The 288,358-nt window shown below is 37.9% G+C and overlaps 7 protein-coding genes and 1 non-coding gene across 41 annotated transcripts in view; 7 read left to right on the top strand and 1 right to left on the bottom strand.

Annotated features, from left to right (window-relative positions):
• The window catches only part of LOC109046196 (dual specificity mitogen-activated protein kinase kinase 5-like), a 48,778-nt gene extending 8,000 nt beyond the window's left edge, over positions 1-40,778 (top strand). Inside the window, exons 7-22 of one of the 3 annotated variants that reach the window (XM_042760206.1) lie at positions 799-847; positions 3,688-3,752; positions 7,906-7,945; positions 9,269-9,337; positions 9,975-10,056; positions 10,168-10,229; positions 10,567-10,615; positions 10,851-10,924; positions 13,455-13,505; positions 13,885-13,956; positions 16,270-16,299; positions 22,264-22,290; positions 22,612-22,644; positions 29,681-29,742; positions 33,898-33,943; positions 40,511-40,778. In XM_042760206.1, the coding sequence (XP_042616140.1) occupies positions 799-847; positions 3,688-3,752; positions 7,906-7,945; positions 9,269-9,337; positions 9,975-10,056; positions 10,168-10,229; positions 10,567-10,615; positions 10,851-10,924; positions 13,455-13,505; positions 13,885-13,956; positions 16,270-16,299; positions 22,264-22,290; positions 22,612-22,644; positions 29,681-29,742; positions 33,898-33,943; positions 40,511-40,621 (922 nt within the window). In that variant the 3' untranslated portion in view covers positions 40,622-40,778. Of the gene's footprint in view, positions 1-795; positions 848-3,687; positions 3,753-7,905; positions 7,946-9,268; positions 9,338-9,974; positions 10,057-10,167; positions 10,230-10,566; positions 10,616-10,850; positions 10,925-13,454; positions 13,506-13,884; positions 13,957-14,065; positions 14,454-16,269; positions 16,300-22,263; positions 22,291-22,611; positions 22,645-29,680; positions 29,743-33,897; positions 33,944-40,510 lie in introns of those variants that run through there. The other 2 variants (XM_042760205.1, XM_042760207.1) reach the window with 2 other exon arrangements.
• On the top strand, positions 28,292-28,360 carry LOC122145852. Its single transcript, XR_006160587.1, has one exon. It is a non-coding gene; the product is annotated as a small nucleolar RNA SNORD19 (small nucleolar RNA).
• A 6,218-nt stretch (positions 40,779-46,996) lies between the features above and the next one.
• LOC109094217 (SKI family transcriptional corepressor 1 homolog-B-like) lies at positions 46,997-53,646 on the top strand. 12 transcript variants are annotated; one of them, XM_042760201.1, is made up of 9 exons: positions 46,999-47,324; positions 48,455-50,165; positions 50,787-50,868; positions 51,107-51,199; positions 51,317-51,385; positions 51,961-52,035; positions 52,146-52,209; positions 52,387-52,452; positions 52,795-53,646. In XM_042760201.1, exons 2-8 carry the CDS (start codon positions 48,465-48,467, stop codon positions 52,448-52,450), a joined length of 2,148 nt encoding a protein of 715 aa, XP_042616135.1. In that variant the 5' UTR covers positions 46,999-47,324; positions 48,455-48,464; the 3' UTR covers positions 52,451-52,452; positions 52,795-53,646. The 12 variants fall into 12 exon arrangements, with proteins under 12 accessions (XP_042616137.1, XP_042616138.1, XP_042616135.1 ...); XM_042760200.1 differs by having other exon boundaries at positions 52,792-53,646; XM_042760194.1 differs by having other exon boundaries at positions 47,000-47,324; positions 52,135-52,209.
• A 2,090-nt stretch (positions 53,647-55,736) lies between these two features.
• On the top strand, positions 55,737-97,412 carry LOC109102805 (E3 SUMO-protein ligase PIAS1-like). 3 transcript variants are annotated; one of them, XM_042760188.1, is made up of 15 exons: positions 55,822-55,855; positions 64,893-66,396; positions 67,771-68,209; positions 86,453-86,537; positions 86,709-86,756; positions 86,855-86,945; positions 87,110-87,244; positions 88,490-88,595; positions 90,212-90,285; positions 95,310-95,470; positions 95,610-95,740; positions 96,383-96,569; positions 96,714-96,853; positions 96,953-96,993; positions 97,101-97,412. In XM_042760188.1, exons 2-15 carry the CDS (start codon positions 66,268-66,270, stop codon positions 97,392-97,394), a joined length of 2,061 nt encoding a protein of 686 aa, XP_042616122.1. In that variant the 5' UTR covers positions 55,822-55,855; positions 64,893-66,267; the 3' UTR covers positions 97,395-97,412. The 3 variants fall into 3 exon arrangements, with proteins under 3 accessions (XP_042616124.1, XP_042616122.1, XP_042616123.1); XM_042760190.1 differs by lacking the exon at positions 64,893-66,396 and having other exon boundaries at positions 55,737-55,855; XM_042760189.1 differs by lacking the exon at positions 55,822-55,855 and having other exon boundaries at positions 64,353-66,396; positions 96,732-96,853.
• LOC109102387 lies at positions 78,385-80,025 on the bottom strand. The gene is made up of 2 exons (XM_042760191.1): positions 79,935-80,025; positions 78,385-79,383 (listed from the first exon to the last, which is right to left on the bottom strand). The coding sequence occupies exon 2, from the start codon at positions 79,161-79,163 to the stop codon at positions 78,507-78,509; it is 657 nt and encodes a 218-aa protein (XP_042616125.1). The 5' UTR covers positions 79,164-79,383; positions 79,935-80,025; the 3' UTR covers positions 78,385-78,506.
• Positions 97,413-105,417: 8,005 nt separating the features above from the next.
• Positions 105,418-107,847, top strand: LOC109094385 (relaxin-3 receptor 1-like). Its single transcript, XM_042759235.1, has one exon. The coding sequence runs from the start codon at positions 105,611-105,613 to the stop codon at positions 106,628-106,630; it is 1,020 nt and encodes a 339-aa protein (XP_042615169.1). The 5' UTR covers positions 105,418-105,610; the 3' UTR covers positions 106,631-107,847.
• A 4,269-nt stretch (positions 107,848-112,116) lies between these two features.
• On the top strand, positions 112,117-165,944 carry LOC109078827 (uveal autoantigen with coiled-coil domains and ankyrin repeats protein-like). Of its 5 annotated transcripts, none has more exons than XM_042760185.1 (20): positions 112,117-112,186; positions 112,318-112,372; positions 146,105-146,235; positions 149,733-149,821; positions 150,409-150,473; positions 152,639-152,696; positions 153,121-153,191; positions 153,395-153,501; positions 154,015-154,196; positions 155,250-155,287; positions 156,189-156,242; positions 156,467-156,574; positions 156,802-156,834; positions 157,026-157,118; positions 157,239-157,269; positions 157,459-157,508; positions 159,222-161,900; positions 161,994-162,146; positions 163,979-164,044; positions 164,287-165,944. In XM_042760185.1, the coding sequence occupies exons 2-20, from the start codon at positions 112,325-112,327 to the stop codon at positions 164,356-164,358; spliced, it is 4,128 nt and encodes a 1,375-aa protein (XP_042616119.1). In that variant the 5' UTR covers positions 112,117-112,186; positions 112,318-112,324; the 3' UTR covers positions 164,359-165,944. The 5 variants fall into 5 exon arrangements, 4 of the variants coding, with proteins under 4 accessions (XP_042616119.1, XP_042616121.1, XP_042616118.1 ...); XR_006160443.1 differs by having other exon boundaries at positions 112,135-112,372; positions 164,287-164,516; positions 164,549-165,944; XM_042760187.1 differs by adding an exon at positions 145,081-145,333 and having other exon boundaries at positions 112,135-112,372.
• Positions 165,945-236,707: 70,763 nt separating this feature from the next.
• LOC109093776 (transducin-like enhancer protein 3-B) lies at positions 236,708-268,530 on the top strand. 15 transcript variants are annotated; one of them, XM_042760170.1, is made up of 22 exons: positions 236,708-236,849; positions 238,226-238,495; positions 239,217-239,317; positions 239,671-239,734; positions 241,570-241,614; positions 247,019-247,081; positions 247,190-247,294; positions 251,774-251,803; positions 253,634-253,829; positions 253,966-253,982; positions 258,495-258,614; positions 259,323-259,373; positions 259,461-259,613; positions 260,019-260,151; positions 260,398-260,576; positions 261,037-261,113; positions 261,484-261,733; positions 262,454-262,701; positions 262,817-262,964; positions 265,681-265,831; positions 266,154-266,230; positions 266,978-268,530. In XM_042760170.1, exons 2-22 carry the CDS (start codon positions 238,472-238,474, stop codon positions 267,083-267,085), a joined length of 2,340 nt encoding a protein of 779 aa, XP_042616104.1. In that variant the 5' UTR covers positions 236,708-236,849; positions 238,226-238,471; the 3' UTR covers positions 267,086-268,530. The 15 variants fall into 15 exon arrangements, with proteins under 15 accessions (XP_042616104.1, XP_042616105.1, XP_042616112.1 ...); XM_042760171.1 differs by lacking the exon at positions 236,708-236,849 and adding an exon at positions 237,293-237,820 and having other exon boundaries at positions 260,401-260,576; XM_042760178.1 differs by lacking the exon at positions 236,708-236,849 and adding an exon at positions 237,294-237,820 and having other exon boundaries at positions 247,190-247,264; positions 253,637-253,829.
• Positions 268,531-288,358: the final 19,828 nt, after the last annotated feature.

Raw genomic sequence — 288,358 nt, 5'->3', positions numbered from 1 at the left:
ATCAAATCAACATTTTAGAATGTTAGGAGTAATGGCTGCTGAAAATTAAGATTTGCCATCACAGAAATACATATAATTTATATTAAAATAAAAAAAGTTATTTTTATTTGTACTAATATTTAACATTACTCCCGTTTTTACTTTATTGTGAATAAAAAAATGCAGCCTTGGTGAGCGTAAGAGACTTATGCATCAAAGCACCATCAAAAAACTCTTACTGACCCCAAACTTTTGAACTTTAGTGTATGTTACCAATGAAATTCCTGTTTCTTATATGAAATATAGAATTTTATATCAAGAAATAAGTCATGATATAAGTAGAAAAGCTTTAAAAAGTAATTAAAGGAATAATTATTTTTTCAGGAAAATCAAATATTAATCAATAGGGCTTTGTTGTGAACAGTTGCAGTTTAGCTTTTAAATTATTTTAAAGCTGAGTTAAAGGTGATATTGATTAATTTTGTTAAAAGGCTCTCAATAATGTAATTCTCTTTACAAGAGAAAGAGAACTGCTATCAGGAGTTTGCAGTCTTCATGCCCTAAACATACAGCAGAACATTTTTTTTTCACTGTTAACTGGATTTTGTTGTTAGAGAATGAAATCCCCTGGCACAGAAAAAAGACCTGCATTCTGAAGGCCAGCGTGTGTATTCAGCAGTGATGTAGAGAAGTGAAGTGCAGCTGATCATACTAGACAAATAAGTCTCGTAACTGCTCTGTCTAAACAATTTACTCATCATGTCAGATTTTTGAGGCATCTTGTATAAAATGTTATACTTTGTCTTTTCACTTAAGCAGTTTAAAGAAATCTTCAGCTGAGCTTAAGAAGATTTTGACAAATGGACAGGTATAGTAGCCCTCCCTTCACATCACACACACTTTTACTTCGGCATACATTTTGATACACACATATACAGCACAGTATTCCCACTTCAGTCGAATCTGATAATCTTGTTAGTGATGCTGTTACCACTCAACCAGTGATGCTTGCTATCACTTATCCCGTTTAATTTGTCACCATATCCTGTGTGTGAATGTGCAAAGGCATCTATTGATTGCTCCTAACGGGCTGTTCACTGACCCTTTCTCTGTGGTATGGTTGAGATCTTTATCTTGAGTGATCAGAGCTGTATCTGCTTTCCCTGTCACCTTTTCTCCCCCCTCCACAGGCTCCCATCATACCAGTCTGTCAACTAAAGTGTGTCAGAGAGACAATTAAGACCTGTAACATGTGCAGTTAATGGAGTGCTAGTATCCTCCCTCACGCATTCACACACATGCACTTTAGCCTAATCAAATGTCCTGCACTGGGCCCCTGTAGTCAGGGTGCTGCCTGTCAACAGAGCATTGACTTCACATCAGGTCCGGTTCACAAGAGGAATAATTCCCCTACAACAACACGCACAAATACTGACACCTAACTAGACACATTAGCCAAACAAATGACTTTTTGCTGAATGGATTGTTAAGGCATATAGTTCTTGATATATGGAAATAATAATATATTACTTGGTAGAAGATTTCATTTTAATTAAATATAATAATAATAATAATAATAATAATAATAATAATAATAATAATAATAATATGTTAATGAAAAAAATGCTGCTGTTAATAATAACAATAATAATAATAATAATAATAATAATAATAATAATAATAACAGCATTATTATTGTTATTATTATAATTTTTTAATAATTTATTTATATAAATATTTATTGACAAAATGTTATCTCATTACTTTAATATGATTCAAAAAGATCTGATTCAAAAGAAAAGAAAGTTGTTCTGAACTCTGTTTAAGTGGGAGTTAAGGGACACAGGAAGCGTGGAATCGCCTCGCGGCTGCCGCTTTCTCTTGTTGTGGAAGTGTTTTGTCCACAATTGTCAACATTTCCTTTGTATTTACTAAAAACTAAATAAAACATAACAGAAATTTGTATTTGTGTTATTCTGCCATTAATTGTTGTCACTAATTTGCCTAAAGGGCATTATTACCTGTGAGGTCATGATTGAAGTAAATTTGAATGAAATATAATTGTAAAGGAAAATTGAGAAGTTTAATTGAGCCTAAACAATGCATCCTGGGTGCATGGCTTTGCTGGAAATGCAAAAAAAAAAAAAATCTTATTGATGTGGTCATGGTTGTTAGTAATCTGTTCATTGGTTGAAACCGATGCGGCTGCCACTCACAAAAAGATAAAATATTTTTTATCTTTGGTGGCGCCGTGCCCATGGAAGCGGCAGGATTTTGGGTGCACGAACACCGCTTGCGCTCTGCCTCCACGCCGCCAGCATAACCACCCACGTTTTGCCACTTTCTGCATGTCTCCTGTTGAGAATGAACTACACTCTCGACTGCCGCGTACCGTGTGAAAGGGCCTTTAATGATCAAGTGGGAATTAATTTGTTACCTGAATGTATCAGTTCAAAGCTGGATCTGAAAATAGTTCTCCGAGGTTGAAATTAGCAACTGCATTTACAGGTCTGGTCAGAAAATGACCAGAGTGATCTTCAAGGCTTTTTTCTGCTTTGTCAGCCTCAGAGATACTCTGGCCCTGTGGAATCTGCTTCTGGTTTTAACAGACCCCTAAAGTTAAGAAACTTTACTTGGTTGATGGTAAACCATTTTGGGGATTTGTTGCAATTCATGAAGGTAAAATAGTAGCAAAACTTGAGAGCTTGTTGATTTAAATATGAGAACTTGCCATATTAATATTGGTATTTATAAGTTGAAATTTACACTCAAGGCTCTGATGTGAAAAGCTGAATCTTTCGATTTGCACACACAGACAATAAACAAAAACCTGTGTTTTGAATTCGAAGTTGCAGATTAATAGTTACAAATGTGTAAAATGACATTCCCAAACAAAATGACAGACACAAAAGTGTACGACGTTTACATTTGCACTTTACTTCAGTTTCGCTGTACAAGTCAACACTTACAACCTCTCAGATCTGGCAGTACAACTTCAAATCTTAGCGCTTTGACTTTTGCTTCTACTTTCGTGATATTCCTGTAGCAAAACTCACTTGGACACTTGTACATGTAGATGTGAGAGAGCAGAACCGAGGATAGGTCTAAGGGTTAAGATCCTACAGCATGCATTTTATATTTATATTCAAATCAAGAGGTTGAAATAAAGATGGAGGGCATTCAGATGTGCATAAAACTGACTCAATGTGAAAACATACCGGTCCCTCTGACCTCTTGGTGTCAGAATGGTCTGTATTGTATTACCATTTTGACAGCTTTTATCAAAGTCGAATAAGACAGCACAGACAAACAGTCATTAAAATTACCATCAATCTCCTTGCTGCTGTTGTCCTTTTATAAATCAGACAGCAAATGTTGTATTTATCGTTTTTTGTCCACAATTGACCATACGCTGGAAGGTTTTTTTTTTTTTCCCACTTGGTGTTGCTGTTAAAATTGCGGTGTCTCTTTTGTCTCTGCCTCGCTTTCTGTTTTCCTTAGTTTCGTTCTCTTAATTCATCAGCTTCAATTTATTTTACCATTTTACACATTTGCTGAGCAAAAGAAAAAAAAAAGAAAACTGCTGTTTTCATAGAGACATCTCTATGAATGCATGCATACACACATCCCCCTTTAGATTATATAGATTCTGTTCTCCTTGGATAACTGCAGAGGCTTTTTCTGTTTTTTTCTTCTCTGTTTGTTTAGATAAATGAACATGACCTCCAGTACCAGGAGCAGCTTGGCCATGGAAATGGCGGAACGGTTTACAAGTGAGTGTTGCTCTCGTGTTTTTTACCTTGAGATTTAATTAGACTGATTGTGGTCAGCTTCTTCAAAGGCCTTCTTTACCCTTAGTGCAATCTATAGGTTTTAACTAGAGCCGGCAAATTGAATCATGAAAATGTAACTGAAAAGAGAAAAGGTGTTTTGTTGTCCACACTCATGTTCTGATTAATTTTACATTGGTCTCGCTTGTGCTCATGTTTTCAGACATCCTTCAACAGCCCCCCAATATTATAACTCTGATATCTTGAGACATGTGAATTAAGGATGATGCTGATTTAGTGCTTGTACTCTATTTTTTGATCCTTCTAAAGCTCCTGTCTGTGCCAAAGCTATATACCACAGGCTATACAGTTGCAGGACAGGGCAAGGTCATCATCTTGCACACACAAATAATTTTGTCAATTTCTTGAACCAAGTAACTGTTGGCAAGGCTCTGTGTGCTTTTGTAGATAACACAGACGCTCATCCTTCACTTCTCTTACTGTAGGAGCACCTCTGGGTTGTTGGAAATTGTTCAACATTTTAAAAAAGCCAATACTGCAACCCAGACAAGAATGCAGTCTGGCAAGCTCAGCACTAAATGTGTTTGCCTAGAATTATTTTTCCCCTCAAACAAAAGAAACGGCTGAATTTTGCATTCATCTCTTAATTCAAACCTTTTCCCCTGTGTTTACCATTTTTAAAGTGTTGGATAAAGAAATACAGTTCTGAACCTAGACATTCTGTCTGGAACAAGCACTAAAATCCAATGGAGAATTGTAATACCAGGAATGTTTGTTTTTATTTTTTGTTTATATTTTGTTCACTGCATGTTCATGATCTTTAAAGAAGGGTAACATTCACTGTTATTGCAGGTAGCAGCAGGTGAAATGTAATATAATCTCTGATGTTGCTCGTAGTGAAATTTAGGCCAGTGTCCCATCCATCTCCACAGCTGTCCTCGATCACCTCTACTGTGCTCGCTCACATACGCGCACTCTCCTTTATGCAAAACACACACCTTTGTGACTGTCAGACTGCAAACAGGACGGCGCCAAGGGTATTCGCTTAAATTGCTTTTCTTAGGAATAAATACTTTTTTTTTTTTCCTCTAAGGCTTTCACCTAACCTGCACCCCTTGATGTTGTGTTGCTGTTTATAAGCATGTTTCTTGCTCACATATCCGAGAAAAGTAAATACACAAAAAATTTGAACAAATATATGCATAGATACAAGGATATACAGGATGATTGATGTAGACAAATGTCACTTTCTAAATTTCTTATTTTTTTTATAATTATTTACCTTTTGCATATATTTTTTCCCTACTATTTGTGATCCAATAAGAACTAACATGCAAGCCATTTTTGGGTCACGACCCTGCGGGGTGAGAACCACTGCTGTAGGCTTTGTTTCTTCTCTTTGTGGCTTTCTTTCAGGTGAGGTGATCATCTGGTCATCTCAGGTTAGATGGCATAGAGAAAGAGACGGAGAGAACTGTCTGGTGTGCATTGGCCACTGTAATTGAAACCTGTTTGTGTGGTTGCATGCGTGTGTGTTCGTCTGCAAACGCACATGCATGGGATGGCTGTCTTCGAGAGGTCCATGAATACTGCATGACAGAGCATTCATTACCTCGGGCTCTGGAGTGTAAATAACAAACAGAGAATAGGGACACATTAGGGGGGTCAGGACCACACGTCACTACGTCAGCTCGTCCTGACCACGCGTCTGTCAGTCTTTGGTCATCGCTGCATGACTACTCAGCAGGGTCAAAGTTCAAGGACTTTAGCTGAACTTAGCAAATGGGCTTACTAGGATACATTACAGTTCAGAATGTCCTGAAGCGACCATTTAGACAACATCATTGGTTGAGTTAGCATTAGTAAGTAGTCATTTGGCAGATGCTTTTATATAAAGCAACTTATAGTTTGCATATTACACAGACAATCCCTATGGAGAGACATGGGGTTAAATGTCTTGCTTAAGGGCACAATGGTAATGGCTTATGACTCGCTACATGCAAAAAAGTGAAACTAACAACCTTCCAATAGTCAGCCCTGAGCTATACCCATCACTACCAACTATGCCATGCCACCTTCAAAAGATATTGATATCAGTTGACTTTGACTCTTCACTTGTGTTTCTTGATTTCAGAAATTACTTGAACCTTTTAAGATGCATATTAATTTAATAATTTGTTACCAATAAGCAAAGCAAGCATCTCCGTGTCTTATATGACTCAGAATCTTCTGAAGTGTAAAGTGCACCCGCAGAGAACAGTAAGGTGAGATGGGATCGAGTGTCGTCGTCCTAAATGAGGGAAGTTAGCCGTCGCGTCACTTAGAGCGACATTAATTAATGGCTTGCCGGAGTTAGGAGGTGTCTGGAGCTGTAACCAGATCAGCCATCTGTTTCCCATAAATCGCATGCACTGTCTCAAACACTGTTATTAATTTGTTTCCTGCAGACATATACACACCTATATATAGATAATCATAATCAAATGAGTCTTTTTCTTGTTCTGTCCTTTCTTTTCTCATTTACTCAAACACACATACTGTGTGCCTGTGTTGTTGAATCCACCCTCGTTCGGCAGCTGTCTGTTGTTATAGTATATTATCTGGTGGAATGGACCGTGTCGTGGGTTATTGTAACCCAACCCCTCTTCAGCACCTACTGCAGTAACCAGATCCACTACTCGGAATGAGCAAGGATCATAATTAAATAATTGCGGCTTTGCCGTTAATTCGACCTGTAACAGGAGGCCTGTCTGGGAGAGCTCACGATGAAATGGGAACGGAGCAGATAACGCTCCACAGCTCAGAATGTCTGAGGTTTTGCAGGTGACTGACTCAGGGTTGACCTCACCTCCATTTGACACTTAGGATGAGGACACCCCTCCTCTGAGCTCTTTTTCGTAGCAATTAAGCCACTGATAATCTGTAAATATATACAAATGTTTAAAAAGCAGCTGAGTGTCTTACTTAGTCATATGGATGTACATCTCAGGTAGCTCTGACTTAAACAAAATCCTGAACACAGTTTCCATCCTTAAACGTCAGTCATTGAATATCTGTCCATAGTTTTTTTTTTTTTTTTACAATGGCGACAAAAAGTGTTTGGACACTTAAGCAATGTTTAAAATGTTTAAATGTATAAGATAAAAATACAGATACAAATATGCAATACATAGCAAAATATGTAGCTTTTAATAAGTGACATATATGCCACATATATCACATATATATGCATTATGCCACATAGTTTAGGGTCAGTAAGATCTTGTAATGTTTTTGAAAGTCTCCTCTGATCACAAATGATCACAAATAGGGGAAAAAAATATTGTAAAAAAAAAGTATTACAATTTAAAATAAATGTTTTCTATTTTAATAGATTTTAATATATTTAATTTATTCCTGTGATGGCAAAGCTGGGTTTTCAGCAGCCATTACTTTAGTCTTGAGTGCCACATAATCCTTCAGAAATCCTTCTAATATACTGATTTGCTGCTCAAGAAATATTTCTTATTACTAATGTTGAAAACACTTATTTAACATCATTTTTCAGGATTTTCTGATGAATAGAACATTCCAAAAAACAGCATTTATTTAAAATGGAAATCTTTTGTAACTTTGTAAATGTCTTTGCTTTCACTTTTTATCAATTTAATGCATCCTTGCTGAAAAAAACCTCACTGCACCCAAGCTTTTGAAGAGTAGTGTACATATGTGACCCTGGACCACAAAACCAGTCTTAAGTCGCTGAGTCGCTGGGGTATATTTGTAACAATAGCCAAAAAACATTGTATGGGTCAAAATTATAGATTTTTCTTTAATACTAAAAATCATTGGACAACTTCAAAGGTGATTTTCTCAGTATTTAGATTTTTTTTGCACCCTCAGATTCCAGATTATCAAATAGTTGTATCTCGGCCAAATATTGTCCTGTCCTAATGAACCATACATCAATGGAAAGCTTATTTATGCTTATACTGATGTATAAATCTAAATTTTGAAAAAGTGACACTTAAGACTGGTTTTGTGGTCCAGGGTAACATATACATTTTGATTTGTTTATTTTTGTAAGGTTTTCAAAGTTAAGGTATTGCTAAGAAAATGTGCATTGTTATTAATTGTAATTTTTTCTCTTTGACAGAGCTTACCACTTGCTTGGGAAGAGAATTGTAGCGGTGAAGGTAAGAATATTGCATATGTCTGTATGCTTTAGAACCTCAAGCTCTGGAGCTTAAAGCAACCACTCAAACATTGTGTTAAATTAAAGGAATCCGTTTTCCTTAGTACACTTAATAAAATGTTTTGTAGATTACATATTTGCAGCATTACTTGGCTCACATAGAAAAACATGAAAACATACCAGTGACCCAACATATGATATCATAGCTCACATTCAGCTAATGGGTAAGAAAATCATACAACCAGTATGCTCTTTAAATAGATAAAGAACCTGCAGAGCACAAGAGGTGAACTCAGGTGGCTTTGCTACAGGTGGACTTTACTGCAGAAAGATTCAATGAATAAGGGCTGGAGATGTTAATATTGTTCTACTAATTGAAGAGCACAAGAGAGCAAATCCAGCACTCCTACACACATTGCCACAGTTAAGCATGATTGAGACCCTGCGACCCTCATACTCCAGAGCGGCTCCTATCTTAGCTGTTCTCTGTTCTGTCATTTCTTCCACTATTTTCTCACATTTTTTCTCTCTCTCCCCCTTCCCGTCATCCTCACTGACATCTGTTTAGTTTACTTTTATCCTCTCGCTTCTCTTCTGTCTCATCTCCTATCTGTCCTCCTCTCCTCTGGTATCTTCTGCTGTGTCTGCTCATCTTTCCGTCTGCGCTCTGCCTGGGTCTGCTCGAGTAGGGCTATCTGTTTGGCTAAGGGTGTAAGTGATCTCTGCTGAGCTTTAACTGCGTGGCCTTGCCTTACTGCCTTACCTGTAATCAATTATTTCAGTGGGAAGCTGATAATCTAACCTTAACTAAAGAAGCATTTTAGCTAGTCGCTGCTTCAGTTGAAAAGTGGAAAAGAGAGAGAACCAAAACCTAGGTTGCAACAAAAAAGAACTTTTGTAATATTAGATCAAAATACAGCCTTGGGATATATTTTTTGGAGTTTAATTGCCTGCTTTTTTTTTTTTTAAGTGGTAGGCAGTTTAATTTCCTGTCAGTACTGGTTGAAGAGAAACTCTTTGAGCATGTTTCTCAAGCATTCACTTTCAAGCTCAAAAGCCAGCTAAACAAGTATTGACGCACAAACAGAAAAGTATTCTCGAATGACTGCTTATGTTTTCAAGTTGTCTTTACCTGATGTAAAATAATTGTAAAAAAGCATGGCCAAGTGTGTTGCATTGCATATGTAATTTCAATATAACTAAATTTGCTTAAGAGTTCTGTTTGGGAGAAAATGGATTTCTTATCAAATTTGTTTGATAGATAGCTCAGAAAGGTCAGTGTGAGTGTGTTTGTTCAAATGCTGGCCTTTTGCTTGTATTGCAGGTTATTCCTCTCGACATCACAGTGGAGCTGCAGAAGCAGATCATGTCTGAGCTTGAGATCCTTTATAAGGTCTGAACCTCTTTTTCTGTCTGCTTGATTACGTAAGCTGTATCTATATAATAAATGCATTTCAGTCCTCTTTCCAGTGGATAAAAACATTGGCTTAATTCCGAATATGTGCTCACCCAGTATGACCAGCAACTTACAATGCTGTAGTCATATCAGTTTCTTACCTCCCTCTAAACTAAACTTAGAGCATTTTGCCCTCTCTTTGGCACTCAAGTGTCACTTTGTTTGTCTCAAGAGTGTCTGTGAAAAGTAACACCTGAATACGTTTTGTTCTTGGTAAAGTTTGGAGCCACTTTCCAGGTAAAAACCAAACTTGTTTAGAGCTGTGTGTGGTTTCAGATTTCAGATTAGGTGTATGTGAGGTGTACGACTGTGATAAGTATAAAAGAAGTGTCATGAATTATTCAGGGATCAATGCCTATGTAGTTCAGTCCACCTGTTCCTGTAACCTGCTCCGACAACAGCTGCAGGATAGACTTTAATTTATTACAAATCACCCTTTGCAACAAGGAGCCAATCACACAGAATAATCAGCCAATTTCACATTCTGAATAAAATACTGTGGCATTAGCCATGTGTTATAGGCATATACAATTTTTCCAGTTTTAATATATTTGATTTATGGTGTTTTTTACAGTGTGATTCTCCATACATCATAAAGTTCTACAGTGCTTTCTTTGTGGAGAACAGAATATCAATATGCACTGAGTTTATGGATGGTAAGTCTCATTTGTTTTGACATTAGTCAGGCATCTAGGAGGCAACGTTTGCACAGGAAAGCATCACTCAGAATATGTCAAATTTAATTGAATTATTTGTTTTGAATGTAGGTGGCTCTCTGGATGTCTACTGGAGAATCCCAGAGCATGTGTTGGGCAGAATTGCTGTTGCGGTAAGTCCTCTTCAAGTCAGGAAACTGTTATCGAATAAGTGTATCAGGGAATTTTGAAAGCTTGGATTTTAGAGGTTTCGCCATGTCCAAGAATCTGTTACAGCTCAGACCTGTGTGTGTATGTGTGCTTAGTCCTTGTAACATTTTATTAGTGCTGAATTGTCATTGTTCCCAGTTCTGACCCTCATTACCCTCTCCCTAACACTTTCTCACAATAATCAAAGATATGCCACTGTTTAGACAATTTACAGCTCTATCCTCTACAGACATAGCTCTCATACGCTTTTGAGTCTCTTCTGAGTTTTCAGTGAGTATAGCTATTTGTGTTTATCTATAGGTGGTAAAAGGATTAACGTACCTCTGGAGCCTGAAGATTTTACACAGAGGTGAGAAAGCCACTTTTTTTGTAAAAAATAATATCCAGATGTTGGATATCAGTGTAAGAGCTTGACTGTTTAGGCATATGTATGTAGAAGTAAAATTAAGTGCACTATTATTTAAAATTTTGGTTTTATTAAAGTTGTCTACCAGATTACACTGCAGAAGTACATTCATTTAGTGACAATAATATTAAATACTGACAAATTTTATTGTAATAATAAAATTGTTTTTCTAATGTAGATGTGAAACCCTCCAACATGTTGGTTAACACACGGGGTCAAATCAAACTGTGTGACTTTGGAGTCAGCACACAGGTATATTTTAATTTAAAGTATCCTGTGACTATTTTTGTGCATGTTTATTTGTCTGCATGAATGCATGTACTCACACAAGTGCTTCTCATTGTAAGCACAGTCAGCTCAGATCAGCCATCAGTCTCTATGTCTCTGCTCTGTTCTCTATCTTATTCCTCCAGGGACTTTTTGCCTTTGCTCCCTAACCCTCAGATACCCCCTAGATTGCTCCTCTTCTCTCACTTCCAGCTCTTTGTAATTACCACATTGACCAGATATTCAGTGTGTGTGAGTGATGGCGTGTGTGTGTGTGTGTGTGTGTGTGTGTGTGTGTGTGTGCATGTGGCTGGACAATATCTCAGAATGAGAAAGTCAGCATCAGTCTCTCCACCTCTAATACACTCAGGAATCCAACAATGGAACCCAATCACTCCAAACGGCCCTCTTTTAATTAATATTCATACCCATGTTCCCCAAAGAGATTCAAGTTGAAGCTGACCCCTGGATGAGGTGCGTGTGTGTTTTCTCCTCTGTGCCCGTCCAGACCATGACACTGTATAGTAAACCTGCGTCTCTCTTATTCACTTACACACACACGCACACAGATGCACATCATGCCACGGGGGAACGCTCTCATTATGTTTGTTCTGTCATTGCTGACATGTGCCATTGTGCCCAGATCTCACTGTCTCTCCCCTGTGAGAGTACAGACTAAAATTAAACCAGGCTGGCATTTCAGTAACACTCCACAATAACACACCCTTTTCAGTAGGTTTAAATCAGTTCCTCTTACTGTGTCCTTTAGCTTGTGGCAGAGAGCTCAGGTCACCTGCTGTCACATCTGCACTGAATTTCAATGTTTAAACAGAGATAACTGTGATGGCTTCTCTATATTATTCCTGGCTGTGCACATACAGAGGGGGTAATGTTTCACCTTTGAGGTTGTGTGTGATGGTAGATATCCAGTACTACAGTGGGTAAAGAAAAGAATTACCCCCCCCCCCCCCCCTTAAAATAATCACATTTTGTTGCTTTGCAGCCTGAAATGAAGGTGGACACCGTTTTTGTTTTTTCCAGCTGCATTTACTCAGTGCAAATTATAACATCCAAGTGAAAGATATTACACCAACATGTAAGGAAAATAAAAAAAGAAAAAAGAATCACTGAGTTGGAAAAAGGGACCCCCCCCCCCACACAAAAAAAAGACATGTAAACTCAATCAGGTGTAGCTAATCACCTTCTCAATGGCACACAAAGCCATTTGACTTTCAGCTGTGATCAGCTCTGGTCATTTTGATCAGCTCAGCATGAAAAAGCATTTCAGTCTTTGGTAGTGCAAGTGAAGCAAACAGTCAACTATGGGTGGCAAGGGACTGCCAAAAGAAATTGTGGACAGGCACATTTTAGGAGATGGATACAATTGTCATAATGTATCATTTACTTATAATCATTAATAAAACTATATATTGGTATTTTTATATATATATATATATATATATATATATATATATATATATATATATATATATATATATATATATATATATATATATATATAAGTTTGTGGGTGAATTCTCACTATTAACTAACTATTAATTACAACTTATGTCTCAGTAAACAATACAAACTATTAACTAACTATTAACCATGAATTTTTCCTAAATAAACTCTTAATTTGCTACTTATTAATAAATAGTAAGGTTGTTAAGTTTAGGTCTCGGATTGGAAAAAGTAGAATGATTCTAGTCACACAGCTGAGATGATATTTATTCTTTTTGAGATTCTCATTGATCTCCTAAAAATATCTTGGTAACACTTTCTATGAAGCCCATATTTATAATGCATGATAAGGATATTCTTAAGACATTATAATGAATGCATAATGCATTATATAAAAAAAGTATAATATGTTGTTTCATCTCATAAATATCCATAACAACAATTATAATACATTATTATAAAACTTACTTATTTGTGGTTATAACATTTATGAGTATGATTATTTATAACACGCAATGAACACCATTTTAAATCGACTTAATTTATAATGGATTATAAGTTTCATATCTTGACATTATTTATTTAAGATCTGCACAGTATCTTACTGTCTTACTGATATTACGTTAAATATGGTTAAAAGCAAATGTGCTATATAACACATTCATCTGATCAAATATCTGATCTTATGGCTGTTTAAGAAAAAATATTGTTTTTATTTATTATTATTATTGTCGTTGTTGTTGTTTATAAGTGGTATTTGTCTGCTTTAAGTAAAGGAACAAGTCAACAATGGCAAGATATGAGACTTGTAATATGTTATAAATATGGGAAATATAATTGTGTTCATTGTATGTTATAAATCATCATATTCTTAATAGCTACAACTACAAATAAGTAAATATTATAATGCATTTAAAGTCTTGTTATGATTAATCATGAGATGATACAACATATTATACGTTTTTTTTTTTTTATAAGACATTATGCATTCATTATAATGCCTGAAGAATACCCTTTTAATGTATTATATTTCTCCTGCTTTCTTCCACAGCTGGTGAACTCCATTGCTAAAACATATGTTGGAACCAATGCATACATGGCGGTAAGCTGCATTCATACCTGTGCTAGTCTTTCTCTTCAGATGCTTTATTATTATTTTACCTAAATGAAGAATGAATAGGTCATACATATTTGGTTGTAAAGGTTGTCAGTCGAGTATGTGCTTGTAATCCACACAAAACAATCAAACTGCTTTTTTTATGGAAAAATCAAATGCTTTCTGAAGTTCTATTTACACTCGTGCACACACACATTTAGACAACAGATCTTGTTAAATAGGTCCCACAGGAATCAATGCAAATAAGGTATGAATGTGTGTGTGGCCTTCAGTGCCACAGTCTTACTTCAAGCACAATTCATATGCAGAATTGTACACTGCATGTAATGATTCTTCATGTGTTTTTGTGTCTTTGCCTCTATAGCCAGAGCGGATATCAGGGGAACAGTATGGTATTCACTCAGACGTGTGGAGCGTAGGAATCTCTTTCATGGAGGTAAAACAGCCATATAATAATTTCTTATAAACACCCACATATACACATAGCCCAGCATTTGTAGTTTTGGTGGACTGGTGTCAGTGTTTCTGCTGAGTGCTGTTGATAGTGTCTGCAGGCAGCCTGTCCAAACAGATGTTGGCCTACAGCAATGCATGGATCACACTCAAGATCTCCCACTGACTGCTACACACACACACACACACAAACACTGCTCTGCTATCCTTTTGGACCCTCTCCCTTCTAATTACCATATGAGCATAAAGTAAGGAATGAGATTTTGTGTGCGCGTGTGTGATATCTATATAAAAATTGGGATTAATGAATGGGGAATAATATGTGTCTGTAGTGAAACATTAAAGAAAATTAGTGAGTGAGTGTGTGTGAGAGAGAGTGAAAGATCTGGAGTCAGTGTGGCAAAACGCTATCATTCACTCAGTCAGCAGAACGTCCAGTAATTAGAGTGCTGTGTTCTCTGTTCCAGAGGTGTGTGTGTGTTTTTTTAAAAAAAAAAAGAGGTGTACAAGTACAGTGAATTTTTTTTTTTTTTTTTTTTTTTTTTGTAATGGATGTTTTTCTAAGCAGAAACCAGCAGCAAGAACTGTACGTATGAGTGGATTAGATTTTAATATGGTGGTTTGACTCATGTACTGAAAATGCCATGCTGGTAGTTCTCATTGGCTTTATTGATTCCCATTTTGTAATTGTCAGCGCTTCTCATTGGCTGTGATGAATTGTTATTGTATCCCTCGAGTCAATCCCTTGATTGTATTTATCAATACTGTTAGATTTTATCAGTGAGATGTTTAGGGAGGGAATATCAAGGGCCATATGGATTGACATTATCATGAGTTGATGAACAGTATATTGATCTGATTATGATTTAGTATTGACCTTACCATGTTGTTAGGGATGTGATCGATTCGGCTCGGCTGCTGAAATGTTTAAGCAATTACCTCTATGTTCTGTTGGCAGATTTCTTAACTAATGAACTGAACTCACCTCCTGAACTGAGCTGGTTATTTTAGATTTAATAAATGAATGCACTGTGGTTTGATTTGGATTAATTTTTTAAATGTAACTGTAATGTAATTAAAGTAAGGTTTAAAAATAGTCTTATTTGTTATCTTATTTGTCTTTTGCTTCTGGGTTTGCTGCTTTTTCCACATCTGTTCTTTATTCCAGCATGCGCTGTAGACTCCACAGATTAACACCTGCTGAAGTACATACACCTGCTGTGATGCTGGGATTTAGGCAGGATTACCAATATTAGTGCTCCTTAAACCCTTGTGAAAAAGATGTGTACTTAATTGATTTGAATGCGCACTTGTAGCATACTGTACTTAAAAAACAAACAAACAAAAAAAAAACTATGTCTCAAGTGCCCTTTTATTCCTCCTGATATTAGTGAAATAAAAGGGCACTTGAGGGAGAGTTTTAGTAACCTTTATCGTGCTTTAAAGAAGTACACTTATTTTGATGTGCTGACTAACATACTAAAGCACATGTAAAGTAATTGACTATTATTTTAAATTTAGTGTGTCAGTATTACATACAAGTTTCAATAGAAATGTTTTTTTTGTGGTTTACCATAAATGATTGTTAGTACATTCAGCAGTACACTTGAACCACATTTTAAGCACTTTATAAAATAATGAAAAATAGGGCTGCACGATTAATCGCATGCATTTGTCATGCGTGTCTCATCAGTAAAGCTGGTTCCGTGATTAGCGGTAAATATCCGTCACCTGTTTTCAAATGCACCGGGAGTTCATACACAGAGCCGTAGTTCACTGACAAGCTACGCAATATCGTGTTCATAATCGAATGCGATTAATCTCAATTATGAACAGAATAATGCGTAGCTTGTCAGTGAACTACGGCTCTGTGTATTAACTGCCGCTCCCGTTTAAAAACAGGTGACAGACATTTACCGCTAATCACGGAACCAGCTTTACTGATGAGACACTCATAACAAAAGCAATCAATAAAACATAAACACCGAATGAAAAAACGTAAATAATCACTCAATTCCCACTTGAGTGAGTGAAAAACAGTCTACAGTTCATATGCATTTATTATAAACTGCAATTAATATGTAATGAAGTGGCCAAAATCATGAGTGTAATGTATTAAGGAATTAATTTTAAGATGTTCATGTTAAGCAACTTTGTTTCTCCTAAATCCTCTTTGAGACATCGTCTGTCAAAGCTGTATAGCTCATGTGCTTATGCAGGTGTGTAAGTATGTATGTGATTATACCTGTGTGCTTCATTATGACTTACCTTTCTTATCTTCTTTTTTCATTGGCAGTTGGCATTGGGCTCTTTTCCATATCCACAGGTGAGTCTACTTCATCAATCCAAATACCAGTTTAACCAATTTAACATTTAGCTCTTGAATACTCAACAGTTCTACACCCTAAAGGCCACCCGCTCCTTCGTGATCTTAGTCTATGGGTAGTAATTTACTGGTTGTTCATCCCAAAATTGCTCATCCAATTCTTGTTTACTCAGATTACATTACATTGTATACAGTCCTGCAGACCCGCTCCATTCCTCAATCCCAACAACCCTGTAATCAGATTTCGTGCAGGGATTTGTCAAGATTATCCCATTTTAAGAATGACAAACCCAGATTACAATCCGGATTCATTTGGAGGTCCCTAGTTTAAGAACCACATGGTACCCAATGCACAAAGCATGTCATTTTATGGTGCCTGTAGTATGACATGGTGTAGATGTAAAGTGTATTTAAAATACTTAGTTCTGCTTGTTTAATTATACTGTGTCAAAAATTGTGTTGTACTTTCAAAATGAATCCCTCTATAAGGAATAAATTAGATCAGGGGTGTCCAAAGTCGGTCTTGGAGGGTCACTGTCCTGCAAAGTTTAGCTCCAACCTGCCTCAACACACCTGTCTGGAAGTTTCACGTATGCCTAGAAAGACTTTAATTAGCCGGTTCAGTTATGTTTAATTGGGGTTGGAGCTAATCTCTGCAGGACAGTGGCCCTCCAGGAGCAGGATTGGACCCCCCTGAGTTAGATCCGCTTATAAACAGCAAACTGAGTTTCTGATTCTTCTCTAGTTCTTTGGAAACTCTCTTTTCTAAATTAATTTATACATGGTAACACGTTACAAAATGGTTCAATTCATTGACATCGACATCTATTAGGGCAGTTGTTGCCTGATGGTTAGAGAGTTGGACTTGTAATCCAAAGGTCGCAGGTTTGAGTCTTGGTACCAGCAGGAATTGTAGGTGGGGGGAGTGAATGTCCAGCGCAAAAATTCTGAGTATGGGACACCATATTTGGCTACACGTTACATCAATTTTTAACTTATTGACATTATTACAGTAATACATAAGATATCATGAGTTATACTTTCACAAAATGTCTTAGTCTTGGTTAATGTAAATTGATTGAAAGTGACAGAAAAGACATTTATAATGTTACAAACATTTTATTTCTAAACTTTCTATTCATAAAATAATCCTGGGGAAAAAAATGTATCTCACTTTCCACAAAAAATAAGCACTTTTTTTTTTTAACATTAACAAGCAACTGTTGACATTTATAATAAGAAATGTTTCACATATTCACTATTAACTAAGAGTTTTTCCTCAGTACACTGCTAGTTTGCTGCTTAATAATAGTTAGTAGAGAAGTTTAGAGACGTTTAGAGACGTTTAGGTATGGGGTAGGATATAAAATGTGGTCATGCAGTATTAAGGCGTTAAAGGGATACTCCACCCCAAAATGAATTTTTTTGTCACTAATCACTTTTATGGACGTTGACGCTGTTATTTATTTGGCAGTCTATAGGACAGTCTCAAGCCTCCAGGTTTCATTCAAAATATCTTAAATCGTGTTCCAAAGACGAACAGAGCTTTTATGGGTTTGGAACGACATTGGGGTAATTGAATAATGACAAAATTTTCATTTTGGGGTGGAGTATCTCTTTAATATGTGCTTTAGAAGTACTAATAAACAGCCAATAAGCAACAATTTAGTAATGGAAATCAATCACTAAAAATCTTACAGACCCCAAACTTTGGGACAGTAGTGTACAGTATCCCGAAAGTTACATTAACCAAGATTTATAAATATATATTGAGAATATATATTATGATATGTAGTGTGAAGTGTTCTTTTAATCATTTAGTTGTGACAGTTTTCAGCCCTGTGTATATACTGTAGAAATATACTGTATACTCAAATCTGATTCAGTGCCCTAGTTTTCTCTAATCAGACTCTCAGCTTTTTAAAGTTCTGCATGTAAGAGTGCAGTGAGTTTAATGAGGGAAATGTTGACTAATGCTCAATAAATTACTCCCAGCATGCCTGTTGGGTTAATTAGCATATTAAAACAAAGCAGCCACTCAGGGCATGCAGGGGAAATCAGAAAGGAACGTTTTGAGGCTGCATCTAGAGCCAAAGCCTTGAGCATCGAACAGTCACGGAGGCTGGGCTTGGCACTGGTGTGTGTTTGTACTTTATCTTACACATCACTTGATGCAAAGCTATCGTGCACAATGGCAAAAGTTACAAAATTGATGTGCAATATGTGAAATTGAAAGGATATTATGGGTAGTACTATGATTAATCCTAAATCCTGATCCATTTTTAGCGTAAATATTTCTAACATAAAAAAGACAAAATATAAGATGAACAAACTGTGTGAGATGATGAACATGCACAACAGTTAATGGGTAGAAATAATGTTAGAAGGGTAGAGGCCTGGGTGTTTTCTGTGTACGAGTGCATTTGTGTGTGTGCATTATCCCGTGGCCTGGAGGCTTGTCTCATTTGAAATTGTTTTCCTCTCCTCTCCAGCATTATCTATTAACAGGGCCATTATCATGTTAATCCACAGAGTATTATTACGTAAGCTAATGTATTCACATGTACACACAAACAAACCCTCATACACACAGTGTCTGGAACCGTGATTGAATCTGTTGATGTTAAATATTTGACAGCATTTATCTTCCTTACTGGACTGCAGAATTAAATGTGTCCTTTTTATGTTGGCCAATAACTAATCCTTCAAAACAAAAACAAAAATCCTCATTAACAATGACATGGAATGTGTGAAATCCATTCAGGTCCACCATTCTTCTCAGAGTGTATCATCATACAGTATACCATTATCAGATAAAGCGATATCAGTTGAAACCAATGAATGGCAAAACTTTTGTTCTTGGCCCGTAGAGCCAGAGGCATTATACTGAAGCATTTCATGTATACACACCCCATTAATTTATTACTTCCTCCTTTAATCTTCCTTACTCTTCCTGTTCCTGCATTTCAGAATTCATATGGAATGGAAATGGAGAGAGAGAGAAAGGCATGAAGGAGAAAGAGGGAGGGGGTTAGTGAGTAAGAAAGAGAGGGAGAGCTAAACCTCCCACTGCTAGAGCGTTTTTGCTCTTGATGTTAATTTTCACAGCTCCATATGGTGCTGCAGACTCTTCACCTGCAGGCATCACACACACACACACACACACACACACACACACACACACACACACACACACACACACACACACACACACACACACACACACACACACACACACACGCATGCACACGCCACCCAGCCAGCACTCACGCTACCTCAGGCCTGGCCTGTCACTCACATCAGCTCAGGCATCTGTCTGTTTTCTCTCTCTCTCTCTCACACACACACACACACGTACTCAAAGAGTCATTGTCCATTGTGCTCTGAGATCTCAAGAGATGCCCGCTGTATTTCTGCATCGACTTCTGATGCCCTGCCCCCACTCCACTCACACTCAGAGCCAAAAATCTGCTGCTGTTTTGTGTGTGAGTGCATGGGTGTGTGTTTTCTATGCGTTATCTTGTCACTGATTATAAAAGGCTCTTTAATTTCGTCTCACCCCATGTTGGGATTAATTTGCATTCTTTGTCAGGAGTTAATGGTGTCTCCCGATGGCTCGCTCTGAAAATCTTTGAAGACTGCAGACTGGCTGGCGTGTGTATACAGCCTCCAGCGCTTCTCCTCCTGATTGATTTGTTGTTGCCTTTTCTGTTTTCTGGCTGTTTTGGTTTCAGCTCATTTTTAAACCTCATATTCATCTGAGTATACTGTATGATTTTGCTCTCCCAGACCGTTAATGCTGTTTTTAAGCAATATCACTCTGGCATGAGTGTTGTTGCTTTTGAGGCCGCAGATAATCACAGTCTTGGCAATATTAAGTATAACAGCACAGTTTTGAGTGTCATATTACTTTTATACAACAGTTATGTAAACAAAAAGTTGATATTGAGTTACTTGCAGTTCAGGAAAAAAATTTGGCCAAAGCGTTGTATAATCTTTTCGCTGCAGCTCCACTCTAGGTTTTTAAATTTTTTTACATGCTTACTGGTGAAACCCCACTCTGAGCAATCCTGGAGTGAAAGAAAACACTGCCTGCTGTTTTTTTTCCCTCTTTGACTCTGCCCTACTCACATACTTTGGTGTGAAACACCACAAACACAGACAAGTGGAGTGTTACAAACAGAGAAACTGAAAAAAATTGCTAAAAAAAACATTATTCAAATATTGTCATTTTCACAAATAATTTCAAAGAAACGTGAGATTTTGAAGCAGAAAGACTTAAATATTATTTTCTTGTAAAAACCAAATAATCTTAGTTTTTAAAAAGTCTTATAAACTGTACAAGAATTAAAAAAACTATATATATTGATATATTGAATGCTGTATTATGTTTTTTTTTTTTTTTACAGTGTACAAAACAGCATTGTTTTGCATTTAATTTCCATTTAGGACCTTACTTAACAAATTGTAAGACTTTAACATTTTCAAAAAGGAGCCAAGGTGATGTATTTAAAGTGGTCTTGATTTTCTATCTATTTTATCTAACTCCAGTGGTTTAATTAGAAAACAGCGCATACAACACATATTTATCCCTTTAATTGTCCTGTGATTGCCGTGCTTTGCAGTTTTAGCCAGTGCTGTGTGTTATTTAGTTCCTACATTATGGGTCCAGCGTCTCCAGGTATTTAAAGAGTTTAAAGGGATACTCCACGCCAAAATGAAAATTTTGTCATTAATCACTTACCCCCATGTCGTTCCAAACCCATAAAAGCTTTGTTCGTCTTCGGAACACAATATAAGATATTTTGGATGAAAACCAGGAGGTTTGAGACTGTCCCATAGACTGCCAAATAAATAACAGTGTCAAGGTCCAGGAAAGTATGAAAAGCATCGTCAGAATAGTCCATCTGCCATCAGTGGTTCAATCGTGACGTTATGAAGTGACAAGAATGCTTTTTGTACACGAAGAAAACAAAAATAACAACTTTAATTAAACAATTTGTATACACTACCTGCGTACTGCTCATATTCTCCAAAATGGCGCTACGGTGATGTGGAGAGACACAGAGGAGACAAATTTCACAAAAAAATCATAATGTTTCGTTTTATTTGCGTACAAAAAGTATTCTCGTCGTTTCATAATGTTACGATTGAATCACTGATAGCAGATGGAGTATTCTGAAGATGTCTTTCATACTTTCCTGGACCTTGAAACTGTTATTCATTTGGCAGTCTATGGGACAGTCTCAAGCCTCCCTGTTTTCAACCAAAATATCTTAAATTGTGTTCCGAAGACGAACAAAGCTTTTACGGGTTTGGAACGACATGGGGGTAAGTGATACTAGTTACTAGAATAATGTCATCAGAGGGCCTCACATCATTAGCTGTTAGTAACTATGAGGTCCAGGCAGGAGGTTTAAGCCAGATTGTATAAGCGGAGCATTGTCCTGAAAATAACATTTAAGTTAAAAAATATGCAAGAGATTTTTTTTTACCTTTACCTGGGACGCCCCTTTCCAACAGAAATGCTATGTAGAAACCTTAAGTATTTTATTGTTATCACATGATTATGAATATAAAATAACCCCTATGAAACAAGTTATATTATTGTCAAAGAAATAACACAGTATTTTTATCCCCAGACTTTGATGCTTTTTGAGATGTATATCATGAATGTACTTCTAGAATCGGAAACATATAAACCTGGAGGTGAATAAAATGCAGGAAATATGAAATTAATGGGAAAAACTGCTTGGTGAAGCTTATCCTAACTATTAGCTGATGTGTTTTCATTATGTAAACGATGTTAACACATCATGCCCATATCTTGCCATCAGTGTTTTCATAATCTTCCCCCAGTGATCATAAACATGTATTGGTACAACGCTTGTGATTTTAACGTGCTAATTGCATGTTTTTGCTCTCGCTTACTCACTCTCACCTAAAAAATTGTTTCCCTTGCAGATTCAAAAGAACCAGGGTTCCTTAATGGTAAGTGTTTTTCATGTATTTTCTGAGATGTAGGCGGCTCCTCTTGCAACCCCTCGCAGTTTTCTCCTCACCTCGCATGGTTGCCTCCCTCTAAAGTTAATACCAGACAATAATACGCTCGTTCTTAACAGCCTGTATTCAGATTAGGTGCCATTAGAAATAAGAAAACATTACAGATCAAATGGCTTTTCCCGAGTCAGAGTGCATTTGATTAAGCTGTATTGCTACCTGTTTTATTGCATTAATGATTTTATTTCCTTTGCACTGTAAGGTCGTTGTATGGGGTCTAATCTCTTTTTCTTCTTCCCCCCTCTATCACAGCCTCTTCAGTTATTGCAGTGCATTGTTGATGAGGTGAGTCTGTGTCCCATATATACGAAACCGTCCCTAATGGGGTGGAAAGCTGATATTTTGTTTCCTAATGAAGCGAGGTGTATTATCAGCTCTGCTCAGGGTTTGAGCTCTGAAGAGCTGGATCTGTCGAGAGCTCGGCCGTGCTGATGTCAAGGCCTTGAATGGAACAATTGGCTTAACACTGGATTTGGAAATTCAGCTAAACTTCAAAATATATTGAGGAAGCTTGGGCAGCGAATTGTAGTTGTTTTTAGATTAACAGTAAAATAATCACAGTTTAATAAATAAATGACTAAATTTCATATATTTTCTTATTTTACAAACTAATTTATCTGATGTTTGTCAGACTGTGAGACGTTATTAAATAAGTTTATACATTGTTTTTTTTTATTCTCTCTATTTCTTTCTCTTTTATTCGGTCTCTTGCACATGTAAACATGTGCGCATACACACAGAGTGGTGGTTTAATGTAGCATGACAGGGCTCTGGACAACTGAGGGTTGTGGACCACAGAGTTGTTGCATTAACCTTGACATCAGTTAGATGCTAAAATACACCCAGCTAAACCCTGACACATTTTCTCACCCTTATCTCTCTGAGGAGTTTGGTCAGGGTCAGTTAAACCCAGATATTCCTTGAAATAGATACAGCTCTTGTGTTAAACTCACTTCTTTGATATACACACTTTTCTAACTCTGGTATGTATGTAGAGTTGTATGCTGTATTTCAACCAGACAGCTTAGTGATTCTTCAGATTTTACTGGTCCTGAGGCAATTGTTTGCTGTGTGTGTGTACATATATGCCTACAAAGGCTGCATTTATTTATAAAAAAAAAAAAGTTATATTATGAATTATTATTATTACAATGTAAATGACTATTTTCTATGTTGATGTTTTCTATACATGTATATATACATATATGGGAAGTCGTGGTTAGAGAGTTTGACTCCTAACCCTAAGGTTGTGGGTTCGAGTCTCGGGCCAGCAACGACTGAGGTGCCCTTGAGCGAAGCACCGAACCCCCAACTGCTCCCCGGGCGCCGCAGCATAAATGGCTGCCCACTGCTCCACTTTGTGTTAAAACCATATCACTAATCACTATTAATGATCAAAATACTTGGCTGTATGTCACTTCACTTACACTTTCACTTTTTACCCTGAGTCAAGGAGCTTCTGTACACCATCTATATGCATATTTTTTTCTATTTAAAAAGTAAGATGACAACATCTGTTAAAACTTTGGGATCTGAATGGCTGTATCTTGAGTAAACCTCAGAAGATTTGTTCCTTAAATTAGCAGACCTGTTAACACACTCAACACTTACACAATCCCCAAATTTGCATCAGTCTTCTCAGCATATAGTTAAAGCCTGTAGGCCATGGTAACGCCGACATTTAAATGTGCTTTCCACTGCTATGTGAGTAATTAATAAGTAATTGTGTTAATTGTGTGTGTGGGGGGAGCCTCTCCCTTCTCTTCTCTGCTTGAGCTACTCACTGACACATGCTAATAACAGAACGCCACAGAGAGATGAAGGAGAGGGAAGCATAAACACACATTAAACATACCGAACGTGTCCTTTCTGCTATAGATTGCTGCACGTAATTAATAATTAAACGGCCGCTCATGTAATGAGTTGACCTTCTTGAACTGTTCATTACTCATCCGGCAGAGGCATCGCTCAAACTATTTTCTGCCGTGCCCTTCGCTCCGTCTCCCTCAGGCCAAAGAGTGTGCCGCCACGCCGCTGCTGACTGCATTCAGCTGACCAAGGCCTTATTACTCACTGCCACTGATTTACAACCTTCAGAGAGAGACAGTGAGAGAGAGCTTGAGACGGGACTTGTGGTTACTCCCCGGGACCTACTTTAAAGAGTAATCTAGTGCACAGACCGAGAAAGAGGGGGAGAGAATGTGATGGACTGAAAGAGCAGGAGAAAAGAGAACATTTAGAAACTATACCTGAGAGAATATGAGAAACAGGCTGAATAAAGAGGATATCTGCTCAAGAAGGACATCAAGACCAGTCAATTAGAAAAATGGGAAAGTATATTCTATGATGTGAATGTACAATCTGAGACCCATTAAATGTGAGTTTACCATCAGTAATGTTGAAAAGTCATTAGAAGGAAATAAAAGTGTCATGAATCATAAGGGAGAAATTCAGGACGTTCACAGGTAGTTGATCTATAAAATCTGAGCACTTTGACTTTGAGAGGATGCTGGTAATGACAGTCTGGCTGTCTAGTTTTATAGTAATTTTTAATTTTTAAAACACAAGAACCCCACATTCTTTCCCATTCAATTCTGCTCTATAATGATTCATTCGTTTTCTGCTCACTCAACAGCAGCTTTACACGTTCACCTCTGGGGCATCAGGACATCCGTAGTGTTTTTTCTAGTAAAAAAAAAAAAAATTAGAATGGCAAGAAAACCAAATTATCTGATCTAAGTGACTGTACCTCAGCAAACCTCAGATGATTAATTCCCTAAATAAGCAGATCTAAGGATCCGTTCACAAAGAATGCATTTTTTTCCATTCTACTGCACTATTTCCATTGTTTTTCTATGGAAGTGTGCTAGCCAGATATGTTTGACTGTTGCACTCACATCTTGCATCTTTTGCAGTATCTTGTGCCTGACACAGTGTTCTAAAAATTGAGACACTTAAGTTAAAATAAGTTCAACTTTTTAAAAACTTGTCTTGATGCTTTGCCTATTTTTTTCCCCATTCCACTGTCCGTGTTCCACATTTTTAAAAGCAAAATGCTTTCTGTGTTAATGGCCCTTAAAGGGTTAGTTCACCCAAAAATTAAAATTATGTCGTTCCAAACCCGTAAGACCTCCGTTCATCTTCGGAACACAGTTTAAAATATTTTAGATTTAGTCCGAGAGCTTTCTGTCCCTCCATTGAAAATGTATGTACGGTATACTGTCCAGGTCCAGAAAGGTAATAAAAACATCATCAAAGTAGTCCATGTGACATCAGAGGGTCAGATAGAATTTGTTGAAGCATCGAAAATACATTTTAGTCCAAAAATAACAAAAATTATGACTTTATTCAGCATTTTCTTCTCTTCCGGGTCTGTTGTGAGTGCGTTCACGGCGCTGCTGGTCTTACGGGTTTGGAACGACATGAGGGTGAGTCATTAATGACATAATTTCCTTTTTTGGGTGAACTAACCCTTTAAGGACATTCGAGAGGTCATCTTTTATGACACTCAACACTCAAACAATTCCCAAATGTGCATCCTCCTTGGCATTTGGTTAAAACCTGTAGGTTAACATCGTTAATGACGAACATGAGCTAACCATCGGAAATTATGAAAAGTCACTAAAAACACAAAGAAGTGTCATGCAGTTTATGGGAGAAATTCAGGAAGGTCACAGGTCGTTAATTTAGTAATCTGACCACTTGGACTTCGAGAGGATGCCGGTAATGACAGTCTAGCTTGTTTGAAGGGCATTCTGTGTGAATTGTGTATGGCTGGTTTCCATGGTGACCCTGGCATAAGTAATCAGGCGCAAGGCCTCACAGGGCTCATGGGAATGGTGAATAAACAGCTAAATGAGGTGAAGTACGAAAGCAGGTTTTTTTTGTCCTCTTGTTTACTATTTCACCTCTTTTATTTCTCTCTAAATCCCTCGGTCAGGTCCAGCTCTGCTTGGTGTCTAATAGTTGTTGCCGTCTTGCTGATTTTTAGTGCACAGACACTCTTTTTCAGAATGGCACACTTGTCCATCTGCACGGAGGCCCGTCTTTAATTGTCCCTCTCTGGTCGTGCATTGAAACAACCCTGATGCTTCTAATAAAACTCAGGCTTAAATTCACCTCTGTAATTACTGATCTAATTTTGCCTGATAATTGCTGCTGGGCAATTACATGTATATTTACTGCAGGTATTGTGGAGGAAGACGGGCCATGGTCTGGCTCTTTTTGTACTGTTGGATAATGGCAGCAAGCTGCATAATATAACAGTGCTTTCATCATCATCCTCATCATGTAGCCGCCCGCCACATCAAAGACCCCCAAATGAAGGTGTTTGTGGGTCCTCAAGTGTACATGCATCTGTCTGTGTAAGTGTGTGAGGCTGTGTGCATCTTGCTGTATCTACGTGTGTGTGTGGTTATGAGTGTTGCTCTGAATCTACGTCTTTGCTCCAGACATGGACACATGTTGTATGTGTACTGTGGACCCCAGGCTGTGATCCTTTGCTGTTTAATGATGTATAGCTGCACTAGTGCACCTCTGGCTATGTTCATTTGAATAGGTGCATTTCAAACTCTCTAGATCACAGAAAATTAGGGCTTCATACAGAAAAAACAAACAAAAAAAAGACTAGGGAGACTTTGGCTTATTAAAGAAACCTTTAGAACACAAATGGCTTTTTAGTTAAGCGTTTTCTCAGTAAACAACATGGTATTCACTTTAGTTCACTTTCTACTTTAACATACACTGACAGCTATGTGCTGAAGGGATGGTTTTAGTACATTATATAGACCACACAACGATATGTTTTTCTAGTTGCATTTAATATAAATGAGTTCCTGTTTTATCTTGATTGTGTTGGTGCCATTTAAGTATCACTCTTTTTGAAGGAATATTTCTGTCTGTTTGGGAAAATAAATGTTGATTATAGTTCTAATGGGGGCATAAAAACATTCCATTAGAGTTGATTCAACTTGAAAATCAGACCTAATTTTTTTTTTTAAATATTAGATTATTTTTTTTTAAATACTAAATGTTGAAATGACATGTATCTTTAATTACGTGTTGTCGTATATAAACAAGTTAGTAATAATGTAAGTCTCAAGAACCTATAGAATACTTCACAGTAACAGTTTTTCATTTTGAATCATTTATTAGTTTCGTTTTGTAAAATGTAACTGATAAATGATTCATTCAGTGAGGGAGTCAGTTATGAACTCAGTAATGACTAGGGATGTAACGATTCACTCATGTCACGATTCGATTCACGATTTTGATTTCACGATTTAAATTTTTCTTTTTAAACAAAATGATATATAGGACAAATTATAAATTAAATGTCATTTTATTATTGCTTGGACAAAATGCTGTACATTTCTTTGTGAAATTAAAATATAACACTATAATAATACACTAATATAGCACTTACATATTATTGCTCTTTTGTTGGTTTTGATTGCTTCTGTTGTTCCCATTTGTAAGTTGCTTTTGATAAAAGTGTCTGTTAAATGACAAAAAATAAACAGAATGTAAATTTAAATAACAAAACTAAATTGAAATTTTAAAAGAAGCCCCAAATCAAATAAATAACACACATACACTGACTTTACCAATTAGCGATTGGCTCCTTCATTCAGAAGGCGGGTCTTCCTGCGATTGAGCGGCCATATTGAGCGTTGCATTTTTCCCCTTTCAAAACTATACAAGTGACATTACTTGGGTATTCTATAGTCTTTGGCTATCCAAACAAAGATGCTGCATACATGCAATATGAGTAGTTTTTAATCTAAATTATATTGTATAATTTCGAAATTTTGAAGGAAAAACAGAATGATTTGATTCACTCTCTGCCAGCAGGTGGCGCTTAAAGCGTTTCCTTGGTTTCTGCTGTAAGCGAAGCAGCACTGCACATATGAACTTTAATATGCATTATACAGAGGCAAGAGGAAAAGAAAAAATACCATCTAAACTTTTCTGAAGACAGTAAGTTCCCCTCAGACATGCATTCATATAAACTCCTAACCCTAAATGAATTGCGATTTGTTTAGCATCTCAACTGATTTGAATCGTCACATATTTGAATAAATTTTCAACCGGCTGGCAGTTAATCGTTACATCCCTAGTAAGGACTCTGAATGAATCACTGAGTGAATCAGATTCAAACCACTAACTCCTGAGTGTTTGAGTCAGTTTTGTGAATGAGTCAGTAAAAAGGACGTTCGTAAGAGTTATTCAGACATTATGTCTAATGCACAAATATTTCTAGACTGTCTCCAATAACAACTTGATTTCTGTTTTTTTGTTGTTGCATGTGCAACCTTTTTTAGTACCCCCAAAACCTTGGATCAGATGATTCCTTTTTTATCCGTGTGTATATGTGTGTTTTCAAACTGCAACAGGATTGCTTGTATTGTGCAAAAAAAAAAGGTTTAATTTAATTCCTACTGGCTGTTAAAGCAGTTTCTTCTTCTCTTTGTCACTCACAAACAGACATTTCCTAAAAGAAAATCTATTCACTTTCCCTTTCCATGCATCAGTCCTTCCCAAACACCTTGAATCTCAATTCTGTCTTTAACATCAAGGCTTTTGTGTTGATGTCATCAATTCTTCCCCCTGAAGTCATAATAATTCAAATTATAGTTATGGTTGGAATACAAATAATATTTTCTTTGAAACAGGCCACATTTTTCTTTCTTCTCTAGCCTTAGATAAAACAGGGGCTCCAGTATTCGGATGAAAGTTATATTAGACTGAATATGTCTCAGTTTGATCTCAGAGGTGTCTGAATACATACACTGTACATGAAAGCAAGGTTCCTATTTACACAATTAGAAATAGATCTGGAATTTGACTTTATTTCACTTGGTCCATTTGGTTTCAATGTGTATGTCCTTTAGAAGTATCTGATTTAATTTCCTTACCCTGTTAACATTATTTGGAGGTTGAGGTCGAAACTAAATGTTCTGATCAACTGTATGCCTTCTGCCTTGTGTGAGCCCATGAATGGCTCTCTTGCTCTGAGAGTGTAAATTTTTCTTCTCCAATGTTCTGTGCGTCAGCAGTCTTCCACCGTCCAACAAAAGAGGGGTTCAGGTGCTTCCAAAATTTAATATACACTGCTGCTTTTGAATGTCTGCACATAGAATACCTCATTATGGACTGTAACCCTTCTGCAAACTAGTCAAGGCCACACAAAATCTATGAATTATAAACCATAGATTTGTCTGTAAAGTATAAACATTGTGTTGATATTTTTATTCTGTTTTGTGGATATTTTTGTAAATAATGATTTTGACAATGTATATATATTTGTTTATTTTTTTAGGATCCTCCGGTGCTTCCAATTGGTCAGTTCAGTGAGAAATTTGTCCACTTCATTACACAATGGTGAGTGTTTCCAATATCAACTGAACACCTGTTTCCTCTCTTTTACCTCTCATAAATAAATAAATCCTTATAATGGTGTAATGAATTTGCATTGATAAGCCACAACACAAACCATAAATCATTTTATTAAAAAAGTTAATACATTCAGGACATTAAAACATACTAGAGCTAATCACAGCTGCCAAATGTCTGACAGTGACATGTATATATTGCCAATATTATGTACACTGAACCAAATTATAAATGCAACACTTTTGTTTTCGCCCCCAATTTTCATGAACTGAACTCAAAGATCTAAGACTTTTTCTATGTACATAAAAGGCCTATTTCTCTCAAATATTGTTCACAAACCTGTCTTAATCTGTGTTAGTGAGCACTTCTACTTTATCGAGATAACCCATCCACCTCACAGGTGTGGCATATCAAGATGCTGATAAGAGAGCATGATTATTGCACAGGTGTGCCTTAGGCTTGCCACAATAAAAGGCAACTCTAAAATGTGCAGTTTTACTGAATTGGAGGGACCAGGGGGTCCAAAAACCAGTCAGTATCTGGTGTGACCACCATTTGCCTCACGCAGTGCAACACATCTCCTTCACATAGACTGGATCAGGTTGTTGATTGTGGCCTGTGGAATGTTGGTCCACTCCTCTTTAATGGCTGTGCGAAGTTGCTAGATATTGTCAGGAACTGGAACACGCTGTCGTATAAGCCGATCCAGAGCATTCCAAACATGCTCGATGTCCGGTGAGTATGCTGGCCATGCAAGAACTGGGATGTTTTCAGCTTCCAGGAATTGTGTACAGATCCTTGCAACATGGGGCCGTGCATTATCATGCTGCAACATGAGGTGATGGTTGTGGATGAATGGCACAACAATGGGCCTCAGGATCTCGTCACAATATCTCTGTGCATTCAAAATGCCATCAATAAAATGCACCTATATTCGTTGTCCATAACATACGCCTGCCCATACCATAACCCCACCGCCACCATGGGCCACTCGATCTACAACGTTGACATCAGCAAACCACTCACCCACACGACGCCATACACGCTGTCTGCCATCTGCCCTGTACAGTGAAAACCGAGATTCATCCGTGAAGAGAACACCTCTCCAAAGTGCCAGACGCCATCGAATGTGAGCATTTGCCCACTCAAGTCGTGAGGCCAGTTGGATGTACTGCCAAATTCTCTGAAACGCCTTTGGAGATGGCTTATGGTAGAGAAATGAACATTCAATTCACGGTCAACAGCTCCGGTGGACATTCCTGCAGTCATCATGCCTACTGCATGCTCCCTCAAAACTTTCGACATCTGTGGCATTGTGCTGTGTGATAAAACTGCACATTTTAGAGTGTTCTTTTATTGTGACCAGCCTAAGGCACACCTGTGCAATAATCATGCAGTCTAATCAGCATCTTGATATGCCACACCTGTGAGGTGGATGGATTATCTTGACAAAGGAGAAGTGCTCATATTTTAGCAATTTTCATGATCCCTCTTATTATGTTAAAATTATGAACATTTCGCATATTCTGCAAGGGGTATGTAAACTTATGTGCACAGCTATATAAATTTGTTTGTGTTTATGTATATACTGAACTCTATTCATCAAAGAATCCTATATATCACATTTCAACTCAAATACAGAACTGGTTTCATCATTGATAATAAGAAATGTTTCTCGAGCACCAAATCAGCATATAAGAGTGATTTCTGATGCATCATGTGACACTGAAGACTAGACTAATGACTGCTGAAAATTCAGCTTTGCTATTATTGAAATATATATTAATAGAAAAGTTTTTTAAATTGTAATAATATTTCCCAAAATGAATGTTTACTGTATTTTTGATCAAATAAATACAGCATTGCCTTTCTTTCAAAAACATTTTTAAAATCATGGCGACTCCAACAAGTTGTGTATAAAACAAGTAACATGTAGTGGTCTAACACACAATAGCCTTTCCTCAGCCTACAGACCAGACAGTACAATAGTTAGACTCGCTATACACAACAGTAAATATTTACCCAACATCTGTCCCTTGTTTGCTGACCTTGCTTTCTCAAACACATCAACACTCAAATTTGCCTTCCACAGTTCATGCCCCAAGAACCCAGAATTCCCCAGCAACCTCTTTTATGGTTTGTCTGGCACACTGGGCCTGTGGCCTTGGTGGGTGAAGCCAGATGTTTTGGGATTTGTTCAGCAGCTGATGTTTACCTGCAACACACTTTATTTACACAAACAGGTCACCTGGCTCACTAGTGCCACCCCTGCCTGGCGCTGCTCTTCCAGCATCCTTTTCTATTATTAGCCTTCTCTGAGTGTGTGTGTCATTCATCATGGTCCAAATGGGCCCCTTTGTAGGCCGCTCTGTCCCTCTAATCCCTGCCATTTCTTATCTGGGTCAGCCTGACTAATTTACTTGCACTTAGGTGTGATCTGTGCCAAGGAGAATTGATAATTACTTACCACTCCCTTTATCACTTTGAGATGCAGTTATATAAGCCTTAACAGTACAATGATAAAGAGGATGTGAAGATAAAGATGGTGTAGAAAATATACTGGTTGAATGATCTGGTAGCTTTATAGTAGAAAGGATTTATTCTGAAATATGGGATTAATGTTTACATAATCCTAAGAAAACAGACTGTTAGAATTCGAAACTTCCTCTTCAGTTTAAAAGATTGTGTATTGACACTAAACTACTAATCAGCTTCTTCTCTCATTCTCAGAAACATGTGATCTGATTTACATCATGCTTAATTGGTGATTAGAAATTTGATCTGCACAGTCACGGTGTAGTATGATAGAGATAGTAGATGCGATTATTCGCAACTCCTGAAGAATTCTAAGAGTAACATGAGGGAAAATTTGCAGGGTTTCCTTGCTCTTGAAAGTATTTTTGGACCCAGATTCAAGAACCGGAAAACCCACAAACTTAGATGACTTTCTGAATGAATTTTGAAGAGCTTCTGATGTTTTTGACAACCACATTGAGTGCTTTCATATAAATCAGCAGTCTGTGGCCTGGGTACTGAAGAGAGTCTAATACAGACCAGTGTTATTTTAGCATCGTTGATATACTATTATAGTTTTTGTTAAGATTTTGAATTAGATTGTATTTTTATATTTTCTGTTTTCATTTTAACTTTAGACAGTTTGTTGTCATTTTTAGACTTTATTCTTTTATTTTTATTTATTAGTTTGAGTTTATTTAGTTTGTTATTTTGGTATTTAAACATGGGCTGGAATACATCTTTTGTTTTGAGTTTGTTGTGTTCTGAACAACTTGAAAGTCTACTTGGTAGTGTTCTTTACTGACGTATCAATATTGCAAATGCAAGCATTAACATTTCTATACTGAGCTTACAAAAATGCATGTTCACATATTAAACATTACACTTGATGTGTCATCATAAAGGCCTTCAGGTACACCATGCACACTGGAACATGATTAAAGTTGGTGTTTGAGGAAATGGCAGGTACTTGACAAAAAGTCCTTGAATCTGGTTTTCATTAAAGAGTGCGAACCCTGAATTTGTCAGATCTTGTGCTGTTTCTGGCTGTGTGTATCACCTGCTGCTATAAAGACCTTTGATATGCTTTCAAACGGAGTGAGTTAAGTTTATTTTTCACAGGGTCCCGATCACTTCACTCTGACCTTGACAGTTTCAGAGGCACATTTCAGCATGGATTGTTTTGTGAACTTGGTATTGAAAGGGATGTGCAGTGCAAAATAAAAAGTCCTTTAAAAGCCTATATAAAGACTCAAATCCTTGCTCTCCAGTGTTATTGTGAGATTCATTCTTTCAATGTATTGGCAGATAAAATGTCTAATATTTGAATAAAAACATACTATCAGTGGAAATCTTTTGACTAGCACCATATCACAGACATACCAAGTGTCATTGAAGCTTTAACTCATAAACCCTTGCTATTTTAATACTGAGTAAAAAAAAAAAAGTCCTTAAATGAGTCAAGAGAAATGATTTCAGTCAAGGTAAGTCAAGGTTTGGCCTCCACAATCATATCTCAAGGAGTTCTGACATGCTTCTTTTGCATCCATCCTTTTGAATTAACAGAGTATGATTAATTACTACATGCAGAATCACATATAATGACCTCTTCTGCTTTTGTTCCCACAGTATGAGGAAGCAACCCAAAGAAAGACCAGCTCCAAACAATCTTATGGTGAGTCTCTTTTCCACGCATTTACATTTCCCCACTAAGTCCAAATCAGCCTTCAAGAGGATTAGAACATGAAATACCAATTATTCAATGGATGAAGTAAGTGAATGGGTATATTTGATGGTAGGGAGGCTTTTGTTGGCACTTTGTGTAAGGGTTTGGGTGAAACCTTGACCTTTTAGTTTTTTCTGGTTTTTGTTTGAAAACTTCATTTGTCCTGTGTTGCATATTCCACTAATCTGTCATTCAACCATTCGAGTAACCTCTATGACCATCAGGCTATTGATTTGAATATTGTAAGTGTCCTCAGATGTGGATTCTGTTTGGGAAGGACAAAAAGCTGCATTGCGTGCATTTGTTCTACAGTAATGGGAGGATGCTATGTGTGGCACATGACTATTAGTTGCTATCGGATAAAAAGGTGCTTGATTGAGAATTGTGCTATTAAACGCCTCTAAATGTTTACATTTTAATATCTTTAAAAGAAGTATATACATTTTAATGTTCTTGGTAATCTAAGCACTTCTTGAGTCTTCTCCCATCAGGAGATATAAAAGGGAACTTTTTTTTTTTTTGAGATTGTCAGCCAGAGGTTATCTAAAGGCTGAAACAAGCTTTTAATGTTAAAAATGTCTGGTCAGTGGGATCAGATTAATTTCTGATGCATTTGTAGCTCTCTGAATTAAGAAAGATTTCACATACTCGAAATCAAAAATAATCCCCCTATACAAAATCGTTTTCATAATCAAGAGAATTTTGTAATTTATAATTATTCATAATTAATGGTTGCTTAATTTTTATGTGTATTTAAGTGTATTTTTGTCATACACTGAAGAAATGGTGCAGAAAATATTTTCAATCAGAAATTTATAGTAAATTTCACACTTAATCACAAAGAAATGGCAAGTAACGCATTGAATTAAATGTGACATTTTGAAGTAGAAAGACTGTTTAACATATTTAAAACATAATTGTATTTTTTTTACAACCTCAATTACAACCTTTTCCCCAGTGTATAAATTTAGATTTTTCATCCAAAAAAGAAACTTATGAATATTTTTGTCTCATTTCTAAGGCTCAGACTTAAATGACATATTGTCCACTGGAATTCGTAGTCTTAGCCCAGGCTTAGCCCAGGCTAAATCTGTGTCTGGGAAATCAGTCCACAGGCTCTAACGCTTATTAACTCAAAAACTCATTTTAGAAAAGTTTTTACTCTTTCTTCGTTCAATTTTTAATTTTTTTTTTTTGCCATTTGGAACAAGTCAAATTCCCTCACTGGCTGGACTTGCGTGTCGGCTCACACTGTCACAGAAGTTAGCACTCAGAGCCTATAAAAGCTGGGATTTCTCAGTACCACGGACAGCGCAGTCCTCAGAGATCTGACTGCTACTGCTACTCTGATACCTTCAGTGTTTGCTCACTCATTGTCTACTTAAACTCTTTCAGGACAGTGATACACAGACAGTCTCCACTTTCAGTAATGCTTAGCAATTAACTCATCATTAGAACAGATAAGAAATCTTCTTCATCCTGTAATATCAGATGTCTGGATAATAGCACTGTTATTAAAACACACATCACTGTTTGTCTTTTGACTGATCTAATACTCTAATACTAATTTTGGGGACAGATTTATATATATATATATGTGTGTGTGTGTAAAACTGAATGTTCAGCAGCCATTCCAGTCTTCATAGTCCAATTTACATGATCATTGCATTCAACAAATGAAGTGACATTTATAATTTTGCAAAATATTTCTATTTAAAATAAATGCTGTTATTTTTTACTTTCTAGTCATCACTGAGTTCTGAAAAAAAGTTACTGGTTCAGAAAAAAAGCCGTACAAAATGTTTTTAACATTGAAAATAATAATAATAATAATGTTTCTTGAGCACCAAATCAGCATATTATAATGATTTGTGAAGGATCATGTGACACTGAAAACTGGAATAATGGCTGCTGAAAATTCAAAAATAGAAAAGTTTATTTAGATTGTAATAATATTTCATATATTTAACAGTTTACTCTATTTTTTAATTTTAAGGGTCTTAAGATCAGGAAAAACAGGATATAAAGAAAAATAACATTTTTACTCGCTTGTCAATTTTTTACTTAATTCTAGCGAGCCAGAAATGTTTGTGTATGTAAAGCTTTTAGTTTTAGCTAGACACAGTGCAGTGATTGACATCTTTCTCTCTCATTGTCACTCAGCCTTTTAGCACCTTTTTGTCCCCTCCTGGCCTCTGTCATCCCCCCTTTCCCTGCGGGCTGTCCAGGGGGGTCAGCTGCAGCAGATATGAGCCTGAGCTAGGGACAAAAAGCTGAAAGAGTCCTACCAACTCACTGAATCTGTCACAATGCTCCTATAGCCTCCCCCACATTTCCTGATTGCGTGGGCTGATGAGTTAAGGAGCGATTGCTTATGTTCATGTGTTTTAAGACCCATGGGAGCGGCTCTTAAAAAGACACGGTCTCGCTGAATGCCAGCGGCCCGTGCCGTGGGGATTCGGACAAGAACAGGCTTTGAAAGCCCTCTGACACCGCTCTGATGACTTGTTTACACATTAGCACGCTGAGGAGCTTCTTGAACTCCCTGGAGGGTAATCCTACCTTTTAGCTCTCTGACACTGTGTCTGTCTGCCTTCCCTGCCTCTCGCCCGTCCCCCTGAGAATGCTGCCGGACTCTCTTTGCCACAAAGACTTGCTCAGATGTTAGAGATCAAATCATCAGAATAAATCAATCAATTGCAGTTTTGAGTTTAACTTAGCTTGGGCAGTTTTCACAGATTGATAAGTCACTTTGTATGCAGTTGTGTTTATTAAGAAATATTAGAAATGAGAATTTAACTCTTTTTATTCCGATTCCTCCTAATGATTCCAGTTTACATTAATGATTAATGGAAGGAATCTGTTCCATTAATGGTTATTTTAGAACTTTTAAGGATTAAATATATGGAAAAAATAATGCAATTGCATTTTCAAATGTAATAGTTTCATTAATTAAATAATTAAAAAAAGATACTGCAAAACTGTACTCAGTCTTTTCAGAGCCATTATTAGTACAATCCAATCATGAGCAATAATTATATATTAAACATTATAAACAAAACAACTGGTAAGATTTAATTAAGTACTACTGACAAAATCAATAATATATATTCACTGTCATTCAGACATTTGAGGTTAGTAAGATGTTTTAATGTTTTTGAAAGCGAGCTCTTTTTTTTTCACAAAGGCTGCATTGGTTTGATCAAAAATACAGTAAAAGATAAATATTGTGATATAATATTACAATTTAAATAACTGCTTTTAATTGTAATATATCTCAAAATGTAATTTATTTCTGTGATGGCGAAGCTGAATTTTCAGGAGCCATTACTCCGGCCTTCAGAAATCATTCTAATATGCTGATTTGGTACTCGAATCAATTCATATTATTATTATTAATGTTTAAGAAAAAAGGTAATATAATTATTTCAGGATTTTTTGATGATTAGAAAGTTCAAAATAAAAGCGTTTAATAAAAAAAAAAGTTTTTACTACTTTACCGATGCTGATTTAAATCATACAGTATGTTTTACTAAAAAGACCCAGGTCATTGGAGTCAAGCAATAATTGTGTATTCAGTTTTCTGAAAACACTGAATTTAAATATCAAATCAATAAAACAAAAAATTAACTTAAGATAATATTTTTTCCAAAGTGCCAAACAACCAGCCAACCCTCCCGTCTCATTCACAGTTGTAGTGTTAGCGTAACTATAACTGAAGTAGGCCTTCCCTGCAGCTTTTTAATCCAGATATATGGTCTTTCCCATGGTGACTGCTGTATTAAAAGATCAGCATTTATGAAATCTTAACATTGTCCAAGACCTCATATACAGTACATCGTCCTGTGTCCAGTGGGAGCAGGTCGTTAGTTTGCAAATCTGAAAAGACCTAGTTATTACTCCAACTTCTTCACCTTCTTTACTCTGTTTCTCTCTCTCGTGTTTTCTCTCGGCTTCAATATTGGCCTTGTGCGTACACACAAACACACACACACACACACACACACACACACAATGACACGCATTACATCGAGCTGTCGCTGTTCGCCAACACATTCTAATGAGGTGATGACCAACCACTTGTTATAATTGCTTTGGACTCCTTTTAATTTTCAAGCTTATTAATCATATGTAGAGTTATTTAAAATTGCATAAATTAATCTTAGATTAAAAAGCCTTTAACAGACTCAAAACAATTAAAGAGAGAGGTGAGATTTCCCCTGGGTTTGGCAGTTTTACTTTAATAGAGAATTCAGGTGATTATCACACTTTGATATAGGGCTGTGATTAATGTAGCCACACTTTTAAATGAGATTTTCCCATTTATTTATTTTTTTGTCCACGTGTTAGAGTTGAAGCAGGGAGACGATAATGACCTAACTAACAGAGTATTTATTCTGCCTCTCCACTCTGCAAGTGTGCTAAGTTAGCAGCAGGTGGGTTAATTAATAGAGGTCCTGTCTCTGGCATGCTCCACCACCCACACACACACACACACACACACACACACACACACACACACACACACACACACACACACACACACACACCCACACACACCCAACAGAGGGACACACAGGTGGTGTGGTTTGTGTGTTTGTGATCCGTCTCAGCTCAGCCAAACAAGCAGGTGACCATCTAAGCTCTGATTTATTTCAGGTCAGCAGAGACGCATCCAAATATACCTGTGTTTGCATTAGTTAGCAGATCTGCACACTCTACTAGATACTTGGTTACTATAGCTAACTAAAATTAAGCTATTTACTATAGCTAACTAAAACCAAACATTTCTCATTTTAATATAGTAATACTAGTAATTCATTTTAATATATAAACTGCAAAAATAACAAACACACAACAAAATTACTAAAACTTTAAAATGACAATGAAATGGAAAATACAACAAAAACTGATTTAAAAAAAATAATATACTAAAATATTGTTAATGTGCTTATAAGCTCTGATTGTTTCTTAAACTTAAGCCACTTTAATGTCTGATTGGTTGATTTTATTACAACTTTTTGTTTTTGTTATATTAAAATCACATTAAAATGTTTTACCATGCCTTCATCATATATTTTTGTTAAAAATATGAACATCCACAACAAAAATATTATTACATTTAAAATAATGATAATCTAAACAAATTAAATGCTGAAATAATATTTTTTTTTTTTTTTTTTTTTTGTGAAAAAGATTTATAAATGACTGTCCCACAGCTGTGGCATCATTTCCAATAAACAGAGCAATTTTGTCCTGATAAAGTTTTTGGAAAAGTTTGTGTGCTTGATAACCATGACAACATCTCTGAATGTCTTGTTGAATTTATTGTCATTTCCAGTTCAGCTGTAAAATTATCAAATTATGCAAAACTTTTATTTAAATGTTATGTATTTAGGGCACATAAATTAAAGCTTTTAAATACAGCAAGGCAAAGGAAATTCTAATTAGAATCTAATTGAAATTATATTTAAATTGTAATTTCCATCACAGTGTGTTATTAAGCTATAATACATGATGACACCGTGATGGTAATATACATATACACATACTTTAAAAAAAAAAAAAAAGAAAAGAAAGACAAAACTTCTGTTGTGATACATGTATTTGATGTTAGTGGACAGCTGTAGTAAGTGAAAGTGTAAAAAGTGTGTTTTAAGAGACTAATTTCCAAGTTTCAAACTTGGACCAGAAGTACCCATAGTTGAAGAATTATGAGATGAACTGTCTCTGGTCCCCTCTGTCAGGTCAGAAAGCAGGCTATCGCTGGGGTTAGAGCCTCACCTGCGCAGGCAGGCTCAACATGCAGAAGCAGAGCTGCATATGACTGCAGCGAGTGTTCGGCTGCCCAGGCTGTGTGATTGATGAGATAGGTGGCCCTCAGGACTGCCCTCTCCAGCACTCCAGCACTGAGAGTGATTAACCTCACCGTGGCACAGGCAGAGCTCACCATTAAGAGGACAGAACGATTGATGGTAAAGCGTTGTCCTCGTTGAGAGAGAGAGAAAGAAAGAAGGAAGGAATGAGAGCGGATGCTGTAGTAGTGTAAGGGTATGAGAAGATCACTGAAGGTGTTCAGTCTTCATCAAATGAACATCAGATTAAGAAACAGTTGTTTGTTTACGGATGAGAAAGATGTGTCTGATTTGAAAAAGTTAAACTATTTAATTCCAAGATAGTACTTGAGATGCTTTGCAGCAGAAAAATCATTAACGCTGCTCATTCTGTTACTGTTCATCTTGGTTGAATATAGAAAAGAAAATCAGTTGGCATCACCTTGACATGAAGATAACAAACTGTATCTGTCCTTTTCACTGTTATGTCACACCACAGTGAGATTTATTGTTTCAGAATTATGTGCTTGCTGTATGTACAGTCCATAATTTTGGTGTCTTTGAACAAGTGAACGTAATTGTTGTTCACTCTGCATTACTTATTTATAATGCTGTTATGTATCAGTGAAGAATCATTTATTTATCTGCTTCATTTTGTGTTTTTTTCTTTTCCTCCTTTCAGGACCACCCCTTTATCATGCAATATAATGATGGCAACACGGAGGTCGTGTCCATGTGGGTGTGCCGCAGTCTAGAGGAGCGCAAAAGCCACCAAGCACAGAGACTCATGTGAACAGCAGCGGCACCGGATGGAATTCTGGGATAATATGGTGTCCACATTTCCTAACTTTACTCTTCCACTGAACCTAGAGAAGCAGCAGCTGATCTTGCAGCACCTCCCACAGAGCACCTCCTCCCAACCTTGAGTTAAATGGTGCATGGTGAGAGAACTGCTACGAGTCTAATGCAGATTACGCTAGCATCCTGCAAATGAGGATTTTAACCGTGTATGTTGGTTGGCATTGATGCAAAGCTTTAACTTTGTTCTTCTGCAGTGGGTTTCTTTTCACTTTCTGTGCAGATTCCAAAGTAAATGTTTTCGCAGAAGATCCTTGCGGGGGGCTGTTGCTTGCTCGACTCCGATTTAGTTCCTGTGGGTTAGGATTTGAGTGAAAATGCTGTCTCTGTCTGTACTTAAAGCAACAATCTGGTTTTTCCAAAACATTGTGGGCTCGTCATAAATCTTGGGTTTTAAATATGTGGGGTTGTGTCAAGCATTGCTCCCTGCTGCAGTGCAAGTCATGCTGCTGTTGTTTTAAAAGCCACTTTTTGTTGAGTTTCACAAATAGCCTGCCACAGTTGTGGCAATACACCACTGAAGATGGAAAAATGTGATGCGCTGTTATGGTGGAAGGCAGTGGATGGCTTGGGCGGATGAGCAGCCGACAGTAATGATACATGAGAGGCCAGTATATTTTGTTCTTGCCCTCATCCAGCATAAGCCCAACTGAGAACTGTATTCAAGGGATTCATGGGAATTGGTTCCTTTGATTTGTGCATTGCCTTAATCTCTCTTTCAAGGTCATTTTATTCAGTTTTAGCTTTATGTGCACTAAAAGTTTGGGGTCTGTTAGATTTTTTTTCCAGCATTCAGTAAAGATGCATTAAAAGTGACAGTAAAGACGGTATCACAGAAGATTTCTATTTCAAATAAATGTTGTTCTTTTGAACTTCCTGAAAAAAGTATCACAGTTTCCTCAAGTATGAAGCAGCACAACTGTTTTTTAACATAGATAATAGTAAATATTTCTTGAGCACCAAATCAGCATATTAGAATGATTTCTGAAGAATCATGTGACACTGAAGACTGGAGTAATGATGCTGAAAATTCAGCTTTGCCATCACAAGAATAAATTACATTTTGAAATATATTAAAAATATAAAACAATTATTTTAAATTGTAATAATATTTCACAACATTACTATTCAAAGCGTTTATATTCATGTGCACAGCAGGACAATATTGTCATGTGTATTTTTTACTATATTTCGATCAAATAAATGCTGCCTTGGTGTGCATAAAAGACTGCTTTTAAAAAAATGTTTTAAAAAAAATCATACTGACCTCAAACTTTTTAGCAGGAGTGTACATTTTAAAGTTATACAGCAAATCAGACAAGTCTAGTTAATATTTTCCCATAAGTCTTTTATGAAAGAAAATCTATGAAATGAACTTGAGATGGAAATTCAGATGAGAACCTGTGTATTGTTAGATCACATTAGCAGATGCAGATTAGCACAGCAGGGTCCTCAGTACAGGTGCAAGAATGGCATTAGTGACTCTTTTAAGCCTGAATCTGTGTTTCTCCTGTACTTCAAACCAGAAACTAATAAAATTGTTAACAAAGTCCCTATACAACTGCATGCATCTAAATTAACTGACCTCCTCAACTGAGGATTTTATCAAAGCAAATCAGCAACCTCCTTACATTACCTAACCAAGCCATCGCATCTGCCTTCTTGTCCTATGTTTATGAGCCATTTTAATGTCTCATCAGTATTATGTATTTAGTATTAAGTATTTCTCATCAGTACTACTAAGGATTTTTTTTTTAAATGCAAATGCCAGATATTTTTTATTTAGATATTTTTGTTCATCCCTGCCTGTGTCTTTTGAATTAAAAAAAATAAATAAATCTTATTACACCAGTGGATACGACTGCCATCAACACAGTGGAAAAAGAGCATTTTGTGTAATGGAGAATGTGTATAGTTCTTAAAATGTAGTTGTCAGATACCAAAACCAAATATGTTACATTGTTAGATTTTTTTAAGATATAAGGTATATTGTTTGTTGCACCTTTTTTCCTTAATATGTCTCAAATTAATTTCTTAGATTATAATGACAGTTGGCCAAAACAAAATCTGTGAGGAACAAAACCAATCATGTGACTAACTAATACAGTTGAGGTCAGGTTTGCACATAGAGCTGATTTTTCTCAATAAAACCTTTCAGATCTCATTTTTATGATTTGTCTGCATTTCATAATGTTTCCCTGTTTTTCACGATAATCTAAACTAGACTGACATGATTTGTGAAGAAAATATGTGATGCTGGTGCTCATAAAGCACACAATTCTGGACCATTTGAGGGATCATGTTTGAAGCAAAAACATGCAGGATGAGTTATTTTCTCTAAATAAAATTCAGCGATGCAAGACTGTATGAATTTTACCATGCAATGTTCGCATAAATGTATTTACATTTGGCTGTCTGTATTTTAAGCCCTGTGTAAGTTATTTATAAGATAAATAATTAAGTATGGTATTATAAACCTACTTCCATCTTCAAAGACGCTATTCATTTAAAGATACTCCTCTGGATTAGGTTTAGGCTTATCCCTCAGATGATCAGTATTACATAGTTTACACTTTGTGTGTTTGAAAGGATGGTATTTGATTACGCATAATTCATCAGTGGTCATGGGATGCAGTTTTGGTCCAGTGTTTTCCGAGTGTTGGGGTCCGTACAGGATGACTACAATGAGGAGGACAGGAATCTGATACGGAGGTCGGAGTCACTCTCCTCTCCACATGAGTGCATATTGAACCGGATCACTGTGTTCACTTACACAGTCCAGCCTTGATGTTTACAATAACACCATGCATCGGATGTAACATTATGGTGATCAATACAAAAAGCATAATGAATATGCAGATGGAATGATGTTAAAGAGCTTGCTTGCCTGTGAGATTATGATATACTCTTATGATATAAATAAATTGCAAAACGTGAAACTCAGTTAACATACCAACTATAACTTTAGTTAGTCCTTGGCAATGAAAAATAGGCAAACAATTTTAAGTCATTTTGTCCCACGTTTGCAGTTTAGGGTCAAACAACAGTCCAATCAAACTGGACTGCAGGAGAAAGGTCTCATTAGAGCAGCAGTATATGGGCCCCAGCAGCTAAAGGCCCTCAGTATTCCTCCTCCTTCAGCTGTTGGGGCCCATATAACGCTGCTCTAATGCGACCTTTCTCCTGCAGTCCAGTTTGATTAGCGCGGAGGCAGGACGAGCACCGAAAGACCTGTTCACAGCCATTACCAAGATTCCTTTATCAATGTCTAGTAATTAAAATGTCACCACTTAATTTTCAGGCCATGGCGAACCTCTTGTAGCAATCTTTTCCTAATAAAAACAGTAATCGAAACGTTATTTTCACTCGAAAAAAAAGGTTGCGGCAGGCGACTCGGGGGTGCCAAGGCGACAGAGATCAATATGAGAGAAGCTGATTGATCTCGCGCTAAAGTGAAATTTATTGGGGTCGCGCTTTTATACTGCGCGGATATAACGGTGACTGTAGAACACTGCTTTTCAACTGATGCGTTTATTAAACCTCTCTTGCTGAATTAGTCTGCCTTTGATTTATGTGCCAATCTTCGCAATGACCTCCAGGACAGCGTCTCGTATTTTTCTAAAACACATGGTTTAAATCTGAAGTGTTTCCGTCTTTGTTGTTATCTGAACTTGTTAGTGCGCGCTCTGAATAGAATGAGCTTCTTAGGTACCAGGAAAAACGTTTTTTTTTTTTTTTTTTTTTTTTTTAACTCTTTATTACAAATTATATTCACTTAAGCATGCTGTGGCATGATTAAATAAAGTTGATTTGAATATCAACCCACTCAAATAAATAAAATAATAAATAAATTGAAGACTTGCCCGGTCTCTTGGCCATTGTCTTTAGTTGTTTAAAACGGAAACCACAGGGCATCCGTTCTAACTGTCCTGTAAGGGTGTCCAAGTCAGCTAAAAAAAAAGACATGCCTTAAAAAAACCTAGTGGTTGTGCCTGACTCATTCTGATAATACTGGCTACTATAATCTGCTTTTTTTTTAAGTCTATTCTGTTGTCCGAGCAATTTGTCACCATACTAACATATAAAAGATAATGGGAGAGTATTTTACTCATTTTACTTCATATATTTATACATATACTCTCAGCATATTAGAAAAACTTAATGTGCGATATGTACTACAACTTAAGGACATGTTTTAAACCTATAATGTTAAGCAGAAGAACAGTGCATAGGCTATATGAAGACGTTTTTTTTTTCTCAATTCTTTCTTTACTCAGCAACTGGCCTATATAAAGTTTCTTTAATTAGTTTACTCATGCTCGTGTAATATAATAGCTTGTATATTAATGAGCCAATAATGGCATATGTCGTCCTGAAACACAATATTTATCGTATTGATTCAACCGTTATGTAAAAACAATCATTGATTATTTAATAGCATGTCAGAGAGGTTACTAAGCACATCAAATTTAACACAAAGCAACCTTGTCGGTAGTAAAATTAATAGTGATAAATATATCCAAACATTAAATGACTATAAATACATTTTTGTTAGAGTGATTTCAGTATTTTGAGGTGATACATGAACGTGCACTGCTTACACATTTTACAAGGGATATTCTTCTCAAAGGTCTGACTATATGATGGCAGGGTGGCTTGTTTAAAGACGGCTGTTGTGTAGCTGGACCTGCTCGTGGGAGGATCCAGTGAGCCCCTGTCTCCCCGCCATAAATACTAACAATGTTGCATTGAGTCTGACCTCTAAATAATTTACAAGAATGGAATAATTACAGAATATAATTGTAATTATTGTTGGGCCAGAACGAATATTCTTGGTTGTGAAAGGAGACACGACCAGGCAGATCTGGTTAAAGTTTCCTTTCCTATTAATACTGAATTAGGTTAAGCCGGTGGCTCCTTGGTCACAGAGCATACTGAGCATCGCTTGAAAGATTTTTAAACTTTCCCATTTGTTTTTTTTTTTTAACTCTGACGATATAAGCTAACTATATGCTTTAAAATTGATTTATTTATTGCTCAAACATTTTGGAATAGTTTATAATAAAAACGCAGTCTACTCGTGTCAGACAGCCAATAATGCAACCTATCCATATGCCTATGTTCACTTAACACAAAACACGGTTTAGCTCTGAGGCAGTTCTGAGGTGATGGCTCTGCTATAAAGAACCATCCCTCCAAGGCATTTTTTAGACATTATTAACTAATTGATCCGGGTAATTGTTAACATTTTATATAATTAACTACCGTTTAATTAGGTCTGTCTTTACACAGCTCTGACACCTCAACGAATGACGGAAGGGAATAAAAGATAGACGGTGGCTGGAATAATTAAATGGGTTGGAAAAATTTAACAAAAAAAAAATAATAATAATAATAGGTGAATATATCAATTGTTTAAAACAGACTAGGCTACAGTGAGTTTTTAACTAATGTCTGTCTTTGCAAACCCTCCTAATTGGGAGATGGGGGCACTGAGGCGCGTGACGCCTGCAAACGTCGCCAAAACATTTCTGAGAGAATGACATATTGTCCGCTGTCGAATTTCAGAGAGAACAGCACATCTTTGCCCGGTCAAATATTGATATCTTTTCGTCAAGACTTAGTGGGGTTAACTGAAGGTCATTGATCAGGTTTTAAATAGTTAATACGGCCATATAAGGTTGCACCACTTACCTCAGTCCACTGGTCTGATATATCACTGTTTGTACACACTAGCCGCTCTCACTGGCTGGTGTGTTTAACAAATGTGCATCATTCACCGGGAGACATGTGACGTAAAATGCGATGACCACGAGCCTCTAATAGCAATTTAGACTGCATGGCCTGCGGACACTGTAGAGGAAATGTTCAATGCAAATCCATAATGATGTATTGTTTGGTTCCCGACTTGTCAGTCAGACATGAACATTATTAAGTTCTAAAATTCATGGGAAACTTATTAGTCCAAAACAATAAGACGCAGGTGTACGTAATATCAGAGGGGGGAAATAACAAAATCATCTAAATTAACCATTGTTCATTTCTTCATCTCTCTATAACCCCTTTATTCATGCGCAATCCCACAAAAGCGCTAAAACTGCACTTAGCGCCCTGCTTTTGTGGCATCTTTGTCATCATTTGATTTGATGATTTCCTATCTATCTATCTATCTATCTATCTATCTATCTATCTATCTATCTATCTATCTATCTATCTATCTATCTATCTATCTATCTATCTATCTATCTATCTATCTGTAGAAGCAGCTCAATTATAGATGGCAGTGATCTTTGTTTTGGAGAAGTGGAAGCAAACGGTTAATACCAGAATCGGATTTGATCACAGTGGGTGTGCCTTCTTATTCTTTTTGGCGTCCCCTCTCTTGAAGTAGATCGCGCACAACCTATTAAGAAGAGGCACGAGCTCCGGGAGTGCCATGTGGTCACTCGGCTCGCGCTCCCGTCACCACGCACGAGAGCTGAGTGGGATGGAAACTCTAAAGCTGTTTTGAGAGGAGAGACTCTATCCAGCCTTGCAGTTCTCATCACGCAGTACAGACGGACGTTTTGTCCTTGTTTTAGGCCTGTTCATTTGACGCAAACACACTCGCTCATTCGACTTCGTCTCCTGATAAAAAGGTAGGTTTCTTTTTATATTCACAAGTTAATCAAAATAATAATCAGCGTATGTGTTTTCTTAAATTAGCGCGCTTGTTATTGCCAAAATTATTTTAGTCAAAATGTTTTGAACTCATAATAAATGATAGCCTGTAGTGTTTTAAAATACGCAGATCCTTTATTACGAAATATAGTTTTTTTTTTTTTTTTTTTTTACTTGATACAGACCTAATTTGATACAAAACATTATGACAAATCTATAGAATAATTGTACATCGTAAAACAGTAAGCATTACTGGTACATCTAGCAAACGAATATATGTGCAGGACTGAAATATAGCAGCTCCTTGCGCAATGTTTTAATTATAGCCTAAATGATAAGACTTTTATTAACAGATCAAAGTCGAACAACACAGGCTGTGTAATTACACAGAAAGCGGCTTACTGCTTCTTTTCCTTGTTGCTAAGCTCATTGGAGTAGCTAAAAGATTCTTCCCTTCTGCCCCTTTGCGTATTAGAGCCGTAAGAGGCCTTTAAGTAATCGCTCCGGCTTCTGAGCCGATTTGGAGACATTAAGCAATGATGCAGGCTCTTAGGTCAGAGCGTGCGAGCTTTTAAGGATAGTGTTAGAGCCGGAAATATTCTCAACTTAAAGAGCGAGGTATTCATTTCAAATATTATTTAGCAGGCCTAAAGCTGTCATTTAAAATATAAAGTGTTAACTAAAAATACTAACAGTATAGTCTGTAATACAATGCTAAAATAATTATTCAAATTATTGCAAATCATTTTAAATATCATTTCTAATTTTGCAAAAGTAATTCTATCGAGGATTAAACAAAATACAACTTTGTATTTATAAATAAATGTAAAAATAAAAAAAACAAAGTTGTAGATATAGCAAATAGGCTACTGCCTTTTTCTGATTTTGTCTTTTTATTGAGAAACTGTTGTAGACCTATATTAAAAACCATAATAAATAATAATACATTTATAATAAAAACAGCAACAAAATAATAGTACTTATCATAATAAAAATGTGTTTATGGTAACGCTTACACAAAGCACACATTAATAATTCTAGATCATATCTCAAAAGTTGCATAAAATACAGTTCTTGGATTAAAGTGTAATTTTACGTTTCTCCACAGACTTCCAGGAATGGAGTCGATACCAAGTCAGCTTTCTACGGGACGAGATGTTTGCTCTTCCCCCACCTCAAAGCAAGAACTGCAGCCTTATTCTAGCAGCAGCTCGCTAAAGCCAAATCAAGTGAGTGAGACTGTGCTGTACGGAGTGCCCATCGTCTCTTTGGTCATCGACGGTCAGGAGAGGCTGTGTCTGGCGCAGATTTCCAACACTTTATTGAAGAACTACAGCTACAACGAAATCCACAACAGACGCGTGGCGCTTGGAATTACGTGTGTGCAGTGCACACCAGTGCAGCTGGAGATCCTAAGACGCGCAGGGGCAATGCCCATCTCCTCGCGCCGCTGTGGCATGATCACCAAACGCGAGGCCGAGCGCCTCTGCAAATCCTTCCTCGGTGCTCACAACCCTCCAAAATTACCCGAGAATTTTGCATTCGATGTTTCACACGAGTGCGCCTGGGGCAGCCGAGGAAGCTTCATACCTGCGAGGTACAACAGCTCCAGGGCAAAATGCATCAAGTGCACCTATTGCAATATGTATTTTTCACCCAACAAATTTATATTTCATTCGCACCGCACACCTGAGTCTAAATACACACAGCCGGACGCGGCCAATTTCAATTCATGGAGACGCCATCTAAAACTCGCAGACAAAAGCTTGTCTGAAGACATTTGTCACGCGTGGGAGGACGTCAAGGCCATGTTTAACGGCGGTAGCCGGAAACGGGCAATGCCAGGGCATGGATCAGAAATATCCTCCCATCTTAAACCGCAGGCCTCCGGAAACATCACGCAGACCGCTTCCCCTGATATTCCTCACAAAACTTTGCGCTGCGACGACGACCGTGGGAACCTCAGCATAACCAGCAGCGTGCGTAACTACCCGGTTATCCCTGTGCCTAGTAAGAGTTTCGGCATGCTTCAGAAGATCCCACCACCCATCTTCCCGCATCCATATAGTTTCCCAGCATTTGGACTGTGTCAAAAGAAGGATGATGGAGTTGGTGAACAAAATAAGACCAGTGTACCTGGTGTGTTTTGGCCCGGTGCGAAGGACGGTATCTATCCATCGTTCCCCATGTTTTGGCCTACCGCGGGCAGCCTGCCGCTCTCATCCTATCAACCAGCACAACCAAAATCACACACGGAGCTCATGGGTGGCCGGCACACCGAGACCGACATGTCAGAAAGTGAGCGGGGAGGAAACACACCTAGAGACAGTCTGTTCGACAGCGAGCGCTGCTCCAGTTCGCAGTCCCTCAGGAACGACGAGGACAAGTCTGGGGACGAGGCCAGGTCAAGTGAGGGTCAACCCAGCACCCCCAGAAAGCTGAGCTATATTTCTGCGTTCAGACCTGTCGTTAAAGACGCAGAGAGCATAGCTAAGCTCTACGGGAACAGGGACGCGTACAGCGGAGCTCATCCTGGCCGTTTGTCGCCAGACTTTGTGAGTGAGAGCTCCAGCTACAGATCAGCCTCTCCGTGTGTGGACAGCGGGGAAGATCCAGATGTCGACGTGGAGACTCACAGAATTGCGGAGGATGAGGAGTCTATACAACTTTCCGTGGATGATAGACAAAGTCCCGTGAGGGAAAACAGTCAAACGCCGCAGCCGGACGATGACCACATAGCCACTTTTAGTGACGCAGGCTCCCCTGATCAGAAGCAGAACAAGGAGGTGGCAAAGAAAAATGATGCCATCGCTTACGAAGTGAGTCACACAAACTGTCATATTCAATGGCACTGAAACCATTCGAGTCAATATCCACAATATCCACAATAGCTACATCTATTTTAAAAGTAATATTAGCCTAAAATTATTTTGAATCAACAAAATAGCATAAAAGCAGTCTCTTTTTTTTCAGAATAGCACTTGTACCGCAGTCTTTAATGTAATGTAATGAATAATGACGCATAATTATGAGCCTATGGACTCTACATTCATAGTTTTCTATTTGTAAACAATTTGCAATTTATGTTGTTATGGATACAGATCATTTATATTCTATTTATCAACGTAGAACGATCTAAATAAAAAGAACCCAGCGGCGCGTAATTATAGTAAATTAAATGTTTAGAATGAATGGTCATTTGTGTCGTCGCCCGCGGGCTATTGGAGCGTTGGTGTAAGGGCTCCCCTGTGGATACTGTGCAAATTATTCTCTTTGTCAGTCCATCTGACCGAATTTACCTTGTAATACGAGCAATTTGGCTTGATGTTGCCAAATATTCGTAGATCATTAGAAGAGTTTAAACGCAGTCTGTTGTCTGAAGAAAATGATGCATAATTGAGGTTGTATTTATTTTTTAAATGCTTGGTTAATTTTTGCAGGTGTACTTACATGAAAAGGAGGGAGCATCTCTTCAGAGCACACTGCCCTCCAAACCCCCTCACTGCGCACCGGAAACAAACGGTAAGACAGTTATATAAAAAAAAAAAAAGTGAACTCGGGTAAACAGGGACAGTTTTTGCTATTGAGATGAGTGAGAAAAATGTCCCCCAATTTATAATTCATTAGTTTTATATAGAGTATAGGCTACTTTACTAGCCTTTATAATTTTACCAACTTTCATTTCGTTGATTCTAAAATAAATTATGTTTAATTATGCACTCTGAATAAGTGGCCTGCTAACAAGACTATTTCCCTTTAGATTCACACATTTCTATCAACAGTCCTACTGACGACGAATGTGAATCACAAAAATCCTGTTCGGATGAAATTAGCGTTTGCACAGAGCACCCAAGTGAGTAGCAATAAAATCAGTGTCCTGTTTGTGTGTGTTTAAACATTATATATTTACACAAAATAAATCATCTTTAAAATTCAGTGTAATAGCCTATATTTCTTTATTTTGTGGCAGGCGACGCTACATTTAGAAGTACTGCTAACAGATTTAATTTCGAGAAAAACATCGAGAATATGGCGAAAGGTAATTATTTAGATATTTTATGGACAATTATTTTCACGTTATCTCGTGTATAATATGTAGTTTTAACACCCTAACACGGGTGTTAAAACTACATATTATACACGAGATAACGTGAAAATTACAAATAGAGGCAGCCAACTAGCTTTTAAGATTGTTTAAAAACAAATAAAGCAATGTCTATTTTTCAGGCGAATAGCTCTTTGTGTGCAGTGTTTCTCCATTTTACACACATTATGCATTTTTAAAAATGCGTGTGATCGCTAACTGAGAATCGTCCTTGAACTGCAGACGATCCACATTGCCAGGCTCGTTTTCCACACACCCCTCAGGCAACTGTCCTAATTATTTTGCAATGTCATGCTTGAGAACACGGGGACCGTGTGTTTAGCCTTAGTAACCTAAATAGCGCTATTAGACAAGAAAACCAAACAAAGAGTGGAAATACATGATTAAAAAAAAATGGGGATAATTTTCTCTGAAAGATGTAGCTTACTCAAAAGCTATTGGGATATGTGTGATGATTAAAAGTCACAGTGATATGATAAATGATGTGTTATTTCTGTCGGTTTCCACAGAGGAGCTCCAAAAGCAGCTCTTGGAGCAAGTGGAGCTAAGAAAAAAACTGGAACGGGAATTTCAAAGTTTGAAAGGTAATTAAGAGATGGATATATTCACACCATGCTTTCATTTGCTGCATCATTTCTTCTATTTATAACTTGAGTTAATATAATACGTGTTGACTCTAACAGATAATTTTCAGGATCAAATGAAGAGGGAACTGTCTTATCGAGAGGAGATGGTCCAGCAGCTGCAGATTGTACGAGGTAATACATATTTTGCACTAGTGAAAAGAATCAAGGAGAGTTTAGAAAAAGTAACACTTGCATACTTTCATATAGACATAATATTTTGAAAAAATAAAAATAAAAAAAATCGAAAAACATTTAATGTTTGTGATCCACCCCAAATGATTTATTGATTTTTCTTTTTATTTTATTTAGACACATTGTGCAAGGAGTTGGATCAGGAGAGAAAGGCTCGTTATGCAATTCAGCAGAAGCTTAAAGGTAATTTAGAAACATATTTTTTTTTTGTTACATTATTCTAAAAGAATTACAAAAGAAGTATGCAAGTGCTACTTTTTTATGTACTTAAAAAGCATTAAAACACTGAAATTTACACTTTACAAACTGTAAAGCAGTTTAGATTAGAGAGGAGTTTGATCAATCTTCATGCACTTTCTAATCTTCAAGCATTAGACATTCATTGTGGTGTATCATACTGTATGTCATGTCATTGTGACATATTTGGAGAAAGTAGCATGATTCAGTAAAAGACTTCTGTAGGTTTAGCTGCAGATTTCCCTTGTGCTGTGTTTTATGGAACTAAATCAAACTTTTCCCTAGAAGCTCACGACGCTCTTCACCATTTCTCCTGCAAAATGCTCACTCCACGCCACTGCACAGGGACCTGCACATACAAGCCACCCCTCTTACCACCTTAACTTAAAGCTGCATCCCAGGATCCCAGTGACATCTGTAAACCTCCCCTAAAGGAATTCTCCACTTACACTCAGTTTGAGAGGTTCAAGTTACACACACCGAGCACTGAGGCCTGAGGACTGCTGAATCACTATCCATCCCAAGTAGGCTATTCACTGGCATTTGAACATTCCACTGCGGATGAAAGTGTCTAGGATTACTTTATGAAAACAGTAAAAGAAGCCAGAGGATGACAATAAACATTCTAATAATTATGCTGTTACTTGTGTAAATAAGCTGATTTTTTTTAAAACAATACAAATACATAATATGTGGCAATGTGCAATGAACTGTATAATGTGAAATTTCATAAACTGGAATTGTTGATTATTATTATTCTTATTATTTATGTATTTATGTGTTTTTACATGTATTTGTTTTTTCCTCTAAATGAATTCACTGATGTGCTATCCCAAATTAATTGTGTATCGTCTATTTTAAGCACTTTAAATAAGCAACACTTCAGACCTATCTATCCGAAATTAATCAACACAAAAATGATTGAAAATCAGTTGTACTTTATATTAATGTACAACAAACCCAATTTTGAACAAGCACTTATGCCATATTTCCCAAATAAACAATTGAGAATACCACAAAAGTTGTTATTCCACATGAAAGTGCTCAATGTCATAAGACCTCTGGAGTCTCTCTCTCGTTTTCCAAAAATAATATTATCTCTTGTCTTATTCTTCAATAAAAGTTCAATTAAAGCCACAAGTATTGACTCATAAATCCAAAATATCTCCACACAATGTTTCGAACACTTTTGTTACACTCAGAAATAATGGTACAAAAGCTGTCACTAGGGCGGAAACTTTAAAAAAAGGTACACTTTTGTCCCAATATTAAGTCCTAGTACGTACACTTTAAGTACTAATATGTAGCCTACCTTTAAGGTACTAAAAACAATCCCTTTAGGTACAAATACCTTTTAAGAAAGGTACAGCCTCAGTGACAGCTGCTGTACCTTTATTTCTGAGAGTGTACTTTTTAATTATCACAGATAAAATCAAATAGCGTAGTCTGTTTTATGCCACCAAATTCAAGAAACTGTATTGACCTTATATGAAATTCATGCCTGGAAAAACATTTGTGTGATAATAACGCCCGGGTTACATAAGCTACCCTACAGATAGATAAAAATATATTAAACAGTAATGCTTAAAAAATGTTTTCTGATGAAAATGTACTGTTCACTTTCCCAACATCACAGCTTTTCAAAAAAATATAGGTCTGGCCTATATTTCTGCAGTAGCGGGGTTTTTGTTTTTATATAGTTTTGTTTAAACTGCATTATAAACGCACTCACCCAAAAATGAGTTTCAGTTTTTACTGAAACTCATTACTGTTGAGAAATACAACACTTCCATCTAGTGGTGAAAACAGACACTGCCCATTGCTTATTCATTCAGCGACACAAACGTCCTGTAATCGCAGACAGTGTATTTCATTTGATTATACAAAAAAGCAAAACCAAAAAAATAAATAAATAAAAAAAAACCTTTCCAGACCAAACACAACAAAACCAATTCAAAAAATATTTTGTAACTAGTGAATAACGGCATTTTTTTTTAGAATATAAGAACACAGTTTGTATTTGTTTTATTTCTGCAAATAGAATATTTAAAAAATATTAAACCAAACCCAACATTTGTTTCTTATTGATTTGTTTGAAGTCTGTCTGACCTGATGCATATGTTCACTGTGCACATAATTGAACCATGCACTTGTTCTCATTTAAAATCTTTAAATAGGCCTAAGTAAAATACTGTATTTTGTGTGGTTTATTACAAAGTTATTTATTATTATATGTTTTTCATGTTACACACTTTGTTTAGTAACATTATGACATTTTGTGCTTATTTATTTAGTATTTTACTTGGGCAAACTAACTTGCTCTGGATTTATTTATGCTTTAACATCTCTGTATGATTTTTTTTTTTAGAGGGTCATAACAATTCTGGAAATTCAGTAAATTATCTTTTCCTTATTGTTTTCAGCAGCAAGATAAGTAAAATTGTCTATGATTTACCCACATGTCTGCTTAATTTAAAATAAAATCCAGGCACTTTGGATACTACATCCATTCTGTTCCTTTTGATGGTGTTGAACGGATTTGGAGAAGTTCACTTTAAAGCTGCAGTCGGTAAATTTTGGCGCTCGCGTCTGGCGGAAGAACATTGTAGCCGGAGCTACTTCTCTCTGTTTACATCTAGGGCGAGTCACGCAGGTACTGTGCTACTCTGCAGCGCTGCCGACCCCAACCAGACTAAAATAGTCCGAATATAAACACTTATTACAGGTGTACCGTAGTGATTCAGGATAAGACAAAAACACGGTTTGGAAAATGGATTCATGATGTACTCGCTCATTATATATATTTTTTACATTTTCAACACAAAACAACACTGTGGATTTTGTTTATATTGGAGAGAAGTAGCTCCGGCTACAATGTTCTTCCGCCAGACGCGAGCCCCAAAAGTTACCGACTGCAGCTTTAATTTATTTATTTGGATTAAAAATAATAATAATATTGTAGATGAGTGTCTAACAAAGCTGATACTTTTAGACTAAATCCTTTGTTAATTCCGACCAAAAATAACATTATTTTAATATATTTTAAACCCGTTGTCATACTTTACTAAATGAATGAACTTCTGGGCGCTTTAAAAATCCTGGGGAAGTTCGCTCAGACCCTAAAACAAGCTTACCCTTCCCATCCACGAGTTTCTAGTGACGCCCCAGTGTTTGGTGTAGAACATACAGGTTTTTCATCCAAAAACGTAGAGCCACATTTCGGACGCTACTGTTTGAAAAACGTGTGAACGGTTACGCCGGCAACGAGCTGCGCGTGCACATCCACGTGACCCGATCACGTCACGCCTGCGCTAGCAGTCACAAGATGGCGGAGAGTGCGGAACTAAAGGTAAAACGCTGCGCTCAATTTCCAGTCGCATAGTGTGCAGGGAGATCTTATTGTACCGTTAGAAGTACGCGTACTACTTACTTGCTGTATTGAGAGGCCGCTATAATGCATCTAACCTCTGTTCTCGTGGCTGAAGTTGCACGAGAGATGGTTTTGCAGTGGAGGTGTTGTAGAAAGCTTCCAGCGTGTTATTGTTGATGTAGAGGGAGCTGTGTGACCACCGCTCTCCTCAGGGGAATTACTAACTTTAACTCCTTCTCCCTAAAAACTCGCGCCAGAGTGTCTGCTGAAAAGACTCAGACTCGGGCTGGTTTAAAATACGCTGTTCGTAGACCGCATGTGTGCATTTTGATGGTTAATGTGTGAAGTAGTCGCCTGTACTTGTGGATTTGCTGGAAAGCTCCATCGCTTCGCGTGCAGGGCGCGAGCGCTGTTGACGTGCTGTCAATCAAGCGAGAGGAAGTGCGCGAGCGCCGCCGCTCAGATTTCAGCACCGAAACAACCACTGATTATTGCAGATAATCATTTAAATACCGACGGAATATTTAAATTCACCATCCTTCTGCTTCAGTATCAGTGGACAGCCTTCTGTTCATATAAGGATAAAAAAGCTTTTCTTAAAATAATAATAATAATAATTGATTGTAAAAATTAGATTGCTGTTAGTTAAACTGTTAGTTCACACAAAATGTAAAAACTTATGTGAAAAGGAAGAATGACAGCCTCAGTCACCATATGAAAGTGAATGGTGACTGAAGTTGTCATGCTGGATCTTTTGTGTTTCACAAAAAAAATGTAAGTCTTACAGTTTTGTGTGTGAACTCAACCTTTAAGTTTAATGTAGTGTGTTGATGACAGGTGTTATATGACTGTGATCTTCTGATGTTGCTGGATTTCAGTTAATAGGGTCTGTGAGCTCATAATACGAATGGAAAATACTGATCCACAACATGCTTAAGCGGTATTTTATTATTTTATTTTTTCAAGCTGTGCATGTCTGATAAGGCCTTTTAGTTTTTTTGTGTGTCTATGGAAACTGAAAGCCTCTGTATCATGATAGAGTTGACAGCAGACTGAAAGAAGTTCATACTGTTTTAAGTGTCTCTGCTTTTTTGATTTGTGTGCAGCACTCTTTTATTTATTTCCATTCAAGGTTTCATCTTGTCTTTTTGCTTTCCATCAAAAAAAAAAAAGAAAGAAAAGAAATAATATTTAGTCCTCTGTTCCTGTTTTGAATTTATTACTCATTTCTTACAAATAGACCTATTGTTTGCCCTTGGTCTGTGTCTTTGGCAGGTCCACCACTGCAGAGAAAAAAAATTCAAAGCCATAATTAGATTTGGCATCTAACCTGATATTTTACACCACCTCTATTCACTTTGCTGGCAGAAATATTTAATAGTTACTTTAAAGGCAGTAATCAGCAACTGTACAGAATGTTACTTTTGCTTGGAATAACAGTCAGATTGGCAGAAGATGTGTGTAGGGTGGATAAGAGAGGTGGACCTGCCCACATGTTGCTTACTGGACTGATACACATCAGTTCAAGGGCTCAGGAGCTCGTGATTGTGAGCCTCAGACTGTGTTCTTGGTAAGCTCAATTGACTCTGTGCATGTCGACTACATGAGTATTTTCACTGGAATCTCAGTGCGGTGCTTAGTGCTAAGTTTCAAAACACTGGGGCACTTTTTTTTTGATGGAGGCCCCTGTACTGGTGAAAGGCTAGAAACACCCCTGATTAAAACACAGCCTACAGCGGAGTAATGAGTTCCAGAATCTTCAAATTCCTTTAGCTTAAAGGTGAATCATCAAGGTTGCTTTGTCTTGCTGTGGGACACTTCCTCAAGATGAATTTTGTGCTTTTGTGTCCATTAAATTACCTCATCGTGAGTGAAATGCTAGGTTGTGGGCAGGAGTATGAATTCAACAAATCGCTGTTTTTGTTGTTGTTTTTAAAGAAATGCAAATATGAACTTTATTAATTCCATAAGGGAAATTTGATAAATGGATCTAATTACTTATTTATTATACCTCTTATTCATTTATACCCCTTTAAATTTTCAGTTGCAGTGATTCCCAGAGGAGCATGGATATTTGTCATATCATATTCATATCTGGTGTTGATTTATATAATGGTGATTAGGTAAGAGATGGTCTGACCTAAGCTGTTTTAAAAGCATGAGCGATCTATATGGTCCTGTTGCAGCATACCTGCAGGAAATATCAGTGTAGGTCCACCGTCCAGATGTTTTATTGTAGGGTTTTTGGATGTTGTTGTATGTCAGCACAAAGGAAAAAATAATTTGAGTGTACATGCATTCCTCGTTTCATTCTTTTATGCATTTGATGAGATCTATTGAAACGCACCCATGCTTATATACTGATGTGCTCATTCCCTCTCTCAGGCTGTAGCCAGCTATCTCTGGCCACACAAATAGCTTCCATCAACTGAGAGGTGATTAAGTTGGGGATTGTGGTTGTGTGTGTATGTGTGTTTTATATCTCCCTTCAGCAGATGTTCTCTTACCTGGCTCTAGCTCCTGTACCAATTCCCTGTGGGTTTAGCTCACACTGCACATTCACTCACACAATTCAACACAAAACCAAATACTGGAATAGAGGAATTTCTTCCAGAACGCTGTGGAATCATCCTGCTGATCTGGGGTCATTCGCTGCTGTTATGGCTTAAACATATGTGTAGTCAGCTCGGGACTCATGCTCTGTTTGGAAAAGGACTGTCATCTTAATCATCTATTAAAGTCTCCTTGTCTCCTCTCAGCATAATTCACACTACATCACAGCATCCTAGATGAATGAAGTTTAGATTTAAAACACAATGAGCTCCACATGGTCAACAAATTAGATTTTATGTTTTATATGCTGCCAAGAGACAGTGATGCAAATCCAGGCTGACTGAAGAAAGAGGGTGCAGAGAAGCTCTTGTTCTCTCACTCTCTCTGTGATTTGTTTGTAATTGAGGGTGTTGTAGGCTCTGTTTTTGATACTTAATGATATTGAACTTGATCTTTCTGTGAGAGAGATGTTGGACTACTCCAATTATTTATTCAGTTTAAACCCCATCCTCCACAACTGACTGCAAGCTCATCTTCATTTTCGAGTGCATTGGCCACATCTCAAATGCCAATCAACAACTGATTTATAGAACCAACCAAACCACTCTTTTTTTCAACTCTGATAATCTGTTACACTCAGATTTACGTTACAGTACAGAAAAAAAAAAACGATTTCTTGCTACTGTGATTCATCATGACTTTAATGAATGACGTGTACGTTCATGCTGAACACGAAAGAAATTTTAAAGTGCACTTTTTTTATTCCTCCTTGAAATGGTCTTCATTGTTTTTTGGCATTGTATAGTGGGTTGGAAATGCATTTTGTGATAAATCTAATTTAAAATGTTTCTCTGTGTAAACACAGGAACAAAGGTAACTTTCTATTCCAGGTAAATAAAGCTCAAGTGTGCTTTGGTCTCTGGTTTGCTTGTGTTTTGGATTGATGTTAAGCTCTGAAGTCTGGTCTGAATTTTTCATTGTGTTTCCTGCAGAAAATCCACTGTAGTCTGACTGTGTCCAGTCATTAGAGCATGAAGAGATGGATGTCACCTTAAGATCTGAATGTCCTGGACTCTGTAGGGAGAGTCCGGGACATTCTCCATTCTCCTGTTAAAAACAAATGATTTGGAAGTGTTAGAAACAAAACTGTTGTTGACTGATGAATTAGTCGGGCTGATTATTTGACTACTTGCAAATTCTTGTCATTGGTCAATAACAGTGTCTGCTCGACCTATTAACTGTAGTGTTAGTTCATCTTTTTATTAGTTTCAGAATCAACCAACAGTATATTTTGAGCACATGTTTTGTGTAAGTGTTGCAATCATCGATGTTGTTGTGTACATTTCATTATACTGTCATTTAATTTGTGTTATGTGAGTAAAGGTAAAGTGTGAAGTTTTTGTTTCATATTTATTTGTATTTATTTATTTATATTTGTTTTGTGAAATTGAGATCTTTAGCTAAGCTTTTTGCAGTGGCTGAAGCTGTTACCATTTCAGTCGACCATTATGGATCGAGTTATTATTTTTTAAATGACAGATTGTAGACTTTGGAAAAACAAAAGATTTTATCTTCACTTGTACAGGCACAGTTTTCAATAATTACAGTAAAATTTTGTAACATGAAAAAAAAAAAAAAAAAAAAAAAATATATATATATATATATATATATATATATATATATATATATATATATATATATATATATATATATAAAATATTTATTTTTTTTCTTTTTTTTTTCAAAATGTTACATTTTAAATGCTCAGACATACTGAAATTGTAGCAGTCCGGTTTTTGTGAAGTCAGACTCACAGATATAATGCAATTGTAGCTTGTATACAAAAGCATTCATAATTCTTACAATATGCCGTGCAAAGTGGACCCACTCTAATGTAATTTATTAACTGTTTTGATTATGTTCCTAACTAAGTATGATTGTTCTAACAAACTTGTTCTCTTTGCATATTGTTTATCAGACATATTAAACATGTATGTTTTCAGTTATAAAATACCAACATTGGTCGATCTCTATACGACTACAGTCGGCCTCTGCATTGTGTCAGAACACTTTCCTTTTTCAAATAATAATTCTGAACAAAACAGCACCTGTTCATCACATTTTTTTTTTTTGGTCTGTATGCGTGTTCAGTCACTTGTTCCTTCTTTTGTGAAGGAGCTCCATTGAGTAGCACTCATATACTGTAAGCGCTGCTTGTGTGCAGTGTGTCTGTAGACAGTAGAGTGGCTCTGCTATTTACTGCTGTCATATCTGGAGCCTTTAGATCATGCTACAATTGTATGGTAACCTGGATGTATGTGTGTGCGCTCACTGTTGGAGCTGTGTTGGTGAAACACAAAGCACTGAGGTATGTGAGTGTTGATCTTCCGCCAGTGAGCTGCAAGGCTGGAGATGGTGGGGGAGGGGTGGACGAGAGAGAGAGAGAGAGAGAGTTGGAGGAAAAGCTGGCACACTAATTGTGTTCTGGACTCTTAGCTAGAGAGGAAAGAGAGTGTGCATGCAAGTGAAATTGGGGGTAGGTCTGTGTTTGTGACCCCTCAACTGTTTGTTGGCTCTCAGTCGTAGCGTCAAACAGACAGGCATGTGAAAAGATGGAGGGATTCTGTCTCTGAGTCACCTTCATCCTCTGAAATTACACTTCAGGAAACATGATCTTCATCACAGGCTCATGTGCACCTGAGCCCCAAAGACAGACTGCAAACGCACCTGCACAAATGCTTAAGTTAACAACATGCATTACACCTGAGCCTGAAAAATGCTTCTCTGTTTCACCAATGGAGAAACACACAAACACCTTCGGGTTTTGTGCAGGTGTATTTGGCATCTTATGTTCTCCTTTCTGTGGAGAATGTACCTGGCACAGATTTACCCTGAACAGCAGGAGCCAAAATACACATACGCATGTTTACATATGCTGCTGCAAAAAAGAAAAAGAAAAAGCTCTTGATTTTTTTCTTCACAAGAAATGAGAAGTACTATTCTTTCTATGTTGCCCCGAGACAAATGCACCAACCCATAAATTTGCATTAGATAAGTAAATAATTTACGTTCCTTTTGCTCGTACGCTGAGCAGTTGTAACCTTTGTGCTATTTGTGCTGGATGGATTTATAAATACACAGACCTCCTCAGTAGATGGTCAGATTCCAGCTGCATTCTGATTCACAGGGTCCCTACAGTCTTCACTGCTCCCTATACACTGTGCAGGGGATTTCATGGCACAATTCATTCTTTGGAACTACATCAAGCTCAGACACATGGTCACATGGATTAGCGGTTTTGTGGATGATGATGATGGAACATGATCGTGATTATTTTACTTTTATATTTTTGAATGTATTTGCATATATTATTAATATAAACTAACAAACTAAAATAAAAGGGTAGTCAGTTTATGTTTATTTATTTATTTGAATTAAAGTCTGAAAAGTCTTAAATTATAGTCACTACTGTCCAAAAGTTTGGGGTCAGTAAGACATTTAGCATGGATGCATAAAATTGATCAGAACTGGCATTGTTACAAGACAGTGTTACAAAAGACTCATGTCAATAAATGCTTTTTTTCCCCCTGATAATACTTTCTACTTCATGAAAATCCCGAAAAAGATGTTTCAGAGTTTCCATAAAACAAACTATGGAGCAACTGTTTTCAACATTGATAGTAAATGTTTCAAATCAGCAAATAAGAATGATTTCTGAAAGATCATATGTTACTGAAGACTGGAATCACAGAAAGTAAATGAAGTATAGAATACAGAATTTTTTTAATTGTAATAATATTTCACAATATTACTGTTTGTACTGTATTGTTGATCAAATAAATGCAGCCTCGGTAAGACACTTCTTTCAAAAACATTTAAAACTCTTACAGACCCCAACATTTTGAATGATAGTGTGTGTTACAGTGAGGATTATGATATTAAAAGCTGTATAAGGAAATACAGCGCTTCAGTGAAATAGTCTACTTTTTTCATTAATTATTTCCTGACTGTGATGATGTAGTAACTCAACATGCATGCTCCCTATGGTTTGTAGTCTGATGGCAAGATACCCTTAAGTCCATTTTGCAGGTGATTGGAAAGAATGAGCTAGCTTTGCAGACATTTTTAGCACTCTACCTATTATTCATATTGGTTAATTATTTGAATAAAGCTGACTGACTGTGCAGACATCAAGTACACCTCTGTGTTTCTCTTCTCTGAGGGGTTTTAAAGTAGTGGTGGTGGTGGTGTTGAACCTCTTTCAAACTCATATGACACAGTGTTGTGCAGGAAAACCTCAGCAGGGTGGCCGTATCTGACGTTGACACTGGCACAACTATACTTTCTGACATCTGGGATTTGGTGTGTGTGACATTGTGCTGTATTAGTTGGTTGTAAATGGCTGTGGATAAAACATTAGACCCACTGGGCTGTGATTAGGTTTTTGAGTGTAGGAGAGAGGGAGAGCGATATGTGGGCGGTATACTTTGGTGAGAAAAGTCATATAAAATTCATGTGAACAAAACATGAATATCATGCAGGTATACTCTTGACTGCTCACAAAGGTGATTGCTGTATTTCTGTATTTTAAGCTCATTTTTATCATGGTTTTCTAGGCTTAATACTGCAACTGTCAAGTGGTGTGCTTAAATTATATTAAGGGTTTCAAAAGTGTCTCAAAGCATTCATTTTAAGGCTTTCTTTCTCACACATAGCATCAATACAGAACTTTTCCAACCACGTTGCGAACTGTCTGAGCTGATTTGACAACAGGTCTTTTACCCACATGACTTCCGGTTTAAACAACATCAAAATGTACAGAATAGGCTGTATGCAGTAAACATCCTGCTGTCTGTTTATATATGCATCAGTTTTGGGTTCGGTGTGGATCTGCAAAATGCTTCACAGTGCCTCACAATGTCTCACACCCTTTGATATCTGATTCCTGGAATGTAATTTAATCACAGCTAACTCCTTTATTATGATTGGACCTGAGATTTTTTTTTTTTTTTTTCAGGATGTGTTCAGTACACTCATTATTAAATTATTTGATTGATAAAACAAGTCACTACTTTGACACACTGGATATGTGAAAAAGCAAGTGTGCCTCAGAGAGAGAACTGACAGACATTTGAAGCATTTGATAGATGCAGTGTGTGCTCATGGTCAGGAACCTCCATCTCTCTCTCTCTCTCTCTCTCTCTCTCTCTCTCTCTCTCTCTCCCTCTCTCTCTCTCTCTCTCTCTCTCTCTCTCTCTCTCTCTCTCTCTCTCTCTCTCACTCTCTCTCTCTTTTTCCCCTTTCAGTTGAGCTGCTCAGACTCATAATCTCAATCATACATTCTCATTCTGTTTCTCTCTCTCACACACACACATATATAAACATATATTTCTCTTCAGTGCTCTGTGAGTCTCCTGTGCTGTCAGTGTGTTGTTATGTGAGATGTTCTTGGCTGGTCTGCAGTATTTCATTTGCTATTTTACCCTTTTTTTCTGAGTGAGTTCACCAGACCGAATGATTTCGCCGTAAATAAATGTCTGATCTCTTTTAGTTCTGATTTCTCCAATCTATTCACCTAAACAGCTCAGTTATAGATTGTCATTTCTGCATTTGTTCCTGACAACTGTTGGAATATGATGGATCAGTAAGAGAATTAATAACTGAATGGATAGGGGGAAATGGAGCCATTCTTATAAGCTGCAGCCACGGCACCTTTGCCGACAGACTCTGCTTTTAAACAGCATTATGCCTGCTGAGTATTTTTACTTGAGCATTCTCTATGTGTGTGTGTGTGTGTGTGTGTGTGTGTGTGTGTGTGTGTGTGTGTGTGTGTGTGTGTTTGAGTGTGTGTCTGTTCAATTTCATTTGTTTTGGAAAGCGGGTAGCTCATGTCTCTGCCCTTCCCCCATCTCTCTCTCTCTCTCTCATGCCCACTGTCATTCTCTTTTTCTTCCTGAAACACCCTCTCCTCTGCTCTCCTCTCCTCATTTTAAAGCAGAAATGCATCATGTGTTTTATTCAGGACTGTCTGGCAGGCTCTTAGTTGCACGAGCATCTGTTCTGATTTGTTCTTGTGTGCAGCACAGGGATTGAGTTGTTAATCAGTGCATTGTTAGCTTTTTTTATTGTCTGGTTAATTCTAAACTAATATCTTGTCCAAAGGAGAAACTAATATATATTTACACAGGAAAGAATGCAAACAGAAGTTGCTTACGAATATAGCAGGTTCCAATCGCAAATGGTTTAACGGATAGTTCCACCCAACATTCTAATTCTGTCATCATTTACTCTTATGACATTATACCTGTATAACCTTCTCCTTTGAAACATGAGATGAAATTTTGAAACATATATGAACTGTTTTGGTCCGTATAGTGAAACCCAGTGGGGTCTATAGCAACACTCGACCCCATTGAGTTTCATTGTATGGACATATACTGGCACGTTTTTCACTTCTTTACAGGTTTGGAATGACATGACGGTGAGTAAATGATGACAGAAGATGTTTCTCAATCTAAGAACGCAGACAACGGGCTCGCATTCTCATGGAGACCGGTCTTGCCAGGCTACCCTCAAAGAACAAACTCAGAATGACACGAGGACACAGAACGCATCTTTGTGAGAATGGAGATGTCTTGTTGCTCATCTGGCCATCCCATAGCACATATTAAATAGCAGGACAGCACCACCCAATGCACAATAATATAACATAACACGGATCGAGATGTCATCATAACTAATTAAAACATTTACTTGCATTCTTTTTATTTTACTGCATGTAACATGTAACATTTGCCAATGTTAAGATTCTTTTTAATATGCCACTAAAAAGGACTGCAGGCTTCCTTCAGGTTTTTATATTTTAATTAAGATTATGGCAAACAAAACTACGTGTTTACTTTCACAAGCAGTCACGCATTTGCATGCATGAAACAGAAAGTTTAACACTAGAAGTTTAAGCTTACAAGCTTCCATCTGGAATTTCTAATGGTTTGCTTCTCTCGTCTGCATTTGATGCATCCTCTAGCAAGAACACATCTGTGTAATCTGTATTTGTGTTCTTGATTGTTGTAATTGAACTTTGACCTTTGAGGATGACGTACTATGAGAACACAAGGGTGCAAGGTTGTGTAACCGATCAGACACAATTATTTGTTATATTTAACAAATATTCTTTACCCACTCTGTGAGTTCCATGAACCATCCCCTGAAAGTGCAACTATCACTCCAAGAGGGCTCAGTTACCAGGGCTACCATCTGATAAGACTCTTTATTGCTAAAAAGTATGTGGAAAGATGCTATGTGCAATGGAACAGACCCTGTGAAAGACAGACTCTTTCCACCACATAAATTCATAGACAGACCATTCTATGAATAAACATGCATATTCCAGAACATTGTGTCTACTATTCACTTGAGACATGTACAATCATGTATCCTATGTAATCGTATATGTTCTTTTCCTATATATTAAACCTTGAATCAATGTTTTAGTATTACTTAATTAACCAAGATCACACATATGCCTGTTTGGTATTTGAGAGCTCCAAATTACATTTCCTATTTGTTTATTTACATTAGATTTCGCTAACTCTGTGACACATTAGTATTATAAGAATCTTGAAGATTCTTTGCTTGAACAGCCAATCCAATTTTATTTGCAAAACACCCTGGATGGTAAAATTTCCCTCCAGAGTTAACATTCCTCATTGGCTCACTCATATCCTGAGAGTGTGACATCTTCACACTTTAAAGATCACTGATCACAAGATTAGGTCCGTTTTTAGATTGTCCTAGAAGTCTTCTAAGGACTTCTAAGTTTGTGCCAGGCTGTGGCCATGACTTTCCATTCAGCAAAGATCCTCAGACTTCAACTGGTTCTCTTTCATCAAGAAAAAAATCAGCCAATATCAACTGGAGCCTCAACAAACTGCATCAGGACACTTTTATTCAAATGGACAAGACATGCAAGTATCAAATTTAGTCTCATTGTTTGATAAATTAAGTATTCCCACCCCTTTTAAACAAGGGTGTGTTAGAATTAAGAAGCTGATGGTTTGCTCAAGGCTGTTGATCTGCTGAATCTCAAACAATACTATAACTTCTTGCATTCTTGTACTCTGCTTAAGCTCTCTTTCTATTGCTAACTATATGCATGTGTATGCGTGTTTTTGTGACACATCAGGACACAACTTTGTATAATGACATGGGTATGACACAGGTATTACAAGGAGAGTGTGACTTATGAGGACATAACCCATGTCCCCATTTTTCAAAACGCTTATAAACCATACAGAATGAGTTTTTTGGAGAGAGTAAAAATGCACAAAGTTTCCTGTAAGGGGTAGGGTTGGTGTAGGGTTGGTGTAGGGCAATAGCACATACAGTTTGTAAAGTATAAAAACCCTTATGCCTATGGAATGTCCCCACAATTCACAAAAACAAATGTGTGTGTGTGTGTGTGTGATAAAGTGTTAGTGTAGTTAATAAAATCTCATTTGTATCACGCTCAAGGCTGTATGTTGTTTTGCTCATAACTGGAGTCTCTAATCATGCAGATTTTGGCTACATGCTCTGAATAATATTGTGTAAGGATGTTATTTCCCATACACCGTAAATAAACATTTCTTAGAATTAATAAACGATTAACACCGGGCATTCGCTGGGTGAACAGGTTAATTGATTGTAATATTTATTCCATTAGTTGATCCAAATATTTGTAATTAATTATAACAAGTTGTGATTAAATAATAATATTTGGCTTTTGAGGAAATTTGTTAAAGTCACATAAAACGCATATTGAGAAATGACAAGACTGTTAATTTTTGGGTGAACTGTCCCTTTAATCTCACCAGGAAACACACACATCAGTCAAATGGACAGCATGTGTTCATTTGCCATTCTAGAGACTAATGGTTTATTATTTAGAATGTTAGTGTGTACATTACCTGTTTTTGCTCTGCATTGTTTGGCCTCTTCTGTTTGGTTTTTCCGTCTCGTTTTCAGGCCTGTGGAATGTGACACTTCCGTTGTGTTTGTGTGTGTTTGGGGCTGCTCCTGCATATTTCATAGCTTAGACCATTACTGAACTATCCTAGCCTGAGGGAAAGCTTGTGTGTGTGTGAGGGATGTGTTTGTATTTGAGTGTGTTCGGGTTTGTGTGTGCCTTAAGATGTGTGTATCAGTGTCTGAGCTGCGAGTATGTGTATGTGTTTGCCCAGTAAACAGTTTGGCCTATGCAAATGAAGTGTGTTTGGCGCTGGAAGTGTGATATTGTGATCAAGTTGGCTCAGAATGTGCGTGTTAATTTCTGCCGCTCTCTTTCTTTCCTTCTCCTGTAGCAAATGGTGATGAGCCTGCGGGTGTCAGAGCTGCAGGTTCTTCTGGGCTACGCAGGCAGAAACAAACATGGACGAAAGCACGAGCTCGTGACTAAAGCCTTACACCTCCTTAAAGCCGGCTGCAGCCCTGCCGTCCAGATGAAGATCAAGGAGCTCTACAGACGACGCTTTCCCACCAAGCTGGTGTCCCCAACAGAACTGGCCCTGCCTGGAGTTCATCCCACCGCTGCCTCTTTGCCCCCTGGCCTCACGCAGTTGGGATTTGATGGGCACAGAGCACCCCCATCCCCTCTGCTCCCCATCTCCCTTCTCGGGCCCAAACACGAGCTGGGACTGCCCCACCTCCCCACGAGCCTGCACCCTGTACACCCTGATGTCAAACTTCAACGGCTGCCGTTCTACGATGTACTGGATGAGCTCATTAAACCTACGAGTCTTGGTGAGTTTTTGAGATTTTGATAGTGAGGCGAGTGTATGTTCATGCACATTTTTAGTGGTGTGTTATTTAGAACAGTGTGTATCTGTAGATCTGTGTGATGTACGGCAACTGTAGAGATGCGCAGACCCATTTTTCCCTACATTAGCATTTTAATGGTGTTGGCTGGTTTGGCATTAGTTTGTTTGTTTGCCTGAGGAGTGATGCTCAAATAGACTGCCAATCCCCACAACCAACCACAGTCTCTCTCTCTCATTTCCTAAACTGTCTCTCTCACTGTTATTTGCATACAGTGTTGAAATCATGAGTACACAGTGTGGCACCCAAATTTTCTAGAGCACACATTGCAGTGGTCTAAATAGCTAGAGTTGCGAAAATTTACTGCTCATAATTATTTTATTTACTCACATTTGTTAAAGGGGTCATATGACGTTGCTAAAAAGAACATTATGTTGTGTATTTGGTGTAATGAAATCTGTTTATGCAGTTTAAGGTAAAAAAAAAACACATTATTTTCCACAAAATGTAAATTATTGTTGTTCCTCTATGCTCTGTCTTTCTGAAACGCGTCGATTTTTACAAAGCTCATCATTCTGAAAAAGAGAGGTATGCTCTGATTGGCCAGCTATCCAGTGCGTTGTGATTGGCTGAATGCCTCAAGCGTGTGAATGTTTTGCCCCTACCATACTATAAACTGTGATGCCGTCTCCCAGCACGATGAGACAAAACAAATAAAACCCTTTACAAACGAGGCATTTGTTGCATCCAGTGGGGACATAATTACTGATTATAATGACTTATACTGTCTTTTTACGCATTACGTATCGCGCCGCGTAAACATAAAACCATGTCTGCACTTGTGATTGGAGAAACAACAAACAACAGGGTTACTCTATTGCTCAAAACTCACATTTGAATCATCATTGGCAAATTATTTAAATATAAAAATACTTACAGGCTGTTAGTCAGAAGCGCCAGACTGTCCTTTGTAAAGTTGGAACTGCCCAACTTTGTGCCACAGACGCATTGCAGGCTACTGGTTCAGGAAACAGTCCTGGAACTGTTCTGGAACCGTGTTGAAATACAACTTAACCACTGATTTCTGGTTGTGTCCTCATTTGGAAGGCCAAACAAAGTAGTTTCACTTTCACAACGAAACATAGCGTCTCCATAACATGGCGGCAGCAACAGCGAGAATAAAATGAGACTCTTAATGTTGACTCTTAACTTTTTATAAAGAATATCTCTTTGCATTTGAGACTTTAGTCTTTGCAACTTTACAGATCTTCTTTATGCACCAAGAGCTTGTAACACTACAAAGAGAAAGGAAAAATTGAAATCGCATCATATGACCCCTTTAATTATAACACTTAATTTATTTTTATATATATATATATATATATATATATATATATATATATATATATATATATATATATGTGATTTGTTGGTCTTGAATCACTTTGATCATAAAATACAGTTAAGTGCATACATAACATTACAATGAGAACACGATTGCTATAGAATATTGTAAATTTTTGTGCTTTAGTTGCCATTGTTTAGCCTGCTGTTAAGGGAAGAGTGCATCCACAATGAATTACACATCATTACACTTGACTACGGTCAAGTTTGCATCCTTTTGTGCAGATGTAATCTGTAATAGGTATATATCTGATTATTATCTGAGTTTATTAACATTTACATTTACATTTATGAATTTGGCAGACGCTTTTATCCAAAGCGACTTACAGTGCAATCAGGCTATACAATTTATTTATAATTTTTTTTTAACCAGCTAGCAAAGCGCTGCAGGGTGGTTTTTATTCACAGTTTCAGCTCAAATGCAATGCCTGATATTATGGATTATTACTGCGTTAGTTGAGACGGTCATATTGCTTTTAGATGTTTCTTTTTCAAAAACATGGATGATCTTATTAATGCAGCAGTTTTTTTTTCTTTCTTCACAGTTTTTTTTCACCAGTATGTATTTACTTAACATTATAATGAGAACATTATTGAATGTCTTGAATTCTTTTTGCTTTCCTTGCCCATGTTTCAGTGCACTGCTTTGGGAAGAGCGCATCCACAGCAGTTACAGTCTCTGGAAATATCATGTAACTTAGCTGAAGTTAATTTGTATTTGCATCCTTTTGTGCATGTAGAAGTTGTAATGTTACGTTTATGTTGTGTATCTAGGATAGCCATCTGATTGATCCTATAGGAGGTGGCATAGAAAGGGCTTCAGTTTATTGGCGTTCATCTCTTCACCTCATGCAGCTTTTCCTTTTAGATGTTTCTTTTTCGATAATATTGATGCATCATAATCTAGCAGTGCTGTTTTTTCTAGTCATGTTTTCATGTCGTTTTTTTTATTTGTCAAAATTCATTTTCGTAACAATCTTAAAATATTTTCATTATCTCCATGACGGCACATGTGACAGTCATTAAGCTTTTCTTTAGCTGAATCCCTAGTGTTGCTTACTTCAGTGATGTTTGACTGTTCCTTTGTTCCTCAGGAATGAGTTCTGGACAACAGTAAACATACACAGATGAGTTCCAGACTGTGCTAGAGCACTCACTGCTAAACACAAATGACTTCTAGAAGTATAGGTTTTACTAACAAAACATGCATATAGTGATATAACTATTTTACAGCAATCAAACACTCATCAGCTTTACTCATAAATGCACAAACCTATGAAGCTTCATTAAATACATCCATCCCACAGCTCATGTATAAAATATCAGCCTGCTGATACACTATTGTGCTAAAACATCTAAAGTCAGAGCAAAAAGTCTGGGACTTCTTTAAGATGCGTGAACGTGTTCTTGCCTGTGTGTGTGTCAGCAAGAGCAAATTAACTAGACTTAAGGTGTTATAATTTTTAATTTAATGCTGCAGGTAATAATTAAATTTGTTCATGCACAATGTGATGTTACTGTTAATATACTCTATCCATTTGCTTTCTCTCTCTGTTTTTTTTTATAGGCCATATGGATTTTGGCATTAGATTGTAGTAGAGTAATTCTTTTATATGTCTTGAGTTCAGATTCATGTTCTCAGATGTGTAAACAGGTGCTTGGATCACACACCAACTGAAATATTTCCACAGTTTGTTTCTTAGTCATATAGGTTTTCGTTGCACATGTGAAAGGTGATATGCGGTGCAGAAAACACAAACCCAGCAGTGCTAGCGTGACAGTATGGCCTTTTAAAGAGAGCAATATACTAGTCTTTCTGTATAATAAAGTGAAGTGAAAATGTAGATATGTGGTTAGTTATTAACACTAACTAAATACGCCTACACCTTCAGTCTGGGAAAAAACAATGATGTGTTTGATCAGTTTGTGTATATTTGAATTTTCATTAAGCTTTATTGAATCATAGATTACATTCCAGTGGCGTCCAGTCTCATTCAAGTGCTTAGAACCATTTTAGCAGTTGTGTGCTTATTGGTCTCTTGGAACAGGCCTGTAGCATTGGTATTTATATGGTTAGACACCATTTTATTTAATATAGCTAATTTTGTTTCAAACTAAATGTTTGTATGATTATGTGTCTATAGCATGCCTGTTCTCTGTTTCTTCTTTGATAGTAGAGTGTTGTCTAGATTCTCTTATTTGTCTTTGCTTTAAAGTGATAAAATTAATTATGTTAAAACACACCCTAAGTCCAACTCAATGGACACTTTTCTCTTTCTATACATGCACTACCTAAGTTTGGGATCTGCAAAACAAAAATAAGCTTTTTATGCTTATTTTTAATAAATCTTTTTTAAATCTTACGCTGCATTTATTTAAAAAATGTAGTAAAACAGTAATATTGCTAATTATTATTATTATTATTCTTATTAATGTTATTTCAATTTAAAATAACTTTTCTCTTAAAATGTATTCAATTAATAAAAATGTAGCTCCAGAAACATTTCTTATTATTATCAGTGATATAGAAAGTTTAAAAGAACATCATTTACTTGAAATACTAATTTGGTAAAAGTGCTTTTGATCAATTAATGTGTCCTTTCTGGTAAAAAGTAATGATGTCTTTCACAAAAAAACAAAACAATCAATCAACAATTACCCTTGCACACCTGTAGGTGATTGATAGGTGCCTAGGATAAATGACCAAAAACATGTTGGGTGTCACAGAGAATGATGGGTAATGTAGCTGTTTAAGAATGAGTAGCATTTTCTAGCAAACTTTGTTGCCATTTTTCATCTATAGCTCACAGAATGTTCACAAACTAAATTGTGAATTGCTAGCTTTTTATATTGAGTTACACTGGTTGTAAAAATTGTTTGCTTTTATAGCTCTTCACCATATAGAACTATTTACCGGCTCCGCGTACTGACCCACCAAAGACTGTCCGATTAGAGACGAAACGAAGATGCACTTGTTTTTTATAAGACTAACCCATTTATTGTCACCACTCAACAGACTGTTTGGTCGTGGCTGTGGTTTTTCTTCTACAAAATGAAACAGTGACATAAACATGAATATACATAATATACATGATAATAGTAAAAAAAAATATTATAACAAACTGGCTATAAACAGCACAATAGATAAAGCTTAGTAATTAAACATTAACATTATTAGCCAAAGACATGTAGAATACAAGGAAGGCTGTAATTCGTATCTTATAAGCAGTGCACAGCTGTAACTTGACACCTTATTAGAGCCGTGCCGCTTGTGAAGCGCCACTCTGTATGAGCTACGAGAGCGCATGCGCTTAGAAAGTTATGTTTATAACAGTATACCCGTTAGATATAAAGAAATGCAGCGAACCCTGTTTCAAACGGGAACTTAACTCGTACTAATAACAACAAATGTTACTCTAGCACTCACTAGATATGTATATAAAAGCATATAAACAACAGGGTTACAATGTTCACAAATGCTACACGCTGATTATAAATGCACGCATACACATATAGATATCGTCACCTCACGGACGTAATAACTTGTATACAAAGGTGAATAAGTCTCTCATCGACTATATAATAATAGTGATTCAAACTTACTTTTGCATTCACGCACAACACTTTGTCCAAAAGGCGATCTTCTAAACAGTCCAAAAAACAATGATGTTGCAGAAACTTAAGCGTCCGACCCCGTATCCCACTGCACTGAACTTCAGTCTCTGTCAGGGCGGGGGGTCATGTGGTCAAGGTTTCTGGACGCTGATTGGCTCAGGTGAAGTGGTCTGTGTATGTATGTGTCTCAACATGTAGAAGGAGAGATTTAAGATAGAGGTTAGAATAATAAAAAACCCATAGCCTTTTTTACAGCCGCCCCCAGATTTCCATAAGGAAATATGTACTTATACAAAAAGGCTTATTTTATTGGTTGAATTTACAATTACTTCAATCAGGAATAGCAGGTAATTGTATAAGGCGTGCGACTGGTCTAGTGTAAGCCTTTTCTCCCACCTGAACTTTGGCTGTCCTCACTCTGGTGTCAGCTCCAGGGTATACTTCCGACACCTTCCCCACAGGCCAGAGAGCTCTGGGTAGCTGCGGGTCAATAATCAGCACCGTAGTGCCAACCTGGATGTCTGGAGTATCCTTTTGCCATTTTTGACGACCTTGAAGACCAGGGAGGTAGAATTTGATATAATGTCTCCAAAATTGGTCCGCAAGGATTTGGCTGTGGCGCCATCGACGCCGACTGATCAGTTCCGACTGCGGGTATACTGTCAGGGGGAGTGATGCATCTGGCCGCCCCATTAGGAGACAATTTGGGGTAATAGGGTCAGGATCGGAAGCATTACTTGATGTATATCCCAGTGGTTTGGAGTTCAAAATTCCCTCAATTTCTACCAGCACGGTGTGAAGGACCTCGAAGGTTACTGATTGAGTTCCTAGAGTGACCATCAGTGCGTTTTTCAAAGAGCGAATTTCTCGCTCCCAACAGCCTCCAAAGTGTGCTGAATTAGGTGGATTGAATTGGAATTCGATTTGCTGTTTGGCCAATTGTCTCTGCAGATCTGGGCCAAGAGCTGTAAAAGCTTCCCTTAGCTCTCTCTCACCTCCTCTGAAGTTCGTGCCTTGGTCTGACAAAAGTTCATGGGGTTTTCCTCGTCTAGCCATGAACCGCCTGAGGGCCATAAGGAAGGAATCAGTTTCCAGACTGTGGAGGATGTCGATGTATACTGCTCTGGTGGTGAGGCATTTGAATATTATTCCCCATTTCTTCTCACTGCGCCGACCCGTTCTGATAGTATAAGGACCGAAGCAGTCCACGCCAGTGGAGTAAAAGGCGGGCTTGAAAAGCTCCATTTCTGACACTGCACACACTCTCGTTGCAAACGCTTGATGGCCTCTCTTCCTCGCAGAACCCAGTATTTACGGCGGAGTTCAGCGAACACTCTCTCAGGACCTGAATGACAAAATTTAGAATCGCAACTTTGGATGATAAGTTTCGTGATGGGGTGCCTTGGATCCAGTACAATGGGTTGCATGTTGTCGGGCTCCTGGTAGGGACTATGTCGTAAACGTCCGCCGACTCTGATTAATTGGGATTCTCCATCGAGTTCTGGGGCGAGTGCTCTTAGTCGGCTATTGCACGCAAGTGGTTTACCATTCCTCAGTTGCTCTAAGTCTGAAACACTAATCTCAGCTTTTCTGTAGTCACTAGCTGTGAGATTACTATCGGTAGACCCTTGAAGAGCTGTGGACTCGATTAGCTCCTCGAGAGTCTTAAACTGACTGAAATCAGAATATGTGAAGCATACTAGAGAGCAGGTACCAACCTTACGAAGTTCATTACTGTCTAGTTCCTTTGAACTGGGGCATTCAGGCCAAAGATTGGGTGAATCTTTCAGAAAGAGTGGTCCTCGGTACCAGTGACTTTCCGACCCGAGCTCACAAAGACTCCTTCCCCGAGTGATGTCATCAGCTGGATTGCTTGTGGAGGGTACATATCGCCAGCTATTTTTCTCTGTGAGATCCTGGATCTCTGCGACTCGAGTCCCCACAAATACTTTGAACCGGCATGAGTCGGATTGTTACCATGTTAGGACAGTGGTTGAGTCTGTCCACAAGATTGTTTGGCGTATGGGTAGATTAAACTCGGTTTGGAGTACTTTGGCAAGTTGAGCTCCAGTCAGTGCAGCGCATAATTCCAGTCGGGGAATAGATTGTTGTTTTCTTGGTGCGACACGGGATCTGGCTGTTAGGAAAGCCACCTCCGTTTGCCCATGTTGGTCCTCTGTTCGAAGATATGCTACGGAGCCATATGCACGTTCGGAGGCATCACAGAAAACATGAATGTCTCTTACGCTCGTTGCTGTGTCTTTGATGGGGCTACAGTAACACCGAGGAAGAACGATATTTTGTAGGGCTGGTAGCTCCTCCTCCCACTTAGTCCAAGTTTGTAACAGATCTGCAGGCAAGTGTGGATCATCCCAGTCCCGTTTTTTTATCCCACAGGTGTTGTACAATGATCTTGGCGCGAGTGGTATACGGGATGAGGTAACCTAACGGGTCGTACTGGCTGGCCAGCACTCTATATATGTTGCGCATGGTGGTCTCACAACTGTCCTTGACACGGTATTTGTAGGAGATTGTGTCAGACCGATGGTTCCAGAGGAGCCCCAATGTTGATTCATGGATGTCCGTTCGGCCTTGCGAAATCCAGTTCTGCACTGTCTGATATGGAATTGTGGGGCAGGTGACTTATTGTTGAAGGGGCATTGCTGGACCACTGCCTCAACTCAAAGCCTCCATCTGCCAGCAGGTTCCTGATTCTGTCCACAAAGCATTTTGCCTCTTCTGCTGAAGTGAATCTTTGTAAGCAGTTGTCTACATAAAAGGGATTTCAGCACAGAATTACGGACATCATCTCCGGGCTGGCTATGATCAAGGGCATGTTTTTGGAGTGCAAAGACAGCGCAGCAGGGGCTACAGGTGGTGCCGAAAGGTAGGACCTGCCATTCGTACACACTGGGTAGTTCCTGTGTGTTAAGATCTCTCCAGAGGAAGCGCAAGAGTGGTTTGTCTTCTGGGAGCAGTCTAACTTGGTGGAACATCCCCTTGATGTCGCTGCTGACTGCCACCGAATGTTCCCTGAATCGGAGTAACACAGCAAGTAGGGATGGCCCCAACACTGGTCCTGGGAGCAGAAGCTCATTCAGGTTTTGTCCATGATACTGGAACGAGCAGTTGAAAACTATCCTGTTTTTCCCATTGTGTTGCACCATGTGGTGTGGGATGTACCAGGAGCCAGATGTGTCTGTCACAGCATCTTGAGGTAAATTGTTAACATATCCTGCTTGTACCAGTTTTGCAATCTCTGTTGTATAAGCGGCTGCTTGCTGTGGATTTCTGGCCAGTCTCCTTTCAGTGGCCCTCAGCTGCGATTAGACGGCTTCTTTAGGTGCTTTTAGTTCAGGCATGTTCTTGACACGCAGGAGAGGGGTTGCATATCGTTTGACACCCTCCACTTCAACTCTTATTGTCTTCCTTTCCAGAAGTTCCACCGCCTCTTGATCCTGCTTGGATCTGATGCACATCTTTTCGTTACGCCAGGGTAGTAAGTCCATCTGCCATAATTTCTCTACTTGCCTGTAGAGATCAGCTTCCGGGAACGAGACTGAAGTGAAGAGACAGTGTTGTTCAGTAATGTCCTTCCGTAAGTGTTGGATTGGACCCTGTAATGTCCAGCCAAGACGTGTCTTTATGGCAGCTGGTCCCCCTGGAGGCCCTAGCCTAACTGGGTCCACAGGAGTGATTAGATGGGGATAATCCGACCCAATGAGCAATACAGGACAGACCGCTTCAAAGTCATGCAGTGGAAGTCCTTTAAGGTGCTGATATCTCTCCCTCAGAGTGTTCACTGGGTGTGAATGTTCTGCTAAGCTTAGCTGTTGAGCAGTGAAAGCACCTTTGATGTGATACCTTTTAGTCGGCTGAGCAATTGGTGAGATCACAAATGAGACTGCTGCTCCTCTGAGAACTTGTAGCTCCTGCCTGATTGTTCTGAGTGGGAGATCTTCAGGCTGACCTCTGAGCCCCAACTGCTGAGCTGCACTATGGAGGAGGATAGTTCTCTCTGATCCATCATCCTGGATTGCGTATGCATTTAACCTTCTCTTGCCATTTCTGAGAATCACTTTGCTGATTTTAAGTAGAACCTTCCTGCTGGTAGGCGGTTTATGAATCAGGAGAATCTCATTCATGGTATTGAATAGACAGCTGTTGGTATCAACAGTTTCATCTTGAACAAGCCTTGGATTTTCTGGCTTCCCAGCACTGATGTCATGCAGAGCCATAAGGTGTCGACTGCTGCACTGTCTGCAGCGCATCTTCAGGTTACATTCTGCAGACTTATGAGTTCTGCCACAACACCAGCATCTATTGTTGTCTTTGACCCAGCCTCGTTTTTGATCCTTAGTAAGCTGTTTGAAGTTGCTGCAGTTATTGAGGGAGTGCTTACTGTTGTCACAGTAGGGGCAGTAGGGTCTCAGAGAACTCCCAGATAGACTCAGGAAAACGCCTTCTCAGTACCCAGAAAAATTGTGGTGCTTTTAGTGGCTGGCTTAGGGTCTCTGAAAGTCTCTTTTGTTCGTGTCGAGGGCCCTTTGCGCTGATTGCTTACAAACCTTGTAGTGTCCTCTTGAACTTCAATTTCAAACTCCAGCCATTCTGCAAGATCCAGAAGAGTAGGGATGGGTACACGATGTGGATGCGCAAACCTCCGAAACCCTGATCTCATGTCGTGGGGAAGCTTCCCAAGCAGCCGAGACACATGAGAACCACACTGTAACTCGAAAGTGCCCTTCCTGCCTAATTGCTCCAGCATGCCCACCAGTGAACGGACTTTAAGAGCAAAAAGACGAAAAACCTTCTGATCTCCACTAGCTATACTTGGGCCATCCATTAACTCTGCAATGCGCTGGAGAGCCAGTTGATGTGGCTGGCCATACTGTTGGTCTAAAGCAGCCATTGTCCTTGTGTAAGGATGTTGAGAATGGCAGTATGAGTCAGCGATTAGCAAAGCCTCCTCTAACTTCAGATGGTCCGTCAGTATCTGAAATTTGAACCTTTCCGTCGCATTAGCTGGGAGGACATTCTCCAGAGCAATTTTCAGCCTTGAGAACTTTCTTGGGTTGGGGTGTATGAAGTCAGGGATCGTAGGAGTTGGACCTCGATACATCAATTCTTGCTCAGGCGGAGGTGACGGAGTAAGTGACCGGCATAGTATTTGTGGATGCCTGGCAGTGTCTTGAGAGTCCCTATATGGCGAATTGGAAATGTCCTGTCTATGGGAATAGTGCACGTCAGATCTCTGACCCGTTTATGGCATATAATGGTAGGAGGAGCTCAGTTTGGTAAGGGGGGTGGATACTGGATTTGGGCTTCGAAACTTGTTCTCAGTCTGATGCTCCATTTGTAGTCTGTGGCGTTGAGCTGGTACAGGTTTGATACTCATTTCCACAGAACGTGCCTGTGGCTGGACACGTGGTGCAGGTATAGGATGACTGGAGCTATGCTGCCTTGGAGGGGCAACAGGTGAAGGTGGCTGATTTCCTGGACATTGTTGATCCATCTGAATTTGTAGCTGCTTTATCTGTTGCTTGAGCTGAGAAAGCTCCTTTACGTATTGGTTATTTGCGTTCTGGAATGTGTTTCTTTCCTGCTGTATTATTTGCAGGGCTATGCGGAGATCCTTATTCTCTCTCCTTATGATGTCTGATGCAGATTCATGCTCGTCGCCAGACCACTGTAGCGGACTGTCTACTTCATAACCTGGTAACAATGGAGTAAAGCCAGTTGCGCCTTCCTCTGCTTCGTCGCCTTCAGCCAGTCTGGTTGAATGGATGAGTGGTGACATGGGTTGTGTAACAGGCTTAGGGAGGGTGAATCCAGTGAGATCATACTCATCGTAACGTGCGGGAAGGACTGTCTGCCTCCTGACGCGCACAATTGGCTCATCCTCTGAATGTTGTGACATCTTCTATCTCTCTGGCAAGTCCAGGTTCTGGCTCGAAGGACCATGTAAAAATTGTTTGCTTTTATAGCTCTTCACCATATAGAACTATTTACCGGCTCCGGGTACTGACCCACCAAAGACTGTCCGATTAGAGACAAAACGAAGATGCACTTGTTTTTTATAAGACTAACCCATTTATTGTCACCACTCAACAGACTGTTTGGTCGTGGCTGTGGTTTTTCTACAAAATGAAACAGTGACATAAACATGAATATACATAATATACATGATAATAGTAAAAAAAATATTATAACAAACTGGCTATAACAGCACAATAGATAAAGCTTAGTAATTAAACATTAACATTATTAGCCAAAGACATGTAGAATACAAGGAAGGCTGTAATTCGTATCTTATAAGCAGTGCACAGCTGTAACTTGACACCTTATTAGAGCCGTGCCGCTTGTGAAGCGCCACTCTGTATGAGCTACGAGAGCGCATGCGCTAAGAAAGTTATGTTTATAACAGTAAACCCGTTAGATATAAAGAAATGCAGCGAACCCTGTTTCAAACGGGAACTTAACTCGTACTAATAACAACAAATGTTACTCTAGCACTCACTAGATATGTATATAAGCATATAAACAACAGGGTTACAATGTTCACAATGTTACACGCTGATTATAAATGCACGCATACACATATAGATATCGTCACCTCACGGACGTAATAACTTGTATACAAAGGTGAATAAGTCTCTCATCGACTATATAATTAGTGATTCAAACTTACTTTTGCATTCACGCACAACACTTTGTCCAAAAGGCGATCTTTAAACAGTTCAAAAACAATGATGTTGCAGAAACTTAAGCGTCCGACCCCGTATCCCACTGCACTGAACTTCAGTCTCTGTCAGGGGGGTCATGTGGTCAAGGTTTCTGGACGCTGATTGGCTCAGGTGAAGTGGTCTGTGTATGTATGTGTCTCAACATGTAGAAGGAGAGATTTAAGATAGAGGTTAGAATAATAAAAACCCATAGCCTTTTTTACACTGGTTATCATAATCATTGAAGTTCCATTAGTTAGAAACTTTCAAATCCATGTAGAACTCTTTTTCCTGGATTTCATGTGATCATGCGTTTGATTCTCATTGTGCTTTAACAACATATTTATCTCTAACTAGCATAGCATGCCCTCCTGCATCATACACCACAGGAAGAGAGTATTTATTTATTCGTCATAATCACATTATTACCATCACTGTCATCATTATTCTGCTCTCATTAGAGCGATCCATGCACTATGCATGCATTAGTCATTATCTCAATCACTCTCTGGCATGCTGGCATATAGGAGCATTTAAAGAACTTGGACCCTATTTAGATGTATTTTTGTCATTGAAAGGATGTCAGTGTCTTTTATTAATTAGCCGAGATGTCTCGCTGCTGCTCGCAGCATGAATTCCAAACATTGAGAGCAGTGTGGTGTGCATCCTTCAGTAACGAACCAAACAACATATACACTTTCTGAATAAAGACTACATCGTAGACGACAATTTCAGCAGCGTCAGAATAGTTTTGGGAATGTGTGGAGGCCCATCAGCTCAACACTAGAGGACTCTATCAGTTTAGTGCAAACTGAAATTAGATTTAATTGCAAAAAATACAATATAGCTGAAGCTAAGAATGCCTGTAAACAGAAAGTAACATAGTAGATTATTCAGTATTAGTTACAGCTGTGCACAGTCTCCATTTCTGTTTCGCTCTTTGTCTCTCCATTTCTTTGTTTCTCTTTCTGTCTTAGTGTTCTGCAGAAAGATTGAGAGGAATTTTTATTGGCCTGTATGTCGGGTTTAGAGTATCCTAGCAGTGTTTTCATTAAGATGAATGATCTACAGAGGCTTAGTATGGGGCTGTGTGTGGGCACAATAAAGCTACAGCACAGTTTGTTCAATCATACCTTCACACTTTTGTGTCTTGTCCCCAGTTTTCTAAGATGCTCAGTCTTTGAGTGTTACTTCCTGTATTGTCTTTAATCACACTCTTTTCTCTATGGCCAGATGGACATACAATATATCAGTTGGGATAGGCTGTAGTGGTCTGATTTTTATTTTTAGTGGTCCTGTCTGTTTACGTTCACTTAAAACATCACTGACTATGTTTACACAAATACCTAAATTGATCTCAGGCGTGCTATTAGTGGGTCGAGCATGTAAACAGATCCGCTTACAGTCAAGTGAGTCTCGTGGATGTAGATTTGCATGGGTTTCAGAGTGTTTGGCTTCCCGTGAAGCTCATGACTAAATCAAACTTTTAGTAATATGCAGTTTGATATGCTGATGAGTGACTGCAGCATTGCTAAAATAAACACATACATGTAATATTAATTGCTCTTGCAATCAGTGGTGGGATGCTTGTTCACCCTTTCGAATTCTAAATAAATCATTCTAATTTGCTGCTTTGGTGCTCAAGAAATGTTTTTTTTTTATTATTATAAATGTTGAAAACAGTCGTGCTGCTTAATAATATCTTAAAATAGAAATATTTTGCGAATAAGTGTAAAACTCCAAACAGCAACTTTTTAAAAATTAAAAATACCATTGAGATTTTTATTATATATATATATATATATATATATATATATATATATATATATATATATATATATATATATATATATATATATATATATTGTGCATTCCTGAACTGGATTATCCAAGTATACGGTTAGTCTTTCCATATTGTTATTTTATATGCAAGTTTTGTTGAATTGCCAGTAAAAATAACTATGATACAGTTACTGTGATATTAAATTACTCATATGGTGATATGAGATCTTGGTTTGCTGAGCTTGATTTTGAACCAATTTCACAGAAAGTTGTGCATCCACAGTGAGTGTCAGTCTTACTATATCCAGAATCATGACTCAGCCGGCCTCTCTGAAGAACAAAAACACACAGACATCACTATCAATCACACACACACCGCACAGCCATGCAATCAAGAGTAAAGAGTCTAATCCACAAGACACACTCCTGTGAAAGTGAAAATACAATGCTTTTTTAGCCCATTCTAATCTAAATTCAGCAACAATTGACTTTACAAATGAGAAAATAAACAGCTTTTTGTCAAACAAAAAAACATGTGTATCTTTGGGTTTTTGGCTTGACTTCACATTTATAATCGGATGCTAAGAAAGAGATTCTATCTTGCCCATGGCTACAGAGCAGGAATTATCTGTGTTAATTAGGTTGGTGAAGATAAAGTGGGAGGTTTGTCAGAAACAAACTGTAACACACAGGTCTTCACGTCCACTTTGCATCCAACTGTTGAAGCAAATCAGATGATAAAGACTGCTTTGCTATTTTTAGATTAGACATGGGGGAGGGAACTTGTGCTTGCGCTCTCTCTCTCTCTCGATCTGTCTCTCTCTCTCTGTCCGCCTCTCCCCGTCAATCTCCCTTTGTTTCTCTCCATCTCAACACCATTATTTTCTCTGTCTCTCCCTTTGGCCGTCTTTCTCTCTGTCTAGCTTTCTCATCTTTTACCTCCCCAGTGTTAATTATGAGAATAGAGATCAGGCTAATTATGTGTCGTTGAGTCGATTCTCCAGGTCTAATTGCAACCCTGCTGTTTCATGTTAAGGAAAGCGAGAGATTTGTTGAAGGTGTGGGAGAGAACAAGAGACAGAGACTGAATACAAGCGAAGCAGGAAAGAGAGGGCCAGAAGAAGGTACGGCCTGTGAAAATGGGTAGGTGGGTGTATAGTGGCACCTGTTTGGCCTTTCATCAGCATGGCCCTGGTCAATATTCAAGTGGAAAGTAATTAGCTCCATAACGATGCCTCACACACTCATATTCAGAGAACGCTCTCTCTTTTTGGGTGTATGCTGATGAAATCGAGAAAAGTCAATAGACCTGTCAACAGGATGATGTATTGTACGTGTGCGAGAAGGGAAAAGACAAATGAAGGCAATGGAGAAAATAAAATGAATCGAGAATGAAAGCAGCCGGGAGGGGGAGAGCATGCAGCAAGTGTCGAGAAAGTGAAACAGTAACAACATGAAAAACACTTTCACAAAGAAGCAGGAAATCAAGACATTTTGTATCAGTTTTGAAGATGTGTTTACATGATGACCTTTTGTCAAAATAACAACATGATACCACCTGCGAATCGAATGTATCATTAATCTACTTTCAAGCTTTCTGCTGAGAAGTTATTATGCAAGCAAGAGTGCTGTAGTACTTAAAGGCACATTCAATAATGCTTTAGCTAGTGTTTACATCGCTGTTCTTATGTACGTTAAAGGTGTTAGATGCTGCACTGCCATCTGTCGACATGGTTCATCAGCAAGATCATCATTCCCTTACCTTTCCAACTAAAAAGAAGCAACTTAGGCATAACTACTATCACTAGTTCTTTTCATCTTTTCCTCTTCTGTATTCTTCTATATAAATATTTCACTCAGTTCCATTCTTCTGGAACGCCACAAACACAAGCAAGCGTAGCGATAAGCACTGTTACAGACAGAGCAAATAAACATTACAGTGCTGTTGTACTCTGTATCAGACGTCTCAGAATGCAGCTTGGCCAATCAAATTCGATGAGTGGTTTATTTGTATATTTATTTTTGTTTTGCTATTTTTAAGTATATCACATATCCATTGTGTCACTAAGTGTGATTACTCCAGCTGAGCAAGAGAGATCAAGAGGGAAATGGGGTGTGAGTGTGTGTTAGTTTTACATGATGTAATAAACTGAACCTCTGCACTTAGAGACATTTAAATGACTGGTGTGAGGATGTTTTTGGCTCTGCTGAGTTTGTTGCTTCAGTGAATGCTATTTTAGAGAAGATTTCTCTGGATGAGAGCACTTGCATTAGTAAGATCATTCTTTATCTACGTATGTTTGTGTTAAGAGTGCAAAAGTGAAGAAGTGTACTTCTGAGTTGGTGTTACTGAATGACACAGTAATTTTGACTTGCAGGGAGTCTTTTTTTCACATGATCAAGTTTTCTAATCTTTCCAGTTCAATCAGAAACCTTAGAATAGGGCTGTCACGATTCCAGATTTTCACTGCACAATTATCGTGGCCAAGGAATTCAGAATAACAGTGTTATCACAAATCAATAGAAATTGTTTGGGGAAAAAATACAAAACAAAATGTTTATCAAATTCATCTTTAAATTTGTTTGTTTGTTTGTTTGTTTTTTGGCCAATGAATCACTGAAAATACAATGAGCCAATGAGCTTGCTGCTCGACATTCAAATACTTGGTCAGTGTTTGCTGTAGCAGTTTGCTGCGCATTTTAGAAATCCTCCACCTCCCCCAGTTCCACCTTTATAGATCGGCTGCTGTGTAAATTCATGTATGTTATATGTGCAGCAGCAATATTTCTTACATGCTCACAGCAGCATGTCTGTGAATGTATTAGCAGTAGCAAGTCTCTGTACTTGCTCTGCCGCAGCAGCGTAGCAGATCTGTTCCGCTAAGACCAAATACATTAACATCATAGATATATATACACGTCAACGTGTCTATAGCGATCGAATGTGGGATCTACCTATACATATTTATTATTAACATTACCATATGTGTTACTATGCTGATCTTTCTCAGAGTTGTCATGACAGAACTGTATAAAAGCGTATAATTAGAACTTACTGCTGATCAGCACTTCCTGCTGATTGGGGTATCTTTCCAAAAAACGTTTCCACACTGGCAAGCAAAATTTTTTTTAATGGTGTAGGTAGAGTATCTCTTTTGTCCATCATCTCTGATGACATGACTTTGTGCAGTAGAAGCTACACACTTTGTCATTGTTGTTTTCTTTTTTTAATTTCATGAAGATTAAAGTACAATACCGCCGCAGTGCCACCTACTATGTTAGTGTCAACAAGACAGCTTCGCTGACTGGATTATTTACAGTATTATTGTATGTGTAGTGTTAACATAATATAAAATTTTTTTTATATAAAATCTCAAGCATATCGTCAAGGTTACCAGTATATTGCAACACCCTTAGTTTAAAAACATTATTTTAAGCTGAAATGGAATCAGTAAAGTAAAATAAATGACAAACTACAACAAACTAGAACTAAACTAAAGATGGTGGGAAAAAAGTAAATAAAATCAACTGAATTAACCTGTTAACTGTCACCCCGTCCTGTATACGGGACGCCTACGTTTGCTTCACTAAATCCTTATCTAATCATTTTTGTTTAAAATTATGTAGGAAAAGTAATAGATTAATTTATGACAAGAGTGCACCCTCAAAAATCTACATCATAACAGGAGTTCTGACCTTGTCACAAAAAAAAAGTCTTCTTCGTTGCCTTTTTCTCTGTAACACTTTAGAAATAATCAGAAATGATATATCAACTGAAAACTTAAAATCTCAAAATTCATCCTTTAAAACCCATTGTAAAATCAGACATTGCATTACCACGAAAATGGTACATCAATATCATGTTATAAAATGTTTTTGTTCGTGAATTATAAAAATTTTAGATCAGAAATTGCAAAAACAATCAAAAATTCAAAAATGTTAGTGACAGTTAAGGGGTTAAATGTTATCTCTAAATGGTCTTAAAGTTTATGCAGATCTGTGACTGTTATTATAATAGTCTTATTGTTTCTGAATGTAATTAACAGCACAGACCCTAATGACTTGCTTGACTTGTTGCAGGGCTGAATCTGGTAGCGCAAAAACGCACTTTTTCAATCAATAACAATCCTCACATAATCTGTAGTTAGTTTTCAAACATGCTGTCCATCACAGCAACCGTTTCAGAGGGCCATCTGTAACCGTAATGGTTTCTGATGCATTATTTACCTTGTCCTTGAACCTTTGGAGAAAAAAAAACAGCTTGGGTTTCTCCCTTCGATGACAATGGAAATGAACTGGGTGGGAATAATATGAGCATTCCCAGAAAAAGTTTATTTTGAAGGAACATTGATGTTATTCAAGCTGGACATGGATCAGGGTGGAGGGAGAAGACTGTAACATTACTCTTTGAGCATATGGGTGGAATTATGCGGATAAGAATCTTGCTTTGCTACTGAGAATAAACATTAAAAAGACTTTATCTAAATAATTAGGATTGGTTGAAATACTTTGCATATTTAAACTTGTTCAGATTTTTCAGAGCCCACAAACCTATGAAATTTTCACTCGGCTCAAAGTCATGTACAGTTTTGTTGGGTTTTGTTCACAGTAAGCATAAAATGTGAGCTATGGAAATTGATGTTCTACGTAAGGTTTTTTCATTGTAGTTATTTTTCTTCTCTGGATCTTTTTCTCTCTGCAGCTTCAGATAACAGCCAGAGGTTTCAGGAAACATGTTTTGCATTTGCACTGACGCCACAGCAAGTCCAACAAGTCAGCAGCTCAATGTAAGTCTGTTTATTCAGAATATTTCCTCATTATTCAGAAATGATATAATGATGTTACAAAGCAAAAAACCAAAATAAGAAGAGGAGTTTCTATAAGGCACTGATTGTGTGATGGCATGTTGGACTCATTTGTTATCTCTAATGAATAGTTTTCAACTCTCTCTTTTATAGGGACATATCGGGGACCAAATGTGACTTTATGGTGCAAGTACAGTTACGGTTAGCTATTCTCATTCTAATCCACTGACATGTTTTGCATAAATATGATACTGTATAAAACTTCAGAGCACTAGCATGCTGTTTTCTGCTTAATTCAGGTTTTGTCTATCAGAGACAAGCTGCCCTCAGGAGGACCACTTCCCCCCTAATCTTTGTGTTAAAGTCAACGGGAAACCGTGTAATCTCCCAGTAAGTTAATCTACATCATTCTAAACTGAGACACATGGTTGGGAAACTGTTGGCCTCTACACTAAATTACATTTTCACAATGCCGTTTCTTTTAAATATTTTTATTTGAATAAAACATACCTCCCTTGTTCCTCACTTGTTGTGTTCCTATTGTTTTTCACCAGGGATATCTGCCTCCTACCAAAAATGGCGTGGAACCAAAGAGGCCCAGCAGACCCATCAACATTACCTCATTGGTCAAACTGTCCACAACTGTCCCCAACACCATCGTAGTGTCCTGGACCTCAGAAATTGGACGGGTAAGTTAATCATAATCCTTCCCTCTCCCAATTTGTGAATACAAGTACTGCAACATTTGTTTGATAATGGTTCTTCCGCCTTTTATGGGAAAAGATGGAAAGTAAGTTGTGGTCTAATCAAATCAAGCACGCCTATTACAGGAACTCTTGTTTAAAAATCAAAACTTATTTTTAACACCTTATACATGTTGCAGCAGCCATTTGCAGTCACATGATATCCAATCATAGCATCAGCTATATGCAGTTTGTGTGAAAATGTCAGCATGTACAGTATGCAGTATGCAGTTTTGAGGCACAGCTAAAAAGAATATCAAAATAAAAATCACTGTAGCTGATGCCCTTATTTCAGTCATTTTTCAGAAAAACAAAAAGACTATTTGTAGAGTATTAATGGATATCTCATTAGACAGAAACAGTTAACTTGCATATTAGTAATTTAAATGCTTTATGTCTATTCTGTGTGTTGTGGTCTAAGCTAAACATAAATATTTCAGTGCAGTTTAATACATTATCTGCAATAATTTTATGTGTGCATTTATATGTTCTAGAAATGCATCTGTGATGGATGAAGGCTCTTGTCCATTAGCATTTAATGCATATTAAGAAGAAGATTTTGGAAAAAAAAGAAAAAGGTCACTGTTTACTTTGAGACTACTGTAGGCAGACAGGAGTTCATTATTTCATCCACAGATCCCTATATCTTATAAGCTAACATATTCATCTTCTTGTGCATAAAACATTACTGCACCTATAATATTCAGCTTCATGAATGATGTCATTCTTTATCGTGTAACTTGCCTTGGCAAGCAATGAGCAATCCTGGCGCTCTCTGTGGTAGATTCCTTAAATTTTTCACTCTTGCTATGGAGTCGTGAAAATTATATGAGCTGTACCATCTCACTGAATCTAAAGGGCTCTTTATTATAGAACCTGTTCATATGGCACTGATAAAACGCTGATGTAAGATCTGACCTGAAAATATAAATAAATGATGCCTAGAAGAAGCTTCTTCTCTACAGTAGGTTTTCCCACTTTGTTATATTCTTAGACTAGTATTGCATTGTCTCACTGTGATGTTACAGTAAATAAGTTATTCCATAAATTATTACATATTTCACATGCTGACTTGCATTAAAATATATATAGACTCCATGCTGTTTTATGAAGATGTTACTATGTTATAAAAAAGGTATGGGATGGCGCTGTGTCTCTAGTGAAGTATCTACTGTTGGTTTGTTTTCTCAGAGTTACTCTATGGCGGTGTACCTGGTCAAACAGCTGTCATCTACAATGCTATTGCAGAGGCTGCGGGCTAAAGGCATCAGAAATCCAGATCACTCCAGGGCACTCAGTAAGCAAATTCCCCATAGAAATAGAGATGTTCTGTTTGTTGTCCTAAAACCTGGAGAAAATTAGCATTTTGAGCTATTTGTTTCCTCAGGAATTTCCCTTGAGTTTTTAGAATAGCAGATTTACATTTTGGATTTACACTACTGTTATTTCCTGTGAAAGAACTTCAGCAAGGATGCATCAAATCAAAAGTGAAGTAAAGACTTCTATTTCAAATAAATGCTGTTGTTTTGAACTTTCTATTCATCAACCCTAAAAAAACAAAATGTAAAAAAATATTTAAAAACTATTTAACTGGTTATTTTAAATTGTAATAATGTTTCACAGTATTACTGTTTTTACTGTGTTTCTTATCAAATAAATGCAGCCTTGATGAGCATGAGACATCCATCATAAACATTACAAAGATCTTGGTGACCCCAAACCTAGGTCTGTGTTTAACATTACTTTCAGAGGTTTTGACTTTTAGTTCTAAAATGTTACATGCAACGATGACTCAGATGTGAAAAATTATAACAAATTGCAATGACTCCATAGACTCCAGTCATTTTCTTAAAGCTATTAAGACTAAGTAGTGCTTGATTGTGTGTATATATATATATATATTATTCTATATAGCGTAGTGTGAAGTGAGTTCATGTAGGACTGATCTAATCACTGACAGAAATACAACATCTCATTTCCGCTCTACACAGGTTGCTCTTTGTTTTTGTCTGCCCTTCAAACTTTCCATGATACTTTCAGATTTTATGTAGCAACCTATAAACTGTCTGAAGAGGCTTGTTAATTCTGAAAGAACGCCCTGATGCCCCTGTTGTAAACAAGCTACAGCACACCAGCCTGAGGCAGCTCAACCAAATTCTGAAGCACTAATATTTATTCACATAAATTGAGAAATACAAACAAGTGTTTTGGAAATATTTTAAAGTGTAGTGGTGGTGACCGTTGAAGATTATGGCTGTGAATATAATATTTGTCCAGCGATAACCCATTTAATAAATATACACTACTGTTCAAAAGTTTGGGATTTTTGTTCAGATTTTTTTTGTTGTTGTTTTTGAAATGTCTCTAATGCTCACCAAGGCTGCCACAGCCATTGCTCCATTCTTCAGTGTCACATGATCCTTCAGAAATCATTCTTATATGCTGATTTAGTGCTCAAGCAACATTTCTTCTTATAGTTAATGTCGAAAACAATTGTACCTGTGCTCCTTAATATGCTGTGGAAATTGTAAAACATTTCAGGATTCTTTGATGAATTCTTTGATGAAGTTTCAGAACAGAAATCTTTTTTTAACATTATAAAAATCGCTACTGTGACTTTAGTATATCTATTTAATATAAAGTATTTAATATAAAATTTTAATTAAAAAAAATGTAATTACAAATATTCATTTAATTCAAAAAGAAATAAAAACTTACTGGACTCAACCTTCTGAACAGTAGTGTAGGTCTGAATGTGTTTAGTCCTTTATTATTGCCAGGTGAAATGTAACCATACTGTTCTTTAACTTCTCCAGTTGTATTAATAACTCGAAGTCATTTATTAATAGAATGCAGTTATAAAGATCTCTGTGTTTTCAGCTGCTAATGTGTGCTTATGCTCATGTCCTGCAGTAAAGGAAAAGTTAACAGCAGACCCTGACAGTGAAATAGCAACCACCAGCCTAAGAGTTTCATTATTGTGTCCGGTAAGCATCTTATTTGTCCATTCACTCAGTCAAACACACACACACACACACACACACACACACACACACACACACGTTTGTTTTTGTGAATTGTGGGGACATTCCATAGGTATAATGGTTTTTATACTTTACAAACTGTATGTGCTATTGCCCTACACCAACCCTACACCTAACCCTACCCCTTACAGGAAACTTTGTGCATTTTTACTTTCTCAAAAAAACTCATTCTGTATGGTTTATAAGCGTTTTGAAAAATGGGGACATGGGTTATGCAAAAACATGCACGCGCACACACACACACACACACAGACACACACACACAGACACACACACTTAGCTGTCCATCGTGTTCGATGATAACGCTTGCTCCAGGGATAGGGATGGGGGGTGGAGGTTCAGCAACCATGCCGCTGGTGCCACTTCTCATGGGCGTAAAAGTCCGATCCTTGATCCGCACACTCGACCGCAGATGGAGCAGGGGAAACCAGATACCAGGGGGGTGCCAGCCGCCCGTTGGTGTCTCTCTGATTCGCCTCATGGATCGTTGGTCTTGGTTGGTTTGGTGTATTTGAGAGACCGCAGCGGCACAGGTGGCCTGCCAGGCTGATCGGTCAAGTGCCAGAGATTCTAGCTTCGTGAGGGGGATGTTTGCCCGCTTTAGGAGGTCCCTGGTATAGACGATTTTGCCCTCCGGTGGAACGTTTAGCACCCACTAGTTGACTGTAAAGGACTTGGCGGGGCAGGCGATGTTCAGGCATGCGTATGGTGTGCCCTATCCAACGCAGATGTTTTCTGGCCACAGCAGCTTCCATACAGATTGAGTCGGTGTTGCTGAGGATGACTGTTTTGGGGATTCGATCTTTCCAGGACAAGCTGAGGATTTTTTGTAAGCAGCGAATATGGAAGGCCTCTAGGTGGATGATGTGCTGGCGGTATGGGGTCCATGACTCTGCCCCATAAAGAAGAGTGGAGAGACATACCGCATTGTAAACAGCAACCTTGGTACTGACCTTCAGGTTACGATTTTCAAAGACCCTGCTGCGTAGGAGTCCAAAAGATGATGAGGCTTTATTTATCCGAGTGTGTATTTCTGTATCAAGGGAGCTGCTTGAGGACAGAGTGGAGCCGAGGTAGGTGAAGTGGTCCACTGATTTAAGTGGGACACCATTTATGTGAAAACTGGGGGGTGCGGGAACGGGGGTGGTGAGATGGAACATGACCTCGGTTTTTTGAGTGTTAACCTGTAGGCCGAAAGATTGGTACAGACTGGATATTATGTTAAGGGCGCACTGCATAGAGTCTGGGCTGTGGGCTAAGATTGCACAGTCATCAGCATACTGAAGCTCACAGATCTGGCGGATCTTTGTCTTTGTGTGAGCTTGGAGCCGACGAATGTTGAAGAGGCTTCCGTCAAGTCGGTATTCCACATGGACACCGTCTTCATGTCCCAGGACACGGTGGAAAAGGGCATGTGATGGCAGAGAGGAGGATGTTAAAGAGCATCGGAGCCAAGACACAGCCTTGCTTCACCCCAACGTTTACCCCGAAAGACTCTGATTGGAGTTCTCCCATGAGGACTCTGGCTTGCATCCCGTCATGCAGCTGCTGTAGGATGCTGAGAAACTTGGGTGGTACCCCAATTTTGGATAGATGTTTCCAGAGCAACTCACGGTTGATGGTGTCAAAGGCTTTGCTGAGATCGATGAAGGCTACGAAAAGGTCTTTGTGATGCTCTCAACTCTTCTCCAGCAGTTGCCTCAAGACAAAAACCATGTCTGTTGTGGATCTGGTCTTCCGGAAGCCACACTGCGTTTCCGGAAGCACAGTTTCCGAGATGTGCTCAACCAGTCTGCTGAGCATGATCTTGGCCAGTACTTTCCCTGCGATGGAGAGGAGAGATATCCCACGGATGTTGCCACAGACTGCTCTGTCTCCTTTCTGCTTGTATATGACAACAATGTTAGCATCCTTCCAGTCCTGTGGGAGGGTCCCATGTTCCCAGATGTTTTGAATCAGGAGGTGCAGGCGACGCGTGAGGGGGTGTATCCTCCATGTTTGAAAAACCTCTGCAGAGATTCCATCGGGTCCAGCGCTTTTTGTTGTTTTTCAGCCCTGAAATAGCTTGCCGGAGTTCTGAGAAAAGTGATGGAGTATCCAGGTGCATGGTTGGTGGCAAGTCTGGCAGATTATCCAGGATGTGTTGGTCAACAGGGTTGGGTGTGGTTGAAGAGATTCTCAAAATGATTTACCCAACGGGCAAGAATCTCGTGGCGGTCCTTGAAGAGCGTAGACCCCTCAGCTGATCGGACTGGAGCAATCACCCGCTTCCTGGGGCCGTACAATGCTTTTATGGCATCGTAAAAGCCTTGAGTGTTATTGCAGTCTGCCAGGTTTTGGATTTCGTGCGCCTTTTTCACCCACCAGATGTTCTCCATAGTCCGAAGGGCATGTGGGTTTCTGCTCTTGCAGCAGTGAAGGTGGCTTTATGGGTAGGAGATCCAGGGCAGGACAAGAGAGCTTTATGGGCTTCATGCTTGGTTTTAAGAAGTGACTGTATCTCAGCTGAGTTGCAGTCAAACCAGTCCTGGTGATGTTTCCTTGATTGGCCAAGCGCTTCTGAAGCAGCGTTATGAATAGCCTGGCGTAGAGCTGGCCAATCGGCTGATTCCTCCGGGATCATGTTAAGGTTTTCAGCAAGGAGCCGTCGGAGGTTGTCTTTGATGGTGAGGTTGGTTCAAAGCTGTGCAGTTTAGTTTCTTGTTTGGGGCTCGCCTCGGAACACGAGGTTGAATACTCATGAGTAATTTGGATCTGACCATGAGATGGTCAGTCCAGCACTCAGCTCCGCGCATAACACGAGTGGTAAGGACATCTCGTCTATCCTTTTGACGGACAATCACGTAATCCAGGAGATGCCAGTGTTTTGAGCGGGGGTGCTGCCAGGTGGTCTTGAGCCTGTTCTTCATCTGGAAAATGGTGTTAGTGATGACCAGCTGGTGCTCTGCACAGAGAGAGAGGAGTCTGAGCCCGTTGCGTTTCATTTTCCCCACACCATGCTGACCGATGACTTTACTCCATACCATATGCTCCGAACCCACTCTAGCATTGAAGTCTCCCATGAGTATGATTCTGTCTGTAGCTGGGGTTTTCTGTAGGATGGCATCAAGAGCTCTATAGAAATCCTCTTTGATGTTGTACTCGGCATCAAGAGTTGGAGCATATGCACTAATGAGAGTGGCGAATCGTTCCTTTGCCAGGGGAATGCGCCATGTCATCAATCTTTCATTGATGCCGATAGGGGTTTCCGGAATGCGCTGCAGCAGTTTAGACTTCACAGCAAAGCCAACTCCATGATTACGACGAATGCCTTCGGGAACCCCCTTCCAGAAGAAGGTGTACCCAGCACCAACCTCTGTCAAGGAGTCCTCCCCATGTAGTCTGGTCTCGCTGAGAGCAGCAATATAGATATCATATCTTGCAAGCTCCAGGGCCACCAGTGCTGTCCTGCGGTGGGGCCTGTCCGGGGTTTCGACCAGGTCCAGCAGTGTTCGAACGTTCCACGAAGCAATGCTTAGCTTATTTTTTTTTTTTCACTTTAATTTTTCGACCGCGAGGGGGGGATGCTCCGACGGTTGCGGTTTACCGTCCGGAGTGTAGGGAGCAGACAATTTTTGGACCACCTTTTCCAGGTCCTTCCCCATCACAGGGGTGAGCAGTGTGGGGCTGCTCAGTCGCAGTGGAAGCTGCCGAAAAGACTCGCTGCTCCATCCCGCAGTCCTAGCGACCATCACTCCATTGCCGCCTGTGTGCATAGTTTGGCTAGACACTCCCAGCCACATCCTTGGCCTGTGCCCACCACCATTCCACATCGCCACAGGACTTTTATGGGGGGGGGGGGAGCAAGAAGCTTGCGCATAGGTGAGGATTAAGGTGAGGGTGAGGGTGCGCAAACCTAACTCCCACCATCTTCACTCCTGCCAGATGGACCTCCAGTGGCATGAGGGAACCCATGACGACCTTCGTCTGGCAGGAAGTTGCAGGGGGCTGCCGGTGGTCCCGGTCAGTTGGACTCCGCCTATGCCTGTCCCCCAAGTGCAGATTTGTCTTCGGGGTTTACTCCCCTAGCCACTGTACCCTCCCGAGTTAACCCACGTGGCAGGGGGTTTGCCTTCTTCCGCCTTCCCAGCCGTTGTGGTGGTTCTCACACCACCATCTTCCGTCTGCGCGGCCGTTAGGGTCTTTGCTATTTGCCCATAGTTGGGACTATTTACCCATAGCTGGGACAGTGGTTGGCGGGCAGCAGGGCATTTCCATTCACTGATGGGCCTGCATGCCACGTCTCTGGGGCCCACTGCTGCTCCGAGATCCCGTGCAACTTAGCCTGGAACCGCAAGGGCCCAGTTACAATGTGTGCCGCGAGGAGGCGTGAACGAGATCTTGGCAGTGGAGAGGCTATGTACCGGCTGAGGAGGCTTACACACTCGGCTCCTCTTTTTGCCCCCCTGAAAAAACAAGGGGCTATCCGGTGGCAGCAGCTGAAAGCAGAAAGTAGCCAGCAGAACTACAAGACCTACAAGCACTACTACTCCAACACTGCTGCACTGACGCGTCACACGCCCTGTGTGCATACGCGCACACACACACACACACACAATAATGCATATTTTTGGATGTATTTTTGGTCTTCATACTAGTTTAAGCCCAAGGACCAGCTATCAAATCTCTTAAGCTAAGAAAATCCAATTACATTTCTAAACAAATAAATCAGATTCAGAACGTTTTATATATTATGAGTCATAAATCTGTCTAAAACAGTTAGGCTGGTTAATGTCAGTTGTATGTTGCCATGATTATATAAGTTTTGTTCACGTGTCTCTTCTTGCTCTTTTCATTGATTTATCTGTCTCCAAACCTACATCTGTGTGTGTGTGTGTGTGTGTGAGTTTACCTGGATTTTTCCATGTGGAATGTCTGTGTGTGTTAATTCTTTCATGATTGTTTGTGCTTTTGCTTGTGTTACGCAGCTGGGAAAGATGCGGCTAATGATTCCGTGTCGGGCATTGACGTGTTCACACCTGCAGTGTTTTGATGCTACGCTCTACATCCAGATGAATGAAAAGAAGCCCACATGGGTGTGTCCTGTATGTGACAAAAAAGCACCCTATGAGCATCTCATCATTGATGGGTATGCAGAACAATGACAGAACAGAACAGCACAAAGAAATGTATTTGTTTGTGAAATTGTTTTTACAATCCTGACCCTATCTGATTTATATATATATATATTTCTACCTTTTCCTACCCATTTGTCTGTTCATCCTTAGGTTGTTTATGGAGATTCTGAACAGTTGTTTAGATTGTGATGAGATCCAGTTCAAAGAAGATGGTAGCTGGGCCCCCATGAGGTCGAAAAAGGAAGTGCAAGAGGTGTCGGCTTCATACAATGGCATTGATGGTCAGTCCCAGTCACTGCAGATGATCTCCTCATATTGTTAAGGAGCTGTTGCAGGAGGCGTTTTAGGTGCATTCTTGAAAATTGAGAATTGGTCTAAGACATCTTAAAACCCCTAATACAGTGCTGGTAATTTTGCACAGCATTTTATTTTGATAAAGTAAATCAAATAAAAATTGTGTCATACTTGACACAATAATTGACAGGCTACCTCTGAATACAAACAACAGTACAAAAGTTTGTTTTTGTTTGTTTTTTCTGTAACAGAAATTCTTGCTTTTATTCAGCAAGAATGAAACAAACTGATCAAAAGTGACAGAACTGTTACATTTACATTAAAATATCCAAATAAAAGAATTCCACATAAATGCTATTCTTTTGAACTTTCTATTCATCAATGAATCATTATAAAAGTTTATTCAAACCTATTAAACAGATTTAATAACGCCTTTTCATTTTAATAATAAGAAATGTTTCTTGAGTGTTTCTTGATCTGTTAGACAGTGGCAAACAATGAATGTGACATTAACCTTTCCCTGAGAAATGCCATCACACATTGCCATGCACATGCTTATAAAAACTGAACATACACCCTTGAAAATATTTAGTTTACAATCCTCTGTGTATGTGTGCATACATAATCAGGTGGATGTCGTACGACAGTGTTGGAGCAGAACTCTCAAACAAATGGCAACAGTGGTGGAAATGGCAAAAAAGTGGAAGTGATTGATTTGACTCTTGACAGCTCGTCTGAAGAAGAGGAAGATGAAGAACCCCCTCAGAAGAAAAGCTGCCCCTCGCTATCTAGCATCTCTCCTCAGATGGATAATGGGTACATTTCAGTATCATTTTAGTAGAAACTATTTTTTTCAAACAAATTATTTTCAGCTTCTTAAATATGCCCAAATAACATTCTATGTGTGGGTTTTGCAGAAATGTTTTACTCAAGCTAGCTTGTTTGTTGGCATGTTCATAGGGTACTAAATCTCCACAGACAAGCATCTCCTGTGAGTCGAACTCCCAGCATGCCTCAGGTGGATACCAGTTACATTCCCCCACCTCCTCCCCTCATTCAGGACTACCGTCACTACTACTCTACACCCACTGACCTGTCAGGTACAGCACCCAAACATCTTTAGCAACCTGTTTAATGTGGAAACTTTGCCTATTTAAGCTTCAATGTTTGTGCTCATTTGTCTCTGTTACCTCTTACAGATCTCAGCTTTTTTCCTTTTTTACAAGGAGAGAATCATCAGGTAACACAACCCAAATGTTTCTTGGCCCACTGTAATTGACTGTTAACTTGATATAGCAACTTCAGCGACCATCTCTTTGCCTGATTTTTTTTATGCTGTCTCTCCAGCACTACAACATGGTGATGGCAGCAGCTGCATCAGCTTCTGAAGATCACGACCTCCTCCTGAGTCGTTTTCTCCCATACAGCTCGTCTCAGCTCTTCCTGGACCCTCCCTCTACCCCCGTAAGCAACAGCCTTCCGCCCATTAACGTCAATGGCAGCAGCACCGGCAGCAGCCTGGTGTCCTCCAGCAGCCTACGGGAAAGTCTCGGACATCCACCCGGCCCCCGCCCCAACTCTGAATCAGCCCCCACGTCTGCCATCTACGGTCCCATCCCAGACGTCATCTCGTTAGACTGACCCGGGACCGAAACCCTCGCACAGGAAACTGACTGAAGAGACTTCCAAACATTGGGAAGAAAAGGGGACATACAAAATGACTGAAGGGTGTTTTTGTAAACGATGATCATCGTTGCCGTGTACAGAGAACAAATATATTTTTTGTTTTACTTTTGTATATACCTATCTATCTAGCTATCTAATGTATATGTTAACTTGAAAGAGTTTTTTTCCCCCTGGCTTGCTAAAATTACTTTGGGTTTTATCTCCTGGGAAACGGATGCTCTTTTTTCTTCACAACTTTGTCTCAACCCCTTTAACATAATATGAACACTTTTTATATCCTTTACCCATCAAATTCTGTAGTCGTCTATATTTTGTCTGATTCCACAGGGCACAATGGCTGCGTTCAGACTGTCAGTGGGACTCTTGGTTCTTTTCTCTTCCCAGCAAAGCTTTTTTTTTTTTTTTTTATCTTTGTCAGTCCATACCATATCCCCTAAACATGCAGGATTATTTTATATAATGCTTTTAAGGGATAGTTCACCCAAAAATGAACATTCTGTCATCATTTACACACCCTCATATCGCTCCAAACCTGTATGATTGTCTTCCCTTTGTGGAATACAAAACAAATATATATATTTTGTGTCTTTCTTTTCTTTCTTTTTTTTTTTTTTTTTTTTTTTTTTTTGTTTGTTGCACAGATGAAATTTGGCACATGAGAGTAAATGATGACTAAATCTTTATTTTTTGATGTACTCTCCCTTTATTTGAATGGGCTGTTAAGAAGCATTCCTTCACATTCAGGTTAACAACTGGAAGTAATAGCATTGTTACAGACTGCCAATATCTGACCTCATGATTCTTAAGTGAAATGTAATTAATGACTGTTAAAAAAAAAAAAAACGTAATTCTCTAACAATTTTGCATCCACTTCTTTCTTGCTCAATGCCAAAAGAACACTGTTTAGTGTTGAAGTTTCTAGAGTGAGAGCTTGCGAGTTCAGTGAACTTAAATGTACACCTTGTATGGAAAGTAAGGATTTTCTCTCTTTTTTATGCTTGATTGTTCATTAATTTTTTTCTTCCTTCCTTCCGTCCCTCTCTTCTTGAATTGTTCAGAAGGAATGATTTGTTGGGAGGTCCACCAGTGGCGTAGATGATGAGGTTACGATGTCCTTGGTGTTGGCATGTAATTGCTCATAGATGTTTGATGACTGAGGTCTCTGTTCAGTTGTCTCTTAGGTCACTCTTAGGTTTGGTACTGTGCAGGAAACCTAAAGCCACTCATCATTTCTTCTGATTTGTCACGTGTGCCTTGTGTGAGTGTGTTTTGCGTGTGAAAGACTGGACCTGTTATTTCTTGTACTTCAGCCTATATTAAGCTGCTCTTCATGAAGCACAATCCTATTGAGTGAACATTTGGATGTTCTTTCAAGTGCTGCTTGGGAGTAACATAGGATATTAATTGCAAGTTTTTTTTTTTTTGCTAAACTAAATTGAAGAAAATTAGAACAGAAAATTGGGGAAAAAAATAGTGTTCAAAAAGAAATTGTTTATTTAGGAAGTTTTTTTTTTTTTTGTAAAAAAAAAAACAGGCTATCTATGTGTGTGTGTGTGTGTGTGTGTGTGTGTGTGTGTGTGTGTGTGTGTGTGTGTGTGTGTGTGTGTGTGTGTGTGTGTGTGTGTAAGTTTGCTGGTGTGGCTCTCTCAGTGTGTTGACCAGATCTTTCAAAGACTAATTGGGTCTGGGACTGGGGTAATTGCGTGTGACCGGATCTAGCTATTGTGTTTTGTGTTGTTTGATAGACTGATGAGTCTCACTCTGTTTCCTTTGACCTCCTTTTAACCTACATTTCTTTTGAAAGTATTAGATGTTTATCAGTTGATTTGTTTCTTGGCTCTAAGATTGGTTTGAAATGTAATTGGTTAAGTAATTGAGATAAAAATGATGGAGACAAAAATACATATTCTGTTATTGCAAAATCCTTAATACCAAATCGAGTACTTGTTAGATATCTAGCAGTGTTAATGATTGACTCTTTATTTAGTAAATCTGGGCAGTTTTTGTCCTTTAATTCAGTGTGTCTGTCTCATGCATTATGTATTTGTTACCTGGGATATACAAGCAAGGTTCAATGACAAACACAATACAAGTTTTCATTAATTTGTTGATTTTTGTTTATGACTGATAAAGGGATAAGTTGTGTGAGTTTGAATGTGTGTATGAAAGTGTGTGCATGTTTTTGTTCTTGATGTAAGGCAAACATTGTGCAAACTTGGATGTCCCAGTGATGTGCATTTATGTGTTAAAGTTGGATCCGCAACGTCACAACAAACTTATTTATATATTTTAGGTGCAGAACTGTGTTAGGAGTGGACTTGGTGTCAAAGTCCAAGTTTGTTTTATTTTCCATTTCAGTAAGCTGACATCTCTGCTCACTGCCTTAAATTTCATCCACTCTGTGTCTCTGTGGCATGTTTTATGAAAAGAAAACAAAAGAAAAAGATTTTTAAGATGTGGAAGACATATTGTACAGTAGACCAATGTCAGTTTGTATAAAATACTAAGTGGAAAAAAAAATATTTATTACATGCATTGAAAGAAATTGTTTAACTATTGAATGTTACATGTTTATGTAGAGACATTTAGATGTAATAAAATGCATTGAGTTAACTTTGGCTTTTGTCTTGAAGAAAAAAAGCTTATGTGTATACGGGTTTAGAATTCTTATAGAACATTTTAAGAATTTGGACTTTACGCTCCTTCACATTTGTGCTGAATAGCTCAGCTGTTTTACTCTGCTGTAACTCGCACTGTTAGACATAACCCATTTGAGTTGAATGGATTGAATTTTCAATTCACAAGGGCCTTACAGAGATTTAAGATGCTATCAAATGTCTCTTTATATATATATATATATATATATATATATATATATATAATATATATATATATAAAGAGACATTTGATAGCATATTAAATCTCTGTAAGAGATATAACATATATAACATATATAACATATCTTCATTTTATGCTTTATCTTAAAGCACCTCTCTCCACTAGGTTGTCATTTATGAATTATAAAACCCACAGATAAAGAGTCCAGACATCTAACTCTCATAAAATTTGGATAAGTGATGGTTTCTTTTAATTCTGTTAACACATGGTGTTTCAAATGCCATGAACGTTTTACATCTTTTCTACCTTTAAAATAAATCCTAAAATAAGTGTGTTTTCTCCTATTTTCTCATGTAATAATGCTCCTGTGACAACTCATGTTGGAAACCTTCGGTATCCGTCTGTATTAATGTTCTAATGTTCTAACAGTCAACTTGAGCAAATTAACTAAAGCCTTGAAGTGGTAGAGAAAAACTGGTGTATATTTAGATGTAAACAGCAGATGGCAGTGAAGACTTACCAAGATGACAAGATCCACCTGCTTTCTTAAAGCGCAACACTTCTCATATCTATTGCCTTGAGCAGAGACCTCTGACAAATGGATTGCAATGCCATACTATCATACTACTCTTACTATTTCTGTAGTATCCGTCTGTGGTGCATAGTGTGCAAATTTTCTGTATGCATGAAATACGAGGATGACCTACTACAGTGGTTCCCAACCTTTTTCAACTCACGGCCCACACAACCAAACACATATGTTTGCGCGGCACACTGCAAAAAAATTAACTGACCCCGCTATTGTTGGGTTAATAACTTAGTACTCAGAAGCTAGATTGTTCACTGTATTTATTGTATGAACTAGGGCTGTGCGATATGGACAAAAAAAAAACCTATCGCGATTTCTTTGATCAATTTTGCGATTTCGATTTTAATCACAAATTTGACACACACAGATATGCTTTACAGTCATGAATGCATTCAGGATGAATTTGAAACATATGTCCAAAAGAAAACCAATTAGAGCTTTATCAAAAAGTTGTAACGTCTCTAGAACAGACATAAGTCAATATATATATATATATATATATATATATATATATATATATATATATATATATATATATATATATATACATACATATATAAATCCTGTGTCCAGGGACTTTTTTTCTTTTTTGCCACACATTGTTCATAGAGCTCATTAATTGTAGCGGTGCCTCAGGTGTTGAAATAGATTTGTTATACATTATACAGGTTCACACGTAGGCCTACTCCGTTTGCAGTGCGTATACAGTATGTGTATGCAGTGCAGAAGCAGCAGCGAGAGCGCATTAATGTAACGCAAAAGCACATTAAATTAATGCGCGAGCGCGAATCTGTCCGCACGCACGCAGATTTCCTTTGCTCTGTCGCAAAACCAGACGCGCTTGCTCAGATACACGCTGCTCTCGCCCGGAGAAAGTGCGCGCACTTAAAACTTGTCTTCTCTCGCTCAAACTGCGTCCTGTGCACTCACAACTCTCTCTATGCTCATGTGCTAGATATTAATTCTTTTCGCACGTTTTTATTATTTCTAGCCTTTTACCGCGTGCAGTGTGAACACTCTGATCCGTTAACATGGGCTCGGAAAAAAGGCGCATCACATCTGTTCTCGCGCTAGGCGCATTGCATTCTGATTAGATCGGATGGCATACTGCGGGAGGTCAGCCAGCCCTAGAATGAACTGGCAATGAACAGAAAATAACTCGGGCTTATTTAATTATATATATAAAATGATGTTATTATGTTATGACTTAGACATTTTTACATATATTAACAATATTATTATTTATTTTAATAGTAATTGGCGGCCCACCTTCAATACCATCGCGACCCACTAGGGGGCCGCGGCCCACAGGTTGAAAACCACTGACCTACTATATTTACCAGAATCTGCTGAATATAACTCACTGAAAACTACACTGAAATCAGTACAGAAGCTGTGTTCGGAATGGCATACTACTATACAACTCCTACTATACAGTATTGCAGTATGCTGCGTGTATACTGTGAATAGTAAATGAATGTTCTGTATGCATGGAATGCCCGGATTACCTGCTATATTTACTGAAATTTTATGTATGCATCTGATCTGAAGACACTGTATGGGATACTGTTTCCCAGAAGGCAACACGGGGAATAGTAATTATAAAAGTAACACTTTTATACATATATACATGTTGCTGTAAACTACAAGCGATGTGTCTAAAAACAATATCGTAAGTAAGACATAAATTGTACTTTAATCTCTACAACATGTTTCCCATCAAGTCAAATGATCTCACCTTTATCTCTATAGTGCTTTATACAGTACAGATTATTTAAAAGATATTGAATAATAAAAATATTGCAGTAATATAGGCTAATATATAAATAACAATATATAAATTAAAATAATATTTCAATTATGCAAACAGAATTCAATTCCGCTGTAAAGCAGCTCTAAAAAGAAATGGAGTGAAAGTACAAATAGACCAATTTACAAGAGGCTATTTACATTAAATCTGCCCACCAATACACCTATTTGTCTGTAGTAACAGTGGGGCAGTGAGTAAAAGATGTATGATGATTGCTTCTGACATGAGTGACCCGAGTTCAAGGTTTTATAATGTACTACAGTCAGAGGTGGAAAGGCAAATCAGTATCAACAAAATGTATCTTTTCAATGCAGAGGAAACGCAGAAGCTTCATTGGAAGTGGCATTTAGATGCATTTACACACTGTTTAATGCAGGACATGACACGTAACCCGCAGTTACAAATGCATGAATAATGTTTTGATATACAAGACATAAAATGTTGAATACTCATTTGAAATGATAAGAAATTAATTATTATTATTTTTATTTTTTTTAAAAAGGATACTTTAAATGTGAATTTAAAATGGACAGTAGCGGTTTTTGGCATGGGCGAACCGGGCAGTCGCCCGGGGCGGCATTTTTTCATGATACATGGGGGGTGGCATGAGAAGTTTAACAAAAAACAATAAAATAATCTGATATTATCTATCATTTCACTGTGTGGGGAATTTGGCAAATTGGCGCCCCTGCTTGCTGAGAATGAGCCGTGCACAGAAGCTGTGTGAGAAGGGGAAAGGGGAGCGGGGGGCGGCGTGAGGGACAGTTCTCTCCCAAATTAAATTTAAAAAATTATTTGTTTCCATCAGTTGGGTTAACGTTAGGCCCTGTAATTAGCCAATGGAATTTTCAAATCTGTGTAATTATAATTTAAATCAGTCTACTTTTCAAATTGTATTTCATAAACCAACATCTCAGATGTTATGTCAAAACATTATGGGGTTTCAAATCAAAAAATGACTTTCTGTTACAGAACAGGGCATTGATTTCATACATGTCCACTGTAGAGGACATCCAGACATCAGGACTTAAATCATGTTAATCAGGCATTTTGGGAGACACAACAAGTGAATATGGAAATAAATTATACATCAATATTCCTATCAAATATTAGATATTATTATTAAAATGTTGCCAATTATTACTCCAATTATTACACTTCTTTTTTCATTAAATGTTGTTCCAAGAACACATTAATATGCAAATTAGATACAGTGTATAGATACATTGCATTGAATGTGAATATTAATTTATGGCCTTTTTACCCACATATTGCATAAAGTAAAATTGTGTATCAATTCATTCCATTATATCTTTCATAACATAGTTGAGAATCATCTTTATACAAATTTTGGTTAAAAAAAATCCTGAAACCCAAAAAGTTATTGGTGATTGAAAAAACAAAATCCCATTTTTTTTGCATATACATATAATTTCATGTCATTTTATGTTTTAAACAACTGAGTCCTACAGAGGACATAGCATAACATATGAATAAAATATTATATTTCAAAAAAGTTTTTTTTTCTTTTTTTTTTCTTTTTACCATTTGTTTCTTATGCTCCAAAGAATGTGATGACATGAAAAAAAAACTAAATTACTCTGCTCTTGTTACATTTTGTAATATATATCTAATTGTATTTATTTTTGGCACATTTATGTATATCGTATGTATATAGTGTATATTTATTTAAGTTCTGATAATTTATACTGTCATATTTTGTGCAGAATTGTTTTCATTGTCTTTTGGCAATGTTGGAGGTGGAGACTGTTCACCCTAAAAAGTGTGTTTTCTGTTGTAATTGCAATAGTTAAATAACTGGATTCTCTTAAGTGTGTTTTTCAAATGTTCTAATGAAGGATTTGTGCAATTGAGAAGTATAATTTTTTCTTTTAGTTATGTTGTTATGATAAAATATAACTGTTTGTGCAGAATTATGTGTTTTGTACGGGAGTGCTCGAAATTAAAAATTACTTTGAAATGTAGAAGTAGCCTACACAAAAAAAAGCTACTCAATTACAGTAACGCGAGTAAATGTAATTCGTTACTTTCCACCTCTGACTACAGAAGAAATATAAATAACTACCACTTCTATTTACGCAATTATTATTAGTTCTGTTCAGTATGTAAAGTCCCTTAATTATGAAATGAGTTCAATTGGGCGATATAGCATTGTTTACTAGTATGAATCCTTAATTAACAAGCCTTTGTAAAAAGAATGATTAGCACATCTATTTGTGAGGTAACAACCTCAGCAGCTGTGCTGAATTAATGTTTTGTCATGTGACAACACTTTAGCATACTCTGAAACATGTGTTGCTTATTGTATACTGTTTCACACACTAATCTTTAAAAAATAGTAGGCAGTATACACTGTGAGCTGGGCAGTAAGTAAGCAAGTATGGCATTCGGAACACAGCCACTGTGTACTGAAAGCTTTTTAGTCATGATTCTTCTTCTGATGTTATTACCATTTAATGCCTGTAGATTAGGCATTAGAAGTATGTGCTATAGCCTAGGTAAAATCGATCGGATCAAGTTTAATACTATAAACTGTGAATAAACTGTTAAGTATTTCTTTATATATATTTTTCATTAATGCATGTTATTTTATATGCTATGAAAAGAAATATACAGCAAACGCGGGCGACTCAAGCGAGCAAGGTTTTGTATATGTTTTATTTGGCGTTGTCCTGTCAATCAAACGGGAAGACGAATCGCTGCTCTGGGTGGGCGGGGACATTTAAAGAGCGCCCGACATAAATTCTAGCGACAGCGGCATTGAGCACCTTGATCTTGTCTGCGTAGTGCTGAAGGATGAGTGATGTTCTGCCTAAAATTAAGTAACAAACCTGATTAAACCATATGTTTACTAATTATAGATAAGTTCATATGAATCTAAGTGTATATAAGTAGGCTATATCTTTTGAAGTTATGGGCAACACCGAAGTAGTGAAATCGCTGGATATAATGGGAGACCGTAATCAAAGCGGTGTAACCAACAGATCAATCAGTGATCGCGAGCGCTTTAAAAGCCTGGATGACATTGATGTGACCGCCGACGGGAGTCCAGTGTTGAGATGCATGATCTCCATCACCTACTCTGTGGTTTGCGTCGTAGGTCTGATTGGGAACCTGTTGGTGTTCTTCTTTATTCGCGTGAGACAAGACAGACGCATATCCAAAATAAACTTTTTTATACTCAATTTGGCAGTAACGGATTTTCAGTTTGTGTTGACTTTGCCTTTCTGGGCTGTGGACACGGCGCTGGACTTCAGCTGGCCGTTTGGAGACGCCATGTGTAAGATCATCCTGTCGGTGACCGTGATGAACATGTACGCGAGCGTCTTCTTCCTGACCGCGATGAGCATCACACGGTACTGGTCAGTGGCTTCGGCTCTGAAGGACCGCAGCAGAAAGACCAGCTGCTCCATCAGGTGGGTCAGCGTCGTCCTGTGGTCCCTGGCCACCGTGGCCACCGCGCCAACATCAATCTTCTCCACTGTCACCAACGTGGCCGGCGAAAAACTTTGTTTATTGCGGTTCCCCGACGGACAGTATTGGTTGGCGGTCTATCATCTCCAGAAAATACTGATCGCTTTTATTTTGCCCATGGCAATAGTCTCGATCAGTTACCTGCTGCTGCTGAGGCTCATCCGACAGCGGAGCATGAAGAACAACTCAAAACGAAGAACGCAAGTCACAAAGTCCGTCACCATCGTGGTCTTGTCGTTCTTCCTCTGCTGGATGCCAAATCATGCCATAACTTTTTGGGGCGTGCTGGTGAAATTCAACGCTGTGTACTGGGATAAGTCGTACTATATTGTTCATACCTATGTGTTTCCTGTGACTGTGTGCCTGGCGCACGCGAACAGCTGTTTAAACCCACTTATTTACTGTCTTATGCGTAGAGAGTTCAGGAAGAAACTGAAGGATCTGTTTCTCCGAGTCTGAGAAACAGGTGCATGTGCATGCGACTCTGTCCTGTGCAACAAACGGTATTTCCTTGTTTAAAGGGTTATTGTACCCAAAATTTCAGTCATTTCCCTTTCAGACATTTACTCAACCTCCTGTTTTTTCCAAGTCTGTATGACTTCATTTCCCCAGTGGAGCTTAAAATGGATATCAGTTCACAGGTTTGGGACAACATGAGGGTGAGTAAATAAGAATAGAATTGTTATTTTTGGGTGAACTGCCCCTTAACAGTATACGTTTGTTGCAATTGTATTGCGTAAATGTCTTTGTATTACAGTGCTGTCCTCCTGGAACATTATTTTCAAAGAGCTTAATTGTCAATATAAAATGTCACCTTTTGTGTTAAAACCACCATCAAAATAAGCTAGTGACATAAAAGCTACCTTTCAGTGCACCATACTGTAACACTGACCGATCGTCATTCCTCTCCTGGGAAAATATTCACATTAATGCAGTATTGTGCACTTTAGATCTTAATTTAAGGGGTAATTGTGTATATCTTGTTGTTTTTGAATGTTAAATTAAAATCTATTTAAATTAAATAATAATAACCGTTGGGTAACAAGTGAATACAAATAAAACCACACTGACACTGGTAGATTTAAATCCAAAAGCTGAATTGAAACCTGAAAAGGGCATAAACGTCAAGCCTGGTCAAATTACAATATTTTTTGGCCAAAACTTTGGTTTGATATTGTAGAATAGAATAATGTTGTTTAAATGTAGCAGAAAAGCCTATAATAAGCTGTTTAATAGTAAGTTAGGCCTACATTTTGACAACCCACATTGTGTGGCAACATGCACTGTTATTGGTCAATGAACAGTGAATTGGTTCTATGAACAGTTTCAGAACAGTATCCTACACTGTAAAAAATGACCATGAATCTAATGGTAAAAGACTGTAAACATGCTACAGTAAAAACCTGTTAAATGGTTAATGGTAAATTCCCCAACTATATATGGTGAAAAACTGTATTGGACATTACATGTAATTTTATGGTAGTATACCGTTTTTGGAAGTGAAAAAGATGTATAATTTACAGTGAATAACCGTAAATTGAGATTCCCTGAATTCCTTGCGTTACATTTAAAATGTGTTACACCTCATGTTGTTTAATGAATGTTTATTGAATTATTTAAGTTCAATGTATGTTACCATGATGGTGTTTAGTGTTTGTGTGAATAACTATAAATGTTAATATTTAAAAGCTGCTTGTGATGGGCTTTGGTTCATCATGTGACTTTCTCATCACCACCTGCATTTGGTGGTTATCAGTGTATTACAAAGGTACAAAACAGATTTCAGTACTTCAGTAGGTTGGTATAATAACATTGTATCAGTTAATTAAATTACAGTATTTTTATTAACTGTAAATTTAAGTGAAAACCATAAAACCTAAAATCTTGCTACCATATTTTTTACGGTAAAATTCCGGCAACCACAGCTGTCAGTTTTTTTAGCGTAAATTTTACGGATTTTTTTTTTTTTTTTTTTCAGTGTACCATGAACAATATTAATCGTAGAAAAAAATAGTGACACTAGCCCTAGTCTCCCCTTTGTGGCTGCATTATTTTCATCACAGGGCATTTACAATTATTTAAAACATTTCAGAAAATACACATTTTCAGCAACATCAATTAATTTAATGTCTTTACACATCTTAATGACTTAATAAGGTTGGATGACCACACCACCTGGTTGAGCAAAAGACAAAGTTAAAGTTTCGATCCAATTTGTCGATTCAACACGCTCTCTGAATTTCCCTTTCACAGTGCTTCCCTATCAGTCTTGTCTCATTCTCAATTAGCATTACTGACAGATGCTCCCACAAGCTCCCCGCTAAGATACCACCTTCCATCCTGATCAGAGCTTTGTGAATCAAAGCATTCAGGAATATATCAAGCAAAGCTAGACAGAAATATGTTTCATTTAGTTGGGCAAGGCCATATCAGTGTCTTTGCACACATTCAAATGTGTTCTTGCATCCAGTGGAAATGACGGCTCTGCGGCATGCAGTTAATTACCCAGAAAGGGGAGATCAGGTTCATAACTGATGAGAATGCTTAACGTCTTGTTACATTGTGGTTGCTTTAAATCACTTACACAGTAAGTTAATGGTGGTCATTTGCAGGCAATTTGGAAGATTTGAAAAGACACATCTGCTGCTGTTTACCATCACACTCACACAGGAGCCTTTTAATGGACATCCGGCACAGAAGTGATGCTTTCGATGATGTTCTGTTGATTATGATATGTCACACTCCCATGTTTAGTCTGTAGAGGTCAACGGACTGTGAGGAACAGTCTGGGAAGCAGTCAATCTTTTTTTTAGACTCAAATATGTTTCTACCGAAGATCAAACCAAAAGTTTCCTTTAAAAACAAAGCAGTAGGCACAATTATGTCTCCTATAATTTGGCTGCTCTCGTTTTATATGTGCACTTAAATGTCATTTGAATACTATTTACATATAATTGAAACAAAACCAAGACACGTGTCCTGTTTGTGTACACATTGTGACTCTGTTCAAAGCAGCCTGTATGTTTTTACCAGTACCATTATTGCTGCTGCTAAAACAAATTTTCCATGTGCTTTGCCTTTCTCATGAGCTGTGGTCACATTTGGTGTGGAGGTATGGAGTTGACTACCTTCCCTTAATGAAACCACTCATTGTTTCATCCAGGATTTGTCTAGAGTGCTGTGCGGATGCAAATTTACAGGTTTGCCTATGGATGTTTGTCAATATTACAAAACTCACTTTGGCCTCCCACGGAGTGTGCTAATATAATCCGATCCCCCACTGTTAACAGGATTTCCTGCGGAGGCATGGTTTCCTATTACTGAGTGGGTTAGGAGTTATGTTATACAAGTCACTTCCTAATGCACACCATCAAATCAATATATTCCCATTACAATCTAGATAAGAATTTAATCACATTGAAATTTAATTTGTCCCATTGGATGTGTATATTCCACTCACAGTATATTGCTCTCTGCCCCTGGATGTATTCAGTAACAATATAAACCAAACAGTAGAAGTGAATGCACTGTGTTGCATGTATTAGAACTGACTTGCTTGTATTTTTGTACAGGTATTTATTTCTGTTGTAATTTATTTTTATTATCATTATAATTAAGTCTGGTTGTTGTTTATTTAATGAAATGTGAAATCAATTTAATCATGTCTGTTTTGTTTTTATCTTTGTAGTGAGACTTCTAAGTCTGACAGTGACTCATAATAAATTCTCTAAAAGTTTATAGCATTGTTTGAACAACCTTTTAAATTCCAGTCATATTTTCTGTGTGATAATAACATCCGTAGTGGTCTATGGAAATAACATTTTATTTCAACCAATTAAGAGACTAATTAAGCTTGTTTTTTTTTTCTTTTTGCATAGGCAAATGAAAGATGTGTTTGATGTTTTTTGAATGAACACACAGTATATCCTCTCTTACTGTCCACATCGATAAGGACTTCATGAGCTTTATTCAGGGTATATCAGTGTCTCTGTGTTGAATTAATTGAACCCATGATCTTGGTCATGATGCTAGTACCATCAGCCAGTTAAGCTACAGTTACTATGACCAGGATTCATATGTTGTGCTTGTTTATAAGACTGTCTCAGACTAGAAAATTCCTTAGTGCTTCACTAAACCTTGTGCACTTGCCCTCTTGATCTTATTCCCATCCACTCTCCATTGAGAGATCTCTTGTATTGATCTTTCTTCAGATGTCAACACATCATTAAGTAGTGGAACTGTAGCACACTAAAAAAAAATGGTGTAGGATTTACTTTGAAACAATTTTTACTTAGAAATTGCTAGTAAATTCTACAAAATAAAGACCATTTTCTAAAGAAGGAAACAGCAAGTAACACTGAATTAAACATGAAATTTTGAATTAGAAAGACTGAAATTGTATCATGCTTGCATAACATAATACCCAAGAAACCCTAGTTAACATGAGAAACTATTCAACATTAGAAATTATTAGCAAGCTACAACTGTGAAATAATAACACGACACTATACATCTCATCCTCCCCTTCTGTTTCTGCATGTGCTGTCTCAAAAAGTCTGCATCCCCTTTCTGACACCTCAAGCTTAAACTTGACAAGAATGAATTATTCTTCCTTCCAGCTAAAAACTACCCCAATAAATTTCTCACTACCAGTTGAAGGTCACACAGATGTTGCCTACAGGAGTGTGGAAACATTAATGTCATCCTTGAAGACAAGTCATCATTTGTTAAAATCTAGCCCTGTTTATTTATGGTCTGTCTCCTCTAAAATAAAGGAAAATATTTTTTTTTTCTTGACCACTACTCTGATCAATCCTTTGTTCTAAATCGAATGATTGAAATGTGATTTGTACTGTACATTAATACCTAAATAACCATAACGTGGTGAATTCTACATTACATCAACATTCATTTTGCAATTGTTTTACTATTAAATTTGCCATTGTTTATATTTGCAACTGTTTTTATCTGAATATTAGAAATTATATGAAAGAAATGGGTGTCAACAATCTTTCAGTGGCAGATTGCTATATGAACTTTAGGCTGATGATACACGAGGCAACTTTTTGAACAATGTCATTAGTCATTAGACATATTGTTCTGTTAATATTGTTGTGATAGTCCTTTGTCCAGGAACCAAAATTTGGCAGTGAGAAAGTCAAACAAAGAGAGATATGCAACAGTGAAATACAAAATCAATTTAATTTAATTAATTAGATATACTTTTGTTGAAGTAATATGTTCTATGTAGCCTAAATAATTTCAAACAATTGTAAATTATTAACATGCAAACATTTTCCTGCATAAACTGAGGGACGCATATCATGTGGACGGACCTTTAAGTTGTTGTTTTTTTATTGTAATCTGGCAATGTTCCTATAGAAGCTCAAACACCTCATTCACCAGTTCCATCAAGGGGCTTCTCGTTTCTTTTGCCAGAAGGGGGCAACACATCTCTTGAATGAATAGAAATATAACCAGTAATAAACATGCCTTCAGATATCTTCAAAAAAAAAAGGTAGCCTATGCAAGCAGGCTTTTTTTTTTTTTTTTTTTTTGATTGCCATGTATTGTTTCGCACCAGTGATTGATGCAAAGTCATAGTCTATTTCAGACAAGACTCGTTTTGAGTTGAACATATAATTAGGATAACAATAAATATTTGCGCTGTAATGAAATTCACTATTATACATAGGCTGTTCTTCTTTTCTTTCCTGAACTGCTCCACCCAAAGCAATTCAGTATATCAAATACATATTTTTCCCACTCTCTCAACAGCCTCTTAGACAAAATCCAGCCTTTTTCCAGGTAAGGGTGACGTCAGACGCACAACAGCATCTCCTGTTGTTCCCTGCTACAATTTCAAACGCTGCTAGCACCACGAGGAAGTCCCGCCCCCTCTAACGCCTGATTGGCGTAAACGTAATTTATTCTACCATCCCTCACTGGCATTGGGCCACGGCGTTGTCGGTAAGGAAACGGGGTCCAGATAATCCTGCTGGTGTTCCGCGTCAGGTGAAACTCGCAGTGTGTTGTCAGACGTTAAAAGTTGTTTTTGCGTAATCAAATTAAACTGTAACTGTTGTTGTAATTTATTCAAATTCTAACCGACACGCTTACGTTACTGTTTATTTATACAACCAAAGAGAAAACATGAAGAGTTTGAAGTATCGACTGAAAAAGCACGAAGTTACCATCACAGTAAGTTACGAGTTTAAAACAGATTTGCTTGTTTTGTTTTCTGAGAATTCCTAAATCAAAAATGCCCGAGTTTTTTTTTTTTTTTTGGCGTAGCTGCTTTTGACTTAATTTTTCTTTCGGTGTGTTATTTCATCTACTAATCGTTATTTTGTTCACAAGAGGCTTTACTCGGATCATCCAGCATTAAGGGAAATCTTTTGACACTTCATCATGTGTCACATCCACTAACAGGCCGGGACACGAGCACTGGTCTGTGCGCCGCCTGAATTAACGTGTTTGCCCAACTTTGGGAAACTTTACTTAAACTTGCCTCTCGTTGCAGTTGTAAAATCATATGGTGCTTCTAGGGATCACTTTCTATCCGATATCATATTGAGCTTCTGAAAATGAGTTAATGGTTTTCTTTTCCTCGAGTAGAACATTAAATGTTAAAAAAACACAAACAGCCTTAATTCAGAAGCAGCTGATCCTTGAGATCTTCACCCTCCCTTCTTTTTATTTCCATGTCGAGGAGCCTGGCACCCAGAGCAGTGTGGGAGGCTGCATGGGTGTTCGTTGTTGAAGTGCTTTTTTTTTTTTTTTTTAAGGCTTTTGTTTTGAATTGGCTTTAAAATGAAGGGATGATTCAGAGGAACTGATGTCACGTTCTCTCAGCTTTTGATGGTCATTTGCTCAGTTTTGCTTGATGCCTCTTTGACACATGGCAAAAAGCATTTCCACATGCTTTCAGAGCTGGATTATTGTCACTCGTTGCCTGCTGACTTAACAGAACACAAAGGACCATGGGAGCACACCCTTTCTTTTTGTGACATGTCTGTTGATTCTTTCAGCGTTCTCTCAGAGATTCAGCGTTCTATCAGTACATCCACACACACACACACAAATATTTAAGTCTTAATAAGAATTTATTAAGTGGATTATACTGTATATTGGAACCATATAAAAAAAAGTTTGTATCTTTGATGCATAAAGTCTATAGAAGAATGTGAAAAATTTCTTTAGTTCCTTCTCGACACTGGTGGTATTTTTTTTTAAACACTTTACAAACATTAAAAGGGAACATAACACAGTTTCTGCCAATCTCATGTTAATCTTGAGTAGTATTGCATCCTTCATGTCTCTGAAGAGTCTTTAGTTTTATCAGATTTATAAAAGACAGATACAGCCTTACGATTCTCTCTGAAAACAGTCAAGCTCCTCAAGGTGTGCCATGGGTGGAGCTAAAGAGTCTTGAGCATGCACAGCTTTTGTGTAGTGATCGTCTGCAAGCTGTGACATTGACAAAAATTAAATTGGAACAAAAACTTTATTAACTTAAATTTTATTTAATTTTGTTTATATAACATTCATCACCAAAGTACCGGGAACAAACAAACACACTTGCGAAACGTTGCCCCAGAGAAAAAAAACAATGCATCCAATGCTCCCTCTCTCTCAACGCTGGGTTCTCTGGGAAGCTGAAAAAGGTTATCTTTCCCTCACAACCAAAAACACACTTCTTTGGTGATATTGTTGATTTCGTGGAGCTATTGTTGATTTCGTAGTTGGGTCATTCTACAGAAACGTCCATTTTTCTGTCCCTAGTCTTTACAGAAATATTACAATTGAAAAACACATTAGGGTTACATTTTTTCTATATTTTAAAATAAAACAATGTGTTATTTGAACAATTAGACGTTCTTGCGCCATAAATGTGGTTATATTTGTTTTTAATAAATTATAAAGAATTCCAAGAACCACAAAACTGTTTGTCCCCACAGCCATGTACACAGGGAAAGTTATTTATTTTACAGTCAAAATCAGGGTTTTCTACCATTTTAAATAACAAAAATTTATTCATAACTATCAAATATATGATATAAATGGCATAATAAAATAAAATGCTCAATAAATATTATAAAATATATAGTGAAAACAGTGGTCCACAGGATTTGTGTCACTGGTGTTACCGTTTGACAAAAATCTGTTATTTTGTAATAAAAATCAAACTGATGACATCACTTGACTTCCTCCTTCCTATTTTCTAAAGATCTATGAAAAAAGCCCATGTTAAGGCCACTGTTGCTTTTCAGTTATCAGAAATGTTCTCAATTAACACAGGATTTCATATGAAGCTTTTAGTTGACGTCACTGGTATGACCTATTTATTGTTAGGGAAGTGTAAAAAAAAATCATAATAAAAATGGATTAAACTACTTAATTTAGTGAGTATGCAATGATTGACAACATATGGTTTGATACCTTACAGGAGACATTTTGTAAAATGCTTTTTTCATGAAAATTGTCACTGATGTTACTGTCACTGGTGTTACCTTCCTTATGGTTAACACCAGTGAAGATCAGTATATCAGGTCTTATGTCACTGGTGATTCATTGTGTCACTGGTGTTACCGTACTGTTTTTTTTTTCTTTCAAATTAAATAAATAAAACATAATCTCCTTATTTCTTGCATCTTTATTATTTTTCTGTAACTCCGACTAAATGTGCTGAGTAAAAATCAAGAAAAAATATTTAATAAACTCTTTTTTTTATATTGATAAAGAAGGTAACACCAGTGACAAAAAATGGTTAATGTGGTCTTGAAATAATTGCACAAAAAAGCTAAAGAGGAAAATAATTAAGCTGTCATTTATATGTATTCAAAAGGTAATCTAATAATGTGGTCTAAGTTTAAATGTTAGAAAAATAAATACATTTTAAGACATTTTGCCATACCAAAAGTGGACGTTTCTGTAGAATGACCCAGTCCTGTGCAGCACTGCCGACGACTTCCGTAACCTGAATGAAGCACGTTGATAGGTTGCTCTTTGCTCTTGGGTGTGTTTCCCAAAAGCAACTATGGTCGCAAGTTCCGTCCTTCCCAATAGAGTTCATTGGAATTTGCGATTATAGTTAGCTAACGATGCTTTTAGAAAATACACCCCTGACTAATGTGTGCGTGCACTCTTTCGGGAGAAGTGCCTATACAAGGAATCCCACCCTTTATGACGTCATATAGGGCTATATACGAACCCTGAATGAGTGAATTTGGCACAAAAGTACTCTGTCATATGTCCAACTCGGTTATTTTTTTTTTTTTTTTTTTTAACTTTGGCCATGTTTAGCATGAGAATCCAACTCTTTAGCAGTGTAAATAAGTCAGAATGCATGAAACTGCATTAGTGCTCCCCTTTTAAGGAAATAATATGGACTGAATTTGTAAACGTCTCTTGATCTCCTTTTTATAATTCAATAATTTTACAATTCATTCCAATTTACTAAAAAAAATAATAAATGCAAGAGTAAGGAAGGATCTCTAGTATTTCCAGAAGAGAATAGCAGAACAAGAATGTGCAATAATAAACTAATTATGTTTTAGTTTATTTGGAATATGTATGTGTACAGGAATATTCTAATAGCTGTGGAGCATGTTACCAGAAAAAAACATTAATCAGAACATTGTTTTTTTTTTTTTTTTTTTTTTTTTCACCCAGTAATTTAGAGAATTTGGAAAAAAATAAAACCGATTTCATAGGGCCCTAACTATCCCTTAGCCTTGCCCCCCCCCCCTTTATACTCTTGAATGGATACATTAATCGTGTTTATTATATATATTTTTTTTATTAAAGTGGAAATCAGTTTACTAAATAATGTAAACTTGACTGACTGCTTCACTTCCACTTTAAAGAGATATTTGTGTTGTTTAGGAATTTTAATTGCGATTATTATTTACAATTATCACAATTTACATTGAATGATGTTTATACTATTGCTGCATGCCGTATTTTTATATGAAAATAAACAAGCTGAAAACACTCTAGCTGAAAAACTTTTAGTGCTTTTCTATAGTATTAAGCCTCAAAAGTCAACTATATATTGGATTGGTTTCTTCTTTAAATTATAAGAAAGTAAAAATATGAATGGTGTTATAATGTTATACTAAAACTAAAATTAAAATAATGGTAAAAACCCTTAAGATAACATGTAGAAAGAAAAAAAAAAACGTATCTTAAGCATGCAGAAAAAAAGTGGACTTTGAACGATTAATTGCCGCTTTGAATGACTATGTAATTGTGGCATCCATAATTGTAATCGCGATTAGAAATTCGATTAATTGTGCAGCCCTAGTGTTGTTTATTATTTCTTTTTATTTATGCTATTTATAATTTTTGTGCAATTACTTGCCTGTTAGTTGAGTTTGTAGCAAAACATTTTGCAGTGTTTACATGTTATTGCTGCACAAAATTTATTAAAATAGATATTTAATTTCATAAAGTACAAGTTGATTTCAAAATGCACCTACATTTTTTTTTTTTTTTTTTTGCATTTTGTGTTTTTCAGTTGAATAAAAGACTATTTTTTAAATAGATTATTTAAAAATCTCGTCTCGTTCTCGTGAACAGTCTTGTGTCTCGTCTTGTCTCGTGGGATAAGTGTCTCCTCCCACCCCTAGTATCTGATGATATTGTGATTTTAATTAAGTGGACCACCATAGTTTTGATTTGGTCATCCAAATTTTGCTAGATTATAAAGTTAATTCTTCTGCATCGCTGCAAATATAGAGCCCTAAAATCAGAATGAGAGCCTCAGTCACCAATGCCATTCACCTTTTTTGTATAGGAAAACATTACAAAACAGTCTAATTTTAGGTTTGCCCAAACTAAATGAAGTCAAACAGGTTTGGAACAGCATGATGGTAAGTAAACTATGACAGAAATTTCAATTTGGGGTGATCTGATAATGTTTAGTCACTGCAGTTTACTGCCATGTTTACATTCTACTCAGAGTTGTCTTCAAAAGTATCATAGTGTGCAAGCAGTGGTGGTTCTGGCTCTTTAGAGCCCTTGAGGCATGCCTGAGGCCTGAATAAAATGAATGCACAATTTCCCAGTACTGCATCTCACTCGCAGTTTCTGTTTTCAGTATTCATTTCAATGAACAAACTACCTAAAGCTATCAACCCTCAGAGACTGATTTCTCAAACCTTTCTGCCTTCATTTAGTTTTTTTAGTTGAGTGAAAGTTCCACAGTTCACTTTTGATAACATCTAAGTGTGATGTAACTGATTTTTAATTGTACTATACTGAATATAGTTGCACAGCGAATACTTCCTCTCACCATCTCTCAACAATACTTTTCTGTAGTACCTTCTTTCCTGGTTGTATCATCCTTGACTGTCATATATTTTCTTCAGGATTTTCTGTTGTTTGCTGATGAATGAAAAGTATCTTAAGATTTCTTTGCTGAATCGGTGAAGTTGTTTGCATTACAAATAACCATTTAAGAGCTTCATTGTTTCCATTGGCTATGTTATTCATTCCCCCACTCTGTCAAAAATAACCAAAGAGTTTTATTTTCATCATCAGTAAAATGTATTGAAAAGAATGAATCATCCAGTCCTCCAGCAATATCATGCAGTATTTATTTATTTCCTGAATTGATTGGTGAAAGTACAGGAGTGTATAAACATGCTGTATCAGTGTTTGTGCCTGCTGTGTCTGTCTGAAAGCTTTGCTGTGTTAAGCTCAGGCCCCCAATGTAGTGGGAAACTTGGGACAGTGAGGATTGAAGGTTATCCTAGGATGAATAAATGGCTGGGGATTACAGGCAATGGGAATTTGTTGTAGTTGAAAGCCCTCAGGCTTGTATGCACAGCTCAAAATGCTGGAACCCGGAACCCTGTCATCAGTACACAGCAGAGCTGACGCTACTCCAATAAAACGAGTTTCCACTGAACCATTTGACTAACATGTAGTTGCAGAGTCCGGATCTGTGTTGAGCTTTGATGTCAAAGTATTGAGTATATTGGCAGAGAGGGTAAATTAAGTAAAAAAAAACAAGGGTTTAGTTTATTAAAGTGGAAAAGAAAAAACACCTGATAAGCAAGTTCATTCTCAAGTGTGATTTGCACATGATATCAGATGATTATGGGTCTCTGTTAGATAAGAAAATTGTATCAAAGAAATATTAAAGAGATAGTTCACCCAAAAAGGACATTTCTGTCATTACTCACCCTCATGTCGTTCCAAACCCGTAAGACCTTGGTTCATCTTCGGAACACAAATTAAGATATTTTTTATGAAATCCAAGAGATGTCTAACCCTGCATATAAACAACAATGAAACTGACACGTTCGGGGCCAAGAAAGATATTAAGGACATTGTTCAAATAGTCCAGGTGACATCTGTGCTGTGCTGCTGATGTAGAACCCGGATGCGCTGTGTCTTGTTTACAAGCAGAGGAATGCACACACATGTGTTGTGAATGTGATCATAGACCATATAAAAACATGGACGTAGTATCCGTTAGGGCTGGGACGAAAAATCAATGCAGAATTGATTCGTGGATCGATTCTTAGATTTTCAGAATGCATCGCGATTCCTCTGGAATCGATTCTGAGCTTAGATTTTAACAGCAGATGGCGCTCTAATCTATTTTTTATCCGCACACTCAAATGCTCATGAAGAAGAGTGCTAAAGAATGCTTGTGCGTTCGGCTGAGTCATGTAATTTCACCTCAGCTTAGAATACTTTTATGATGTGAGATTAAAGTAAACACATCCCACTGTGAACACCTTTGTAATTCTTTTCAAATTTTATTAATTATTATTTTAGGTTCAAGTGTGTGTAAGGATTTGGAAACAAGCAGAGTACGGCTGTTTCTAAAACATGCAGTGCCATCTGAGCGAAAACCTCAGAATCGATGCTGAATCATTTCTCGATTCGCGATGCATCGATTTATTTTCCCAGCCCTAGTGTCCGTGACGTCACCTGTAGGTATTTGAAGAGTGTTTTTGAAGCCTAAAGTGGGCAGCGCATCACCATGTGTCACTCCCGGATAATTGAAAATGGGCAAAGAGGTAGGAGCTGGGAGCTGGGAGCTGGTTGCTAACAATAAACAATAGTTATATGGCAATTATTCTTCTTAGGGTTAATTTCAAAATTTGCTAATACGTAAATCACAAGTTCAATATGTTAAAATTATAAAAATCAAACATAAAAAAAATAAATAAAAAAGTGTTTGTACTGAATAACATTCACAAACGTTAATGAATGTTGTAAAAATATATTGTTCACTCACTGTAAGACGTTACTAGATATAACTCATGTTAGAAAACATTAAGTCATTGTACAGTAAAGTCTATACAGGTGATAATATTTGACGGTACTTTTATTTAATCCAAACTTTTATTTAATCCAAACTGTGTTCATATTTAATTTTAAAGGGCTTTTAAAACCTGGTAGAGATATTCAGCCAAGAATTACAACTAACAAAACAACAAAAAAACAACAACAAAAAAGTTTTTTTTGAAGGACTGATATGACATAAACATGGTTAACCATGTTTACCCATACATTTGTACATTCTCTAATGCATATTTTGGATACATAGTTTATATAAAAGCATCTGGTGTGTAAAAATAGTAAATACCATTATGTCCTCCTGTTTTTTACAGTAAAAAGTTATAGGAGCATTAAAAAGTTAACAAAAAACTTAATTCTAATGCTTATTATATTAGCGTTAGCCATGCTTATGCTAACAATTAACCACGTAACGTATACGCTAACGGCGATGTTTATTTCAATCCAACATTCAAATTAAAATATGGAATAATATTCATAACAGAAGCTCTAAATATTAAAAATGTAATTTAAACTTACCTGCTTGAACTTGATCAGGGTGTTATAATAGTTTGATGCGTTTCCTCCTCTTGAGGTCACCATTGCTTTTATGAAGAGGTTGGCAGGTTTTCACAACAAAAACCCACCCAATCGCGTTTTGAGGGCGGCCCCCCCATTTAAAACTTGCATTCCGGGGATAAAATACACGTGTTTTGGTGGGGTTCCCCTGGTAAATTTGCATTCCAGGGGCTAAATATCACATTATTGGGGTCGTTTTTCAACCCGTGGACATGAAAAACAACCCGCGGCCACAGTGTTTAAGTAGCCCAATTCTGCGGGAAAACTGCAGACTTGGCAACACTGGAGAGGATAGCTCATCAAGAACCGGGTTGACCGGGTACTTAACACCGATACTTAATAAAACCTGTTCATTTTAGTACCGACTTGGTACCGAAATGAAGGCCAAAATTAGCTATATAGACCGAAACCACTTTTTGTACCACACATTATACACATCTTTAAATTCTTAAAAAACGGGCATTTTAACATAGGGAGTCTACACCCTTTTGGAGCCAGCCTCTAGCGGCCAATCGATGAATTGCAGTTTTAGTCACTTCCGTGTTGGTTTCATATGAGAGCCTTGAAGATTGCAGCTTGGTTGTGATCAGTGTTGGGCTCGTTACTCAAAAAATTTAATTTATTTCTCATTACTAGTTACTCCTTTCAAATGTAGTATTATTACTTAACTTATTACTTTTTGGCAACAGTAATTAGTTACACTACTAGTTATATTACTTTGCCTTCACGCCCCACAGAAGTTGTTATTGTGTATCTCCCCATAAAATTCTTCAAAAATGTTACTAACAATATATTTATTAATATTTATTAATTTTCTTGTGTAGCTTTTGTAGTTATTGTAGATATAATTTCTGTTACCCATATATGGTTATATTTCATGATGTATTTTATTAAAAACTAATCACGTAAGTTCATAAGAAAATGTTACGGTTCCTAAAAAGATATTTAATAATAGCAATATAATTTATATCGGGATCAGAGGGATGTGGGTGGGCAAGCCATGTAATGCCAGAGTAGAGTAATACCACAACTTACAAATCAGTTTTCAGATCATCTTTTCTTCTGACAAAATTAATGTAATGGGAATATTTGCATCCGCTGAAGGTAAGCTTTTACATATTCCAAGCTGGTCTGCTGCACTGGTGACTAAATCTAGGAATTATTGGAATGACGGATTTTAAAAATGTAGCGGTTGAGGCATCAAAAGTAACTAGGTAACGAGCTGTTTTATGGATGGTAACTGTAATATTATTACTGAAATCTTATTAGTAATTAGTTACACTACTAGTTACTGCAAAAAATAATAATTTTACTGTAACTAGTTAATAGTTACTACAACACTGAAAAGAAAGCTTGAAGACAACGCGTACTTGATGTAAAAAAATACAGTTTAAATAAAAATCAGCAAACACTGTGAAACCAAATAATTAAGAAATGAATGTTTAAAAAACTTCCAATATTACCTTAGATAAATGGCAGAAGTCAACAGGCTTTTCAAAATCCAAAATATTTTTAAAACGGGCGCTTTTGCATGTCGTTTTATAAATATTCTACCATCGTCTTGTCTGTCTCACCTCACTCTTCTTGTCAGCTTCTCCTCATGTGACTGTCGGCATGCTGCATTGAGCAGCCGCATTCAGTTTTAATTGTAGTGTCTGTTCTCTAACTGAACTAAATGACTTTTATTAATATTAAAAAAATTAAACGACAGTGGGGGCGGTGCCATGGTGGGCAAGTGACATAACCGGTGTTGCGGCTTCACACCGGTAAAACCGTCAACACCGTCTGTCGCAGCAACCCTACTTAACACCATCAACACCAACTATCACAGCAACCTACTGATCATCACTCTGCTTGTGATTAGATCCAGATCAAATTACATGGATTAGTGTGCTGAGCTAATTTACATCAAAAACTGCATGTTATTTTGAATCTTGATTAAAATGCAGTGGTTTCATGCATTCTGATTCGTATAAAGGCAGCCATGGAAAAATCGTGAAACTGCCAGAACCCTAAAGAAATGTGATACAGATTTTGATCAAACACTAACCCAGAACTAACTTGGAACATAAATTCAAAGACTACGATGTTGGTGGCTAGGTCATGTTATGTCATTGAACCCCCCTCCTCTTACATGCTTTTGTCAGTTTCAAAAAGTTGACAGCTTGGTTAATGGATGGTAAACTTCACAAAAAAGTGAATTTTGATTCAGCAAGTTTTTATTTCAGCGACTTTATGTACTTCTCTGCTCATTTGAAAATGGAAGAAGCTATTTGAGGCAAATGTTTAATGCCATTTGATCACAGATCTTAAAGCGCAGGGCTTATCAGCAAGTTTTTAGTTGTTTGTAGGCTTCCTGTGGCTCTTCCTCATTCCTCATTCTGTTTTTGCTGAAGTCATCCAGAGGATGGTTGGAAAGAGAGAGATATGTGCTCATATGTGTACCAGATGTTACCCAGTTGTATGATTGTCGTAAACCGCATAACATCTGGCACTTTTTCTTAACGCCCCCAATGTTCACTTCTCCCTTCCACTGTACTGGAAACTATATCTGTCCCATTCACACTCTTGGAAAAGGTCTAAAAAGACATGATGCATTTCTTGCCTCACCCTTGTTGAGAACACCTTACACAACCAAAACAGCAACTTTTCTGCTGAAGGATAGGAAACTCATTTAATTTTTTTTTTATGCATATGGAACTTGCGAGAACAGTTTGACCTAATTAAACATACATGGGCATGTATGTGCTATATTCATGTGTTTAAAGCCCTCAGTATAGCAGCACTTATACAGGGAAAAAAACAAACAAAACAAATGTGTATGTGATTCGATTATTCTATTCTGTTCTATATTTTTGTCACTGAAAACCATTGCTTTCTAAGAGCTTTAAATATAGCTGTGCTTGCTAAGCAGTAAAGCAGCTGTTTTTCTGTCGAGCCATATTCCCATGCATGCCCACACTTGTCTTGCACAGTAAGTTTGTTCAAAACATGTACAAATAACACGCTTCCATTACTTTGTATGATTTGGATTCCTTAGTAAGGCAGGAACCCTCCTTTGTCTTTCTTCATCTCCCTAGACTGTTCTCATATAGCAGTATTCATCTGTAGACATGATGCTATAGAGAATACTCTGTGCTTTGTCCCATTGTCTATACTTCTCCTGTTTTCTATCTGGCTCTTTTCCCAGAGACATTATAGAAGGCATTGAATATCCATATCACATGACATCATTTTGAGACATTTAAGGTATTCCTGGTATTTGGCCTTTCACATATTCTATTTCACTTGGCTCCTCACTCTCATGAATTCCCAAATTCAAATTAAGGCCTATTATCACAAAAAAGAAAACATACTTTATAATGGAACAAAATTCTGGGAACGATCAGAGCTGCATATTGGTTTTGTCACTTAAGATCTATATTAGTGTTAGCGTTTACTACATGCATGTTCATTTGAAAGCTTAATGAGTCACTGTAAGAATCATGTGTTAAAGTATTTTTTATTAATTGAACTGAAAAAAATCAAACAACGAAAAATAGAAGCACATCATTGACTAATGATGTCAATGATGTTTCAACATAAAGCAACTGTTGTGGCTGTTCAAAAATGTGATAATACAGTACATTATTTTTTTATTGTCACTAATATAATTATCACACTTTAGTGCCAGCTCAGGAGCTGGAGAGATTGTTAAAGAGTGAAATGTGTTGCTGCATATTGATTATGGAGCTTATAATAAGACAAAACTAATTGAATTTGTATTGTGTAAATTAGAATTATTGACAAATGTCATTTAACAAAACTGAATATCATACGGCATTTAACATGGTCCTGAATTAGATTTTTTTTTTTTTTTTACTTAAATATTAAACATTGGAAATTTACTTAATATTTTTATGGCAGAGTTTTATAGGCCTGTATTTTCAAACAGCACGTTCTGAAATCTCAGACTGCAAATATCCAGTTTTTAAAAATACAGCTTCATGTTTTCAAGATGAAGAGGAAATTCGGAACATCAAATTCAATATTCTAAAATTCAGTACGCAGAAATTCAGATCGTAGAGGTCAGAGGTAATCCACAGGGAAGAGTAGATGATCTCCGAAAAGGTAAACGAAGCCTTTTGGCCAATTAGTTTGAGAATACATGCCTATAAAACTCTGCCATAAAATATTCAGTTGTGTTAAATTTCAAATGTTTAATATTCAGGTAAAAAAAAAAAATCCAATTCAGGACTATGTTAAATGCAACATAATATTCAGTTTTGTTAAATGACACTTATCATTAATTCAAATTTACACAATACAAATTCAACTTTTTTCATATTATAAGCTCAATAATTGATCGGTGTGGAATGTACTTGGCAAACAAGAGGCTGCAGTCTGCATGCAGAGACACTATTCACTGAGTTGATGAATACCTAAGAGAGATTACTCTCAGATTACTCATTAATTATGGGCTATTTGTCTAGGTATCCATACCTCCCTAAAATGCATTGGGACCCCAAAACCGTTGGATTGGGTTTATTAATTACAGTTTAACAGAGTCTTTGTGATAAAGCAATTGTGTTATGTTGAGAGAAGCGTTTTCTGAATTCATAAGTAGTGCACATATCATTGATTATATTTATAATCTGATTTTTAGTATAGTCTGAAGTTTTTAGAACAAGGTTTGAAAATTTAAACCAAGTGTATTTGAGGTCCTTTATGAAACATTTGAGGTTTTACTGGTGCTGATCTGTTTTATAGGTAGAGGTGTATATGTTCCCGCTGTTTTTGGGGAGAGACATGTTATGAAACTGGGTCTCCAAACACTGTCTGACAGCTCGTGATTTTGTGTGGATCTGGTATTGCTGACATCAGTGTACACACACAACTCAGCTGAACCACAGCGACAGTTGTGTTGGTTCACAATGATCAGCATTAAAGAAACCTGACAAAAGGTGTTTCTAAAAGTCAGACAGCTCCACTAAATCATTTATAATCGTACTTAATAGGTGCATGGAAGCAGATTTAATTTCTCGGTCACATTGATGTTTATATTTAAACAAATCAGCAGTAGTTTAATGTAAGGCGTTAGGACTGCCTTCTACAGGAGAGATGTGGCATTGCTGTTAATGCATTGCTCTCATGTAGACATTTTTCTAGATGGAAATATGTGTTCCTTTTCCTGACAACTTTGGTTACCAGTAGGTTAATAGTCTACTTAACTCAAATGAATTCATGGCCTGTTGTTTTGTCAGCATAACTCTTTCAGGTTTGACTTGAGTTTCTACTAAGCTCCACCAAGAAATATCTGCTGTTAAACCAGCTGTCACCTCTTCCTGTTATTCATACCACCTTGGTAAATGTTCACTTGCAACAATGTTTTATGATAAATGTGGTTTTACTTAAAGAGATAGTCCATTCAAAAATAAAAATTCTGCTCATACTTATGCTTTTCTAAACCTTATATAATAAGAAGATATTCTGAAGAATGTCCTTGTTTTAGGGCTGCACGATATATTGTTTCAGCATCGATATCACAATGTGTGCATCTGCGATAGTCACATTGCAGGATGTGTGATGTTTAGTATAGTGATCCGATGTAGTATATTGAAATTATCGAAATGTCGCAAATGTCAGACTGAATAAGCTTTTTTTTATGCACTAAAAATCTTTTTATCTGCACTGTTTGTTCACTGGTTTGCACTCTATCTGCCATGTGCCTTGCGCTGCTTTATTTAACTTTATATTTTTATTATATGTCTTTTTTACATTCCCTTATTGTATAGTTATATCTTATATTTTTTATATTTGATCTAGATTTTTAGGCTCTACTGTTAGTGTTATTTGTATGCACCGGGGGTCTGAGAGTAACGCAATTTCGATTCTCTGTATGTATGTACTGTACATGCGGAAGAATTGACAATAAAGCAGACTTGACTTGAAATGTAAATATTGCAATATGCATATTGCAAGGGCGTGCAACATCTGAATTATTTTAATAATAGGCTACTTAAATCAAAACGTTGCAAAAGGTCAAAGTTTTAGTTCGACGCATATAGCAGAGAATTGCTTGACGTTAAAAAGAGTTAAGTGCAATAAGTTGCAGAAAACAACTCTTTGCCGTCTCGTCTTTCTGTCTGACTCACACCTGAAGCACACGCACAAGAGGCATCTCGCACAGCGCCTCTTCCGTTCTGCCGCACACATGTAAAGCGCGTGCACACACACAGAAACGCGTTTCAGACGGCGCGCGAACACAGTTGATTTCGCATCTCCTCATGTTTGAACAGCCACACACAGAATTATGTCAATAGTACCCGTCCAAATGATCATTCTCGTAAACACAGTCGGTTATGTTTTAAATGAATGTAAACAGCTGAGAAAGAAATCGGATGTGTATCAATATACTGGATCCGTGCCAAACCAATTAAAGGAACAAAAACCAAAAAACACACTCAGCTGAATATGTCACTAATGTTAATCAAACAACAAAAGCTGTAACAAAGATTAATCTAAATTTAATTCATAAATTAAAAAAAAAAGAAGAAGAAAAACAGTAGAAACCATCACAGAAATTCTTATGGTTTGCATTAAAACAATTACAAAATTCCTTTTTGTAGTGTGTTTTGGCCATTATTCCAATAGGAATTACTATTGTTCTGTTGTTTCCACTGATCCATAATATAGAACTGGATTGCTCATGACGTCATAAAATTGAAGCTGCAGCGCCGCCATATTGGTAATCCCTAGAGTGCATAAACGTTCTATTGAATTAATAGGAAATTGTATGATTTTAATAAGAAAACATGACATAACAAGTCAGCGTTTATAAATCTGAAGTATCCCTGTACATTCTTGCAATGCAAACACCCTATGCATATAAACGGTTATATTTTTAAATGTCTGGAACTTCCCCTACTTATTAAAAACCTATGTTCATTACAGTAGCGAACATCATGAACATGATAAACATCAGACGGACATGACCTCAACATACAAAACAAACGACAAAGTGCTCATTCTGATATCTGAAGAAAGATTTATGCTTTGTATACCTTTATTTGCCTTGTACAGTTATTCATTGTTTATATAATTTAGTTATAGTGTTTTTATTCGTTATTCGGCGCTAAGTGCAAATGTTTCAACAATGATTTCATTAACAGCATTCATTTTGAAGCAAGTAATGATTCAAACGGTTGTTAAAATAATTATTAATTTAGCATACAGTATTTTACATGTAAACAGTAACGTTACTGCTAGTAAACATATTTGCGCGATCTTGGATAGTCTGAAATAGATGTTGCTCAATCATGACATTAAAAACATACACATCATAATTTATTCAGAGAAATAACTTACTATACACAGTATGGATTTAAAGACCTTTAAAGGCTTTATTTCCAAGATAGTAAGTTAAGCTTTTCAGTTCAGTATATAGCAATATTAACAGATGCTTTTGTATTATTCACTGTAACATATTCAAATCTATTTCTGATACTAATATCATGTTTAATAATTCCTGAATAATTATGTTCTTAAAGAAATAGGCTATATTTTGTGTTTGATCGTTATCTGTGTCGTCAGTGCGCAGCAGACACACCCACCTAAAGTAAACATTAATTTACATACACATAACATAAAAACTAGTCCCGTTTGACTGATCTGCTTCAAATCGGGTGATTTTAGGACAGCGTTTTAGCTGTGACTCAATGGTGCTCTCTGCCGGTAGGGATTAGTAAGATGGCGGATCGAACACTTCCGGTGGCTTCTCTGCCTGTTGCCAGTTTAGAACGCGATGAGCGATCCAGTCATATATAGATCAGTGGTTGTTTCCCATCTGCCAGATTACATCCCACCAATAGAATCCATTAAATACCAGTAGACACCATTATAGTTTAAGTTAAAGCCAATATAATTCCCAGTATAAATCCATTACATTTTCTGTTGTGTTTTGGGAGAGGTTCTATTGTTTTTTGTTTGTTTGTTTATTCAGCAGGGAATATTATAATGGTATTACTATTTTACAGAATTTACGCAATTACTCAATTTCACAGAAAATATTAGTTTATTTTGTGCAAATAAAGAACTGTATTACTTCAGTCAATTATTAAGTAATATATAGGTTACATAGGCTGATTTATTAATTTTTAAGCATTTGGGATTTTAAGAACAAGTGTGCTGAATGTTTCATTTCATCCAAGTGAAATTAGCAAAGCAGTTAGACTGAATTTGACTGAAAAACACTTGTTTTAAACACGGGCTCCCCAGGCGTAACACAAACGTAAATTAATTAGAATTTTGTTCTGCTTTAAATTAAAAATAAAATATTGTAGCGAATTAATTTTCAAAATGATGTTTTATTTATTTATTTTTTATATTATTGTTTAAATCATCCTGCGGGCTGGATTGGACACCCCTGTGGGCCGTATGTTTTAGACCCTATTGACAAACTTTTTTTTCAAAATATTTTTTATGCTCCACAAAAGAAAAAAGTCATACAGGTTTGGAATGACATGAGGGTGAGTAAATGATAACAGGCAGCATTTAAATTTTTGTCTGAATAATCTCTTTATTGTAATATGTAACTTAGACTAAGTGCCACTGGTGTATTATTTTTTTTATTTTTTTATTTTTTTTGTGGAAATGCCTGGCAGTGCCTTTAGGAGTTCTACCATCCCAGATAGAGCTACTAATACAAACAATGCTTTTTATCTTCTAAGTTGGAAAGAATTTAGTAGGCATTACGTGTGTGTGTGGTGTGTAAGAGGAGGAGGGGGAGTGAGAAGGAGTTTCTAAAGGAGGTAGTGAGACAAGTCTTAACCTGGCGTTCTCAGCATTGGTTGCTGAGTGGGATAGTTGCTAGGCTTTTGCTGGCACAGTCACAGCAGTGTGATGTCCTTTCTACATCTTTTTCACACCAACGTTCACACTCTTAAAGAAACATGCAGACAGACACTCAACTTTGATATCTGTGCTTCTGTTCTTCAGCTACACCGATCAACTCTTGCTGTTCACATTAGAGTATTTGTGTACTTTAAAAGTGTTTTGGTTTGTTGTTTCAGGTGTTTCCCTCAGGCAAATGCAATATTTGGCCAGATGAATGTTTTCTTCTCTTGTTTTTCTAGTGGGATATTATTGAGACATAGATTAGTTAACTGAGGTCAGGCAAATATTGTTTTAATGAAATATGTGGACCACTGAATTTCTGGAATGCTGTGAGCAAGTTTTGCAATCAGTTCTTTTTAAGAGCCCTTGATGTGTTGATGTAAGATTGGGTGGGACATTTTGAAGAAATCATAATGGGATTGACAATAGCTAGAGTTACAGTACATTATAGACATGAACCATGAGATGATAGTCTCTCTGTTGGTTATGTTAGCACGCGCATGTGTGCTAATGCTAACTGGAAAATTAAAGCACTTAATTTACTGGAGTAACACTTACTTGGTCTGTTTTTAGACAGTCGGTTTGCGTGGTTTTATTGGATCGCTGTTCAATTGAATACAACTGAGAAATTCCAAGTTGCAGTAAATGTTACATTAGTTAGCTCAACGTAAATGAGTTATTTGAAATACACATCTAATATATTTGACTGGAACTGAATTAGATAATCAGAAATACCATAGCTGTTGAAACTAAAATGTTTTTTTTACTTGATTTTTAAGGCAATATATATATATTTTTTTTAAGGGTAATTAACTACACTCTTAAAAATAAAGGTGCTTTACGATAGAAGAACCTTTTTGTCTTAATGGTTCCATAAAGAAGCTTTAACATCTAAAGAAACTTCCTGTTTCACAAAAGGTTCTTTGTGGTGAAAGAAGGTTCTTCAGGTAATAAAAAGGTAAGAAAGAGATGGTTCTTTAAAGAACCTTTGACTAAACGGTTCTTTGTGGAACCAAAAATGGTTCTTCTGTGGCATCGCTGTGAAGAACCTTTTAAGCACCTTTATTTTTAAGACTGTAATTAAAATTTACAGTGAAATTTTGTTTTGATTCTTTAATCATTAGTTGTCTAAGCAAGTTGTAAGTATCAAAGTTAAGTAAGCGCATGAAAGGATTGCAGGAACAGTCGTCTGTCTCAGTGGTTAAGTCAGTCCATTGGGGGCTCCAGTGTTATTGTAAGGGAAAGAATTTAAATGTGTGAGAAAGTGCTGTCAACGCTCCACTATTTTCCACCACAGACCAAAATCCACAGAAATGGGAGCAGGCGAGGTCACTATAATGTAATGCCAAAAATCCAAAGCATTCCCCACCATGACTGTTGTTATTATTAAAGAGACCACTTCCTTTTCACTTTTTTAGCTTCTGAGATATTTCACTCCACTTTAATTTTTCTCTCTTTCTCCCATTTTATACACATTTAATCAAACTGAAGAGTTTTGATAGAATTTTTTATCCAGCTATTCCAAGTTTTCAGAATTTTCAGATTTTTTTTTTTTCAGTATCAACAAGTACACAAACAAATCTATATATCAGAGCATCAAAGTTCAGAATTGAATTGTTCTCTTTTATGGTTTAGACAGCTTGCACATTTTAGAGAGGCTCACTCCAAAGCTCCATAAAAGTTGAACTTTTAAATAAACGCAAGTTGCAGAGGCTGTGTATTTTGGCCCCTTGACATGGGAAGGGACCCTATTTAATTGAGTTTGATAAAAACAATTGAAAGAGGGGTGAGTTATAGTGGGAGTTATTTAGTCTGGAATTCATCCTCATTCATCAGAGTGCTGATAGGGCCCTGCTCTGGTGGAGAGGCCAACCGAGGATGAACTCAGAAGTCATGACTCCCCTGTCTAGAATCCACTGAGATATGCTATGCCACCCACAGTCTCTATCTGTCCCTCCCGACTGAATGATGAATAAGGCGTCTGCTCTGACTGCATTCAGTCTGGTTTAATGTTTTGTGCATTTCACTCATAATGATGACCAATTTCATTTGTATCATACACTAGCATTTTTTTTTTTTAGGACACAAATTATCAAAACACACAAATTAATCAAAAGTGACAGTAAAGACGTTTACTAATTTTATTATAATAAAATAAAATTAGTAATATTTCAAATAAATGCTGTTCTTGTGAACTTTGTTTACAACTGTTTTCAACTTTCAACAAATATTGCTAAGAATTCTGCAGTGGGAGTCTGAAGAAGGATGAAACATGAGGATGACACTGGACAGGTCAGCAGAAATCTGATCTTGTGCTTTCTCCAGCTGTTGGAAGTAGAGGAAAATAGCAGGGAAGTGTTCTGACCACTAGGTCAAAGGTCAGTTCAGAAGATTTTGATCAAACAGCTGGACAAGACCCAACTGTGTGTCTGTGTTTCAGTCTGGCCCAGTTTTGTTTCTCCCACAAAGAGACAGTGAAAGAACACAATGATAAAGTTTTTGAGACAACTTAATGCTTTGTGCACTGTGATATTGCAATCAATGCTAAAAAACACCCCTTTCTTTAGTTACCCTCTCTAGTAGGGTGTTTTTATATCAGGATTATAGTATTAACAAATAAAAATACCAGTGAGAATTTACAATACTCCATACTTTTGATACCACCACAGTAGTGTTGGGAACCAAAAACCAGTTCTCATACAGATATGGTTCTGTTTTTTTAAAAGAACCAGAACCATGAGCAATTTCTAAGTTTCGGTTCTGAAAACAGTTCTAGTGCGACACGTGACCAAGCGCTGTGAGCAGCTTTGCACCGGTGTTTCCTGTAAAGTATGTCAAAAACCAAATAACTGAAACGCCAGCCTGCCTCTTTAATTATGGAGCACATTGTTTTAAGTGATGTGCACTCCACAGTCGCGCCACGTCTTTAATTGCCGAACACACATTCGTGCCTTTGATAACTGTGCATGTTGTTTTGTCTGACTGTACATGTACTGGCAGCGTGCAGCACGTGCCGCCACTAAATTACATCATATTTGTCCCATATTGTCATTAATATACAAACTGTCTTCAACTTGGAAAACTAAATAAATGGACTGCTATTGTTATGCAAGTAAGAGGGTTAGATTATTTAGTGTACAGGTGGAAAAATATGGAAACCACTCATTGCGTCACACCATCTTCTGGTTAAATTAATATTTGTAAAATAGGGGCTTTATGGAGTGTTTCTATACATGGTTATAAGTATAACAGTTTATATTTCATTAATTTAGGGAAATGAACAAGTGTCTTAGCCCTCAAGGGACTATTTGGCCAACCAGCTTATTCCTGCTTGAAGAGCAAAATGTTATTGATAATGTAAAAAACATCAACTTTGAAGCATATGCTGATTGATGGGCTAGCATTATAACATTACTTACTACCTTTCAGCAACACTACATTCAATGAAGGTAAAATAGTAAAAAAAAACATAATAGTAAATTTAAATGGAACCAGAATCGGAACCGGAAAACTAACTATACCCAACCCTACTTATGAAGATCCGTATACTGTAATATATGTTGAATATTGACATTGCCAACCTTTAAATTAAGTTGACAGTAAGTAATAAACAGTATTGAGCATTGAATAGTTGAGTACTGTGCATTTTTCCTTACCACTATTTTTTTAATAGTTTAATGATTTTAATGGAACCGGAACTGGAACCAGAAAATTTCTAACGATTCCCAACCCTACACCACAGTAATATGTAACTGAATTCACTCCTTTGATTTAAGTTTAATATTTTTTTTGCAATTATCTAAATTAAATTAAAACAATGGCATGTAGCCTTCAGGTGATTCTCAACTAATCAACACTGCTTCAAGTTTTTTCAAGTGTTTATTTAAATTGTTAGTTTACCCAAAACTGAAAATTAGCCTATAAACTACTCACCCTCAAGGCATCCTAGGTTGTATGTGATTTTCTTCTTTCAGACGAATCCAGTCGGAGTTATATTAAAAATTGTCTTTGATCTTTCAAGCTGTTTAATGGCAGTCAGTGGATGTTGACATGCATCATTCCAAAAGAAGTTAAAATAAAAAGCACCCATCCATAATAAAGAACAAAGTCCTCCTGTAGTGAATCGATGCGTTATTGTAAGAAAAATAACCATATTTAAAATGTAATAATCAATTCAATTTAGCTTGCACTAACTGTTGTAAACAGAAGCAGCTCCGGGCGGAAGACTTTGAGATTGGTGTTGCTCATGCGCCACTCAGAAATGTCGAACACAGAAGCGCAGGGGAGAGATCAAAACAAAACAACGGTCATGAATTAGAAGTACAAAATGAGGATTTGTGAAGAAGTCAGATGATTTTGATATAAGCCAAGAGGAGACTGGTTTTCCTTTGCTAAAGTAAGGAAACTTTGCTTCCTTTGCTCCTGTTAAAAAAAAAAAAAAAAAAATAAATAAAATATATATATATATATATATATATATATATATTTATATATATATATATATATATATATATATATTAGGCATGGTCTGGTATGAGATTTTGATGGTATGATAACCTTAAGCAAAAATATCACAGTTTCATGGTATTGTTGTTACATCTCTGAAATGTGTTATTTTTTTTAAATGACTGCGTTAAAGGTGGTCCAGTGGTCAGAGGAAATAATTACAATCAAGCTGGTCAGAGGTTCAGTGAATCCCAAAAAGGTGGTTTATTACCGCGAGGTGGGGACAAATTCCATGGACACATACTGGACTACAAACAAAAACTGTACAAAACAAACTGCAACAATCTGCAAAGGAAGGCTACACCAAATAAATACATTGGTCCAATTTGCAACAGTGTCTCTCCTTTAGTTTTCAACAAACGAGACTGGCTTGATAAGCTCTATAGCTCCTTATTTATAAGGGCTAGCTCCCCCTTCAGACTGTACCATATGAACAAACAGGGTCCATACATACAACACATTATACACAGAAGAAAATAAAAGAATAAAACATTACACATACACAGAAATAACAATCTGCATAAACCCATGGATACATAAACACTCCATAAAAAATGAAAAAGGAAAAGAAAAGAATTGTTTAGCTGTTATTCCCCCTCTCCCCAGACAAAACTACCAATGGTTCAGTCCAATAAGGGCATGCTAATGCTATAAAAACCAGTTTGATCCACATGGTCTGTTTGATGGTACAGCATGAGACTGGAAAGCCAACAGCCAAAACAACTGATTGAACAAAATGTTGGCCAACAAAAAAAACAACAACAACAACATAGTATCATACTCATATGGTACAGGCACAACAGTTACACAACCTAATGATGATTTAAAAGATGATAAATGCCAGCATAATAAAATAATGATGTGTGCATGTGTATCAATTCCAGGTTATCTCTTGTCTGTCACCAAGTTTACCTTGTGACAGACTGGTAAATTTAATTTTTTTCCACTGGACACAATATGTTTTGTTTTTGAGCAACATACAGAATATTAGAAACATACATATACTATACTACATGCCTGAATGAAACAAACAGCAGAAGCGCTGAATGAGATGCATATTCACTCTCTGACAGCAGGAGGCGCCTCTGGAACACCAGATACAGCGTTTCCTTGGGTACCGCTGTAAGCAAAGCTGCGAAACACTGCTTTAATATGAACTATACAGAGATGAGATGAAAAGAAAGTACTACGTACATTTTTTAGAAGACAGTCAGCTACCCTCAGAAACACATTCATATAAACCCCCAAATCAATATTGAGGATTTTCTTCCAATAGTTTGTGCATCATGAACAGTGAGTGATCTGCCTGCTTCAGTATTTTTCTCTGTGCGTCCGTCTTCAGCGTCTCTGGCCTGTGTTAATGGGTGTAAACAGACTATATATTTTCAAATAAAGGACATTTTGGAAAATGATTGCATTGCAACGCAGTTTGTGCAAGTCCAGAAAGGGAAGTCGTGGCCTGATGGTTGGAGAGTTCGAGTCTCAGGCCGGCAATACCACGACTGAGGTGCCCTTGAGCAAGGCACCGAACCCCCAACTGCTCCCTGGGCACCGCAGCATAAATAGGTGCCCACTGCTCCAGGTGTGTGTTCATGGTGTGTGTGTGCACTTTGGATGGGTTAAATGCAGAGCACGAATTCTGAGTATGGGTCACCATACTTGGCTGTATGTCACTTCACTTCACTTCAGAGAGTTGCAATAACTCCAGTAGAGTTATTGTAAGCCAATTTGACATTACACAGGTTCTTTTTTTTTCTGTTGTGTAATCGACTATTGTTTTCAGTGTCGACTAGTAGGAGCTGTACCGTTTAGTTGCCCGCCACAATATCAAAATTGACCACCACAAATAGATATTCCAAAAGGCTTTGACTTCGTTGAATAAACATGAGCACTGCACGTGTCAATGTCGAAACTCGGTGCGGGTGGTTTTATATCACTGTATTTCTGAATGAAACCGACTGTCTTCAGAAAATTATGGATGTCATAATCTTGCCAGTAATGCCCGAGCAGCGTTTGTGAGCGCAAATTATATATAATATTTGTCTCCTACTGTAATAACACCTTAGGAGATAACAGACGTTAACTAGTGGGGTCAGAGCCAACTACCTTAGTTGCAACCAAAAATAATAGATAATGATAATAGATAATGTATGAGAAACAGATACGCACTATGTCTGTTAACTTGGTTTCACTGTTGCCATGGCAGCAGTACATCTTGTCACTCATAATGGGCATGTCAGTGGGCCGAGACTGCCAACAGCCAATATCTATCTCAGTTTAGCTATAGTGTACATATAAACACAACATCTTCCAGTAGTTCCTCTCTGCCTTTCTTTAGCATACCGACGCACTTCGCTGAGATCATCAAGATGCCTTTTGGGAGGGTAGTGGCCCTAATTAAAGCATCAATTTAGCCCAGTGCTCAACAACAGACACTGGACTTTAGCATAGCAGTAGACCTTCAAAAGTATCCAGTTAACTACAGTGTGCGTAGTAATGACAGGTTAGAACCTTAACCCTCATAATACAGTTCAAACACCACCAGAGACTTACAAAACGGTTCACAAAACAAGTGATTTACATAAAATCTGAATGTGTTAAAGTATAAGGGCAGTTTAATGAGATACTGTATGAGTGCATAGGAGAGAGCTGCTGTGAAGTAAATGAGAAAAATGTGATTTTTAACACAGAGATGAGATTCTGAAGTGAATGCAGGGCAGTGTTATATTAGTAATATTTATGTAGTATTGTACTGTTGATTTATATTTTGAGTTGGCTTTTTTATATGCTCTATTTTCATTTTAGTTTGAAAAGTTTTGGTAATTTTCTTTTTGATTTTGTAATTTTGTTTTAGCTTTTTATTTTATTTTAGTTCTAGTAATTTTAGTACTTCTGCCTTAACTTATTATATTTTGGTTAGTTGCCAGTCTGTCTGTCTGTCTGTCTGTCTATCTTAAAGTTTTAAAATGTTTAAATAAGTTTTTCTTAAAAAAGGCCTTAAAAAGTCTTAATGTCTTAAAAACCAATATTTTGGTCCCATTACTGCAAAAAATCTCCATTCTGATGGACCCAGTGACCGTTTACAATCATTGGACAGACAGATCCCCCCCCCCCCCCCACTGTAGTTACTGCATGCTACAGTTAGCTGACCAGCCTTCTAGCTAGTTTAAATGCACGTTTACTGAAAAATGGCTTGGGAATTTTACTTGCCTGACCAGACAAATTGCCTGATTAATACTTAAGTAACAAAAAATAACCAGTGAAAAATCAAAATGATTCTTCTGATTTTATTCCATTCAAGATAAACCGCGATTGAGAATAAATAGCATTTCTGACAGCAATGTATATCTTTTTATGTTTAAAAAAATTAAATATTACAGTATATGTACATAAAATAATGTGTGATTTCCATCCGTCTTAAATTTTATAGGTGGTATTAAAAAGGTCTTAAAGTCTTAAATTTAACTTGTTCATATCTGTAGACACTGTCTGTCTGTCTGTCTGTCTAATATGAATTATGAACAAAATGAATTCAAACTCTTCATATATATGAAGAGTTTGGTTCCAAAACACTATAAATCCATTTTGTTTAATTTGAGTAAAAATGTGTTTTCTTTACCAAGAAAGTGGCAAGATGAAAACCACTATTTTCTGTTTCAAACTTTCACATAGCATCTTTAGGTTATAATAACATTAAAAATTCAAATCCAGATTTTGATTTTCAAAAATTTATTATATATATATATATATATATATATATATATATATTTTTTTTTTTTTCAAAATGAAATAAATCCATTGAATCAATATGAAAGTTATTTTTCATACTGAAACTGTTGAAAATACACAACATAGTAAGTTGATCCACATATGACAGCCTCTGAACTTGGTCAATACTAATCTTATATACAGGCACTGGACTAAAAATACATTCAATCAGTCATTGCTCCCAAAATGAATTCTTGTTTGCTATAAATTAATTACAACAATAAAAGAAAATAAGAACAGGAACAGCATCACTTAGACCACAGAATTTCCAAAATGACATTTCCCTTACATTCAACTTCCAAAAGTGCATTCATCTTTGTCATGTTACATTCATATAGTTGTCTAGTGCTATGTGCTGTATTAACAAAAACATAAATGGCATTAATAAAACACGAACACTGTCAAGCTATGCAATATCACATTCATAATCGAATGCAATTCATTTAATGAATGCGATATTGCTTAGCTTGTCAGTGATCTACGGCTCTGTGTATTAAACGTTGCTCCATCTGAAAGCACGTGATGGAGATTTACCGGTACTATTAATCACAGATTTGGCTTTACTGATGAGATGCGCATGACAATCCCATGTGATTTATTGTGCAGCCCTTGTTTGTTGATCACGAAGTACAAAGTAGATGAGGAAAACTAGGATGCCGGGTGTATTCAAAGTGCTGCCATTACTGTCCAGAGTACGTGGAATGGTGCGCTGTGATTGGTTGAGAGGATATATCACATTCTGCAGAGAAGGGAGATTGATGTTTGTCGCGGTTTGGAAAAAAAAGGGAGAAACCATGACCTAATAACTCAGCGAATATTGCACATTTTGCGTAAAATAAAAAATATAACTTTTCAATACCAACCAGATACAAAACTGATTTTGGCAGAAACTTTTAAACAAAGTTTAATTTTTTTTTAAAAAAATTTGTTTATCAAACTCTGGAACAATTATTTCTTCCTCCATTACTAGCAGTGAACTATATTAACACTAACATTAGTGGATTAATGCTAGTATTTCCTGTCACTGTTTAAGTTCAGAGAAGAAGATCTAGCGTTCGGGATATAAACTCAAAACGAAACAACTGGCATGAATCTTGTATGATTTTTTTTTTTTTAAATATCAATATGCCGTTTTTGAGAATCGATACAGTATCGCCAAACAAAATATTGCGATATTGCGATACTCACGTGTATCGACATTTTCTTACACCCCTAATGAATATATATATGTATATGTATATGTATATATATATATATGTATTTAGCAGACGCTTTTATCCGAAGTGATTTCATGTTCAGGCTATCAAATTTTTTTTTACCTATCATGTGTTCCCGGGGAATCGAACCCCCAACCTTGCGCTTCGTAACGCACTGCTCTACCACTTGAGCTACAGGAGCATTTATATATATATATATATATATATATATATATATATATATATATATATATATATATATATATATATATATATATATATATATATATATATATATATATATATAAAATAAATAAATAATATATATATATATATATATATATATATATATATATATATATATATATATATATATATATAATAAATAAATAAATAAATAAATAAAATGAAAAAATATAATATTGTTTTCGTGCAAGCTCTCGTTCTGAATGAAGAAAATTGACATTATTGACTAATTATAAAGTAAGTAAACACCACTACACTAAAGTAGATACCACTACTTTGTGTCACGTCAAAATAAAATTTGAAATGGTCTGAAAACTTGATGACTGCACCAGTTTTTGGTGAGCATTCAGCGTGATGAAATGAAAGATATATCTTTGTGTCTGTGGCAGTGTTTACAGAGCATTTATGACGATGACCCGAAATAAGTTGACTATTAAAAAGAACAGCAGAACATCAGTTCACAGATAACAAAAACATTGGTAACATTTTACAATAAGGTGTTATTTAATGAGTTAACTAACATGAACATTTATTACAGTATTTATTAATCTTTGTTTACATTAGTTCATACAAATACAGTTGTTCATTGTTAGTTCATGTTAGTTCACGGTGCATAAACTAATGTTAACCAACACAACTTTTGATTTTAATAGTGTTGAAATTAATATTAACTAAACTTAATAAATGCTGTACAAGTAGGCTATTGTTTATTCTTAGTTCATGTTAACTAATGTAGTTAACTAAAGTTAACTAATGAAACATTATTGTAAACTGTTTCCAGAATATTGTTCAAATCGTTACTGCCTTTAGTTATTATTTTGGAATAAATATAAAAATGCATAAAAACACTATGAAATGTATAATTAGTATAATATTAAATAAAAAATAATAATATTAATAAAATACAAAATAGAATAATAGTTGTTCTCTTTTTATGTAATATTTATATATAAATATATATTTGTATATAAAATTCCCGCCTCATTTTAAAACCCCACCGCACGCCACTGATACACACACACACACACACACACACACACACACACACACACACACACACACACTATATATAAAATATAGGTTTCGTTTTTTTTTTTTTTTTTTTTATCACTTAATGTTTATATTTTATTTCAGCTTTATTTAAAACCAGTTTTCCATGCTCAGTACTAAGAATTTGGATCACATTAAAAATGTGACCAGATGATTTTCTTTTTGCATACTACTTATATTGTTTTTTACAAAAAGGGGATATAACACCAGTATTCTCCTCTCCAGGCTTGTGATATCCGGCTGTGAGATGTTTTTGATGTGGAATTAGTGGTGGGGTAGGCTGAACTCAAAGAATCCTGTTCTTTCCCTCTCTTCCCACCTTCAGCAATCTCACCCTCTATAGTCGCTTGAGAGGGTTACGTCTGCCTCCAGAACTGACTAAATCCAGCACGACTGCTCTCTGCTCCACTCTGAGGTGGCTGATTCAAGAACAGCTCATTCATTTGTGGTTAGTGCAGCACTAAATCAGACCTGTTGATGTGTGGATGGCATGTCACTGGCCTGATGGGACGAGAGATTTTCTGTGTGAGAAAAGTGGAAATATGACCAAAACAGATGTATGTGATGGCCTGATTTTTAGCTGTAGGTGTCCTTACAGGGAGCAGCGAAGATGAATCTGTTGAGTGAGCTGTTGTGCAGACTTCAGCCTATGCCATTAATAATTTGTAGCTGTCAACATAGGTCCTTGGGCTTTTGCACGTTAGTAGTTAAAGCACTGACACGGTTACACTTTTATTGTTTTTTTTTTTTTCTTTGTCGCACCCATAATAACTACCTGGTTTTGCTCTTATACTCTCTGTGTGTTATCTTTGTATATCTGGACATAAGTATCTATAGCTTTCTTCTGTGTCTTGATTAATGGCCATGTACGTTTGCTGTTGCCAGGCAAGACTTGTGGGCGTGTATGTGTGTGTGATTTGGGATTGGGGATAGGGTTTCATTTTTACAAGGTTGTTGACATGAATTATAACACATAGAGTCACCCAGACTGCCCGTCAGCCAAGATTCAACCTAGATAGATTGTCCAACCAGAGTGCTTATCACTTCATACCTTGTTGGTCCTATTAACCTATCTGTGTTAAAAACATGCCATAGAGTGTGTTTTTTGTTTTTTTGTGTGTAGATTTCATGGGCACATTAAATCTGCACTAGAAATCAACACTCCCAACTACTCAACTTTTATAAACACCTGTCCCTTATATGTAAATGAAATTTGTTCATGCATGACACACACACACACACACACACCTACTGTGCCTAGAGATTGACGCTTTTAATGAGTTTTAATTTAATTTAAAAAATGCATTGATCATGATTTTATTTTTTTTCTGGAAAAGAAAATAAGTGCACTAATCTTTGCAGATGTAATGAATACTAATGCACTGCAATACTAAGTGCTTGATGTATTATTCCAATAATACAAATTCTGTCATTTACTCACTCTCATGTCTTTTATAAAATATTTAGGGAAAGAGGTCTCTTGTTTATATAATGAAATTCAAGAAATATTTTACCATTTATCAAAATACCATCTTTTGTGTTCCACAGAGGAAAAAGTCGTAGAGGTTTAGAATGATATGACAGTAAATGATGACAGAATTGGGGTGAACTACTTTCATCTGAGGAGTCATTATTTGATGTGAGATCAAGAGCAGAAGGCATTATTAGGGGCCAAGCACTGAAGTTGCAATGGCACCTATTGTATCCGTTGGTGTTCTTCTAATTATTCTTCCTCCTCCTTCCGTTCTGGGAGTCTATGGCAGTCCATAGACCCGTTTGCAGGAAGTTATGAAATTTGGCACACAGATGGAGGACAGTTTTGAAATTAACCATAGGAAGTTTGGGGTCTCTAACTCAAATCCTTTAGTGCCACCAACATCTCTAAGTTGCATATATGCATATGCTAATAACTTTTGAACCGTAAAGTTTAGAAAAATAATTTTTCCTCTGATTCCTTGGCTCATGCCAAGTCTAAAAAACAACAACAACAATGTAAAATTCTACAGGTCAAAATTATAAAAATAATTTTAATAGTTCGAAAAACCTACTTTTCCAAACTCATCCTAGACAGTTTGTCTGATTTTCACCAAAATTGGCTTGGATCATCATCAGACCATACTGCCAAAAAGTTATGGATTTTGTGTTATCGTTTAACACATCAACTAACTTGAATGAACCATAACAAACTCTGACACAGTATCCATTCAAACAAATCACATACATACACAAAACAAACTATGTACCATCCACATCCAACACACACCAAACAAACCACATAAATTTGTAAACCTATTGGTCAAAATTGAAAAAACATACAAAATAAGCCAATAACAATTAAAAATTAAACAAAAAAAAATGCTAATAACTCTTGAATAAATTAGCCTATTGTAATATATCTGGTCTCAAAATATTCCTTGGATCTTGCTGAGAACATGGATGACAATTTTGCAATAGTTGGCCGAACTCCCTGTCTGCCATTTTGCTTTTCTGTATAAAAACTACTTTTTCGAACTCCAAATTCACCAAATTCAAGTCAGATCATCTTCAGAATGTGCTGACAAAAAGTTATGGATTTCATGTTGATAGACAAAACCGTTTTTGTATAGTGCTGCAGCAAATTTTTCATTTGAGGCATGATGTCAAAATGATTCTGAGGCTGTATCTCTGCAAAACTGACATATTGACACCAAACTTAGTCTGTGCCATTGTCACCTCACACAGAACACACCACATCAATTTAATAGCAGCGCCACCTATTGGTCAAAAGTGATAACCATTTAAATCATATTACTAGTGGTTGTATTTATGATTTTTGTGACATTTTGATTAAAATCATCTTAAAATGGTTTCAATTACTCATCGCTGCTATTGGTCTGATGCTTGCTACCTTGTTTCTGTAGTGCTACATAATTCTCTTGAATTGCTGGGATAGTCAAACCCATTCATTTGAAAGGGTAGTCCACATACAACCATCTTGTGTTTGTGTACGTGTGTGTGTATGTATAGTAGTGTAAACACACCAGTCAAATTTTACAATAATAGTAAGTATATTGAAACTATGAAATGACACAAATGGAAGTATGAAGATTATGAAGTGACTGTTAAACTATACTGAACTCTTATAAAGCTATAAAGTATAGCTTTAAAGTTGCCACTCTTTGCATAGATTATAATGATATATAATCATAATATTCTTGGTGGGTTGGCATTCGATTTTCAATTTTGAGATTCAAATATTCTTTTTTTTTTTTCTTTTTTTTTTTTTTTTTTTTTTTTTGAGAACACCTGGCATCCTCCTCGAAATGGTTTTCATTCGCCCTTGAATATGAATCACCCATGAGTGAACGTCATGATTCAGTTCATCTGGAAGAGAAGACAAACATGCCAAGACCTCAGCTGTGTGGGAGCACTTTAAATTGAGTGAGGACCAGACAAAGGCAGTGTGCCAAATATGTGATTTGAAACTGGCCTACCACTACAGAACATCAAGTTTGAAAAATCACCTGAGTTCTGTAAGTAGTATGCTTATAGTATATTGTTGGTGTAAAAAAAAAAAAAAACGAACTGCTTTTATCTGCCATGTTAATCAGTAATTTTACTCATGATAAAAACGTGCACTTAATTTGCTTGGAAAATACTTGTGAATACAGCAGTCATAAAAAAAAACATACAGTAGCCCAGCATAATAATAATTTGTCTATATTAAAAGTATTGCTCTTAACAGACCTGTGTGTTTTGTATCACTAGTGCAGTGTCTGTTCTCTGAGCATATAAGCCCTGTTCCCTTCTGGCTTGTGCTGTTCTGTAGTTTATTAAAAGTTTATTCATTCTGAATGTGTCGCATGTCCATATTGCACCAAAATCCAACACTGCACTCCCTTGGGTCCGCAGCAACACACCCGCCATGCGTGCAGTTGATTGGATGAACGGTTCTCGACATAATAAAAATGCAAACAGACAGACACACATAAATACACCCCTTCTACGCTGGATGCAACAGTTGTCTGCAACAGTTGTGTCACGCCGCAACAGCAGAGCGACTGTTGAAAACCATTTGAAATTTGTGTCAGTACGTCATAAATCATCACTCCTCAGTTTTGCAAAGGAATCTCTTTGTCTACATAACTAATTTCAAGGCTTGAACCATAAATCTTAATCAATACAATATCAATCACGTGTGCCCAAACAAACAGACACAGTGTATATTTTCTTTGGTCTCGCTCTTTAATTTGGCACTGAATTACAGTTGTGAGGTATTTAGCCTATTCACCCAGTGTCCTGTGCAAAAGACAAAACAAAACTGAAATAGTCCACACATTCACACACTCACTGTTGTGCTTATTTAAGGTACTAGACCCTATATGCATCCATTTCGGTTTCATTGTTTCTATGGGACCAAGCAGGTTTTGAGAGTCGATACCCTGCCCAGCGCCCCACATATGACATGCTATATGTGTGGGTATTCTCACATGTATTCTGCTGTATCGGTGGGGCTAGAGGGGCGTATTAAGGGGTAACTGAACTCCCCCACTGGCACTGGTGTGAAAATCTAATGCGTCCCTGCAGCCTTTTGATCCACTTACAAGTCTCTCACCTACCAAATTAAAAGCTGACGTCTTGCTTTTGGAAATAGATATTTTGTGTAGTGTCTGTCTTGCAGATACAGAGATGGCATGGGGCAATTGTAAACAGGGTTTCAGGCTCCATATGCCGGACAGTTAAATGTAAAAAGCCGACACCTAATCCTGCTACCGTATGCTCCATTCGTCAGCTCAGACCCCCCAGTGTGCGTGAGGCTGGAAGCATCTCCTCAGACCACCATATGATGACCTGGTCTGGACCAGAGACTTTAATCTCCTAGAGATTAATGGTTGTAGCTTTATGTGAGGCTGTGGCTGCAGAGGGGGATACAGTATGTGCCTGCAGCACTGAGGTTTTTTTCATTTGGCTGGCCTTGTTGCTCACGGGTGTCACCGTAACAGTTACTCATGGACTAGATATGCTAGGATGGTTTATTATTAGCAGTTCTACCCCAATCAGTCAGTCATTGGAGGAAGGTCTGAGGTTCAAAAATAAAGAGGTAACCACTCTGAGCTTGTCTGTGTGCTGTTTACAGAGATATTTTAGACCTGGAAGAGCTCGCATATTTACCACCAGAGGTTGAACAACTTTGTCATTTGGCATAGAGGAGCAAAGCAGATACAGACAGAAACAGAGGAGAAGAGGACTGAAAGCAAGATACTGTAGAGGCTGTATTGGATAGAAGGGCGGTCTGACAGAGAGGAGAAGAGACAAAGACTCAGCCCCGGAGGAGGAGCTGCTGTCGCGGGGCTGGTACCTGTGCTACAGCGGCTCATCCTCTTTGTGTTTTTGCCGTTTCTCGTGCAGTAATGAAGTCTTGTGGAGAGGCTCTGGGCTGGAGAGAAGTTTGCAGATTCTGCCGAGGTTTCTGGTCCCACTGCGAGGCGCAGGCTGCCTGCTGGAGGGGGGGATTGATCTGAAGAACACAAAAACACAAACACTCGCTGGCTGAGTGTTCATTTGGTTGGACAGAACCTTTTCATATTTTTGTACTTCTCTAGACCACAGCAAAAGGACCACCAAGATGAGTCGATGGCTCAAATGCACTTCCGTGTACTTTGTAGGTATCAAGAGATTCTCCAGTAGTACTTTTCCCTTAAACTTTGCTGTGCTCTGAGTTTTTCTTCCCTTATATATGCAAAGGCTAGAGGGATAGTGGATGATATTGAATTTGAGTGTATGTGTGTGTTTGGCACTGATCCGGTGGGGGAGAATAACATAGATCTTTCTCCATAAATTCAAGGAATTTAGGAATGCAGCAGAATTCCTGAGACCTTAGGAGCTTAGATGTCTTTTGAAAAGCTTGTGTGAACTTATATGATCATGCCAGGCTTAAAACATCTTTTGTTGATCAAAAAGCTTGTATTTTTTGATTTGATTGTGTATTAATACTAAAGTATCTATTTCCTCAGGCGTTACTTTGGTTCATAAGTTATTTAGTGTCCTGGGTGACTACAAGCCTTTATTAATTTATTATTTTATTTTAATTACATTTTTATTGATATTCAACATCATATAAACATTTCCATCAGATACATAGAAAACCCATTTAGTCCTGTGACGTGACCCCCCCAATTAATGTAAGAAAAGCTCTCATCTTTTTTTATTTTGTGAAGACTCCAAGACTTTCATTTCCTATTGTGCTTTTGAATATTTTAATATGTGGTGTACTGGAGTTAACATTCCTTCATTCAGCTACAGTAATTGCACTTGTGATCACCACCCTATTGAACAATAGGTGTCACCTCAGCAGCTTCATTGAACATGACACTGCTGTCTTTGTGTACATGCTGATGTTATGAGTGTTCTGATCTCTCTCTCTGTCTTTTAGAATACGGACTGGAATAAGTATGACGACAGGCTGATGAAGGCAGTGGAGAGGAGGGAGGTTGACAAGGTTGCAGCAGTGCTTGGCAAGAAAGGCATCATCCCCACCAAACTTGACGTAGAGGGGCGCTCTGCGTAAGTATCCCTCTCACTAGGGATGGGTCACCATGGTTGACTAGTCATCCGACAACTGATTAGCTATTAGTAAGTTCAACTAGTTTATCTAGATATCTTTTGTTTATGTGTTTAAGAAAGCGTGTGAAGTTAATCAGTCCTACATTTCAAAACTTGTTTCCAGAACCCTGCATTCTCATCTCTTCTTTGCGTGTGGTCTAACATTTAACTTAGGAACGGGTCCTTAAGAAACGTGGCCGCTCTTGATGGGATTAACCCGAAACCAGCCTAATTATACAGGGCATCATTAACACCAATTAATCGACTAGGCAGAATACCAGGTAGTCTGTTTTCAAAATATGTAATTTTGTACAAACTGTGAGATTCCTCATAATGCTTTATCTCACAAAGTTTCACAAATACTTAACACTCTTTAAATCTGCATGTTTCTTGTAATAAACATTTCTCTAATCGTACTGGCACAATAGTGGTCACGATTTTTCATTATAGGAAAAAAATGTTTTTTTTTGTCTTGAATGTCTTGGGATTTCTGCTGTATCATGATATTAAACGTATGCTTTCAATATAGTACACTGCTTTCAATAAAGTGCACAGCTTTATCAAGCATCAGACTGATTGTCACTTCATTAGCCCTTTTCTTTAATTAGGAGTCCTATTTATTTATCTGTGCATTTATTTATGCTGTTGATCTTTAAAGTTTCACTAATAGGTTTATGTTTTGGTCCAATCTGCACTGAAGCATTTTGTGTCTGACCAAGAGTTTGAGTTAAGATTGGAAAACATGTTGTGGTTAGAGATGCTTGACTCGGCACAGACCAGAACAGCCGAGGCCTTCTAGGCCGGAAGTGGGTCTTCAGTGAGTAAATCTATGCTTATGTACACTGACTAAATTTAGGAGCTAGACCCTGCCTTCCTTAACCATCATGTTAACTGCTTACTTAATCTTCTTCTGAAAGCTCCAAGTCCAGAGAGCTTTAGATTATGCCTTTTTATTTTGAGATAAATGCAGGAAAAGTATTTTTGAGGTCTGAGATGAATTATTGAACCCCATTATTCGATATCACTGATTGATGTTCCACATTATTACACTGCCACACAGTAGACTTTAACACTGGTGGATCAACTGTGTCTTTTTCCGTTTTTGAAAGCCTAGTTGGCCTCCCGTCAGTCCCTGATGTTTTACTGCCTCAACAAGGGTCTTTGTAGGGCATAGACACATTTCAGCTTGATTTAACCACAGCTTTGTTTCATTCCCTCATTTAAAGCCATACGGTTCCCCTTTGGGTATTTTGTCATAGTGTGAGATTCCTCTTGGCCTCTTGGTAGGAGAAGAGCTTGACTTGTAATAAGGTGCTAGAATTTCTCAGGACTAAATCAAGAGCATCGGTCGCCGTCACAGTCGCCGGGTCGGCGTTATAGTGTAACAGAGCTCAATTAATAAACACCAGCCTGTTATATGAAATGTGCTTGTGGACATCAGTGCACCATAATGGCTGCCAGATGACCTGAACATGGGGATATGAAGCCTTTTTTTGCATAGTCGAGTGGAATACACAGGTCAAATGTTGACTTGAGATTTGAGGAAATCCTCAGTTCATATATAGCAGGACCCCACATGCAGACTGCATCTCCAGCCTGTTATTTCCCGCACTGTTCAGAATAGCTCACAGGGAGGGCAGACCACAGGGCTTGTAGGGTGTAATCCAGTATTTCTGGTGGGTAAATTGCTAACCTGCATTAGCACAGCATTTTTGCCTTGTGGGCAGATGGAAATGAGCTAATTCTTTCAATAACAGTATGGAATGAAATACACCTACTCAATTGAGCTTGCTAATAGCTGGTTAGCTCACAGGAAACATAGACTAAGCCTTCCTGCTGTGGCAGTAACCTTTTGTTTCTGTAACACACCCAGTTTTGAAAATAGATTTGTACACGGTTTGCAATTAACACTTGGCAGTTCTAACACAAACCAGTTCTTCTTTAATTTAGGAGTACCATACTACAGTCTCAAAACTCAGACTTTATAGAATTATTTGGTATTATTGTATTATTATTATTATCATTTTAAATTTGCTTGACTTGTAAGAAATATTTATCATTAGTAAAATTTCTTCGTTAGTTCACCATTGACATATTTGACTGAAAGTTAGTTTTAGACCCTGAATACACAAAGACAAAAAGATGCTTTTGAACTTCTAAAGATATTTCTAAGTTACTTAATATTTTGCTACTATAAGAGGCTTTTAAGTAAGAATGAGTCTTGCGTTGAGTAAAGTATTGAAATTCCTAATGCATTCCACACTTAGCAGATATTCAGATACATTGAAATGGCTTTTGCTGAACTGCAGAGACTCTGGTGAGTGTGACAGACTAGTACAGCATGCATAAGTCTTGTTTTGAAATCAAACTGGCCCCCCGTCCCACCTCTATAGCACCTCTAAAAATACATAATGCATCTTGAAGCCACAGATATGTGAGTCAGCCAAGGAGTTGGAGCCAAGCTAGAATGACATGTCTGGGTCTTCATGACCATCTGAGCTCTTCAGTCTCATATAATGAGGGATACTTACCATTATAAGTCACCTTCTTTCCATATACCTAATAAAATGTTATTGCATTGAGTCATTTTTAGTTATGAAATCATATTTGGAGGAATCTGCAAAAGCAATGAGATGTGGCTCCCATTTTGCTTCCCTGGAAATTGTTTTAATTTAAATTTAGATTAAATTTGACCATCATTGGTAGTTTATAGTAATGGAACAATGTTGTTTTGATGGCTAAAATGACTATAATGTAACTAATGTTGTATGAATTTTCATATAAATAAAGTTTCAGAAAGTGATACACTAGAGATTGTGATGAATCGCCATGTTGCTGAAACAGTATTGATAACACATAAGATATATTCTCTGTCCTGATTCTAACAATAATAAATTGCCACCCAACCATCACTCCATGGGTGGTTGTTTGGGACAGTGAGTGGAGTTATCAACAGTTTCACACGTCAAGCTTCAGGTCAAAGGCCTGTCTACATGTTAGGCTTCTCACCATCAACACGGTCTAAAATAACACTTCCCAATCACAGGTGAAAATCTGCACATCTGGTTTTACAACATGTCTCAGAGGACATTCTAACCTCTTTAAAAATGAGTTCAAAGTGCTGATTTCTATCAATTCTGCATCTTGCATATAAAGTAAGAAGTGAATGTGAATTCATTAAATATCGACATTATCTTGGCCATCGTTTTGATAATGGAAGTGTGTTTATATGAGATGTATGAATAAAAAGTATGCTTATGTAATGTAAAGTGAGGAGTTTTGCTTGCGGATGCATCTGAGAGAAAGAGTTGAGTTTCTCTTAATGGTAGTCCTTTCCTCCTCTAGAATACTGATGATGGTGGTAGGAGCAGGTATCAATTTTCAGCATGCACTTGCCACAACTTTAACCCTTTCACCTGTTTGTATTCCTTTCTCTCTCTCTCTCTCTTTCTCTTCAGGTTCCATCTTGCTGCCACCAGAGGACATCTCGACTGCCTGAATCTCATTCTTAATCATGGTGTGGATATCACAGCCACGGATGCCACAGGTGAGGATTTTGCTTTAGATGGGTGAGTCTTAATACCAGGGAACACACATAATGATAAAATATATCCCTTAAATGTAATTTTGTGTACAGTAAAACTGACTGTCCAGTTTCCTTAAAGGAATAGTGTATGCCCTCCACCCCCAACCCCAAAAATTCATAAATTACCCTCCATCATGTTGTTCCAATTTCCAAACCAATAATCTCCAAATTGAATAATGGAATTGTCTCAGGATTCATTAAAAATATCTTAATTTGTGAAGTTTGGAATGGTGCAAGGGTGAACAATTGATGACAGAATTTTTATTTTTGGGTGAACTAATCTAGGAGGAAATATCTCTGTGAATGTAAATGATATAGCCACACATTCTTTACCAGAGAGAGAGGTTTTTCTGGCAAACCTTTGTAGACATAAGCCATAAAGGTGTCACTATCAACTGGTATGTACAGAAGAACTGTTTTATGTGAAATGGGAATAAATGTGTAAATAAACTGTTGATATATTGGTCTCTGCAGACTGGTTAAGATTGGTTAATCTAAAACACTTTTGTTATCTAATGGCTCCTTTTGATTTGTTTTTGTTCCTGTAGGAAAAAATGCCTTACACCTGGCAGCCAGAAATGCCCAGTCACTGTGTGTGCAGAAACTACTCCAGGTAAAGCCGCTTTTCACAATCAAACAGTTGTAAGGAAAGGATAGAAACTTTTTTTTTTTTTCAGTGTATTTTTGTGCTCTTTTCTTTTAAAGCTAGACAATTTCTGCTCTGTTGTATCCTCTTTTTGATGTAAAGGAAAAGTATTGAATCATATTTGTGAAGTGTAGATGTGAGGTTTTTTCTGAGGTCTGTGTTGATATGAACTTCAGAAAGGAATATTTACCGCCTCCATTGTAGGGTTATGCCAATACAATCTTGTATCAGTTTGTCCAGGTATTCTTATTGTATTGTCAATACTTCACAATTTTTATAATTATATTTATATGAATTATGACTTGAATCATTCCCTGAAGTTAAGCACTTTCTAGACAGCATTTTACAGTGCGGTAAAAGCTAAATTTTACAAAGCTCAATCATGAGATGCAGTACTGAAAAAAGTAGAGCAAACAACTGAAGAGAGACACTCGGAATCTCTGATTTGATCTCTCTCTCGATCTCTTCTCTTCTCTTGTTTGATATGATTATCAAACCAGTTATATTGTTATATAACAATGTGTTGAATCATGATGTACAATTTAGGGTCAGTAAGATTTTGAATGTTTTTGAAGTCTCTTACTGTATGTTCACCAAGTGTATTTATTTGATCAAAAGTACACTAAAATATAGTACTACTTTTAAAATATTATTATTATTATTTTTTTTATGTAATTATTCACAGTGATGGCAAAGATTTGGTGCTTAAGAAACATTTCTTACCACAGCTGAAGGTAGTGCTGCTTAATATTTTTCTGCGGGAACTGTAATGCATTTTTTTTTTCCAGGATTCTTGAATAGAAAATACTAAATAACAATTTATTTATAAGGATTCAAGAAATCATATTTTTATTCTTTAAGAAATACTGTTTCAATTAAGTATTGCACAGTATGTTTTCTGATTTGAGTTCTGCGTCATAGGGTGATACCCAGTTCTCCTTCATTGTCATCTGTGTGTTCAAGCAAGGGCCCCAAAATTTTTATTTTTTTATTTTTTTGTAAACCTTTATTGCTGTTGGTAAGCTCACTCCAGCCTGCAGGCTCATAAACAAAGTGTAACTAACAAAGCGAAGACCTGAACTCAATTGCATAATACTGAACCTGACGTCCTGATTATGAGAAAATGATGGTGTTTGAAGGCAAATCGAGCAGAGCTTGTTTACAGATGCGCTGCTTTAATTTCAATCAGTTAATCCACAAACACATTTTGCAAGAGGGTAAAACTCTGTCTCGGTGTCGTTGTGAGTGATTGTGCTCGAGATAATTAAGATGGGAAATGATTCCTATCACTTGTGACAAAGACACAGCGTCTTTGTCACAGTAACTTGTGTTAATTACTTTGTTCCGCAGGGAGCAAATTATGACTAATTATGTATAAATGAGTTTTAACGTTTGTCTAATGCTTGCGTTTGAAATCACTGACAGCTCGTATAAAGCGTAATCCACCATAATGCTCTGCCAGTGTCATGACTCTCTCCTGCTTATGCAAACAACATTGACTCGATGGATGAGAGTATTTTCACGGGTGTGTGCAGTGTTGACAGGCTGCCCGTACTGTAACCTGCAGTCAATATTTCTATGCCATCATGTGCAATCTGAAACTGGCTCTTAGAGCCCATCAGATAGAGTTACCCAGGACACAGTTAGCCAGCAGGACCATGTGACCTTGCTACTGGTTTTGGAGGCTGTTGCTAGAGCATAAAAGGTTTTTATAGTGACTGAAGTCAGAGGATTTGTTTTGTAAGAGGTAGCAAAAAAGAAGCTGAGAAAGTATCGGGCTTGAGGAAGTAGGACAGAGAGTGGAATATGGAGAGAGTAAAAGAGATTTTAGAAATGAGGGCACAGGGGGTGGTGGGACTGAAGACCACTGAGGCCAGTATCTTAGCAACACTCCTTTGCTTGACCTGGTTTCACTTCTCAGGTTCAGAGTCATTTCAAAGATTCAAACTAGAGTCTCACACACACGTCACTCTGATCCGTTCTTGGTTTTTGTGTTCATCTGTTAAAGAGCAGTCAGTCTTCATGGATGTTTTTAAAAGTTTAAACTCATCCCCTGACCTTTTAAAGCTTAATGGCCATGAAGTGTTTCTGAATGGCGTGACTGTGAGTGTGACGAGTGTTTTGTGTTTCAGCACAATTGCCCAGTGGGAAATGTGGACCTGCAGGGAAGAACAGCCTTGCATGATGCTGGTAAGTAGAAAGCTTTGCACATTTTCAGTTTTTGTTGGAAATGAACCCTTCAGTCCTCTCTCTTCCACCTAGCTTAGGGCTTTCCTGCTCCCTCCATTTTCTTTGCTCTTTCATTCTTTCTTTTTACTTCCTCCTACAACAAGTGGTGAAGCAGAGATGGAAGGGGATGGGGATGAAAGATGAATGCTTGAATGTGATTCTTTGAGGCAGCAGCAGTTGTAATCAATGATATGTAGTTCATGGGCTTATTTTCCTTCCCTCAGATGGCTTTTATGTAAGATTTAAAGCTCTTGCTCTTGTTCAGTGCCCAGTGGAGGTTTTGCATTTATTTATTTATTGAGTGTGATGTCAGATGAGTCTACTGAATCTAATTCGCATGCTTAGGGGAAATGTTAAGGAATATTATTATTGTTTGTCTTTTCAGTTATGGCTGGCTGCGCCTCCAGTGTGAAGCTGCTCTGTGACAGCGGGGCATTAGTTAATGCCAGCGACTTTGTGAGTTGTTTTGTGGGATGTTTAATATCCTGATAACTACTTAATGTTGTCTCATTCCTTTCACCTGGACAAATGTTCTGTATTTTCATTCCCCCTCAAATGTACTTTATCTTTACATTTTCTCTCAGATTAGATTTTTTTTTTAATTGTCTTTTCTGTTTGAGTTGATGCAAATGTGCGCTTTTACATTTGTGTGCTTATAGGATGGTCGGACCCCATTGGTTCTTGCCACTCAAATGTGTCATCCACACATCTGTCAGCTGCTGTTAGAACGAGGAAGTGACATCACACTCAGAGACAAACAGAATAAGTAAATATCACATTCATATTTTTCAGTAATTGATTTTCATTGGCTCAATTCTTGTTTTTCTTGCCCGCCCTGTTTTTATTAATCTGTTGAATTTTCTTTTATTGAATCTCTTTAGAATTTATTGTAAGAGCTGGCACTGCCCTTTTTAACTTGAATGTGCAAGGCTTCCTGTGTCAGATGCTTCCAGTTATTTTAGCTGCTTGAAAATGCAAATTGGTATTTGTTAGCTTAATATTTAAATTCATCATCATAATCATAAACACAATGGTTTGTAGCGCAAGCAGTTAAACACTGCACTATTATTCTTTTAGTTACTAATGAATCTGAAATCTCACAATTTCACTTACAATGGGTTACTTTCATGTTGAAAAATAAGGTGAATAGAGGGATATAAAAATGTATTAGAATTGTTCTTGTCCTAATAGTTCACAGGTGCATTTTTAAATGTAATATTTTGATGCCACTGTCAGTCATATTGAAGTGATGTGTTTGTGTACTACTTTGTTCACTCAGAACAGCATTGATTCTGGGCTGCGAGTATGCTTGTAAGGATGCTGTGGACGTTTTGTTGAAACATGGCGCTGATGTCACTGCTGTGGATAGTTCTGGCCATGACAGTTATCACTATGCACGGCTCAGCAAGAACCAGGAGCTTGTCTCTCTTGTCAAGAGTTACCTGGACAGTGCCACAAAAGGTTTTGTTGCTTCCTGTTTCTCTCTCTCATATGTATATAGCTTTAGAGCAATAGAGCAGTGCTTTAAATCCTAAATTGAAAGGAACTAAAATGTTCCTAAAAATCGCATTGGCACAACAATGTATAAAATTATTAACATAAACTCATTTGGAAAATTTCGTAATGCATGAACAACAATGACAATGTGATTCAGTGGCCCAAAACATAGAACAAACACTGGACCAAATGACTTCTAAATGTGTCCAGAGATCATTAAGTTTGATTGGATGCACAGTTTTATGGTTGGTTGCTTGTTATTATTTGCATTAGTTATTGTTTGTCACATAAGAGCTGTTAGAAGTCTGCAGTCTAATATACTGGACAGTCAGTGATGTAAAGGAGAAAGAAAGCACAAGAGGTCAGATTAAAGAGAGGAATCTTAATTTTTAAATTGAAAACAAAAAAGGGAGGGCAAAATCAAGCAGCATATAATGTAGTCCTTCATTGCAGTTTCACAGTCCAAGCTTTTAGTCAATGTGGCCCGAGCAAGCAATTGAAATAGCCATAACGACAACAAACAAGCAGAGCGAAAAGAAGTGATTTGCCAAGCCTTTTCTGGCCATATTATTATTAACAGTAGACCACTATTATCATTGGAACAAGATATTCCTTTATCACCTCATTAATTCCATTGTTCCATTCCACTGTCCTTTGCATTTAAGTGTTTTTTTTTTCTTTCTTCATTTAAGTATGTTTCACATATTGCAACTTTTCACAGAAAGGCTGATGAAAGTTTCTGCCATTCTTGGTGTAAATCAGTTGAATGCAAAGTTTTTAATCCTTTTCCCCCCCTGCAGTTCACATTACTTTTTTGCATCACTTTTGGTGTGAAATAGACCTTTATCAGGTTCTAAGGTTATAAAGATCAAAGCCTATGCAAACACTTCCTAAGAAGATTGTAGAGCAGTGTGTTTTCAAGCTTCATGCTTCAGAGTGAAAAAGAAGCGCTACTTATACATACTAGAAAAAAAAAATCTCTATCCTCCTGCTGTATGTTTTTTTTTATATTCACAGCAAAAGAGGCTGCCAAGATGGAACAGAAAAAGAGACAGGTAAACAGCATTTTCACCTTCATTTCATTCTGAGCATCTCCATGGAGATGCGATTTTAAAGAAACATAATATAAAGATTATAATCAATAACAACAGGTTAGAACTTGTCCCCCTTACTGATTAACTTTTGTCATTGTCTGAGTTTTATTATTTATCCAGAATGCACTGATATATTTTCTTTGGACATAGTGCACAGAGAAAGGCTGCCTTCATTCTCATTGTAATTTCACTGGAGCCATCTATAGCAAGAGTCTGCGTCTAGAGTCTGCAATACAAATGGGATTCATGATTGATGTGCAGAGAGCGCAATTTAGTTTTTCTTATTTCAGCACTTATACATATATCATATTGAATGGAGAACAAATTACTTCAGACTAATATAATTCCTTATTACATACCATGTCTCTGTGTCTAATCTAATCTGATCGTACCTGCAGAAGTGACTGCAGTGCTGTAGAAACTTTAATGCACTACTGCCATCCAGTGTTTATTGAAAGACAAAATAATTTTTTCTCTGAAATAATTATCTCCAGCATGTTTTGTAATTTAACCACTTTTTATCCTGAAGTTCACTTATGTTAGTCATAATTTTAAGGTCAATATGTAATTTTCAGGGACCATTATTATCAGGGACCACTCATTTCTAACATGTGGATTTGTCAGAAGTGTATGTGGAGCAGCAGTTTCTGCTCCACAGCCAGGAACAGAATAGTTTAGCATTTGAATAATAGTATTCTCTAGTGTATATGAATAATACAGTATTTTTTTGTTGTAAGTAGCATTTTTTTGGACCCACTTTACCGTTTATCATGTTACAAATGGCCCTGCAATTAGATTAGAAAGACACCCTGATTATTTTTGTGTGGTTTGTCATTTTTATATATTTTATTTTCTGTGTCAGTTGCAATCTGCGGAGATGGTCTCTGAAACCACTAACCGTGAAAAGATCATACAGGTGAGGGCCATTCAACTCCATGACTGTTGCCTGTAAATTATTTTATTATTAGACCTGGACTTATTCTGTTCCATTTACATGTTCTCTTACACATTCTGTAGCTGAATTTGTATTAATTATAAGGATTGTAAAACATTCATCATAAACATTTTTGCATTGCAAACTGTAGATAAATACAAATGAGTGTACAATTAATGACTGTTTGTAGCGTTTGTGTTTTCTAGGACCTAGAGAAAAAGAATGAGAGCCAACAGGAGACACTAAAGAAGATCCATCAGGATCAGAGAACGCTGCTTGATAAAGTTAACATGCTTCAGCACCAACTCAGCCAGGTGTTTCTTTGTTGTTGTTTTTTTATAATTGGTCAATTTATTTGCAAGCCTGCACCTTACATGTTGGTTTCAGCATTACAGTAAATAGTAAAAGAAGCCAAACTACTTCTAGATGGTAGTCTCATATGTATTTATTTGTGCAGGCAGTGTTTATATTTTAATAGTTCTAAAGATATCTTGTTTAATACATGTTCTCTGTCACTCTTTCTGTTCTTTCCTTCTTTCAGAAAAATTCAGCAGTAGAGGACATTCACAAGGAGGTAATTTGTGTGTTGTCCTGGGAAATGCCGCCTTCTGTCCTAGTGACCATTGTCTGCTCTCATTTTAATTTCTTTATTATTTTCTTCCCATTTCTGTCATAGTAGTGATGGAAGGTTATTAGTTTGCTTTTATTAAGGCTGGGTGTTATTTGCTGTTAAATATGCATCTGTATCCGTGTTTTCTACACCAGAGAGAACAGCTGAAGCTTTTACTTTCTGCCAAAGAGAAGGAGGAAGGAGCCAGGGCCGTAGAGACTGTGAGAGTCCAGCAGCGGAGCCATTTGGTCAGTAAAAATCTTTGCAACATGCGCTTCAAAGACTGCTGCTCATTAACTCCAGATCGAGCAGCTCGTGATCAAAGTTTGATGAGATGATGAATAAATCTGCATGTTTTTATTTTACAGGGAGATTACCCTGGCCAGTCTGTGATCAAAGGTGATTTTGTCTTTAAAATCTGGATCTTTATGCTAATTAAGTATGACCCTTGATATTAAAGACCTCAATATAAACAGTGTACTGATGATGAAAAAATGTTGAGTGTAGGGTTGTCAGAAAAGTCATTTTTCTGTAAGTGAAGGTTGGTTTGTGTGTGTTTTCATTTTGGGTTCTTTTTTTTTTCTGTAGGAAAAGACAATGTATTAGTGCGACAGTCACACAGCTTGGATTCTGCTCAGGTGACTTTCAATTTCTTTAAAATCATCTTAACATAAATGCCATGAATTTCTGCTAAGGCCAAAAAGCTGATTACATTTTATGTATAATTTACATGATGTAAAGCAACTTCAACACATGCCAGTTGGGACGAACTTGAAGTTAAAGGTCTTTAAGGAAACAGTTGTGGAATGACTACAGAAGTATGAGAGGATTGATTTCTGAGGAATTTTACTGTTGTACGGTTACTAACAGATTTTTATTCATAAAATTTTGCATTGAATACAAGTCTATCATTAAAGTATGGCATGCTCTTTGTTACCACAATAAAACACAACTAAACATTTATGTTAACATGAACTTGCTGTGCCCAAAAATGGCTGTCAGTGGGTTATATGGTCTAAATGGTTAAAATGTCTAAATCTGTATTTATTAAACACGGTCTATGAGTGTGTGTGTGTGTGTGTGTATATGTATGTATATGGTTATTATAGCATATTAAGATGGGTAACACTTGATTTTCTGCCTGTATTATGTGTAACATGGATATTGTAAAGTAATTAGTAATAACAATAGAATTAATCACTATAAATTAACAGCCTGTGGCATTCAGCTCCATAAAATGTGTATACAAAAAGTAAATGTAGTTTATTATTATTACTCTATCCCCCGGTTTCACAGACAAGGCTTGAGCCTAATGCCAGACTAAAATCTAAGTCTGAACTGTTTCAACTGAAAGAAACTTGCTCTGACTGACATTAAAATATATCAGTTCCTTTATTTTGTCTCAAAATGCACACCAGTAATGACTTTTTTTTCTAAGGCATGTTTATAAAAATTACTTATGTCCTAATTGAACTATGGTCTAATCCTGGTTTAGTCTAAGCCCTGTCTGTGAAACCAGGCCTGTATGTACTTGTGTAAATACACAGGAGCCAGTCAGTTCAGTGTACATAAACAGAGACCTGTTTTCCTTACGGAGTTCAACAATAGCATCAAACTTCCAAGTACAGATGCTTAAATTTAAAATCAAGAATTGATTCTAAAGGATTGCTGAGCATGCACAAGCTTAACATATAGTTATTTCTCCCAAGGTTTGGTATTATATATATATTTTTTTTCCTTCTGATATTTAGTAATGCATTGGGTAGACTGTCTGCGTCAGCTGTGTTAAGCTTAGGAGAGGCAGTGGGAGTCTGAATTTGAAAGTTGCTCTCTCTCGTTTCATTTCAGAACCTCCATAGCCTGCAGTGTCAGAAGGGTTTATGATTTATTAGCGCTATTCTCTGAAGGGATGTACTATGCCTGGGATCAGCTTTTGGGCAGATGTGGTGGATGCAATTTTGTTGTCACATTAGCACTAGAGACGACTTTACTCTCACCTATGTTAGAGGTCACTGCACACATTAAAAGATGAAAAAATGCACCTACTAAAGTAGGATCAGATGTCTGACTTTGGATGTGACCTAGATAAAATTTTCTTCAAAAGTTTTAATTCCTTGTGTGACCCCATATTAGAAAAATGTATGAGAACCATTTTATCTTAATTTTCTATTTTATGGCTGGCTGCTGATAGTTTTATTTATTTAACCAATTTCTTGCTCTAATAGAAAAAATAAACTTTTCCAGTCTTTTCCACTGTGGCATTGTAACTATCCATTAAAAACACTCAGACAGGATACTGTCAGAATGTTTTGTGTGATTAATAATGAATGCCAACTTGTGTTTGAATTCAGATCTTACAGCCTACAGGACCATCTCGATCTGTGGCTCGACCTTTGGAGCTGTCTCGGCCAGTGGCTGGGGATCCTGAGACACTTCGTCAAGAGCTTGAATGTGTCCGCAGACAGCAGGAGACTGCACAAGAGGAGGTGGGCCGCCTCCAAAAGGCTCTAGCATGCAAGTCTCAGGAATGTGAGGAGCTGACCAGGAAGTGTGAGACCATCAAATGTGAGTCGGATCAGCAGATACATGAGCTGGAGGAAGCCATGGGAGATGTGCAGAAGCGAATGATAGACTCTGAGGCAAAGGTGAAACAGCTTCAGGCTCATGTGGTTGCGGTAAAGGAGCATCTCAATAACCAAGTTGTTGATGACCTCAAAGCACAGCTGAATGAGGTGAAGGCAAAGTATGAGGGTGCTTCTGCTGAGGTTGGGCGGGTCAGGAATCATTTAAAGCAGAGTGAGAAAGCTTTGGAGGAGTATAAGAAAGGTGAAGGTCTTCTGGCTGTGGAGGTTGAGAGTCTCACTGCAGAGCTGAGTGCAATGCGAGAAGACCATAAAAACATGGAGGAGACTCTCTTAAACATGGAGGGTCAAGTGAAGACTGCAGAGGGCAGGTTGACATCAATGGTCAAAGGAGAGAAGTTTGACAACATGAAGAACCTCCTTACCAATGCTGTGGATGAGAAGGAGCTACAGTTGGCTGAGTTAAGGGAGGATTATGACCGTGTGCTGGAGGAAGTGGCAGAGCTCCACCGCGTGATGGACGACCGACAGTCCGTCCCCCTGCAAGAGCACGAGCGAGTCCGGGCTGCTCTGGAGGAGCAAACCTCAACCCTGAAGAAGAAACTTGCTGATGTCACTGCAAAGTGTCAGTCATTAATTTGTGAAGTGGAGGAAGGTGAGGATGAGAGAGAACAGCTCAGAGTGGAGCTGCAGGAACTCAGCAACAATCTGAAGACCAAGTTTGTGACCTCAGAAAACCATGAGGAGGTGAAGAGGTCTATGGGACTCGCTGTGGAGGAGTTGACTGTTAGGTTAGCAGAAGAGACTGAGAAGAGAAAACAGGCTGAAGAGCAGCTACAGAGGCTGCAGGAAGAGAAGACCTCTCTTTGTGAGAACATTGCCAACCTGAGGAGCATGTACATCCCCTGTGAACGTTATGAGAGTGAGGTGGCTACACTCACAGAACGCAACACAGAACTGGAAGGAGATCTTAATAGCCTTCAGGATCAATACCACGAGAAAGTCAGTGAACTTGAGAGTTTGGCAGCTGAAAAAGCATCACTGAAGCAGAGCTTTGACATTGAGTTTGTCACAAAGAATGAGAATGAGAGAGTGCAGACTGAGTTAAATGAAGCTTTGGAGAAAGCAAAGATTGAAATCGCAAAGTTGGAGGATGATTGTAGAGTTCGGGAAGAGGAGTTACAGATGGTGAAAGAAGGAAATGCTATGTTGAATGAGGAGTTTGAGAAAGTGCAGGCCAAGTTAGAAAATGACTGTATCAGCCTTGTGGAACATGAGATATTAAAAAATACAATGAGCAAAGCTTTATCAGAAGCAGAGGGAAGAGCTCAAGATGCCTACTCCAAGTACCAGTGTGCTCAGGAGACCGCATCAAAGCTCCACAAGGAAATCGAAGCACAGAAGAAAGAGTTGGATACTATTATGGAGGCATTGCAGTTGAAGTTTGTTCCATTGACTGCTATGGAGGAAAAAGAGATGCATTTCAACACTGCTCTGAAGGACTTGGCAGAAAAACTTGCCGAAATGCAGGAGATGTACAATGACGAAAAGACCAAAGGGGAATGCCAAAGACAAGAGAACGAAAAATTGAAGGATGAGATGGCATCTCTACAGCAGAAACTTCAGACGGGGCTTGTGTCCAGTGAGAAGTACAAAGAAGTGGAGGATCGCTGCAAGGGCCAGGTGGAGGAGCTGAGTCTGAAGTTGGTGGAGCTGGAGCAGCAATATAAAGAGGTTACAATCCAGCGGGCCGAACTAGAAGAGAAAAATGCATTGTGCAACTCTGAGATCCAGAGTCTCCAAAAGAAACTGAATTGTGAGTATATCCATCTGGAGCAGTTCGAGGCCATGCAGAGCTCTCTGAGTGGCAGCCTGCAGGAGGCGCAAAAGGAGTGCATGTGCTTACGAGAAGCTCATAGACTGGAAGTCCAGCGTGTTCATGAACTAGAGAAACAGCTTCAGAGTCAGAGCTTCGATGAGGCCCAGTATAGCCAGGTTAAAGCGGCTCTGGAACGTGAGGTCAATGAGCTTCGCATGGCGCTGCGGGAGGAGGAAGAAACCAATGCGCAGAGGGCTGAGGATGTAGCCACTCTGCAGACTGAGCTTCTCAGAGCCACACATGCTCTGGATGATCTCAACAGCCATGAAGAGCAGGTGACCCAGCTCAGAGCAGAAAAGCACAAGCTGGAGGAGGAGGTGCGTGAACTTGGCAATCGGCTATCAGGACTGGATGAGCAATATGAGGATCTGTACAGGGAAACAACACATGCTAGGGAAGGTGAGAAGAGGGCGAGAGCGGAAACCGAGGCCTTGCAGGTGAAGAGTGCCTCCATTGAGAAGGAGATCAGAGATCTAAAAGAGAGATATGAGGAATCAATGAGCACCATTGGAGACCTGCAGAAGAGGATTCAGGCTTCCTCTGAGCAGACTGAGCGTAAAGACAAAAGGGTGAGACTGTAATATACTTATTGGTTATGTGGAAGAGCTTTCTCGATAAGTGCTTGATATTTTGTCAGATTATAAGCAAGGTGTTCATTTCAGATCACAGAACTGTTGGCAGATGTTGAAAGGCTGAAACAGGCTCTGAATGGCTTATCCCAGCTGGCTTATGCTGGCAACGCGCCCAACAAGAGACAGACTCAACACATTGACACACTCCAAGCCCAGGTCAAGAGCCTCCAGCAGCAGCTGGCTGTGAGTAGCTCTGTGCACATGCACATACCAGTGGATTTGTTTGTAATTCCTCACAAATTTGACATTCCGTCACTTTGGGCTAAATAATACACTCACCTACTGACTGACTTGAGCTCATGATGGATTCTAGGATGGATTCTAGGTTGAAGGAACTGGTAATGATAGAATGGCCTCAGGAAACACTTTCCGTATTTCTTTCAATATTATTAACAAGTCTTCCAAGATTTGGTGTTATTCTGTGTTAAATGGTCTTCTTTACTTAAAGGATCACTCCACTATTTTTGAAAATAGGCTAATTTTCCAACTCCCCTAGAATTATACAGTAAATTTTTACCATTTTTGAATCCATTCAGCTGATCTCCAGGTCTGGCGGTAGCACTTTTAGCTTAGCTTAGCATAGATCATTGAATCAGATTAGACCGTTAGCATCTCGCTCAAAAATGAGCAAAGAGTTTTGATATTTTCCCTATTTAAAACTTTACTCTTCTGTAGACTCCTCTGTACCCATGGTACGGCAGCAAAGTTCCTTGATTATTACGCCGGAATGAGAGTATAGTACCTAACCATATGGACCTAGAAAATCGCAACTTAATTTTCCGTTGGTCTTAGTACATGATGTAACTACAGAAGAGTCAAGTTTTAAATAGAAAATATTGAAAGTTTTTGTTCATTTTTGAGCGAGATGCTAACGGTCTAATCAGATCCAATAATCTATGCTAAACTAAGCAAAAAGTGCTACCGCCAGACCCGGAGATTGGCTGAATGGATTTGAAAACGTTAAAACTCAACTGTTTAAATCTAGGGGAGTTGGAAAATTAGCATATTTTAAAAAATAGTGGAGTGTTCCTTTAAGTGTTGTAGTATATGTATAATTTTACATGTTACAGTTTTATTTAAATACATTTTATAATTAAAAAAATATGCACTACCATTCAAAAGTTTGGGGTCTGTAAGATTTTATTTTTTTTTTTAAATGTTTTTGAAAATAAATTAGTGAAATAGTATTACAATTGAAAATGTTTTCTATTTTAATATTTTTGAAAATGTAATTTATTCTTGTGATGGCAAAGCTGAATTTTCAGCAGCCGTTACTCCAGTCTTTAGTATCGCATGAATCTAATATGCTGATTTGGTGCTCAAGAAATAGTTCTTCTTCTTCTTCTTCTTCTTCAAATACTAACTCTTATAAAACATATTCAAATTCTTCTTCTTCTTCTTCTTCTTCTTCTTCTTCTTCTTCTTCTTATTATTATTATTATCAATGTTGAAAGCATTTGTTCTGCTTGATATTTTTGTGGAATCTGTTAACCCCCCCCCCCCCCCCCCAGAATTCTTTGAATGGAAATTTTAATATAATGACAATTGATATCTTTTATAACAGATGTCTTTACTGTTATTTTTTATCAGTTTAATGTGTCTTGAAGTAATTTCTCTCTCTCTCTCTCACTCCCTCAAAAAAAAAAAAAAAATAAACTCTTACAGACCTCAAACTTACACAGGTTTGAATCTACCCTGCATCATATCCCTACTTTCTAGTATCATTTGGCTTTCCTATAAAACAAAAATCCAAACAGCCTCTAAACAAATGTAAGCTATTTGTAACATTATAAACAAAGTTATGGAGGAATTAATGTAAATGTAATAGATATGTAGCTTTAGAGGAGAACCCTATGCTTCCCACCCATCCTAGGGTATGTTTGTCTGTAATGCTGTGTTTTGCTGAGGTTGCATTGTGTTTATAAAGTCACTGACCATATAACCTTGCAAGACCTTATTATGAAACTTGTAAAACACTGCCTGATAGGTCTTGTCCTTTTTTATCATCTAAACAGGATGCTGAGAGGCAACATAGAGAAGTGGTTTCAATTTATCGAACTCATCTGCTCAGTGCAGCACAGGTAATTGTCTGTGAATGTGAGTTGAGTGTGTAGAAGGTTTCTTTTTGTTGTTGCAGTAGCACTTCCATCTATTTTGCTCTCATGTCAATGTTATTGAAAACTCTTAGGTATTTTATAGTGTATGGTTTTCTATGTACCATAATAGTATACGGGTCATAGCCTGTCGTTGCATAGATTTGTCTGGAAGCAATTCTAAAGATTAATTTATCCCAAATAAATACCGCTCACTTATTGTCTTTCAGGGTCACATGGATGAAGATGTCCAAGCTGCCTTATTGCAGATCATTCGAATGAGACAAGGTTTTGTGTGTTGAACTCAGCACACTGAGACTACACTGACTCCAATTCATCATTCACACAGTAACTAACCTCCCATTCAGCTCAGTGCAGTTTGATACTGCTCTGGAGCACTTCGGTCGGAAAGTCACATTTTGCAACATTTGATATGCCCTGATTAGGTTGAGTGATGTAAGCAATAACAATGTGGATCTGTAATATAGATTTGCTTAGTGACAGTACTAAATATAGCACTAGGGATAGTTAAACCCATCCAAAAACATAAATCATAAACATGAGTACCCCTTATTTCATGTTGAAATAACTACAGTTTAAAGAAGACCATTCCCTCCCTCCACTCTTATAGTCTTGATCTGAGCTACATCTACAGTGTATTAATGAGAGATGCATCCCTTTAGAGATATTTTAATGTTCTGTTCTCAGTCCACCATTATTGTAATCTCTGCAATGGTTACAGTAAGTTAGAGGTTAGAGAAAGCAGATCTTTCAGCACTAGGGGAGATGCTTCCATGCATTAGTGGAGTGGTGGGCACAGAGGCAAATCCTGGGCCCGATTAAGTTTTATGAAATGCCAGTGGCATAGTTGTTGAATATCCTGCAATACAGAAAGTAATAATATTATAAGTTAATACACATACAGTATACAGTAAGAGCGTAAATGCACAGCACTGTTACCACAGTAAAAATCATTTGGACATACTTGTTTTGAAGGGTCCCAGAATTATGGTCCAAAGTCATGACAAAAGATCAGAGCACACCACTGCAGCTTCATCTTAAACTTATCTTGTGCAGTTTTGCCCATATCCATAAACTGAATCATTTGTTCCCAATGTGCGTGATGTATTTGAGTCAGTGGGTGTCTATTGGGTTGGGTGAGTTAGGATGGAGTAGTTCTTTTACTGAAGTGTTTATGTAAAATTGCTTTGTTTCTGCAGTGACAGCAACAGACTACTTTTTATGAATGATTGTATGAGCAAAGCATTTAACAATGAAGACTTTCATAACACACTATCCCTCATGGTCCTTTATCCTGACTGATATCGCCATCTAGTGGTGTGACTTGGCTGGCCAAGTTTGATGTGTGGTTTTGTGTAAGAGAATGTGAGGCATTTTGGAATTCTCCCTTTTGATGCTTCCCAAATCTGATATATCACCTTTTACATGGATTTGTACTACTTTTGATTATTGAACACCATGTTTGTGGTAAATATTTCAAAATTCAGCAGGACTGGAATGGAAAGGCACAATAATCGGTTCAGGTTTCCGAACATGACGGTAGACTTACATACTTTATATTTTGTGACTCTGTTTTTTTTTTTTTTTTTTTTTTTCCTTCATCTAAACTGTCATATGATCCTCTGGCTTTTTAGTATCTATTTTTAAAACACTACCATAGTGCCATTTGGTTTGATTGGTATTAACTGAGGCTATTGGTTTTCTCTGCCGGGATGACTAATTGTAACGGTTTCATTATTTATTAGTATTACTTTCTAACTGTGCTCTTACGATTATCAGTTAGTCTGTGTTTTTCCTTGGACATTTTCTCTCCTTTTTTGTGATATTTTGAGTCTAACATCAATAAAAGTGCCTATTTTAGACTAAACTGGCTCTGTGCAAATGAAAAAGATTAATCCCAGCAGTCTCAGAGTGTCATGAAGCGAACCTTGCCTTTGGCAGGCCTTTCCAGCCCCCCTCACTCTCCTTGAAGTGAACACACATGTTATTACTTTAAATCCAATGAAATCTAGATTGAGGGCTTTTTTTTTTTTCCTCATGTGGTTTGCATTGATTTGTACCTTAGTGTTTAACTTGCCTTTAAAACAAAATGAGATTTACAAATACAAAGAAAAGACCATATTTTTCTTCCCATAAAGGTCATAGTTTTTATTCTTATTACTATTTTAAGGTTCGAGTAAAAACTGTAATCCTTCAACAGAATCAGTGTTGTTTTTCTATCTTAGTTTCTACAATATGCTTCAGTAAGTCGCTGGTCTTTTTGTCATCTCATCTGTCATCTTATGTAGTCTCAGTCACTTTTTAACCACTACATTTCCTTTAAAGATGCTAAAGGTGATTTTCCAAAGCTCTAAACTCATCCCACACCTAATTAATTTTAGATTTTATATATATATATATGATTGCTTAAATGACAGCTCTCAGTTTTCCTCTGACTCCCTCTCTCCCCCTATTCTCTTGCAGTCTTGTTTTTATGAGTCTGTTATTTGTGGCCTGCCCTGCATAAGCTGTTCTCAGCAATTATGGCAAATACAATTCAATCTGTTTGGAGCTTTCCCTTTAATCTCATTTCCAGGACCATAAGCAGAACCAGACATCCTCCCACCACTCCCCTCTCTTTGCCTTTTTCTCTACCATTAATCATGTCCATAAGGATCACAGTGTAACCCTGTCGTTTAGCTGGCCCCCTGGTAGGTGGGCAGACTTGGGAGGGGGGGATCAACCCTGATCATGTTGCTTTAATGTGGTTAGTTACTCAGTCGGTAGTCTTTGTGTCGTGATTCACGCTCACTTTGACCACATAGCCCTCCACGTGTCACGCAGATAATTTGCTCCCTTTTTAATCTGTGCTGCTGTGTCTGTTTTGATTTTGTGTGCATTTGAAGTTTTCTTGCCTTCCTTTTTAACAGTTTAATAACTAATGCAGGTGTGCAAAACAACCCATTCTCATCTGTTTCATCCTCTTATCATCAGGTCTCCCATACATTGTTCTTGCTGGGCTTTTAGCGTTAATACCTTTTAAAAGAATGCCACGGAAAACCGTATCTTTTCTTATTAGCCACCCTTGATCAGTCACGTCTGCTCACCCCTTCAGTGTTTTTGCAGAGGTCCATGCACTTTGTTGCCTCAATAAAGTTCATTTATAGGATAACAGGACTCTGGAGGACACATGGGGCTGATTTGGACTGGATGGATTCGACATGTCTCCTGCCTAGCTCCTCTCTGATCCTTGCCATGTGATCCATGCCTCCCTGACCTCATCATCCATCATATAACACCTGGGATGAGGGGAAAATGGTTGAAAACATAAAAGAGACTCTTTTATTTTGTAGGATTTATTGGCTGGCCACAGGAGAGTCCTACCACCACCGCTGGGCCGAAGCTCCATCCGTCCATGCATGGGTTTTTATGCACAAGGAAAGACCATAGCAGTGGATTCTGTACTTTGAGTGTTTTACCTCCATAAAAGTGTTTGAGTGGGTCGGCACATGGGCAGAGGGTTGATTAGATCACACAGGTACAAAAATTTGATACTGTTCAGCTTGTTTTTAAACAGACTTGCAACCCACGTGGTAAATGTGCAGGAGGGGATGTTGTACTCCAAAGCTGAAATTTTAAACTGCACATTTAAACGGTTACATCTGAGCTCATTGTTGTTCTTTTTCCCTCATTAGCTCTTGGTTAACCACTAATGCCTTATGTATCAACTCATTATTACTTTTTCCCCCTTTTCCGGTCAGGGCTCAACAAGAAACATGTGGTTGTCCTCTCTTCCAAGCTCGAGTTCTTAATAATCCCCAGGCTTCGATGGAAAATCGACTGCATTTCACATGTCTGCTAAGAGCTGACACATGGGGCTGTGTCCATGGTTTAACAGAATAAGCCTGTGGAATTGATGGCTGGCTGCTTGGAAGTAGTGCTGCAACTAATGTCCTTTCTTGATTTTATAAATCGTTTGGTTTTCTTGCTCTGCGGTGCAGGACTGTGGTTCTTTAAGTGCTTGTTAAGAGGTAAATTGAGGGGAAAGGTGAGGAGAGCATTATGTTTTCCATTTTTTGCCATCTTTGTTATGCCATCGTTTTTGTTAAGGACCTCAACTGGTCGACGGTCTGACGTCACTGGAGAAAAGACTTTTTTTTTTATTCAGGTGGACCTTAACCAATAAATGGCAGATAATAAAATGTTTAATATATGGTTTAATTGTATAAAATAGTAAGAAACACACACAAACAAACAAAACAAAATTCAGTGAATCACAACATTATCATGTATAGGATAAAAATGAATATTCATTTTGAGATTGGTTAAGGATGACATTTTACATAGATTTTACAACAATAGACAGGGCAATAACTTTCTCAAAGGAAAACATGTAGCTTATTTACTTCTAAAGGATGCATATTTTTGAGAGTATAAATATGAAAATGGTGTAAATGAGGATGCACAATTAAATATGTATTATCTAAGGTGATTTCTTATTAGCTGTAACATTTGTTATCAAGGTTGACATTTTTTTTTTCTGCAATTATTTTTGTGATAACCATGATTTTTTTTTCTTCTCAGGATTCTTTGATGAACAAAGGTCAAAAGAACAGAATTAATTCAAAATAAAAAAAAAAATCTTTGTAATGTACAGTAGTTTTTACTGTCACTTTTGATCAATATAATGTGTCCTAACTAAATAAAACTATGAATTTCTAAATATATATATATATGTATGTATTTTAAAAACTCTCACTGACACCAAACTTTGGAACGGTATACCTAACACAGACAGAATATCTACTGATACATTTGAAAAAAAATCTCTATATCGTGTGATAACCAATATGGTCCTGATATAGTGTACAGTATACAGTAGTCAACATTTGAAGTGGATCAAAACCTTTCATAAAAGTTGTCCTTTTGCACCCAGCTCTCAGTGTTAACTTAATTTCATACCTCCGGCAGGAGGCCAGCAGCGGGCTGAAGGTGTGGCTCTAGAGGTGTTTGAAATGTTTCATGTTCTTGAAGAGTTTCCTGCTAGCAGAACATAAGGTATTAGTTTATTCATTACTCATTAGGCTCACAGTCAAAAGTGCTTTAGGCAAATTCAGGGTTGTGACTGTCGATCATTAGCGTTGAAAATGTGCATTTGTCAGACAAAGCCGCAGTCACACAATCCAATTAATACATGAAAGCCCCCGTCTCCTAGGAAGGAATTCACAATACATAAACAGGCTGTAAAGTGGAAAATTACATCTGCATTTGTTTCTTTCCTTGAAATTCAGCCACATTTGGTAAACTTTAACAAACCCTTGTTGAACACTTTGAAAGAAAAAAGGAAAGCTCAATGAATACCATGTGTTTTGAGAGCTACACAGGGGTTTATTGTAGTGTTGAGTTAAAAGCACAATCTTGCAGTCATCTTTGTAAAGTGAGAGTTTGGTCGATTTTTACAAATAAGAACATTCTAATCACTTGGAATTATGTGATTTTTACCTTTAAATGTCATACTTAAAAAAAAAAAAACTTTTCATCACTCTTACCTGCTTTTATATACCAGCGGTTTAACAGAAATTAATTACCTAAAACGTCTTTAATTTAAGGCCAGGCTCTTTTGATGTTGCCATGAGTGTGTAAGTATAACATGCCTTTAGCTTGCTGTCCTGGATGCTAATGAAATTGCTTTTTGCCTCTTCTTATAAGGCAAGGTATTGGATTAATGGCTTTAAATGTCCTCTCTAATCTTGCCCCTTTCATCTGTAGCTTTTGTAGGGTTGTGTTGCTGTGATTTGCTTGCATCGTCTGCCTTTGATTGCACCTTAATGATTGCAGCTTGCCCTGGATCGTAATGCAGATCCTCCTGAATAACTCTTTCCGGATGCTTGAAGGTGTTAGATGGTAGGATCCTGTGGGGAACAGTGGCTGCTGCGTCCAGCCTTTCATGCCTCTGGCTTTCACAGAGCCAGTTTCTGCCTTTCACACCTGCTTTCTAAAACAGAAGGAAATATTTATGAGTCATCTGCACAACAAACGACTGAATCCTGAGTATCACGGCCCACAGAGAGAGTCAGCAGTCTGACAAATCATGTACGGTGTATTGGATGAGTGCACTGAATGGTCCGATCAGATGTGCTGATGATAAATTAAGATCATGACTTCACAAATTCAAGTCATTTCTCTGTTGTCTGAAAAAAATGGTTAGATGTGTACCTTCAGGGATGTTACAGCTTGTCACTGTAAAAGTATCTTTAAAGGGACACCATTATACCTGATCTACCCCTAAAAGGTGCATATTAGGACTATACTTTGAGTATAGTAAAATTTTCCCTTAAGGTACTATTATTCTACACAGTACAAAGATGTCTATAGGTACAATCTGAGTGTGATGTCTTCACATTGATGTTTTTGCAGGGCCTTCAAAAACTAATAGCCATTTGTTTATGTAGAAATTGTATATATTCTCTTACATGCGTAGTGGTCTAGTTCTGTTCCAGTAATTTGTTTGAAAAAAAAAAAAAAAAATCTAATTTTTGAATGAAGATATTGTGCCTAATGGACTCCATCATGTTAAGTGAGTATAACAGCACAGGCCCCATTGTGCCCGCGCTCCAATTCTGTCATTTGCCCTTAATTACTATGCCAGCAGAGTCCATTAAATATTCTCCAGCTAATGCCTCATTAGCTTCTGCAGGCTAAATGGTCAAGAGATGCATATTTTAGTAAGCACTGTCCTCTCTGAATCACTGCCTGAGGTCATAACAATGAATCTGGGCTCAGAATGATTTCCCAGTTCTCTCATATGTGATTTTTAAGACTCTCCCTTGAGGAGTTACTGCCTTTATAGTGAGACAGAAGTGTGGTGTAGCTCCACTCCCATCCTCCAGAGGGCAGACCTACATTATGTTTTAAGTCTTTGGCATTGATTCATGATAGAGCAGACTTATAACTGATGCTCTCAGAAGGCAAGGCCAGGAAGTGACATATATTCACTGTGTGCTGGTGAACATTGCTGTATCACATGTCAGTCTCTCTCTTTATAACTTACCCCCCTTTTTGGCTTAATCATACTAATGATTTTCAGTTAAAGACTAACAAAATTATTTATTTATAATGTTTGGATTCATCAAGGTTCCTGTTGATCCAGCTATTGCATCCTTGTCCAATGAAACAAGCTCATCCAGAGACTATAAAACTGTAGTTGGCTTTTATTTAAAGAGTATCTTGGAAATATTTGGATATAAATCTCTCTGTCCTAGCAGATGCACAGCCTGAGCTCAGGCTTCCTCTGCAGTGAATATGTTGGCACTGTATCTCTGTTTACACAGGTGAAATGGTCTATCATCAAATATTTGTGTGATTTAATACTTGATTTTCATTGGCTGAGGGGTTGGCAGGTGAAATACTGAATTTGCTGGTGTGTCATGTCTAGTCATTCCCATTCTAGATGGGCAATAGAATGCCAACTCGCATCATAATGCCTCTGTGAATATTTACCCAGGCTCACCTGCTGCCACATCTGCCGAAATGATTGTAAAGAGTCTTTAGAGATGTGAGGTGGGGATGGACGCATCTGAGCATACAGTGCTGCTGTATTCCCCCCCCCCCCCTTTCCTGAACCTGGCCAAAAAATTATTATATGACAACAGCATATATTTAGACTTGTCTGCCAATCCCAAAGTATTCACTTTGCCTGCACAGATTCCCAATCAACCAGACTGCACTGAAACTAGATGCCGCATGCAGAGAAATGTGTTTGTGTTCAAAGGAGTAATTGAGCTGTTTTATAAGCAGTTGGATGTCAAAACCCAGTTATGTCTGCACGGAAAAAGAGAGCAATGCAGATGCGTTTGAGAGTATATAAAACCGCACATGTATATAAGAACTCACTGCTTATCAGTCTCTGACATTTGCATAAGTGTTTTATTCCTATTTTCATCCAAGTCATGTTAGGAGAATTCATTATTAAATTCTTTCCACTACACCAATCGCATCACAAGAGATAGATAAATGCAAACGTTTCAGATGCTGTGTAGAGACCAGAGAGACTCTGCTTCTGAATTTGTGGCTTTTGATGCGCACTTTCTGTGGTTTTGGATGCAGTTCTGACAGGTATTGTCCCCGAGGCGAAGGATTACCTGAGGCCTCCTCACAAAACAGACAAAAACCAGTTATCGGAGGACTTGTAAGCCCCTTTATTTGAGAGTACAACATGAATTATTCTAGCCTTGCAGATGTTCTGAGATCAAAATCTGCATGAATTTATGCCATTGGCAGTGAGTCTCACTGCTTATTAGATTTCATGATGCATTCTGGAGCAGCCGCAATCCTGGGGCTTTTACAGGGGTCATAAATCTGGGTCTGTCATCATCTCAACCACTTTGGTAGAGATTATTTCACTCCGCTAATAAAGCAACTCCCACTCGACATTACAAATGCCTGCAGGTTAACAACCTTGGCAGCTGTGCGATCTCGGCGCTTGCTCGCACTTCAGAGGCTTTGCGAGCTGGGAACGAAATAGAAGCCCAAATATAATGGAGACCCTAATGGATCCCAGGTGGTTGTTAGATCCCGACCCCACCTGATATTTTCCTTCTCAGAGGGGAAGAACCTGGGTCAACCTGTCTCAAGTGTTTGGTATTTCATTGTTCGTTTAGTCTCTCTTTGATGTTGCTGCATACCAAAACTTACAGTTCTGCTTTGTTCAGGAATAGACCAATTTCTATTTTTAGTAAAATGTCATAGCTCACATTCTTCAACATGATGGAATAGTTCAATAGCTGCATTTAATGTTATTCTCTCCTGGGGGTGCACAGTTGAAAATTTGCGTTTCCAGTGGAAATGGTCTCAGCATGGTCACAATGGTGCCATTAGTGGAGTTCATAGAATTAACTTGATTAACTCAATAGAGTTAACTTAATGGAGCCAATCAATTAAAACTAATCTTATTGAGTATTCTTGTTAATAGGTGCTAACCTTATTAAACGTTCTTCAACCCCTTTCTTATTCATGTTAGAATGCTTTGTTTAGCTTTTAAGGTAGGCTATCCTTCCTGACCGGACTTCTGTGCTATAGTTTTTGTATTATTTTAAAAAGAATCATAGAATTAATGAATTATAATGTACTGCTATCTGCATTCTGTACACAGGCTACAGTTTTGTTTTTTGTAGTATGTGAAACAGTATTTATATTGACACGACCACATTGATGCTGCAAAAAAACGCTGAATGCAATTTTGGCCAATAAAAAAAATCTAGAATTTTAAAAGTGTGATAAATTTTGATTATAGTCCATCTATAGATCCATCTTGGGGAGGTCAGTTTTATCTAAATATGATTCTATTTGTTCTGCCTCTGAGCATATGTCTATATCTAAATAAAGGTTTTTATAAAAAGCAGCGAAGGTCTCCGAAATTTCTGTAGGCTTATATAAAAAAAGGGTTATCAGCAGAGTTGTTGTAATGTAATGTTGTATTAAGTTTTATATATATATATATATATATATATATATATATATATATATATATATATATATATATATATATATATATACATATATACATATATACATATATTGCACAATGTTGAAACCATTTTTTTCTCTACTGAGAGGCTAACAAATGGTTAGCTCTATTCCCATGTTCAATCAATTTTTGCTTCAAGAACCTTAGATTCCTCTCTACTTTCTCAGTAAATAAATCATGTAGTTCCCTTGTAGTCTTCTTGAGCTGTTTTAAATTCTCTGTTTTTGGTTATATGTTGTTTCCATAAAGTTTTTTTCCAAGCTTGTATTCCTCTTTAGTCAGCATCATATTGGGCTTGTTCCATTATTCCTAAACATTTTTTTTTTTCGTTATTGCTAAACATTTTACCATTATTCTGACATTTAACACAACCAAACATTTGAACACAAATTCATAAAGAAATTTCTGTAGTGAAGAAAACAGTGTACCTCAGTACCTCAGATAGACTCTAGTGCATTTCTAAGCATTAAAGTCTGTTCAGCTTACTTGCCTGAGATTATTTTAATCAGTCATTTTGTGAGAGATTCAATATCTCCAACCAGAGCTGTTGAAAATTGTCCTTGCATTTTCCGCTGCCTTACAAGCAGAATTGTAGCCCACTTCTCCATCTTCAAGCTAAACTTTCTGTATCTCTGACTTGAACTTGATATTACATTCTTTCTTATACTCTCCTGGCTTGCATTGTACAGTACTGTAATAATCACGATCCAGTGCGATGTGTTTTCCATTCAACTGCAAATCCTTAATAGCCCGAGCTTTGTGTAAAATCTGTTGTTTCGTCGGGAAATGCAAAAACTTCACCACAGCCCTTGTCTCCGGGCAACTCAAGAATCTGCTTAAATGTTTTATACAAATTCAGTCATGTTTCTGCTCCCTTCTGCACCATCTTCCAGTCCATATTCGTTTGAAAGCCTTGAGCGTTTTTCCTAGTCCTCTAACTTCTCCTCCATTTGAAGCTGTTTATTCAGCATATCAGCAACCTTTCTTTGGATTCGTCCATTTGTTTTTCAAGTATTTTTATCCCTTCATTTATTTGCTTGCTCGATTCTCCCAGTTTTCCAAATGTCTCGTTTATTTCCTTCCTCATGCCTCACATTTCGTTGAGTATTTCAGAGGTTGTTAAGTTGCTGAAAACAACCTAGCATTTGCCGCTTGACTAGGCTTGAAGGCATCAGTTATTTTACTGTTTCCTTTGCGGTTTTGTTGACTTTGCATTTTAAACCCACTGTTTAGTTACAATAACAAATTTCCATATATTAACTACACATTTATTGTACTCTGAATCAATGACTGGGGCTAAGTAAGGTACCCTTTACTGTGCTGTCATCACAAGGCCGGACCCGGCAGAAGTCCCCCTCTTCTACTCTTTGCCATATTTACTGAGCCATTAGCAGCCCTGCATATTTGACTTGTATGTCTATTCCAATTATGTTGAATAAACGTAGTCATTGTGGTACTTTTTTTGCTCTTTTGACAATTTGATGACAAAGAGGTTTCATTCATTTCTTAACAGACTTGAAATGATCAGTGTCACCCTGTCTTCATTTTAAAGTGGATTAATGCTGATATGGTGCAGGATTGGTACAGACTAGAGTCACTGTATTACATATCTAAATTAATTTGAGAACATTTGTTGTCGACTGAAGCAGTATCCTGTAGTAAATTGGGATGCTCTTGTCTATCTTTGCACCATTCGTATATTTTCTGACAGTGGCTACACTATTGAACTGCATATATTTCACTCTGTTCTCTGTCCTCAGATCAGTCCACCAGGCAGGTGTGAAAACAGGCAGGTCCATCCAGATGATGCCCAATTCTACATAACACTTCAGACTACATGGGTGGAGAACAGCACTCTTGGGACCAGCAGCAATGTAGAATTATCCAACCTAAAAGAGTTTCATGTAGTTTTAAGTATGAAATATTTATGACTGTGAGTAGTGGAGTAGCATTTAAAGGTAAGTGAGGTTTCAGTTTAACATTTAGCTGGCAGTGAACGAAGCCAGTGTGCATATGAATTATGTGGAGAAAGCTAAAAACTGCAAATTTTCTTTCAATCTTTTTTATTTATACAGACATGTCTATGGCCTAATGCAACCTTGTTTTCAAAGAGTATTAAGTTTTTTTTTCTTTTTACTTTAGACTGATAAGATAAATTCTGATAGAGTTGCTTTAAAAAGTCCCAAAATAAATTATTTAAGCCCTCATTCATATAATTACATTGTAGTTGTGTAGAAAAGTACATGCAAATGTGTTTCTGAAATAAAGGTTATAGAGTTTTATTCAATAATAAAGAACCATATTCAGGGCCAATAATCAACTTGTTTGGTATGATTGACAAAATCAAAAAGTAGAATACAGTCATGGTTCTGTGGGTATTATATCACAGTCTGTAAATGTAGCTCTTCCAGATTACAGTAACATTTTTGAGACTCTCAATAGAAGATGCCATTTATTACAGATGTTAATTTACTGGGTTTAATAAAGTGGTCCGCTTGAGGACATCAAAAGTATTGTAAAGTTACAAAATTTGGATGAAATCAGTGATGACAAGTCCTCAAGCCCAGAGGAATATTTCAAATAGTTTTTAATGCATGTTCGAAGACAGTTTAGCTCAGACATTTGGTTTTAACGGATGTGTTCAAAAACAAAACAAGATCCAATATTGGATTGTTCCGGTCAAGTGTGAGTGTTTGGCTTATATGTCAGGGTTGGCACAAGTACAAAGAATACTGCTTTAATTGACTCAAGCCTCTCTTTTAACACTCATAATCAGGATGAACAAAAAAGAAAGTGTGTTGTTTATTAGGAATACTAACTATTTAAAAAATTATGGCTGCGATGCAGAAGGCTGCCATTCCACCTTGTTAAAGAGAGACGGAGGACAATTGTCTATTAACTGGGCAAAAGGTCAAAAGCTGATTGATTGTTTGTAACTAACTTCCAGTTAATTACAAGTTATTTAGCCCTAATTGGAAATAGTTGGCCTTTTAAACTTCACGACTCCTTGCCCAGTCTCTACACAAGTTTGTTTAAGCATAGAAAATTTTTTATCTGAACCATATGTTGTGCACATATATCATCCATCCTTTGACTGAATGGTACACATTTGCATCTTTAATAACCTAACCTAACAATAAAACTTTTCCATCTGCTTTATAAAGATTCCTTGTGAAAAGGAGCTTCACACATACAGTATACAAACAATGGGTCTCATAACCAGTTGTATGTGCTGTTCTAACAGGTTTTGTGGAGAGCTAAGTTGCTCCGCATCTTCTCGTGTGAGAGTTTTACTCTGATTGGCCATTGCATTCATAAATTCAATGGAATAGTGTGTGTGTGTGTGGTTATAATAAATATATAAATATGATGCAACATGAGCAGATATAAATGTAATGCCACAATCGACACTTTTCATTTAATTTCACATGCTCCGCCTATGAAGGAAACAAATGTGTGTATGTACCTGTTGTGAATCCAGTGAAAATTAATGTGTAAAAAACAATAAATGTGCACCTTCTATGAATTTATTAGCAAATAAAGCCAAAAGAGAGGCTTAGAGTGTGTCTTTCACAATAGCCAAAGCCACAGAATATGCCCCACTCTGAACTTTAGGCATACCACAGACATTTGTTTTCCATGGCCTTTCCGGCTTGTCTATGTCAGCTGGTATCATGCTATTCTCTTCCTCTCTCTGTCATCCATTTACCCATTCCTATTTTACTTCCACCATTGTACACCCTTGACTTCTTCTCTGCTTTAAAAGTCCTAAGTTCTCTTTTCACTGGCCCGAGGTCAGACCCGAGAGTGCTGACCACAGTAACCACCCTCAAAGCAAAAGCACCATTTCCTCTTTACCAAACCACACCAAGCTATACTAGTCTTGTGATACAGCATTTAACGTAACACTTGCTGTCCAAGCCAGAGATGTTTTGCGGACAGAACCTCATACCCTATTGGCCATTAACGTCTCTGAAAATCAATGTTGTTGTATTAATTTTCAGAAGAGTGTTTGGTCTGGTTGTACTCATTGGTTTGGGTCAGTCAGCCTGACTGTGTTTTGTGGTTTGTAAGAAGAAGCAGTAGGTCTGCATGCATGCGGAAATGGAGGATGTGTTTAAAGATGCCCCCACAGCGCACTGTGGCTGGTTGGATAACAGATTTAATGTAATGGTTTGTGTAGGAGGCCTCTGGGCGACCAGCCCAAGCAGGGGAGACAATTAGACTGGCCCCCCATCTCAACATGATTTCCTGAGGGCAAGTGCAGTGTGTGAGTGATTGTGTGTATAAAATAGCTCATATATATATATGCATATAAGAGATATATCGGGGTATAAGAGATGTAATAATGGACAAATGTGTGGAATATGTCATTGCTGAAAGTGACCTTGTGTGTTTGTAGGGGAGATTTGTTTATCATCTCTCTGTCCCCTCTAGCCACAATACCCTCATTGCAATATCCTGCAAAAGGGGGGTGGGGGGAAAGTGCAAAGGATAAAAGAAAAACAGGAAGGATCAAGTCTCTCATTTCCCTTTCTTGCAACATATTGCTTTTACATTCCCCTCTTCTGTTCCGATAGCTTTGAGAAGAGATGAACAAAGAGCTGTAGCTTAGAACCATACAGAGACAAACATGTAGCTGTAAGATGAGCATCGGCAGAGGAAGGCCTGTTTACATACCAATGGCACTGCGTTTGATATCAGTGGATGGATGAATTTGCTAAGAAACAGTTTGTCTGTGCTGGATCTCAGCCTTCAAATTCTATGAGAGAGTTAATACTCTGAATGAAGCTGAATGCTGGGTAGCATATTGCGATATTGGAAATATAAAAACATGTTAGAGGACTAACCTCTCCTCTTTTTTAGATAAGCAGAATTTTAGCTACACTCCTAAACAGACTCCTTTGTGTCAGTCATCCTCACTTGATATATTTATTTTCTTTCTGTCTCTCAGAGTTATTGTTTCTGCCGTGATCAGCCCTGTTTGAAATCTCATTGAGTTTTTCATTCACTTTTAATGCAAAGGCAAAATGAAAAACACCTGTGTTGTGTATTACTGATAGACAGGACACATTTCACATTTCCTTTTAATATTACTACAGGATAAAAGGTTTTGATGACAAGGGTATTTGTGAATGATTGAATGCATTTGCGCTGGATCAACTACTGAAAAAAAAACCCCAAGTTCTTGATTAAACTATCCTATTAGATCCACTAGTGATGCAGCAAAATTTCACAAACAAAAATATTTGGACGAAATGGCAAAAAAATAAATAAAAATAAAATAAAAGTAATTTTGGAGGACTGAAATCATTGACCAAAATAGTTACATTTAAGTAGTGCTTCTCTGTAGATACCAGGCTACTACACTGAATTCCTTGTTTGAAACAGAGCACATGATTGCATAAGTATGCACTGGAGAAGCTCTTTGTATGTCTCTTATACATCAGTGACTTTATGATAGGCTGAGGGATAAATGTTATCATATCAAGATCACAATAAAATTTATGACCACAGTGATGATAAGCTCTGGACATTTTTACTCAATATGGATTATTCTAACAGTCTATTACACAGCAGAAATAAACATGACAGCCAGTCAGTGCATGTTGCTAATGAGTCTGCATGTTCTGTTTGTCTGTGTGTGAATGAATGAAGTTTTGTCCTCTACACAAACTCAAACACATTATATGAGGACAGTCCGCATCTACTTCATCTCCATCTCCAGGAAAAATAAAAATGGAAAACACAGAATTTAGAAAAAAATAAAATGAAATTGAGTTCTTGAGACCCTGTGTTAAAAGGTAGCTGTGACCAAAAAAGATACATTTACATCCATTCTCAAGGCCTAACAAACATGCATTCCTTTCCCTTTAAACGTAAGTGAGTATTATGATACATTTCAATAAGATCTGGACATTTTGTTATTGTGATAATATTTTTGCCCTACTCTATGATGCCTGTCTCCTGAGCTGTAAAGAAAGCATTCACATAATTCATGGCTGTTATATTTGACACCTCTCTTTTTGAAATGATCAAGATGATAAAACCAAGCAGGGATCATGATACTACAGAAGCTGAACCACACTTCCTGCCCTGTTCCCCCAAAGCCCACCCATCTCAGCTGGAATGGGGGGGTCACCCTGCTAGCTTAGCTCGTCTCTCCCCCATCCTCCAAAAAAGCTCTTTATCTTGTTAACACTACATTTATCTGACAAGACAAAAGGGAGTGAGTGACCCAGCCACCATTAAAGATTAATAGAAAGGCATAAAAAGGGAAGGGAGTGATGGAGAAAGACTGGGCCTTAACCAGGCTTTTCTTTTTAAAGAGTGAGATGGCTGTGACAGGATTATTAATCAGAACGGGGGGAAGATAAGACCTCCATTGCAGTTCCCTTATTTAGAGTCTTTAGGTAGCGCTTCTGCAAAGCACGAACAGGTCAGAAAGGGTACAACTAATTGGCTCTACCGGGTTTTGAATAACAATGAGCAAGGGCCCAATTATAAAATCACTCTGATTTTGACATCGGGGAAGGGGGGAGACAGTGCGAGACTAGATTTCTCTATAAAGTGTGAGGAAAATGGAATATTAAATTGGAGACGGGGAGACAGAGGGAGAGTAATACTTTGGGAGGAGAATGGGAGCAGGAGACATCAGACTCTGTGCAGCGGGATAGAGAGAGAAAGAGCATTTGAGCACGCCTGCCGTCTCTCTGTCTCTCCTGTTCCCTCAAAGCAGGGCTATTAATGAAATTTATAAATCATTGGTGATATAAATTTTAATCGAGGGCTGGTGGAAAACAGTAGAGGTCTCTGAAGATAGCTTCAGCTCATTTGAAATTCCATTTACATTAAAGATTCACATAACACTGAAAGATTTGAGGGAAATCTTTTCTTTTTTTATCTTCCCTTCATTTATTAGTAATGATTCCTTTTTCCTTTTTCACTACAACACAAGGGTTTTCAAAATCAGCGTCTCTTTATAACAAATGCCTTCCACATTTTCCACTCTTTATGTCCTGTGTGTGTGTGTGTGTGTGTGTGTGTGTGTGTGTTTGTATCGTCATCAAAGGCTCCACATGGAGTGAGATGAAGACCAGAAGTCAGCTGAGAGGGAATTTTTACTGAAAACGAATATGCAAATTTGTTTGAATGCTCTTTTGTAATTAACACCCACTAATGATATCTTTCTAATTATGATCACTTAAGAAAATGGGTTAGCGCTGTTTCTTTATCTGTCACAAGCTTGCACTTGTTTGAGGTCTCTAATTAGCTAATTAATAGTGGCATTTTGATTGGAATATTGTTTGTTTTGCAGAGGTATGAGCCTGCTCTATTTGTCTGCTTGAAGACCGAGACGTTTTGTTGCATAATTCATGACATGCTCCGCCAACAAGACAGCATTGCCATTTAAATTATGAACACATTAGTGAAATGCTAACCCTCCCTGACTGCCTGCGGCAACTGAGAGATAGCAAAAGAGAAATAAATGAATTTCCCACTGATCATTACTTTACCTGCGATAATAGGGGGATGGTAGGGGGAAAGATTGTGTCAAAGACTTTAATTTGTTAGTTATGTAGAAATTTGTTACAGGCAGGAAAGATCTTCTTTGGGCCAGTTCAAAAAGGAAAAAAAAATACAAACCCCAGACTTTTGAACAGTATATGCTACTCAAAAGGTCATTAGGGTTATTATATGTTATTTGTGCTGCAGCAATTTAAATACTCACAGCACCGTATCAGCGTTTGTATTGGCAGTAGCAAGTTCCTGTACTTGTTTGCAGCAACAGCAATAACCAACAGCAGCAGCAGCGTAGCAGATCTATTCTGCCAAGACCAAATACGTTAACATTGTCATATCCATTACCATGCTAACATTTTCCGAGAGTTGCCATGAAAGAAATGCTTTTTATTTAAACTTTCCATTCATCAAAGTATCTTGAATAAATATATTTAGTTTTTCACAAAAATATTAAGCAGCACAACTATTTTCAACTTGTTAATAAGAAATATTTCTTGAGCACCAAATCAGCATATTAGAATGATTTCTTAAGGATCGTGTGACACTGAAGACTGGAGTAATGATGCTGAAAATTAAGCTTTGCCATCACGAGAATAATAAACATCTCAAAATATATAAAAATGGAAAACCGTTATATATGTCTTGGGGTCTCTACTGTATCTTTTTAAAGTTTGTGTCTATCAGGTATTTTGAACTGTATTTATATATTTATATTCTATTTTGCTTTTCTCTGGTCTCACTCATTCTTGCATATTCCTCAGTCATTGTATTTCATTCACTATATACTGTATTTTTATCTATGTATTTAGGATGAGCCAACATGACAATAAACACTTTGAAACATTGAAATGTGTTTAGTTTATGCTGCTTCTCGATCTCCAGCATTTATGCTTTTTGTGTCAACGTGAATGCATGTGGTCTACAGGCCTGCTAAACACTGCAGTCATTTAACTTCACACTTTACAAAATGCCTGTACAAAAAAACTTTACGAGGGTGATCCTTACTTGCTGAAACAGCTCAGCGTGGACCCCTGAATTAACTTTTTGTTTATAAACAGATGGCTATACTTGCTCAATTAAAATCTGTGTTGGTAATGTGATTGTTAGAAGGTTTGCTTTGCACTGCTGCCATTACCATATCAAAATATCTGTTAATAATGCCAGTAATATTCAGTTTAAAAGCAAACACTCAATAATTCCACTCTGATGGATTAATGAGATATTTTTACATCTTTATTTGTTCTTTGTAGAAAGCCAAACACATACACTTTTTCTTTTTTTTTTTGCCAATTTCAACTATATTCAGCTGCCCGATTCTCTTTAGCAATGTCATGAACTGCTCCAAGACACGAAGGAAGAGGATCCAAATGCAGTAGTTTATTGAAAGGGTAATCCATAAACATAATCCAAAGGCACACACAAATATGCAAACAGAGACAAACAGAGTAATCCAGAAAACAGGAAGAATAACAAAACACGACGATACAGGAAAACCAAGATACAAGTCTTAGAAATGCAGTAATGACACATACAAGACTTGGCAAAGAATAACAGTAAGAACCAGTTTATATAAGAGGAGCTAACCATGCTAATGAGACCCAGGTGCAAACAATGAGTGCTGATGAGTCCGGGCAGAGGATTATGGGAATGAAGTTCGATAAGAGTGGCAGGAGTCTGGGATGGAGTGCCCTCTAATGGAAAACCAGGGCACTCCAGTGATGGTTACATGCAACTCTCTGCTCAGTATGCTAATGTTGGTCCCAATTTCCGTAATTTAGAGAGAGATATTGTTATTACAGTAAGAAAATGCTCGACTGTGGTTATTGTATCTCTCTTAACAGGGAGCTTTTCTGATTCCTCTTTTTTATGCAACCATATTCTCTTATTCATGAGAATTAATTACCCACAATATCACATGATATGATATTTATACTTCTCTGCTAAAGTATATATGTTTTTCAAGAGCTTGTGTGTGTTTGTGTGAATGCGTTTGACTGTGGGCATATTACTGGCTTTGTTCCCCGTGTGCGCATATGCACTCCTGTAATTAATTAACAGTGTCGTGAACACACAACACATTTAAGGGTAAGAAGTGCTATATCAGTACTCGTTTTCTTATTTGCAGAGCACTGCATACAGTGGAGAAATGAAGACCTCAGTAGAGTAACAAACCTGGTCCTGCCAAACAGAAGAAGTTTAGAATAGTGACTTCTAGTGAGCTCCTTGGAAAAACTGTTAGGATTGTAACATTGCAGGTAATGATATTGCACCCAGGGACACATTAATTCACCAAATGCCACATGCATGTAAAGTCTGTGATTTGTCTCAGTAGCTTTTTTTCAACACAACGCATGTTTTAAAAGTATTTTTACATTGCCCCACTAGGGGCAGACACATTTAAGTATTTCTGGTGGTTGTGGTGGTGGCCTATCACTTGTCTATATTTGTGGTAAAACTGCTGCCTAAAACTGCTTACATTTTTATTTCCTGGATGTCAGATTTTTGAATGTGGTGGCTATGCGATTTTGTTTTATTCAGTACTCCACCATCTGTATTTGCTAAGTAGCTTTTAATAGGTTAATTAATTTAGAATGCATTTTTCATTCCTCTGCTGTACTTTTCCATTGTATTTCAATGTAAATGCACTACCCGAAATCTTGGGCCCGGTTCCCCGATAACGCTCACTCTTAGCGCGCTAAGAAAACTCGAAAGATATATCTTACCAAAGTTGTTTATGTTCCTAAGTGTGTTCCCCGAAATGTCCCTTAGGAAGCTTCTTAACACGCTGCCTCTTACGTTCGACGTTACAAAGGCGCTGTCCCAAGTGAAGGTGCTGAATTAGTTGGCATCGATTGTTTAGGAATCGATTTTCCACTTCACACGAAGGTGCTTTACGGCGTTAAGAAAGACAACACGTTCTATGCAAGTGAAACATTCCTCAAATTATTCCAGTAACATTTATTTTAACATAGTTTAAGTTATCCGTAAAATATAGACTATTAATTAAATTATCAAATTGTCAGTAATATGTTCACATGATATGTTGTGATGGGTAGACAAACCGGGTATCCCTCGCTAATCATCCACCATCCTTATCCCGTTGTGCCGCTTGTGTGAATAAGTATGTTCTCAGAGGGTATCCACTATCCCCGAGGAACAGGCTCTGACCAAACCCCTCTCTCTCCGCTTGTTCACCTATGGCAGAATTGGCCCAGACAAAACTGTCGTGGGTGCTGCCTGGCCACCTTGCCACCAGGTCGGAGATCACACCCCTATGGTCCACTATAACCTGCACGTTTATGGCCACGTATCCCTTTCGCTATATGTACGCCTGATCAATAACTGATGGATTGGCGATAGGGATGAGTGTGCCATCCACCAGGCCCAAGACTCTGGGGATGCCAGCAATGGCCCATGTGCACCTCCTGGACCTCCTGACGTGTTGCTGGCAGCCGGATGTAATCCCCTGCATGGCGCAGAAGGGGGTTGGTGACAGTGTGGACGCACCTCCACACCGAGGTCTTGCTTAGGCCGTAGCCCTCTCCCACAACCTCGATGAAGCTCCCTGTAGCAAAAAATCTTAGCGCTGCAAGCAGCTGGACTTCAGGGCTTAAAGCAAAATTCCGCCGTATTAGCCTGGCAAGCGCAGGTCTGAGAAGGTCCAGCAGCTCCATAATGAGTTGTCTTGGGAGGCGAAATTTTTTTAATATAGCCACGTCAGGCAAAATGTCAAAAGGGCTTAAGTTTTGCCGAATAAAAAAATTGACATGGACTTAAACAGTAAAAATGTTTGCACTACAAACCAGTGTGTTCATAATTAAGATAACATATTAAAATAAAATAGTAAGACACACCAATTTGCAATGTCAAGCAGCAAAACAAGCTGTTTTGGACAGCTAAAAATAGCTGGACCCAGATGACACCAGAAGCCACTGCCAGTCCTATAAAAATTACAAATGGCCACGCCCACTCTTAGGGGAAGAGTAAGGTGGATAAACACCGTAAACAACAATCGTTCGTGTGTCCGAGCTTAATGCGCATCTCATAACGTTATATGAAAAGCATTTTAGGAGCCCAAGGCGGTCGCCTACCTTTGCCTATATGGATAAGTCCGCCCCTGTGTCCCAGCCTCACTCAAATGTTTCTTTTTTGTTGTTAGTAAAATACTCTTAAGTGTACGTTAAGATCAAGTTAGTATTGTTTCTTGCCCCAAGGAAAGAAATGTCATTTCACCTGGTTTGCAATCCAAATAACACCCAGAACAGAAAACAACAGCAAAAAGAGGATGAGAATAACATTGCTTATAATAATACTGTAGCAAGTGGAAAAGTGATAAGTGAAAGGTTCTCCAAGTCATCAGTGCAATTTGGGAAGTCTCAGGATTGTGATGTTATAATCATGATGATTTCTGAACAGCATGTTTTTTCAGCCTAGTTTGGACTTGGTAGACTGAAAATAAAAAGTCTTGTTGAATCTAGTTTTCCATGATATTCCATGATTTGATCATTTTATTGATAGCAGACTACAGATGACAGAAGATGATGGGAAGAAGAGCAGTAAATGATGCAAGCCAGATTTGACCTCATGTTTGGTTTCATAAGTAACATAATTCAACGTGTCAGATCATGTGTGCTGATCTCTAGTCTAGGCCACAGCTCAGATGCCATCATCACTGATCTGAGACTAAGTTAGATGTACAGCACATCTGTGTGACTAGACATTACAGTCATTTCTAATTCCCCTGGAATCTAAAAATCCATTTTCTTTTTTTTTATAATTATAAAAATATAATTATAATTGTATGTATTCTAGATGCCCAAATACTGTTCCCCTTGACACTGTCAATTAAATAGGATGTTTCTCATTATGTTCTTGGACTGGGTTGTAAGTGTGTCACAGTCTATTAATGGTGAAACTCTCTTTTGATGCAACCAACACCTGCTCCTCTGGCCTAATTGAAAATGTGATTTGACAGTTTTCTTATGTTTGTCTTATGTTTTGTATGTATTTCACAAAAGGTTTTAGAGGTATTATAGCATTATTCATCAATCATGAATGTCTTCAGATAACAGGGGAGCACACTATGCTTTCTTCCTCTTAGTTTCTTTTTCCTCTCTCTCCAGGCCCACTTGGGAAAACTTTATTATGCTTTGGTCTGACAAAGAAATATACAGATAAAAGATAATTGCCTGGCTTGACTCCTGCATTGATATGAAAATGAGATCTAAATTATTCAGTATGGTTTAAAGGTTGGTTGAAGGTTATTTCTGAAGGGAAGCTATGAAAAAAGAAAGCAGCTATGTTTGCTGTGCATGCTGTGTGCTTGTGTGAATGTATTTTTGTGTGTGATGTTCATGAACCAGGAGGTTAGACACATTTGAAAGGCTAATTTTTATTGGATGCAGCTTTGCAGTCTACTGACAAAGTGAGGGTCTCTGGTGGGACTCGATGAGAGCAAATCAATTATTTACAGGCAGATTAGGCCTGATGTCTCTGGAAATACTTTTAGCTCAGGCTGGAACAGACCAATGTTTTTGCTCGTGACGCTCTATGACATATTGACTCCTCTCGTATCGTTCCCTGTAAAATGCCTGTTAGCTAATGAGCATAGCACCGTGCATGAGATTGCAGGTGTTGTTTGGTTTTCAGCATGAGCACAGAAGCTCAGGTTTGTATTGAGATGTGTAGGAGGCAGTAAAGAGAGATGATAGGCACTCCAGGGGGCCGGAGGAAATTACCTGCCTCATTGTTGTCTGCTCAGAAGACCCATGCTGTTAACAGCAGGGGGGAACATCTAAACCCTTGCATGTTACCACGGTAACCTACAGCCCAGTGTTTTGCTATGAAGAATTTGCACATGTACAATGTGGGATGATTTTAGCTCTTACGAGTCAACTCTTTTAGTGTGTCTGAGGAATAAATAAGCAGGTACAGCGCTTTCTGCCTTACAGATTGCCATATGTACAGTATATGTGTGTTTCAGTCTGTCTGTTGATAGATAACATATATTTAATGCCATGGTGAGAACTTGTTTCTTTTTTTTCACTTGCATGTATGATTTTAAATATGCATATAAAATATTTGAAAAAGAAACAAAATTGGTGTCGTTTATGTATGTGTGTGTGTGTGTGTATATATATATATATATATATATATATATATATATATATATATATATATATATATATATATATATATATATATATATATATATATATATATATATACAGTGCCTTGCGAAAGTATTCATACCCCTTCATTTTTTTCACGTTTTGTTATAAAGCAGCCTTATGTTAAATTGTTTTTTAAAAAGAATTTCACATCAATCTACACTCCATTCACCATAATGACAAAGCAAAGACAGAATTGTCACAACTTCGTAAATTTATTAAAAATAAAAAAAACTGAAATAAGTACATTGCATAAGTATTCATACTCTTAACTAAATATTTAGCTGAAAAACCTTAACAGCCTCAAATCATTTTAGGTATGATGTGACAAGCTTTGCTCATCAGCATTTGCCAATTGTCTGCCATCCTCTCCTCTTCTCTTCACCTCTCATACTCTGTCAGGTTGGATGAGGCCAGATGCACATTTTCAGGTTTCTCCAGAAATATTAGACTGGGTTCAGTCCCAGGCTCTGGCTGGGCCACTCAAATACATTCACAGAGTTGTCTATAAGCCACTCCTGCTGTGTGCTTAGGGTCATTATCCTGTTGGAAGGTGAACCTTCTGCCCAGTCTGAGGCTCTGAATGCTCTGGGCTGCGTTTTCATTAAGGCTATCTCAATATTTTGCTGCACTGAGTGTTCCTTCTACTCTGATGAGTTCCTCAGTCCCTGCCGCTGAAAAAAAAAACCCACAGCATGAGGCTGCTACCAGCACACTTTACTTTTGGGAAGGTACTCTGCAGGTGATGAGCAGAGCTGGTTTTCTTCAGACATGATGCTAAAAACTTATTTCCAACAGACCAAAAAACCTTTATTCTCATATTCTGAGGGTCCTTTAGGTGCTTTTTTGTAAAAGTGTGTTTTCATGTGTCTTAACTGAAAAGAGGATTGAGTTTGGCCACACCACCATAAAGACCAGATTGGTGGAGTGATGCAGTGATGTTTGTCCTTCAGTAGGTTTCTGTCTCTACATATGATCATGGAGCTCAGCTAGAGTGACCATCAGGTTCTTGGTCACCAGTCTAACCAAAGCCCTTCTCCATCAGTTGCTCAGTTTGGCCAGGAGGCCAGCTCTACGAAGCGTCCTGGTTGTTTCAAACTTCTTCAATTAAGCGTAACAGAGACTACATGCTTCTGTGACCCTTCAATGATCTGAATTTTTTTCTGAACTCTTCCCCAGATGTGTGACTCAACGCAATCCTGTTTCTGAGCTCTACAGGCAGTTCTTTTGTGCTTGATTTTGCATTGATTTTGTGCTTTTGTACTCCTCAGTGCTTGAGTTTTGCTCTGATATGCATTTTCAGCTGTTAGACCTTTTATTAAGGTCTACTGTATGTGCCTTTTCAAATCATGATCATTCAATTGAATTTGCCACAGGTTAACTTCACTTGAAGTGTAGTAACATAAGCAATATGAATGCTCCTGAGCTAAATTTCAACTGTCACAGATAAGGGTATGAATACTTATGCAATGGGATCATTTTAGTTTTTTTTTATTTTTAATAGATTTGCAAAGATGTTAAAGAACAATTTTTTTACTTTACCATTATGGTGTATGGAGTGCAGACTGATGTGGGGCAAAAGTAATTTAAAGCAGTTAACATAAGGCAGTGTTGTATTACATGACTGGAAGAAATTCTTGAGCTATTCCCATGAGGGTTAAACTAAGCTGCCTAACTGCATCATTGGAGAGTTGTCTATAATGTTTGCACAGGAAGCTGCTCTAATGGATTCAACTTGAGCATCCCATTAATGCTTGTGTGTCTACAGACAGAAACATCAGTGGCATCAAAAAGCATCAAGGCCTATTTACAGCACAACTCTACCTGATCTGTCTGTGCAGCCCATCTCTGCTGGCATCAGATTTCATTCTTTCCATTCCCCGCAAAAGTTCAATAATTTATCATTCCTCTCTACCAAGCACACTTGTTTTTATTTAGAATCCAGATGAACCTTGCCTATGCCATCTGACTCCCTAGAGTAGGACACCTGTGATGGGCTGATGGGATGTATCAATCACCTGCAGCTAATCATTCCATAGCGTGTCCCCTGGGAGCCGATGGGAACCGTTTTCCCACTTCTTTTTTTAATTAGTGCCAGACCCCATGGGCCATAATCCATGAGTCTTGCTCTGATATTCGTCTGATGTTTGCTGCTTTGATTTCTCTGACCCTACATGGAGTGAAGAGATTGGAAGACGCTACTCGAATCTTAATGCTCAGTGCAAATCTCTGTGGAAGACTTCACTGCAAGAGAGATGTGGGAGATCAAAAGAGACTCGCACAGCACATAGCAATGTTTTGTTATGCATCAGCTGCTTTGTTTCTTTGAAAAGACTCAGGCCTATGAAGTAACTTAAAAGCTGATGAGTGTTCAGTGGCTGCTACATCTAGTTCACTTTGCATGTAAATTACAATGCAAAACTGCATAATGCGATTAATCATCATTCTGGTTAGCAATCTAACATATGGGGGTGTATATATGCGAGAATACTAGCTATGAAAATACATGATACAGTTTTTTTTTAATCCTATTTTTTTTCCTTCCATAATTGTGAAAGAATTAATAAGCATGTTGTTCATTGCTTCAAAGAAAGCATCTGAGCAGTAGCAGTATCCATATGGCTCAGTATGTATGTATTTTTTAATTAAATTGTCTGGTCGTTAGGATGTGTTATTTAGATTAGTATTCATATGTTATTTTAAAGTTTACATGGTGTTGTAGTATTGTGTGTTCACAAACAGATTAACTAAACATGTCATGCATATGAAATTCTGTTCATTTTCATGTAATAAAATAAAAAGGTTATTTTCATAGCACACTGCCATATACATATAAATAAATCATAAATATGGCAACATTTTTACTCTGACCTGTACTCTGATCTTTAACCTATACATGCTGTTTTTAATGTGTTCATGCTGGATGTACTATGTGGAGAGTTTGTTTTCTGTAAGCTCTAAATACCACAGAATATGAGAAAAATGTGAATTTGCTCAGTGATCAGCTGCTGTTGATTTAAATGATCCCTCTCTCCTTTCATCCTCTCTGTGCTGGTCTGTAGATAAGAGCAACTTGATATGAGAGCTGAAGAGAGGTCACAGGGTCTGGATCCAGTGGTTTCATGTGCTCAGCCTAATCACAACAGTTTTGAAGGTAAACAAGCACATACAGTAGTTCTGTGTCATGTCTGAAAAATGACACATGACGGCCTGACACCCTGATGTGAAGTGCTTATGTAAATTAGGCCTATGTATGCTCCCATTAGTAAACATACATATCTGTAAGTAAAGTGTGGTTCTAGCACACATTTTATATGTTCACATAGGCATAAAAATGGTCAAAAAGTGCATGGTGCATATTACATATGAACAGATTTGGAAATGTTTACAAATCCTTAGGTTAATAGAATGTAGCATTCAAGACATTAGTAGGTTGATTTTATTGTATCTAATGAATGAGCTTAATTTAAAAATATCTATATATGTTTACAATGTCTGTATAATAGTATGTAAGTTATTTACTGTTACAGTTATTTTCACTGTACAATTATCTCTTTACAATTATTTAATTGTAAATTATGTAGTTTATTTTAGTTTTTTCTTTATGTTGTTGGTTAGCTGATGGTTAGGTTTGGGGCTCTATCATACACCCGGCGGCAAGGCGCGGCACAAGTGTTTTTGCTAGTTTTACACAGGGACGCACAGCAGCACACAAACATTTTTAAAAATGAAAAATTACATTCCGCCATGTAAATAGCGAACCCACCATGGCGCGAGCGCAACTGGCTTTTAAAGGGGATAGGAGATGAGACTCTGATTGGTTTATTGTACATTACGCCCCCCAAAAAACACCCATTTCTCATAAAGAGAATAGGGACAACCCTTTTAGACCATGCGCCCGGGCTGTATATATATATATATATATATATATATATATATATATATATAAATGTAAAATTTTTATTTAATTTTTTTTTTTTTTTTTTACAATTTTTTTCATACCCCTCGAGCAATGTAGAGCTGTCAAACCTACTGCTAGCATTGTAGACCATGTTCAGTGTTTTCCTGTTTCTGTCTGTAGGATGTGGTGGCATGTTTTCATGCAGGTGTTTGGGTGAAGGTGAGCCCTCAGTCACTCTGTCCATTGTGTGAGATCAACCCAGCATATAGACACTTTCCTCCTGAATATAGTTGTAAATATTTGTTAAATAGATATAATGTAAAAGAGTCAGAAGATTTTTACATTTCTGAAGCAGTGCATCTGTAAATAAAATTTTAATTACTGTCAATAAATGAGTATCCAGACATATGGAAATGTATGTGTAAATGTTACATACGCATACTCATGAATATTAATGAGACTACCTGAACTACCAGAGATTGGTTGCCAGGGAAAACGTTCAAACATACAGTTTAACAGTTATATTTGAGTTCAGAATGCTGCTAGTGATTAATCAGAATCAAGTCTTTCAGCGAGCAATGCAATAAAATGACAACAAATAGAGGAAATTAAAGCCACCTTTAAACTATCTTGTAATCTATACTTGTTTCATACATGATAAAAGAACAATACGCCCATTGATGGTGTTGATAAACTGCCATAAGGCCAATTAAAAACACCTGTTCCAACAATCCACTGTCTAACATTCTTAAGATAAAACACAATATACTGACACAACAGTTTAGCATGTTTGTCCTCACCACAGAAGACGTCCCCAGAGCCTCACAAAGATCCATTTCCTTTTGCTGCATGCATGTGTTTGGCACCAGAGATTGAGCTATTAGACAGGGTGCTGAGTGTCCACCCAAAGAGAGTAATGTCTCCCTGTTGTCACCAGAGCTTAATGCCTGCTCAGCGTCTCAGAGGCCCGGAAGCTCCTATTGAGCGCTTTTATCGTAGCTTGGCTCTCCTCATTTGAAACAATATAGGCTGACTGCTGTATTGATTTTAGCGGATTGTACTGTGGTAAGCTTTCCTCTGAGTCTGTCTGCTATATTAAGCAATCATTCGTCCTGCTGATGGCAAAAGTTCCTCCTGAGGCAGCGTGCAGGCCTCTAATAGCACCAGTATTACTCATGTTAATTGATTGGGTGGCAGTGAGAGGTTGAGGAGGAGAGAAATTATGGCCCTTTTGAGAAGAAATCAACACAAGTGGCAGTAATTAGCGAGGAGAGAAACTAGCTGTAATTGAAAGAGCCTCAGTCATCGACTGTTCTTAACAGCAGCCCAGAGGAGGAAAGGGCGTAATCGAATGCTCCATGTCTATAGATTTCTCTTCGGCAGAAGATTCAAATCAGATGGTGAAGAAATGAAGATATGTGTGTTTGGTCTTGGGTTGCCTGTGGTAATGTTCGTCCTTGGCAAGCCTGTGTTGTTAAACTCCCCACACTGAAGACTTTGGAAACACACCCTGTTCGACATTTTAGATGTGGGTTGCTTTTCAGATCAGCTCCTCATAGTGTCTCTCTAAAGCTAAGTCTCCATACATCACCTCAATTCGGGGAAGAGGGCACATCTGGGCCACATAAACCTTGGTGCAGTCACGCATATTTAGATACACAAGCCTCTTGTATTGCTGTTGATTAGGACGCACATGGTGGGCGCTCTCTTGCCAGCATCAAGTGGGAAAGAGTTTTCAGACATTTGGGAAGAGAGAAATGGCTAAACCATCTGGCAAGAGACTCCACATTCTCATCCAAATCAAAGGGCGTTCGTGTGCATGTCTGTCGTCCCTTTTTCAAAACGTTTTGTGAACGTCTGATAAATAGTCCACTCTGTGTCTGTCAGCGGTCCACAGTGTGTTAAATGTTTTTTTCATTAAAAACCAAGGAGTTCATGTGTTTTGTCCCTTTCGCTGTCATCTAGATGATAAACTGCCCTGCTGAACATTACACTTCTACAAATATGATAACACCATGATGGCATAAAAATACAAGCAATTTACTAGTCTTCACAGAACATCATCTCCCCACAACTACACCAGCTTGGTTTGTCTCAGAGCCCTGAACCACAGACCGCTTAAACACTTGACACACAATATCCTCTCAGTGACTACATCACATTAACAACACAGGCCGAAGGGACCGGGGCTTCTGGCTGAGCTTGCATGAAATTTATGATGTATGTTTCATTTGTGGGTCTCTCTGAAATTTGGTTTGAATCTAGTGGAAAATCCCATTTACACTCCATTTCCCGTCCTCCACGAGGACTATGATGCGGGCAGCACTTTAACTTGCTAATGGAGCGTTAGCTTTGTTCCGCTGTGTTGTGATTCATTATGCCTTGTTGTTTAGGGTTAGTGTTCATTTCTTCATTTTTAGTTTCAGAGGTGCAGGCTGGGTTGCAGTAGTAAGTGACTCTAGGACTGTCTGTTATAATCTGTAGCCTCCTGCAATGACAAAGCTGAGAGATCTGTCCAACAGAAGCCTGGCGAAGGCCATAAAGGGCCTCAGAGGTGAGCCAACGTCTGTCAGGTTAATCGTTCCCCTTACTGTTGATCCTTTTTTTTTTCTTATAACAAATTTATTTGTGCTTATCTTTGCAGTAACATTGTTTTGCCTTTAACAACAGATCATTTATATGGTCACAGAGCTAATTTTCATAATGTTTTCTATATTATCAGAGGGAAAAATTAACCCAGGAATATATTTACATAGCAGGCATGAATGGTTACGGCTTGCTAATTGCCTGTTAGATGATTAATAAGCTTATAGAGATGCTAATGAACAGAGCACTCACTGTTTCAGAGGTGCTCTGGCAGTGTGTGTGTTTTGGCAGCTTAATTAGGGAGATAATTACACACTTGTTGATGCTGCTCTCCAAGCAAATGCCATCAGCCATTAAAATATATTAAGTTGAATTACAGCAATGTGGACTAATCAAGGTGAAGCGTGAGCACTTGGATTGTCTCAGAGGGAAATACATAGGACCTTTAGAGTGACAGCTCGGATGATTGCTGTAGTGTGAGCTTTCCCTTGATGGAAAGATCAGCACAATTAGATAAAGATATTTAAATATTATATTTTGAGCTGGTGTAATGCATTTGTATGCATAATGTACACTGATGAGCCATTACATCATGACCACCCTATAGCTGAGAGCATTGGGCATGCCTGGCAACCGAGATCATCGAGATTGACTCATGGATGATTGGAAGAAAGTGGCCTAGTCTGACGAATCAAGATTCCTGATGCATCAAGTTGATGGCGGAGCGTGTTGGTGTTGTTATGATCCATTTGACTAAACCTAATGCCATTTTTGCTTGATTATTAGGGCTTTGAGTCTGTGGATGAGCAGTGTAGCCATGTTGTAAAGATCTGAGTTGGTGACTGAAAGGTCCAGGTGTGAACCCTGTAAGGGTTCAAGACACTTTTAGTTCTAGCTTGCTCTAGGGGAGCTGTTCATATACGTAAGTATGCTGTAAGTCACAATAGATAAAAATGTCAGTTCAGCTGCAAAGCACATGAAAGGATTTGTTTTAAATGGAACAGTGAGCACTACAGTCTCATTGACCACATTTATCTGCTCACTAACATTCTAAGAAACGGAAAGAACTAAGTGGAAAAAAAATTAAAAAAGCTTTTACTCGACACTTTTCTTTCTCTCTTCTGCCTACACACACACACACACACACACACACACGCCCACACACTATCTCTCTCTCTCGCTCTCTCTCTCTTTCTCTCTGTGACTCCTCCATTTTTAAATTGGCAGTATCTTGCTGATGTAGCTCTCTTTAATGCTTTAGAGCCAGTAGCTGCTGTTGGCAAGTCTTTGGTTTCTTGTCTCAACTCATTTATTCAAGAGTTGTTTGGAGTTTGCAGAATGTTGGCTATAAAATATTAACTTCAACAAATCTTCAAGGGCTTGTTCAAAAACATAATAGGTGGACCAATTAAGAGAGTGGCCTGCAGTCAAGAGTTTTACAGCTCATTCATGTGGATGGAGAGCGCAAGTGCCACAAGCTACAGTTAAAACAGCTTAAAAAACAACATATTTTATATAAGAAGTGCTTTTTTACCTTTAGTGTAAATGCCTTGTTAGAGTAATTCACAGCAGCATTAGAATCTACCTGCGTTCCGTTAAAACAGTACATAATGCTTTTATTTTTTATAGTCTGTTAGCTGCTTCTACATTTATTTCTTCAGAAAGCTGAATGTTAGGCTGTTGGTTGTGTCTGGAGGGACAGATCTCCACCTGTCCCACATCACTGTAACTCTTCCAGTTTCACACACCTCATGGGATCAGAGGTCATATGTGTTCTAGCTCAGTTTGGAGAAATGTCAAGTTGTTATTCAATACTATTTCTTCAGCAATAGACAGATAGCAAGATTACAGTGCTCTTGACATATGAAAACCCTTTTGGCATGGTACCAAATGCTCCATATGGCCCTATAGCATACTGCCTTTGGGAGCAATATATTGCCTAAGCTAAGCTAGGGCAATGTATTAAACATATTTTGAGTTATAAACCAGGAATATTTGCTTAAAAATAATGCAGGCATATTTATTCCACTTTAGCGTGTAAAATATAACTTTATATCACTGTGACCAAAGCAAAATAAATATTTCCCCTAGCTCAGGTCCCTTCTTGTTGCATTTATAAGACAGAATTACATTTAAGCAAGACTCTTTTAATATTCATTTGACTGATGTGTTCGGTAGAGTTGCCAAATGAGCTTATTGCCCTTTGAGCTAATGTTTGGAAAGGTTGTTGTAATTCTTATTACCTCTCATTAGGGAGCAACAAAATCACCCCCTTAATCAAACTCAAGTTGTATCTCAACTAATGTGCTGTGTGCACAACACATTCATATCCTGGCCCTCTCAGCAGAGTCCCATAAAAGTTATTCATTTGTGAAGCACCTTAAAACATTGCAAAATGACCTTTTTAGGAGTGCTGATGCTTTGTGAAACATAAAACAGGCTGTCGCCTTTAATGAATAACTCTTACACTAACGTGACACGGAGCACAGCATTGCTAAATTGCATAAACATTATAACCACTCATAAAACTCAATGAGTCCTCTCTTGTTTACTACAGTTTGGTTGGAGTGTTTGCCTAATTTAATGTTACGTGTCCCCCCCCCCCCCTTTAATCATTAACATCTGGCTTCTGAAAATGAAAGTAGCACATCAATGGTCCAATCTGCAAGACAAATAGAAAACGGATGCCTGCATTATTTGGTAAAGCTCAGTAAAGAGTCTCTGGATTAGAAGTAAAGATAACACTGCTGAGCACATGCCCCTGGCGCTCTGATCACAGGCTTTAAGCTGAAGTGATTGGTATAATTTTTAATCTTAATTACAGTGCGGACAGAGGGGAGATCAGTTCGGTCTGGCATTTGCACACTTCTGTAATTATAGATCAATCTGGCTGAGGAGTTGAGTAACCCATCCACACTAATATTTCTTGCTCTAGGGAGGATGAGTGTCTGAGTGCTTTAATACAGGATCAGATGAAGAGCTAATCTGAGATAACAAGACAGACTGTAAGGCTGACCTCAGATCAGTGTTTGGAGTGACCTCTTAGAGTCAGACAAAACACTTTAATATGCCTGTCATTCAAATCAACATCTTGCATCTCTGTTTCCTTTATTCCATCATGCGGACTGGTCACAGTAGTCGAATTTGCTGAATGAATCTCTCCTATTATCTAATTTCTGTAAACTATGGGTTGATCAGAGACAAGCGCAAAGACCTGAGCAAAGAAAACTTTTATTCTTGTCTGGTATCCAGGCTTGCTACCTTTGAGATGTCTAATACATTCTGATGTCAAGCTTATATTGTCAAATAAAGAAAAATGCTTTAAAACCTGTTGGGGAACATATTGTGAGGCATACTGAAAAGGAGGTATTTGAGCCGTATCAAAGTTATAAAGATAAATGGCTGTTGGAAGTCTGACTTTTACTCGACAAAGCATTGTGGGAGAACCGTCACACCTCACTGTGTTTCAAACTTTTCAGTGTAGATGTGCATCACCCAAAAAATATAGCATTTCAACAAGGCCATTTTCAGAAGGGATGGATGGATTGAAACATGGATGGATGGATGAATGGATAGATAAATATTATGTTGTCCTAAAGACAACTGTCTAACGATTTGTGTAGTTTAGTCATACACATACACAAGGAAATAGACTGCTCATTTCCCCCCAATGTTACTGAAGGTAAAGTAAACAGATTGGATGGATTCAGATAAATAGCACCAGAAAATGCATGAAGCGCCTGCATTATCCAGTGTTATGAATATATAATTTCTATATAATTTCCACAATATGCTGTGGGAAGTCGTGGCCTAATGGTTAGAGAGTCGGACTCCCAATCGAAGATCCCGAACTGCTCCCCGGGCGCTGCGGCATAAAATGGCTGCCCACTGCTCCGGGTGTGTGTTCATGGTGTGTGTGTTCACTGCTCTGTGTGTGTGCACTTCGGATGGGTTAAATGCAGAGCACGAATTCTGAGTATGGGTCACCATACTTGGCTGAATGTCACGTCACTATATGATGAGCCCCTGGGGAGGCAATAAATGACTTGGCACCCTGTGATATTTATACATGAAATTCCTGTTACATTATGAATGCATATATTTAGATGTGGCATCACAGTGACAGGTTCAAGGTAACTGAGTGTTCACATGATTCTGCCCTCCTTTCTCAACCTACACACTGACATTTGCACCGAATATTAGTTTACGGTAAGTTACATTGGCTTAACACATTTGAATGGCAGGAACATGTGTTTGTTCACCTCTCACAAGAACTTCTGCCTCTAATTTCCTGTATCAGCATGCAGCCAGTGAACGTGTGCCTACACAATCAACAAAAACAGCTTGATGAGAGTGCCACTCCACTGCATTAAACCAGGCCAGATCTTAATCACTCTTCTCTCAGAAGCGTTAAAGAGCTCTATCAGTGTTGATCTGTTGCCACTGAAAAAGTGATCTGAGAATTGTAGAGTGTGAATCACACTAAATGTTGATAGTCCTCAGGTCATTTTTTTTTTTTTTTTTATATATATTTTTTTATTAAGCAGATTTTTAAATAACAATGTGCATGACATGTGAAAAACACACAACCTGCTTTTTTAACATCAATAGAAATGAATAAAGAAAAATTATACAAATATACAGAACACTCTTAACACTACCCAACCCAAAACATCCCATACACACACACAAAAAATAAAAAATAAATTAAAAAAAAAAATAAAAAATAATAATAATAATAATTCAAATCTCCAGTGAAGGTGTTGTCTCAACAAAGGAGATAATAGGATTCCACACTTTATAAAATGAGTTAACAGAGTCCCTGATGGAGTGTTTAATTTTTTCCAGGTGTAGAAAGGACATTAAGTCTTTCAGCCAAGAAAAATTAGAAGGGGGGCATGAGGATTTCCAGTGCAACAGTATTCGTCTTCTGGCCACCAATGAGGCAAAAGCAATAATATCAGCATGACGTTTGTTGTACAAGCCATCAACAGGTGTTATTCCAAAAATTGCAATTATTGGGCAGGGTTTCACAGAGACATTGAGAGCCTTTGACAGTGTATCAAAAAAAGAGGACCAGAATGAATACAATTTAGGACAGGTATAAAATGTATGAGTGTGATCTGCTGGGGAGAGCGAACATCTATTGCACCTATCATCTTCTATTAAAGAAAGTTTCTTCAGTTTAGCTTTGGTGAAGTGAATTCTGTGAACAATTTTAAACTGAATAAGATTCAAGCTAGCACAAATGCAGACAGAGTTAATTTTAGCTAGAGCCTTATTCCACAGCTCCTCGTCAAGCTCCAGTCCCAGCTCTCTCTCCCAGGTTCCCTTGAGTGCAAAGAGAGGAGGGAATTGCGAAAATCGTAACAAGCCATAAATTGAGGAGATATGACTATGCGATTTCGGGAGAGACATTATATCTTCAATTAAAGTTTTCATTGGCTGGTGAGGGAAGGTATTAAAGTGTGCTTTAGCAAAGTCACGCAATTGAAAGTAGCAGAACAAATTGGATCTAGATATTTTGAATCTACTCATCAAATCGTTGAATGACGCAAATACATGATCATCAAGAAACAAATCATGAAATAGAACAAGGCCCTTCTCTCTGAGCTGTGCAAAAGTTGAATCTAAAGTAGAAGGAACAAAAAGATGGTTACCGCAAATAGGCATTAAGGTGGACAATGCGTTTAATTTAAAAAAATGACGACAAAATTGTTTCCAAATTTTGAGTGATGAGAGCACAATTGGGTTGGAGGTGTATTTAGAAGGGCGTTTCAAATTGGGGTCAAAAACTAATGCCGATAATGAGGATGATAAGCAGGAGTTAGCTTCTATTATACACCAATCGATATTCGGAGAATTACACCATGCATATATTTTCTGAATATTAGCTGCCCAATAATAGAAAAGAAAATTTGGAAGAGCGAGACCCCCATCCTGTTTAGTTCTTTGAAGAGTTGACTTGTGTACACGCAGAGGCTTACCAGCCCAGATATATGAGGATATAATGGAGTCGAATGATTTAAAAAAAGATTTAGGAAGAAAAACAGGAATAGTCTGAAATAAAAAAAGTATTCTTGGTAGAATATTCATTTTAATTGATTCAATCCTGCCTACTAAAGAAAGTGGAAGATTGTTCCAACGCTGAAGATCTACTTTAATACGGTCCACTAATTTAGTAAAATTTTCTTTACGCAATGACTTGAATGAGTTTGAAATATGAACCCCTAGATAACGGAAACCTGTAGAGGACATGTGAAAAGGGAGCATAGCTGGAGGAATTTGTTTCGCCAAATCACCTACGGGAAAACACTCACTTTTAGCATAATTCAACTTATAACCTGAAATTAATCCGAACTCATTCAACAGGTGCATTATATTATCTATGCAGTTAAGAGGGTCTGAGACATATAACAGGAGGTCGTCTGCATACAGTGATACATGATGCTCCCTTCCTCCTCTATAAATACCTGTAAACACTGAAGACGATTTTAATGCTATAGAGAGAGGCTCTATAGCTAAGGCAAAGAGGAGAGGCGAAAGTGGGCAGCCCTGACGGGTGCCGCGAGAAAGAGAGAAATAAGGGGATGTTTCAAAATTAGTTTTCACACAAGCTGATGGAGTGGAATATAATAGACGAATCCATGATATTATTTTAGGTCCAAACCCAAATGTTTTGTAAAACCATGAATAAATAATCCCACTCCACCCCCGGTCAAAAGCCTTCTCCGCATCTAGCGAGATAACCATTTCTGGCTTTGATGACTTAGATGGAGTAAAGACAACATTTAGGAGTCTACGTATATTAGAAGACAACTGACGACCAAGTATAAAACCATTATATCATCTGATATAATTGACTGGAGATGAGCTTCCAAACGTTTGGCCAATACTTTAGCTAGTAATTTAATGTCATTATTAATTAGGCTAATAGGTCTGTAACTGCCACAAAATTTAGCATCTTTGTCTTTCTTTAATATTAAGGAAATCAAAGCTTGGTTTAAGGATGATGATAGGAAGCCTTGATCTAGGGAGTGATTGTACAGATCTAATAATAAGGGGGAAACTGAGTGGAAAACAACTTTTTAAAAAATTCAGCAGGGAAGCCGTCAGGGCCAGGAGCTTTGTTATTTTTCATGGTTAGGATACAGGAGGCTATCTCTTCCAGGCTAATAGGCTCATCGAGGCTGTTGGCTATATCAGGACTTATCTTAGGTATCTCTAATTGGGAAAGGAAAGACTGAATAACAACAATGTCTACGTTGGCTTCTGATTTGTAAAGATTAGAATAGAAAGAAGAAAACTCTGAGTTTATTTTAATCGGATCATTAATAAGGTTATTTGAGGAGTCATACACCTGTGTGATTAACTGAGAAGCAGTTTGATGTCTGAGCTGAGATGCTAACAGACGGCCAGCTCTATCTCCATGCTCATAGTAGGTTGCTCTTGTGCGTTTTAGCAGAAACTCTGCCTTGTTGGTTGTCAATAAGTCAAATTCAGTTTGTAGTTTTAGCCGTTGTTTCTCTAAAACAGGGTTTGGTGACCTGGCATTTAGCCTATCTATCTCTAAAATTTTATCAACGAGTTTCTGTTGTTTTAATTTCCCTAGCTTTAGTCCAATATGCATTAAAGGAAATTATCCTCCCACGTATAAAAGCTTTAAATGTTTCCCATAGAAGTGATGGCGAAACCAAATCTGATTTGTTGGTTTCCAAAAAAAAATCAATGTTCTTAGAAATATAATCGCAAAATTCTTTATCAGCTAACAACCCAGTATTGAGCTTCCAGCCTCCAGCATGTCTACACAAGTTTTGTGAGAAAGAGAGGTCTAAAATGTGTGGGGCATGGTCTGAGATAATTATCGCTGTATATTCTGTAGATTTAACTTGAGATAAAAGAGCCTTGTCAATAAAAAAATAATCAATACGTGAATAAACATGATGAACATTTGAAAAAAAAGAAAACTCTTTTGCAGTTGGATTAAGAAAGCGCCAAGGGTCTACGCATCCTGTCTGATCTGCTAGAAATGAGAAGGACCTAGACATTGACACAGGAGCTGATGACTTGGGCTGTGAGCGGTCTAAACTTGGGTTAATTGTGCAATTAAGATCCCCGCCTAAAATAAGACGATGGGTATCCAAATTTGGAAGATGGGAAAAGAGCGAGGTCATAAAAGCAGGGTTATCAAAGTTAGGGGCATAAACGCTAACTAATATAACAGGTGTTTGGTATAAAATTCCGGATACTATCACGTAGCGCCCATCAGGATCAGATATTACGTTTTGTGGGACAAACTTTATACGTTTGTGTATTACAATTGCGGTGCCTCTAGATTTACTATTAAAGTTTGAATGAAAAACTTGACCAATCCATGGTCTACGTAGTCTTACATGATCACTAACCCTGAGGTGAGTCTCCTGTAAGAAAACAATATCCGTAGACAAGCTCTTTAAGTGTGAGAACACCCTTGACCTTTTAATTTGACCACCTAGACCCCTAACATTCCAAGTAACAAATTTAACATTATGACCAGCCAGCCCTTCTGTGTTCACTTTAGGACTCATAATTTGTTATCGTGAGGATCTAAGAGAAAAAGAAAAGAAAAAAAGTTTGAGACGAATAAATTAAAGGTGTGAAAAGGGGGAGAAAAAAAAAAGAAAAAAAAAGAGAAAAAAAGGAATCTTATACTTACAACTCTGATGCTCGTCTTTTTGAACATGACGAGTAGCCAGAACAACAATTCACACAACCGATTAACCACCTAGAACTGTCAACTCCTAAAAGTTAGATATACACCCAAATCAGCTATCAAGGCATAGATATCTGCCGAGAAACTATAAAACAAAAAAAATAAAAAAATAAAAAAATAAATAATAATAATAATAAAAAAAAGTAGATGATCAAAAAACATACAAAAAAAAAAAAAAAAAAAGGTCAAAGTTGGCAAGTTATATAAGCGATCTGCCATAAGACGGCATTACCAACATGGATCAGGAGGTATGACATCAAAAATCATCAACCAAATAACTTGTGCAGTCCATAAAATATATAGTTTGGGGATGCGTGAATAACATCTAAATAAAACAGACAAATGCACTCATAGTGTGGCAGACTAATTTTCCTTCAAGGCAAATCGTAAGTACAGTGAGAGCTCAATGATGTCCTTAAATTATTTACAGCAGCTTGTACCTGTTGAATTTACCATCCCAATTCGGACACGGGTATTAGTCCACGACCTAATTAGGAAAGTTTTGATGGTAAAACGTCTCCGCTGCCTCAGGGGAATCAAAGATCCGTTCCACGCCGTTACGACTCACTCGAAGGCGAGCAGGGTACAGCATTCCGAAACGCACTCCTTTCTGATAAAGTAGGCTCTTGACCTTGTTGAAAGCCGCGTGTTTCTTCGCCACCTCGATGCTGAAGTCCTCGTAAATCTTGATTTTGTGGCCCTTGTAAGATATGTCTTTGTGGGATTTAGCCCAACTCATCACAGTTTCCTTCACGATGTATCGGTGAAATCTGATAATCAGCGGACGTGGAGATTCCTCTGCGCGAGGTCTGGGCCGCAGGCTACGGTGGGCACGATCCAGCTCAGGTGGTTCTGTAAGGGAGTCACCGAGGAGTTCAGAAAGCAAGTTGGTCATGAACTCTCTTGCGTTTTTTCCCTCAAGGCCCTCAGGAAGGCCCACCACACGTATGTTATGGCGCTTCGAGCGAGAAATCAGATCTTCTACGCTAGCTTTAAGCGCTATGTTTTCCTTTTCCATTGTCGTCAGCTTTGATTGAACAGCGCTTACATCATGCTCGAGCTGAGCTATTCGGTCGCTATGGTCTGAGAGACCCGATTCCATCTCGCTTATGGTTACTGCCTGTGTTGTCAGGGTCGTGCCGATCGATTCAATTGAAGATCGAATTGGTTCCAGAGAACTATTTAGAAGTGCAACGAACTCCCCGGTCATGTCTTTTCTGAATCTTTCGAGCTCTTTGACCAGAGATTTGATTGTCAGCTGTGCAGATACGGACTCGTTTTCCGCCATTTTGCTGCTTTCTTGAGAGGCCTGTGCATATTGAACTTGAGACTGTTGTTTACCTCCCGTCCTCGTAGACTTGCTCATTTTAAGTGTAATATTCCGAAGGCGGAATTTTTCAAACATACAAAAGGGATTAAATGAGTACGAAATGCTGATAAAATAGGGTGTATTCTGAAGAGATTACATGAAATAATGCGGAGCTTCGACACCGTGCGTCTCAACACCACATTACCAAACCTGAAGTCAGTCCTCAGGTCATTTAATAGATTGTGTTGCTGTGGTGGCTGAGAAACACATGAACTGAGTTCTTCATTCTAATACACTCACATGGAAAGTGGGCAGAAGTGCAGGAGTGAAGAGAACCTGTCTGACAGGTGGACCTGCTGACAGTAAAAAGCTACAAAGAAAAAAAAAGTCTAAAGCTGTCAGTTTGGCGGTATCTTTTGGTACAAAAGCTAAAATGCACATCTTTGTACCTTATTAACCCCAGAATGTACCTTTTCTTTCTTTCTTTCTTTCTTTCTTTCTACAATTGAAATAAAGTTTGCCATGAACAATGGAAATTTTTCTTTCAATCCCACCTTCTTTCATTATCTCTCTCCTCCTTTAGGTTAGACATACTTCATAATCAAAGCACAGATTGACATTTCATTTAACTAGGAGAGGAAAAAGAGAGAGTGATATCAACCCCCTCAGCATCTGGTGTTATTGATTCTTGTTGTGCCAACATCTTGTATATGATCATTACAGAACTTTATGTGAAGTTGTAAAATCATGAATGCAAAAAATAAATAAATAAATAAATAAATAAATAAAAAATGACATAAATGCACAAGCTATGGAACATGAACAACATAGCATGAAACAGGCATAGATTCTGTCAGCTGTCAGCTTTATTTTTACAAACGTAAACATTGAGGGCCAAAATGAACAATTTAAAAATATATTTAGATTCTGTATAACAGATCTAATATTTTCTATACACATTCAACCTCTTCACTTTCCATTGAAAACACTGTCTATTTGAAAGTATTTGAATAAACGCAGCAGCATGTTTTCGGTTGATAGCAGCTTCATTATAAAACAGACCATTAGAGGACACTAACGCCTGTTATCGCTAGTATGAATAAACAGCACTTGTCTCATTATGCATCTGTGGTACTCCAGTATACACTGGGTCACTTTAGTAATTAATCACCTAATTACCAAGAGTGGTTTTCTCATACACCAAGATGTGATAATGATAAGGACAAATAAACAGCAGGGGTACAGAGTATAGAATTTCAATGTCAAAACAACAATGGACTAAACAAGTTGTGGCTTGTCCTAATGAAAAATAACATTAAGGGATATTTTTTTGGGGTGTCACCAATATTTCATTTTTTTATTTTTTTTTTATTTTTTACATTCACAATAGAGCAAACAACTTGGGATGTCCTAAGCAATATCCTAATAATGTACTGTATGCAACATTTGTTCTTCTATGGTAAAGGTTAAAAAACATTTGATTTCTAGTTTTACAGTGAGTTCTGTGCACAAAGTAAGTGCAGATTTGTCACACTCCACTCAGCTGATTCAAGAAGAAAAAACATAATGAGCTGTCATTCCCGGCAGAATGAGACAGATGCAGTGAGAATAAGAAAGGTGAAGATCTTGTTACACCCTGATAATATATGACACAAATGGTCACTGATCTGTCTCTCACCTTCTCTTTTTTCTTCTCTTGCTGGCCTCCTGTAGAGAACTTAGACAGTGACAAGACATAAGAGAAAAGGATAAGGTGATGAATGGTGCTGCAGGATGGAAGCAGACAAAAACCAGAACAAGAGAAAGAAATAGGTTTGAGCACAGCACAGTAGTGGCATAATTGAAAGAATCAGTGTTTTTGAACAAATCGTTTGAGTGAATAATTCAATGACTCGCACATAATGACAGTCACTTGTTTTGTTTCTGAATTAATCACTTTTTAAATTAATCAATTCAATGATTACCTCATAAGACAAGTCACTTGTTGCCACCTACTGGCATATTGTTGTAACCAGCAGAGAGAGTCACATAAAATCCTCACTACTGATGCTAATGCATATCAGATAATTAGTTAGAAAGGTGCTGAATTTATCTGAAATACAATCACTCCTCCAGTCAGAATCACAACACTGTTTATGAGAAGCATACATGTACTTTTTGATAATACAAGGTAACAGAGAAGCTGTTGACACACATACATATTCTCTGCTAGTGATAAGGATAGCGGTGTGTCTGCAGCTGGCTCAGTGAGTGAGTGTGGAGTTGGTGGAATTAGGGGGGATTAAGTGTGGATGGAGTGAGTGGATGGCTGCTGGGATAATTCTGGATTAAAGAGATTAGGCTACAGCAGCAGGATGGAGCTCACAGCTGAGGCCCCTGCAGGTGTGGATGTCAACCCAAGGGGGAGACAGCCACTATGGGCTACAATCCCTGATTCATCCTACACTCACTCTGCAATGGAAATTGGCCCCCTTTGCTGCTAGTCTACAACAAATTTCATCATGGCGCAGTTGCCAGCTTGTTTCAATCTTACTCTTTCTCTCTTCTTGTCTGAATTGTAACATTCTCTTTCATGCTTTTACATCAGCTCCGCAAGTCAGTGCTTATTTGTAAAACCCAAAGGCAGACAAGAGCGAACATGAAATAAGCATCTTTTTTGAGGCTTAGAGACATGACATTATATTAAAATGTTAGGAATATGTGTGCATGAGTTGATTAGGTCATGTAATTATTATATGATTATCATTATGAACAATGTGGTTTTAGCATTGGTCATTAATGAGGGGGGAATTTGCAAGCACGTTTCACCCTGAGCAATTAACTAAAAGCCAAATGCAAGATTTGTTTGCTGCACTTTTTCTACTAAGAATTTTAGTGACTTTTTTATCTCAATTACCCAACCAGAATTGAATTTACACTGTGGTCACTTGTCACCTCATCAAGTGTATGATGTAATATAATTGTAATATAAAAGTATGTACACAATAAGTAAATTATGCTTTTAATTGACAGGTGTTAACATGAGTTGACATGGCAGTTGGTTTTGAGTGTGAACAGTCAGCTCATAATTTTTATTTTTTATTTATTTTTATTTTTTTAAATATTAGTACAGCAGAAGCATTTTTTATTAGAAGAACATTAGAAAGTACATTAAGAAGTTCTTATTCACAAATGTTCTAGTCGACTCGAAGTCACTTAACCTCATCTGTCTCTTTAGCTTTATATGTTAAGTTATTTTAATATAACCGTTAATTGCTAGGTTGTTGTCATAAGGGCAAAGTTTTATGATTGATAAGGAAAAGTATGACATAAGTTGCTTTATAAGACTACAACTACAAGTCTACGAGTGTGTGTGCTTGATGATCTGACAACTTGTCCTTATATAGCAGTTTGATTTAAAAAAATGCACACAATGGCTTCATCTTTGAGGTTTGACTGTGCGTAATTTATGTTGTAGAACAAAAGGTGAAAGTAATGTTAACCACAGACCTTATTTTACTAAAAAAAATCCAAAACCGGCTTTCTAAAATCCCAAAGGAAATTCCCAAGAGAACCCATGGTGAATTAGCCTTCCAGGTTGGCCTACAAATTGACATCCTGACTGAACAGCTCTATAAAAATGTCTTCAAATGACAGTATTAATTGTAATATATTGTATGTTATAAAGGTCATCTGAGTGTATAATTTATGAACTGTAACTTTTGCTCTTATTTTTAGCATCACCTAACTCATTTTGACATTGTGCCAAACCAAGTGACACTCTAGACCCATCAACCAATTCTACTATCTTCCGATAGATTAGCATCTGAAATAGGATCACATTCTTCTTTTTTTATTTTTATTTTTTAATTCAAAATAACATTCTGCATCATCACAACGCTGTTCTGTTGTGCTGTTTATTTTGTATGTCAGCGCCATTATTGAGCTATAAGAAAGAAGATGTGGTTGTGAGAATCATGTCGGCAGAAATAATGAGGCTATCAAAACCAGTTCCCCTTGTGAAAGCGTCTTACTTTTACCACAAATGCACACACATGTACACACTCTTGTCTCGCACACCTATCTTGGTCAAAGTAACAAAAACATGAGCTCTCACTTGCTCGTCTCATCTTGCTTCACTTTCTCACAAATTATCATCTTGTCATATACCATGGTACAGCCACAAGTTTATTTTTAAGGTTGTTTTTCTTCTCCAGAGTTGTGTGCAAGTGTGTTTGTGTGAAGGTTATCTCACAGGTTCAGCTGTGGTTTGGTGCAATGATCTATAAGTGCTGAGTGAGCAAGAGAAACGTTTGCTCTTGTGAAACCTCACAGACCAGAAACCACACGCTGTCTCCTCTGCAAGCTTTTTTTTCTCTGTTGTGCATTTTTGCAACGTTCAAACTTACACTTTACCACACTTAACTCATAACTCGAATCTCCCATAACTCACCTAACCCATAAGTCCTTTTATGCCGAACTCAACACACACATAACTCACTCAGTGGCTCATTTATGGGTGCAACAATCATAAACATGTTTGCAGCTTGATATATAAACTGTGACGGTTGTGATGTGATTATGCAGTTAGTTTTCTTTTCACTCTATCACACCAGCTGCTTGAATTATTGATGTTCTTTCTTATAAGCTGCAGTCTGCATGTGTTGTTGAAATTATGAGTTCTCTTTTCCCTTTCATGTCTTTCCCGCTGTCTTTGTTGCCTTTGACTTGTCCATACAAAATGATCAGCTGCTCTGTGTTGTCATGGCAACTGAGGGCATCTACACAGTGTATTTTCTCTCATTGTGCATTATCAGTTTAAGATTGTATTTCTATTACAATCTAAGATTGCATTCTTTGGTCTTTAATTTTTCTGTTGAGAGTTAAAATAAACGAGTTTTCTCTCTTTCAGTATTACAGTGTGGGTGATAAGCAGAGGTTTATGATTCCAGGAGCTGTGCACCTCTCTCTGTGAAGGTGTAGGTGACAAATTGGATTTTGCACATATTGCCACCGCTGTCATTGCTTTTGATGCATGTCAGTGTATCAAGGGATGTCGGAAGAGTGTGGAAGCTAAAAATGCACATTCTGTGCCCTACATGGCACCTCTTGCTTCGTCTGTTTGTTTGTGAGTTCGTTCTACTCACACTAGTCCATGAGACACATGCATGTATACACCTCATAAAAACACTGTCTCTCACGCTTTCACACATCTTATCATCGTCTGAGGTTTGGTGAACACGCTGTCTCACGCATTTCACCTCAGGGGCAGTTAAACCCACAGCAGCATGGGTAAAGTTCACACGCGATGTACTGAGCGAAAAAACAAAAGACGGAGAACAACGCAAAGAAAAGAAAAAAGGAAAGGGGAGGAGGATAGGTCACAACCACACATTAGCAGACACGCTACTTGTCTAGTGAGTAAAAGAGAAGTGGATTGGAGTGTGTGTGTGGAGTGTTAGTCAATAGGGAGTTGAAGATGTGAGGATGACTTCGTACATGTATGAAATCAACCCACAATTCCTCACTATTTAGTATAGTTAAAGGTCTGTGAACTACTGATATACCTCATCCTCCCTCAAAGGAAAATACTGATTCAAACAGAAATGTTATCTTGGAACTGCAGAATGAGGTGATGGTGGGGTTTTTTCTTCTTCCTTTTTTCTGTGACATTATGTGGGCGTGCCCTATTTTTGCACACTTTGACCAGTTTTTAGAATTTGTTTTCCTGTGTGGTAGAAAATAGTTCAGATTTATATTGTGATATGCTGCATGAGTAAGAGAGAGACACAGACACAATGCATGCAAAGTTCATGCAAAAATATATAATGCCATTATACAGGTGCTGGTCATATAATTAGAATATCATCAAAAGGTTGATGATATTCTTGTATATTATATTCATTGATTACACACAGACTGATATATATCAAATGTTTATTTCTTTTAATTTTGATGATTATAACTGACAACTAAGGAAAATCCCAAATTCAGTATCTCAAAAAATGTTAATATTGTGAAAAGGTTCAATATTGAAGACACCTGTTGCCACACTCTAATCAGCTAATTAACTCAAAACACCTGCAAAGGCCTTTAAATGGTTTCTCAGTCTAGTTCTGTAGGCTACACAATCATGGAGAAGACTGCTGACTTGACTGTTGTCCAAAAGATGACCATTGACACCTTGCACAAGGAGGGCAAGACACAAAAGGTCATTGCAAAAGAGGCTGGCTGTTCACAGAGCTCTGTGTCCAAGCACATTAATGGAGAGGCGAAGGGAAGGAAAAGATCTGGTAGAAAAAAGTGTACAAACAATAGGGATAACCACACCCTGGAGAGGATTGTGAAACAAAACCCATTCAAAAATGTGGGGGAGCTTCACAAAGAGTGGACTGCAGCTTGAGTCAGTGCTTCAAGAACCACTACGCACAGACGTATGCAAGACATGGGTTTCAGCTGTTGCATTCCTTGTGTCAAGCCACTCTTGAACAACAGACAGCATCAGAAACATCTCCCTTCAAAAAGGACTGGACTGCTGCTGAATGGTCCAAAGTTATGTTCTCTGATGAAAGTAAATTTTGCATTTCCTTTGGAAATCAGGATCCCATAGTCTGGAGGAAGAGAGGAGAGGTACATAATCCACGTTGCTTGAGGTCCAGTGTAAAGTTTCCACAGTCAGTGATGGTTTGGGGTGCCATGTCATCTGCTGGTGATGGTCCACTGTGTTTTCTGAGGTCCAAGGTCAACACAGCCGTATACCAGGAAGTTTTAGAGCACTTCATGCTTCCTGCTGCTGACCAACTTTATGGAGATGCAGATTTCATTTTCCAACAGGACTTGACAACTGCACACAGTGCCAAAGCTACCAGTACCTGGTTTATGGACCTTGGTATCCCTGTTCTTAATTGGCCAGAAAACTTGCCTGACCTTAACCCCATGGAAAATCTATGGGGTATTGTGAAGAGGAAGATGCGATATGCCAGACCCAACTATGCAGGAGAGCTGAAGGCCAATATCAGAGCAACCTGGGCTCTCATAACACCTGAGCAGTGCCACAGACTGATCGACTCCATGCCACGCCGCATTGGTGCAGCAATTCAGGCAAAAGGAGCCCCAACTAAGTATTGAGTGCTGTACATGTTCATACTTTTCAGTTGGCCAAGATTTCTAAAAATCCTTTCTTTGTATTGGTCTTAAGTAATATTCAAATTTTCTGAGATATTGAATTTGGGATTTTCCTTAGTTGTCAGTTATAATCATCAAAATTAAAAGAAATAAACATTTGAAATATATCAGTCTGTGTGTAATGAATGAATATAATATACGTTTCACTTTTTGAATGGAATTAGTGAAATAAATCAACTTTTTGATGATATTCTAATTATATGACCAGCACCTGTATATAATACAGTAAAAACAGTAATATTGTGAGATATAATTACAGTTTAAAATATTTATTTTCTGTTTTAATATTTTAAAATGACTAAATAAGAAATAAGTAATTTATTCCTTTGAAAATTCGGCAGACATTACCCCAGTCTTCAGTGTCACATGATTCTTCACAAATAATTTTAACATGCTGATTTGGTGCTAGAGGAACTTGACTTGTTATCTTAAATATCGAAAACAGTTGTGCTGCTTAAAGTTTTTGTGGAATCTGCAATGCTTTTTATGTATGTATATGTGTGTATATGTGTGTAAACCAATTCAGTACTGTAAATATAAGTGTACTGCAACGGATGAGCTAAATTAAACATTTAACAACCATCAGTCCCCATAGCTGGTTTTAGCCACATGCAGGCTTTTTAGATACATACACACATACACACATGCACAGCAGCCTTCCACTTAGCTCTAATGATCCCACTTCCCTTTTTCTGTTTCTCTCTCTCAACGTCTCACACTAACACGTCCTCCACATCACCCTGACACTATTGTGCTTCTCTCTTTTTAAACCACAGGTGATTTAAATACTGAGGAGGTGTTTTCACCTCAGAGTGAAAAGCAGCGTGTTATCTGTGTGGGCTATGACACACTTTGAGATAGAGAAAAGCTTGTTATGAACACCATGATCTCTGAGATGAGTGTGAGAAATTGTGCATTAACTACTGAGCAAGACCAATGCACTCCAACTAGGGCAGTAGGAAACCAGAGTTGTATTGAAAACAACTATTTTGTGGTGTTTGTGTGTTTCTGCATATATTCACATCCGTTTGTCACACCTGCAGGCAATTATTAGTTTAACCCCTGTTCAGTCTTCCTTCTCTTTAAATGATTTCCTTATTACAGTGATGTAAAAACATGCTTTCTTTCTTTCTTCACTTATTCTCTCACTAAAATAAAAGGCTTTTTTTGGGTAACACTTTATTTCGATAGTCCACTTTAGACATTCTACTAACAGTAGGTAACTTTGCAACTACATGTCAACTATCAGTTAGTTGAGTATTAGTAGACTGTCTGCTTAATATTTTCTAACACTTTCTTTGTCAACTTATTGTCAACTTATACTAACCCTAAACCTACCCCTAACACTAACCCTAAACCTAGCAGTCTACTCTGAGAGTTAGTAGACATGTAGTTGCAAATTAATGAGAATTAGTTGGCATGTAGTTGACATGTAGTTACAAAGTTACTTATAGTTAGTAGAATGTCTAAAGTGGACTATCGAAATAAAGTGTAACCTTTTTTGTTCACTCATACTGTCCTTTAATATAGGACCTACAGGCAGATTCTCCTGCAGCCTTGCTAAAAATAGTGGAACAGAAACTAAGCTACGGCAGGTTTTTTTTTTTATTATTGATTGTAACAGCCATGCACTCATTGTGCAGTTCTAAGTATTTTTTATTATAGGCTGTAAATAACAAAGTAGATGGGCTGGAAGTCTTCCATCTATAGCAATCAGAATTTATAAACTGCTCCATTACCTCGATTTCCATTGGTTACTCTATGCACATTAGCAATTATTTTCACATGAGCGGTGCTCATAAAAGCTATAATCTGGTGATTTACAGGCTTGCAGCGCAATGCACTTGGCCTCAGTAGTAATTTCCTCCTCTCTCTCTGGTCTGTTTATCTCTCTTTGTATTTGCTTATGTTGACAAAGTCAGTAGCCATTCTGACTTCAGCTGATAGGTGAGAAATGGGTTTAAAGAGTGAACACGTTTTATGTGTGTTGATTTGGAATCCACTTGGATGGAAACAGAAATTGTAGATTGTTGTTCATGTAGTTCATTTTTCACTATGGGATGAACAATGGACAATAAATTGGACAATAACTGGTTGAAAAGACTATTTTATGCATGAATCAATTTCTAGCAATTCTTTCCTTATTTAATGTGTTTCTGTATTGTGCATTTAGAGGACATAGAAAACAATTGTGTGTATGTTCTTAGCCATGTGCAATAAGCTGCTGAGAAGTGCTCTCAGTGTCTAGTTGATCCTTGCTCACAGAGAAGGATAGATAAGGCTTCTGGAGGTGAAAGCAGTGTGTGGCTGAGTGCTTGTGTATGTATTTGTTTGTGAGCAGGTCACGAAGCCCTATTGCATTGCTGCCCACTTAGCCTACGCTTATCAAGCTATTAAAGCCCCTTGGGGAGAATGTGAGAGAGATGGATGAAAGATGGGGGTGTCCATTTGTAATATTTTTTTTTTAAAGAAACCAGTGTAGGAGGAGATAGAATAAGATGAGCTCATAAATCACGTGATGGAGACAGAGCAGCTTCTGACATCATGTTTTTGCATAGGCCTCATATGCCACACAATTTGAGCTATGGGCTAACACACTCAGGGTTAGAGGTTTCTTCAAATCCCTAACTTTAATTATTAGCACTAGTAATAGTGATTTTGACCTTAGGAACTCTTTGGGTTACTTTCAGTCTGTAAGACAGACCAGTGCAAGACTTGAGTAGCACTTTAGAACTGAAGTATATTGAGGTCACAGAGTAGATGTGAATTTGGATGAGGTTGTGCTCTCTGGCTTTAATATGTGTTTGGGGATTTCAGCCGATGTGCTTGTTCAATCTCTTTTTCCCCACTCACTGCTCTGTGACTGCTTTAAACACAGCTGTAATAGGACAATCCAGATGTTTGCTCTTACAAATTACTACAGATTGTTAAGGAGGAAGCAAAGCCCTGTAGGAAATCAAACATGCCACCAAGGGTATTTGTTGAGCCATTTTCTTTTTTCTTGTTAAATATACACACACAAACATGTGGCAAAAGGCTAAGGGTGAGCTAGCTCAGTTTTCTGTGAGTATTTACTAAGGTAACGTGACATTCTGAGTCAGGGGCCTTGCTAGACCCCTTTTACTGGAGCACGTGCCCCAGTATAAATCTGCTGTGCCCCAGCGTAAATCTCAAGTTTAAGTTTTAACAATTTACTTTATTTGTCAGTGTATTCATTTACAAACAAACTGGCCTATATGCAACATAGTAACCTCATTCTCACTTGTAAATTTACAGTTTAACCGAAAACACAAACTCATGCCGTCCTTTTGCGCAGAAATCCATTTTATGGAGGACTGTTTCCATAACATTATTTTGTGTATTCAGTGTAATGCAATGTGTTTATGTGGTTTAAGGTTAAAAAAACACATTATTTTCCATATAATGTAAATGATTGTTTCTCTTCTATGCCCCACCTTTCTGAAACGCATTGATTTTTACAAAGCTCATCGCCAGGTGTGTTCTGATTGTCCAGCTATCCAGTGCGTTGTGGTTGGCCGAATGCCTCAAGCGTGTGACGGAAATGTTACACCCCTTAACATACTATGCCGTCTCCCAGCAGCACGAGACTCAGTCCAGTTGCTCTGCTCGAGCCCATCCCATCATCAGTTCTCCTTTAGCAGTTCAGGCAATGTACTGTTAGGAGTAACTGAATAATTTGGGATATTGGTTTATTTCGCGGGAGAGTGTAAGGCACGTTTATAAACCGAATAACTTAAGTAATTTGTGGATTAGTGCATACTGGCATACGCGAACTGTTTCAAACGATTTAGTTCGATTTTGGTGAACTGGTTCAACTGGTTCACTAAGAAGATCCGGCTAAATAGAAAGATTCTTTCGCTATCCGGACATCACTAGATGAGACAAAACCAATAAAACCCATTTCAAACGAGACATTTGTTGCATCCTGTGAGGACATAATTACTGATTATAATGACTTATACTGTCTTTTTACGTGTTGCGTTGCATATGGCGCTGTGTAACCATAAAACCATGTCTGCATTTGTGATCTGAGAAACAACAAACAAGTGCTACTCTGCTTAAAACTTGCATTTGAATCATCATTGGCAAATGATTTAAATATAAAAAACGTACTTACAGGCTGTGAGTCAGAAGCGCCAGACTGTCCTTGCAAAGTTCGAACTGACCCACTTTATAGAAACAGCCTTTGTGCCACAGACGCAATGCAGGCTACTGATTCAGGAAACAACCCTCATCCTCCATAAAATGCGCAGCACACATCTGAATATTTGGGTTGAACTGTTCTGGAACAGTGTTGAAATTCATCTTAACCACTGATTTCTAGTCATGTCCTCTTTTAGAGGACCAAACAAAGTAGTTTCGCTTTCACAATGAAACACAGTGACTCTACAACATGGCAAGCGGCGGCAACAGAGAGAATAAAAGTTACGCCTTCTTTCTTTGCGTGAACATTTGGGCGGTTTTGCAAATCTTCCCACACAGTGACGTAGATATGTGGAGGCATGTTAGAATGAGCCATTTTGGGGGGTGTGGTTGACTCTTAACTTTTATAAAGAATATCTCTTTGGATTTGAGACTTTAGTCTTTGCAACTTTACAGATCTTCTTTATGCACCAAGAGCTTGAAACACTCCAAAGAGAAAGGAAAAATTTAAATTTCATCATATAACCCCTTTAAATGATTCGGTTCAATCTCAAAGACTCACTTAACAGTGATCTGCTGCCACCTATTGGCGGTTTTAATTTCACATTTAGACTTTTTTCTATTTTTTCATGCTTTAAATAATTTCGAATAATATCAGAATTCAACGTTTTATGTGTAATATATATATATATATATATATATATATATATATATATATATATATATATATATATATATATCAGAGTTTCCGCTAGAAAAAGAGGTTTCGTTTTCCAGACTTTTTGATGATATGCCGGTCAAATATCGCCTCTTAATTAGTCAAGTTGAGGAAAACTGAAAGCAGTTTATGTAACTTAAAAAATGACATAATCAGGCCGTATATGCAACATGTTTATTAGCCTGACTTTCAAACAGACGGAAAAAAAAAACATGAACGTCCGATTGGCGTCAATCAACCAATTGTTTTTTACTATGGTTTCACATTTCATAGTTTAACAAACCAACCCCCCTTCCCCACATAAAATATCCGAATATAGTATTGTTTTTACTCAAGCAAACTTAATAATAAACTCAGTATGTCTCATTTAGCTGGTAACATTTAAATTGGCCACCGTGTGAAATGACTTCTTGGTAAATGAACTTGAGCAAACAAATGACTAGGCCTATAACATTGTCTCGCGTCATTTTTGGCTACTTTTTACGCTTTTGTGCAGTGCTGAATTGTACAGCTGCCGACTTAAAATCAAAACTTCCCAGTGTCTCTCCACAACTTGCAATGCGCATAAGCCGCGTAACCTTGTTCTCCGCAAGGTGACTTCGCTGCTTCGTCTTGATCCGATTCTGCAGCGAGAACCCCCCTCTGTGGCGTTAAATTGTGCGCCGCAACATGGTCATTGCTCTGACTATGTTCAATGAGAGCAGACATTCTCAAATTATTCGACCCTCTTGTGAATCCGTTGCGTCGTCCTGCCTTTTCGCAGCACGAACAGAACATTTTTTCGTTACCATCAACTACCTCACATCTTAGCCATGGGAACTTGTCACTCCATTCCGACCGATACGCCCTACACTTCGGCTTTTTCTCCGGTGGTGGCGGAGCTGTCTGGCTCTGGACATCTGAGGCTTCAGGCGTTCCTGATTCAGGATCCTCCTTCGCGTCTATATTATAGCCGTTAGGCGTGCGCTTTATTTGAAATGCAACATGCGATGTTGTTTAAAAACTTTCAAACGGTCGATTTAGATTGTGTTAGGGGGGCGGGGCCGGGATTATTAGGCAGTTTTAATCTGACAATTTGACCGGAGAGATTTAATTTTGTCGGACATTTAATTTTTTTCCCGGCCAATGTCCGATAATTACCGGACAACGGAAACCCTGATATATATATATATATATATATATATTTATATATATATATATATATATATATATATATATATATATATATATATATGCATTTGTAATTGCAGAACAATCCATTATGCCGTCATCATTAAAAATTATAAAAATAGGCTAAATCTAAATCCCACTTCAGATGCAGCTTCTGTGTTGATTTCATTTGCTTGTTCTAATTCACTGACTAAATGTAAGAATTTGACTCAAAAGATAATGGACACTTTTAGAAAAAAATGGCTTTATAAAAGTAAAAATGCCCATAAAATGTAAAAATCCGTTTAAAGTTATTGGAAAAGATTACTTTCTATCAGTGTGAATAATAATAATAATAATATTCATGTTTAATCATTTTAGATACTTTTAGATTTTACTGAAGGCTACCATGATAATGATAACTGAGTTTATTAAATTCATAAACATAAACAAACTATATCTTCTCTATTCCAGTTTATAGCGTGGATCATTCATTGCAACATTTAATCTGTTTCTCATGCTTAAGAATCTGTTATCTTAAAAAAAAAATGCTACTACTGCCCACTGACTTGATTTTAAACCTATGTTATTATCCAATTTATGAGCCTTAAAACATCCAATTTATGAGCCAATTTAAATATTTTAAAACAGATAATGATTTTTAAAAGAGATGTTTACCTTCCTCAGTATTGTTGCATTGTAGGAATAGTGGTTTAAGCAAATGAAGCTTGTACAGTGCATTGTGTTGCACACTTCTTGCACACAGCAGGCTTTTCAAGAAAAAAAGTGATAGAAACAGTAATGGGGCTTGTGCCCCAGTAGAGCTTTAGGTCTAGCAACGCCCCTTATTCTGACAATTATTTGTGTGCCTTATCACCCTTAAAATGTATTTAAAGGCTCCATTAAATTACATGAAATGCACTTGTTTGCTTCCAAACTCGTACTTCTAGTTTGGGTGGAACATTTTAAATCCCCACCGAATTTACCATTAGTTAATTTAGTAGCTATAATATATAAAAAATGTTATATAATTTTTTTTTTTTCTTTTTTAGTTTATAACAACTGTAGGTGTGATCACATTTACCAATGTTCTGCTAATTTTCATGGACAAAATCAAGTAATTTTTAGTAGGATTCCATGCAATTTTTAAGTGAGGGTGAAAGATTTTTCCACGCAGATTTCGCAACAGATTTATGCTGGTCACACAAATTTGCCATGTTGAGTGAAGTCACTATTCTCTCCGCCATCTCTGATTAAATCATCAGTTATTACTAATGCATTCCCTGGCTGGATCCTTGAACTTTTCAGAAGTTTACAGGTTTCAAATGACCTCCTGTGTTGTGTGCTTTATAGTGTAATTTCTAATCACCCAGACACTGACGCTTTGACTCAGTACCAGTGTTGTGCCCAGTTTCGACCCCTTGTCCTCGTTGAAGCCGCTACCTGATTGCCTAATACTAACCCCACCCCTAATCCTAACCCCTTCCCCACCCCAATCGTAAATTTATCAATACTAGGGGGTAATAATCTGACAGAGAGTAAGAATTGGGCACAACACCGGCAACAGGTCAGAAGTGCCAGTACGCTAAAGACTAAAATACTGAAGTGCCAGTACTGTGTACCGGTGCGTACCTGCCCACTTCAAGCACTGATGCTGCATGCAAAAAGTGTGATAAAACAAATTAAATGTAACAATTGTGTAGCACCACCCACAGCCACACTGCTTGTACTGTAGTCAAGTAACCACTTCCTCTTTCTTTTTTTCTGTGTCAGTGTTTTGTCACTCCCTGTCTGGCTCTCTCTCTTTTTCCTTCTCTGACTAACACTCTTGAGGTTTGGCAGCTGAGCCCCAGAGTTAAGTGGCTTTTCTAGTTTATCCTGAGAGGTCAGTGGGAGAAATGAATTCTCATCTCCGATCCATGATCACAGCCCTCAAACACGACAAGCGCACTGGATCACAATTTAGCTTTTTGTCAGAAGCTGCATTTTTGCACACGTAAACAAACGTAAACAAACAAGGAAATCCTGTGTGTGTGTGTGTGTATGTGTGTGTGTGTGTGTGTGCGCGTGCATGTGTATAAGAGTGGGTGCAGCGTAGACGGTAGCAGCAGCAATGTCGGCGGTTTCAGTGGCGGGAAAATTACAGCCTGCTGCAGAGCTGTGGTTTAGTCTGCTCTCTCTTACACACACAGTAAAGCTCTCCACTCGTCTCTCATCAAGGGCTCTCGTTTCATAGGCCCTGATGCACCACACTGCTGTAGGTCTGCACACACATGCACATGCACACACTTGGGTGGGCCTTGAGTACCAGGCCTGGGAGCTCAACCTTGCCACAGGTGCTCCTCTGTTCTGCGTGTGTGGCTAATGAAGCTCATAAAGATCATTACTGAAGTGTCATCATTGCAGCTCTGTAGATTTGCTTATGCAGATTTGCAGATACCTGGCAGCTCCTCTTGACACATGTCATAGACAGCTCCTCTAGACACATGTTGTGTGGTAGATATAAAATTAGCACTACAAAGAGGGAGATCGGAATCTGTGGGAACACAAATGTGTTCACATGAACTATAAAAGTGAATGTAAACTGAAGTCCAGTTTTTGTGAAGTTGGACTAACCGACCTTGATAATGCTATTGTAGCTGACCTTCCTCCAGCTTGTCTTTATGTTAAAAGGACTACATTTTGGCCTTGCTGTTGTGTGATGTCTCAGAAAGACATGGTAGTGTATATTTACAGTTTTTTAAATAATGCTTACACAGTTTTTGAAAATATGGATCTATTTGTCAAGACCCTACATACAGTACAAAACCACAAAACACACTCACAACATGCAAAACGTCACACATATCTTGCAAAAGCAAACACTTGATTTAAAACTATTTTAACTCTAAAAATTGTATTTTTGCATAGTAACTCTACACACAAACATAAAATAATTAGCCACATACACGCCAAACTACACACAGATGTGAAAAATGTAAAAAATCTACTCTTTATATATATGTATGTACTGTACACACACACACACACATATATATATATTGTATTCTTATGTATGATATATATATATATATATATATACACATATAGTATATAATCATATACATACATGTTTAACTGAGTTTAAAGCATATAATGTGCTTGTAGTTTTGCAGACTTGGTCTAAAGATTAGGTATATGAGTCAATGGTTTCACTGAGTGTATTTTAATGTCTAAGCAATTTTAAAAAACTGTAATCCTTCATATGTTTGATTATGCATTATTTTGTGTGCTTGGACAGATGAAGACTGTAGTAGCATTTATATAGTAGATTTCAGCTCCTATTTATCTGACTTTTGCAGTACACTCTAAAGTGTTGTGATGCGATTACACTAAGACCGGCTAAAACCTAGAAAACACTAAGTTATGTGCTATTCAAAATAACAGAATAAAAATAATTACAATAGTAGATAAATGTAACTTTGAAAGTAAGTCTGCACTTTATGCATGTAAACAAACTGTGAGATGTGTGTGTAAAGATGTGTAAAAATATGTTACCAAGAGTCAGTGTTCTAACTTATGTCTGGTTCTCAGCTTGCTTGGCTTGCTAACGAGTGTGACATTAATTACAGCTTACAGTGCTTCTCCCTTTCTATGTGTTTATGTTTGTCTCTTCCTCTTTTTATCCAGAATTGGTGTGAGTTTCCATTTGCTGTCATCACAGCTCACAGACACTTGTTAATAAGGCTTCAGATTCGACCCTCACTGGTGGATTTATCAGGTACTGTGCCCAAACAAAAAAAATGAAGCAGTTAGAATGAAATCTTAATATCTTTTAAATTTGGCAACCCCCTAATGTAATATGTCAGTGTACTGTAAGTATATATGTGTGTGTGTGTGTGTGTGTGTGTGTGTGTGTGTGTATAAACACTGATACATTATTTTTTTTTTTTAGATGTATAGCAAGTCTTCACCCTGATGCTGTTCTCTTTCTAAACAGCATTTTAAACATGTAATATTTGTACGGTTTCTGTGCACTGGGTGAAAGGATGCATGACCTGTTTATGTTCCTGTGTGATGTACAGAATCTCACATGTTCTAGAATGTGGTCAGTCTGCGGTGTTCCAAGACACAGTTCGGCCTGTCTGATCTGTGACGCACTTCCTTTGTTCTGCCATCTACTGCCACTGAAAAATCTTGGCCTCAGCAGCCACTTCCTGCCTGAGATGAGCGTCTTCTCAGTGGTTTTGAGGGTGAGTGGAACATGTGGGTACTGAAGCGTCCTCATAAGAGAAAAAGAAACCTAGAAGAATAACAGAAAGCCTACTTCAAACCTACTTTATACCTACTTTAAATATTAGAGCTTCTTATAATGTATTTTAAAACACAGTTTAGTTATTGCTCTGCTTCTTTGATGGGATTTTAAAAAATGCCATTTCTGCCTCAGATAAAAAACATATATATACAAAGAAAATTCTGATTTGACTGTTTGTCACAATGTGTCTTTAAATAATACAATTGCAACTTCATATCTCACAGTGTGACACTATATCTCACCATATGACTTCATTGTTATTTTAAACTTTATCTTATTTTCTTTTTTACTCTGAGGTAGAAACATTCTTCAATAATTTGCAGTATGATTAAAAATGAAAAGAACTAAATTCACAGCATGTTGCAGCAAGTGTTTTATTATGTGTCGTTTATGTGATAAATGCAGTGCATAGCTATTCTGCTCATTGCACGTTCAGGTAGTGTGCTTCTCTACACGCCTCTTGGGTAAATGGAGCTGTTCTCTGCCAGCACCCAATTAGTGAGGGTCACTAAGCGACTTTGACGTGGGTATGTGCAGTTGCACCATCAGTGGGCCAGATAGCTCATTAGTGCTAGTGCGCTGTGGACTCAGTGTCCTTTGCTGAGCATGCAATCTGTCTGTAGTAATCCACAGGAAGCTGGCATGGGAGGGGGGGGAGAAAAAGTCTGTACTAAAAAAGGTTGTCTAAAAAGCAGGCTTGAGGCGTAAGTGGCATGCTGCCAGAGCACTATAGTTTTATTGGACTGTCTGAACACAAGGTGGAGAGAAGGCAAGAGAGAGCAGCAAGGACAAGCATCTCTGCACCCTCACAGTCGATAGTTCAGTAGAGCCGAAAATGTGTTTTCAGATCTTGGTTGGACTTTCTGTCCTGGGGGAGACAGAATAAGAGAGGAAAGCACAAGAAAGAGATTTCATGTGTCTTTATCTATGATAGTGGGTGTTAGTTTACAGGGTGTGTGTGTGTGTGTGTGTGTGTGTGTGTGTGTGTGTGTGTGTGTGTGTGTGTGTGTGTGTGTGTGTGTGTGTGTGTGTGTGTGTGTGTGTGTGTGTTCATGTCCAAAGCCATGTTCTTAGGACTTGTGGGAATGACGTGAAGACTGAAACCCAGACATATCTGAGTGTGTGTCAAACTGAGTCCTCAAAACTGTCAGGATTCTTTCTGGGCTGAACTGTTTCATCACACACCTTGAAATCATAGTCATGTTTGCGGTGTTTAATGTACAGTGTATTTGACTCTCAATATTTGAGAAGGGTGTAACAGATTCTGGGTGTTGTTCATGTATAATTTTTTTGAAGTATTGTCTTTTGTTTCCTATTTCTATGTTGATTGTTTTCCTGTTGTGATTGTTTCCAGGTGTGTCTTGTGGTTAAATCATTAGTCTCTGTAATTATTTTTCAGTCAGAAGGCTGCATATCACGGCTGCCACATCATCAAGCGTAGTCAAAAGTCTTCTCAATTTTGAAGTATCCTGGGAAGGCTTGCTTGAGATAATTTCAGAATTTCTTCTGTTGTGTTGTAAATTAATCACATAATGCTAAACTTCCAATGATGTAAATCACTGGGAGACTACAAACATCTTTAATGTAAATTATTATTCAAAAAAAAAATAATATTAGTTTTTGCACCATTACCTCAGGGTAATATAGCCAGCAGCAATACTAGACTGTCTCATTATGGTATTCTATGCTGAGAATGAGTTTAGCCTAGAGGCCTCAGAAGGACTGGACTAGGTAGGACGCAGCCTCACTAAAATGCGGCCTTCCGATTGAAAGGCTCCCTGTGTGTAAATCACAGGGTCTTATATAGGTGCTTCACATGCACACACACACACACACACACACACACACACACACACACACACACACATATATATATATATATATATATATATAAAGTAAGCAACATATAAATCACATCCTTTTAATTTATATTATGGTGAATGTTTTGATGTTTTGCTTAAAAATAAATACATTGGATTCTTAGAATCTTAGAATTGTTATTGTACCTGTGTATTTTATACAAGTATATGATAATGTAGTCTCTGTACCTGTGATGAGTGTTGTCGATGGGTTTTCCATAGTAAGCCCATATTGTATTCACTATATTTACATTTGTCATTACCCTTACAGTTTACTGTGAGCAGATGATGTCTCTACTGTCTTTAGACATTTGTTTAGACTGCTTGTCATCACGTGAGTGCAGAACTGCTTCCTCTGTCCCTTGCGGCACAACCGTCAGGACTCTAGACACCTACCTGTTACCAGGGCAACCCCTGCTCTGAGACTATTAGGAAGTCCAGTGTGTGAGGACTGCAGTCTTGGCAACGGTGTGAGTAGCTCTTTGAGGAAAAATATCTATCATGTTAAACAGAAGATTGATTGACTGATTAATTTTTTTCCCTATTCTTTTTCCAGAGCCTATCAATCGACTTTAAACTCCACAATAAAATAACACAATCCTGACATGCTAATATTTTCCTTCCCAGATGTATTATTGGTTTGCTTAGTTTTGTTCCAGTATAATGAGAAAAGAGGGAAAAAAAATCACTATTATAATGAATGATATAAGCTTTGGCTTTACTTTCATGATATCATATCCATCTTCAGTTCCCCAGATGTAGAAGCACATTTAATTATTGAAAAACTAAACCATACAGAGAAAATACAGATGTTCCTGAATGAACTTCTGCAGGACATTCCTGATGTCCTGGATGAGAGTCTCCGTACAACAGAATCTCCGATCTTCCTGCATCACCATTCTACCCTAGAGAGGGATGCACATTGGTACATCACAATTCAGATTACCATGAAAGGGTTACCAAGCATGTTGACGACACATTAACACACATAATAATAATTAACTCAAATAATAAAAATAATAATAATAATAATAATTGTATTATTTATTAACTCGCTTTTAACATTTTTCATAATCTGTCAACATATTAACCATTATTGATAGATACTGCTTTAATCAATCTTACTAGCTGTATAATATATTAATATTGATTTTTATAGTTTTTTAGTTATACATTTTAATGATATTTTCCATTTAGTAGCCTATTTTAATGGCCAAATGCTGGGGGAACATAATAAAAATGTTTGTAAACAAAAAGTGTGATGACCATCTTACGAACAGCTCTGCAAAACAGTTTTTGCTGAGGTTTTCAGCATCACCCTCTGCATACAGGTATGACGAAATGGAAAGCAATAATACATTTTTAATGTGTGGATCAAAATGCTGACAAAGATATGAGACTCCCTCTGCTGAAAATCCATATCTCTTGAATAAATAATCATCATAGAATTTCCAAAATGATTTCCCCGTGAAGTGTCTGTTAATTTGGAGTGGGGTTTATTGCACAAGAGATTAGTTACTTTGGGCACAGCTATGGTTTGATATCTGTTCCTAAGGGGTCACTGTTTAGCTGGTTACTATGTCCCCATTAACCCTTGCTTGTGGTATTTGAATTTGCTACAGCTATTTCTAAAAACATCTTTCTTCATTGACGGCCACAAAATCATACACAAAATAACTTTTTGCAAGCAATATATAGATCACTATTATTTCATTATAATGTAGTTCTTGCCTTCATACTGTTTCAAATTGTATATTTTGTCTCTGATTGTTGCAGGGTGGGGCTAGGGAATGGGCTCTGCCATCTGCCAATAAGTGTTGCCATGACATCATGTTCTCATGATCGTAATTAACACAAAAATGCATCCACGACCATGGTACCAAAAAATCCTGTCTGGCTTGAACTCTAACTGTCTAACTGCATATAAAGGACAAGAATCACTCACTGGGCGGGAAGGAAAGATGGTTGAAGACAGGAGTGAAAAGGGTAGGGTAACACCACATGTTAGTCAAGGGGGAAGTCGTGGCCTAATGGTTAGAGAGTCTGACTCCCAATCGAAGGGTTGTGAGTTCGAGTCTCGGGCCGGCAGGAATTGTGGGTGGGGGGAGTGCATGTACAGTTCTCTCTCCACCTTCAAATACCATGACTTAGGTGCACCTTGAGCAAGGCATCGAACCCCCAACTGCTCCCCGGGCGCCGCAGCATAAAAATGGCTGCCCACTGCTCCGGGTGTGTGTTCACAGTGTGTGTGTGTGTTCACTGCTCTGTGTGTGTGCACTTCGGATGGGTTAAATGCAGAGCACGAATTCTGAGTATGGGTCACCATACTTGGCTGAATGTCACGTCACTTTCACTTTTGTCACTTTCATTTATTCCATACAGTTCTTCCTGGGGACTTTTGCCCTAATTTACACAGAGGTCCAGATTTACACCATCAGGAAAGAAACTCACACGGTGACGTGCAAGCCTCATGACACTATGGTGTGTGACTCACAGAGCCACTTGGCAAAAAACTTCTTAAATAAAAAAACACATACAACTGTTTCCTGACTAATCACATGAGAGAAATGTGAACTGGACACACGGGTGTAATAGATATAATCTTTTTAAAGGGTTGCAATTTAACAAGACTGACCTTGAAGACTGCTGTGAAATACTTTATCTGATTGTTTTAGTCTGAAGTGGATAAATACGAAATATGTTCAATGGCAGTGAAATGTACAGTAATTGAAGCTATTAGCGCCAGTTAAATATGCTATTTGTTTTTTGCTTGCCATCAGCCATACTCATAATAATTGCTTGAGAGCTTGTTGGAGATAAATTAACATGAAGCAGTCTGATAATTAGAGAATTAAAAGAAAGTCCATTTTAATCTTCTTTGGAAAAGAAGACTAATGGATTTCACACACACACACACACACACACACACACACACACACACACACACACACGGTTAGCACATTAATCTCTGTTGATTTAGCTAATCACTTTCTCTCTCTCTTGTGTGTAAATCATAGAAAGATGATTATGAGGTTTTGGGTTCTGAGACATTTTCGGTCCGGAAGAAACAGCTGAGTGTAACGATAGATGAATCTTGTATCAGGCCCTGGCAGACTTCATGATCTGTGAGGAGGTTAATCAGTGCTAATCAGAGTAACTGACTGCTTTGTGTGTGTGTGTCTTTAGCTTTCACTATTGTTAAACCAACACGGTGCATTTGTGAGGTGTATGTTTATGTTTATTAGGATGTGTACGAGGGACTGTGGGTGTTAATATGCATGATAAGAGGGAGCCTGAGGCGCATTTGATGTGTATCACAACCCCTGCTTGGTGCTTTTTGATAACTCTTTGTTTGAAGCATTTCTGTGCCTTCACTCTCGCTCTTTCCCTTCATCTCTCTCCTTCCCTCCATCTCATCTTCTAGTTGAGTGTGTTCAGACAGGAAATAGAGCTCAACAGCAATTCATTGCCAGTGAAGGGGATATTTTTAGAGAGACTGTGTCATTCACTGAACATGGCAGTACTTGTGTGAAGTCAATTTCGCCTGGAGGGGGGATTTTAGTTGCAGTGAGGACCAGAGGGGAAGCTAGGAAGAGTGAGTCAGAAGGGGCCTGCAGTGACAGATAGCCTTTGTGTTCAACAGGAAAACACAGTGGTGTGTATTGTCACGGCATGCCCGTCTGCTCCCATCTCCTCGCCGCTCCTTCCTGAAAGTGTGTGAAGTACATAGTGACCAGAACAGTGAGACTCTATGTGTACGCCTCAAAGGAAACAGGCAGGATTTACATGTCTAAATCATATTGATTCATTGAAAATGTAATTTTATGTAGAATTAGAGTTTTTTTGTTTTGTTTTACAGACTTTAATAGGCTGCAGTCTTCAGCTTTTGTAGCCTCAAGCATTTGGAACAAGGTCTTAAGAGGTGATGGTGGACACTAATCCCATTTAGCACTGAACTGATAAGAAACATCCCCTCTGCTGACACTCTTGGACTCTTTATAAGTGCTCTTAACTTCCTTTCTCACCCTCTTTTCTACTCATTGTCTATAACAGGGTTACAAAATAAATTCAAATGTTTGTTTTGCTTTCTCCACATGAACGAGCAGTTCACATTTTGCATATGAAATACTAGACTTTAAATGTTTCTGTCTAGGGACATATATACGGTTTGTAGGAGAATAAATTCATGTCATCCTCTTGTCATTCAAAACTTGTATTAATTAATTAATTAATTTTTTTTTAATCTTCTGTAGAACAAAACATATTTTGAAGACTGTTTCAACTGTTTTTGTCCATGTAATGAAAGTCAGTGGGGCTCCAAAAAAACACTGGACCCTATTAACTTTCACTGTATAGACAAAAATATTTGGAGGCATTTTTTAAAAATATCTTATTTTGTTGTTCCACAGAAGATGGAAAGTCATGCTGGTGCAACATGAGAAACATGAGGTTGACCAAATGATGACAGAATTTTCATTTTTATTCTTTCAAATGTTTTTATAGACACAAGTAAGATTAAGTAGAAAGCAAAAGGGGGCTAGAGTTTATGTAGAAACTCAAATATTTCACAAAATCATCAAATTCTTTCTATCCACATTCCATCCATCCATCAATCCATCCATCGGAATTTAAGATAAAACAATACTTGTATGAAAAAGCTGTACACATAAGAAGCTACCTGAGCAGTATTGTTTTCCTTTGGGAAATTCTATTATTGTCAAAACTATATTACATTCTCTTCAATCTCCAAATGAACACTGATGGCAGACTGCTATCATGTGAGTGAGAAAGTCTATTTGTATGGGCATGGGGGGAACAGTGGGACCCCTCAGCTGTTACCATATGCTGTTGATCACGTTTTGTCAGAAACTCATCTGCTCTGGATGGTTTCCAAAGAGGCCCCTGAGTGGGTTTGTCATTCACATGGAGCCTCTTGAACCTGCCCGTCCTCAGCCTCCCTTCATCCCAATTAATGGGAAAAAAAGGCTGAGAGGGGGTGCTTGACTCTGACAGACACTCTTTAATTGTTATCCTCCATCCCTAAAGATACTCTAGTTTTCACATTCGCAGACACAGGCTGTCTGATTGCTCTGTGCCTCTCTGCATAAGCTGAACACACTTTGCCTTGAAGGAAGATGTACTGAGCATATACATAGTACTTTTGTGTTCCAATATCATTTTATCTTATCTTATTTTGTTCTGTCTGTCAGTCAGTCATTTTATGTATCATTCTGTCATGCTATCGTTTTCTCTGTCTGTAAGGCCTTCTCCTGGCCAACATTAAAACTTTATCTCATGTTTGCCACCTTAATAAAACTGTAATTTGACACATTTTAATGGATGCATAACAATTGTGGGAATATTGCAGTTCAGTGGCATAGACCTTTATGATCTACAGATTACATACACATTGTAACTGACATTACTCAAATCAATACAAACATTTTCCTCACACATCAATCTGTGTCGATACTTACATCAGCATTGTAAATGAGAATTGTTCTTTGTTCATATATCCTCACATATTTGTGGCTGACTTTAGCAAATAACCGTTGTGTGATGACACTGGCTACGCCCTAATGTGATATTCATCGCCCTTCATTATAATGAAAGGAAGTATACAATTCTAATCCATCAACTGTGGTTTTCACAAAATGCCTGTGATGCTTACCTTTACTTGTTTTTACTGTTTGCAGGATCTGGTTGCCTGAATTCACCTTTGAAACCATTTCCTATTTTTTTTCTGCTTGTGATGGCAACCAGTCACTCCACCTCATGCTGTTGAGTTTTTTGTGTTTGTGGGTGTGTGAGTGTGTGTAGTCGTTTTGTGTATGTGTGTGTTTGAGGGAGAGCAGAGAGAAATTTCACACCCTGTAGGTTGTAGGCTGTCGGTGACGCACATTCCAGACTGTCCGCCCAGGCCTCTGTCACAGCGCCATTAACACTAGTGCATGCTGGGAGTGCCACTCTTCTCTGTGAGTGCATTAATGGAGCCTTTAAAAAGGAAGGTTAAAAGCAGCCCATCCTGCTCAGATCAATTCTTTATTGTGGCAGTGAACTGTGGCTCTTGTGACTCTTTCCTCTTGTTAACATAATGATTTAAAAAACAACCAAACAGATTTTACTGTATAAATAATCCAAATGGAAGGTAGTCACTAAAAGCAACAGGTTATGGCACACTCATCACTTTTTAGTGCTGGCGGCAAACTGTACACAGACTTAAAAGCTTTCTGCTTTGAAAGAAAGAAAGAAGGATAAAAATGCAGAGCTTTACGTGAGTTGAATAAAGCAGTAGAATAGATAGAGAAGTACGGAGACGATGTTTTGTATTCCCAGAAACAACATCACCTCACAGAAGGGGACAAACCACTTAAGACCTGAGCATTAGATACAGCACGGCTGCTTTATTCCAACAGCGTTCATTAGGTCACTACCACAACATGGGCTTTTTTAAAGCACTTAAGCAGAGTTCATGGTCATTTGTGAAGCAGGCGGTGGAGGTTATAAAAAAAAAAAAAAACATCACAACAATGTTTTAAGGAAGTTTAAAGGTACTGCAAGACAACAAAGAAACATTGAGATTGAATAGTTTTTCAGTAATCCATTTTGTTTCAATTTCATAACCTGTTTTAATCTTTACATAATCATGTTTCTGACCAGAAAGAGGTCATGTTTATTCTCTGTAGCATAATTACAATAGGATACGGTAGAGCTTCTTCCATCCCTGAGGAAAATCTCTTGTTATAATAACAGATCCCACCACACAGCAGCAGGACCAAATGTTTCATATCACAGAGGACATGACAAATATATCAAAGAAAAGGTACACCTGTTATGAAAAGAGAATTATATTTTTACTTTGAATTTTGTTTTAAAATAATTGCAAACGCTTTCAATATTATGTAAACACAGATTAATAGAAATAAAAGAACATTTATTATAGTTTTGTGTATATACAGTACATTTTTAGTTATTTAGTCATTTTTTGAATAATCTATTGGTAGGAATAAAACAATATTTATTATAGAATTATCTGTTTACAAGGGAAGTAGTTACTAAATGAAAATAGCTTATTTTAGTGTCGGCTTGCGAACAAAGAAAATATTTGAAATTCCTTCAAAAACCAATAAATTGACTAATTAGGTATTTCTGGTACAATAAATGGAACACTAAAAGTTCAAAAGGAAGTAAACACCTTCCTCAAGTCCTTCGGCATCCCTCCGCCAACCCATACCTGTTTTATTATGTATTAAAAATTATATAAACATTAATTAATTAGTCTAGGGGTGGTTGATCCAGAGACTTGAGGCTTTTCTTAAGATTTGTGTTTGAGTCCTTCATCATGGACAGAAAGGCAAATGTTTATCTCTCTCAAAGGTTATATAAAATGTATAAACTCATAAAATAAGGTTATCATTTCTAGAATAGATTTTGTAAATAGATATTTAGTAAATAATGATTTGATTACATAATAGTTTTGGGTTTTTTTACTCTGAAAACATTTTAGAGCTCCAACATAGCATAATCCAAAGGCAAAAACACCCTCTTTGAATGTACAGTAAAAAAAAATAATAGTACAATCAACAAGAGATATCGATCCATTTTTCACTTATTCACCCATTTTCTGAGTCCTTCTGAGGTTATGAATATCATTATGAAAAATTCCTGCAGAAATGTGGGCCTAACAGTGGGTTGTGGGCCGTGACAGTGAGCTCTGTCCTATTGCACTAGTGTCAAACTCACTCTATAATATCATCAAAGACTACTTTGCCTTATCTGAGTTTCACAATATGATTGGATATACACCGATGGAGTTTGTCCAAGAGTTTCTGAAATGTGTTACTATCTGAGAGCTAGATAAAGAAAGAGAGAGAGAGAGAATTGCAGTGGCAGAATAGTCAGCACTCTCTCGTGAGTTAGATGGACCTTGGGCAGCTCCCTAGCCTTTCGCTAAGTGGACTACAGAGAGACGCTGATAACAAGGTGGTAGCACTCTGTGAAGTCTACAGAAAGAGAAAGCAGGGGACTGGAGATGTTAAAAGCCTGATAGAGGTCCACAGGAGTTTCAGATTAAGGATGTGACAAGAATATCTTCCGCTTGTGTTTGTGTAAATGGGAGAAAGAGATGTTATACAGTACATGATAAGTCTGCTCAAGGCAAACCTGTTTGTATGATGTATTTGATATTTTCCAGTGTGTGTACATCTATGTATACACAACAGGTCTCTGGTTGTGTGTGGTCCGTACGTATTTCAGTTCAAGTCCATAGAGATAAATAAGCATACAGTGCTGTGTATATTTGCCATGATTATTGGGGATTTATCTTTGCTCAACATAAAGGCACAAGATAATGAGCAATAATAATGATATAATGGAGAAGACAGCTGCTAAATGATTCTCAGTAAAGGACAATGGACAAAGACAAAAATCTAAAGTGTCTTCACAAGAATGCTTCACAGGAATGACAGCAGAGAAAAGTATATGAAGGCCCTTTCAACAAAACAATAAGTGCTAAAAAAAAAAAAAAGTTGTTTCATAAAAAACATTGTCAAAGCACTATTGTGTTCTGATCTTAACTGTCATAAAAGTAAATTATATTTGATAAATTTGTATAATAATAACAATAATGATTATTATTATTATAAATATTATTACTATTATTTATATTATTATTATTCATCATACAAAACCCTTACAGTCTCATCAGATATGGATGGATTTGTCTTTCTTTTATTAGAAAATAAATGTGTTCCTCATTAAACAGTTGTAAAAAGGTATTTTTGATGAAAGGTACCATGTGACAGAGTGTTCAGTAGAGCCACTCCACAGCTAGTGAGCATGAACAAGTGTATCTGTGGGTGTTTGTGCGTGTAGGTGTGGAGTCAGCTATATTTCCTCTCATCCACTGTTCTCTCTGTCAGATGATAGCTTGGTTGGCACTACAGAGACTGGCGGTGTTGAGGAGGTGCTTGACTTTTCATCCTATCCACTTGTGTCTCAATCACCAAAAATAACTGCACCCCTCTGAAGAACTCCAGACTCTCTCGCTTCTTTTGGTGTCACTCTAATGCTGTTTCTCCCAAAGTGCTAATGCACCTAAAAAACATTTGTTGCGTTTACTGTTTTATTTTAAATGTAAAAAATATAAAACATAAATATTAACAAATGATCAAAGATAATTTTATATCATTTAGCAGTGTTCCACAAATACTGATATAACCATTCAGCAGCAATGGTCATTTTTTTGTCACTGTTTCTATCGCTAGTGTGTGTTTGTGTGTTCCATACACCTGGCAGTCTGTACATTAGTGGTAGGGATTTTAGAGTGACTCTTTCTGCAGGTCACATCAGTACACCAGTAGGTGGCGAAAAGTACTGTAACTGTCTTTATGATTGAGTCACTAATTCATTCATTCAACCAATTCGTTCAAGTGCACTGATTCTTTCAGGACTGAAACAAGTGACTGTGTTTACAAGAGAGTCATTAAATCAGTCACTCAACCGAATCACTCACAGATTCATTCAATAAGGCCACTACTGTATGTTGCTTAGAGTTGCAAACAGTGGCTTCTCTGTCTTCATTTGGAACTTTTTGCATTGGCGGAGCAAAAACAAACAAAGTAACTGACAATATTGTCTATAAAATCTAAGTTACTTTATATCAGGGCTTAATACCTAAAACCATTAAAACACTGTTACTTGAAATAAAAAACTTGAAATAAAATAAAATTTATAAGGAAAACAGCATTCCTTCTCCAAAAACCAATGGAACGTCAGACTCTTATGGATCCTGTTCTCAATTACTCCATTTTTATTGAGTCTAACATACACAAAGAGGCCCATAAATGTTTTTACCCTCGGAAAATAATCCAGATTCTCTTTAAATGTGTACTTAAACTGTCTCTGAACCTAAGAGTGGACACAGCTATTGTTTCCTTCTATACACTGCACGATTTTAGCAATCCTAAAAGATCATTGCTGGTCACACTGTGCGACATGGATCTAATAAACTTGGGTACGACATGCATGTAGACTGTACGATGATGACACCTATTGACTCTTAGACTACGATGCACGTTTCCATAGACTGTTTGATCGGGTGCACGTGCCTGGCCCTAAGTTAACTTGCGGTCTGTGTTTGTTTATCAGTCTTGCTATGGCGCCAGATACAAATGCAGTTAAATTTAAGGTGATGAGTAGACTTAAGTGGTTGTTCTGTGGGATGTGTTTCCCATACATTTATTTATTTGTGGCGCTCACAATATCAAAACTGACCATTTTCCAAAAGGCTTCGTTGAATAAACATGAGCACACTGCACTTTTAAAAATCAATACGAGGCGTTGGTGTTTTTATATCACTGTATTTCTTAAGGAAGACTATCTTTAATTAGTCTATTAAATTTTAGATGTCATTTTCATTTCATTTTGCATGTTATATACCTGTATAGCAGCGTTTGTGAGCTCAGCGCTGCTTTGTGTACAGCAGTTACTGGGGAAACCTCAGTTTCTCCCGCTTTAAAGCACCTCCTGCTGGCAGAGAATGAATTTGCATTTTCAGTAAATCTGATTTATGCAGCAAACATATTTTGCTTGTTATCAAAAATGATCTACTCTAGAGGGACTACTTAGCTGTTGTTATTGATTCTATTTGGAAGTCTACCCGAAGTTAAGTTAGGGCCACAAAAGCATGTGAAGTAACGTTTATGTTGTTGCCTTTGAAACCATCTATAGAATAATAAAACGACATTAGCATGCGCTAGTAGTAAACAAAAAGAGCATAATGAATCACATTTTGACAGTTGTAGTTTTTTATGTGTGCTGAAAAAAAGTGGACGCGGCGAAAGAGGAAGAAATAAGAGCTTGAGGTAAGCAGTTTTATGTTTATGTTCATGTCACGTTGATTTCATGTCGCATTTTTACTGGTTGGTCGGTAAACGTGGGTCGTATCTGCAAAGACACTGTGCGATGAACATGCTGAATTTCTGACACTGCTAGAAAATTATTGTAGGCTATTTTTGGTCGCAAGACTGTGACAACGGCCATCTTTGAACCTCTCTCACTGTACGACATAGGACCACTGATTAGGATGAGCACAGAAATCGCCATGATTGTTTCAGGATGCCAATCTTTTGTCTGGGACAGCCGAAAATTATGCAGTGTGTCTCAGGCTTTAGACAACATGGAGAAAAACTCAGTAAAGTATATGGCTGCCAAGTTTTTTCAAGAGAGCTCTCATGCCCCTATGGTTTAGCCCCGGAGCTTTTCAAATAGCTATGATAGGCAGCTGTGTCCCAAACAGGCTTATGAACATATAACACCCTCTCCAAACACACACACACACACACACACACACACACACTCGGCTGTGCTTAAAACAGGCTTATACATACTCACACACACTATGACAGCCCGCTGAGATCTCAACAGGCTTATGTGCCACAGGTTCCTGTGTGGAATCCCTTTCTTCTTTATGGTGAGATTATAGTGAATCCATCAGTACAGATGCAGATTGGATTGGGAGGAGAATCCCTAAAGAGAAGCTTTTCTTTACCCATCATCCCTGGCAGCTCCCAAATCAGTGTTGGATTAACACTCACAGATCCACAAGCACCGAGTCCTTTTATATGGATATATAGCATCCATTACCTGCACATTAGCATCTAATATATGCTATTCCTGCGAGCGGTGTGTGAGTCAGCACGGTTATGCCGTGGCTCCTGTACTGAAGATATCACTTATGCTGGAACAGAATGAGAATTTGGCTCAATTTCTCTCCCTCGTTCTTACACACACATACTCCACATACAGCAGGCCAGGGCCAACTGCCAAAGCCTCCATCTTTCTTACTCTTGTTTTCATTTGGCGACAGTGCTCATGTCTGCGTTTGTCTCTTTTGATAAAGCTTTTCATCCTGTTTGCATTGATTACAGCCTGACAAGTCTTTCTGATACACCATGGCCCATTCAGCCTAGCGTTGCACACTGAAGCTATTGTAAGAAGGAATGTCTCTTTTCAGGCCCCAATCCCATGTATGAAAGCACGTCAATAATCCAGAGACAGAGGCGCCCCACAATACATGCACGCCATGCAGAGTCGGACCTAGTTTTCTGCTACAATACCAGGGAAATCAAGCAAAGAAGAGAGAGGTAGGTAGTGGATGGTTGCTTGCATGAAAAAAACAGGCAGGCAGAGACTGAGAAAGAAGTATTTCTCACGTACTGAGGATAATCTTACAAGCTATCATTTGGAAGCTATCATTTAATACAAAGCGTGTTTGTCATAACAAAGGTGCGAATGAACAGGCACTCGGATATGAAACTGTTGTGCATTTCCTCTCCATAATTACAGCTAAATCAGTTCCATCCTCTAGAAATGGTTATATAGCAACACATAAATCTGTGCTGAAATTAAACTGTTGCAGGTATATGGCAAATACCAGGTTTTATAGCCCAGGCAGTAATTTGAAAAGAGGGGTGGAGTGCAGTCTGACATCTTCAGCTGTTACTATGTTCATCAAAATAGACTTGACACTACTATTGTAGTCCTTGTCTGTGGGTTGAAAACTCATTGACTCACACTTTTGTTGTATTATACAGAACGTTTTTGTGAGGGGTCACTGAGCAAGCAGGAAATTTCTATTATCTCTGCACACACCAATGGTACACAAGTAGCTTGCAGAAAGCTTACTGTTCGTGGAAGTATGTCTGCCATTAACCCAGTTTAGCATTTCAAACATTTTTGTAATTCCAGGAGAAAGAATCAATATTACATCTGTGCACTGACAAAATTTAGTTAGAGCAGTAGTATGTCAATAATAGCTCTCACAATGACTCCATGCTCCATCCTTGCTTCCATTCCAGACATTTGTTCCAGCCAATAACCCTCCCAAAAGGGATGGACAAAAGTTTACAGTTTAATTGAACAATGGTTGGCTTTTTCCCAGATCTTTGCATTGAAATGGCCCTGAAGTCCCCTGAGTGCAAACATCTTAAAGGTGTCCAATTAGTCAGTTTAAAAGTACATTCCGGCTTACATGTTCAGGTATCCCAGATTACTGTTTTATACAGCAAATATCTAATATTATTTTTACATTATCAAAAAATAGATAAATTAACACAGATTATGGATTATTAAGAATTTCAGATTACACCTCTATTTGGTGAACAAATAAAGCCAGAAATACTTGGCTACGATGAACCAGCCTTTGAGTGCAATAAATGTTTTGTTTTGTTGTAATGCGACTTGCATACATAGACAAAAAAAAAAAAATCAAACTGATATTTAGCCCCTACTAGCTTTTCCCTCTTTTGTTTTACGCAGGGCTCTTTTTACCACATGGTAGTGACAGATTGTTTGAGCTGGAAGGAAAAGCCATTCGAAGCTAATTAAGCAGCCATTCCAAGCACTATTCGCAGGCGGGAGGCTGAGAGGCACAGGCATTTGTCAGCACACTACCCCTCGTGGGCTTGATTGACAACTTAGGTTTCAAACTGACAACCCGTGCTGCTCTAAACCAATCAGATGCACGCCAGTGCTCTGATTGGTCAGCACGCGCAGAACGAGGAGCTGCGCCCCACGTGGGTCTGAGCAACACAAGATAGGATGGGGCTTATTTTTTTATTTTATGGAGCGAGACATGGGCATGGAGGGTGTTGCTGAGCAGACAGCGTGAATCAAGTAATGAGGGCTGATTTCACATATTATGCCGTTAATTTGAGTTACATTCAAAATAGGTAGCCTCACTATACATTGGCTATAAGGGCTCTCTCTCGCATCACAGAGCTGTCCATGTTAGGAGCGTCTTTGGAAAGGACAAACCGGGACATATGAAGGATGTTTTGGCTCAACTCGGCGATAAGTTGCTCACATATTTTAAAACATGCCATTAGAACAGTTTACAGCAGCCATAACCAGATTTGATGCAACTTTCAACTGCTTTCCGTTGAAACAACAGCAGTCGTGCTCCTAAATCAGTGAACAGAAGCGCAACAGACAATTTCGCTTGTAATGTGTATTTCTTAGGATATAGTCTATCTCTTGAGATTTCAGTTTGTGGCTGGCCTTCGAACAATCGTCGCTCATGTAAGTTGTTTGTCTACGGGGAAAGCAACCTATTTAGAGCCAAGATGGCGAACAGAAGGTCAGATTTTTATTGGCCAATCAGCACGCGTAGAACAGACGCGCCCCACGTGGGGATCCCGGGTTTGATTGGTCGGACGAGGCGAAGTCCTTTTCGAGATTTGATTGGTCGCGCTCGGTTTTTCTCGCGGTAGTTGAGCCCGCGTGTCAGTGGGCAGTCTGTGTGTGGTACTGCGAGTGCTGGAGAAACTAGGCACAGCGATTGCGAGCGGCTGGCACGTACGAGCCAAACTTTTCACAATCAGACATTTTTAAACAAACACGCAAATAGGAATTGTGAGAGTTTACCAACAGCGGGAATACTGCGAACTGTGTTCAAGCGAGAACCGAGTCTTAACTGAGGAAAACATTCTCGAAGAGATTGTAGGCGCTGCTTTTCTATGGTTGGGATTGATTCCCAACCAGCGCCTAATACTGATCGCGTAAGGTCACGAGTGGAGATCGACATTTCCTCGGTGCAAGGAATTATTGCTGTACATTCGCGGAAAAAGATTTTATGGAGACTAAAGGTAACGCGAAAGATAACTTTAAAAAGAATCTACTTGTAATTTAAACTGTTTATTTGGCATTTGATCACTCTACGTGCTTTATTTTCTCCGTTCCTGTTTTGTAATTTGCATAGCTGCTATTGTCGAATTCACTTCGAGGCTCGACACTGTGCGTAACAGAACAAGTGTATAATTTTTTGACACATTTATCGAGGAATTGCTCTGAGTTGACTGGGGTTCTGTTGCTGTGTGTCTTATCTAACGTCTTTATATTGTTCTGTAATCTTGTCGGGTTACATTCAAGCACATAGCAGTCAGGTAATCTTGTTATTGCGAGAAGACTCGGACAGCTTGTTAGTCGCAGCGCAGATGACAAGCAGCAAATGTGTGTTTGACTCGCGCTACACAACTATTCTGTGTTTACAGCACCAGCGCAGCTGAATGCGTGCCTCTTACTGGAGATGATGAGCCAACGCGCTGTGTGTTTGTCTTGCTCCTCGGCTGCGTGAAGGATAAAGGGGTTAAATCGGGTATAAGGATCGGGTGGACGGACTGGGCTTTGTGTGTCCGCGAGCGCGGGGAGGGGTGACGGACGGGTCCTCGCTCATCTACTCGGATTACTGAAGAGCGCCACAACCCCTGGATCTTCTCTTCAGAAAGGATACATTCAAGATGTATCCGCAGGGCCGGCATCCGGTGAGTAACATAAATTATATTAATGCATTGTGTCCAGGCAACTCCGCGCCAGAGCGCGTTACCCTTTCTGCCTTTGAGCTCGAGCACTATTGTGTCGCGTGACGTTTCCCTCGCGCGGTGTGTCCTTTATTTCTGCTCAGTCTAAATAAGGATATGCTCTTCTGGACGTCCTTTGACTTGCTTCTGAACATTAGTGCATCTTCATTATACTTAAAAGTGGAAAAATGTCTAGGGGAAAAACAAAAGAAAGAAAGGACGGGAATCGGATACTAGTTTTTCTCCGGGGCTGTTTAGACGCAGTGACCCGTCTGTGTCACGCCGACCTCTGCTGTGTTCCCACTAGAGTCTCAAAACCACCGACAGTCCGAGCTCGAAGGAGCGCCTGGGCACCTCTGACTAACCGCAATTCAGCTCCGATGAAATATAATTTCCCTGAAAATCGGGAAGCATGAAATGTGTTACTGACACCCGTGGCTATACCAATGACTTCAAAAACACAGTGAAAGTAAAAACTGAGATCTATGGACTGCCGTAAAAGGGGTAATGGAGAAGGTCGTAGGTTGTTTTGGTAATGGTGGTAGGAAGTCAAAGGTACAATGACATGCTAAAAACACTGTTCGTGTAAAAGCATACTGCATCAGTGACTAGGTTGGATTATGTTGATGATGTGAAGTTTATGCTTTTGCAGCAGTTCACATAAATTATTGATATGATTTTTCAGGCACCTCACCAGCCTGGTCAGCCAGGCTTCAAATTCACTGTAGCAGAGTCTTGTGACAGGATCAAAGATGAATTCCAGTTCCTGCAAGCTCAGTACCACAGGTAAATATTGCTGTTAATGAGCTGCTTGGTGTATGTGTGTGATTAATTTCACACCTGTAACTAGACTGTGAGGCGGCTCTGATGTTACTCTGATTCTGTGTAAATCAAATGCAGAATCGGAGCAACCTTAAACTTTGCAGTTGTCATAACAGATGAATAGTAACTATAACACATTATAGTATGTAATATATCAGTATATATAGTTTCATATTTGTATTTGTCATTTCATATAAATTAGCATAACTTTTTTATATGTCAATAAGTTGCCTGTGTATATGACCACATGGAGCTCTTTAAGCGAATTTGCCAGCCTGGAATGTTAACTCATTCTGGGTCTTTCTCTCTCCTCACAGTCTTAAAGTGGAGTTTGACAAACTGGCCAATGAGAAGACCGAGATGCAGCGACATTATGTCATGGTAAGAGCGAGATGTGGTTTGTTTTTAATCTGAGGTCTTCTATCTGTTGTTCCTTTGTTCCTTGAAAACATCAGTAGGGTCACCAGCCGGCTCTCTGAGTATCCACTGCCCTTATTTATTACGTGAAACCATTTGCATTGATAGCACTGAAGGATCAGCTTTGAGATTATAAGAGTGTGAGTGTTCTTATTTGTTGTAAAATGCCTGGAGGCTGTTCTGGGAGTGGAGTTACTGCTTGTTCCATCCACTCTGACCCGAGGGCTAAGTGTCTCTTGATTCAAGTGAGAGAAAGGCAGGCTTGCTCAATTTAATCAGATTTGAATTTTTGGAACAAACAGTGTTTAAGGGACCAGCCTATTGTAAATAACTTGTCAAGGTTAAATAAAAAAGTTATGATGATAATGTGCAGTGAATGTAAAAAAAACCCAGCAATCTTCTCAGCTAACCAATTAAAAATCAAACAATGTATGCATTAATTCAGTGGAGGTGTGTATAGTTTGTTTTTCTTAAATTACATAGAGACCTGCCCCAAATGAGATGTTATCAGCCTTAAGGATGATTGCAATCTCACTCAATTTTGAACCTTGTGTGCAATTCAAGAATTACACTAATATTAGTGTTGCTGAACGCCTCTTATTAGAAGTCCAATGAGTGGAAACTTAATTCCATCGGGAAGTGATGTAATAGTGCACAGGTTGAACAGTGTTATCCAAGCTTTACTCTCTCTTATCTTATTTGAACACGCAGTAGATAATGACTCAACATGCTGGCACCTTTGTTAAATATTATTTTTCGGAGGAATGCTGAGTGGTAAAAAGGACACTACCAGATAAACAAAATGAAATATACAGACATGCTCTGAGAAAAAAAAAAGTGTTGAAATCTTGAAATGATAGAGATGCTTACGATGTAACTGAAATTTTCAATGAAAATAAATGTTTCTTAGAGAAGTAAAATTGTGTAGAAAGGTAGCTCAGACACATATTTGCCTATCTTTGCTTAGTTAGTTTGTTTTTTAACTGCTGTTTAGTAACTGGTTTGAGATAACTGCTCCCAAGAATCCTAGTAGTAAGTAAACACCACTAAACAAATGTTGCCAGAAAGTTTCATAGACATTGCTCTCTACTTCTATAATCAGGCAGTTATCTGAGTCCTGGCTTTGTGGATGCTTTTTGTAGGGATGTGCCCGAATCTGAATGCGGTTTTTGGAAATGTAATGACGTGTACTACGGCATCACTAAAGGGAATAAATACATGATATATAAGAAAAATATTATATATTTCAGTGCTTTCTTTTAAAATTGTCGTTGGGTAATTATTCTGTATATAAATTGCGGGCATCAGGGAGCCATTATTAAAATGCAGGACATTGAAATCACTTATAAATGCGCGTTGGCTTTTTACTTTCACTTTCGAGATTCGCGTTCACACGTAGCCTACTCTACTACGGAGCAGCACTACTTACCACATATTTCACAAGATTAGATGTTTGTCAGTGGTGCTCAGGATGTTCAAATCATTCGCCATCATCCTATCAGTCATTTTTTCTTACCTCTCTCTGTTTATGTGGTAAGTGAAATTTTATGTAACGTTACTGTTATGTTAAAGGCAACCGCTAGCAAGCGGCTAACCATGTCCCTTTAGTGGCTCCGTACAACGCATTATTCGTTTTCCGTGCCTTTCCGAATACGGATTTGCTATTTGGGCACATCCCTACTTTATTGTATATGTGCATGATATATAGAGGTGATACTCTGCACTACTGCAGTCAATAGCATTATACTATTGTGAGCTAAGTGCTTTTCTCTCTCTCTCTCTTTCTTTTTTCCTTGCAGTATTATGAGATGTCCTATGGGCTGAACATTGAAATGCATAAACAGGTATGTGATCAAATTGGATGCCATATTTCTTTTTATTGTTCATTGTGTAGGTTTCATTTGTATGTTTTTTATTTTTATTGCATGTCTTCTGACATGACAAATTCTTCTGGTTAGAAGGATGATAATGACATTACTCTGCAGTACATTTCTTAAAAGCCCTACATTGTCCAATAAAGGCTGTTTTCTCATCTGTCAAAGAGCCTGCAAGAGGTGCATGTACAAAAACATGCAAGCATATATTTTAAGTTATACATGTGATTACGGTGATTGCTGGCATAGTGTTTAGTGTATGTTTGAATCTGGCTTGTGCAAGTTTGAACCCATTTCTCGATTCTGTTCCCTTTTATTGTCTTTGGTTCCTATGCTGCCCCATGAATAAAAGTGGCAAAAATTGAGTCTGCACGCAACAGAACAAAAAATAAAAGGATAAGCAAGAAAAAGATGGAGGGAAGATAAAGGTCATTAGGTCAGCTGCGTCCAGCAGGAAGTATTATTTAACCACTTTTAGTAATTGATGTGAATGTTTGGCATCACAGACTGTCCTAATTGTTGTCAGCCTGTATGTTTTTTTTTTTTTCTCCCTGCAACGGATCGATTGGGGTTTTGTAACCAAGTGAGGTTATGAAATTGATGCATTTTAAAAGGGAGACCAGCCAACACCCACGGTTCCTCTATTTCTCTATCTCTCTGTCATTAGTAGTGATATGATGTATAGTCATATGAGGAGGGCTCAGTTTGAAGAGGCCCTTTATGGTTCTCACCCTGAGGCCTCACAAGGTTAATGGTATCAGTGTGAGGGTGGTGAATTGGAACAGCATGCACAATCCATCAGCTTCTCCAAGTGTGTGTGTCTGGGCCACATGTCTCTCTCTGAAAGACACTGCATTTTCTGAAAGGTTCTGTCAGGCATTTATCTCCAGCTGTGAGAGAGATGGAGAGAAAATGAAAAGGGAGGGAAGGGAAGGTGCAGGGGCTTTGCTCAAACAGGTTAATCGACTGGCTTTTTTTTTTTTCAGAGCCTCTCTTTTGTTTATCAATAGAGCTCTGACTGAGTGGACTCAAATGCATGAATTATTCATTGGAGCATGGACTCCCTGCTCTCTCTGGAGTTAGTGATGACAGCGGTCTGATAACACATAGTCTGCCCTTCATGTAGTGCTTTTGGAAAAGAAAGGAAAGGGAGGAAAATGCATCTAGGTGCAAGATTTGTTATGTGCTTTCAGGATCCACCAGATTCGGATTACAATTAAATAACTGTTTTATGTAAACACACTTGAGAGTTTATAATTGTGCAAGGGTCAGTGCTAATCTTGTGGTACGTTAGAGCCTCGGGGCAGAATGGTGAGTTTATGGTTATAAGTGGGAGGACTGCCCGTGTGGGGGCAGGAAGTGGACGGCTGTGCTTGTCAATGTAGCCCTTTAATTACTGAGACTCAGAGGCCCCTGATTTGCTGTCCCTCTGTGTTTAACACAGTTCCCTCTGTCTTCATTTTCTTCCTCATTTTGTCCTGAAGTTCTCGCTGCTGAATGAATGCAGAACTAGTGTGTGTGTGTGTGTTATCATTGATGTGGCCGCATTTGGTCAGTTTTGTGTGTGTGTGTGCGCACACACTAAGCCAGATTCATTAAGTTAAGCTCAGTCTGTGGCCTTAGAGGGTGAGAGAGAGCAAGGAGGGGGTCTGAGACAGGCAGCAGGGAGGGAACTTGTTCAGATAAATAATTTATTCAGGATTCCAGGAATTGTTTGCCAAGGTGATGATGGTCGATTTGATTGTGAGCCAAAGCAAACCAACTCAGAGCTCACTGCAGTCTCTCTTCAGAAGTGTTTGTGTACATGTGAGTGAGATGTCTAGTGGTGACAAAATGAGCCCGCATTATCATGGCAGGCCAATGAATTCCTAACAGAATGCAGTTAGGGATATATTTTAATATTTTATTCTCATTAGTTTGTCTAGTTTGAAACACAGTTTGTTTTTTCTATGTAATGCCTGATATAAAACTTTATTATAATTTTCATTATGCAAAGTTGATATTTTATAAAAAATTTTGCTAAATGCTTTTTGCATTTGATTTATTTTAACTGTTTATTGACTGATGAATTAACTTAAGTGAGCGCTTTTTGAAAATCACTTACAGTTAAATATTCAGTATCAGCCAACATACGTATGTTTTAAATATAAACCAGTACTGATGAATTAAAAAGTATTTAATACTGATCGATTAATCTGTTTGTCTTCCTCGAAAAAGCTACATTGAATAAAGTGTTGTGTTTTTGGACCGCAATGTGTAATGAAATACAAGCCTACAGGACATTTTAAGCTGCTTGCCACATTGTATATTCAGTGTTGAATATAGATACGGTAGTGTGTGCTCGTGTGAACTTTGGGTCACATCTGTCTCTCAGCCCAGTGCACTGGACCAGGTGGTCGTGTCTGTGTCCTTTGTCCAGCTCCCGTGTCCAGCTTCAGCAGATGAATGCACAGAGAGACACAAACATCACTAAACAGTTTCGACAGGATTTGTGCTGCATATGCAGCGAAGGCAAGACAGAGACAGCCTGTACAGACGGCTGCTGCTCAATGCAGCCTTTCAGCCCAAGTGAAGCTGAGGTTTAGAGGAGCCTGTGTCAGGCAGGAAGGAATGAGCTCAAGTGTGTGAATGCCACTGAGTGCTTTGGTTTATTTGTTAACGTCTTATCTGTGAAGATGGCTTCATCTGTCATCAGAATGTATATTAATGGCTTTTTTTTGTGTTTGAGTGAGCATGTAAATGTAAGTTCATCACAAACTCACTCACTGTTTCTCTCCCTCTTGTCTGTAATTGTTCATTGAGTCACAGAGAGAGAGTGCAGTGGTCTGTATGTGTGTTCATTTGTCACTGAGTGGCTCTCCTTCAGTGTGCAGTTGTTTTGCAGCATATTTTATCCTCATCAGTGTCTCCCAGCACTCCGCTCGTACCCACAGCAACAGGTAAATGGCTTCTGGCGTGCCATTGACAGGGCTGTGTGTGAGAGCTCTTCACACGCTGCTTGACAGCACTGAGCACCTGGGATGGTGAAGCTGAGCAGAAAGCCTCTCTCTGTTGAAGGGCCTTGTTTTCACTCCCTGTGCCCTGTTTTTCATCAGCCTGTGTGGGAGCTGTTCTAGTAGCTTACGGCATGCCTCTGGAACTCCGCAAAACCACACTTCCTGTTCTCATCCCATGGTGCAGTGGTTTAATCTGAGGTTAATGTATTTTGTAGGTTAGTTTGTGTAAAGTGATTCTGATTAAAATCCTTTTAGCTTGTTTTATGGAGTCTATCAAGAGTGAATCTCATAAAAATGTCAATTTCATGAATTTTTTTCCTCTCAATTTATTATTACTTTATTTTTATTTTTTTTAAGTTCCCTTAATTATCTTTAAATTGATTCTCATTAGTCTTTTTTTCTACTATAAGTACAGTATTTTTTTTGTAACATTAAGAGATTAGAGGATAAAATGTGATTGACAATGTCACAATGAAAAAAAATCTTAAAATAAAGCAATTTTTGTAGGATCATGATGCATAAACATTTTTGTTTTTATGATATTCCCCCTTATATCATATCTTGCTTATTTTTTATTGATTATTATTATTTTGAATATAAAAGTAGATATTTTTACCACAAGTCACGTTCTTTCATTTGAAGCCAGCATCACAACAGGAAGCTGTCTTGCTTCCTGCTCTCCGTATTTAGATACTCTTGTGTACTAACAAGTCAAGTATGCCATATATCAGTGGAAAAGTCATTTCTGATAATTACTGTAGAATATTGTCTCCTTTAGACAGTAACCAGGGTTTTTTGGCTCGGGCATACGGGCAATGTTTCCCAGTCTTCCCTCTCTTAACACACACACACACACACACTTCACCCCACCCATGAAAGAGAAGCCGTTACTCCCCCTCCCCCATCTGTTCCCTTTCATCCCACATTAATTTGCAGAGTTGATCTGATCGACAGGCCGAAAATTCAATTTAATGACCTGCCCCTGTGCGTGTAATATGATTTTACTGCCTGTTATGGTCAAGCAGAGATCCAATTTACATAATGATCTGAGGGAGAGATAGGGGCGGACCGGTTGCTGTGGCAACCTCAGAGTGGCTTACAGGAATGGGAGCCAAGGGGAGGGGGGTGAACTGATGAAGTGAGCGAGGAAAAAGAACCTCAGTGTATGGCTTACGTATGAGAGCAGGCAACGTATTTCAATATTTCCTTGATTATTGTTATTGTATGTGTTTGTTTTGCGAAGGAGTATGTGTTTGTGTAGCAAAGCCGGGCTGAAAAAGCATTAATAGCTCAATGACTCTGAAGGGGTGTGGAGAGGACTTAGATCCTTTGTTCACGTCCCTAGAGTCAGGTCATCACAGGTCAGAACACATCCACTCTCACCCGCTCTAAAGAGAGACCGAATCCATCAGAGTGCCAGGGTCAGCACCCTCCCACAGGCACAGAGGTCACGCTGCCAAAAAATGAACGGAATGTGGCTTGCAGGAAAGAAAGAGAAATTTCTCTCCTCCCTCACCTGCTGGGCCATCTGCTCCAACCTATAATCAATTTGTTCACCGCCCCATACTTCCTCTCCCCCCTCCCTCACACTCTCCTTTCCCTTCTCTTCTTTTCATCCTGAAGCATTAGCATAGCTCATGATGAAATATAGCTCTTTTGGGACTTCAGGTAGCCATGAGTAATGCAAGAGAACCAGAGCATGTTGGCTGATTACCCTGTCCGTCTCTCCATATCAATAAAAGTCATTTTGAATATTGCTGTAGGGCTCTGGTTCCTCGCCTCCTGCGCTGCTGGAATGGGAGCATGGGGGAAAATGGTAATTGCTCAGTATTGCCATCGTTAATCTCCCAGCACCAAATTAGCATTAGCATATTTCAGCATCTTAATGAAATAATCTGTCTGGGTAATGAGGGGGTGGGGGGGTGGTTGAGACCAGACAACCCCTTCCCCCATCCCTCCTTCCCTCTCTCCATTTCTTGGCCAGATGGGCACTGCAGGCCTTCTGCCCATCTTGGCCTGGCAGAGCTGTTGATTTGGCCAGATCTGTTTCAGTAGCAGTGTGCTGGAGCGCCGTTTGGCTTTGTGAGCCACACACACCATATCAGCGCTCAAAGAGTCTCATGTTCATTATGCGCCAAATCATACACATGGCAACATCATCGACGACAGACATTTCTGAAGTTTTTACTTCATTAATCAGGAGTTCTGGAGGTATCCAATCATGCCTTGTTTAGGGGCTTGATTAGAGCATTCAGCAATGTGAAAGTAACGTGAGAGTGTTCGAGCGCATGTTGTAGTGAATTAAGTAGATTTGAGTGATTAGAGCTGACAACATTTAATAACCGTACTGTTTGTATGTCTCTGCTTTTCTCTTTTAGACTGAAATTGCCAAACGTCTAAATGCAATTCTTGCTCAAATCATGCCTTTTTTGTCACAAGAGGTAAATATTCTCCATTTCCTTTCATAAAATGAGCCATCTTAGCTACATTATTTCCGTTAGCCCATGCTAATGTTCTGTGTATTGATCAGTCTTTTCTCTTTCTTCCAGCACCAACAGCAGGTTGCACAGGCTGTTGAACGTGCTAAGCAAGTGACAATGACAGAGTTGAATGCCATCATCGGGGTACGTGGACTTCCCAATCTGCCTCTCACCGTGTGTATACTCCTCTTTCTCCTTCATTTGACCAGGGCCAGGGTCAAATCTGCACTCATGCAGCTCAGTGTACTAATGCATTCACGCCTGGCTCCTAAATGACAATTGGATTTATAGTATGTAGTAATAAAGATCAAATTTGCTCTTAAAGAAGTTAAACCAGCCTACTCCCACGGGCCGGGTTTGGGTCAAAGGTGATATATCAGCTGTAATCCTCCACTGTAAAACCTTCAATCCAACACATATCACCTCAGCAGCTCTTAAACAGTCTAAGGGCAAATCTGTGATTGCTAGAGACGTTTATAGTTGTGTTCTGGGAGCAGATCAGGATTGTTGGAGTGTTAGACCCATCAGCCTCCTGCTGCAGATTTGCCCCTGCCCTGGTCTGATTTTACTTTGTTTTAATTTGTAATGTCATGTATTTACACCATGATGTTTGCTTTTTTATGCCATCGTTTTTGTCTCGTCATTGTGTGCCGCTTGGATCATTTGAGTTCATTTGTGCGTGTAGTGCTTCTCTCTCTGTGTGTCTGTTTGTCACAGTGTTTGAGAGGCATGTGGAGAGAAACATGTTTAAGCTTGTGTAGTTAAGCTCTCGTTTTGATCACACAAAGGGTGAAGTCTAATTCTGTCAGGGTTGTCTGTGATAAGCCATCTTAAATACTTTAAAGAGCTTGTGTTAAGGAGCATTGAGAAGCTTCCTATTGACTTCAGGAACACAAACATTACTTGAATTACTACGTTTAATTTCAGGAAAACTGGTTTCTGTATTAGGCTGTTTACACTGTGCTTAACCCCGTGCTATCGTCATTGTAAACACTGCTTTAAACCCTGGGTAAAGGTACGTTTTACACTTGTAATTTAGAAGCAGGTTTAGCACTGCTTTTGTGGTGTTAACCCCGCACTGTGGTGTCAGTCATGTGCAGTGTGAAAGAATGCGGTGTAATGATGAATGTTATGGCTAGATGCTTAGCAACAGACAACCAATCACGTACCTCATATTACCGTGCTTTGCTCAATTATGGAAACACTGTGCATTGTATAATCGATTGTTGCAGTGTTTAAATGGGAAAAATGTAAAATGGTGATAAACGTCTGAATTGGAATGAAAAAAAGACTTTCAATCTTACCTTTATGGTCTGTAAACCTCATTCTGGAAATCTTATAGTACAGTTGGCAGCATATAAGATGAGGATGCGGGTAAAGATGTTGCACGCTGTGGTCGTCCAATCGAAGACACTGACATGAATGTTAACTTGGTGTTTAGGAATGTATTGTGTTTAATGTCAGCATGAATACCCAGGACTAATTGCAAACCTTGGGTAAAGTATGAGCAATATGAAACATGAATCAAGATAATCCAGGATTCCATTTACCTGGGGTTTAAAATGACCCAGGGTTAACGGTTTCAAGTGTGAAAAGCCCCTATGTCAGGCAACGTGTTTGATTCTAATCCAGAGATAATTGTATGCAGTGTTTAATCTAAATTATGCATTTCTGTAGGTCAGTAGACCAAAAACAGAAGTGCTCTTATATGTGCAGTAAATCACATTTTTGTAGGCATGATCTTTGTCCAAATATACACAGTGTTTATTGTTTGAAGGATTAAAATGCACACTGTGTCACCTGTGTCCTTTAAAACAAGCACACAATGCTATGCCTGATGAAGACAAGATACAATCATATTATCTGGGTCCAGTCAGATGTTCTAAAAACTGAACTAGTGTGATTTCAGTTTGACTAAAGGCCCATTTACACCAAAAAAAAAGTAACTTTAAGTTTAAGTGCCCACACCCACAAATGATAATATTATTTATTAAAACCAGTCCGTTATGCTGCTTGATATTGCATACTTGTTTTTGTCATATTATTTGAATATATCATTGTATTGATAGACACACTGGTCTGTAGTACAAAAAGTTTTACTGTTTACCGTTATTTTTTTTATAGTGGTTAATAATTCAGAAGTCTTACACATTCACAGAAAATAGTTTGCTTTTGTGTTTCAGTATAAGGTGGATAATTATCAGCCTTGGTGTCATTGGGTCTTAAACCATTTCCTTTACATTTTACAAAAAAAAAAAAAAAATGTGTTAGTAGATTTTACTAAATAATTAAAATCCAACTTTTATAAGATGTAAAAGTACTTAGTGTGTCTCCTGTGGTGAGTGTGGCTGTCCAACTTTGATTAGCCTTGGCTGGACTAGTGGGTAGGAGGTCCTGAGCTGGGTCAGGACAGCCAGAGCCAGATATTGGAATTCAATTGAGGCAAATGAGCCAAGACTCTGACCCTTGTTTTCAAGGTAATTGCTTCCTCAAATCAGCCTGAATGCAACTGTTGACGGGGCTCCATCATTTAACAGCTAGCCATTCAGCAGAGCAGCTTGGCGAGAGGTGGGGAGGCATGGGGGCAGGGCTGGTTGCTTCTGCTCACTCGTAAACACTTAGCAGTCACATGGTCATGTTGGTGGATCACCATCATGATGGTGGATAAATACATGTAGTCAGGCAGACACTTGCCACACTGTTACAGAAATTAACACACTCACACACACATCCTCACAGGCTTGGAAAAAACAACAAGCTTTTATTTGTTGGCTGGTGAGATGGCAGGAGATCAATCTGTGCCCTGACGGAGGAGGGGGGGGGGTCATTAAAGATTCACTGTTAATCAGGAGCCAGCAGCGTTTGGCACAGAGAGAGAGAGAGAGAGAGAGAGAGAGAGAGAGAGAGAGAAAGCGAGGAGAAGGAAGATTGTGAAAGGAGAGAGAGACATTGTGAGAGGGATTGATATTTACAGGGAGGGGTAGAGGCAAATAAGTGGGTTAGCAAGAGAAGAGAGACGCCCATCAAACCTTTAGTCTACGGTACTACTGACCTGTTAAAGTGGTAGTGCTGTACATGTCTGTGGTTTTGCTTATAAGTTACTTCAGATGATTTACCATAGGTGTCTATAATAATGATGCTATAGCAGTGCCAAAAAAAGCAACCATATGAGTAACACATACACTTACCATATGTATGGGCTTTGATTTATCAAAGTAATATTAATAGTAGTAATATTAAAAAAAGAATTATTTTTTAAAATTAATTTAATTTAGCAGAATTAATAAATTATTTAGCAGTATTATTATTTTTATTAGTATAATTATTTCTTTAAATTGTAAACTGATTTAAATTACAATCAGAAATGACAATTCAATTATTTTTCTCCCCATGTCGTGTAGCCCTAATATGCATGCACACTTCAAGACCTGATTATGAGAAGTCCTAGCCATTTACATCTATATTAAATGTCATCTTAGTTGAATTGATGGGTATTACAAAATATTTAAAAGCCCTTTTTTCATTTATATGAAAAGACTAGGTATGAACATGTATGATCTGTCTTGCCTCACCAATTGAGATGGATATTAATACAGGTGTGATGAAGCCAAACTTCACCTTCATTTCATAAAAAAAAAAAAAAAATGTATAAATGGTTTTAATGTAGAATTACAGTGTGAATTTTAATGCTCATGTTTTAGGTAAAACTTCAGTGGCAGAGGTTTGCTGTTTGTTTAGATATAGAGCACCAGATAAATTTTGCATACTGTTTCTGGTCATTTGCATTTCAGATTTCACACTAGTAGCTTAAATGGCCTTGGTCAGACTCAAAACATGACTTATAATGATAAAGACAAATGTTTAGCCAGTTAGGTTGATGATACACTGGGTAACTTTTTGAGCAATTTTGCCATGCAACATTTTTTGAGCAATGTTGCGTGGGCACTTTCCCTTTGAGAATGGGTGTGTATCATCAGCTTTATATTTGTAGAGTTGATTTTTATTTGAATTTTACAGTTTCCGATTCTGGTTATTGATTCGGATGTTCAATCGAGATCAGTGAATGATTTTCTTCTGTTCTTTGATTAACATTAATGACAGGCAGCACATGTTTATTAGGCTGCTAACACATGCACTTTCTTTCTCATCTGTTTACGGTCACAAAAAAATAGTTGTACTTACGAGGATATACTGACATAACAGAACCTGCACCAGTCACTGTGCTCACGCTTCAGATGTGTGCACGGCAGACAAAAGTGTGCCAGTTCTTTCCATTCTTGAGCTTAAAGGGTTTAAAATCACATTAAAATGTGAATGCAGCAATCGTTAAGCGGAATTGAAATGTACGTGTCTTATCGAATCCCCGGTTCTTGGAAATTTGGAATCAGTTCTCGATACCCAACAATATATATTTGCCAGCACTATTATGCTATAAGCAGAAGACTAATAGGGATCAGTGTTTCTTTCTAGGATGTTTAAGGGTGTTCAGCACTGTGGTAAGGTTAGACGCGCACATTTAAATACAAAAGCACCCTTAGTTGCTGAAATAGTGTTGGTCAGCATTCATGTGCCTGGGTGGATTTGTGAAGTAGTGATGTGTTATTCATGAGTGAGCGTGTAATGACATGCTCATCTCTTTTCTCTCATCAACAGCAGCCTCATGCTGTCTACCCTGCTCTGATGGTCAGTGCTAAAAACAGCCTCTGTGTATGTTTATATCTGGGTTTTTGAAGTGAAGTTGAGACCCCAACTTTCTTTAGACCATAACGCTTCTCTCTTTTATTTTGTGTGTTTGTTCTGCGTCGTGCTTCCTTTGGTTGTTGGTGTCAAAGCAATGGCTGCTTACTGGGAGAATAGTAGTGCTTTTTCACCTAGGTTTAGAATATTATATATTGTATAATATTGTATATTATATATTTATGATCCCCGTTTACATTGAGATGACCACTGCAAGACTGCTGAAAAATCAATAAAAAGTATTTGATACATATTTAGATTTCTTGAACTGAATGCATTAAAACTAAATGCGCTACATTTGCATGAGAATATTTAAAAAAAAGGAATTTGATCAAATATGCAGTAAAAATAACTTATTTTAATACATTTAAAATGTAGTTTATTCCTGTAATGACAAAGCTGGATTTGTCTTCAGTGTCACACGATCCTTCAGTAATTCTAATATGCTGATTTCTTATTGTATGAAAAAATTAACTTGAATTGAAATTGAGTTTATTTGAAATTTTTTTTTTTTTTTTTTTTTAACATTTAACATCTTTACGGTCACTTTTGATGAGTTAAAAGGGAAAAAAAATCATATTGACCTCTTTTAAACTTTTGAATGGTAGTATATGTCAGCTTTTCATCTGAAATGTAGTATAATAATTTTTTTTAAACCACTGTATGGACTGCATTAGTTTGTGGACTGATTTGGGGTTTTGCAGTTATTACTAATGTGGGAATGTCTGTCTAATGTAAATTTGCGAAGGTCTTTGCTTTGGATGTATGTGTCACAGAACAGTTAATCAAGCAAAATTGGTCTGATGATAAATGTTATAATTACTATGTAAAATTGTGGGAATTAAGGTGAAAATTATGCCTAATGCTGCCACCACAGTGCCCGTTCTGAGCAATATGTGATTGGACTCATATTAAATACTTTTCGCATCAAAAGGGATTCTGATATTTTACCCAAAAGGGCCAAATCCAAAATGAAGGCAGCACAATGAGAAATGTAGCTTTAATTGTAGTATTAGATGAAGATATACTGTAGTATTATATATATGAGATTCAGATGAAAATCACACAATGCAACAGACATTTACCTGTTCTTATCAGCTGCATCATCACATCTTCCCCTCTCAGCTGTAAACAGCCACTGCTTTGATGCTATATGTTACTGACCTTTAAATTAACACAAACATAGAATGGCTTGTCTTATTGGCTGTTGTTAAGGAGGCATGGAGGAGTGGCTTAGTCTAGGAGATGGTAACCATGGACTTATGTGTAAAGAGGTGACTGGTGAATGCTGTTCATTGGACTGTGCTTGTGTGTGTGTGTGTGTGTGTGTGTGTGTGTGTGTGTGTGTATGTATGCATGTATGTATGAATGAATGAATGAATGTACATTTTGATTCATGCACCCTCATTTTAATATTGCTTCTTGATTGCATAGGAGTGTATAAATCCTGTTTAAAGCTTGTGTAATTAGTCAAGGATTTGTGTATTTCTTGTTTGTTGTAAAAGGATGCATGTTTAAGTAGAGTAGTTTGAGCAATGCATGTTTAGAAATTTATAGTATGTGTTGGAGTGAGCTGTTCCTGCTGAGCTCAAGGAGCACATGTCCTTGTGAAGTGTCCTGCTTTGATCCAGCCACTAATCGAGGTGTTAGGGTGCCAGTGTTCCTCTCTGTGCATCCTGTGTGAGAAGGGCTTAACCAGTCACCTTTATTCAGTGTTTGTTGTCCATATGCCTTTTCCCTCTGACCCACTTGCTGTACGTGTGTGTGTGTTGACAGCAGCAGCAGCTCCAGGCTCAACACCTTTCTCATGCTGCCCACGGACCCCCAGTCCAGCTGCCCCCTCACCTGCAGCCCCCAGGCATCCCTCCAGTCACGGGCTCAGGGTCAGGTCTGCTGGCGCTGGGAGCTCTGGGTAGCCAGGCACACCTGCCAGTCAAAGACGAGAAGAACCATCATGACCTGGAGCACAGAGGTAACGCACGCATGCACTGAAGAGAAAACAAAAGTGGTATGCTCATGCTTTGGTAAGAAACTAAATGTAAATGCTGACTTGGTGTTTTTCTTTATCTTTTTTTTTTAACGACGACTTCATTCTCCCTTGGATAAAGAGCGGGAATCTAGCACGGTGAGTTCAAGAGTGTTATTTTTTATTTTTCCATGTCTGTCTCTACTTGCTTGTTTTTATGCACAACTTCAGTTTTAGTCTGTTCCTTACACAAAACTACTGTATGGTGCTGAAGGCTTCACACGTGAGCCATATGGGGTTTTATTTCTGTGGTACTTTTATGTCCATTTTAAAGTACACAAAGAACAGCGATGTAAGCACTTGCTAAAAAAAAAAACTACTGAATTCAGCTTTAAGTTCCGATACCACAATGGTGTTAGATGTTCCACTGCCTGTCAAAGTGGATCAGCATGATTGTCTCTTAAGTTTTATGTAAATCACACTGATCATGGTGAGTTTTAGAGAGGGGTCTACACAACAATTCCCTTAACTGTCCAACAAAAAAAGAGCTGCCTTGGGCATCTCATTTCTCCGTCAGTAAATCCTTTCATCTTGGGCCATATGATTTATTATTTTATTTTTTTTGCCTTTGTCATATTATTTCAAACCTTTGTTTTTTTGCTCTTTGCATCATCAAACAACATTACACTGCTAGTGTTTTACAAAGCCAGCAGTTTAAGCGTGAGCATTCTATTCTGTGTTGAGTGAAATACCACAGCTCACACAATTTCAGCATGGCGAAGTACAAGTGGGGTGATCTGCACTATACTTTTTTTTTCTCTTTTTTTCACGAGTCTTCATCTCATATGACTGTGTATACTATTCGGTTTATTCATCTCAAAAACACTGTTTTATTAAACTTTTTAAACTAGCACCAAACTACTTGAATGCACATTTTGAGCTGGAAAACCGGTTTTGATTGTGTGGAAAACACAACTAGAACATTCTTTAAAATTACTCCTGATGTGTTCCACAAAATTAAAACTGTTTTGAGTGACATGAAGTAAATTGTGGCAGAATTTTTCGTTGAACTATTCCTTTAAATCCTGATGTTTGATGAAGAGGGAAGTCAGTGGCATGTTAACAGCGTGAGGAGAGCAGAGCAGGGAGCATTAGGGCACAAGAGAAGGAAAAAAGAGAAGGGAGCATGCTGTATAATCCTACTTTTAATCCAGGTAAAATATGTGGAAAAGCACAGGGCAGGGATTAGCAGTGCTATAATTTCATCACAATTAAAAAAGACTTTGACTCTATCTTAGAGGATTTGTCCTCACCCACTCTTCATGTCTGCGGCTCCTGGCTCAGATAAACTTGACTCATTCAACTATGTCTCATTGCCTCCGCCTTTGTTTCTCCTTGTGCCTCTTTTCTTCAGTTTTGTTAACTGCTCTTTCACTGGTTCTTTTGGCTCTTTGTCTCCACAGCTCTTGTTCTGTCCCTCTGTGCATATCTCTTGTCGTGTTTATTTGCGGTTTTCATATAACCACTTAAAGTCTCCCTATCTCCCAGAGGCTGGATTACCCCATTTCGCCTCTTAAACTGGATATGCAGAAAGGTTTGACTTGGCAATATTTTTGTGTGTGTGTGTGTGTGTGTGTGTGTGTTTTGAATGGGCAACAGTGTGAATGGGTGCAGTCATGCCTGCAGAAATCAGACTCTGCTGCTCATTAGCGTTTAGTGCAGCAGCGGCCATCCTGCTCTCTGCCCTTCCGGGACTTCCTGTTGTCACGGGTCATCTGATAGCACTGTTCTGACTTTGCTTATTGAGTCACATTAAGCCTGTCTTAAAAGGTCAGCCTATTAAACCCACAGCTGAGACGCACACATACACGCTCCCCTGTCAGGCTGAGAGAGCAGTGTAGGTCTGTTTATTACTTTTGGATAAGCAGAAGAGGGGGGTGAGGAAAACGGGCTGCTTAGTGCTGACAAAAGCAACACTGAGATTGTTGTAGAGTGTTTGTGAGTGGGCTTTAAGCTGCCGGGATTCCTTTGTGTTGCCTCCAGGAGAGCATGGAGTTCCTTCTGCCTGGAGATCACTTCCTTTGGCCCAGCCACATCCTCCTTTTCATCTCTCTCCCCTTCTCTCTTTCTGCATGAATAGAGGTTTGTCAGTCAGACCGAGAGTGTGGGCTTGGCACTGAGATCATGCACTGGCAGTGCCACACTCTCTGGGCCAGAGATGGTGCCTGCCTGCCCAGCCATGCTCAAAGAGGGAGCACCACTCAGCTGCTGCCACTCTCAGTGCATTCTGGGATATGTGCTCTTCCTTTTCTGTCTTTTCTGCTGTGACTGTCTTCTACGGTACCTACACACAATTTATGTATACTTTATTTTTTAAAACCACCAAATACAATAAAGTAAGGATGTACGATTTGGGGAAAAAAAAGTTTACATTTAATAGTTGTTGTTGTTATTATTATTATTATTATTATTATTATTAACTATTTGAAGTTTTTAAAAAGAAGCTCCAGGTTTGCTGTAGTTTTTTGTTTTTGAAAGGCTTCACAATTTGTCAAAATTTGATTTTTGCAATTTACAACAATTTAAACAAATAGGAAATATTACTATTGTAATTCACTGTAAAATAGTAAGACAATTTTATTTTAAAGAACAACTGTAAAATTACAGTACTATATTTATGGGTGCCTTCATTTATTATGTTTCAAATATAAACAATTAAGCTTTTTCGACAGAAAACCGAAGGAAACCCTTAAATCTGATCTTTTTTTTAGACCACAGCTGATTCATAAAAGCTTTTCGTTATAATTTGGGGGAGGATGGTTGGTGTGTCCTGTTTTCAAATACACATTATAAGTGACCCAAACTCATGCAGAGATGGAGTTTGTTAGGTTCAGCATTTACTGTGAGCAAGCCACTTTGAGAGACTGCTGCTTGCTTGTATACAGAACGCTTCACTCTGTAATACACTGTGCATATATTTATTTTTAATTGAATCACAGCATTTGTAGTTTGATAATCTTGCTAATCCATATTGAGATTTCACTTTTATTTTGATGAATTGTGTAGCTCTAATGCCTAGTTCACACTACAGGATTTTAAGACGCATCAAAGAGGCTCGCTGACACGTCACAGACACTAAACATATATCTAGCATGCTAAATATCTGGAGCGGTCAGCCAACTCGAAATCACGTGGTGTCAGGTGTCACAACGAGCTACAGCCAGTGAGAGAGCAAGGAATGGGTTGAGGTCAGTGGAAGAAAAACAGCGGCAGCAACACAGCTTTAAGAAAAATTGGGAGACAAGAAATGGAGCAAATTTTTTTTTTTAGAACAGATTATCACGCAAACAACTTGCAGCCCAAATTCCTCCTGATGTCCATTTTCAAAAAACCAACTCCTGTTTCAGTTTTTGATTCGTGTCATTTATGTTCAACTTCTCGCGTGAGTTTTCGTAACAAAGCGTGGTTTGTGGACCGTGTAGAGTCATTGGGTGACAGAGTTGTTGTCAGCTCGTGTAGTGTGTCACCCCCTGTTGCATTATGTAGTGTCGTCTAGTGTGAAGACCACAACGACTTCAAGACGGACAGCAAGTCATGTAGTCTGAACAGCACAGCGATCTGCGGACGTTTAAAGTCGTGTAGTGTGAACTAGGCTTAAGGCAGCAAGTGGTCTTGGCAGAGCGCCGGGGAGTAAAAGTGGCATACATAGACTCACTCTCCCTTTTAAGGCCCACTAGTTGTGTTGAAAGGGTGGCTGTTTGCGGTGTTTTAGTAGGGGTGGGCATGTGCAGGAGGGTAGGAAAACAAGATGTCGTCTGGCTGGTTAACTGTCAGGGTGAGGGGCAGTTTATTCTGGTCTGGTGTTTGCATTACACTGTTATTCTCTCTTTCTCTCCCCGCTCTGTGCCGGAGGGATCAGTTTTCGCTTGACCCTGCTGTCCAGCTTGGCGCATTGGCATTGTTTAATGCTTGGTGCAGGTTGCCCAGGGCTGTGAGGTTAGCCCAGAATGTTTGAAGCGTGGTGTGGTCAGGCTGGTTTAGACGCCTCACTCTTCAGGGATAGTTTGCTCAGCTGTCCCGCCTGCTTTGCTTCATGGGGTCTGGGCTTGCTTGCTTGGCAGGCCCCACGCACTCTCCTTTTCTCCATGCCAAGGAGTACAGGGTGATCTAACAGGGCCTGGGGTTTAACCCCCTCGCTTCTTTGTGTTTACCTTGTATGAGAGAGGAATTTACACACATGGCTCATTTAAAGGCACCAGTGGCCCCATGTCACCTCTGATATTTGTATTTGTGCTGCTGAAAGCCCGGGCCGTCCTGAGCATAGCTGACTGTCTGCAGCTAATGAGCTGGACCTGAAGTGTCTGTTATGTTATACTGAGGGAGAAGCTCTTACATGGAGTATTTGTTTAAAATGTAATAAACCTGCATATATAAATACATGTATGCTACGTGATATTCAGGGGGGTTCTATTAGTTTGGGTTTCTCAAGATGACACTTTTTGAGGTAGGATCCTGAAATATTGATTTGACAAGTGCAAAATGTATGAATTCTATAAATGTAGCATTATTTCAGGGGAAAATTTAAGTGTATTGTCACCAAGTGCACAGTGATAAGCTTTTATTTTTGATTTGTGCTGATCAACTTTTTTTGTTTTGTTTTGTTTTAAGCAGAATAATTCAGTATCGCCGTCAGAGAGCCTGAGGGCCAGTGAGAAACACAGAGGCACTTCTGAATATAGTCTGGACCCGAAGAAACGCAGAGTAGAGGAGAAGGACAACATGAGCCGATATGTAAGATTCTGTGTAGTACAGCCCCACATACAGAAATTAGTTGTTTTCAATGGTCATTCATTTTGTGAAATATTTTTTTTTTTCTCTTTTCTACAAATGATTTTGCACTCAGATCAAATAACTAATATTAACAGATTCTAGTAAGCGATCTCTTATGGTTGATAAGATACTGATATATTGTCCGTTCCTAATTAATTCATTTTCATTTTGCTGTTTAAAACGTATACTACTGTTCAAAAGTTTTATTCAGCAAGGTTGTCAAATTTTAAATAATTTTACACTGTTACATAATATTTGTGTTAAAAAAAATGCTGTTCTTTGAACTTTTTATCCATCCAAGACCCCTGAAAAAAATTACATTTTAAAATTAGAAAGCTGTTATCTTAAATTCTAATTAAATTTGACAATATTACTGTCTTTACTGTATTTCGATCAAATAAATGCAGTCTTTGTGAGCATAAGAGACTTTAAAAAAACTCTGAAAACACTGACCTCAAACTTTGGGTGGTAGTGTATATTATGGTGAGTGTATATATAAACTGTCTATACCATGCTACAAATTTATGATTGTTCATACTAACAAATTTACAGCCAGGTGTGTTTTAGCCAAATGTTTTTTTTTTTTTTTTTTTCATATCAGTGTTACTTCCAGAAATACATTATTATCTTGGATCACTCAAGTCTAGAAATGTTGTTTATACACTACAGGACAGTGATGGTGACAAAAGTGATGATCTGGTCGTGGATGTGTCCAACGAGGTAAAAACTAGTATGTCTGTTTCCCATTTTTGGTTGGAGAGCTACTAGTCTTTCGTATGGTACTGAAGTTTCTCTTTCCCACTGTAGGATCCTGCCACTCCGAGGGTCAGCCCGTCTCACTCTCCTCCTGAGAATGGACTTGATAAGGCCAGAGCACTGAAGAAAGATGCCCCCAACAGCCCGGCTTCTGTGGCCTCCTCTGGGAGCACCCCTTCCTCTAAAGTGAAGGACCACCCACATGTAAGCGTTAGGGAATAGAGAATGGTAATTTATGGTGTCGTGTCTCTGCATGTTTGCAAAACCCTCTTCCTCTCCTCAGCTTTATAGCTGCAGTGAAAATGTCAGATTGAATCATAACATGAATACATCAGCTACTGTCAGACAAACAGCGGCTTAGCCGCTAGCCTTGGCTAATATTGCAATGCGCTTAGCTAGCCTCAGAGGGGAAGAGGAGAAGAAAGCATGTTAAAGATGAGTGAGAGAGGATGAGGTCTCGGGGAGGGGTTTGGTCTGAAGTTTAGCTTTATCCTCCTCCGCTATAATGAGCTGTCAGTGTTTGACTGGATTAGTGCGAGAGCACTCTCAGCATTTCTGGTATGTAGCTTTAGCTAGAATTAATTCCATCTCTGTTCCTTCATCTTTCAGAATGACAAGTCCTCCACCCCAGGTTTAAAGTCCAACACCCCCACCCCACGCAACGACGCTCCCACCCCAGGAACCAGCAACACCCCTGGGCTCAGACCCATACCTGGAAAACCACCTGGCATAGAAGCACTGAGTAAGTAGTAAATGTGCATATTTTAAAGCTATCCATTCATCAAGCTTTCTCATTTGTCTAAGCCTTTGACCATATTTTTGATCATTGGACAACTTTTTGACACCAGTTACCTGAGCTGGTGATGCTATGTGGTTAATCTGGAGTCAAAGAAAAAATGTTGGGGCTATGCTAACCATCCAAACCTGGAAGTGTGAGTATGCATTTATGGCTTTTCAACTTTGGCTTTTCTTCTTCATATATTCCCAGCAGCACCTGCCCTACGTACACCATTGTCGATTGCGCCGCCATATGGGTCTCCGTTCGCCATGATGGGTCACCACCCAGAGATGAACGGCTCATTGACCAGTCCGGGTGTTTACCCTGGCCTTCACATCTCCCCTCAGATGAGTGCCGCAGCAGCTGCTGCCTATGGACGCTCGCCTATGGTTAGACTCCCTGTCTTTATTTTCTTTGATTACATATACATTCCTAAAGGATGGCAGAAGCTTACACACACACCTCCTGTTCCTCTAATCGCTGAATGGCCTTCAGTGGCTCTCTTCCTTAACTCAGAGACTAGCTTCGCATGCTTACCTTGTTAGGATAGCATTCCGGTTAAATATTACCTTTTGTGTTTGTTCTGGATCTCTGTGTTTGTGCTGATGACATGGGAAGTAACAGATGTCTGGTTGGGGTGTGGGGGGCGGTTCTAATAATGGCTTGAGGTGAGAGCTAAAGTGCGAACAAGAGCTTAACTGGAATATTAACAATATATTACAATATGGCAATAGAGCTGATACAGAGAAAAATTAGACTACAAAATTAGTTTTATTTTGTTTTGCAGCTTATGTATTTTTCACATTTTAGTCTTTTATGCTACGATACTAAGATGTCTGTGTGTTGCAGGCGGGCTTCGATCCTCATCCCCACATGCGTGCCCCTGGTCTGCCAGCAAGTCTGACCTCTATACCTGGAGGAAAACCGTAAGTGCTTTTATTTAACTCAAACTATGTATAACATGCTATCTTTTTTTTCTTTGAAAGAAATTAATACTTTAATTCAGCGAGGATGCATTAAATTGATCAAAAGAGACATTTGTAATGTTAGAAAACATTTCAATTTCAAATAAATGCTGTTCTTTTGAACTTTCTATTCATCAAATAATCATGTTTTCCATAAAAATATAAAGCAACACAGCTGTTTTTGACTTTGATAAGAAATGTTTCTTACACCAAATAAACATACTAGAATGATTTCTAAAGGATCATGTGACATGTATGTGATGTATGAGAATTTCTGATTATTGATCATTCTTATTATTTTATCTTATCCTTTTATGCTCCGATTAAAAAGGGCCTACTCCTTTCACGTTAGCGCGGATGGCCAGATGCAACCAGTACCTTTTCCTCCAGATGCTCTGATTGGACCAGGGATTCCCCGTCATGCCCGTCAGATCAACACACTCAGCCACGGTGAGGTGGTGTGCGCCGTAACCATCAGCAACCCCACACGGCATGTCTATACTGGCGGCAAAGGCTGCGTGAAGATCTGGGACATCAGTCAGCCTGGCAGCAAGAGCCCCGTCTCACAACTCGACTGTCTGGTAAAAACTGACGTCGTCTAATCAGTCCACACAAATCACCAGAATTATCTATTCTGAAGTACAATTACATTCTTTTTAATAAACATTTCTATGTGTAATCTTTATCCTCCCTTTAATCCCCTTGCTAAATAAAGAACCACTTTTTGGGCTATGTGTAGTTATTCTAGGGGAAAATACCATGATGGTTCTCCATTATCCCCCTCAGTCTTTGTAACTTGCTTTTTTGTGTGTACATGTCCCTGTGCTTGCTCCATAATGCAGAAAGCGGTGATTTGATGAGCTGTTCGGCCATTATAAAGTGATTTAATTTGTCTGAAAGCCAGGACTTATTGGTCTCCCTCAGGAACAGATCTAGAATTCTCCTGCTAATTTGAAAATGTGCTTCATCCTGGCGCTGCAACTAAAAACCCTTTCCATACCCACTTACCATTCTGTGCCCTCTTATCAGCCGCCTTTCCTCCTTGATTAACCTTCATAAACACAGGTTAGACAGGAATTAGAGAGCCAGAGCAAATAACAGGGAGCTGAACGGCTGCTTTTCAGCCCCGCCATTTTGATTGGTCCACCTCTTCAGCCTGATTATTAAGGGGCTATGGAGGGATATTTGTACATATTCTTATCAAATACAACCCCCCCCCCCCCACCAAATTCCTCTTTTTATGCAGCCTTCCAAAAATGTCTGTCTTTCAACATATGTTCCATGCTTCTCTCTCTCTTTAGAACAGGGATAACTATATCCGTTCCTGTAAGCTGCTTCCGGATGGCCGTACTTTGATCGTTGGAGGGGAAGCCAGCACTCTGACCATATGGGATTTGGCCTCTCAGACTCCCCGCATCAAAGCCGAGCTCACCTCTTCTGCCCCGGCCTGCTATGCGCTGGCTATCAGCCCCGATGCCAAGGTCTGCTTCTCCTGCTGCAGTGACGGAAATATTGCTGTCTGGGACCTTCATAACCAAACCCTTGTCAGGTAGGAAGCAAGCCAGGAGTTGCTGCCTGACTTACTGTCTCTTTGTGGATAGAGATGCATACGCTGTTCTGATGCATTAAACGACAATGTGTATATGTCTTGTCTATGTATGTAGGCAGTTCCAAGGCCACACAGATGGTGCAAGTTGTATAGACATTTCCCATGATGGCACCAAACTGTGGACAGGTGGACTGGACAACACAGTACGGTCCTGGGACCTGAGAGAGGGACGACAACTCCAGCAGCATGACTTTACTTCACAGGTAAAATGTTACACACACACAAAATCATATTTTAGCATTAATAAAATCTTACCAACCCCAAACTTTTGATTGGTAATAGTTTTGAAAAAAGTCTGTTATGCTTACCAACACTGCATTTATCAAAAATACAGTGAAAACAGTAATATTGCTAAATATTATTTAAAGGGGTCATGAATTGGCTTTTTAAAAATGATTTTATACTTATGACGTTAGCGTGGTTTTTACTAGGGTTGTAAGAAAATATTGATACACGTGAATATCACAGTATTTTGTTTGGCAATGCTGTATCGAATCTCAAAAGTGCAATATCGATATTTATTAAAAAAGATAAATAAATAAAAATCCTGCAAGATTCATGGCAGTTGTTTCGTTTTGAGTTTATATCCCGACCGCTAGATTTCAGTCTAATCTCTGAACTTAAACAGTGACAGGAAGTACTAGTATAAGGACATGCCACTATTGTTAGCGTTAGTTTAGTTCGCTGCTAGTAATGAAGGATGAAAGAATTGTTCAAAGCTGAAGTGTGGTGTCATTTCGGCTTTCGTTACAGACAAGGCACAAAAGCTGATCAAGGTCACTCTAGTCAGTGCTTGTGTTTATAGCAACCGCGCCGCAGTATATTCCGGAAGTGGCTCTCCGCGCTGCTTCGCTAAAGATAGGCACTTAGTCTGTTTCTGATGGACACCACGTCCAAGACACACATAATTAGATAATAGAGGATGTTTTAAACTAAAAACAGCTACAAATCTTTTATCCTTGACGTTCATTACTAGATTTTGATATGATGCAAGTCATGAAGTGCACTTTTAGTTTTGGAGTGAATTTGCTTTTAATTTTCTATACCGCAGTCACACAATGACACACTCCACGCATGTGTGTGTGTCTTCATGTGTGCTCATGTTCTTCACACAGTTCTTCATGTTCTTCCTGCAAGCACTTTAATTTCATTGATATTGAACAGATGTAATTATTTTGTTCCGATCAAAATGTTATGACATTGTATGTTGAAATTTTAAACATAAACTGAATCTTTAAAGCAAGGTCTAAAATATATATGGCCTGTTTATAGCAGCTTTTTTACATTTAATTTAACTATAGAATCCTGCAAGTACTGTATTTTTCCCCCTTTACTCGTACTGCACAAAAAGTGGTTCAGTGACGTTAAATGTTACAGGGACTATTTAATGCAAATACAGATCCCACTGTGTTCTTGTTAAATAACTTTTTTTTTTTTTTTTTAAGGTTTGCATATGGTGTAGGGTCCTTAATGACAGCTTTCCTAAAATTATATCCTATTCCTAATATAAGAAATATCCAAATATATATCGCCTTGCTTACAGTATCTAAATGTATCGCGACATCGTATCGCCAAATTCTCGATACACAGCCCATGTTTTTAACATTTAAATACATCAAAAACAATAAGTAATAGGCTATTTTCTACCCTGGTTTTAGGCCGGCTCGAGAAACACTCGGTTTTTATGGGCATGCCGCCTTGAAGACTTGGAAGTAAACGACCACTGCTATGATTGCATAGCAGTTTTGCATAGTAAACTAACATTCTGTGTGTTTGTTTGACAAGTTACATCCCTCAAAGTTGGAGCCTTCTGTGACTCTGGTTAGACACGTACACATAGTCAGGACATATCAAGCAATCTCTAACAAAGCAATAGTTACACATAGTACAAATATTTTTTTACTCGCATAAGTGTGCTGCGCCATTCCTGTCGGATCCAATATAGATGACACAGCATTGCTTTTTAATCTCAGTCTCTCTGAAATCCAGCATTGACCTGTGTCTTGTTTACAAAGGAATCCGCAGTGAAATGAAGCAAACAAACACTCAATGTTTTATTCACGTGAGCTGGAACTTCATTCAAAATAAAGTTCAACCATGCATTCCTAATATTTGAAGGAAAGTTATGCAGCGACTGTGTTCTTCCGCACCAGGCTCTGCACAACATTTTGCCATATTTAATGGCATGTTTATTGCTTGGTTGCTCGAACAGTTTAGCACCACTTATGTTATTTCCCTACTGTGTCATGTTCGAATTAGAGGGTGGGGCTACAGAATTAGGAGTTGATATTCTTCTGTGGAGGCAGTGTTTAACCTATTTGTTACATCATAGGTAGGCACATTCCAGGATCTGGCATTCGCTGGGCCTGGTGTCAATAAAAGCTTTTATTTCAGTAACACAGAGGTTTTCAGTTCTGAAACTTACAGGATGTTCTTTTAGTTCGATGGTCTCTTATATGTCAAAAGCTCAAGTAAATGTTGATTTTTCTCAATTCATGACCCCTTTAAAGTAACCATTTTCTATTTAATTTATTTTCAAAAAATGTAATTTATTCCTGTGATGACAGCTGACTTTCAGCAGCCATTACTCTAGTCCTCAGTGTCACATGATCCTTCAGAAATCTGATTGGTATGCTGACTTGGTTCTCACATAACAGATTAATGTAGAAAACAATTATGCTGAACCTTGCTGAATAAAAGTGTTAATTTTGAAAAAAAACAAAAACAAATATATTTGACCACTAGTGTATTTATCTATATGTATGTGTAAACATTGCATTTCTTGACTTATTTTAATGACTTCTTTAGTGTTCCGTTTCTGTTAATATACCGAAAATCCAAACCAGTGTTTATGCATAAATTGTTTGTATGCTTTTAGATAAGTGTGTGATTGCCTTTGTGCTTTGTGCTCTCATCTAGATCTTCTCTCTGGGCTACTGTCCGATGGGTGAGTGGCTGGCTGTGGGAATGGAGAGCAGTAATGTGGAGGTGCTTCATCACACCAAGCCTGACAAGTACCAGCTGCACCTGCACGAGAGCTGTGTCCTCTCCCTCAAATTTGCCTACTGTGGTAAGACACCGTTACTTCACCTTATATGTAGTGCATCTTCCACCTGAGAATACATGGTGAAAAAAAAACAATAGTCTTGCTATGAAATATGTCTGAGACATGACATTGCACAGAGTACTTCAGCCTTACTTTAGTATTCAGTGGTGTTTTTCCATTTTAGCTGGGCCAGGTTGCACTTTGTACCACCCCGAGCGCTCTCTCTCTTTTTCTCTTAATGGATCACTCTGCTTCCAAATAAGTCGAGCTGTAGTGAATCAAGTCATTTAGAGCAACCTTGACTCTGTACCCATTAGTACATGTGTGTTTGTTCCATTTCCTAAAGGTAAATGGTTTGTGAGCACTGGGAAGGACAACCTCTTGAATGCTTGGAGGACTCCCTATGGTGCCAGCATTTTCCAGGTATGTCAATCAATACCTCATTGCCTCCCTTCGCTACAGCCCACAATACATTGGGAATGAATGCGTGTTTGTGTGATTTCTAGTGTGAGATTGAAAGATTCTGTCTTCAGGCTTGTTTGGGACTTTTATCCCTGTTGTAATAGGGTCTTTGAGTGATGGCTTTTATTTTTGCTGTGGAGATGCAGCTGTACATAAAATGGGCTATTAGGCTGCTAAAAACAGCATCTTTGTTGACAAACATTTTGCAAGTTTAATGGTTTAGCATAAGTTTGAGGAAGCAAGGCTACCATTTTTGAGCCATTCTGAATGGCCTTGTCAAAATAATGGGCATCATAAATCAGTATTGTCAGTAAAGTTTTCAGCTAAAGTCTTCAATCAGTGTTTTTCTTTGTTAAACTAAAGTTTAAAACTATTAAAATTTGTTTGAAATATGTTAATGCAAATAATTGTTTTAAATATAAATCTTAGGAAAAACTTTGGCCTTGGCAACTGACTGAAATAAAAAATATAGCAAAAAGTGGGTGGGGGGGTACTCGGTCAACTGCTACTCCACTACAGGTTTATCATATTGCTTGCTCTCTGTTTACTAGTGAGAGTAAGTGACCTACTTGCCTCTCAGAGTGGCTTAAATGCTTCAGTTAATATTTAGAAGGGAGTAATGTTGACATGCTGCTCTGTGGTTTATGATGTCACCGACTCTCTCTTTGTTTGTCAGCTAATAGTTTTCCTGCTTTCCTCCCTCCACAGTCCAAGGAGTCATCCTCTGTCCTGAGCTGTGACATCTCAGCTGATGATAAGTACATTGTGACAGGATCTGGAGACAAGAAGGCCACTGTTTATGAAGTGATCTACTAAATTCACTGCTTCGCCAGATATAAAGACCTATGTATGGAGCTTCACTTTGGACCTGATGTTTAATGGATTAAAGGGATCAATCCTCTACTTTTTCCTCCTTTTTATAGTAGGAACCCAGGTTAGGAACTGGTTGATCCATTGGGATCGGTACCCAGATGTTTTTTTTATTTTTAGCACACCTGGATTCTTGCAGCAGTGGAGCAGTCCACTACAGAACAAAACGGAAACGTGTTAAACTGTCCCAAGGACTTCCTGACGGCACTAATGTAGTAAATATTGTCTTGCCTTTGCTTTAGGTCTGCTCATGGGATTGTGTGTGCCTATTTCTACCTTACTACCCCCCATGCCCCCCCGCCTTTGTTCCTTCCTTTTTACAAAAAGTGAACAATCTGTGATGTAATATGAAGCAGTGCTTCAATTTTAGCCTCCTGCTCCCTGGACAATTTGTTAAAAAGTGTATATATGGAGTAATAAAGACGTTTTATAAATATATATAATTATATATTTCCATGTCCTGATATACTTGTGATGGGTTTCTTTGTCCTCATGTCCTTAATGCTTGGTGAATGTAGATTAGGACACACTTTTTAATTTTGTAAGCACACTTTCTGGGCTGGCCATTTGCTAAAAGGCTCACGTGTAAAAACCCTTCCTGTTCCAGAATAATCTTAGTAATAGTTTTTTTTTTTTTTTTTTGCTTTTTGAGCCTATGTGCTGTTCAGACTGGAATCCTGCAGAAGTTGGAATACGATGGAAACAGCCCAGAGGAGAGTGAGAAGTTTGTAAATTGACAGCAATATTAAACTTGGAGAATGACTAACTGTACTACTTTTCTGTGCACTTTGCATTGTGTGGCGTCTTGTTGGAAAGAGGAATTCAGATAATGAAGTTTGATTGAAACATGCTGACTTGGCGTGGATCGCACATTGCGATGAGTAACTTGCCCGCTGATCCCATAAGTGACTCAACTGTAGCTGCTGTTGTTGAAATGGGATATGATTCACCCCAGTGATTGACAGCTTACTTCTGCTGTAGAGCCCCACCCTAATGAGCCTGCAGCCCTGTTTTCACTCACAGATTGATGTAAACCTTCTTCTACATGAGTGATCGGAGTCAATTGGGGATTCGCTTCTGTATAAATTGAGCCAGTTTTCTAATGAATATATTCCTTGCCTGCACTGACTTAGATGGAAGTTCAGTGTGAAAGTGTGTGGGCATATGAGAGAGAAAGAAGAGACCGTGGGACCGTGTTTTAACTGTGGGAACTGGAGTCTGCTTCATGGGGCCGCAGCAGAACTGGTCACGGCAAACTCCGTTTGTAGTACAATACAAAACCTGATCCGCCTGCCTTTCACAATCTCTCAACTTCACACCAAAGGATGTAGCAAACTGTGTCAGCACTGATCATGTACAGTTGTTAATAATTCAATAAACTTTTTTTTTTTTCATAAACCATGAATGTTGGTTTAATTGAGAGCACCATTGTTGGATTTGAATCACAGGCTGGGTGTGCGTGCCGTTAACCCCATATGTCTTCAGTATGTAGACTAATGACAGGCCAGGAACACATGGTGTCAAGCTGCTGAAAGGCTGACTGAAGAGTTGAGACATGAAGTTGTGTGTGTGTGTGTAAAAGACAGTTTTTGCTGCCTCAGCTATCTGTTGCAACCACAGACCCAGCTGACTCAAATATGCCCTGTGGTCCCCCACCCACAGCTGGTGATGCACAATCTTTTGATTTCCTGACCTCAAGTGGATTATCGGCCAGGAAGTGCATTTGTCATTAGATTTATTCTGATGGTTTGAGCTGGTTTCATTAAGAGTGTGATTGCAGTAAATGCATGTCTCCCACCTTCTCCTGCATTCTTTAGAAGTAAAATGACTGTAACTTTCTCACACTTCCTCTGCCCATGAATTTTGCCATTAATGATAGCCCACAACAGCACAGGCTACACCATGTGTACACTCAAATCTATAGGAGCCATTTCTACTTGGCACTGATGGGAGTTTTAAAATTACAGGGTGGTAATTGGCATTGAACTTTCCTTGTATTGTTGTAGGAAAGAGGGTAATGTGTTGAACTTGATGCTTATTTTGATTTTGAGAAAAAGGACTGGTGTTGGAGACTGAAATGCCCAGATGAGATCTGTGGACTTTTTAAATGCATTGTCTACACTGGTTTTAGGGGAAATCTGCAGTAAGTTTTGATAAAATATGTCAAACTGTACATACATATTACCAACTGTGTAGTGCTTGATTGGACACAGATTTCAATGATATTGTGCCTCTTGTGTTATATTTATAACTGTAGTGTGGACTTTGCAATTGACAAAGAATTGGAATGATTATTAAAATGGTCTAGTCCTCGTCCTTGGTATGAATGGGCCTTTGTTGAAAATGGGAAAAAAGAAACATCTAAATGATGCCACTTCCATCATAGCTGTCAGAGAAGTGCTGAGGCCTCTGCTACGCCTTTCTTACACCTTACAATCTCTCACAGACAGATTTTGAGTGCAGTCTTTACTACTAATCTGGGCACTCCTGTCTAAATACACCAGACTGGATGATGAAGTTGGTCTTGCTGTTGGCAAAGGAGTGTCAGTTTTCATGATGCAGCTCTGGACTGGTGTACCAGCCTGTTAAATGGCAGTAGAAAGATTTTGATTGTCTCCCTCAGACGATGACGAACTGACCCACTCCGTTTCCCTGCTTGTTGAGTCAGGCGTCTGTATTATCCTCCCTGTCCAGAAGCCCTTTCAGAACCTCAAACCCAGAGCTTATTCAGTTTTCGTGAATGCTGTTTAAACTTGACTGACGGAGTGCCTTTTAGCATTTGTGAAGACGGTTCTTTTTTTCTCTCCTTTGGTTGCTTTCGGTTTTCTCCTTCAGTCTTTCTAAAGCTTACCTTTCTTAGCTGGCAGCCCTGAGTTTGATGTTCTCCTCAGAAAAAGTGCTGAGAGGATGAAGGAGAGGGAGAGATGCACTCCATATCCCAACATACTGATTTTCCTGCAGGCTCTTGTTCTGCTCCCGCTCTCTCTCATCTCTTTCATTTCTTTTGCTCTGATGTGAAAAAGCTACATAGACAAGGTGTTTTTATTTTCTCTTTTTCTTTTTGTCTCTTCCTAGTTTCACTCTTAATAAGGGAGTGGCTGACTAGGTAGAGATTAAAGGGCTATCCTGCTGAGTGGCACCACTGAAGAGAGAGAGAAAAGAGGCTCTGTCGAGAGAGATAGAGAAGGGCTTCTCTGTGAGAGCGACCAGCGATTTGATACAATCCTCCACTCTTTTCTCTCCTCTGAAGAGCTTTCATCAGGCCTGCACACAAGTGCCCTCTCCACTCAGGCCTCAAATTAGTCCGGGCTTACTGAGCCAGATGAAACCGTAACCTCACTCATCCTCCACTGCCGTCTCTCTCATCCTGCGATACGAGCCTGTTCAGGAATCTTTCTAGCAGCTCTTGAGGAGACTCCCACTGAACTGGAGGAGAAGTCTGTGTGAGAAGATTAGTTTCTTCCGTCTGATTAGACAGAGGGCAGTTTAGTGTGTGTATGTGATCCTGAGTTCATGAGTTTCTTGCAGCATTTGCAGTTGAAGGCTGAGGTAAAGTTACTGTTGTTAAAGCTCAAAGATGACAGTCTCACCACATTCCTTTTGTGTTCAGTGTAATATTTGTTCAGTCTGAAACATTATAGCAGAAACAGACCAATTACACAAAAATTTTGGGATCAGCAAAAGTTATGTGTTTGAAAAAGTCTTTAATGCTTACTAAGGCTGTGTTTATTTGATCAGAAAACGATACAGTAAAAGCAGTAGTACTGTGAAATATTCTGCTTTCTATTTTAATATATTTTAAAATGTGATTTATTTCTGTGATGGCAAAGTTGAATTTTCAGCAGCCGTTACTCCAGTCATCAGTGTCACATGCAAATCATTCTAATATGCTGATTTGGTGGTCAAGAAAAATTATTATTATTTATGCTGAAAATGGGTGTGCTTCACCAATGTACACTGTATAACTGTATAAAATTAATTTTTTTAAAGACTATTTTTTAAACACTTGTTAAGCATGGGCTGAAAAAATGATATTTATAAAATGAATCCTGAAAAAAAAAAATCTTTCACAAAAATATTAAGCGGCACAACTGTTTTCAACCTTGATAATATTTAAGAAATGTTTCTTGAGCACCAAATCAACATATTAAAATGATTTCTGAAGGATCATGTGACACTGACACCTGGAGGAATTTTGAATGAAAATTCAGCTTTGCCATCACAAGAATAAATTAATTTTTTTAAATATATTAAAATAGGCATTTTATTTTAAATTGTAATAATATTTTACAATTTTAAATTATTATTATTATTATTATTTTTTTTTTTTACTGTATTTATCAAACGAATGCAAACTTGGTGAGACTTAAAAACATTAACATAAAATAAAAAATTGAATGACCCCAAACTAAAAATAGTGTGCATTATGGACACAGTGTGAAGAGGTGACAAAGCTGTATGTGTGTATAATCTATTGTTTCTGCCCATGTGTACAAATGCTATTATACCTTACAGTAACATCCATCATGGTGCTCTGACAGACAGGACGGAAGAGAAAATGGAAGAAAGATGTGGTTATTGTGAAGTTAATTATCAGGTATGTCCATAATGGTCATTAGCTTTAAACCTGCAGGAAGTGGAAATTTATAACTTCAGCAATCAGACAGGATTAAGGGAACATTTGCTGCAGTGGTCATTAAAAGTATAATAGCTCAATCTCTCTGCTAAGGTCATTCAGCAGCAGTGCCAACAAACCGTCCATTTCTTGAATGTACTGCCCTGAACAGTTTTGTGGCCCATCTCTCTGACAAAAATCAGATGTAATAACCACAGGAGCCGAGTGCATGCTGTTCCACACAGATGGACCGATAAAGCTGGGAAGGTTTCACCTTAATCCTTATTCAGACAATGTTTTTGAAGCTCTTTTGAGCAGCACTATGACATTAATCTTCCTTCCTTCGGTTTTAAACACAGCAAAGCTTACGCTATCGTCGCACATCTCTCAAATAGTTTATCATTGCTGCACATGCAGTTCTCATCTATATTCTTATAGTGATAAATGTCCGTCATGTGCCAGCATTTTAGGGTGTTGTTGGGAAATGATGTATCGGCACTGTCTTAATTGTTAATATCCTGTTTTGGCAGAGCAAGCGGAGCAGGCATCTTCAGGATGATTCACAGCAGATATGAAAGATTTGCACCATGCTGAGAAGGTGACTGAGGAAATATTTTATTTGCACATAAATTACATTACATATGCAGTGATACATTACACAAAGAGTGGGACATGAGTATTGGATGATGATTCATGTTCTGTGATGAGTGTGTGTTGTGTAGGAAAGTGTGAAAGCTACAGATCAGCACAGTTGGGTTCTTACTCTGAAACGCCACCTGAAGTGATTTTAATGCTGGTTTTCATCAGAAGAGTGTGAGCTTCCTCTGACATGTTCCCCAGTGTGTGTGTGTGTGTGTGTGTGTGTGTGTGTGTGCGCGCTCTAATGAAGAGGGCTTCACACTGGCATGATTACAGCTGCTACTGGTTAATTCTGAGGTGAAAAGGGATGTTAATGGGCTCAGTAAAGCAAATAATTGGGACAAATAAGTAATTAAGAGATTGGAAAGGGTGAGATTAAATCTAAAGGACCTTTAATTTAACATGATTATGAAGTTCTCCTTTAGCTCCTCAATCAGACGGAGCAGAGCTGAAATGAGCTCTTACTGCTAATGATTTTCTTTGGTTACTGGTGCACTGAGAGTTGTTGTCAACTCGCTGCCTCAGAAATGTCATTAAATCCTTAAAGGCTGATGTTTTTTTTATATTCATGAGCATCTTTTTATTCTTTTAGGTCGCAGTGGTGTTCTTGAAGATCTCAGCCTCAGTAGTCAAAGTGAAGCAGGACCTGTTTGTCTCGTGCTAACAATGATCGATGAATGTCAGAGTCGACGGGGCGCCGGTGGTCGTGCTCTCGAGGTATGTTGTGAATGACTATGACTCTAAATAAACAGTCATAATGAGAATAATTAGAGAGTTGATGATGATGACATTGAGAGAGTGAGAACAGATGGGGCTGGTTGTATTTCATACCTCTTGACACCATAAGCATTTTTCTTCCTAATCTGATGAGCTACTTTTTTCCGCCTCTGTCCCTGATCGCTGCCGTGACTGAGCTGACCCACCTACACACACATTACACAATGCTAATACGTTCTTTCACTGGGCTAACGGTGCACACAGGAACAGATGGTGATGTTTGTGTGTGAGAGAGAGACAGCTGGTGCTTGGTGCACAACTGCTTCTGTCAGTAAATACTCTCCACCTTCACGCCATTCATACACTCAACTGCGTATTACTTGACATTCCCCAGGTCTACATGCAGATGTTTTAATTTTTTTTTTGTTTAGAGTAAGTCTATTATGCTTACCAAGGTTGAATTTATTTGTATACATATACAGACTATATATATATATATATATATATATATATATATATTATATATATATATATATAGATATATATATATATATATATATATCTTTTTTTTTTTTTTTTTAGAAAATAGTAATTCCCAAGGGGATTGTCACATTTGGGGGTCCTTGACATCAAAAAAGGGAGAAGGTACAAGTAAGACAGAGAAGAAACGCAGTTGTTGTTTATGAGGCTGGAAGGCCTAAGGCTTAAAATTGGGCAGGGATGTGCAATGGTGTGGAGGTGGAAGAATGCAGTCTTTACAAGAGAATTCCCAAACATATCATTCGCCTTCTCTCAAAGACTTTGGCTTAATCATTTTATCCATTAAAGCTGTGAAAAAGAGAAAAAAGATGCATCTCTCTTCTGCTGCTTTGACTAGCATACTAATGGCCAACAGGGTCACTAGTACATTAAATAATTATACCCATTTCTAGGATATAGACCCTCCACTGTTCTATATATGGAACCGTATGTGTAGGATACAACCTGTCACCATACAGTCAGCTTGTCTTTTTCCCGTTTAACCTTCAATGCAGCATATCACCTTGGAGATTCCTCCCTTCGACACATAATATACAGTATAGTAAGACAAGTGAAGCAAATCGTACAACATGTCCTGCTTTAATATCGCATTGCTTTGACTTGAGGTGCCCATTGCACAATATGAAATCTTTCCATCCCTGCCCATCAGCATTACCACCAGGAAAGAGAGGGGATGAAAAGGTGAGATTGAAAGAGTGATCAAGGCAAAATAAGTGGTAGAAAGAGAAAAGACTGATCACTGAGTGACTAGAGAAAAGGAGATTGTTGATTCTTCTGGTGCAGTTGAACTTTTGCTCTGTCAGGTGAGTACAAAAATAGACACTATACTCTTATAAAATCTCATATCCACAACACCTCTTTTACAACATAAAAAATTTCTGCAACAAGAAAACTTGTTTTCATGTATCAAGCACTTCAGATTTATGCAAACATGTATAGTATGTATGAAAATAGTAATATGTTTGGTCAGTACAGGCTAAGCCAAATGTCAATATAACCTAAATATTTTTCCTTATTGTTAAAATATTCAAATTAAATACTCAAATTAAAATGTGTATGCATATTCAAATTAAAAATAATATTCAATGAATACACATATACAAAAGAAATAATATGCTCAGTGCTCTCAAATGTGTTCAACGTTTTACCGTCTAATTTAAGTGGTAAGACAGATTTCTAATGGACCACAAAACAACTCATTAACCACGTATTTTTATTTTTAATTTCATTGTTTAATTGCTTTATTAAATAGAATAATGATAAACAGAAGTAGAATAAGAACAGAAATGGAAAACAGATGGGAGAGAGTTCTTAGTTCTGATGACAGCAGGTAATCCCACCATAAATTGTGTGGAGAATAAAATAATTTATTATTGTTTAAATACTTGCAGTTTTACATGTTTGATATTATTATACTTTAATAATAATTTTATGGTATAATATTAATAATGACCTTTTTTCTATTCAATTATGATGTAAAAATTTCTAATTGAATGTTCGAAACTTTAAACTTTCCTTCCAGTATGAAGTGTGAAATGTGTGTTCCAGAAAGAGAGGGATGGATATGTCTGTATATAATCTTTTTCTGTCACTCTGTTAGCAGTCCAAAACAGTTTCTTGCTAATGCTAGCAGTGTGTGTGTGTACTTTTTGTTTCATGCATGTGTGCTAACAGGAAATCCCAGGAAGAGATAATGAGCGTGAAGCTGCAGTGGTCAAGGCTCAGGACCCGTGCCAGGCCCTGTCTGCATGTCCTCTATGGGTTGGCAGAGGCGAGTGTGTGGGTTCTGTCAATCCCTGGCACAGCAGGATGGGTGCTTTGCCACCATGTTGCGCATATTGTCTGTCTCATTTGATCAGTGTAATCCACTGATCAGTGGTGGGAGCAGAGAATGTGAGAGGAGGGTGTCTGGATCTGGAGATGATTTAGTTTTGGGTTTTGTTTTGCTTTGAGCAGCTAGCGTCTATTTCTATGAATTTCTAATGCAAGCTTCTGTACATGGTGTAAATTTGTTCTGTTTCTGTTTTAAAGCTTCCTCTTTCACATTAAAACGTCTCTCTGTGGAGTGCTTTGGAGGGGTTTAATGATACACAGTTTGAAATGTCAACACATCAACAGCTGCTTAGTGACAGGAAGTTGAAGCCTCACTTCTGCCTTGTTAATTTCTACAATACTATCAAATCAGGCCAGTGAGGAGATACATTGACACTGTGCTTGACACATGTGGTGTCAGATCAGACTTACTCCTTTTTTTTTCTCTTTCAGTTGGCATATATTGTTGGCATGTATTGGTAAGGGTAGACTGGGGCATTAATAGGTGAGGCTTGTCACAAAAGTCTCTTTAAGCCAAGTCAATCCACTTGATGGCCGTCTTGGAAAAAATCTCAGCCAGTACAGCTTGTATCTACTTGAATGGGGTGTGTCCAAAATCTCATACTGTCTGTGAGTAGGTACTGTACTACATTTCATGTGGGATGCATTTTGTGAATGTTATCATTTGGTTTCTGCATAGACCTGCGTTTGCCTCCTAGTTATTTACACTATGTGTGCAAATCAGTGGGCAGGGCTAAACAGACAGTGATGTAGAAGCAGGTGTTGATCTTCTTCTGTGGAGATTCTTCTTCTGGTACATTCCACAACCTGCCGTTTAAGCAGAATGGCTTCAATTTAAGCTATTTTTAGACTAACGAGAAAGTTCTGAGTTCTGAAACTTACAGGATGTTTTTTATTGTACAATGGCCTCTTATATGTCAAAAAAATCTAATTAGTGAAACATTTTTTTTTTAAATTATGTTAGATTAGTGAAATGTTTTCTTGTTCACAGTTTTTTTTTTTTTTTTTTTTTTTTGGTCCCCAGTGACATTTTGGAACCTTTCAAGAGTGTTGCTCAAATGAAGTAACCAAAATGATAGTGACAGTTAATGTGTGTTTTAGCGTACATAAAATCTGTCAACAATTGAAAATTGTCAAGTAAAAGTAAAATAGCAGCCATTTTGAACATTATGGTTTCTCCTATTAATTTTTCTATAAGCAGCCCATCTTCTTCTCTAATACTGTCTGTGACCTGTCAAAGCGGTTAATCTACATAAAAGATTGTTCATTTTTTGGCTGGTGCTAGCTATATGCAATAATATGAATATTGTTGTCAATTCTTTCATTGTTGAGAGCATAGTTTGGGAATGTTGTGTTAGATGAGAGCATATTAATAAAAAAACTTCATTCAGCCTGCCATCAACAAAAAAAAAAAAAATACACCACACCACCTCCATCATTCTATGACCACAAAAAAAATGCAGAAAAAAATGAACCCTCTCTCTCGCTCACTAGCGCTCTCTCTCTCTTTCTCTGCCACTCTCTCTCATACTCAAATGAAAAGTTGATGACTGTTCTCAGTACTTCAGAAGTTGGGCTAACTAAAGTTCATTAAGGTCATCTCGAAAATGTAAGGTTCAAAAACCTTTCAGATGGATCTCTTTGAAAACTGAATCGCAGCATAACCATTTTTTCCCCATAAAAGCCCCTGTAGGAGCGCTCGCAAAAAGTCTCTGTTGCCTGGCTGGAACAAAAACAGCCATTCTTTCTTAATGGACCGAAGGGTGAAGCGTAGGTCTCCCTGACACTCGACAATCTAAGAGCCCCGTGTTTCAAATAAGCAACTCTTTGCTAATAATTGGTCCATAGTTGCAGATTTCTCAAAGCGGAGATGAGTGCTGTGACACACAACCATTACCCAAAGATAAACAATCTACACCACCTAAAACATATATATATATTTTTTTGCTTGTTTGATGTCTTCCTTAAACTACATCAACGAATACTGTTGTTCCCCAAAGCAGCTTCCGTAATCCAAAGTGTGTGTGTCTATGTGCCCGTGTGTGCAAACTTGTAAAGTTATGGTGTCATTGTTTAGGTCTTCGCAATTAGGGCGTTGTTAGTCTGTCCAACTGTTACCATGGGAGATCATGACCTCATGTCCTGAGGGGCTATGAGTGGTGTCTGAGTGCTGGTGAAGTTTGGAGAGGAGCTAATGAGAGATCCTATCTGCCTGCTGTTCAACTGAGCTCCCAATTAATCAACGGCTCCCTCTCTCGCTCTTTTTTTTCCCCGTACTTATCCCCCTATTACTGATAAATCCCCCCATAAATCACCTTGCACTGTGACCGTGTGTGTGCGTGTGCAGCTCTATTTGGGAAGCAGCCATTACCGAGAACAAAAGACATTAATTGGCAGTTAGAGCTTAATGAGGCGGGAGAGGAAATTAACAGAGCTCGTCAACAGAAACAAATCAAATCCTCCACTGAATTGATGCAGAGTCGCTGCCACTAACCATCCACTGCTACAATAAAGAATGGCTCATCTTAGACCCCAGCTTTTTCCACTCTCATAGCCCTGCTTTGCAATTCATGGCAAAACTAAGAAGGTAAGAGAATTACGGAGAGGAAAAAATGAAATAACAATGAGGAAATGGCTCCCTATTACATCTCCTTGTTCCTGGATTTCAGCAGGGATTGTGATTAAGGAATCAAGCCTGTCTGCATTAGCATGTGAATAGACCGGGTCCTGAGAGCTCAGCCAGAGCCGGGAAGGAGATTGGGAGGATATTTAGCATCTATTCAGGGTGCAACAAAGGCAAGGCACCCAGGCGGACAGACAGCACAGACCTCGGGTTGATTAGGTGGTGAAAAGCTATTCTTACATATCAGACTCAAGTAGTATTTTGTCTGATGCTAGCTTAAATCTCTAACAATCCCTCTCAGAAGACATGTACATGTGAAATCCACTGAGAATTGAGGGTTTTAGGGCACAGACGATTTTCTTTTCTTATTTGTCATTTTTAATTGTTTAATTGTGTGTAAATGTTTCCCACAATTTCTGTGTGTGTGTGTGTATATGTGTGTGTGTGTATGTATGTATGTATGTATTATATATATATATATATATATATATATATATATATATATATATATATATAATACATATATAATATTTTTTTAGATGTGGGTGTGTCGTTTTTATTTTTTATTGTTACTTCATTGTGTCTTTATAAAGTTAAGTTGCCTCCATTTGAGGAGTCAACCAAACATATCGAAAGGTTGTTTAAACTTGTGTGTGACGCCATAAAATATAGAGGGGACATTTTAATTTATTTTAGTTTATTTTTCCTTTGCAAACACAAGTGGAATTGTTTAAGGCATTTTCAGCTCTCCAGTTCATGTGTCACACATTGTGTTCCACTCTCCAGGTCACCATTTGAGGTCTTTTAAATCACTGTGACTAAATATTAATCTGTAAATAATTTAGGTTTCGTTTTTAATAATGCTGTGTTCCCGGTCTTGTTATCCAAGCCCTTTTCCTGCCATATGTCTCAGAGTATTGATCAGTCACTTACTACATAATAAAAAAAAAAAAAAAAAAAAAAAAAAAGCCTGTTATAAAATTACCTTAAAGGGGACATATGATGCAAAATTCACTTTTACATGGTGTTTGCATATATGTGTCTTAGCAGTGTGTAGACACAAACACCCTACAATAATAATCCATTCACTCCTTTTTTTAAGCCCCAAAAAGTAATCAAGTATTTTGATTTTCTGAGTAATATGATGTCATGTTGCACAAGCCCCACCCATGACCGCTGACGGACAGTCACGTATTAGCATATCTCCGCCCTCAGCCAGTTGTAGGCTGTCCACCATATCCATTGAAGAGAGGGGTGGGGTGAGCAGAGCTTATTATCATTTAAAGAGACATGCACTGAAATGGGTCGCTGTGATCAGAGCTGTTTTTGACAAGGTAAAAAGTGTTGTTTTACACAACTACTTAAAAATTTTGACCAAAGTATGTTGCAGACATTTCATGAAGGCCCTAAAGAATCATACCAACTTTTGGAAATTGAGCATCTAATTTGAGAGTAGTACATAATCAGTAAGGTGTGATTTTTTTTTTTTTTTTTTTAAATTGAGTATTTTATTTCTAATTGAAAATAAGTCTAGAATACTTTTCAAAAATGAGCTGGATCCTCAAAAGACCTGCAGCTCTCTCTCCTGATTTCACACTCACTGTTTACCTTAAGACAATTTCAGGGAATTAATTTCCAGTGCTGTAAGAAGAGTGGGTGGAGACAGAAAAACGAGCATATGATGGCTTATGTAAAAGTGTTCAAGGCATTAGGTTTCTTCTATAGCTGAGTAAAGTAAAGCATACAGATAACACATGCTAGCCTGTCACTCTCTATGCTGTGGTCGCTATAACATATGAATATAAAGGATACATGCATACATTTAAATATGAGATGGTGTTTTCCAGATCAGTTGAAATGGTCTAAGCCATCACTTAGGTTTATCAAATACAAGCTAGAGCAAATGTAATGAGTAAATTTAGCAAATTCCACACAGATCAACACTTCCCAGACAGGAGCGGTATCATTTCTTGTATCTCTCTCTGATTTTATATTAGAATGAACCATAGGGGGAATCTGGTTGATCCTATCCTTCTCCTGCTCTACACTGATCCCAGGTCAGTAAGTTTTGATCCTAGATCAGCCTGTGCATTGCTTACAAATATATAATTGCATCTTGCTTTATCTTCAAACTGATACTAGATCAGTCTAAAGGAAGGAGAGACCAACTGACCAACTTTTTTTACCAAATTATTTTACTTATTTTTACAACTGTTTTACAGTTGGTCTCTGCATTCATAACCAAGCCTAATCCTGGATTACCAGAGTGCTTCAGTCTCTGATATGATCATGTGGATGTTGCTAAGAGGTATGAATTGCCTTTTTGCCTGGTTGGAATGCAGATCTTAAGTGGATGAAGTCCAGGGATATGACTCATGTGGTAATTGCCAGGACTTTTTGTACTTTGAATGCCATAAACTAAAAATGCTGACACAGAGAGGGGAACATCCTGATTTTAAGGGAAATAAGTCTGAAAAACAGTCCAAAATGTCAATTTTAGAGCTTTCATATTTAAATGTTTGAAAAACAAATCCAGCATTTAAAGGGATAGTAACAATTAATGATGACAGGATGTTCATTTTTAAGTGAAATTTTTCTTTAACTAAGCTACATTTACATGCACTTTTAAAGTTTGATCCTAGTTGGACTAAACCGTTAGTATGACTAAACAGTTAATATGACTGAAATTGTAGTACGCGTTAATCAGACTACAACTGGCCTTGATATGAATCTAAAAAAAAGAGGTGATGCGTGATGTTTAATACTACAAATATACAGTTTATGCATTGTGCCATGTATACTTGAACAGACAGATGAAGACTGTAGCTCGAATGTGCAAACACATGATTCCAGGTGTGCTTGTAAATATACTGACAGCTTAAAATTTGACAAAAGCAATGTGAACTTGCTGTTAGCTGAATCTGAAAGTATCTCGAGTCTGAGAAGCAGGTCCTCTAGGGAGCCCAGTGGGTCCTGTAAGTGCACTTCTTGTTCTAACAAGCGTTCCATCTGTTGGGCTCCACAGCTACATCTCTGCTTTTAGCCCCTGGAGACCCGCAAGACTGAGACCGAAACAGTGAGGAGAAAGGAAAGAAAGAACATGTTATTATGAGTCATTCTCAGTGTAAACAATGGCCTTTTGTTCAGAATAGCATGTTTTTTTTTAGTATATCCTAGTACACATGGCCTCAGTGTCAGACATACAAATGTGTGTGTTGGCAAGGTGTTGCTGGAATTCTAATTGGCGTGTTTGTGGCAGAAAACGGATAATTATTAGGTGCTTTCAGTTCCCTCTCAGGGTTTGTCAGTTATTGCTCTTACCATCTGCTCAATGTAGTTGCACAAACACGCATAAAAGCACACTTATGCACACACCTGCTCCCTGCAGTCCCAGAATGCCAGCTAGTGTGACCAAGGTGTGAGTCAGATGTAATGCATTTGAGAATCTCGATGACCTATAGCATGCCTATCTGACACCTCCTCATACTCCTCTCTTTGTTCATGCCCTTTTGTCTTCCTCCACATTCACAGGTGGTAAAAACAGTGTTTGTATAATAGTGAAGCTATTTTTTGTGTAGGGTGTTAGGTGCCCAGATGCACTGTGGGTATGTGTTATGTGCATCTATGCCTGTGTGTGCACCGGGAACTCCCTGGGTGCCACAGTTTCAAATGCTCAAGACAGCACACACCTGTATGCCTTATTCTTTTTTCTCACTTTATTTGAACACACCCTCTAGGTGCAAGGGGAGTGTAGGTGTGAGACAACAGATAATTACAGTCCACCCCAATTTCAGCTCTACATTTGTTGATGATGCTTCTGCTCTCCATTAAAAAATATGCCACACATGACTGGCTCTCATGGCATGTCTTTGGTCTTTCTGAAACAAGGTTACAGAACTGCTTGTTTACAACATAAAAGAGAACTTCTCTAGACATTAAAGGTAAAAAAGAGAAAATAACTAGCCTCACGTCCTTCCAAACTTGTAACACATTTTCTCCTACAACTCTTTCTCTAGGCTGCTGGAGCACAAACACACTCTATATACAATATAAATACAAAAACATTGTGGACTAGACAAAATCAATGCTGATCCTTGCTTAAAAAAAATATATTTAAGAGTGTTAAAAAAGGCATAGAGATGGCTGCTCTAGCTTTACACTACACTATAGATTAATAAAATTTTCACACCTTTGATGATTTTCTCATGGCTCTTTGATCAGTGTTGACTTTATTAGGCCTATATGTTGACGTCTTTCAACATCATCTGCTAGTTCTGATTAAGAATGACATGGCAAGATTTATTGCTTTCATCCTAATCTGTGTGGAATAATATGTTTGGGGATGTAATTCACATGGTATGTCTTTTGACTTGGATTAGCACATTCTATCCTCTTAGCAAACAGCTCAGTGGAAGTTATCAGTAACATAGAGGTCCCCAAGAGCCGAGCAAATCCACCCGGCCAAAACCAGCCAGCTAATTCTCATTTGCTCTAATCTTCCCCAATCACAACCTCCAAGTATCTCTTAAAAGACTTTACAAAGAGTGCTCCGAAGATTATTCTGGGGTCACAAATTGCCCCCACCATTGTTCCTAAATGCGTGTCAATGAGATATAAAGCTCCTATAATCAGCGCAAGAAAATTAGCCATTTAAATGAGTGTTCATAATTCAACACATCCCTCTGCTTTCACTTTAAAATCCGAGTTTACATAGACTTTCATTAATCAGTCTCAGATTCCTGTTTGTTATGTGCAATTTTGAAAACAGCCTGCAGATTTCTGATTTGGTTTATATTTTTTGTTCTGTTTGTTTTATAGACTTGTCAGTACTCCATCAATCACATGCTGCTCTAGAATCTGCCTCCCTCTGTGAGAATGAGTGAATTATTCCCTTTAATACTTCATGCATTTGGAACAAATAAGCGTCTGCGTCTGATCCTGTCGGTTGTGCTCTGTTTCTCAAGCGATTTATCCCAGTTCACGTCTGCTGTCACACGCTCACAAAGCTCCCCTACTTCACTACAATCCCATTTCATCAAATAACTCTGCCAAAAAAAAAAAAAAAAAAAAAATCCACAAATCGCTTAAATCCTCGACTCTCTATTTCTAATCCTCACGAATTCTTTATAATTTAATAAACAGGATTAAAGTCATCTGTTGAAGCAGTGTAGCCTTGTTTCATTTCTCGGTTTTATCTCTGTGTGTGTGTGTGTGTGTGTGTGTGTGTGTGTGTGTGTGTGTGTGTGTGTTATTAACCACAAATGGTAGTTTATGACAATGAAATAATCCACTAAAAAGCATTAAACCCTCCAAGATTACAGTGGCCTAATCTTCGTGAACACATGTTGAGAAGAATAAAAGCAGTTTTATTTGGGGAAACTTATTCAAGTTTAGCAGTAAATATACCCTCTCTCTCTCTCTCTCTCTCTCTCTCTCTCTCTCTCTCTCTCTCTCTCTCTCTCTCTCTCTCTCTCTCAATTTCAATTTCAATTTAGGTGTGCTTTATTGGTATGACAAAAACTGTACATTTGTATTGCCAAAGCAGTTGCAGCTGGGCTGCTTACAAATAGTGCACATATGTATTAACAGAAATAAAAAGAATAATAGTAATAATAAAAATATATAAAATGTATTAAGCATGTAGTGCAAAATGAATTAATTTAAGTGTATAAATTAGAAATAAAATAAGATATAGTATTAGATTTACAGAGCCAAAAGGTCTGTATCTGGTCAGCGTGCTTCTCAGTTTCTTATCTGACACTGTGTACAGATACTCTGCCATACTGTACTCTCTCTTTAGAGCCAAATAGCATTGCATTTTACTCTGTTGTTGTGTTTGGGTTTGCCAGTAAGTGATGTAACTCTGTTTGATTTGTGCAGTAATCTGAGTGATTCTGATGTTGGGATTCAGAGCATCAGTAGATGTTAATGAAGCATCAGGACTGAAGCTCTGGATCAGCTGAGGGAGGGGCTTGCTTTCTTTCTTTTATAATGATATGATTGGGGGTCACTGAGTTTCAGATGTTTCCAGAATTTAATTGCCCTTTTTTGTATCTTTGGGATTAGAAGATATTTGCCTAATTCTGCCCTGCATGCGTTATTTGTTGTGTGCCGGTGCACGTGTAATATATATTTACAGAGTTCTGCATGCAGGCTCTCAATTGGATGTTTTTTCCATTTGGTGAAATCTTGATTTGGATTTGTCAGTGGACCCCCACTCCTCTCTCTCTCTCTCTCTCTCTCTCTCTCTCTCTCTCTCTCTCTCTCTCTCTCTCTCTCTCTCTCTCTCACTCTCTCTCTCTTTATATTTCCAAAGCATAGAAACATTTTAAAAGACATTTAACACAAATATACATAAGAATAGAAGTAGCCTATAGCATATAGAGCCTATATATCTGTATACAGTAAAATGAAAGTACTAATAAAATTCTAATAAAGAGACAGGAGAAGGACTGGATCCTGTCATGTCAGTTTATGTGTCTTGTACAGTGTTTTCTTCCGGCTGTGGCTTGTGGTTCTGTTCTACTGCTTGTCCTTTTATCATGGCAATACTTGACATACCTTGCAGCCAGGTTAGAGCTTGTTGAGGTTTCTCCCAGAATGTACAGCAGTTTGAACTTTTGTTGTATCTGGTTGAAGTCTTTGTGCTGGTTTGTGAATTGGGCAAAGAAAGTTTCCCTAATATGTGTATAATTTCTGTTTCCACTTCATGTTGTGTGCAGTGTGGACACAATCTGTCTTCTTTTGGCAGCCAGGTCTGTCTGTGTCTGCCTGTCTCTATAGTGAGGTTATGGCCATCGAGTCTGTACATGGTCAGGACTTTTCTTAGTTTAGGGTCTGCCACTGTGTTTAGGTATTCTGCCAATTATATTCTCTGTTTAGAGAGAATAGCATTCTTATTTACTTTGTTGAGCTGTTGCTCCTGTCCAATGTTTCAGATATTTCTCTTTCTGTGTTTCAATGATTTGATTTAGTCTAGGTGGGGTTTTGGATTATAAAGTCAGTTCTGAGACCAGCTGTATGAGGGGGCTTTTCTCTGGGTTCAGTTCTTGGTAGTTTATGGCTTTATGCTCGCTCTCTCTCTCTCTCTCTCTCTCTCTCTCTCTCTCTCTCTCTCTCTCTCTCTCTCTCTCTCTCTCTCTCTCTCTCTCTCTCAACAAAATGGAAACTGAATGAGACGTTTTTGGACATAGAGGTCTATCTACGGTTTTAGAGAAAAAGAGAAAAAAAGTCTGGACATCCTTAAAATAATGATGAAGAAAATCATTTCTATTCATTTTGAGAATATGTTTATGTGTTTGGGTTGACATGTCTAATTATAATTAGTTTAATTTAAGAACAATAGAGGTTAATGCAAAGTCTCCATTTAGAAAGCTTGTTAAATGTGTGTGCATGTGTGATTTATGTTTTGTGAATACTGGAACAATGTGAGCAAGCATTTCTAGGGCTGAGGTTCTACATGTGACCTAATCTTTGATCCAAGCAAATAAATCCACCTGTTCAAAAGGAGTTTTCGCAAAAAGTATATTTATTTCTCTTTTTCCCTTCTCTCTCCCTCTCCCTATCTGTGTATGTGAGATGCAGGGATTTGTGTTGGTGCTGGCTGTTCTTAGAGAGATGAAGGTGAAAAAATGAATCTTAGCAGTAAATCCCAACCTCAGACTTCTTATCCTGAGCTATGTGTTTGTATTTTATTTATTATTTATATTTTGTAAGGCATTAATTCAAACCCTGAGTCAGCTCTCTGTCTTTTCACATGCTCGTTTAAAGACTCGTTACATCAGCTGGCACATATTTTCATGGTGTATTACAAAAATTAGGATTAAAAGCTTTTTAAATATATTTAAAACATGTGGATTTAAAACATCCTAGATTATTGAACTGTTGCCAAAAAAGCAACTGACCAGAAACTGTAGCATTGGTGTTTGCATTTCCAAAAGTTTCAATTTATTGATAAATACAGCAATTTATTGACCAATTACTAAGCCTCTCTCTAAAAATGTTACTGGCTAATCTTACCTTAGCAACCGCTGTTTAATCACAATGCTAAAGTTTTAAGTTTCTAAAGTTTTAATATTAAATACTGTTTCTGGATCTAAGCCTCCTCTGTTTCAGAGAATACTCACAACAGCTGTTTATGATCACTGTTTATTTATACAGTAACATACAATTAATCTAAGCTTTTAAAAGCTCACAGTATATAGTCTCTGGATCACGTTGTCCTGGATACTAATATTTTAAGATTCAGAAAGAATTAATCACTGATTTCAGTATGGAGATAAAGGTTAGGACAATGATTTTTTTAGTAGTAATACAGCACACTGTGAGTATTACCAATATTTGCTGTTTCCTTTAGGAATCTATGGTTTGTACCTGGCAACTGTGTGCACAGATAAATAATTTATAATAAACACAATTAAATTTGTTGTCAATTTTTGTTTCATGGTGACCTTAAGTATTTCTTTAAGAATTCACAAATATATTCTTTTAATGTCATAATTCCAGCTAATGTAAGATTAATATCCATACAGCTAATATTAAATATCAAGACTTTACACACATACACACGACTTTGCACACATATTTTACTGAAAATTAAGGGGCCAAAAAAAGGGCGTGACCTAATGAAAGCTTGAGACTGCCTTTCTGGATGCCCCGCCCCTGTCTGCCTTAGTAACGGTAACCAAGGGGGCGGAGTTTAGTGAAGAGTCAGGTCTCTCAACAATATAACATGGCTGAAATGCTCACCAGGTGGGTGAGTTTGAATGCCGAATTGAATGTCTAACAACACAACTGTATTGTTTGTCGTGAACTGTATATCAGCAGGACACCGCCACCCTAACTGTTCACACCTTCATGCTTTCTTTCCCTTTGTCCTCCTTTACATAAAACCACACAGCATGGTACTCTGTGCACTCAGGTGCATGGTGATGGCAGTAATGAACTCCCAGGTAGATGTACATACTCAACTGCTTCTTCCCAGATGGAAGGCAAAACAAATATTGTCATAATTAGCTGTAATCCTGCTCATTACCGCTGGCTTAATTAGCCTATTAATAACACATCCAGGGAGAGCTTGTTTGCTGCACAGGCAAATGTTTGTTCCTAAATTAGCAAACAAGGAAACAACAGCATTGTTCAAACACAGGCGCTCTGACAATGCAAATCAGCCAGGATTAATAGTAGTCAATGGCAGGGGCTTATCTGTGTGTATGTATAAGTGTGGATCCTGTGCCCTCTGCCTCAGGCCACAGAGGAAGGTAAAATTTAGTGCCCTCTGAAAACCTGTGTGCACAATGATAGATTTCATTGTACTCCATGCACATGGATAATGCAGAAAAATTAGATGTATTCCACTGCTTATGTAGCACAAATCGCATTCAAAGCTTTTAAGCTCAAGAAAGCATCTCCTGTTGCACGATTATGATCAAAAAAAGCTCAGGCCATCTCCAGTTTCATTCTAATGCCTCCTCTGTGATCAGCATCAGCTTTGACCTCTTATCGGTTGCAGTTTGAGAACCGCTCTTGAATGAGTAAGATAAAGTGGTAAGAGCTTCTGATAATGCTGATAGATATCCAAAGCTACTATCGGGTGTCTGCAAGGTCCAGTCAAACACACAAACCCTGGTTCAGTAGGGAGCAACAGCCTTATATAAGTGTATATGGGAGACGTGCATAAGGAGCATGAATAAAATATCCAACTGACACTGTTAGTCAGTCACTGTGTCGGGTTGTTTAGGGCAGGTTGTTAGGGGGAATGTGTATGTATAGTGACACAAATAGGGTTTTTGGGTACAGGTATTTTGCAAACTAGTTAGTTAGCTAGCTTATAGTTAAGGCCAAAGTATACATCAGTTTTGATGTAACCGATAGCAAATACATATGCATAGCAATTAAAGAAGTGTACTTCATTGTATACGTCTTTGTATGAACACAGGTGCTCAACACATGCACACTAGAAAATTTCATCTGTCAAAGTCCTCAGCTTTGATATCCGGGCTGCTATTTTAGGCATCCAAGACAAAGTACTAGCTGTTTGAATAAAGAAATCCTGAAATCTCAGAAATTGCTTACTACATTCATATTTAAATCGTATTTCAAACAAATCAGGAACAAAATCTGACATGATCTGTCTCATAAATATTGTTTCACATTTACGCGCACATACCTTATCATATGTGTAGTTTAGGGAGCACACTACCTGCTACTGTAGCTATTTTAGTATGACTGCCATTTTGTGTTGCTCTAATGC

This window comes from Cyprinus carpio, chromosome A7 (genome assembly GCF_018340385.1).
Source record: "Cyprinus carpio isolate SPL01 chromosome A7, ASM1834038v1, whole genome shotgun sequence".
In the NCBI taxonomy this organism is placed as follows: domain Eukaryota; kingdom Metazoa; phylum Chordata; class Actinopteri; order Cypriniformes; family Cyprinidae; genus Cyprinus; species Cyprinus carpio.
This window is presented reverse-complemented; position numbering and strand designations above follow the sequence as displayed.

Excerpts from the sequence above, each read along its gene's own strand:
- LOC109094217 (XM_042760193.1), top strand. The coding sequence starts at position 48,465 with ATGGAGTCGATACCAAGTCAGCTTTCTACGGGACGAGATGTTTGCTCT. Across the intron at positions 51,386-51,960 it reads CATCGAGAATATGGCGAAAG|AGGAGCTCCAAAAGCAGCTC; the intron begins GTAATTATTTAG and ends CGGTTTCCACAG. Across the intron at positions 52,453-52,791 it reads AATTCAGCAGAAGCTTAAAG|AAGCTCACGACGCTCTTCAC; the intron begins GTAATTTAGAAA and ends ACTTTTCCCTAG.
- LOC109102805 (XM_042760188.1), top strand. The coding sequence starts at position 66,268 with ATGACTTTCCATTCAGCAAAGATCCTCAGACTTCAACTGGTTCTCTTT. Across the intron at positions 86,946-87,109 it reads GGAAACCGTGTAATCTCCCA|GGATATCTGCCTCCTACCAA; the intron begins GTAAGTTAATCT and ends GTTTTTCACCAG. Across the intron at positions 87,245-88,489 it reads GGACCTCAGAAATTGGACGG|AGTTACTCTATGGCGGTGTA; the intron begins GTAAGTTAATCA and ends TTGTTTTCTCAG.
- LOC109102387 (XM_042760191.1), bottom strand. The coding sequence starts at position 79,163 with ATGTCACAACATTCAGAGGATGAGCCAATTGTGCGCGTCAGGAGGCAG.
- LOC109094385 (XM_042759235.1), top strand. The coding sequence starts at position 105,611 with ATGGGCAACACCGAAGTAGTGAAATCGCTGGATATAATGGGAGACCGT.
- LOC109078827 (XM_042760185.1), top strand. The coding sequence starts at position 112,325 with ATGAAGAGTTTGAAGTATCGACTGAAAAAGCACGAAGTTACCATCACA. Across the intron at positions 156,243-156,466 it reads ACCGTGAAAAGATCATACAG|GACCTAGAGAAAAAGAATGA; the intron begins GTGAGGGCCATT and ends TGTGTTTTCTAG. Across the intron at positions 157,509-159,221 it reads ACAGCTTGGATTCTGCTCAG|ATCTTACAGCCTACAGGACC; the intron begins GTGACTTTCAAT and ends GTTTGAATTCAG.
- LOC109093776 (XM_042760170.1), top strand. The coding sequence starts at position 238,472 with ATGTATCCGCAGGGCCGGCATCCG. Across the intron at positions 251,804-253,633 it reads CTGTCTACCCTGCTCTGATG|CAGCAGCAGCTCCAGGCTCA; the intron begins GTCAGTGCTAAA and ends GTGTGTTGACAG. Across the intron at positions 262,965-265,680 it reads AGCATGACTTTACTTCACAG|ATCTTCTCTCTGGGCTACTG; the intron begins GTAAAATGTTAC and ends GCTCTCATCTAG.